This window comes from Marmota flaviventris, chromosome 2 (genome assembly GCF_047511675.1).
Source record: "Marmota flaviventris isolate mMarFla1 chromosome 2, mMarFla1.hap1, whole genome shotgun sequence".
Taxonomy (NCBI): Eukaryota; Metazoa; Chordata; class Mammalia; order Rodentia; family Sciuridae; genus Marmota; species Marmota flaviventris.
In genome coordinates this window covers 71,252,717-71,541,074 of record NC_092499.1, presented here as the reverse complement: position 1 = coordinate 71,541,074, position 288,358 = coordinate 71,252,717, and the positions used below count along the sequence as shown (strand labels likewise).

Genomic DNA, 288,358 nt, shown 5'->3' with positions numbered 1-288,358 from the left:
TGCATCCAAAAGAGAAAGGAAGGAGAATTAAATTTACATTCCTATATCAGAATAAAGGACTGAACCATTGGTACCCAGCAACATGGAGAATCTCAAAAACATTATGTTGGTTTTAGGAAGTTGGATATAGAAGAATAGAGGCACTGTGACTCATTTTTAAGAGGTCCACACATGGGCAAAACTAATCGACAGTCAAAGAAGTCAGAAAGCAGGTTCCTGTGGCAGGGGAGTAACTGATTGGGAGGGAGACATACAAACTTTTGGGGGTGATGGAAATATTCTATATCTTCTTTCAAATGATGGTCATGGCTGCGAGTATAATTGATAAACTGCATCAAGCTGACCACTAAGATCTGTACAACTTATTGCATATAAATCATATCCCAAGGTTTTTAAAAATAAGAAAGTTAAGGATTGGGGAAATACAGATGGTGTAATAGGGAATGAAAACTGAGAAAATCAGGAAATAGGGGAAATTGATGATGCCAGGGTGGTTAAGCTAATTAAGAAGGAGAGTACATCTGGATATAGGTAAGAATACTCAGCCAGTTACTTGAAATGTTCTTGAGTGCTTACTAAGGGCCGTGCCCTATGCTAGTCACTTTATTACATGTTATCTCGCTTACTCTTCTGTTTTTCTTTGACCTGTCAGTGCACAGAATTGGATTAGTCATATTCCTAGGGTCATGACCCACTTTCCTCATTTTTATGCATGACTAGTTTTGTGTAATCCATTATTAAGTTTATAATATATACTCAGAAGCCCACTGCCTAAATGTGAACATCTTAACTGAAACCTTTTATCTCACTCTCTTCCTCCCACTCTTTCACCTTCTTCCCTAGACATCATCTTGATCCCTATGTTTATCATTCCTTTTCTTTTGATATATAATTTTGTTAATGCTCTGTGGTCTCATAAACATATAGAATTCCATGTTATCTAGCTTAACTTTATTAAAAAAATGTGCTGTACATAATCTTTGAGGATTTGCTTTTTCCCTTTAACATTATATTGCTAAGATTCATCTGAATTTTTTTAAGTTTCTGTATTATTTAATCATCACTGCAACCCTGAAAAATAGGTATTATTATCTACTTTTGTAGAAGATAGAGCTGGGGCTCAGAGAATCTAATTAACATGCCCAAGGATACACAGCTAGGAAGGGGCAGAGGCAAGATTCCAAACTGAAGCTTCACCAAGATGCTACCCTGCCTTCTCCATTCATAGTACCTGTTATTTGTAGCCATGTCTATATCTCTATCCATATCCACTGCTATGCCTGTTTATATGCAAACACAAATGTCAGCAGGGACACACATTATAGGAAAGAATCATTCAAGTCCATGTAATAATTCATAGGTGGTAGAGAAATGTAAATGTAAAAGGATTTAGCTCTCTAAAATTCAGAATGTGCAAGCAAAGAATATCTTAGGAAAAGCATTTAAAGACAGAGTAGGGTGCATTTGTGCACATGCACTTTCTGGAGAATGTCTCAGAACAGCATCCTTATTTTATTTAATCTCATATGCTAAAAGGGACAATGCACAGGCATTGTTTAACCAAGTCCTTGCTCTGCACCTTATAATTGTGTACCAGAGGCCACAGAAACTGGATCACCCTCTCAGGATGCCATTACAGCCAAACAGAATCTCATTAAAAATCAATTCCTTGGGTCCATAAAGCCAGTTTATTTTATCTTCCTGGAGTGCCTGCTGCTAGCAGTCACACAGTTCCATTGTGTGGCAGTCTTGTCTGTTAAGAACATTGCACAAAAAAAAGCTATTTAAAGATTTCCCATTTTTATGTTAAACTTTATAATTTTACAGTAGTTTAAATTTACAGCGTTTGCTTTGCAAGCTTTGGGTATCTTGTTACCTGTGTTAGAATAGCATGGCCGGTCTGCTAATTGAGTATTTGCCTTTATAAACTGGGTATTCTCTCATGTGAATGCACAGATTAATGGAGTAGCAGGAGTTCCAGAGCTAAGAGAGCCTGACTTGGCTGGTTTCAGCAATTTCCCATCTTTTGTGACTTTCTGATGGCTGAGTGGTGTCCAGGGTCTTCACGGATAACAACACAAAAATCAGGTTGCAAATTTGCCCTCTGTAGTGATTTTAATCCTGGCACCTCTAAAATACCCTAGAAATCAATATGTATTGACCAAATTTTATAAATGGGGAGTTGAAAGCACATAGAGATTTAGTGACCTGTACAGGTCACACCCTGAATGAGCAACAGAAGTGGAAGAAATTGGAGAGGCTACTCTGGTCCCATCTGGAATCTTTTAACTCCCTCGACCCCCTTCCCATCCCCCCCCCCCCAGTTTAGGGATTGACTGATCTCAAAGATCTATGACCCTTTGGAATAGTGCCTGGAATGAAACATAGAGACTTGAATTCCTTAGATTTTGCCTGTTGGGGTCCATGGCACAGGCTTGGTTTGCATTTTAGAGGAGTCTGTGTTGTTTTCAAGGAGAATAAGAAGACATTGGATGCATTGGGAAGAGTTGGATGCATTGGGCTGGGATTGAAGTACAGACATCCCTTGCTCTTTTCTTAGCACATGTTGTGGAGTAGCATAAGCATGTCATTAAAAAAGAAAAGAAAAAGTTGGACGTTGACATTGACATTGGAAGGAATCAAGTCCAATACAAACCTCAGTACATTACCTTTTCCAAATTCTCAGTAGAAAATAACAGGGATATTCTCTGCTGTGAAGTTTTGTAATTTTGGGAATTGCATTTCTCTTCGAGAAACCATCCCTGGAGCACCATTCCCTTGTGTGGAATGCTAACTCTGCAAGATGGAAATTGGTGTAAGACTGAATAAGAGGCACTTTTTCAAATATGTTTATACAGTCCTATACCCTTGCTCTCCTTCAAGGAGATTCACAAACACCTTATCACACTCAGAGCTTTGAGAAATCCTGTGGGGGAAGAAATGTTATTTTAATTTGTTTGACCAGAAACTTTTCCCACACTACAGCAAAACGATACATGAAAATGGAAATAATCTGCAGAAGACATTTTGAGGAAATGAGTAATCTTTCAAGATTAAATAAATCAAAAAGGTCCTACACCCAGTCCACTGTAAAAACTTCCATCTAAATCCTAAACTGTAGCATTCTACTACAGGGAAGGAAACCAATGGTTTGGTTTGACCCCTTGGATTTAGAGGAGGGAGCATAGAATGTTAAATAATTCATCTAGGTCACAGTGTTAGGCAGTGTCAGAAAATGGACTATCTCCCAGAATCTCCACCTCCCAAACCAGTGCAGGTCCATGTCACAATTCTGCCTCTCAGAGCACCTCTAATTCTCCCCCAAATTAGGATCATTTAAAAACTTAAAACCAAGTGTTGCCACATGAGTGTATCATAATGTTTGCCCAAGTTGAGATGAGGTTGGAAGACTAAGACCTAGACAGAGCTCCAAATAAGAGCCCCTGGAACTTGAAAATGAGGTGTTCCAGAGATGGAAGGAGTTCTTAAGACTACTAAGGCTTACTAGGTCCAGGAAGTATGCAGTGACCAACAGACCCTGACACTGCACAAAGCAAGCAGGCGAGAAAGTGTTCAAAAGCAAGGTGTATTGAGGGTGCAGGGACATTGCAGGAAGTGGCGTGCATTGCAGGAAGACCTGTAGAGAGGCCTTCATGAGCCTCCTGACTCACTGGCTTGACTCAGCTCTGACACGTGGGTCCAGAGCAAAGACAGATGGAAACTGGTTTTACAAAAGGCCAAAAGAATTCACAAGAATGTGAAACTAAAAATGCCTTTATATGCTTGGGCCCTCTGTAAACCTACTATTCACCTAATTGTGTGTACATTTTATTCTAATAGAGCTTTAACATTGGCTTAGGAGTCTGTGTACAAAAAAGAAAAAAAAATCTGATTCCCTGGGCTTTGCTGAAATGGAGCTTAGGGTGGGAGATGAAGAGGTGGAGTTGGTTGGTGGGGAACAAGAAACAATTTTTGATGAAAAAACAAAAATCTGATTCCTGGGCAGGGTGGCAGAGGGTGGAGCTGAATGGAGTCTTCATCCAAGCTGAGTCCAAGTAGACAGGGAGGCTTTTATTTGGAATTTGCCCTCGGCTATGTTTTATCACAGTATGGTTTCCATTCTTGGCTGAGAAGCAAACTTGGGAGGGAACTGAACTGGCTCAGTCTCAGCTCTGACACATTTACAATAATGGAAGACATCTTTTCCCTATAACTTTGAAAAACATGAAAGCAGATATTGGCTCTGAGTATGTCTGATAGGTGAACTTTATTTCCTGTCAACAGAAATAACTTTGATTTATATTTGGTCATCAACTTCACACACTCTCAAACAACTCTTACTGAGAGTGCACGGAGAGAGGTAATACTCAGCAGTGATGTATGCCTGCCCAGCCAAGCTTCCTGGTCCAAAGGAGACCTCAGGGACTGAGGGAGACACTTCAATATTCTCACTCCTCTGACACTCTATCCCCCGTGCATCCTTCCAGTGAGGTATGTTGCATGGGCTGCAGATGAGCTACGTGTTGGCTTTGATCTGTGCCCCCCTCACCTATCCTTCTCATGATCCAGAAGGTTGGTTGGCCTGCATCCAATAATTATAGTGAGATGCTGAGTGCTGAGGGGCTGATCCACACTGGCATCTGGCACATTATTTTATTCTTCTAATATTCAGGTACATCAGAGGAGTGAGAGATTCCATTTTCTTCTCAAAATTGATTGATGGTACAGGGAGCACAAATTGAGTGAATATACCTTTTCAGCTAATTCCATTTTATGTAGTCTGGTTTTGAATTCAGAAGAATTCTTCCCACTGCCCTGCTAGATACTATATGATTTGTTGAATTTAAGATGCCATCAATCATAAGATATACCTTTACTTTATGTTCCACTAAGAAATAAAAAAAATGCTGTGAATTGAAATATGACCTGCTCATTTCTTATGTTTACATGTTTGTACTTTGTTCCTTATCTAAAAGGTTTATTCTCCCCCCAACCCTCCAGAACTGGGGTTTTAACTCAGGAAGTCTCTACCACGAGCTACACCCCCAGCTCTTTTTATCTGCTATCTATCTATTTATTTATTTATTATTTTGGTACCAGAGATTGAACCCAGAGCCGCTTAACCACTGAGCCACATTCCTAGCCATTATTATTATTATTATTATCATTATTAATTTTGAGACAGGGCTTCATTAAGTTGCTGAGGTTGGCTTTGAACTTGAATCCTCTTGTCTCAGCTTTTTAGCTGCTGGGATTACAGGCATGGGCCACCTTGCCCAGCTGTTATGTATTTATTTATTTTTTGCTGTACTGAGGATTGAATCCAAGGCCTTGTACAGCCTTGTGCATGCCAGGAAAACTCTACTATTACGCTATATCTCTAGCACCTTATTTTTAAGTTTTGAGACAGAGTCTTACTAAGTTGCTGAGGCTGGCCTCAAACTTGCCTCCTGTTTAAGCTTCCTGAGTCTCTGAGATTATAGGTATGAACAGTGCACCTGGCTTAAAAGGTTTCTTCTAAATTTATTTAGATAGATTTTTATGTATCATGCTTGTGCAGTCATGAAAAGGGCAATATGTGTAAAATAAATGGGCTCAAGTTTTCCAGAAGCTGTTTTTTTCTTTCTTTCTTTTCTTTTCTTTTGGTACTGGCAATTGAACCCAGTGAGGGGTTTACCACTCAGCCACATCTCCTTCTTATTATTTATTTTGAGACAGGGTCTCACTGAGTTGTTTAGGGCCTTGCTAAATTGCTGAGGCTGGCTTTCAACTTTCATGCCTCCTGCCTCGGCTTCCAGAGTTGCTGGGATTACAGGTATGTGTCACCAAGTCCATTTAGAGACGGAATGTTCAATGTCCAATTTTATTGAACAAAATGCCATCTTTTCCCCAAAACATGATAGTATAGTACAATGACAACTGTATCAAGACTGTCACCTGATTGACAGTGAGCCTGGGAGCCAGCAATTATAAGATGCCATGGATTATAAGAAGCCAAGAATTTGAGACACACCCTGATTTTAGAGATAACATACAAGGAAAAAAAAAGTGAAACTTGGAATGGAAAAAATATGGTTTGGGTATCAAAGCATGGTACCAGACTCACCTATACAAAATATTTAAATTTCACACACACACACACACACACACACACACATATATATATATATATATATATATATATATATATATACACAATCTCTTAAAATAAATATTTTACAAAACTTTCTGTTTGTCCAATTAAATATCAACCTTGGAAAAGTATGCAAAGTGCAAAATCATCCACATGTGAAGCATTTTGCTTAGATTGACTGACTGTTTCAGTAAAAGCAATTCATAGACTTCCAGGTGAGCAAACTTATTTTGCTTCTAGAGTCTCAAGGCTTTCTTTGCGAAATAAATGGCTGTTGGCAGGGTTTATCACTCAGTCCATCAAGCTGTGAGGCAATTTTATATAGTTCCTGGGAAAGGCACCTGCTGATATCTATCAGTCTTTCATTTTTAAAAAATTCAATTCTTTTTTTTTCTTTTTTGTATTGGGGCTTTAACCCAGTGGTGCTTAACCACTGAGCCATATACTCAGTCCTTTTTTTTTGTTTCTTAGTTTTAATTTTGAGACAGGATCTCACTAACTTGTGATCCTCCTGCCTCAGCCTCCCAAGTTGCTGGGATTACAGGTGTATGCCACCATACCCCCCAAGATGCAATTTCTAACATAAAAAGACATATATGTGCCTATTTTGCAAAGATACTTGGTGAAAAGAAGAATATTATCAGTTATTTTCTCTTTTTTTTGTTCTTATGCTTGCAACAAATTGAATGACCTGTACTTTTCCAACATTAGAGTCAAGAGTATTTTCTTTATGACATAGCTCTAAAACTAACAAATTTTTTTGAAAAAAGTTTTTATAGGGGGAAAAAACAAAATTAGCAATAACCACTAGAATCATACTGAAAAATATTATATATTATTTGAATAAAAATTAAAGATAAACATGCCAGTTTCTCATTCAATTGTTTAATTGGAATGTGTTAAAACTCACAGAATTATTATCCAATTCATATTTTATTACTCTTAGTAGCTTTAATATTTCATATATATATATATATATATATAAAATCTCTTAAAATCAGATTTTTTTCTTTCCACTTGGATTAGACCCCATGGTAGTTAAAGATTCTGTCTCTGTCCAGAAGAGGGCAGTAGCGCACATCGGTATTTAATTATGGATTGGAACTGCAGCAACCTGCGAAACAAACACTGCGTTCTGTCTCTGCGGTCAAACTTGGGTCACTGTCCTTCGCAGGGTCAGCGAGGCCGCGACGAAGTGACTTCAGGGGACCAGCTGGCATCATTGAAGTTTTCTCTTCCCAGCCTTGTGGAATGTTCTCCTCCAACCTTGGGGCATGCGGGTGCAGCAAAAATGTGAGGTCCTAGGACATGCAAAGGAATTAGATTTCCTTCTGCTTTCTGCTCTGATGAAAGACAATAAGGAGATGTCGAGGTGTCGGTCCTCTGGCTGCATCCTATAACACAAAAGCCACCTCTCCATGCTAGTGCTGGCCGGAGTTTTGCTTCCTTCAGATGGTGTTTGCACCAACCTGGTATGCCAGCCTCACCGGAATTTCAAGGGACTGACCAGCAGGCGTGTCTTTGTTCCTTTTAACTTTGAATTCAAATGAAGTGCATTGGGCACTAGTCTACCTAATGTCATTTTTATTATTAAATTCAAAAAACATGGTAAATTAAAAAATTCCCAATTTCCTTAACGAGGTAACGAATGCTTAAGAATGAGTTATTGTAACTTTGTGGGTAAATTTAGTCTATAATAGTACTGGAAACAGTACAGAAATGAGAAATTAAACTTGTAATGAAATGTAGTCTCAGAACCCCACCACAGATTGTAACAGAGGGAAATGTCCAGGCTGTTAGTATTTTTTCAGTACTAGTGCTGCATATAATATATGGACAATTTTAAAATAATAGCAAAACAGATACCACTGTATCCACCTCCCAGCTTAAGAAATAGAATACTATTATGTCCTCCTCTCTCAGAGATTACCATACTCCTAAATGACAGCTTTCCTGTGTTTTTCCTTATGGATCTGTTCTGTTCCATTGGCCTAGTTGTCTATCCTTGCACAAAAATCACTCTGTCCAAATGACCAAAGCCTTATAGGAATTCTTCCTTTGGGGTAGGTCAAGAGAGGATCCATTGCACCTCTAAGCTCCCCAACCCCCATTCTTTTCTACAACCATCTAGACTGTTCTTGTTCTTTCACAGGATTAGTCTTGACAATTCATAGTTAACATTATTAGCTTGCCCCTCAGCCAGGGGACCTGGTTGGAATGCCTGCCTTCAGTTACTTTCTGTGCAGCCTTGGGCTAGTTATTTAATCTCTCTGAGCTTTGGCTTCCTCCTCTGTGAAATGCAGATAATAATAGGACCTACTTCTTAGGATTGTTGTGAGGATTACAATGTGATAATGTAGGCAACATGCTTAGAAGATTGCCTGCAAAAGTGCCTGACAAACCTAAGCTATTTCCATTGTCTCCCCTGACTCTGAATACCCGGGAGGTTTCTGGAGTCTTACTTCCCTCAGTTGGAATCCCGGCTGTCTCCCACAAGCTCTGTAACCTTGGACCAGATTCTCTCCAAACCTATTTCTGCATTTGCAAAATGGGAATACTATTCAGGTTGTTGTAAAGAGGAAGTGTGAAAACCAAGGGAAATTGCTTAGTCTGGCATGTGGTAAGTGCTCAACTATTTTATATAAGCATTTTAACTAGATTTGATTTTAAAAGTGGATTGCATCTTAATGCTAAAACTGTTTCTACATTTCCTAGTATCTACAAAAACATTTTTTCTGGAGCCCCTGGAAAAGAATGCTGGGGGAATGAGGGATTTGTAAAAGTACTCTGTGATCTTTCAACTTTTCTTTGTTTTTGTGTTTTTGAGGTTCAGGGAACTCAGGAGGAGAGGCTATTCCTTTTTCAGGGCCACACTCTCCTTCCTGATTTCTTTCTCGGCTTCCACAGCCTGCTTGGCTGGCTTAGGGAAGACTATGCAAAGCCATTTCTTAACTTGTTTTCCAGAATCAGAGGAAAGTTTAACATAACAAAATTTTATAGCTCCTGCCCAGGAACATATATTACTCTAAAAAAATAGAAATACCTTTCCCTTATCATGCATTATTCTTTTACATGTACAATTTTCCTGACGTATTGAAGCAATATTCCATGGTTTGCTATGACTTGGAGGTTTATGGTCCTTCTGTGGCAGATCAGACTAAACATAATTCATTCATAGCTACTTAGTGCTCAGGGAAATAAACCCCTGAACTTAAATAACTATGGTGTGACCTCTGTAAAATATTATTTATGGTTTTAAAACTACTATTATGTAGATATCAAGATGTGCCAAATGTTATAAACCAAACACCAGCCAGCAAATGGGACAACTGCTATTCCATCCACTTTTGCCTTTCTTTGTAGTTATTTCTCTACAATGGTATTTTTGTTTAAATGGATCCTGGGGTAATTACCCAGCAGTGGAAAGCAATGTTCATTTACATTTTATAGAATAGTACAGTGCTCCTCTATAAAGAAGCACCACAAAAATGTAAACATTCCATTAACATACTGCAGTTTAATAGGAAAGACATTGATTACCTTTGAGCATAAAGTAACTATCCCCACTATCAATGGACTAATGTAACCCATCTGCTATTCATTTCTGCAAATTAGTTTATGGAGGAAACCATGATTGTACATTTAGTTATCCAGATGGGAACTCTAAGCTTAGTGTTTCCGTGCTGTTAAGAATATATGAACATTCCCAGCAGTCCATATTCTAAAATTTTCAAACATTTGGAGTGCCATCTCTACTTCTTGTATGCTTCCTGAATTTTTTCCTATGCAATGAACTATACTGTGAAAAACAAGATTTTCAGTGGTAGGGAAGTAAGAGAATCATCAGTTTCCTAATTGTCATTCAATAAATGTTTGAGGATTGACCATGCATCAGTCATGGCACTCAGTATTGGCAATAATAAAAATGAATGAGAAAGAAAAATCTCAGATCCTGAAGAATTCACAGTCTGAATATGGAGATGGTTATATAGATAATCAATTTGGCAGAGTGGTGAGTGCTTTAAGAGAGGAATAAAATAAGTACTGGGGAGGACTAGGCTAAGGACAGGAAGTAGAAGAGGCTGAAGTCAGGAAGTAAAAGACACAAGAAGGCTTTGCAGAGGGGTGTCACAGAGGATGTGAGCATTGAGCCAAGCCTCAAGAAAGAATGAATGAGTAGAATTGTGTGGTCAGGTGAATGGGCAAGACCAGTGCAAGCAAGGACATGAGGAGACATTGTGTTCTGGTCTTATTTAGTTATTCAGCGTGGCCAGAATTTGGTGGGGTGTTAAAGAAAAAATGCATGAAGATTTGGAAAAAGACCATGCTTCCTGCTCAGGAGTCTAGACTTCCTCCTGTAGGCTGAACATAGACATGAGTAATTTTAAGTAGAGGGGTGCCATGGTGAGGTTTGTGTTTTGGTAGTTCATTGTAGCTGTGATTAGAGAATCAACTGGAAACCAGTTAAGAGGCTCCTCCAACCTTCGAATGAGAAATAACAAAGCCCTGGGCCAGAAGTGATTAAGAGGAACTTGATTAAAAGTGTTTTGGAATGTTGAAGCAACAGAACGTCAAAACAGTTGGATGCAGGAAGAAACAGAGGAAGGAGTCAATCAGGCATTTCAGGTTTTTGGCTTGAGTGATTCTGGGGAAGGAGGAGTCATTTTAAGCATCTGGTACCATACTTGGAAGGATGGATTTGGAGGAGAGGCCACTGAGATTAGTACTGACTTCCAAGAATATGTGGTGTCTGCAGGACATTCAAATGTGTCCAAGAGGTGGTTGGAAAATATGAATTTATTTATTTTTAAAGAGAGAGTGTGAGGAGAGAGAGAGATTTTTTTTAATATTTATTTTTTTTAGTTTTTGGCAGACACAACATCTTTGTTTGTATGTGGTGCTGAGGATTGAACCCAGGCCGCACGCATGCCAGGTGAGCGCGCTACTGCTTGAGCCACATCTCCAGCCTGGAAAATGTGAATTTAAAGAGACAACAGGGCTAGAGACAAGAAGAGTTGCCACTTATTATGTATATTCAGTAATGTTTTTAAAGATTCATAAAAATGAGTACATGAAATAATTTGCTGCATTAAGAAACATTTGAGAAATACCATAGTTCAGTTGTTAGAAAAAATTATATTGAAATAACACATAAGTCTTAATCCTCAAAGACTTGTAGGAAAAAAGGAGAAAGGAAAAGAATATTTTACATTCTATCACTTAATATGAAGAGGAAATGTTGCATCTCCCATATTGGGTGTTTTATCAGAAATGGAAAATGTGGGGCTGGGTCTGAGGCTCAGCAGTAGCACACTTGCCTGGCATGTGTGAGGCACGGGGTTCGATTCTCAGCACCACATATAAATAAATAAAATAAAGGTCTATCAACAACTAAACAATATATTAAAAAATATTTTTTAAAACGGGAAATGTGTTTTTACTTACTAAAATCATAACAAGAAACCAATCCAGTCTTCCTTTAAAAATACTCAAGTGTTTCATTTCAAGGACACACTGCTTCATCCAGAAGTTAAGCTTTTGGTTGGTTTTTAGAATACTACATATTTTTATGGCATTTTGAATAAAGCTGAGCAAAATAGGAAGGAATCTCTTTCTACCTCATTTGCTGGTTTTGAGGACTGTCTAAAACTCATGAGTTTTGATGGATAAGATTAATGAGACCACATAGTGTTAAGCACCTTGGACTTTCTGAACAAAGGGCTTTTAGAAGAACAAAGTATCATTATTAATGACACATCATTTACAGTTTTCATCAGTAATGTAAGGTTTCATCCACTTTAATGGGAACTCAGTTAAGAGATCCATGTGGAGGGCAAGTCTATTAGCTAAGGTTCTTGACAGTAATACCTTTTGCTTCTAAGGAAAAAGATAAATCACACTCAAATTGATCAAAAAGACAAGCTGAGGGGTTCAGAAGGAGGTGAGCCACTATCCACTTACCGAATTTCTGAAAGCCTTTTCATCAGAGTCCAGCTGGTGAGCCCTGCCCTCCGGGATGGGTTTCCTTAGCAGCCTATCCCTCACCTTCTAGGTACCCTTCGGCCTAGAAAAATGCCTTGTGCATCTTCCCCTTTTATTCTTCCTCTCCTTTCTCTCTAGAGCCTCTAAAGTGTCTAAACTGCCTATGTTTGATTCTATCACCTTAGGACTTTTCTCTGTCCCATGTGAGCTGGGACAGCCAGGTACCTTTTTTTTGGGGGGGGGGGGTACTGGGAATTGAATTCAGAGGTGCTTAATCACGGAGCTATAACCTCAGCCCCTTATTTATTTATTTAGTGTGAGATAGGGGTCTTGCTAAGTTGCTTAGGGCCATGCTAAATTCCTAAGGCTGACTTTGAACCTGTGATCCTCCTGCCTTGGCCTCCTGAGCTGTTAGGATTACAGGCCTGCACTACTGCACCTGGCCAGGTACTTTAAATAAAGGAATGCTGGCCTGGTCCAATGACCTAATTGACATGAGGATCACTAATAATGACCCTTCTAACACAAGGTGGCGAAGCAGCAAGGAAATATTTTTTCCTGAATACACATTTTTATTCTTATCAGGAAAATCATGGAGGACACCTGTACACATAGCATCAATAATTAGAAAATTGTTAGAAATTTTGCAAATTCTTTATAAAGTGCTGCTTCATGTCAGATCTCTTTGGGACCTTAATGTGTTTCAGTCAGATTTGCTAAGACCTTTTTAATGACTCTTTAAAAACAACCCTGTTTTTGTTGGAGGGGAAATAAGAGAAGTCTCCTAGAGAAAATAATAATAAAGTTAATTTTTAAAAATCGCCATCTAAAATTAACTAAATTTTTATGTAAAGAAAAAATGTAATAAACTTGGGGTGCAAAGAAATGTCCAATAAAAATAAAGGAAGAGAGAATTTATTTTTATTATATTAACTGATGACTTGCTCCCAAGGGTTTATGTGAAACTGGTTGATGACATTGTGGCTCTATCAACAAACCTCTCTTGAGAAGTTATTAGAGCTATCCAAGATTATTGAGGTCACCAATGACGTGAAGAGGGCAAACTGAAAAGTGAGTGTATATCCATATATACACATATATGGATATGTGTGTGTGTATTTGCTGATATTTATTTATTTATACTGAGGCTTAAAACCAGGGCCTCACATGCTAGGGAAGTGCTCTACCAGTAAGCTTCATCCTCGGGCCTTTTAAAAAATTTTTATTTTAACACAGGGTCTCAGTAAGTTGCTGAGGCTAGCCTATAACTTGTGATCATCCTGCTTCAGTCTCCCAAATTGCTGAGAGTACAGGAGTATATCACTGACCAGCCTGTCTTTGATTTCTAACAATTGTGTAGCCTGCAAATTGTTTAGTTGATTTGATTCTGTTTTGGGATTTCTCACTGACTACTTTACTCTCTTCTGCTTGTACTTTTATTTTACAAGGTAGGTCAAAGCTCATCTCCAGTCCAATTGTGAAGTTCACTCTTTTCTAACTCATTCTTAGAAAACATACCTGTGGCTAGGGAATGTTTACTGGGCAACATGGAAATTCAATCCCAATCAGAGCCCTGAAGTACCAGACAAAATGCTATACGGTACAGAGATAACTGCATTTCTAAAAATTATTTATTTACTTATTTTGTAGTGCTGGGGATGAATCCCAGGGCTTCATGAGTGCTAGACAAGTACTCTAGCACTGAGTAATAGCTCCAACCCTCTAGACTGTTGTACTCTTAAAAGTTTCTGCTGCTTTGTAGTCCCAAATACACACACAAAAAAAACGATTGCATTTCATGATTTGAGTAAAATGTAGAAGCAAGACTATTATCACATTCTTTAATAACTTCTAATACTAAAATTTTTAAAATGTCACTCACATCTGAGGTGGTCATGGCTCAGTAGTAGAGTGCTTGCTTAGCATGCACAAAGTCCTGGGTTCAATCCTCGGCACCACATAAAAATAAATAAAATAAAGACATTTGTATTCAACTGTAACTAAAAAATAAATATTTTTTTAAAATGCCAATCACATCTATCAAATTCAAATAATCGTTGAGAATCATCTAATTCATGTACATGATATTGATATAAGTCAAATTCTATTTTAGGAGCTTAACAATGAAAGATTGAGTTCACTTGGAACTTTATTCTGAAAGATGATTTTCTTGTTGCAATATAAATCCAATATTAACAAGTGGGGAAAATGGTTGGTACTGTGTGTACCTTTAAGATCATAGTTCAACAGAATTAAGCAAACTTGATAACAAAGACAAACATAACCTTTATTCTCTTTCAAAAACCCAGAAAACAGGGCATGGAATTATACTCATTAACATTAATCAGAATATCTTAAGTTTTGTGCTCTAATTTAAACCTGTATAGTAATAGACTATTCTAAAAAGCAAAATACATGTTTTCTCTCAACTACTTGGCAGAAAAATTGTAAATTCTCTTATCCAACATAGAGGAGGACTGGGTTAGGGAACTGCTCAAATATTGATAATAAATAAAAATTACTAGAAGAACACGTTTTCACAGCCTAAAATCACAATAATTGATTTGACAATCAAAGTGTGTCACATTCAGAAGGTGGGAAGCTAACACATTGGAATTACTGAATCATTTCTTGTGTATATATATAAAAATAATGGGACAGAATATCCAAGGCAGATATCAATGACATACATGCATGCTGTCCATCCATCAGTAATTGTCAAAGAACTAGAAGAGTATAATAAAAACAATGTGAACTATTTAATACAATTCAATATTTGACTACTAAAAACAATACATTCTTCAAGATCTTGTACTATCTTGAAGGAATCAGAACAAACAGTACTGGCTGGAGAATAGCTGTAATAGAGCATGCCCTGGAGAGTTCTGACAAATGCCAAATAACTATTTGCTCTCAGCCAATAAAATCTTTAATGATATATCACTTTTGCCAGTTTAAGTTGTTTTGCCATAAAAATTTTAAGTAAAAATATGCTACTTTTTAAAATAAATTTAAACATACTGGTTTATTCTAGTTAATCAATAGTCAACAGAATGATTTTAGCATGATCTCAAAGGTTTAAATTAATCCTAAGATTCTAGTTTTCGTATAAGATTTTTTTCTTCAACATTCTATCCAAACATGATTATTAGAAACAAAAGTTTCATTTGAGAAAATAAATTTAGCACCCCACCCCTTTTCCCCTTAAGCATGGAAAGAGAAATTCAGATGACAAAGAGGACTGAGCAAGTCAGGAGACACAGATGTGACTTTAGGGAATCTGTTTTCCCTCTAATATTCCTTCCAGCTCTCCGATTCTAAGGTTAAAACATCCCCTCTGAGCTGTACAAACTGGCCGGGCATTTTCAAGTCTCTACACAGTATATGGCAATTTGTTTTTACACTCAAACAGTAAATGAGTGGACATCATATGTATGCTAACTCATTTTCTAGAGATAGCAATTTTGTTCATTCATTCCACAAATCGAAAGCTTCCACTGTTTACAAGAGTGCTAGACCAAACTTGAACATTTTGAGTGTCACTGCTCCTGGGAACAAATTACTTCCTGAAAAACTGAACTCAGGTGACCGCTTTAGGCCCAACCTAGTTCAGTGTGATGACTCCCATATTCGAGGGAATTGAGGAATCTTCTGAGGAGCTTGTTAAAAGGCAGCGTCAAAGGAGGGGATCAACCTAGTCTTACTGTGTTGGAATGTCTGGGGTTGGAGCCTCCTAATCTACGTACATTTATAAAATGTATGTTCTCCTCACCCCTCCTTGCCTCTGCAGGATATAAGTGGGCCTCACTCTCTATCCCACCTTACAGCCGTCCCCGATCCCTTGCCAAAAAAAAAAAAAGAAAGAAAGAAAAAGAAACCACCTGTACTGTAGTGGCAAAAGCTCCGGAAGCAACTCAGGAGCCAGTTGTTGGCTGCCTGCTCTTAATGATTTATTTAATACCGCTAGGTCTCATCCCTTGGTCTGATAGAGGTTAACAAGGAGTATCTGAGGTTCTTTCCACTCTGGAATGCTACAGAATTTAAGAACCTGAACTGTCAGCTTAGTAAATCATGAAGGAGTATTTGCACTCTGCAGCCCGAACACCCCAGCAGGAATCTTGCAGCCCCTGGGGAAAAAAGGGTTAATTCCTTTCTCTGCGCCGCTCATCCACAACAGGTGGCAAGGTGAGATGAGCTTGAGATTGGGCCAAAAGCAGCCCACAAGACTTTTGGCAAGAAGCAGGAGGGGGTTTTTGAAAGGAGACATCACTCGTCGTCGTCGTCCTCCTCATTCTGGTCCTGATAGCGAATGTAGACCACCAGCATGACAAAACCCATGAGGATGCAGAGGGAGCCGACCACCAGATAGGCGATACCCAGGAAAGGATTCTTGCCACCCATCCACGAGATATTGCTGAAGATGATGAGCTTGTGGCCGCCGAAGACGCGCACTGGGTAGTTGTAAGTGATGTTGACGCGGTAGGCGCCCCGGGGCAGCCCTGCGGTGTAGTTGCCCTGGCGGATGCGCGCGTACAGCTTGCGGAACGTGGGCAGCGCCGCGGTGCGCATCCACACCACGAAGTCCTGGTTGATGAAGCCCGTGTTGTTGGGGTCGGGGCTGAGCTCGTACACCGGCCGGTGCCAGTTGGGCGGGGGCGCCGTGCCGCGGAAGGCCAGCGCCAGGCTGCCATTCACCAGCGGCGGGTTGTGGAACTTGACGTGGTAGTCGGTCCACCAGGCGATGGCGGCGCGATCGAGTGGCACCTCGACGTAGGGCCCGCCTGGCCGGCGCTGGTGCCACAGCGAGAAGGAGTCATTGAAGAGGCTGTTTGCGATGGCGCCGCAGGGCGCGATGGGCAGGCCGGTCGCGCTGAACTGGTAGGGGGCGCACTCGTTGACCGGGTTGTGCAACGCGCTCGGCAGCCCGCTCAGCTGCGCGTCGTCGCGGGACACGCCATAGCGGCGGTTGTTCTGGTAGAAGTTGGTCAGCTCATAGTAGAGGTAGACGGGGCCCGGGAAGAGCTCGGGCAGCGAGAAGTACCAGGCGCACGAGCAATTAGGCGGCGGCGCGCGGCCCTGGCCTTCGGCAGCGCACACAGAGCAGTTGCCGGTGCCTGGGTCGCCAGTGTAGTCGTACTCGAGCTCCTTGATGCCGTTGGAAGAGTAGTAGAGGCCCAGGCCCAGGCCGATGAAGGCCAGGCCCGCGCAAAAGAAGAGCGGTAGCGTGATGCTGGCGGATAGCAGCGGCTGCCAGGCCGGGAGGCGCTGCTGCGTGAACGCGGTGTTGTCCGGCTGGTGGGCGCCCCGGGCCGTGGCGCTCCAGGTCATGGCGGCCGCGCAGGGAGCGACGAACCGACCAGAGAAGGGTCGCTCAGGTGGGGCCAGCCGCGGGGCTCCTCCCTCTCGGCGCTGGGCTAGCCCGAGGGCTACTGCCCGATCCGGTTTCCCGCCTGCTCAGGTGAGTTTTGGCTCCGGCCCCGCCTCCGTCTCCGTCAGACTCACACAGGTGAGTCTGAGTTCCAGGTTCCAGGACCAGACCTCTCAGCTACGCCGCACCCCAGGTGCTCCGGGCCCGCTCCGCCCCAGCGGGGAACCGGGAGCCGCGCCCCGCCCCTTCCGAGGTGAGCGGGCCTCACCCCACCTGCCTGGCCCAGGCTCGCGTTTCCTCTCCGTCGAGCTTTGTCCCGGCGCCTGCTCCTTCTCTCCCGAGGTGAGTGGCGGCCTCAGGCTGCTTCTGAGTGGTTCATACCTTGCTTAGGTACCACCTTCCCTTCCGCATTTCAGGTTGATTACAAGTCCTGAGCCAGTTTTCCCGAAATCACCAGTGCATCAGCCTGGGGCAGAAAGTTGCACTGAGAGATTGCACCGTGGTGCCTGAGGCTGGAAGATCTCAGGTTGTAATCCCTTTATATTTAGGAGGAGGGCTGACTGTAGATCCTTGTGTCTTTGTAGGTTAATTTACCGACCCCCTTTCACTCAGTTTCCAGCCACAAATTGTAGAGCCCAGGGAATTAAGCTATGGCAAATCTGTTTCACGTTCAACACCTGCATTCAAATTCTAGTTTTTTTTTTTTGTTGTTGTTGTTGTTGTTTTAAGGGAAAATGATTTTCTGGCCAGATGTCCCAATCTGGCTGTGTAACTAGGAAAGGTGGAAAGTTCTCTAAAAATAAAATGACCCTTGAAAAAGACTCGAGAGGTTCACAGCCTTTAAATATCTTTCTAGCTGGTGGAAAAACCACCAGGGAAAAAAATGAGCAGGACCACATGTGATTTCTTTTTCTTTTCAGATTATTTGTGTGACTGGAGAAAGGCCTGATCCAAGGTCCTAGGGGACCTAGCTGCTATCCACAGTCAAGGACGTTTGGAATGTTTGGCCTAAGGAGGAACTAACTACAAGGATTTATGGATATATAAGAACTCTAATTAACTCTGAGGCTTGCCTGGGATTTTGGCTTTTGTGTCTAGGTTGGTACAACACACACTTGGGGGTCAGGGGCCATTTCATTTTGTGTTATATCCTTCCTAGGTAGTGAAGTGTTCATACTTCTCCTCTAGTCCATAAAATTCAAATAACTTAAATGTTTTCTCTATAGTACTTCCATACCTAGTATAATAAATTGCATTCAGGAATCAGTCAAAATCCATTGAAACTTGGAAAGTTAAAATCTTCATTAAACAATAGGATTTTTTTTCTTTAAATGCATCTTCCCAGTGCTGGACAATGCAGAAGACAGAAGAAAATTAGACTGAAAAGGATCCTGGACCTCAAAGCATTCACAGTCTGATAGTATATAAATAATATAAGTATACATTGCTTAGGAGTGAGAAACAATCAAAGTAGGCAATAGCCAGTGTATAATCAAAGTGTATAGCCAAATTGTGCTTTACATGAGTCACACTAAAATTAAAAACTAGTATCATTTTAATAATGGAAAATTGATTCTGTTTTGTTGAATGAGTGCAGATTGGAAGCTTTAGCAACTAGAGAATACTGAGGGAAAGCCAAGTGACTTGAATCTCACTTCTTATACTCTAAGAAAGAAAATCCAACATTGTCAATAATTTCTCATAATATGATTCATTCTCCATTTCACCTTTTTTGTTGTTGCTGTCAATAAGATAAAATAATGAACAGTTCTACCCACCTTATATCATTGAATTGCCAGTTTGCTTGATACAGTCTCCAAGAAGGAATTCAATTCTTACAACTTTATCTAGCAGATCCTAAGTCCACCAACTGCATGGCCACCACACCCCTAAAAGTATAAGCCTTCCTGTTCAGCTCAGTGCCTGTCTTTCTTTTCTCCTCTCCCTCGTACCTAAAGGCATTAGTTTATTCATTCCACAAATTAGGGTAATGCAAAGTTCCAAAGTAAAAAAGAGAAGAGTATTTCAAGACAGAGAATGGTCAACAGGATTTTTAAGCACATTAACTGAGGGTTCAAGTAAGATAAGAAATAAGAAAGAGCCATTGACTTTGATTTCTGTGGGAGCATTTAGGGTGATGGAGTAGGAGTGTTAGTCAACTTTTTATTGCTGTGACTAAAAGACCTGACATGAGCAACTTAGAGGAGGAAAATTTATTCTGGACTCATGGTTTTCAGAAGTTCAATCCATGATCACTAACTTCATTGCTTTGGGTCCAAGCACATCATGGCTGAAGGGTGTGGCAGAGGGGATGATGGTAAGGAAGCATAGGCTGTAGGAAGCACTGAGAGGAGGAGGACTGGGAGAAGGAACCAGCCAGGGATACATAAAGGGATACTGGCAATTTGATCTAGGGGAATCCTACAGCTCAGACTGGAGACAGCAAATGTCTGAACAAACCCAGCTTATAAGGGTTTTCAGGGCAGGTGGATTGGAAGCATAAAGCTTCAAGACATTGTGTCCTGTGGAGTGATGGCTCAAGTGACAGATCTTAGTATGTAAGCCCAATGACAAAGAAAATGAAACTAAGCTGGTGGCTTAGAAGAAAACAATGTGACCAGTAGGCTGGTGATGTGAGTGGGCAAGGGGCATAAAAGCTGGAAGGGAAAAAGCACTGGTATGAGATGGATATTAAAGATTTTGGAGGTGAAGCAGTGCTGAGGCCTGTGTGTTCTCAGATTCACATCTGCAGATTCATTGAATTTTAGATTGAAAATATTTGAAGAAAAATATTGTGTCTGTACTGAACATGTATAGTTTTATCTTGTTATTACTCTCCAAACAATATAGTATGCCAACCATTTACATTCCATTAGATATTATTAAAAATCTAGAGATGAGAATGTGCATAGGTTATATGCAGTTACTGTACCATTTTCTATAAGATACTTGAGCATCTCCAAATTTTGATATCCTCCCAGGGAACAAGGGATGACTGTTCATATTTCCTCTACTGACTCACAAGTTCTGGGAGGTTAAAGACTGATACATATTGTCATGTCCCTCAGAGTTCATTGTATGATGAAGATTTTGACCTTATGTCTTTCATTTTATTATACATGCTATCATGCTATTAAAGGATCCGTGGATCATGTAAACTTTTTCAGTACCGATAAAGTAAAGAAACAAGCCAGGCATGGTGGTGTACACCTATTATGCCAGAAACTCAGAGGGCTAAAGCAGAAGAATCTCAAGTTCAAGGCCAGCCTGGGCAACTTAGTGAGACCTTGTCTCAAAATAAACATTTTTAAAAGGACTGAAGATATAGCTCAGTGATAGAATGCTTGCCTAGCATGGGTGAGGACCTGGGTTCAATCCCCAGTATGCAAAAAGAAAAGAAAAAAAGTAAAGTTCATTTATTCTAAACAATTTTTTTATTGTATCAGTATTATTAACAGGGAAAAGGAAGGAAAAAGGCATTTCTAAACTAAGTGCTCATAAAATCACTTTGTTTTAAAATTTTATCTTTTGAATTTCATCCATATAAATATTTAATTTTTAATTGGTTATAATTATGATAAAATACAATTATTATTTCATTCTACTTGTCTAATTGCCTACTTTTGGAACGATAAGGAATGAAATCAATATTTGTCATGTTTCTCTTGTGTTTTTATTACACACACACACACACACATTACTTTTCAGTGCTCAGGATGGAACCCAGGACCTTGTGCCTGCTGGGCAAAGGCTCCATCACAGAGCAACATCCCCAAACTGTCTTTATAATAAAATAGTTCCATAACTCATGGTCCTATCATATTTCACTGCTGTTATATTGCTGAATGTGTAGATTATTTTCTATATTTCAGTACTCCAAGAAATGTGGTTTTGAGCATTTCTATGATTCGAATTTTTCTTTTAGACTTTTTTCCTTAAGTTAAAACTTCTGAAAGTAGGGAGGAAAGGAGCTTAAAAGTCAAACTTTAAAAATACTACTAGTTTTTTAAACTGCCATAGCAATGTACAGAATATACTACTTTCACCAAAATTTTGCCATAAAAACCAATTGCTAACAAAGAAATTATATTTAGTCAATGCGAGTAAATTATCAGATACTAGATGAATGCTGTAGCATTGGGGAATGCTGGTCCTGCATTAAAGGAAGGTAAAATTTTAGATTTAAGAAATAACTGTGTGATCCTGGTCAAATTGCTTAATTTCTCTAATCTCATTATTGCTTTTCTGTATGAATATGTTTGCCAAAATGACAGTTAATATATCTTTCAATATAAGACTTCTTTCTGTTTTTAGTCATCTCAAGGGGTCTTCCTTTTAATGACTCATTGAATAGTTAATATTTATTGAGTACCTTCTGTAAGCCGGTCATTTAAAAAGTTCTTTTTGATACTGAAGATTGAACTCAGTGATACTTTACCACTGAGCTACATCCCTAGCCCTTTTTATTTTTTATTTTGAGATAGAGTTTCACTAAGTTGCTATTTTTTATTTTGAGATAGAGTTTCACTAAGTTACTATTTTTTTATTTTGAGATAGAGTTTCACTAAATTGCTTAGGACCTTGCTGAATTGCTGAGGCTGGTCTCAAACTTGCAATTCTGCTGCCTCAGCCTCCCGAGTTGCTGGGATTACAGGTGTGCACCACAGCGCCTGGCACTAACCATTCTTTAAGCACTTGACATATTTTATCTCATCTAATTCACATTACAAACCATTTTGGTCAGTACAGTTATCATACCCAGTGTACTGATGCAGAACCAAGGTTTAGGCTAATGCAATAGAGGCTGCCCAAGTTCTCATAGTGGTATGCAGAGGAAGGACGCAGAATTCAGTTTAATTCCAGTGTCCTTCATTTTAAACCACCTTGGCATATTTCCTCCTAAAAAAAACTCAAAAGACTTCAACCTCAAACCAATTTTTTTTGTGTTGCAGTTCTCCTCTTATATCCTAAAGTTAGGAGATTTCTGTTCTACTTAGGCAAGGAGACCTAGAGCATCAGGGTTGCCTTTATTTTTGATTTTCTAAAAGCTTTTGTTTTAAAGCCAAATTTAGTCTAGCATGCCTATTTCTCTTATTAAAGTAAAAATAACTTCACTTGCCTGGCAGTTCTCAGTGTTTGTATTTATTTCACTTAATATATGACTATTTATCTTACAGTAACAAAACCTGGGTTTTTAATTGGCATTCCCTTATACAGGTTTATACTGCTGAAGATTGTTGCTTATTACTCTGCCCATGGGGCAGCTTTCATTTAAAAAGAGTCAAATTAAATTGCTTCATAAAATTACAGCATGTGTTCAGAAAAGTTTTTTAAAATTCAGTGTGCCTGGACTTCAATTTTCATTAAGAACTGCATTGAGCAGGCTTCCTGTTTCAAAGTTATGGGTTGGTACCCCCTAGTGGAAGATATACAGAACTTTAATTAACTAGCATTATAAATACTAAAAGTTCAAAAGACAGATACAAATTCTCTCAGCTCCTTGCTGCCTGTATTGATTCTCCGTCACTTAACTGCAAAACCGTGGAGGTCTCCTAGCAGGTGAACTCAGAGTGCAGTTGGGTGAGTTGAGCAGCAGAGGGCAGTATAAAATAAAAAATGGAACTGAGATGAGTAACAAATTGGCCTTTTAATAATACATTCCATTATTGTCATGTATGTAAAAAATAAAAATAAATTTAAAAAATTAGTGCAAATTAATTTTATAGAAATTGGGCTTAATTATGGCATATTTGTATGTACATATAAAGTACTTTGGTCATTTCCTCCACTTCTTTATTCCCTAATTCCCTCTCTCTTAATAGTCCTGTTAAACCTTCATGTCCTTTTTGTTTTCTTTCTTTTTTGCTTCCACTATGAGAAAGAATGTGATTCTTGTCTGAGTCTGACTTATTTTGCTTTATACGATGATCTCCATCCAGTTCTAGCCATTTTCCTGCAATGGCACAATTTCATTCTGTTTTATGGCTGAATAATACTCCACTGTGCATATAAGCCTCATTTTCTTTATCCATTCTTCTGTCAATGGGCTCTTAGGCTGATTCCATCATTTGGCTGTTGCAAATTGTAGCACAGTAAACATGGATATGCAAGTATCTCTGTGATATACCAACTTTAGTTCCTTTGGGTATATATCAGAGAGTGGTATAGCTGAATCATGTAATAGTTTTATTTTTAGTTTTTTGACAAATCTCCATACTGATTTCCATAGTGGCTATACTAGTTTACATTCCTACCAACAGTGTATAAGCATTCCTATTCCCAGAATCTTCACCATCCTATAGACAACAGGTCTTAAATGGTATAGGCATTGGGTATGGGATGGCCAGGCTTAAAAATAGAGGACACAGGGTTTAGGGATACAGCTCAGTGGGAGAGTGCTTACCTCACATGCTCAAGGCCCTGGGTTCAACTGCTGGCACTACAAAAAACAAAACAAAACAAAACAAAAAAAAACCGAGAACAGCGAACAAGCCAGCAAAGGTAGAATTGGACTTGGACTGTGTGGATAAAGTTTGGCAGGAGGATCGTGCTTGGTGGGTTAGAGAAATCCAAACTAAGAGGAAGACAAGCTTTAAGCTCCAGAGGAAGGAAGAGCTCTGTAACTGGAAAGGAGAAAGGAATTTGTATCAAAATGGGTACAAGGCCCCTCACTTGCCACCCTGGACAGGTAGCAAGTGAGGGGCCTTGTACCCGAAGTGAGCACTGGAGCGGCTGTGGACACTAAGACACTAAGACAGCCCATCTATTGTAGTTAAATGCATGTCCTCTGCCATCCTGTCCCTGATGGAATGAAACTTGCTGGTTTGGGGAAGATCTCACCTCAGTGATCACAGATTGATTCAGCCTTTTATATAGGGATAGAATCTATTTGAAACTTGAGGAATTCTTTATGTATTAGTGGTAAATAATTAAATATTTTAATAATTTTAGAAAGTATCATATTTTGAAACAATAAATTATGTATCAGGGCAAAGCCATGTGTTGTAATAAGCGTAAACTAGGAAGAAGAAACTTTTGCTCCTTCCTTTAGGAAAACTGAGGCACCTAAGGCATGCTTAGTTTCTCTTACTCTTAAACTGAATACATGTACTTTCCATTTCATTATCTAGGCTGCTGATTCAAATGTTAAAATACCTTGGCACAGCACTCTGGGACCTGTGTTTGTCGTGTGTGCTGATCAATACTGATTTATTAATACTCATTCTGGAGACTGCATACCAGCGGGGGGGCTGGGGAGGGTGGCTGACATTTTTCTCTGATTAGTAACTCTGAATTTGTGGTGGTTGGGTAGGATTTTTTTAGTTTTCTTTCTGTAGGAAGAGAATTGTTAGGATGGCTGCTTTGTATCAACCTCTAAACCAAAGTTTGGGACTTTTACTGGAACAAAGACCCTTGATTGATAACCTTATCCAGTGGTTTCCAAAATGGCCAAGAAACAAAAATGATTGGGAATGGAGGGACAGTTTTTTAAAATGCAAATTCCTGGGGGTTTCATTTTCCCTAACTCAGTCTTCAGGGCCTGGTGCCAGGAAGCTTACTCAGAACAGTCTGACTGATGATTGTCCAGCTTTGGGAGCTACTGGGGATTCTCTGGGATCTTAGTTGGGGGTTTCTGGGATGCAAAACACAGAAACTCTAAGACAGCTTCAATAAAGAGTATTGTTTAGAGGTGAAGGAAGTACCAGGAGGCAGGAACTGAAGGGAGTATACCTGGAAAGTCCACAGGCAGTTCCTGTCTCTCTGCAGTCTCTGACCTCTGCTTCTCTCTGTGTCTGGGGCAGACCTTCTTCAGCAAGGCTCTTAAGTGTTGCTTCTCCAAATCCTGCTTGGGCACCTCAGCTCTCACTCTTGCACCTTACAGCTCCCCAGAGAGAATCCACCTAGGTCAGGGTCTGGCCATGGTCCAGTCAGTTGTGGTAGGGGTGGGGAAAAGGTTCATGACACACACACATTTGGCCACCATACTTCACTCAGTTCCAGCTTTGGAGATTGGGCTCCACTTGAACTCTCCTTTGACAAGCAACTCACCACTTTGTGAGGTCCAGCCTTTGTTTGAGAGTTTCCTTAGTAACGACCATCAGGGATTTTTAGGTCATTCTCTGGAGTAATATAGAGGAAATGTACTCCTTGACCTTTGAGAGCTATGAACAGCTATCATGTTCACCTCAATATTTGTATGTCCAGCTCAGACACACGTTGTTCCCGGTCCTCTTTGGATCTGGATCTTCATTGTTCTGGTTCCCTTTCTTTGCACATGACTTGAGTTGGTAGAGGTTCTTATTACAAATTTTCTTACATCTAATAGTGTTTTGAAAGAATTGGGGTGGTTTTAAACTATATAGTAGAACAACACACAGGATGCGCCATGGCACAGGAGTGAAGGCAAAGGAAATATGGTGAGCAGAGCTGAATGGAGCTGAGTTTGGAGTGGCCTTGGTGTGTGTGGCCTACAGAGCTGTTTCTTAAATTTTCTAATAGCTAGAAAAGGGCAGAAAGGGGGAAGAATGCATCAAGTCATTCACAACAGAAAACCAATCATTAACTCTGAAGAATTTTAATTATTTTTTTTCTACAAAGAGTAGGAAATATTTTCCCCCTGGGGAGAAAAATCTTTAACAGCCTCACAGTAACTACTGCAGTTTTTTCCACTACAGTAAATGCCAGAGTGAGATGTAGTGGTGCTCAGTTAAGGCACAATGCAGCAAAGCAATTCTGTGGGGACCCAGTGGTCCTGCCTGGTGGTGCCACTCTGGCTTTTTGCTGTCATGTCTGTGGTGGGTGTTAGAGGACCCAGTAATGGTTTCCAAAATGTGCTCTGAAGAGCCCATCCCTTCCTAGGATCCCATTTTCCTGACCCTGGGCTTCTAAGTAAAACATGGTTTGAAGAAGGATTCTATTATTTAAAAACAAAGTTTGAGCTGGGCATGGTGATGTAATCCCAGTAGCTCGGGGGGCTGAGGCAGGAGGGTCACAAGTTCAAAGCAAGCCTCAGCAACTTAGTGAGACTGTCTCAAAAAATAAAAAGTAAATTTCTGGAGATTCCTTAGAAAACTTGGAATGGAACCACCATTTGACCAGCTATTCCACTCCTCTGTCTATACCCAAAGGACTTAAAATCAGCATACTATAGTAACACAGCCACATCAATATTTGTAGCAGCTCAATTCACAATAGCTAATAAGCTATGGAAGCAACTCAATGTAGATGCCCTTCAATAGATGAATGAATAAAGAAACTGTGGTGTATATACACAATGGAATATTACTCAGCAATAAAAGAGAATAAAATTATGGCATTGCAGGTAAATGGATGGAGCTGAAGAATACCATGTTAAGTGAAGTAAGCCAATCCCCCAAAACCAAAGTCTGAATGTTCTTTCTGATAAGTGGATGCTGATCCATAACAGGGATGGAGTGGGAAAAATGGAGGAACTTTAATTGAGCAAAGGGGTGGGAGGGTTGGGGAGGGGGCATGGGAGCAGGAAAGATGGTGGAATGAGATGGACATCATTACTCTAGGTATGTGTATGACTGCACACATGGTGTGACGCTACATCATGTACAACCAGAGAAATGAAAAGTTGTGCTGCAATTGTGTATAATGAATCAAAGTGCATTCTGCTGTCATACATACTTAATTAAGATTAATTAATTAATTGATTTTTTAAAAAGAAATAAAAAGGGCTAGAGATGTTGCTCATTGGTTAAGTGCCCCTGGGTTCAATCTCTGGTACAAAACAACAACAACAACATAAAACAAACAAAACCCACACACAAAAAGTTTAAAAACTATTGACTGGAGCACTGCTATTCTCCAGGTGGTTTTTCACAAAGAGTGCTCATTTCCCACAGTTTTCAATTATTAAGGAGTAAAGTGAGTTTCAAGATTAAGCAACCAGGTATGTTTCTGGAACACAGAGCATCTCTGTTACCAGTTAAATGCAGAGCCATATGTTTTAATAAGCAAACAAGGTAGGAAGAGATTGACAAGTTCTTATTAAATCTGACCATACTTAACAAGGACATATGGTGGACAGAAGGCTGCTGCACCTCCGCCTGGAGATGGGCTAAGAAAGGACCGTCTGGCATGTTCAGCTTCTCCTTAAGAGATAATTGATGTCTGCTGTAACAAAATGATACACAAAGTACACCTTCAATGATTTTAGCCTGAAAAAATTTAATTTCCTTTAACCAAATGTCTATTTTATTCATAAACAAATCTCAGTAAGTCACTCATAAAACTTCTAGCTTTTTATACTGAGAAGAGTACACATATGTTTAAAAATATAAACAAATTAGGAAGCTGATGGTTTTGCAGTTGAAACTCCTGACCCTTCTTTGTGCTAATAACAGCTAGGATCAGCTGTCTATTAATGACCTTCTGGTTCTTGATAATAAATCCATGGCATTGATGAAACAGAGAAAGCCTGTCCCTCTCTTCCTTGTAATTGGAGTAACCACTGTATCTGATCCATCAATGAATTATTATTCTTGACCTTGAAATGCAGTGGTATTAAGTGCAGGTTTCTTATAAGCCTTTTGGGCTGAGGCCGGGAATGCGGATGAGAAATCAATATTGAGCTTGTGTATCTTGGCCTGTGACTGATTTCAGTCCTCAGAGTAAAGGATTATGGGAAGGTCAATAGAAATAGCAAGCACTCAGGTTTTTCTTATCAGAGTGCTCGGTGAAGATGACAAAGAGTGTAATAATGACAATGATGGACAGCTGTGCCTGCATCTCACTGTGTAGAATGTTGGCCCAAGAATTCCAGAACTTACAATTTATCAAACAGGAAAGTAGCATGCATTTTAGTGGACCACTAGTAAATTAGGAGGAGAATAAAAGATTGCATGTAGGAAAAACCAGGACACATCAAATTCTAGTCCAATCAGGATGGAGGAATTTCTCATTAAAAACAATACCAGCAAGGGGTCTCCCCCATCTACTGGCAAAATCATTGCTGACTCAAGCTTTCTTTCAAGAGTTCTGTGGGACTCCTTGTTATTTATGGTAAAGAATGAAAGTCATTACACACATGTAAACAAGCACATCCATGTTTACAGTAGCCAAACTGGAACCAGCCTAGGTGTCCATCAGTGAATGAATGGGTAAAGAAAATGTATATATGCACGATGGAGTTTTATTTCTCCATAAAAATGAAATGTCATTTGCAGACAAATAGATGGAACTTGAGACGATTATTTTAAGTGAAATGAACCAAACTCCAGGGTCATATGTTTTATCTCATATGTGAAAGCTGGAGAGGAAAAAGGAAACGAAAGGTGGGGGGAATCTCATGAAAGTAGATGAAAGATCAATAGACTAGAGGAAAAGGGGATGGGAGGTTGGGAGGGAGGAGGAAAATGCTGGGGAGTGATGCTGGCCAAATTATATTGTTATTTTATGCATGTATGAAAATATAACAAATACCACTTTTATGTACAACTATAATGTACCAATAAAAAATGTGGGAGAAGAAAAGAGTTCTGTGAGAAGAATGTATATGTCTGAAGAACCGTCATGTATCACACCTGCAAGTAATTGAAGTGTGAGAGTGAAAAGTTGTAAAATTAATAAAATATAAAGTAAACATCCTCCAAGATGGCAAAAAAAGAGGCACCAATGGTACCACTGTCTGTTAGTGCCTGGCTGACCACAGTAGCATGAACTGAACCTCCCGTCTTCATAGGGGGCCTGTCGGTTGCTGTCAAAAGCAGAAGGCTTAGCTCTCAGTAGGCCCTTTTTACCCCATCTCAGATGACAACAACAGGGACAGTGCATCAGAGCCTAAACATGACAATGACAAAGAATAGGCTTGTGAAGGATTGGTCCCAGGTCTGTATTCTAGAAGCAGAGGAACACACACACACACACAGTCCCCTTCCTGTTGGTCTACAAAGTCCACCTCTAACTGTTCTTACATCCAAGTGAGGATATGAAATCTCATCCCAACGTTAAAACAGCAAGGTTTCCTCTGTCAGCCATACAGACACACACCAAAGAGACCATATCACCCAGTTTCCCAAACACCTGAAGATTAAACAAACAAAAACCCATCACTTTTTAAGTGAATAAGATCAGAGCTCTGTGTGAGAAGTGATTTGTGAGCAATAATAAATCTGAGTTTTCCTTAGGTTGATTTTTAGAATGTGCTAAATAATGGAAGGCACTGCCACAGGTCTCTGTTTCTGACTGGTCCACAAACAGAACAGCCAGCTTCTGCTTGCAGGTTGTGATAGGTAGCCCCAGATAGCACCCCCAATCCAAACTCTGCACTTCTCCAAGGAGAGTCTCAACAGGACAGCTCTGCCTCAGAAACTGCCTGTTAACACACTGGATGACCAAGCTCTTTTGAGGAAATGTGTTTATACTGAGTTTGACCTTTTACACATTTCTGGCTGGCCATTTCCAATTTTCTTTGTTTATGTTGTCCCAGTAATCTGACTATACTTGTTTGTTCCTTGGTGCCTGACTGGACAGGTCAGTTGCCTGCCCTACCTTCACTCTCTTCCCAGAGAGTCAGGGTGTAACTCACTTGAGTGACACTGTAGGTATGCTGTTTGAAGTTTTACATTTGATATGAAAGTTATTATCAATTTGGGGTCATAATTCCCATTCTTAAAAATTGTTTATGTTCTGATTCTTTATATCTAGTTAGTATATTAGCTATCCCTCCCAGCTTTGTGTCACCCAGGTATTTGATCATCATCCCTTTCATCAAATTCACTAATAAAAATGTCCACTGTATGGAATATAAGGTGAGTATTCAATGTGTTGGAATATAAGGTGATGTAATTGATGGAATATGAGTATTCAATATGTTGTTGTAGATCTTTTTATTGTCATCATAAGATATCCATTGTACATTGAAAAAAATTCATCAAATATAATGTATTATGACATTATTTTGTAATGTGTTTGGGTCTATATAAACAGAAAAAGGTGCACCCCCCCCAAAAAAAAAATAATGTCAGCATTTATCTCTAAATGATCAGGCTACTTTGATTTTTCATGTCTTTTTAATACCAATAGGTATCTTTTTATTTTGTATTTTTTACATACATGACAATAGTGGAATGTATTACAATCATAATTATTCATTCACAGCACATCATACCTTATATACAAACAGAGATATGATAAATTGTGGTATAAAGGTGTATTAAGAATTGTAATGGGGATTCCACCTCTTGGGTCCCCTTCTTCCTCCGGGAGAAGCCTTTTCTGCTGTCCTTTAATAAAGCCTCTACTTTCCACTCTAAACTTGCCTCAGCGTGCTTCTCTGGTGTTATACTTCAACATTGGGGAAACAAGGACTCGTCACCGGTCAACAGCGGTAACATATTGGAGGTCCCACGGAGATTCTACACTGAGACCACCCATCACTCAAATGACCCTCCAGCCTATTACTTCTCAATCAGACTTCAATCATGGACCACCAGATAGACGCAATTTTTAAAGGGGGACTCCAAACTGCTTTCCCAACATCATCCCCTTTCAGCCTGAAGAAGCCAGAATGATCTTCGCCCCCTTTCCTTACAGCAGTAAGGAGTTCCCAAAATTAGAGGGGGGGAATGAAGCCAGATTTAAAGTTAGGTAGTCAGTGTAGTTAGGTAAATCTGGTCTAATATCGAGTAAGATCCCAAATGGAGGCCATGTTAAGAATGAATTCCGGGAAAAGCAGAACAACTCTTGGAATGTTAATGAAGTGGGGGGGAGGAAGCCCAAGGCCCAGAGCCCATCCCAAAGAAATGTTAATGAAGATTACTTCTTTGCCCCACCTGTGCCCCACCCTTTGGGACTTCCCACCTACATTCCATCACTGAAAGAACTATAAAAAGGGGAAACAACCGCACTTCCACGGATTCCACCTCTTGGGTCCCCTTCTTCCTCCGGGAGAAGTCTTTTCTGTTGTCCTTTAATAAAGCCTCTACTTTCCACTCTAAAAAAAAAAAAAGAATTGTAATGAAAAATAATAATAATAGAGATCACGTATAATGGCATAATTTGGCATGAACATATTTTATTTTTTTTTAAGAGAGAGAATTTTTTAATATTTATTTTTTAGTTTTCGGCGGACACAACATCTTTGTTTGTATGTGGTGCTGAGGATCGAACCCGGGCCGCATGCATGCCAGGCGAGCATGCTACTGCTTGAGCCACATCCCCAGCCCCATGGCATGAACATACTTTATATACAGAATTTTGAAAAATTGTGCTGTGAACCAATAGGTATCTTTTTTAAAAAGTAATTGAACTGGGCCAGGCATGTGGCTCATGTCTGTAATCCCAGTGACTGAAGTAAGAGAATTGCAAGTTCAAGGCCAGCCTCAGAAACTTAGCAAGCCCCCAAGCATCTAAGCAAGACTGTGTCTCAAAATAAATTTAAAAAGGATTGTAGTTCAGTGGTAAAGCATTCCTAACTTCAATCCCTAAATTAAATCTTTCAATACCAAAATATTTAAAAATTTTTTAAAAATCGAGCTGGGCACAGTGGATAAGCCTAGAGTCCCAGCTACTCAGAAGGCTGAGACACAACTTGAGTTCATAAATTTAAGAGTAACCTGGACAACATAGCAAAACTAACTCTGTAAATAATTAAAAATAAGCTAATGAACATGCATTACTTTTATAAACAGAGAACATAACAAAGAATTTTGTGCTTAAATATAATTAAAAAGCAAAACACCATAGAGAGTCCTTGGCCTGTTTTTAGTCTAAAGCCCTTCATCTAGGACCAACAGAGTGGCTCTCAGACCTTTCTGATATCAGAATTACTGGAAGGGCTTTTTAAAAACATCTCCCCCTGGAGAGTCAGCATATGATACTGATGTTGCCAGTCACTAGCTAGCTAGAGGACAGAGCCATTTAATTAGCTATGAGCACTCTCCTAACTCCTCTATTTCTTACCAGTTTGGGACTTCAGGTAACTTAAGCTTAAGAAAGAAAAACTGTTGGTTTTTTTTTTTCTCCTGAGCTACACAATATAATATCAGTATCTTGAAGGGTGGTGGTGAAGCATGGGTGAAGTAATGTATGCAATGTGCCCAATCCAATGCACTGACCAGGGTAAAGCCTTGTATATGGCAGTGTTGGTCTCCATAGCAGGTAGCCTGTGGATCTCAGCCTTTTCCACAAGTCACTCCACACCACCCCTCTCCCTACTTGTCCCTTTGCAACACATTCCCCTCATTATTCTTGGCTTTCCCATCACAAAAATCCCCCCTGAAATTCTGGTAATCCTTGATGCAACTGTGCATAAAGTAATCTCCTAGGTAATGTGTGAATAACTTAAAGATAAGCAAAATAAACTAACCAGTAAAATATGAGCTTTCAACATCATAATATTTTAGTGGAATTTGTTCATTTAAAATATCCCACTTGGGGGCTGGAGTTGTGGCTCATTGGTAGAGCACTTGCCTAGCATGTGTGAGGCACTGGGTTCAATCCTCAGCACCACATATAAATAAATGAATAAAATAAAGGTCCTTCATCATCTAAAAAAGATTTTTAAAAAATCCCACTCGATGAGGGAGAATGAAACAGCATACTTTATTTTTATTATTTATTTGTTTATACAGGGATTGAACTCAGGGGCACTTAACCACTGAGATACATCCCCAATTCTCCCCACCTTTTTTTTTTTTTTGGTATTTTATTTAGAGACAGGATCTCACTGAGTTGCTTAGGACTAGCTTTGAACTCATGATCCTCCTGCCTCCACCTCTGATCCCCTGGAATTGCAGGCATGTGCCACTGCGCCTGGCTAGCATACTTTATTATTTTTTTAAACCTTTTTTTTCAATTAAAGCAGGATGTTTTCAAAACAACTCTTCTGGGAGTTATCAATGAAAAAGACTGAGATCAGAAACCTAGCCTTGAACAGGCTACTGAGCTGGGAGTCTAAGTCTAAAATTTTGTTCTTGGGGTAACAAGAATGACTTCTCAACAGGGCAAACCAAGAAGATGGAACACAGCATGTTCCTCCCATCTCTTCTCCATATGGAGAGTACTACACTCCCAGTTATGCCCCCAGGGTTGGGTGGCATATGTGAGCAGAGATAATTTCTTTTGACCCTATAGCTGAGCTATGCAAGGGTCACACTACAGGCTGTAGCTTTCCAATATAGAACCAACAGATCCCAGTTTCATTTCCCATCTTTAGAGTCTAAGATTCATTCAACAGCCTCATAATCCCCCCAGTATTGAGGGGCCACTGGGAGAGTGGTTGCAATAATTATATTCCATGCAGAAAACTGGGCACACATTAGTCTTGTAGAAATCAAAACCCTTCTAGATCCCCTTAATTTTATCCTCCCTTTAAAAGAAAAAAAAAAGAACTATCCTAGTGGAACATGTTATTTCATCCAAGATGTTTCTAATGATTTTGTGATTTTTTTAAAAGTTGAAAATGAGTTATGGTCTCAGATTTGCATGAGTCATTTAAATATAAAGTGTGATTCATAGTTAACCTACCAAATGTGATTCTTTAATAACCATGGGTCAATGCTTAAGGCAAAGGGAAAATCATTGTGTGCAAGGCCAGTTGACTAAACAATTTTGAAATTAAAATTTGCAAGATTTTGTTTTTATTATTATCATCACCATCATCATCATCATCATTTTAGTTTTGATTCTTTTTCTTCCTATTTTCATTTATGGTTTGTAGCCATTAGATGGCACTGTGTATTTCAAATATTTAAAATGTTTGAAATCCGCCTGCCAGGCTGGGCACAAGAGTCACAAACTTTAGTTAACATTTTCATGTTGCTTCAAATGAGGACAGAAACATTTTATTTTTCATATAAAATTTACCAGTATTTTGTAGTTTATGAAACAAATCCAGGACATAATTTCATAGTCCTAAATGAAACTTGCATAGAGAAACTATTTTTCTATGTGATAAAGAATAATCTCAAAGGTAGATTTGGGTGTGGGACTCCAGAGTCAAATGAGAGCATGTAATTTCTCCTCTTCCTGCTTCAGAGCATGGGAGCTGCTGGTTTTCTACAAATATTGATGACCTTGTATTAATTTAACTGTATTCTGTTATTTGGAGGTTTTTATCACCAGAAGCATTTACTTACAAAACAGGTGCAAACTCATTGACAGATTATTTGAAGTGATAGTTTTAAATCTGAAAAGAATAAAATTAATTGGCTTTCCTAGGGATCAAGGAGCTAGCTTCATTTCTCTCCTGTGTGACCAGCTAGCTAGTGGAAGGTGATGTAACTGAAGTTCATCCCCAGGTACCACAGCCTTTGCTATGCCAACAGTCTCCTTGTTCCCATTGGTGGCCAACCTTCCCTCCCACCGTCTCTCCATTTACTCTACTTGCCGCTCTGTTGGCTGGACTTTGCATTCTCTCCTTCCTCAGCTCCCTGACCATCCTCACCTGCACACAGGACTTAGTTACCTTTTTAGTGTTGATGTTTCCCAATCTGTGTCTTCCTTCCAAATAGTCACCTACTTTTACCTCAAGTCTCCAGGCACTTTTAAATGTAACTCATCTGAAACAAGACTCACCCTGCCAAACCTCAAACTAGTGTCTCCTTCCTTTTCTTGGGAGTGCAGTCAATAGTGTTGCAGCGACCCCATGAAGAGATGGGAGGGTCAACCTCCACCCCCTCTCGCTCCCATCCCCCAGCACAGAGTATCCCCAGGCCTGCCAGTCCTGTATTCCACCTGGTTTTCTAGCCCTCCACTTGTTGACATTCACTTTGCTGCTATATTGGTCATGAGTTGAACCACCTGGAAGAGGATCCATTGCCCTTTCTCTAGGTCTTGGTCCCTCACAATCCATTTTTTGATACTGTAGCCAGTGTGACCTTTGTATAATGTGAATAGCATCAAGTGTGGCTCCTTCCTGAAAATGCAAAGGACTCTCCTTTCTCTCTGAAGACAGATACACACTCTTAACCATAAGGCCCTAGACCCTCCCAACATCTCTAGTCTTAACTTTTCTGCCTTAAACTCTGTACTCTGTCCTAAGACAAGCCTTTCAGCCCATCAAAGCAGCTGTATTTTCTCTAGCCTCCAGCCTCTGCACATAATGTCCCTTGTGTTTGCAATTCTTTTCTCTCCACCCCTCACCTGGAAACTTCTGCTGGAATCAGTCTCGACACCATCATCTTTGGGAAGGGATCCTCCCACTGTATTCTTCCCTGGATCCCTATCATAGCCCTTATCACATTGGGTTGTAATTGTTCATTAGTCTGACTGTAAGAAACAAATCTATCTATGGGTCATATCTCCACCATTCGGCACAGTGCTTAACATACAGTAGGTGCTTAGTAAATGGGATCCACAAGGCTCCCTTCTGCTCATTCTTCATAACCAGATCAGTTGTTTTTCCAGCTCATCTGGGTGGGATGGAGTCTTTCCCCTCCATGCTGTGGCACTTGGCATAGTCCCTCAGAGCACAAATGTTCTATTGAAATGGCATCAGATGCTCCAATGGCCTCTGCCCTCCCTCATGCAGGAACAGTGTCTTCATCACGTAGGTCCTGATGGTGTCCCTAAAAGGAAACAGATTTTCCTGCTTCCAAATCATGATAGAGGCAGAATGAAGTTTTCACCTGATTTGGGAGTTTAGGCTTTGTTTTGTTTTTATGGATAATACCTCCCATTTTAGGGCTTTAAAAATTATTTTCCTTAGAATTTTGATGTTTGAAAACCTCAAATGTTCACTTGTTAAAAATTACTTGTGCCATCACTTGGAAACATCAACAGTTCCATAATATGTGAAGGAGGTTATTAGAGTCGGGGTGCAGGTAGAGAATGTATGTCCATACTCCTGCTCACCTCTTCCAGCCACTCTAAGACTCACTTCCTTCTGACAGAACTGTTTATTTTTATATAGTAATAAAAAAGTGTCTTGAGCACATACTGTCAGACATCACTGTAAATATTTTGCATGCATTACCTTATTTTTTTGAATAGTTGGGCGCAATACCTTTATTTAATTTATTTTTATGTGGTGCTGAGGATTGAACCCAGGGTCTTGCATGTGCTAGGCAAGGGCTCTACCGCTGAGCCACAACCCCAGCCTGCATTACTTTATTCAATCCTCAAAATAACTCTTTGAGAGAGGAGCCATCCAATGTCATCATTCCTGTTTCAGAGATGAGAAACCCAAGGCACAGAAAGGGTTAATAATTTTGTCAGGCATGAGGGGAGGAGCCAGGATTTGAGCTCAGGCAGTCTTGTCCCAGATCATGACCCCTCATCTACTACAGATAAATACGACTTTGTTGGGTGGACCTGTTTCAGTAAGTAGATTCCTGTGAATAAAAAGGGATTTCATTTACACAACCTCTCTGCCCTGTTTACCCCAGCATCCTTGTCCCAAAACCCTGAAATAAACTTTGCAATCATTTGCTGGGTGCAGTGGTGCACACCTGTTATTCCAGTCACTTGGGAGGCTAAGAATTGCAAGTTCAAAGTTAGCCTTGGCAAGTTAGTGAGACACTTTTTCAAAATCAAAAATAAAAAGGACTGGGGATGGACTGGGGATGTGGCTCAAGTGGTAGTGCGCTCGCCTGGCATGCGCAGGGCGCTGGGTTCAATCCTCAGCACCACATAAAAATAAAGATGTTGTGTCCACCGAAAACTAAAAAATAAATATTTATGAATTGAATGAATCAGCTTTAAAGTACAATAAAGCCCAACATTTCTAGACATAATCTCCCACCACAAAGGAGAGACAACAGAGATATACAAAGCCAAAAAAAATGTATAGGAGAAAGCAGTTACAAAGCAGTCAAACAGAGCTGGAAAGTAACGTGAACAACATGAAAAAACAAGGGAGGGCTGGGGATGTGGCTCAAGCGGTAGCGCGCTCGCCTGGCATGCGTGCGGCCCGGGTTCGATCCTCAGCACCACATACAAACAATGATGTTGTGTCCACCAAAAACTGAAAAATAAATATTAAAATTCTCTCTTCTCTTTCTCTCTCTCTTTTAAAAAAAAATGAAAAAAGAAAAAACAAGGGAAAAAAAGGACTAACAAACAATGCAGGACAACTTAAATCTACAGGAGGACCTAGAAGCATCAGAAACATGGACAGGGAAAGAAATCAAGGCATACCTAACTCAGATGGAATGGAATATTAGAGAAGACATGAGACAGCAAGTCCAAGCATTGAAAGTATATTTTGAAAATGAACTAAACAAATTCAAACTGTAAAGAACGAGCTTTACCAGGAGATAGAGATTAAAAAAAAAAACAACCAAACAGTAATCCTAGAAATGCAAGAAACCACAAACCAGATTAAAAACTCTAACGAGAATATTACAAATAGACTAGATCAAGTAGAAGTCAGAACATCAGATAATGAAGACAAAGTTTATCAACTTGAAAAGAATATAGTCAACACAGAAAAGATGCTTAAATCTCACCAGCAATCTATCCAAGAGATATGGGATCTCATAAAAAAACCAAATTTGAGAGTCATTGGGATAGAAGAAGGCACAGAGGATCAAACCAAAGGAATGGACAACTTATTAAATGAAATAATCCTAGAAAACTTCCCAGAGATGAAAGATGGAATGGATTGCCAAATCCTGGAAGCCTACAGGACCCCAAACATCCAAAACCGTAATAGACCAATTCCAAGACATATAATTATGAACATAGCTAACATACAGAACAAGGAGAGAATACTAAAAGCTACGAGAGAAAGGAGGCAGATTACATTCAGGGGTAAATCAATTAGGTTAACGACTGATTTTTCATCACAGAGTTTGAAAGCGAGAAGATCCTGGAACAACGTATTTCAAACGCTGAAAAATAATGGACTTCAACCAAGAATACTGTATCCAGCAAAATTAAGCTTCAGATTTGACAATGAAATTAAAATCTTTCACGATAAACAAAAGCTAAAAGAATTCACAGCCAGAAAACCAGCACTGCAAAGCATTTTGAGCAAAATACTACAAGAAGAGGAATTGAAAAATAGTGCCCAAAACTAACAGTGGGAGGTATCTCAGTAAAGGGGGAGAAAAATAACCAAAGAGGAAAAACTAGCCAAACTAAAATAAACAAATAAATAAACATGACTGGAAGTACAAACCATATTTCAATTGTAACCTTAAATGTTAATGGCTTAAATTCACCAATCAAGATACATAGGCTAGTAACCTGAATTAAAAAAACAAATCCAACAATATGCTGCCTTCAGGAGACTCATGTGATAGGAAAAGACATACACAGGCTGAAGGTGAAAGGTTGGGAAAAATCATACCACTCACATGGTCCTCGGAAGCAAGCAGGAGTGGCCATACTCATATCGAATAAAATCAACTTCAAACCTAAGTTAATCAAAAGGGATAAAGAAGGACAGTATATACTGTTAAAAGGAACCATCCACCAACAAGACATAACAATTATCAATTTGTATGCACCAAATAATGGTGCTGCAACGTTCATAAAACAAACTCTCCTCAAGTTCAAGAGTCAAATAGACCACAACACAATAATTATGGGGGACTTCAACACACTGCTCTTGCCATTGGACAGATCCTCTAGACAAAAGCTGAACAAAGAAACTATAAAACTCAATAACGCAATCAATAACCTAGACTTAACCGACATATATAGAATACATCAACCATCATCAAGTGGATACACGTTCTTCTCAGCAGCACATGGATCCTACTCAAAGATAGACCATATATTATGCCATAGGGTGACTCTCAGTAAATATAAAGGTGTGGAGATAATACCATGCACCATATCTGATCATAATGGAATGAAACTGGAAATCAATGATAAAAGAAGGAAGGAAAAATCCTACATCACATGGAAAATGAACAATATGTTACTGAATGATCAATGGGTTACAGAAGACATAAAGGAGGAGATAAAAAAATTCTTAGAGACAAATGACAATACAGATACAACATACCAGAATCTATGGGACACAATGAAAGCAGTTTTAAGAGGGAAATTCATTTCTTGGAGTTCTTTCCTCAAAAAAAGAAAAAAACAACAAATAAATGAACTCACACTACACCTCAAAAACCTAGAAAAGGAAGAGCAAAACAACAGCGAATGTAGTAGAAGACAAGAAATAATTAAAATTAGAGCAGAAATCAATGAAATTGAAACAAAAAAAACCATTGAAAATTTTGAAAAAATTAAAAGTTGGTTCTTTGAAAAAATAAATAAGATCGACAGGCCCTTAGCCATGCTAACAAAGAGAAGAAGAGAGAGAACTCAAATTACTAACATACGGGATGAAAAAGGCAATATCACAACAGACACTACAGAAATACAGAAGATAATTAGAAAGTATTTTGAAACCCTATATTCCAATAAAATAAAAGATAATGAAGATATCGATAAATTTCTTAAGTCATATGATCTACCCAGATTGAGTCAGGAAGACACACACAATTTAAACAGACCAATAACAAAAGAAGAGATAGAAGAAGCCATCAAAAGACTACCAACCAAAAAAAGCCCTGGACCGGATGGGTATACAGCGGAGTTCTACAAAACCTTCAAAGAAGAATTAATACCAATACTTTTCAAGCTATTTCAAGAAATAGAAAAAGAAGGAGTTCTTCCAAATTCATTCTATGAGGCCAACATCACCCTGATCCCGAAACCAGACAAAGACACTTCAAAGAAAGAAAACTACAGACCAATATCTCTAATGAACTTGGATGCAAAAATTCTCAATAAAATCCTGGCGAATCGAATACAAAAGCATATCAAAAAAATTGTGCATCATGATCAAGTAGGATTCATCCCTAGGATGCAAGGCTGGATCAATATACGGAAATCAATAAATGTAATCCACCATATCAATAGACTTAAAGACAAGAACCATATGATTATCTCGATAGATGTAGAAAAAGCATTCAACAAAGTACAGCATCCCTTTATGTTCAAAACACTAGAAAAACTAGGGATAACAGGAACTTACCTCAACATGGTAAAAGCTATATATGCTAAACCTCAGGCTAGCATCATCCTAAATGGAGAAAAATTGAAGGCATTCCCTCTAAAATCTGGAACAAGACAGGGATGCCCTCTATCACCACTTCTATTCAATTTAGTTCTTGAAATACTAGCCAGAGCAATTAGACAGACAAAAGAAATTAAAGGCATAAAAATAGGAAAAGAAGAACTTAAATTATCGCTATTTGCGGATGACATGATAATATATTTAACAGACCCAAAAGGGTCTACAAAGAAACTGCTAGAGTTAATAAATGAATTCAGCAAAGTGGCAGGATATAAAATCAACACGCATAAATCAAAGGCATTCCTGTATATCAGCAACAAATCCTCTGAAATGGAAATGAGGACAACCACTCCATTCACAATATCCTCAAAGAAAATAAAATACTTGGGAATCAACCTAACAAAAGAGGTGAAAGATTTATACAATGAAAACTACAGAACCCTAAAGAGAGAGATAGAAGAAGATCTTAGAAGATGGAAAAATGTTCATGGATAGGCAGAACTAACATCATCAAAATGGCGATATTACCCAAAGTTCTCTACAGGTTTAATGGGATGCCAATCAAAATCCCAACAGCATTTCTTGTAGAAATAGATAAAGCAATCATGAAATTCATATGGAAAAACAAAAGACCCAGAATACCAAAAGCAATTCTAAGCAGGAAGTGTGAATCTGGAGGTATAGCGATACCAGAGTTCAAACTGTAATACAAAGCAATAGTAACAAAAACAGCGTGGTACTGGTACCAAAACAGGCAGGTGGACCAATGGTACAGAATAGAGGACACAGAAACCAATCCACAAAAGTACAACTTTCTTATATTTGATAAAGGGGCTAAAAGCATGCAATGGAGGAAGGATAGCATCTTCAACAAATGGTGCTGGGAAAATTGGAAATCCATATGCAACAAAATGAAACTGAATTCCTTCTCTCGCCATGCACAAAAGTTAACTCAAAATGGATCAAGGACCTAGATATCAAATCAGAGACACTGCATCTGATAGAAGAAAAAGTTGGCTCCGATCTACATACTGTGGGGTCAGGCTCCAAATTCCTTAATAGGATGCCCATAGCCCAAGAGTTAATAACAAGAATAAACAAATGGGACTTACTTAAACTAAAAAGGTTTTTCTCAGCAAGAGAAACAATAAGAGAGGTAAATAGAGAGCCTACCTCCTGGGAACAAATTTTTACCCCTCACACTTCAGATAGAGCCCTAATATCCAGAATATACAAAGAACTCAAAAAATTAAACAATAAGATAACAAATAACCCAATCAACAAGTGGGCCAAGGACCTGAACAGACACTTCACAGAGGAGGACATACAATCAATCAACAAGTACATGAAAAAATGCTCACCATCTCTAGCAGTAAGAGAAATGCAAATCAAAACCACCCTAAGATACCATCTCACTCCAGTAAAATTGGCAGTCATTATGAAGTCAAACAACAATAAGTGTTGGCGAGGATGTGGGGAAAAGGGTACACTTGTACACTGCTGGTGGGACTGCAAATTGGTGAGGCCAATTTGGAAAGCAGTATGGAGATTCCTGGGAAAGCTGGGAATGGATCCACCATTTGACCCAGCTATCGCCCTTCTCGGACTATTCCCTGAGGATCTTAAAAGAGCGTACTATAGGGATACTGCCACATCAATGATCATAGTGGCACAATTCACAATAGCTAGACTGTGGAACCAACCTAGATGCCCTTCAATAGATGAATGGATAAAAAAAATGTGGCATCTATACACAATGGAGTATTACGCAGCACTAAAAAATGAGAAAATCATAGAATTTGCAGGGAAATGGATGGCATTAGAAGAGATTATGCTAAGCAAAGCTAGCCAATCCTTAAAAAACAAATGCCAAATGTCTTCTTTGATATAAAGAGAGCAACTAAGAACAGAACAGGGAGGAAGAGCATGAGGAAAAGATTAACATTAAACAGAGACGAGTGGGGGGAGAGAAAGGGAGAGAGAAGGGAAAGCATATGGAAATGGTAGGAGACCCTCAATGTTACACAAAATTACATATAAGAGGTTGTGAGGGGAAAGCGGGGGGAAGCAAGGGAGAGAATTAAACAACAGCAGATGAGGTAGAGAGGGAAGATGAGAGGGGAGGGGAGGGGGGATAGTAGGGGATAGGAAAGGCAGCAGAATACAACAGTCATTAATATGGCATTATGTAAAAATTGTGAATGTGTAACTGATGTGATTCTGCAATTTGTATTTGGGGTAAAAATGGGAGTTCATAACTCACTTGAATCAAATGTATGAAAGATGATATGTCATGAGCTTTGTAATGTTTTGAACAACCAATAAAAAAAAAAAAGAAATTCTCTCTCTCTCTCTCTCTCTCTCAAAAAAAAAAAAAAAAAAAAAAAAAAAAAAAAAAAAGACTAGGGATGTAGCTTAGTGGTAAATCCCAGTACTGCATAAATAAATAAATGATAAACAAATTTGCAATCCTTTGCCTTCTTTCTTTTGTTCTATGAGAGAGGCAAGCAAAGCCTTGCTCCATTGTCTTCTGCACAAACCGTGCACCATCTTTATTGCTTTTCTTGGTCATGTATCTCTAACTGCAATATTACTTTCCTTGTATCCTATAGATCCTAATTTAGAGACTCACCCCCACCCCTTAAGCTAGGGATTGAACCCAGGACCTCCCACTAGCTAGGCAAAGCTTTGCCATTGAGCTACATCTTCAGCTCCTCCCTTTTTAAATTTATTTTATTTTATTTATTTATATGTAGTAGTGAGAATTGAACAAAAATTGGCAAAAGAACAGGGAGAGCTTTAATGTTATTGGTTCCTCATGTGAGGCAAGCGCTTTGCCACTGAGCCACGACCCCAGCCCCATCTTCAGCCCTTTTAAAACATTTATTTTACTGTAAGACAGGGTCTTGCTATGTTTCCCAGGCTGCCATTGAACTTGAGATCCACTTTAGTCTCTTGAGTAGCTAGGATTATAAGTGTGTGCCACTATACCCAGTTTGAGACTTCTTAAATTTTACCAGATCTCTTGCTAAAATTATTTATTGTGTCTAATAGTAAGCCATACATCTTGTATCTAAAGGGTGTGTGTGTGTGTGTGTATGTACATATATATATATATACACATATATATGTACATATATATATTTGAGAATAATCTATCATATATGAGAGATTAACTCATCTAATCTAAAATAAACTAGAGCTCTGCAATCATAACACAGCTATAGAAGTTAACAAACTGCATTGTTATTTGATAACAAAAAAATCTGAGCATACAGATTTATGCATCATTAGAAAGCCTATTTTTAAAGATGTTTGGAAGAATAAATTATGTTTTTCATACAGTTGGAAAATGATTTCACCTTTTGGAAAGTGATTACATTTTAAAGATCCCTTTCTATATGTAAGTTTTTCTTCCTATTATAATCCAAAGCCTGTATGTATCTTTACCTTTTTTACATCTTTCATTTTACATCAAACTGGAGCATTTTTGAGAATTTTGTTTAATATCTGATATTTAATATTTTTGTTATATTGTATTTTACTTTTCCTCAGGGGTGCTCTGGCAGTACAGTGTTCTCTATTGCCATAGAATATCCTTCCTCAGAAAATATGTAACAAGAAGGGAATCTTATTTAAAGGGAGGATGTTTAAGTACCATTTTCAAGACCAATAAGATATTCTGGCTCAAAAAACCTCCAAATGAATATCATTCAGTCATTTGATCAACTAGCATTTATTGAGCACTTAGCTCGGCAACATGCCAGTCTCTGGGAAAATGAGATAAAAGCAAATCATTTGTTCTAAGATTACATAATGTAGAATAGGAGAGAATAACTATATTAGACAATCTGAACACCTCATATAGGTACATAGGGAGATATAACTGGCAAAAGAACAGGGAGAGCTTTAATGTTGGTTCCAGAAAGATTACACTGGTTGGTCTTGCTAGGAAGTTAGAAACTTACTAATCTTTCAATGAGCCAAAATGTTACTTTACTACTAACTCCTCCTCCTCCTCCTCCTCCTCCTCCTCCTCCTCCTCCTCCTCCTCCTCCTCCTCCTCTTCCTCCTCCTCCTCCTCCTTCTTCTTTTCTCTCTCTCTCTCACCAGGGATTGAACCCAGCCAGGGGCACTTAACCACTGAGCCACATCCCCATACCTTTTTTTAAGTAACAACTCTCACTGAGTTGCTTAGGACCTTGCTAAGTTGCTGAGGCTAGTTTTTAACTTGCAATCCTCCTGCCTCGGCCTCCCTAGCCACTGGGATTACAGGCATGCCCCACCACGCCCAATAGCACCTGACATTTTTGAAAGATATTTTTAGTGCATATGGAATTCTTAGTCGATGACTTCTTTCAGTCCATTAATTATGTCATTCCATTTCTTCTGGTCTCCATCGTTTCTAATGAGAAGTCAACTGTAGTTCATAACCTTGTTTCCTGTATGTAATTGACTTTTTTTTTCCTGTTTTCAACACTTACACTTTATCTTTGATTGCATTTTTTGACTATGATTTAACTAGGTGTGGAATTATGTGTGCATGTGTATATTTGCATTTAGTTTGCTTGGGGATTTGTGGATTCTTCAGTATGTATGCTGTTTTCTACCAATTTAAGGGAATTTTCAGCCATTATTCCTTTAAATTTTATTTCACTTTTTTTTTCCCCCTGGTGATTCCAATTATATATTTATATACTGGCTACTTAGTATTGTTCCAGAATTCACTGAAACCCTTTTTTTTTTTTTTTCACACCCTGCAGCATGGGAGGTTGAACTCAGAGGCATTCGACCACTGAGCCATATCCCCAGCCCTTTTTATTTTTTATTTTGAGACAGAGTCTTACTAAGTTGCCCAGGCTGGCCTTGAACTTGTGATCATCCTGCATCAGCTTCTCGAGTAGCTGGGATTATAGGGACACATCACTGCACTCAATTGGATAGTTATTATTCTTATTTATTTCTACCATATTCTTTCAGTTTATTTTTGTGTGGATACTTTTTATATGTTTACTAATATATTCAGCTTTTCCTATGCATCCTTAAATATAATTATTAATAACAATTTTAGAAACTTATATACTAATTCCAACATCTAGGTCATCTTGGTTCTGCTTCTGTGAACTATTTCTTGTCTTCCTGCTTTTCACACATCTAATATTTTAAAATATTGTTGTTGAATATGGTTATAAAGGAGTTATAGAGACTGGATTATTGTATCTTCTTTTAAAAGATGTTGAGTTTTTTCCCTAACAAATCCTCTTGATTGTTCTAGGCTTTGCTTTATTGTTAGAGCAGTTCTATTTCAGTTTTTTTCCTTAGTCCCGAGGCATGGCCTTTGTCTGGGGCATGGTACTAACGCCTAAGGTGTGGCTTCTTAGGAATTTCAATTGAATGTACAAGGCTTTTGTACAAGGTCTCTCCACTTTTGCTAGGTCAGTATTCTGGTATTTTCAGCATTGCACGGCCTGTGATTGCTTGACCCCACTCTCTTTCTCACATTAGCCATTCTCTGCTGGGTCCCATGGTGTCTTGTCTTATAAAAGGGCTGCCAGGGAACCCTCAAGAAGTCTTTATAGTCCTCTTAGTCTGCATAACTCCTTCCTTTTTGGTACTCTGCCTTACAAATTCCAGGGATGACAATCACTCTAACCTTTTGTTTGGATCTCTGCAACTCTGCAAGCCTTCCATATTTCTTTGGACTCTGCTTCCTTTTAGTCCAGTTGGTGTTCTTAGGCAGAAAGCTGAAGAAAATATGGAGATCACTTTGGATTTCATTTCTCTTAAGGATCACAGTCCTGCAATGTTTGTTATCAAATGCCTGGGATCATTACCTTGTTTCTGGTTGTTTTTACGTGGGAGGGCAAGTCCAGCGCTGGTCATTCTACATGGCCAGAAATGGAGGTCCTCTGGTTTATGTTTTGATATGGTACATATACCTTAATGAAGTAGGAAAACACTAAGTCACGATGTTCCTCCATCTAAACTTAATAACCATTTGTTTATTGAAGTTCATTTAAATTATTAACATTTAGACAATTTAATGATTAATAATTAACATGAATATACATCTGCAAGATTCATTACAGTGTTTATCAAACATTGAAAGATAGTTGTTAAGGGTTTAGTACAAAATTATATTCTTATATGCTTCTATTTTTAAACTAAAATGTTGAGAGCCACAGTTTAGTAGGAGTGACCCCTGGCATTTTTGCCAGAGGGAATGGTTGAAAGGTGACCCTGCTCTGGGATTAGGGTGGTTTGGGATTAGGGCTGATCCTGCTGGGAATAGGGTGGCTCTGGGATTAGGGCGGATCCTGCTGCCTCAGGCGCCCACTACTTTAAGTAGTGGAACTACTTTACTTTTGAGTTCTCGCGGGGTTCTGAGAGAATTGGCGGGGAGCCGGGTGGAGGGAGTGTATTCCCGGGAAATGTGTGTAGAGTGCCGGTGGGAGTTCGGGAATAAAGAGTTGCTGCTTGAACCTACAAGGCTTTGTGGCGGCTCAGTTATTTTGTGCCCAGCCAGACTGCGGCACTAAAATTACAAATTATCTATACAAACCTTGTTAACTGGTACAAAATTTAACTTTTTTTTTTTAATTCAAAAATAACTTTTTTTACTGTTGATAATTTAACTGAGACATCAAAGGAAAATACCAGAAATGAATTTGCCTGACACTGATTTCTAAGAAAGCTGATATCCATCGCTGACTGCTTCATGACTTATGTATTTTACTTTATTGTTTAACAAAGCATATCAAAGCAATATAAATTATAATGCTGTTATATAAATTGATCAGTGATAAGGCCTGTTGAGTTAGTAAGTAATTTACTTGAGAATAGAATCTGCTCTTGGAAACTCTGACCTCATCTTCTGAAGAATCCAACAGCCTGGCAAATGCTCAACTTCTGATTCCACATCCTCATCTGTAAAATACAGGTATCGTGTAGACTTTTCTACCCAACCTTTCTGTGTTCTTATGTCCTATAGTATTACAATGCTGTATTTTTGTCTTTTATCTTAAAATATTTGTTCTATATTTATTTATTTTCATCTCAGAGTAATGGCAATCCTCATATAGTTATCAATGGGAATAGCAACCCCCCCCCCCCCACACACACACATTTGCAGCTAAATGCCAGGTTAAGTTTAAAATTCAAAAGAAATCTAACAAGCCATGAATGTAATGCATTGAGTCTCTAGTTGCTGTTACAAAATGAACCAAAACTAAGAGAAATAGCTTGCACATTCACATGGAAACATAGATGCTAGAATGATATCACTGCCTGCCATCAGTTATCTCAAACAGAGTCCAAGTTTTTAAAGTCATTTCCTAACTAATGTTAACAAGTCCAGGTGTTTCCTGATTTCAGTTGCTCGAACTTTAAAAAAATAAATAAAGAAAGAACTGAGTAACAGAGGGAAATGTGTAAGATTCCTTTGTTGGCTTCCTTTCTCCTGCATCAAGCTCTGCTTTCATCTTATTACTCTATGGGGTTTTTGTATATCCATGCCCATTGCACCACAAGCTTATCCTCTCCCTTTCTTTTTTGTTACATTCAGCAGAGTTCTTTTTCCTTTCATGCTACTCATGTTATTTTTTTCAAGTGTATCTCCTTATTTGAACTCCATTTAAGTCACTATGTTTGGACTAAGGAGAACGTGCCACAAATCTTTCCTCTGATTTGAAGGGTCTTTGTCAGTGGCAGGGTTGGGCCCTCTGCATGGCTATGGGTCTATGCTTGGTCTGGGTCACCTCTGCCTCACTCTGGGGGGCACATGGCATTGAAAGTGAAGCAGCAAGGATGGGGTGGGGAAGGAAAGTGAGCAGCACTGTGAAGCAAGACTGATAATATTTACATAGAGCTGTGGGACTTTGCAAAGTGGTTTAAATTCAGTTTCTTATTTAAGCCTGTGCAGTAGTATGATTCCTCCAAGATCATCTAGTAATTTTGGAGGATGTAAACCCAAGTCTTTGAATGCTATTATTGCCTTCGTTCTTAAACTTGAGTGAAGAAGAATCACTTGGGCTTTTCAAACATTGTTAAAAATGCCCATTCTTGGACCATTAAATTCCCCACCCATCCCCCAAGGTCATGGTCGGAATAGCCCTGTTACCATTTTGTGGCTAAAATTATGTTGACTGCATAGTGGGATTTCACGAAATTAGTGTGAAAATAAGCAGTACCTTGATTTACCTACTTTACTCTTCTGGTATCTAGAATAAACATTTGCTCTTTTTCTGTGTACAAAACAAATACCTCACTACAGTGTTCTAAAAGATCAGGCAGGAAGTTTGGCAGATTTTCAGGTAGAAATACATCTTCACTAGTTCTATAGACAGTTAAAATTTTGTCTTTTCCATGAGAAAGATCACCAGAGTTGATGTGAAAATTTTACACTTTACCAGGATTTCAAGGACAAAACACTTTTCATGCCTTCTTACTATGAATGATTTGCTCTTGGGAACATAGGCCACCTGCTCTTTCAATTGCAAAAGCAAGAAAACGTTCAATTTGACCAGAAAGGTGACAGGAAATGATTAAAAATTGAAAAGGTTAAAGTCAACCTTATTGAGATTTGGTGTGCAGTTTTTCAGTTTTTTAAATATAAGCTTAAATAAACACCTTGATTACACACTGCTAAAACTTTCTCATTATAAAAAATAATCACAAAATACAGGTAAATGAAGAAAAAGCCACAAATAACAATAGACACTTATAAAATGTCTTACCATGTGCCAAGCCCTACCCCAAGTGTTTTGGATAGAATAACTTCTATAACAGATGAGAAAACCAAGGCACAGTAATGGTAGGTGGAGCCTAAATTCATACAGTCAGGAAGGGCTAGGGATAGGATTTGGGTAGAGCTGGTCTAGCTCCAGAGTCCCTGCTTTCAACACCAGGTGGACTCTTCATTGTAATCTATGACCTGTGACAACCACAGCTAACACTTGGAGGTTAACCCTTCCAAATTTATACATACACACAACATGCTCATGCACAATTTCACACCAAAGGAAATCCTGCTGAATGTGCTGTTCAATAGACTGCCTTTTCTTCACTAACAATTTATTGTGAAAATCTACAGTGGCTTCAAAATTAATGATTACATTCTGGTGGTAGTTAGGACTATATCCTAGTAAAATATTAATTTAAAGTGAAGCTCTCTCCCCTTGCATGGCTATGAAAAAACAGTTAAGAAGAACCAAGTGACCTTGATATTAAGATCATTTGAGCTGATAAAAAGCATTTTGAGTATTAAATTTTATTACTATAAAACTATTCCATTCAAAGAGCATGCAGAAGTTCTTATAAATGACCGAAAGGCAATACCACCAGACCTTGAAAATCCCAAGTATGAAGCCCAATAACCAGAATGGAACTTGTAATTGCATGAGCCATGAATGAACTAGAGACTTCCATCAACAAGGCATGGAGAAAACCCAGCAAGGGGTAAAGAGAAAGATGCTGTCAGAGCCAAGGTTCATCTTCCTTCACAGGTTTCTCACGCAAGCCATATATCCTAAAAACTTGGTTGCTACTTACAGTTAATGACTACTTGACTTGTTAATGGACTTGAACCAAATGAGAAAAGTTAATGGAACAGCCTGACCATTAGCTATATTAATAACAGGTTAGAGAGGATGATTACTATATTTTAAACCATATTCACTTGCTTTCTTTCATTAATGCTTTTTAAAAATGCCCCAAATATTTTAAAATAGGAAATTGTAAGTTCTGCATTCAGAATTAAAGAATTATATACTATATTAGTTTGAAAAGATATTTTTGCCTCATTTGGTAACATGCTTTAAGATATTGCAGAAGAGTGATGGAAAGAGAAGTTTGAGGTAACTAAGTGCAATTAGTTTTGGCTCCCCTAAACTATCTTTTTTCAATCATGCACAAATTATGTTTTTTTTTTTTAATTGGCAAAACCATAATCAGACTTTTGTGAATCTGTTTTTTTATCCTTTTTTTTTGGTACTGGGGACTGAACCCAGGGCTTTCCCACATGCGAGGCAAGCGCTCTATCCCTGAGCTGTATCGCCAGCCCCTGAATCTGTTCTTGATAGAATGGCTGTAAGGTGTCTCAGGGTTCTGTGTGACCACTAGAAAGGCATTTTAGTAAGATAAATGATTCTGAATGATGATATTTTAATATGGGTAGATTCAGCGGGGTGAGTTAATTTAAAAAATAAATTAGTCATGGGAGAGATTTGTGTGTGTGTTCTCTTTATGCACATAAAATATTTAACCTCATTTGATTTTCCTGTTAGAAAACAGTGGCAGAAATGTTTTATGGAGTCATTGCTCGGGATCACCAGGCTATGCCCAAGGAAATGTCAGTATCAAGTGTTACTAACTTGACTGCTCTTTATGGGAGTATTACTTTTGTGCTCTCTCCTTCTGTTCTGATCCCAATCCCTGGAATCTGTCTTACTTAAGTGGATGTTTGAGGCAAATAGTAATTTAAGGCCCTTCCTTTGAGGAAGCCTGAGGAAGGGCAAGATGCTCTGCTTGTCCATTGGGTTTGCCTGCCCTTTTAGGACTTTTCCCCTTCAGACTTCCTTTCCTTTGTTTCCTCAGTACAAGTTGTTCATCCGATGACACCCTAACTGCCTAGCATGTCAGGACCTCTGGATTAACTGAAGTCCCCACTACTCTGATCTCATTCTCCTCCCTGCCCCCAAGTTCCTGCTTCTTCCTTTATGTTACTGAAGCACTTTCCTTTCTCCACTATGAAGCTCAGAAACTTCATAAGGATGTGTCTAGGTGTGGGTCTTTTCTTACTTGTTCAGCCCAATACACCATATCCTTTTCAACTATGAGATTAGTGCATTTTTCCATTTTGAGGAACATTACTGCATCTGTGCAAGATCTAATGTTTTCTGTTCTTTTTGGAACACCCATAAGTAGGACATTGTGGCCCCTGTAATTTAGATGTACCTTTCTTTGTCTATTTGGAAATGGACAAGGAATGGCACTGCTATAACCTCCACCCTGCACACCACTCTCTCCTTCCCGCTGAGAGTCTCCATCTTCTCATTCCTTTTGTATGCAGCACAAGCAGTAATTTTTAATCCTACTATGGATTACAGTTAACTCTGGGAATGGATTTATGCAAGCATTTTTCAAAAACTAGGTCAAAACTCAGCTTCACTATGTATTAACTATATGATCCAAGTCACATAACTTTCTGACCCTTGGTTTCCTTATCTGTAAAACAGAGATGTTAATAGTGTTCATATGATTGCTGTGAGGATTAAAAGAATAATGTTTGTCAAGTGCCTTGTTATAATGCTGGTGGATGCTCAATAAATTATAATATGGCCGCCAACATAACAGCCAAAGTGCACCATGTGCCTGGCAGTGTATCAAATGCTTTATGTGAATTATTTTAGCTTCAAAGCCCTTTAAGGTAAGTGCATTTATTATTTGTTTATAAGCACAACACTCTAAGAACTGTTTCATTTATTTGTGTTGCATTCTAATCTTTATCCTTCCTTATACATATTTTATGTACTTCATAGTGTGTTTATACTTCTTACTCTGGTTTTTAAATGTTGTTTACTATTCTTTGGTTGTTTATTATATATAATTTTAATAATTACATAATATCTATTCAGTTGGTATTCTATAATTTATACATTCCACTATTGCTAGATATCAGCAGGCATAAAAACCCACTTCATATTGTGAACCTTTTCTTTATTGTTAATTGGTCTCCAAAAACTGTGACATTTTATACTAACATGAAGTAGTTTTGACCTGGTTGTGTTACTCTCTAAATTCTCTAATTCTGGAAGTAGAATGGGGGTTGTGTGAAATGTTTCTTAAGAAATCAGAAAAAAATGATAGTGATTCAGTCAATCCAGCAACCCATCAACCAAAAAAGCATTTAGATAATATATAAGGAGTTATATATAAAGAAGTCCAAAGTTATAGTGTAACAAAGACAAGAAACAGTAGTGGTGATGTGATCCTGTCAAAGGACCTATGATATAGATTTTAAACCAGTTAGTATAGATATATCTGTATTGCAATATTAAATATTAAATATAAGTCACTAGTAAGTTGGGTGGGATGTGCAGAGAAAAGGGGCTTTTTTGCTTTCCTGCTTTCCATGGGGGTTGTCAGGGCCAACTCTGCATAAAAGTTGTTATATAGGTGAGGTTTGTATTGACAATACTTCCTATAGGTACCTTGTACCTGTCTGGTGTTCCCAGCTGCTACTTCATGACACATGACATAAACTGGAGGCAATGGATTCATCCTGGGGATTGATTTAAAGAGGCTGGTTGAGAAAATCCTTGCTCTGCTGGGACTGTTAAGCTGGGAATATGGGAAGCTGGAGCTGTTAGTGATCATCTTTCCTGGTTGTATGGACAGAACCATTTGCAGGAGGAGAAAATGAGGAATGAGGGAGAGAGAAGCAAAAGAAAACCAACAGGTGATGCAGAGGGGGAAGGAAGAAGAGAAAGTATAAGTTTGATAGAAAATACCATAGGTAGCCTATTTGTGACATTTGGGGGGTTCAAAGAACTCATTATAAATGTGTGACTTTAGTCAGGCAATTTTGGACAGCAGGTTGACGGCCAGAGATTCTTATTTCCTCCTCCTCCTTCTTCATCATTAGCTAGGATCTGACTATGTTGCCCAGACTGGTCTTGAATTGTGAGCTCAAGTGATCCTCTTGCCTCAGCTTTCTTTGAAGTTGGGACTACAGGCATGTATCACTGTACCATGCTAGATGCTTCTTTTTAACTAGGGCTCCTTCCTTTAATTGTGTCCTGTATTCTAATTGTGTCCTGTATTCTAATTGTGTAGAATTGTATTCTCAGAACTGTGATCTCTCTCCTCTCTTGATACCCATTCTAAAAAAGCCCTCTTCTTGCATTCCGTCTTCTTTTCTCAGCGTGCTCTCTCTTTCCTGTTCCAGCCAAAACTCTTGAAACAAAAGTGTTTTCTCCTAGTCTTTCCACCACCTTATTTTTCACCTCAACCAACTCCAAATGGTCTTTTACCCTCACCTGAAACTGCTCAAAGATTACCCAGAATCTGTCCACTGCCAACACCACCTGACACTCTCTTGTCCTTGCTTAATCTCTTAGCATCACTTGACCTAGCTCACCATTCCTCCCTGCTTGAACACTTTTTCTTTGATTTCTACAATGCCCGGACACCATATCCTTCTAATTTTCCTCCTACACCCCTGGAAGCTGTTTCTGAAGCCCCTTGCCTGCATCTCCTCCACCTGTAAATGTTGGGAGTTTCCGGTGGGCTCTGTCCCGATTCTCTTCCTGACTTTTCCCATAACAGAATCCCACCCACTATTCTAGTTTCCATTACTATCTATATACACTGGCTTCTAAATTTATGTTTTTAGCTCAGACTGCTCCTCTGAGCATCACAACCACCTAGTCAATTGCCCAGTTCAGATTTCCACTTACGTGTATCACAGATATATCAAACTCGACAAGTTTTAAATTGAACTCTTCATCTCCTCCCACAAATCTTATCCTCCTGCAGGCTTTCTTAACTCCTTAATGACTTCTAAATTCACTCAAGCCATTTTCTGCAAGTCAGCCTTGATACTTTCCTCTTCCTCATTCCCTCCATTCAATCCACCCCCAAGACCTGAATTCTACCTCTTAACCACTAAATCTATTTACATTCATCTCCATCACCATCTTTCTTCCTTTTGGTGTTGGCGATGTCCTCCTAACTGCTTTCCACAAACCCATGCTTTTTCCTTCCAATCCATTCACTGCATGGCCCCAGAGATATATTTTAAAACACAAATTGCATCTGGGCCTAGCTCTGTTTGACAGCCTTCTGGGGCTTCCAGTTGCCCAAAGGTAATGTGAAAAGAGTTTCCCATGACCTCCTAGTCTGTTCATATGCCTATATTTTCAGGCTGATTTTATCCAATTGCCCTTTGTTTTTCTTGTCTTCAGCCACACAGAGTCCTCTTTGCTCCCAAACAGGTCAAATCATCCCTTTTTTCAGGTTGTCTGAATGAGTGGTACCATGCAGGGCACAGCTGAAGGGAGGGGCCCTAGTAAAAGTGTTGTTCACTTCTTCAGGGAATCTTTGCCTGATCACCAATGCAGGCTACATTCTTCTATGGCATCTTGAGTGTTTCCTTTACTGTACCCTACACATGTCATCTTCTATTTGTTGTTTCTCTTTCCTATGGGACTGTAAACTCAGGGAAGGAAGGCACCCTGGCTGTCCTTCCTATGGCTCTGGCACTACTGTCCACCCCGATGCCTAATTGGCACTGGGATGGATTATATCCCAACCCTGGGGTAGCTGTGCAGGAAATCTTCAGTGGTTCTTAAAGTTCAGCTCTTTGGAAGAGAAGATGACAGTTGACTCAAACTATGAACTTAACCTTTTCCCCTGGAGCCCTAGGGCCAGAAGGGAGATGTCATCTAGATGTCTTTACTTTACAAGTTCCACCTAAAGCTATGGTGACTTTAGGGGGATGTATTATATCCCTGCCCTTTTCTTTAAAGAAGCTTTGGTGTTTTCAAGACAGCCCCCCCCCCCCACAAATCCATTGTTCTTGTTTTTATTGTATAGTGTGCAGTTATTTCTGGCTAGTCCTCTATTCATTAGTGTGAAATGGCCAAGATCCTATTCAGAGAACCCATTAGGACATTGGGAGGAGGGGGCTAAAAAAACAAACCACCGCCAAGAAAATCTATAGCAAGAAAGAGAGTAAGTATCTTAAGGATGGTGGAAGGAGACCCTCATCATTAAACAAAATACATGTATGAAGATGTGAATTTGGTGTCAACATACCTTATATACAAACAGAAATATGATAAGTTGTGGTATAAAGGTGTATTAAGAATTGTAATGCAAAAAAAGAGATCTCATGTATAATGGCATAAATTGGCATGAACATACTTTATAAACAGAGTTACGAAAAATTGTGCTGGGAATGGATAATTATGATTGTAATGCATCCCACTATTGTCATGTATGTAAGAGAAAAAAAAAAAAAAGAATGGCCTAGACTTTATGGAATATAAATTGGTTTATATTCCAGGCTGGCCCTCAGGGAGTACACCTTTCGGTGTAGCAGAGTAGACCAAAGTCCTCCCAGGGGACAAAACCTCCTGAAGCAGTTGGTGGGAAGGATCAGAAGCTGCTCATTTTGACAGCAGTAACACACACTGTTCTTTGAAGAGGCAATTTTTCAGCCGCACGTGTTGGGGGACAGCCTGTGCATGAACATTTTCTGACCTTGCCAGGCAGGGCTGGGTGGACCAGGAACCACTCCGTAGAGGAAGAGACTTATTAGATCTCGGCCCTGTCTGTCTCTAGAAGAACCGACCTTTCCTGCTCTTTGTGCAAGGAGACACACCTCTCTGAGGAAGGAGGAGGACAGGATTTCCATCATTACTAACTGCCCTATCAAAAAACAAAAACAAAAACAAAACAACTGTGTAATTACCCTCTGCAGGAAAGGCTCACAAACAGGATGAGCCATTCCTGTAAAGATTAGGAAAAAAAGAATCTCTCTGTCGCTGTGCTCCTGCCTTCGGCCAGGGCTCTCCCAGAGTGCCAGGCAGAGTCACTAGACTGTCGCAGAGGGTAGGAGGGAGGGTTCCCCGCTGTTTGTCTTCCACATCCTCCAGACCTTCCAGCCCTCCCCCTATGCCTCAGGTGTTTGATCGAGCTCGCTCACGAACCCTTCCCTTTTTTGGATCGTTCCTGGGGTGGCCCCTAGCTGGCCGCGCGCGCCAGACCTGGAGAGGGAGAAGGGAGCACGCAGCTAGGTGCGGGCGTTGGGCTCCTCCGCCGGGGCACCCCACCAGCAGGGCTGGGTGGCGGGCTGCGCACCACGCCCCCAGGGTGCGGAAGGCTCGAGGAGTCGGCGCTGAGGTTCGGTGAACTTGAAGACTGGCGGCGGGAGGTTGCTGCTTGGGATGCGGCGGCAGCTGCTTCCTGGTTTGAAGCTCGCCGAGTGGGGGAGAGCGTGAGCCCGCGGAGGCGGGGGCAGGAGGAGAGGCAAGAGGAGGCGGGGGAAGAGACGCTTGGGGCTGGAGCGAACCGGACGGGTCGCTCTCCCAGGAGAGGAGCTTCCCGGCCCGGGAGAAGGGGCGAGTCCCACGCGATCCTCCGGGAAGCGCCGCGCGCTCGAGAGGAACGGTCGAGCTTCCCCGGCCCGCGGAGGGCTCGGCGCCGGGCTCCCCTCCTTTCCACCTCGGGAGTAAGAGAGGGAGGGAAGGAGGGGAGGGGAAGGTCCCACGGAGGAGGCAGAATGGCCGGTCGAGGGGGACTTTGGCGCTGCTTTTCCCTGGAGCTGCCTCCACTCCTGCGGCTGCCGCGAGGGCTGGCCTGAGCCAAGTCTCCGCGCTCTCTCGTGCGAGCCAGCGCTGCCCCCTGGGGCCAGGGCAGCAGCACCGGCATGTCGTCCGGCACCATGAAGTTCAATGGCTATTTGAGGGTCCGCATTGGAGAGGCGGTGGGGCTGCAGCCAACCCGCTGGTCCCTGCGCCACTCGCTCTTCAAGAAGGGCTACCAGCTGCTGGACCCCTACCTGACAGTGAGCGTGGACCAGGTACGCGTGGGCCAGACCAGCACCAAGCAGAAGACCAACAAACCCACGTACAACGAGGAGTTCTGCGCTAACGTCACCGACGGCGGCCACCTTGAGCTGGCCGTATTCCACGAGACACCCCTGGGTTACGACCACTTTGTGGCCAACTGCACCCTGCAATTCCAGGAGTTGCTGCGCACGGCCGGCACCTCGGACACCTTCGAGGGCTGGGTGAGTAGCGTGGACTCCTCCTCTTTCTGTCCACTGGATCTCTTCTTCCATTACATTTTTCAAAAATCGCCCGGGTCCCGCTTCCCCATTGCTCAGCAGCAGAGGGAATTCCCTCCAGACTTTGGTCCTCTCCCAGATGGCCGCGGCACTGGTGACGCGACCGCGGTGGGTGTGTGCGGGCGCAGGTGTGTCTTGAGGAAGCCGGCCTGGACCTGGTCCCTTTTCAGAACCGCGGTTTTGGGCTAACGGGAAGCTGGGAAGGGGCTAAGGTGGTCACTTCCCTCCTCCCAGACTTTGGGTTAGGCATCCCAACTCTCAGCCCAGGGTAGATAGGAAGGGAAAGAAAAGGGTGATATGAAAGTGCTCCAAGCGCTTCTTAGGAGAAAGCCATACATTCTCGCGAGTATTATTCATAGTGTTTATGGATACATGTTGGTTCAGCCGTGCAGACGTGCACACGTGTTTCAGCATGCACATCCATTACATCCCAGAGGTACAGAAGCTACACTGGCAGGGATCAGATTGCCTGGGTTTGCATGTTGGCGAAGTTTTATTGTTTAGCAGTTTTCCAAGGAGATGAGCTTTTCATGGGTTAGCAACTAACTTCAATCTGATACGTGTGAGTTCTGCAGTGTGTAGTTTCTGCAGCTATGGGTCTGAGACGAGACTACCAGAGCTCCTTAGAAGACTGTTGACCGTCCTGCCTCCCTGCCATCACCTGCTGGTTTTTCTTTGTATTGACACGTCGCTACCCGGCAACTTCTCACTTGCCTCTGCTTTCTGCATATTTCCCATGAGGCCAAAATTCTGCTGAAAATAAACTAAAATTTCTAGAGCACTCTACACAGTGTAGAAATGCTTTTGCTTCTTAATGCTAACACTGTCCTTGTGATGTAGGTGTTATCGTTCTCAGTTTGAGATGATGAAAGTGGTCTTGTTTGGCAAAGTGCAGTACCCGGGTTTGAAGACTAAGGAATTTAATGGTTTAAGTTGTGGAAGGGGTCAGTTTTGACCCCAGAATGGGCAGTATTGGAAATCTCTTTGAAATTAATAAATGATGAAATCAGATGGATAATGATGAAGATTCATTTAGATTTTTTTTGTTTTATACTTTGGGGAATTAGTAATTTCACCATGTGTTCTCTAAAATTAGAGATGGCTTGTGGAACTACCCCCTCTTCCTCTCCCCTCCCTTCTCCCTTCCTTCTGTCCTTCCTTCCTTTTGTGGAGCACTGAGGATTGAACCCAATGGCACTGTACCTCAGAGCTACATACCCAGCTCTTTTTATTTTTTTTATTTTGAGTCAGGGTCTTGCTGAATTGCCCAGGCTGGCCTTGAGATCCTTATCCCTCAGTGTCCTGAGGATAAGGATCTTATGTCACCATGCTCCAGGCTAAAATCCACCACTTTTTTTTTTTTTTTAAATGTACTGGGGATTTAACCCAGGACCTCATGCATTGTAGGCTAGCACTCCACCACTGAGCTACATTCCCAGAACCCAACCTCCCAGGCCACCCCCCCCACCCGCCCCCGTCATTTTTTTTTTTTTTTTTAAAGAATTCAACTTTTTAAAATGTATTTGTTTTTATGTGGTGCTGAGGATCCAACTTAGTGCCTCACACATGCTAGGCAAGTGCTCTACCACTGAGCTACAACCCTAGCCCTCCCCCCCCACCTTTTTTTAACAGAGGTCAAAAAACCATCATGGCTGTTTAAGCACAATCATCAAATCATATTGAGTTCATTTTTCTTTAACCAACTTACTTTGTGGAATTTAGAAGTGAACTAGAAAGGAATGACTAAAATACATGCATTTTATCCTGTGAGTTTCTGGATATGAAATAGAAGTGAGCATAGGAATCTGAATGGATTTACTGATTAGTGTCTGACTAGGAATTAGGTCGGGCAAAGTTCTCTAGGAACTAGGTTCTGAGATAGGGTGGTACAGATGAGCCAGAGGTCATGAGAAGCTTGTCTCTTTGGAGAGAGCCTAAACTGGTGCTTCTCACTCATGGTTTGAGGATTTGAATCACCAGGGAGCTTTGCCCCCCCCCCCCCCCCCGCCAAATTCTTTATTCTGGGGATTGAATTAGGGCCTCTGCATACTAAGTAAACATTCTGTTGCTGAGCCACATCCCCAGCCCTTTTTATTTTCTGAGACAGGTTCTCACAGCTGACCTCTATATTGTGATCCTCCTGCCTCAGCCTTCTGAGTAGCTGGATTTGCTACTCAGTGCCTGCTAAAGATCCCTACTTTTAAAGACTCTAGCTAGGAAGCTGTAGCTGTGGTACCCAGCAACAGTACTTACAGGATTCCCAGGTGATTCCAATGTGCAGTCAAGGTTGAGAACCTGTAGCCTAAATGAAGACTAACAGGTGAGGACTGAAGAAGTGTAAGTGTGGGAAGTTGCAGGTCACTTGACTAGGTGGTATACAGAGCTGGGTATTATACCACTGGATAAATAAAGATTTAAGTGTAAATTTAATTTCTATAATTGTCTAAAATAATTATACTTAAATGTTTAATACAACCGTTGGTGGTGTTTTGGGAAACATGAATGTTTTGATAGGATAGGTTTAGCATTTAAATAAACCAACAATTTGTCATGCATTTATATTCAGTTAGAGGAGTGTTTTTTTGGGTTCTAGGTATTTTGAAACTGAGGATAGGGTAGATATTGTTCATTTTTGTTAAAAAGATTCGAAAATATACGGAATGCTTACTTTTTAAACTATCCTTTATAGGTTAAAAGGTTCTTTGAGGGGCTGCGGATGTGGCTCAAGCGGTAGCGTGCTTGCCTGGCATGCGTGCGGCCCTGGTTCGAACCTCAGCACCACATACAAACAAAGATGTTGTGTCCACCGAAAACTAAAATAATAGATATTAAAAAAAATTCTCTCTCTCTCTCAAAAAAATATTTAAAAATATTTAAAAGGTTCTTTGAAGTCAGAATTATAGAAATTCTTATCTTTGCCATATAAAAATGAAATATTTAGTTTATTCAGACAGTTACATGTGGAGTAATTGAACTTCACAATAAATTTGTGTGTTGCAAGTGAAACGACAGATTGCTAACTTATAAAAAAAAAAAAAAACGAAAAACCAAGCAATTTCATTTTTCCTACATCATAAGAAGAAGATCTAATGGTACTTTATTGTAAAAACAGAAGATATAAAAACAGAAGATACTTTTATTATAAGACTATTGTTAGGCTTTCTTGCTTATGGTACTTTCTACTATCAAGAATATAATCATTAACATTGGTTTTAGTGTAAGTCCATTGGCATTTTCTGCTAACCTTGATGGGAAGAAAGCATTAGATCTATTTTATGCAATATATACCTAGTGCCAAATTTTTGTTTACAGACACTCTCTCTCTCTCTCTCTCTCTCTCTCTATATATATATATATATATATATATATATATACACATACACACACACACACATCATTTTATTCAATCCACATAAAACCCAAGGATGTGGTGGGACACAGTTAAAGGAGTTCTTCAATGGAAATTCATAGCATTGAACACTTAAATTAGAAAAGAAGGTCTTGAATCAAAGACCTAAGTTTCTACCTAGAAGACTAAATTAACCCAAAATAAGTGGAAAGAAGAAAATTATAAAGATAACAGAAATCAGTGAAGTGGGAAACAGAAAAATAATAGGAAAATGAAGCAAAGAGCTGGGTTTTTAGAAATAAAATTAATAAACCTCAAGCCAGAATGATGAAGGAAAAAAAAAAAAGACAGGACAAAAATTACCAATATTAGGAACAAGTGAAACGTCATTGCAGATCAAGGATAATGAGGGTATATTGTAAATAATTTTATGTCAGTAAATTCCACAACTTAGATGAAATGAACAAATACTTTGAAAGATGCAAACTACCAAAATTTCCTCAAATGACTTGAATAGCTTTATATCTATTAAAATAATTGAATTTGTAGTTAAAAATCTTTCACAATGCAACCTCAGCTCTCAGATGGCTCTACTAGTGACTTTTATGTTCATTTAAGGAAGAAATATTATCAGCTCTATATGGACTTTCATAAAATAGGAGATAATTTATTCTCAACTCACTTCATAGGTTGACTTTATACCAGTAATACCATTAAACCCAATACAGATGAAGACATTACAAAAAAAGAAAGCCACAGACTGTTAGTCATGAACATGATGCAAAAATTTCTAAGTTTTACCAAATCAAATCTAACACTATAGTAAATGAATAGTGTCTCTTGATCAAGTGCAATTTGTGATCAGTACTTCATGGTTGATTTAACGTTTTCGGATTAGTCAGTATATATTAATAGGATAAAAATGATCATCTCAATAAATCAGAGAAAACATTTGACAAAAATTCAGTGTCCATTCACAATAAAAATTCTCAGCAAATTGGAAATAGGAGGGAACTTATGTAACCTGATAAAAGAAGGACATCTATGAAAAGCCAACAGGTACCATCTTAGTGGTGAAAGAATGAATGTGATCAGGATCAAGGCAAGGATGTCTGCTCTTTCCACTTTTGTTCAACATAGTTTCTGCTCAGCAGGAACTAAAGCAATTTCAAGAAATAAAATGCATGTAGATTACAGAGGAAGAAGTAAAACTGTATTTATTTGCAGAAAAATTATTGTAGAAAATTCTAAGGAATCTACAAAAGAGCTATTAGAAATAACAAATGAGTTTAGCAGGGTCTTGGGATCCAAACTGAAATACAAAAATTGATTGCGTATCTATGGACTATCAGTGAACAATTGAAAACTGAAATAAAAGTGCTATTTATAAGAACATTAAAGATGTGAAATTGGATAAATTTGATAAAAGGTGCAAGACTTTTCACTGGAAAGGACAAAACATTGCTGAGATGAAGATATATAAATGGAGAGAGAAATACTGCATTCATGGATGGGATGATTCAGTATTATTAAGAAATCAATTCTTCCTAAAGTATTCAATAGATTTAATGCAATCCGAACTAAAATTGCAGTGATTTTTGTCATAGAAATTGTCAGACTGATTCCAAAATTTATATTGAAATGTAAAGTACCTATACTGATCTAAGAATACTTTTGAGGGAAAAAAAAAGTTAGGGGACTCACACTGTCTGCTTTCAGAGTTTATTGTCAATTATCATAACCAAAACAATGGGAATTAGAGTAAAGAGAGTCTTATAAATCAGTGGAATAGAAGATGGTCTAAAAATAAGATCCACACAGATAAAACCAGTTGATTTTTTTAAGTAATAATTTTTAAATATTTTTATTTCATTTATCTTTATGCAGTGATGGGGATTGAACCCAGTGCCTCACACAAAATAGGCAAATGCTCTGCCACTGAGCTATATAGCTCCAGCCCAGATCAGTTGATTTTTGACAAAGGTGCCAAGAAGACAGTTCAGTGGAGAAAATATTAATCTTTTCAACAAGTGTTACTTGAACAACTGGATAGTCACACACAGAAATACAAGCCTTGACCCTTATTCTCATACCATACACAAAGGTTAATTGAAAATAGATTATATTCCTAAATGTAAGAATTTGTCAAATTTCTATAAGAAAACATATAAGAAACTCTAGAAACTCTTAGTCACCTTAATTCAGGAAAACATTTTAAAATCACACACACACACACAAACACACAAACCCAGCTCTTAAAAAAGCAAAAATTTGGACTTTATCAAAATTAAAAATATTGCTTTCAAAGGATGCTTAAGAAATTGAAATCATAAGCCAAAGACTCAGAGAAAATACTTGCAAGATATAAATCAGACAAGGACTTTTAGCATAACTATATGAAGGAACTCTTAACTGAATGAGAAAAATACCCAATTTAGAAATGGATCAGCTGAGGGTACAGTTGCAGTGGTGCATGCACAATCCCATTTGGCTCCAGAGGCTGAGACAGTAGGATTGCGAGTTCAAAGCCAGCTTCAACAATGGCGAGGTGCTAAGCTACTCAACTCAATGAGACCCTGTCTCTAATAAAATACAAAATAGAGCTGATGATGTGGCTCAGTGATCAAGTAAGTGCCCTTGAGTTCAATCTCCAGTACCCGTCCTGCACCACCCCCCAAAAGAAAATATGGATCAACTATTTGAATAGGCACCCTCTTGACAAATATCACATGATAATATACTTAAAATCATTAGTCATTAAGGCAATGCAAATGAAAACCAAAAAGAAATATCAATATGATCCCACTAGAAAGGCTAAAATTAACAAGACTGAACATAACAAGTGTTGATGAGGAAGTGGAGCAATTGGAACTCTCATATGCAGCTGCTAGGATGTCAGATGGTACAGTCATGTTGGAAAACAGTTCATCAGTTTCCTAAATTATTGAATATATACTTACTATGTAACTTATCTCTTCTTAAGTATTTACCAAGAGAAATGAAACCATGCATACAAAAGTTTGTCTGTGAATGTGGGTAGCAACTTTATTTGTGAGAACTCCAAACTGAACACTTAAATGACAACCAACAGATGAATATTTGAACCAATCATAGTACATCCATACCTTGGAATACTTTCAAACAGTAAAAAGTGGTGAACTATTGATAATACGTAACAACATGGACAAATCTCAAAGTAATTAATGCTGATTGAAAAAGGACAGACCTCCCCCCGCCTCTGCCAAAAGAATACATACTGTATGATTCCGTTTATTCAACATGGGAAATGAAAATGAGTATGTAGTGACGGGAAGCTCATCAGTGGTTGTCTGGGAATGAGGGGTAGGGGTGAAGTCAGGGTGAATTCCAGAGGAGACATAAGCAGCCGATGGCAGTGTGGGGGGGAATATAATCTGTAGTTTGGTTGTGATAATGATTTCACAGTTATATGTATGTGTCAAAGCTTATCAAATTGTTCAATTACGTGCATGCTATGACAATCATGCATCAGAATGGCTATAGGAGAAAACAATAAGGATTTATCATTTTCTTTTTTTTAAATCTATAAACAGATTTTATAAAAATCTGTTAAATAAGATGCTAGTAAATAGCAGAATTATATTCGAACCAAGCCTGGCTTTTGAAGGCTGCATTATCGTTTTAGTGCAGAAAACATTTTTCAGAGTAGGAGTGTAAAAAAACCAGCATCACAATAAAACAAATTTATTAAATTAGTTTCTGGTCTTTGGATACAGTTTCATTTTCTGAATTATCATTGTCAAGATTTTTTTTTTTCTGCTTCTAGAACTTGTTTATTTTGCATAATTTCTTGGACTGGTGAAGACTGAAGGTTTGCCTAAGTTAAAACAGTTTCCTTCTTTTATGTATTTGCTCTTGATTTGCTGACTTTTCAAATGGGGATTGGCATCTACTACTTAATGCTGAGTGCTGCGGGGTGCAGGGAGGAAGGAGGAGCTGGAGGCTGCATCATGGAAAGACCTTGGCGCCCCCTCAGGAAGGAAGCACCTTCTTGGCAGGATCCCAGGCTGTTTTCCTGTTCAACCCTCCTGAAGACATTCTGTTCTCTGCAGCCCTGTAGGACTGTTTTCTCTCAATTTCTCAGTTAGACACTTGTTTTGTAGTCCTGTCAGGTAAAGCCACCAGGTTACTCCTGAGCCATTGTTAGCCGTTGTCTTGATTCCTGGATCTAGGAGCATGAATTTATAGCACCAGTATTCTATTAGATTCTCTATCTAGTGGCTCATTCTCTTATAGTTCTTATATTCATTCTCATAATTATATATTTTTTTCTGAGCCAATTGGCAAGGAGTCCTAACACTGACTAACCCACAGTGTCTTAGAGGAAAAACTCATTCTAGAATCTCGAGGAAGGTCTATTCCAGTGTACGTGAATTGTATTGGTTATAGGGTGTCTTTCATTTTGCTGCAGTGAGGTTGGCTTCTCCTCATCATGCAGGTTGTAGCTTAGATGTTTTCCCTCATGAGCATCTTCCTGGCCATGTTATTATCTTGTCATCCTTCACTGTGCTCATCACTCTCTGAGATCATTTTGTTAATTGATTTTCTTATTACATCTTCCTCCTGTAGAGTATAAACACCTGGAGAGCAGGGACCCTGCCTGTCTTATTCACTGTTCTAACTCCAGCAACATGAGCAGCCTCTGGTACACAGTAGGCACTAAATATTAGTCAAAAGAATGAGATTTTATGTGCTTTTTGGGAATAAGTAAGGTATATGTGCTCTGGGAATGTCTTTCTGGAAGTAGTTTATTCATCTTTCAAAAAGAAATAACTGCAAATAATTGGGGAGTAACCATCATCACAACATTTCTTTTTAAAATTACCTAAGACATTCTAATATGTACATGAAAGACTGGGCCAGATTTTAATGCCCCTTGAATATGGTAATGGTTGAAAATTCTGTGGATGAAAAATTCCCTGCCCTTTTCCTCTTAAAGCACACTTGTAATTCCAGTGGCTTGGGAGGCTGAGGCAGGAGGATCATGAGTTCAAAACCAGCCTCAGCAAAAGCGAGGCACCAAGCAACTCAGTGAGACTGTGTCTCTAAATAGAATATGAATTAGGGCTGGGGATGTGGCTCAGTTGTCGAGTGCCCCTGTGTTCAATCTCTTGTACTGCCCCCCTCCCCCGCCCAAAGTCTATGATTTTTAAACTGCTAATATATGGTAAATTCTTGTAATTTTCAATCCCAATGTTAAATTTGGGGTGCAGCAAGAAAAAAAAAAACCTTTTAAAGGTTGTGCTTCAGCCTTGGAGAACTAGTGAGGTTGGTGGGTGGAGCATGAATCATTTATCTTATGCAACTCTTAGCACAGTTTTGGTATCTAGCAAGTGTTTAGAATGGTGATTAGTGGTGATGGTAAAAGTGCTGTACGTTTTTATGAGATGGGTAGCATTTACTCAGAGTAAGAGAAACACCTTGGATTTTCTGTAGACTTTTTTCTAGTTTATAAAACAATTGTCAAGGGCTGGGGATGTGGCTCAAGCGGTAGCGCGCTCGCCTGGCATGCGTGCGGCCCGGGTTCGATCCTCAGCACCACATACAAACAAAGATGCCGTGCCCGCCGAAAACTAAAAAAATAAAATATTAAAAAAAAATAAATAAAACAATTGTCAAGATCATATCCTCCCTGGGGTACCTGGTTTGGGTTTGACCCTCTTCCTTCCTGTTGTCTCAGGATTTCCATGGCCTCCCTGCCTTCCATCCTGAAAGAATGGACGTGTCAATGGATTGGCCTCACATAGAACTGGGATGTGTGTGGGAGTTCAGAGTATAATGGAATGGTTGACAACTGGGATTCATCCCCTTGGCTCTTGAGGCAGCTACTCCACAGACTGTTTCACATTGCTACCAGAAATGCCAATCCCTAGGTGAGCCTTCATTTACCACCAAGTCTGTCCTGTGGACTAGGCATTGTGCTGTTGCTTAGAGAGTCAAGCTGACCAAATAGACATGGCCCATTCTCTGAAAGGTCTTGTAGTTCTAAGTGAGAGATAGATTGGGGACAAAAAAATGAAAGCAACCAGGACGTTCTAGAACAGAAGTAGATACTCCGATGCAGGTAAGCAGCTGGTTTGGGAAGAAGATCAGGAACATCTTCCTGAGAGGGAAGATAGCTGATTCTTAAGGCCCCAGCATCGGCCACAGCCTACTTTACTTAAACCATGGAAAACTCTTTCCTCAAAAGAAGAAAAGGAATTTTTGACCTGATAATGCTCTCCAGAGAGACATCACAGGTGCCCTGTTGAAGGGTAAATATCTCTGACCCACAGATGTGTTTCCATCTTTGGAAAGTTTGGGAGGGAACTAAGTTTGTGAACAGATACCCTGCCGGGACTTTTGACAAATTCCACCGTATTAGAACCATCAAATACTTACAGTTTTGTATGGATCATAAAAGAATCATAGGTGTTGAACAGAAGGATCACCTAGTTCAGAACCACCACAATAAAACAAACAAACAAACAAACAAACAAAAAAACGGCCTGGCAGCTCTTAGGCCCACAGACAGCCTGCACAAATATTTTTAACATTGGAACTGAAGACATTTAGTGCCACCTAGTTCACTACAGACCCCACCACTCCCTATTGTTAAACCAACCCTCTTGACTCATTACGTGCTCAAGGTTTTGAGTTTGTGACACCATAGCTCAAGCCTTTGTTTGCAAAATGTGGGAACCAAAGCTCCAGCCCAAGCATTACTATTGCTCTGGCTCACAGGAAGTGTGACACACACACACACACACACACACACTCACTTCATATCTACTTGTATATTTACAAAAATGTAGATACACTTATTTAGATTTATTTAGATATGTATTAATTTGTAAATAATTCAGAGGCATATTTTTTAGATTTATGTATGTATGTATATGTGTGTGTGTATACATACACACACACACACACATCCTAAAATTTAGAGAAAGCTAGTTTACTAGTACATATATAGGGTCTTCCCCTTTATTGCCAAGTAGTATTTTATTAATTATCTCATTAAAAAGACTTTTTTTTTTTTTTTTGTTGGTACTGGGGATCAAACCCAGGGCCTTATGCAAGCTAGGCCAGTGCCTTTTTGTGTTTAGCAAGCAACTTCCAACAATATATAAGTGTTATCCTATATGGGAGTCGGGCGAGTTGGGCTCAAGGCATGACTTTGTCACTGATCAGCTGGGATCTAAGGCAGACCTCCATTTATCAGGGTCTCAGTTCCCTGACTTATTATGAGGGGGTTGCACTAGAGTATCTCTAAGGGCCCTTCCATCTCAAAAGCTTCAGTCTCCATTGAATTAGGCAGTCACATCCTTTTTTCCATTTGGAATAACTCGCTTGGTTTTAATTCATTTAAAATGAATTATGTGTTATCAAAGTTAGTAACTTCCAAAAAATCAGTTGGTCCAAATCTAAATTGCTTGGAGAAGATTTAGAGTGGATTCCAAGTGACTTGCTCAGCCCTGATGGTGATATTGGTATTATTTCCTTGGCTTAGAACCAGCCTTAAGGAAATACAGTGGGTCCTCATTTCAAGCTATGCAGTTGTATTTTCTTAATTTACACTAATGCATTGCTTGCTCTGTGGAATGGTTGTAAGTTATGTCCCGGTTATCTCGTGTCAGAGAGAGACTGAGAATCCCACTGCTTAAGCTCTTGCTACAAGCCATTCTCACTAGCACAGTAATTAAATCTTTGTAGTCCCAAAGTGTCTGTAGCCACCAGTCTATATATTCACTCTAGGTGATGACAAAGACTATAAATCACTTGTTGGACAGACATTTTAATTAGATGGAGGAATGAGCCCAAGGGTATTGGCTATCACAGTGTTTAAATGCTGTGCTGAGGAATTTTATGAGACAGGAAATTTTTGTTGAGAATCATGGCACTATCCAGACTGCTTTATCAAGATTGTTACGTTTGTGTGTTTCTGTAGCACCAGTAAATTAGAGCAATGGTTGTGGAAGCTCATGGGACTTTTGTAGTAGGAAGACCACTTAACAAGGGACTCACTAGCAGTGCTTTTATTACATGCTGCCTTCTTGACAGCTCCTTTGATTTTATGTTTTACCTTTTCATATCATTGACCTCACAGGGAGAGAAATACTTAATAGGTTACCAAAGGTGTTTAGTTTGTACTTGTGGTAAGAAGTGAAGAAATTTGCCAGAGGATAGAACCATAGTGAACATGAGCACCTCATAATTGCTTTAATAATGCAAGTCATTTGGGGCCAGTGTGAGCATGTTCTGTATCCACCCCTGGATACTCAATTTAAGACCTAGGTCTTATTTTTCAGGCACCTGAACCCAGACCACAAAGCTGCATTTTCCTTTGTAAGTCATACTTATTCCCTTATACTTGCATGGCACGATATTTGCGTCTCTCTTGGCCTCTGACCTCACACTGGATTTTGGTTTTCTTGTCTGTGATGTCACAGGGCTGGGCAGCCTGAGTGCTGTGCCCCTATACAGGGTCAGAGTTCAGTGGTTTCAATTAGGTTCCATTGGACAATGGACATTTTGCCTTTCCCCTCTGTCTTTTGGGGATTGTTCTGCTGATACTGTTTGTCATGCACATGTTGACATCATTCCCTAAACAGAATGCATGTACTAAGTTTTGGGCCTCTTAGATGCTTTAATATGTATTTCTTTGTTTCATTGTGGTATAGAAAAGTTGAGAGCAGATTCCCAGTCAAGCAATGCTTCTCAAACTATTTCTGAACTGTGGATCCTTTCTTTTTTTGGGGAGGCAGGTACTGGGGACTGAACTCAGGGGACTTGACCACTGAGCCACATACCCAGCCCTGTTTTGTATTTTATTTAGAGTCAGGGTCTCACTGAATTTTTTAGCACCTCTCTTTTGCTAAGGCTGGCTTTGAACTTGTGGTCCTCCTGCTTCAGCCTCCTGATCCGCTGGGATTACAGGTGTGCACTACTGAGCCCGGCTGTGGATCCTTTCATTGATGGTGGCAACAATGAATGCTGTTTCCAGAAAAATACACATATGTGCACATTGACTGTTTCTTGGAACTGTGTCACCAGATTAGGGATTCTCTGAAGCTTGACATGGACATAGGGTCTTGGGTGAAGTCATCCCCACTAAATGGTGTGAAAAAATAACGCTTTTATTAATTTCTAATGCGTAAGGCCTGATTCTAATATTTTCCCCTACATTTGAGGACATTTTCATTTTAGTTACTTATATAAGACAGTTAATTAGTAAAAAAAAAAAAAAAGCTGTAAATTTTAAAGACATAAAGTTGTACATTAAAAAAAAAAAAACAACGCATTCTCACCTAGTTCTGGCTCCTGCTGAAATACACTAGATGATGACCCACTTTAGGACCTATTTGGTTGTGTTATTTAGGTATTTTCAAAGCCTCTATTTTTGAAGGGGTTCTTTGAGGTTTGCAATAGATGAAAAGTTAAAAAAAAAAAAAAAAAACTAGGACAGTTTGAGTGACCTCGGCTTAGTCTGTTTCAGTAATATAATCTTTTCCCCTGTAAAATGAGATAGGGTTTATTTGTTTTATAAACTTTTTCTTAAAACATTTATCCTTTTTTGCAGCTATAATAGGCAGCATAGTGCTCCACTGTGTTAGTCCAAGAGAGAATGATGAGATGAGTGATGATTGTCTGCGCCTCTTAACATCTGAGTCCACGTCTCCTATGGCCTGGGTCCCTCAGGCCAACTACGTTTTCTGTTCTTCTGTTGAATTCCACTTCCCCTCACTGTTATGTTGGAAACAACCTGAAGGTGGTGGACACTGAGCTGAATGGAATTAGTCAGAGGTGAAGCTGGAATCCAGCTGTCTAGACTGGAGGCCAGGATCCTTGCCTGACTGCAGGCTGGTGGTACAGGCAACAGGAAAGCTGTCTCATCATGGTTAGGTGTTTATGGAGCACCTGCTGGGTGCTGGGCTGTTCCAGGTGTTCCTGTAGGGCAGAGAACACACACCCAGCATCGTGACCCTCACAGAGCTGCTGTCCTCACATGAAAGGAGTCCATCCAAAGCAAGCAAACAAATGAAAAAGAAAATAACAAATGGTATGTAGGTGCTAGGTGGGAAATTCACACAGGCTGATGTGGTTGAGGGAGGCAAGGCAGCTGCTTACCTAGAGTGGTTAGAGGAGAACACACAGAGAGGGTGACATTTCAGCTGAGACCTGAGTGACAAGAAGCAAGCAGCCGTGTGAAGATTAGAGAAGGCGTTCCGGGCAGAGGGAACAGCTCACGGAAGGTCCTCGGGGGAAGCAAGTTTGGCATGTGGAAGAACAAACAGAGGGTGGCAGAAAGAGGGGATGGCAAGCTCAAAGCCTTAGCCCAGCTTCATAGGAGCGTGAACAGTGAACACGTCCTTTAGTCTCTGAGTTTTCTGGTGCCAACGTTGGCTGCCTTATAGGCTTGGTGCCACAGTTGGATTTCATACGTTAATCATACCCTGCACAAAATAAGCCCCCAAGAAATGGTAGCCTTGGTTGCTTTTACTCTCCCAAGGAAACTGACATGTTGACAAGGACCTTCTGAAAAGATCACTGTGGCCAAGGAAAGACACCCTGCAGGTTGCTTTTAGGACATCTCACTTTAGGAGGGAGAAGGGTGGAGTCTTGTGTACGCCTCAAATGTCATCACAGAGGCATTGGCTCATCTCTGTCCTCTTCAGTACCATGATAATGGGGAAAGAAAACAAGTCTGAAGTTTATTCCATATTTTTGAATTTCTGAAAGGTATATTGTCTTCTATGTGCTCATAAATATCAATGGAAAATTTAATAATTCAGAGGGATCAGGGTAACTGTATTGCAGTGGTAGAATTAATAGGGCCCTGAACTGTTTTTATTTTATTTTTTTATAAAACTATAAGTTTGTAGATGTGAATTAATAAACATAGTGCCCCAAATCCTAAAGGAAGTAGAACCCTAGCCATTGAAACTAACTAGATACAAATGATTCTTGCTTACTTCTGAAAATTCATTTACTTTGTTGATTATAATTTTATAAATTAAATCTTGATAATTTTGCCATCATGATTTTGAGTAACTTTGGGTAATGCCATTTTGGCTTCTCCCTGAACATTTCTGACTTTACCTTCAACATCCATTTGGTCTGTTTTTAATGTAAAAAGGCATATTAGCATTTGCCTATGCCACATAAATTAGGATGCAGAATATACAATTATGGACTAATAATACACAAATGTAAGCTTTGAGAAATATTTATTGGACAACAACCGTAATTATCAGTGCATCATAGTGTGATGGTTTGATGTCACCCAGATTGGGGTTCAACTTATTAATTAGTTCTGCCTCTTAACAAAGGTCATTTAACCTCTGGGAGCCTCAGTTTTCTTATCCTCAGCATTGCTGGTCACTGGGCTATGTGAGAATGTAGCAAGGACTTTCATAAGGCATTAAGCATGGCCCATGACTCACACTACCACCATGGAAAATGTTATCAGTGTCACCATCACCACCACCACTCGACCCTCAGCACTTAAATATGAAGTCATGGCCCAGCCCTTTTCTGAAATTAACTTTGAAAACAGTAAGATATTTACTTACATAGAATTTGAGAGTTAGAAGGGATTTTGAGCCTCCTGTTTTGGTTTTTTATTTAAGATTCTGGTATGCAAATCAATAGAATATGTCTAGGTACCAGAGGAAGAAAAGGCAGCCTCCTTATCCTGAAATCATAGGGATTCAGGGATAATTTCTGCACATATGTCCACTCTGAGAGATCTTGTAAGGAGCATGGGAAAAGGAGCTGGAATTACTATATAGCTACAGTGTTGCCCAGTTAGTCCATGGAAAATCTTGGAAGTGGAATCTGTTGGTTTGTTCATCCAACATTAGACATAGAGGGTTCTGAGTTGGTGCAAACCAACGAACAAGAAAAAAAGTACAATATTTAGTTGCAAAGGACCTGAAGGAGCCCTTTGTAAAGCTGGAGTGAACACTTTTATTGCTGAAATTAAGGGAAATGATGGTAAACAGCCTCTTTCAATTGGCATTAAAAGAGGTTTCTCTTCAGTTTGAACATCTCATAGTTGTTGAGCACGAATTGTTCGGTCAAGCTTTCAAGGAGGAAAACTCTAATTTTAAAAATACATCATTTGAGTGTGGATTTATGGAAGAAATCAAGGGCACCAACAATTTTGACTTAGTTCACAGAAAATCTGAAGTTTATTTTTTGTTGTTTTGTTTTTTTTGATAGATGCACTCATTTTGAAGTTGAATATTTTTACTTTTGTCTGTTGACCAGCCACTTGTTTTGGGTCCTCCATGTTTCACAGTTGATTTTAAGTTTGAGGTTCCTGAACTGCACATATTTAATTTTTCAGAACAAAAGTTTCACTGGCTGCATAGGAAGGCATAACAGTGTTTGTATTTGATGTTTAGAACAGCCTTGGTTTGCGTGGTTCATAAGTCTTTGTTAGCTGTTTGGCTGTGTGGAGAATATATTGTTTTTGAGTCTCCCTGCTGGGCCTCCACGCCTTCTTATCATGCACATCCTGTACCTGAGTTGTGGTTGTATTGATTTGCTGGGGCGCTGCTGTTGCAGATGTCTGGGGTGAATGAGAATGTGTTTGTGGGTGTCTGCCCTCACTTTGGCCCTGAATTGCTATTTCAGCCCTGAAGTTCTGTCTGTGTAAACACTAGGGACCCTCAGCCTCCCCTAGCCCCTCCTGGCACCTGGCAAAGTACCATGCACATGGTAGGGATTCAGGAAATAATGTTAGAAGAAATTCCTCATTGTTCTTATGTCTTGAATTTGAATAAGGATTCAAACATTATCATTGACACTCTTTGTTAAAACATTTTCCCTTTAAAAATTTGTATTTCAGGGCTAGGGCTGTAGCTCAGTGGCAGAGCGCTTGCCTAGCATGTGTGAGGCACTGGGTTCGATCCTTAGCACTGCATAAAAAAACTAAATGAATGAAGGCATGCTGTCCATCCACAACTATAAATTTTTTTTTTTTTAAATTTGCATTTCAGATACAGACATGACTACAGGCTTAGGAACAGTGTTCATTTTCAGATAGAGTGAATATGCCAGAATGGTTGTTATTCCCTTGATTATTTAGGTAAGTGTAAATGACAGGTGAAAGGACTAGCCAAATCCCAGGCCCCCCCAAATAAAACGTTAGAACATTAGCAACTTTTGTTTGGGCCATAAGAGCTGGATTTCAAAACAGGAAAAATGGAGAGATTAAGTCATCACCTAGTGTACCAGATGTCAGGAATATATTAATGACAGCCTGCCTTTTTTTTTTTTTTTTTTTTTAGAATAGGACACCCATGAAGGGCATAACCTAGATTAAGGTACAACTGTGACCTTGAAGTGACAGTAGCTGTGTAAACCAATTTTCCTTAAAATAGCTTCTTCTGGCAAAATAAGTGACTCCTGAAGTAGCCTTGCAAGAGCTCTAGTGTTCATTATCCCTTTTTACCTCTGAACTGAGTTTCGGATGGTGCTGGTTGACTCCTTCTGCTGTGATCTAGTCCTGCAGAACTTCTAGTGGCCCATTCTCTGTTGTACTTCATAGTGCAGTTGTTCATTCCTAGAGGCCTGTCTCCCCAAATCCATCCCCCACCTTGTCTTAATGCCTGGTTCCAATAGAAAGATTAGGTTTTCTTGCCTCTGCTCATGTTTAACTCCATTCTCAGTAAATATCAGAGGAGGAGGGCAGGTATTCCTTTGTAATTTGTGCAGAAGGACTTGTTGTATAATGTTAGAAAAGGTAGGAGGGATATAAAGGAGGTTCTATAGGAAAAAATATGCCATTTTCTACGCAACTACAAACACCACCTCAAATAGACCTGATCATGCACATGCACACAGCAATACACACTTCCGAGTTTCAATCCACAGCACTCACTGAGAGCTGCTATGGCCAGAGAGCATGTCTGGTGCTGGGGTAAAAAGCTTAAGGAGCTTGTGCTGAGGTGGTGGGGATGCACATACCTGCAGTTTCATTGCAGGGTGATTAAGGTCAGGAACAGAAGCATATGTAGGATGTTGGGGACTGTGTGCCTGAGCATTCAGGGAGGACTTCTTGAAGGAGGTGATGCTCAAGGTCAGCCTTCAGGAAAAGTCAGTGTTGACCAGATTCACGGTGGTACAAACAAACTCCTTTTCCTTTTTGGGATTTATATTTTCCCCTTGTAATCTGACCTATACTTGTCATTTTATATGGAACTAACACTTCAGTGCTTTTTAAAGGCAAAGTGCTTTGGTTCATACCACTGGTAAGGAATTGCTTCACGAGGACAGAGCCTTTGTCTAGGTCCCTGTTGACCCCAGTAGCTGTTGAAAAAATGTTGATTGAATTGGGCATCTTGAGGCAAGGTGTGAGAAAGCATTCTCCTCTTTCCCCTGGAGGGGGCAAACATCCATGTTACAGTTGAGTCTTGCCCCACCTCTTGAAGGGGTGGCCCTGTGAGGCCCTGAGCCCAGTGAGGTGCTTCAGTAGAGCACCTGGGGTATCTAACAGGTGGGGCAGAGCCTGGTCTAGGTATCCAACTCTCTGTTCTGAGTAGGAGTGCCAAAGTCATCTGGAGGTGAAGGAAAGGTCCTTTAAAGCCTGTACTAGTAATTAAATGCAAGCAGAAGGATGGAAAGATGGAGCTAACTCATTTATTAGCATATAATATGGTCAACCTCTCTTGTGTAAATGTAGATTCTCATGGGTTGTCTTTTCCTAGTTCTCAAAAAGGCTTGGAGAGCTACGCTGGATTATGAGTTAGCCAATGGGCATCTGTTGGAAGATCTGAAAATGCTAGAACACATTATATCAGCAGGCTTTATCCTTTAGTAACTCACAGATCTTCATCTCCAGCTATGTGAAGTTGATGCTTGACTTGGTTTCGACTCTGAATCATTGGCCCCAGACCTGCCATTCCATGGCACTTCATCACTCCCTGCTATTGGGGGTGAGGCCTTTTTTTTTTCAGAGGCCTATTTCCACCCAAAGAATCGCACTGTAAGTGTTTCCACAGGAACTCTGCTCTTTGTCGGCGTTGGTGTTGTGGCTGTGCAGCAGAACCCACAGGGCGGAGGTGTCCTAGCTCTTGTGGGTAATGCAACAGATCTTTCCATCCCTCACTTCAAATTTTCCAGCGTGGTCTGATCCACTGTGGTATGTTAGAACCAGGTTTACTGATTGCCACCGGACCTGATAATGAGAGGTTTTAGATGATCCATTGACAATCAGCACCCAGAAAGGTGGTTTAGTGTTTCCTTCTACCGGCAAACCTTAGGCAGCGCCATGCAGAAGGTTTTGGAAGGTCATAGTGTCATTCTTAAGACAGCCAGGGAAACTGCACCTCTGGAGAAGGCAGTTCTGTGCCTCTGATTCCTCCATGGATCAACGGATAAGGATGCTTCACCAACTCCTCTTACATACACTTCTCTTTTTTTTTTGGGGGGGGGGTGGTACCAGGGATTGAACTTGGGTACTTGACCCCTGAGCCACACACCCAGCCCTATTTTGTATTTTATTTAGAGATAGGGTCTCATTGAGTTGCTTAGTGCCTCACTTTTGCTGAGGCTGGCTTTGAACTCACGATCTTCGTACCACAGCCTCTTGAGCCTCTGGGATTACAGGCATGCGCCATCACGCCCGGCTGCACACTTCTTGCCTGTACTTTTTCTCCTTGCTCGCAGGCTGACCTGGAATGGAGTCGACTCTTAACTGGACTTCATGGTTACTGTCTTGCTGGTGATGAGGGTGGAACAGTTGCCAAAGGAGTCTGGTATTTTGTATTGATAAATCAAAGGCCTGGCTTGGAGGTTGGTGTACTGTCAGCAGAGAGGACTTAATGTAACTCCAACTAAGAAATGAATGAATCTCAGATTATTACAGCCCAGGAGAGAGCTCTTACAGAGGAATGGCCCTTTGAGCAAGAGTGACCAGCTCACTGAACAAGAAGCCCCTAGAATGGAAAGAGAAGACTTGTGTGTTGCCGCAGTCTGGCTGGGCACAAATAACGAGCCACTGAAGCAGGAACAAACTTTATTTTTAAACTGCAGGAAAACACTTCACACAGCTCCCGGGGAAGCCTCCCAACGACAGGAGGCTTCTCCGGGAACCCCTAGCCGGAAATATCTCTCCCGGAAATCCCTCCTCCTGCACTTCCCCAACCAATGGGAACTCTTGGGGAAATCCCCGGAAATCCCCACGAGAACTCCAAAATAGTGCGAGAACTCAAAAGTTGCGGCAGAGGCGGATAGTAATGCCTCGCCTGTCAATCAATACTGTTGGCAAAATGCCAGGGGCCATACAGACTCGGCCGTGGCTCTCAGCATCGTGTTGTAAGCAATTGATTCTCATAAAACTGTGAAAGGACTAGACGATAAGGAAAAGAAGTTCTTAAGTTTTGTGAGTGAGATTTTTCATTCATTCTGGAGCTAAATAGAATAAGGACTCTCAGAGAGTAACTAAGAACAGAGTAGGGACGAAGAGCATGAGAAGAAGATTAACATTAAACAGGGATGAGAGGTGGGAGGGAAAGGGAGAGAGAGGGGAAATTGCATGGAAATGGAAGGAGAGCCTCAGGGTTATACAAAATTACATACAAGAGGAAGTGAGGGGAAAGGGAAAAAAATATAAGGGGGAGAAATGAATGACAGTAGAGGGGGTAGAGAGAGAAGAGGGGAGGGGAGGGGAGGGGAGGGGGGATAGTAGAGGATAGGAAAGGCAGCAGAATACAACAGACACTAGTATGGCAATATGTAAATCAATGGATGTGTAACTGATGTGATTCTGCAATCCGTATACGGGGTAAAAATGGGAGTTCATAACCCACTTGAATCAAAGTGTGAAATATGATATATCAAGAACTATGTAATGTTTTGAACAACCAACAATAAAAATTAAAAAAAGAGAAATGTTCCTCATATTGGGAGTGTACAATGCTTTGATTCAGATTATTCACTTTCTATAACCAAATAAAGAGGAGGCTCAGTGCATTATGAGCAGGTGAAAAAAAAAAAAAAAGAATAAGGACTCTCAGAGAATGCAGGGTGAGTGACAAGTTTCTTTACACTATTATCTTACACATAAAACATGTATCTTAATGTGCACAAGTAAAATATCATCTTTTTGTAATCAAATAATATTTTGAGTCATATTTATTATATAATATATTGTGACATACTGTGAAAAAGTAAAAAATTGGCTTAAAAATATGTATGAGTGCAGAGATGTTTTAGAAGAGTCTGTAAATTGGTTAGGCTGAAATGGACAGCATTGCATTTGGCACCAGGATGCTACGTGGATCACTTAGGACAGCTATCTTCCAGGTTTGCCTCCTTTATGTGGAAGTACAGCTTGACCTACTGTTTTTTTTTTCCAGTGTCCAGAATACTGACAGTTCTCATTCTGGTCACCTACATGCTGCCCAGGACCTATATTTTGTAATGATGGCTCTGGTAAAACTTTCAGGAACAACCCCTTCCTCATCCTGAAATGATATTTGGATACCATCAGAACATCAGGAAGCTTGTCATTTGAAGGCCACAACTTGCTCATGATATTGCAAAAGAGTTATAGGTAATGAACCGAGCAGTGAACCGAGTGACCTCTGGAAGTTCCCTCAGCAATGAGAGTTCTCATGTCAACCACTTCCACTACCAGGGCTGCATCTGCATGATACTGGATGTGTAAGAAGAAAGGGAACTAAATATGAGAGGCTAGTACCATGGAGTCCATGCGAAGCTCGAGTCGAGTTAGATGGTGCCTGGTATTTCTCAGCCACATCGGGTCAGATGTGTCCTGTGATGAACAGGAGGCAGGTCCATTATGCACAGGTGTTCCCGTGAAAATAAACTGAATGATGGCCTATTATGCCAAAAGCATGGATTTTAGTAACAAATTTAATCCTTTTCCTTTCCCTCCCTCCCTCCCTTCCTTCTTTCCTTCCTTCCTTCCTCTCTCTCTGTGATTCATTGAAGTGCTTAATGTTTGTAGAGACAGAGCTCCAAGTGAGGTCTGTGGAACATGCTAGATAGTTGCCTCGTGACTAGACTTGCTCTTTTTGGGCCTGTGGAGCCAGCCGTGGGACAACTTGTGAATGAGTTGGTGGAGGGGCCACTCCCACTCAGGAACCCTGACCCTGATGATCATGGCTTGAATGATTGTCACTCAAGTGCTACTTGTGGAAGTTCCCCCCAAGGCCTGCCTGGCTGACCACCTGCTTTCACTAGATCAGGATTGTTAGCTTCTTAAGCTGAAGGCATCTTAGAGGTCATCTAAGACAAAGGATTCTCCTCCTCTTCCCCCGCCCCACCTTCTTTTTCATTCTGTGATGACCCTGAGCTCCTAGTTGAGAGATCAAGGCCAGACTCAAGTGCATCCTATTTCACATGCTAGTTTCTCAGTTTCCAGTTTGAGTGACCTTATCATGAGGCCTGCTAAGAGGGATTCTTTCTGTTCCTGTCACAATAGTTGGCTGTGTGCTCATTCATCCTCAGTTCCCTTTTCTAGTTTATTTCTTAACAAGTCGTTTCCCTCTTTCCACTATTTCTAGGGGTAGCAGGTCCTAAAATCTTCACATAGAGATGGCCTCTCTTCCCAAACTCTTGCTAGTAAGCACATTGAACCCAGGGCCTTATGTGTGCAAGGCAAGCACTCCACCAACTGAGCTATATTCCCAGCTAGTAAGCACATTTTTGGAGAATAGTTTCTTGCAGGAACTCTGTCACTGTGGTCCTTTGAGATTGACTAGAAGAAGAAGTATTTACAAGACTCTTATAAGCATGTCTGTGCTCACAGACATACTTAGCTTTTCCAGGCTATGTTAAAAAGAGAGAAACATAATCTGTATCCATTCCGCATCCAGAAACTACAACTTTCAATGTCTGTATATGGAGGCAAGATGGTCAGGATGACAAAGAATAATTTGGTGATGGTGGCTCTTTGTGTGCATGTTGAAGAGAACAGATGATCTTCACCATGAATCTCAGCTTATTCTCAGCTTGTTCCTTCGGCCTCTGAGCACTGCTGCGGTGTCAGGAGGGAGCAGAGAAGTGATGAATAGGGTGGTGGTGGGTGGGATAATGCACAGCAGTAGTAGGTACTCCGGAAAGATTAATTAGGTGTCAGGCTAAGTGCTTCCCATGCATGAACTCATTTAATCCTAAGAATACCTTTGAAATATATGGATCATTTTATTACCACCCTCTTCATGAGGTAGCTGAGGCACACAGACGTTAAGGTATACTTGCTGCAGGGAGGAGGTGGAGCTAGAATTTGAACACCTGCAGGCAACCCCTGGCCTGCTTTACACCTGCCCCACAAGGTGAATAGGAGGGAAAACTAACAACTTTGAGATGAACTCCTGGGTATTTGGCTTTTAAGGTTATATGTCTCTTAGTTCTGATAAAGTGTTAGGGAAATTGTTCAAGGGTTAGAGTTTATAGGACCTTGGATAGGAAGGACATTTTATGCACTACCTGTATGTCTGCTCTGTTCCGGAAAGGTTTATCACCTAATGTGTGTGTGTGTGTGTGTGTGTGTGAGAGTGTGAGTGTGTGTGTGTGTGTGTGTGTGTGTGTGTTTGGCAATTTAATGAGTGAAGAATCACATGATCACATATTACAAATTTGATTGAACTTCGTGCAGATTTACCTCCCTCAGCACTGTGCTGGCTGCACTATACATTTCTACCTTTGATTTTAGCCTCTCTAATTAAACAGTAAGGTCATGATTGAATTTACAGCACAGGCAGCTGCGTAGAATGCGGGGTAAACTCTACAAACAGCAACTTGAGGTGGAGTGGAATTTCCCAGTGCTGAAGGCTATAGCCTACACTAGTTGCCTTTTTTTCTTCTTTGGAGATATTTCAAAATTAATTTTTACTTTGCCAGTAGGTTCAACACTTTCGTTTTGGGTGCTGGGGATTGAACCCAAAGGTTGACACAGGCTAAGCATGCACTGTACCACTGAGCTCACAACCCCAGCCAGCCCTGGGTCCAACATTTACTTTACTGGAGCAAGTATTATGTGTCTGGGGTTAAGTTAAACACAGGGCATGCAGAAATAAAAAAGATAGGTTTTCAGCCCTCAAGAAACTTGTCTTATAGGGGAAGCAGATACATAAATACTTTCATAGCACAGAAATTTTAATTGGTGTGTATGATTTTTGCCTCTATGAAGGAATAGGGCTGTTACAACCAGAGCAAACATGAGCAAACATTGCACATTTTTCTGCCTGTGTTTGTGACCCATTCTGTTAACTTGGCTTGATTTGAAGTCTACCCCGCAGTCCTGGACTTCAACCAAACAGCCATTATAGGAATGAACATTTAAGTGAGTTATGTTTTTTTTTTTTTTTTTAATTTTTTATTGTGGGTTGTTCAAAACATTACAAATTTCTTGACATATCATATTCCACACTTTGATTCAAGTGGGTTATGAACTCCCACCTTTACCCCATACCCAGATTGCAGAATCACATCAGTTACACATCCATTGATTTACAAATTGCCATACTAGTGTCTGTTGTGCTCTGCTGCCTTTCCCATCCTCCCCCCTCCCCCCTCCCCACCTCTCCCCTCCCCTCCCCACCTCTCCCCTCCCCTCCCCTCCTCTCTCTCTACCTCCTCCACTGTATAACCCTGAGGGTCTCCTTCCATTACCATGCAATTTCCCTTCTCTCTCCCTTTCCCTCCCACCTCTCATCCCTGTTAAATGTTAATCTTCTTCTCCTGCTCTTCGTCCCTACTCTGTTCTTAGTTACTCTCCTTATATCAAAGAAGACATTTGGCATTTATTTTTTAGGAATTGGCTAGCTTCACTTAGCATAATCTGCTCTAATGCCATCCATTTCCCTGTAAATTCTATGATTTTGTCATTTTTTAATGCAGAGTAATACTCCATTGTGTATAAATGCCACATTTTTTTTATCCATTCGTCTATTGAAGGGCATCTAGGTTGGTTCGAGGATGTGGGGAAAAGGGTACACTTGTACATTGCTGGTGGGACTGCAGATCGGTGCAGCCAATTTGGAAAGCAGTATGGAGATTTCTTGGAAAGTTGGGAATGGAGCCACCATTTGACCCAGCTATTCCCCTTCTTGGTCTATTCCCTAAAGACCTAAAAAGGGCATGCTACAGGGACACTGCTACATCGATGTTCATAGCAGCACAGTTCACAATAGCAAGTAAGTGAGTTATGTTTTCCTGAGCATTATAGTTTTCCTCGTTCATCTTTTCATTCCAGCATTAACTAATGATGTCCATGTTCATACGAGCCATTCTTGAGCACACTCTGGGAGTGGCTTAAGAATTTTGCCATCTAAATACTTTCGTTTGTCTGCTGCCCCTTCCTGTATAATGTGATCAGTAGTGATTCCAATTGTCTTTGGGTCCTTTTGAAGATGGGTGGTGACAGAAGTGGGGACCAGTTGGAAGAGAAACCAAGGATAAGTATTCTGAAAACTAGGTGAAAATTTAGGAGAGAATGTCATGTTGCTGCTTCTCTATGATGATGGGTTTGTACAAAGCTCGAGGAGTGACTGAATTAATTTTTAAAATGCAGTAACTTATTTCATTGCTTTCCTTGGGGTCGTGGGAATGAGATGTTGCAGGTAAAGCAGTTCTGGTGTGCTGGAAATTTTGGTCTGATTATCTTCAAGTCTGGAGGAAAATCACTGCAGGTAGATTCATGCTTTGAACCTGCTTTAGCTACCTTGTCGGGGCCGAAGTGCCCACACCCCGGTGGGTTGTCAGCCGCTGAAACTCTTATCGTGCTGAGCTTAACAGTGTTGTTTCTGAAGCTATCACAGTTGGAGCATCTGTACTTTATTCCCAACCCAATTGTGTGGAGGCTTGTGCACTGGCTTAGATTGAATGACTCCTGAGTGATGGCCGATAGCAAGTGGGGGCAGGGGAGGTGAAGACACCTGACAGGGGCCCCTTCCAGGGAGGGGCCGGGTCCCTTCTGTCAGAAGTCAGCTCACCAGGCCTCTCTCTGCTTTACACACCAGAAGCCTAATATAACTTAGTAATGAACCTCATTAGTGCTTTATATTGGCGGATCTGAGGTGTTAGATATTAAAACTGTTTTACACCATGAGTGTTAACTTCACTCAGTCAGAGAGGGAGGAGGTAACAACCTTTGCCAAAATAGAAAGGAAGAGAGGACCCAGATTTTCAGGGAACGGGATGCAATAGCATTTTAATGGGCTTGGCTGAGGCGGTGGGAGGTGGAGAGGAAGTTAATAGGCCTGGGAGGAGACTGTCGCAGGTTTCTCAAAGCTCATCCAGGTGCTGGGAGAGTTGGGGAAACTCACAGGGGAATGGCCTGGTTCCTTTCCAGTTCCTTTTTCTTTCTTTATATATATATATATATTTTTTTTTTATTTTAGTTGTAGATGGACACGATATCTTTATTTTATTTATTTTTATGTGGTGCTGAGGATCGAACCCAGGGCCTCATGTGTGCAAGGCAAGGGCTCTACCCCTGAGCTACAACCCCAGCCCTCCAGTCCCTTTTCTTGATAATGTCCTAGTCCAGTTTATTTGACTGCTCACCCTGTCAGCGCTGATCCCTTCTCACGTCCTCCTAAATGATAGGTGGTACAACTGGTGTTTTCTGGAGAGAGTATGTCTCCCCATGGTTGTCACAGCCAGATCAGGGCACTGTAGAGGGGACTGATTGCTTGTGTGCTCTGGGTGAGCTGACAGCCATTTACCCTGCTTTAAAATGCTCTGGGAGTATGTGGCATGAAGAGGAGTTTGAATGACTGGAAGGAAAGGGCTGGGTGGGTGAAAAACACAAGCCCTTTGAACCACATGGTGTCTGCACATGCGAGGGAAGGAAACTACAGCTTTGCCACCACCTCTGATGTTGGGGCTTGGATGAAGCAAGCCATTTTTCTGTGTAGACTGTATAAAGATGGAGGGAAGCTTCTTTCGTTCTTTATTGGGTTCCATAAAAGGGTGGAACTTTTATTACTGTGTTCTTAATGTTAATCAGCCACGCGGAGCTGGGCTGTACACAAGCCCTGGTATGTAACTTCTGTGGCTGACCTTTTCCTCTTCTTGCTCACCTGTCAGTCATCAGAAGCCACTTTCAGTAGCCATTCATTAGAGTTGCCTTTCCTCTGAGTCCTCCAGGCTCAGTTAGGGTCACCCCTTCCTCTTGCTGCCTCCCTCTTTTATGCTCAGTAGCAACTGGCACTTCTGCCTTATAGACCTCCGCCATCATTGTTCACAACTAGTTATTCGTCCCTTAGACTGTAAAGCTTCAGGAAGCCAAGGCTCGGCAGCTTCAGCTCCTAGCATAGCACTTGGCCCATAGGAAGTGCCATATTTGTTAGTGTTTGTTGACTGACAGACACGGCAATGTTCCCTGCTGAAGCTGAGATTCAGGTCAAATGGAATCTCCACCGAATTTGATAAAAGGAGGATGGGGATCAACTTATGCTCTTGAAAGTCTGTTCTTGAGACCTGTAAGTAGAAGTCTGTTCGCTTAGCCCTTTACAGGGTTCAGGTGTTTTATCCTGTTTCCTTTCAGGAAATTTTCTATTTTGACCTTCATAGTGATTCTCAGAGGCAGGAAGGTCATCATTTCATCCCATCTGAGGAAATATAGGAGATCATACACCTGGTGACTTAATGAGCATAGTCAGGACCTAATGGGTCTTCTGACTCCAGATCTTGTGCTCTCCTACTGTGTGTTAGTTCTTCACATTTGTTATCCTACCTTATCGCCTATCAGTCCTGTTGAGGTAGATATTATTATCCTCATCTTACAGACAAGGAAATGAAGGCTCAGAGAGATTAATTTAACTTTTCTAGGAACACATACCATTAACAAGGAAAGGACGAGTCTAGGTTCAAGCTATTTTTCAGTCCTGGGGTTAGAGCCATTGCTTGTAGAGGGTACTAATGAAAACTTTTTTGACCCTTTTGGGAGGGAATGGGGATGATTGCTTGCCATCTTAGAAACTCTGGTTTATGTCTAGGTATATGTTCATTCCTATGGTCATGGCTATTTCACAAATATCCATGCTCACCAAGCATCCATGATATGTGGGGACTGTGCTTGGGATACAAAGGTGAAGAAGGTAACTATGCTGAGAATATTGACACAAGAGTATGTTTTTAATGCCCCAAAAGCTTTAGGTCAGGTGCTGCAGGAATGTACAGCTGGGGAAATAACCAGCATTTATTTGTATGGTGCTTTGTATGTGGTCTCTTGCTTCCATAGATACTCCTACTTATGTTGTCTCCCTTCCTCCCTCCCCCAATCCCCGGAGGGCTGACTGTGAGACACTGGCCTGCCCAAAGACCAACTGTTGGGTACCCTGGGCCCAGAAGGATGCCAGCATATGCACTTGCCCAGCCTGATTTTGGTGGGGACACCTAGGACACAAAAGCAGAGAAGAGAAATGACAGATATTGGGATCTATGGGCTTAAACAGAAAATAAATCTTGCTTTTCTAACATAAACTCAGTGATTATGCCTCTCTGCTTGCTCTTTACTGCTCTAGAGACTAAGAACATCTTGTTGCCTCTCAGAACCATTTCTGAAACTGAGACTAGAAACTGTAGCACAGTCACCCCCGCCTCCCTGCCCTTTACCTCTTTGTTACCATCCCATGCCTGTTGAAGACACTAAGCTAATGTCCCCTCTCTCCTCATGTCTAGCTGAGGGAGGTCAGAGGGCTTTTCAGGGCTTTACCCAGCATGGGGAGGGAGGTGAAAGGAGGATTGTCTGTTCTTTGTGGGGCAAGATAAGGGCAGGTAGGTGTTTAAAGGGATGCGTCAAAAAAAAATAAAAAAATAAAAAAATAAAGGGATGCGTCAGCCCTTTAAAAGACCTTCTTTTAGCCTAGATACTCATCTAACCAAGACTGATAACAAAAATTCCCCTATAACCTTGCTGACTTAGATCAGGGATCTGTCCTTTGGTATCCATGGCTGGCAAACATTTCTGTGGAGGGCTTGTAGGTTATTTTTGGCCCTCCTTCTAACAGACAGTCTGCCTCTTCTGCCCTTAGCCAAGGAAATGAATGACTCGATGCCCCCCTGCCCTGCCCCTTTGATCAAGCACCACTTTGCTCTGCATGGTAGGATCCCAGGGTGCCTGGTTTTTACTCTATCCATTTGCACAGTTTGGGCAGTTCTCATTTAAGGAGCTACAGAGGTGTCATAAAATGACACTCCATTACCCAGCATTAACATAACTATCAATTCCCCCAAATAATTGAGCTGTAGCGCCAGGTGTGTTGAGAGAGAACGGTATCACTGATTTATTTGCCCTGTCTTTGTGATGGGATGAGGGACACAGGATTCTGGAAGACTGTGTTTATAAATCTTCATTCTCCCAGATGGTGTTTCTGGCCAAGGCCCTGTAAAGTTGCATTCTGCTACTTACTCTCTTTACTCTGAGCATGAAAGGTGCAGGTGGAGAAAAGCACATGGGGGTGGGGGGATATCTGGGAGGTGGGCAGGAACAGGCCCACTGGCTTCCTGTAGCATTGGTTTTTCTTTTCTCTGATTTTCCATATTCTGAATTTTGGGATTTGGATGCATTTGTACATTAAGAGTTATTATACATGAACAAAAACACACTTTTCTGCTGGAGGGACATACTTGAGTGAACTAAGTAGTGTTTGGAGGCACAGTGAGGGGTGGCAAAGTTCTGGGGGAGATCCATCGGGTGCTGGTGGCTCTCCAGTAGGTAGAAGAGAATCATCATTCTTCTCTGATACAGGTTTAGTTCTTTGGAGCCCAAAGCAAGAAGGCAAGATTAGTAAAGAAAATGATATGCCCTTGGCACACTGTGGCTTGTATTGAGGAAAAAGTGACCCAAATTTGAACATCTAATTTGAATTCTTAATAATTGGCAGTGGCTTCTCATATCTTTTTCTGTTTAGTCGTCAAACTCAAAAACGCTTGCTGTGAGGTTTGGAAGGCAGCTGTTCACAGTGCCAGGTGAACAGATTCACATTCCAGCTTGGGTGAGCCCTGGGAACAGAGTGTGTGCTCCTTGCCAGAACGTGGCCTTTGCATTTTTTTGCAGCCACACTTTGTGGCCCCCATTGTTGGTGGCCCCCACTGACTGTGGCCCCCATTGTTGGGATCTCAGCATCTTAGACCAGTTGCAGAGTATGGTAGAAAGAGTCAGGAAGTAGGACTCCTGGGTATGGTCCCCAGTTAGTGCCAACCGACTGTGGGAATTCAGGAAATTGTCACATCTGTCGACCATGAGATGATCTTTTGACAAAAGAACCAGGCCCCTAATCTCAAAAAGCCTTTTCTACCTCTCACTTATTTACCCTACTTATCCTTTCCTCAAAACCAGGGTTCTTTCATTCTTCTGATCTCTTACCCACATGGCTGTTAAAGAACACACTGAACTGATGTAGAAAGATGTCCTTGATATGTTACTGAGTGAAAAAAATCTACTTGGAGAGTGGTATGCACAGTGTGACCTGTTTCTGAGATAATATTGATAATAGAGTAACATTAGTATGAATCCACATCTTTTGAGACTGTTTGGGGACAGATGTGTTTCTGAATTCAGGATTTTTTTCAGTTTCATGTAGAATCATGTATTAATTACATTTACTATTAAATAACATCTCCTGTGAGGCTGGGTGGCACCTGTAATAAAAACAAATCAATGCTTTTGCAGTAAAGTGTGAATGTTCACACTAAGTGGGATGAATAGATTGCAAATTACCTTATGTCAGTTCAGGTCAGATTTGGACAAATGTTATTGAATTTTAGAGAGTTTTGAATATTTCGGTTGTAGATAAGAAATTATGGACCAGTGTAACCAAAAACAAAACAAAAAACAACTCTGCTGCAAGATTTTTGCATCAAACGCCTAGCATTTTTTCCCCCCAGGGGTGGAGGGTGGCGGGGAATGGAGTAGAATAGAAAGAGATGGAATGGGATTATGGGGACTTTCATTTTCTAAGTTGTATTTTTTTCTAATAAGCATGTATAATTTTATAACCACAAAAAGAATGGTTAAAAATGTACATATAAGATAGCTAGAAACACATTTTAAAAATCTATATCAGTGTTTATATATTAGACTTTTTTTTCACCTTCAATTTGCTTTCTTTCCTTTTTTTTTTTGTACCAGGATTGACCCAGGGGTGCTTATCCACTAAGAAACATCCCCAGCCCATTTTTTAATTGTTTTTAATTTTGAGACAGGATCTTACTAAGTTGCTTAGGGCCTGGCTTTGAACTGGCAATCCTCCTGCCTCAGCCTCCTGAGCCACTGGGATTCTTAGCATGTGCCACTGTAACCAGCTTTTCTTAATTTTTCAAACTTTTGTAATGTAATTGTATTTCACATACACTTACAATATTTCCTAAATGATAATACTGGGAAAAAGAGAAATATGTGACAGTAATACAAATTACTGTCGCATATGGAGCACATGCAGGAAATCAGGTGCTACTTCTTCCTTGGTGCCTTATACAGGACATTATATGGACCTATTGTAATAAGGATCACATGGACGAAGCAAAAGATGATAGCCAAAATAAAACATGTGGGCGATGACTATGAAAACAGGGCTAAATGTCAATCTAAGGTGTTGCTGAAGTAGCACAGTACTTCTTAAAGGGCCTGGACTGAATGCAGTTGATCTGAATGGGTTTGTCCAAAAATTGGCAGGAATAATTCTTCAAGAATGGAAGGAACTTGCAATTCTATGTGTGGAGTGTAAGTGAGATGGTTGATAGATGACTGTTTAATTTTATCAGTCAATATATAAGAACTATATTACTCTTTTCTTGCCTTTCCTTATTTCTGATCATAATATACTCATTTGTATATTTTCTCTCTTAATTGTATAATGACCATTTTGCATATTGCTGCATCACAGCTGTATAATATTTCAGCCACTGACTTACATAATATGCTGGTTTCCTATTGCTCTTCCTAATTTTTTTGTGTTACAAATAACACCTCTCTGTACCTGCAGCTCTTTCTTTTTCTTTCTCTATTTAGGTGGTTTTTTTTCTTAGGAGAGGTTTTCTGAGAACTTAAAGTTTATTCTGTAAGCATTTATTGAGTATCTACTGTATACAAGGCTCTGGAGATTCAAAGATGAATTTTAGGACCTATACACAAGCCGTGTGCCTCTTTAGAGACTCCCTTCTGCTCCATCCACCTGGCTAGTCCTTCAGTTAAATTCCACTTCATCAGTGGGGCCTAAAGTGTTCCCCAGAGTATTTTAGGTTTTCCTGTACTTTACCTTGGCATTTAATTACAATTGTAAATACATAGTTATTCTGGGATTATTTCCTTTATTTCTGCCTTATTAGACTATAAATTCTTACAATAGGTATTATGTGTGATTTGTTTCCCCTGGGCATCCTCAAAGCCTATCACATGATACCTGGCACGTATTAAGCACTCAAATATACCTTTAGTAAGTAAATACTTACATAAATGAGTTAAATGAACAAATGTTTGAATATGATTCCTGCTTTGAGGAATCAAGAAGGCTAGAAGGGAGCAATGAGATGGCTTGATAATTTCAATGATGTGTTTAAGTACTTTATAGAAAATAAACTTTTTTCTGTCTATTCCCTTTCTGCCTTTACAATGGAGTTCCTAGAGGAGGCCTCAGTTCTGACATGGTATTGAAGACCTTATAACTGACTTTTTCTCCTACTCTGCAGTAGGAATGTGTTGTTTTAACATCTTTTTTGTGGAAGCTATTGCTTTTCTGCACAAGTCCTACTCTTTCATTGCCCTGAGCACCGTGAACAATCACCGTCATTTTTTTTTAATATCTAGGTTTCCTTATTTTTCTTTTATTAGAAAAACCTGATTTTTCAGCATCTCTTTTTGCAGAGCTTGTCTGATAGGGGGCCCTATTCTAGTCTTTATGACCTTTTAAAAGTTAGTTCCTTGAGGGAAGGGTTGGTGTGATCCCTAGTAGTTTCTAATGCAGAATCATGTGGAAGAAGGTTGGTAATAAAACTTTGGTAGGAGATTTTAGAAGATCCATTTTCTTACCTATGTTTTAATATATTCTTTGAATCAAATGGAAAACTTAAAAAATGATTATCAATTATTCAAGTATCTTGACTGTTCTTTTCATGTGTTTAACTAAAAATACTAAATAATTTTGAGGGAAAATTTTGTAGTCTTGTATTCAAGATCGAAAGCTCTTGACTACAATTGCCTTGATTTATGGATTGATTCCTGGGTAGCTTCTGAATTCATTTCTTGGAATGATATGACTCAACATTGTTCATACTGCTGTCAGTGATTTTATTTTTTTGCTGCCTCCATATTCCAGCCAGCCCGGAATCTGGGAGCTTCCATCAAAATACCTCATAATCCAGTCTGAGTTTAGATCCCTCACTTCCCAGAGAGGCCACCTCTGGCCCATGGGCCTCAAATGAAGTCTCCTTTAATCATAGATCTTCTTATACATGAGAGAAACTGGCAAGTGAGTCACCAGGGGTGGAAGCCAAGCAAACCACCGGTAAGGAGGGCAGTCTTTCCGGTACCACATCACCGCCCTTTTGAAGCATCCAGAGAACCTGAAGAGCAGGAACTGCCAGTCAGACGGACCCAGCACTTGGCATTCCTTCGTGGAAAGATGACAACTCATCCACTGTGAAAGAGGAAGTTGGAGGACAGTGGGGTGGGGGCATGGAACAGGAGACTGACCTGACATTTCCATTGTTTTGTAGGCTGTCTGGTTTTGTGTGGTGGGTTGTTTGGGGATTGGGAGGAATTGAAATCACACACTTCCATTGTTGCTGTGTGTCCTGTCCATTTTATAAAGTGGGGGAAACTGGGACCCATTTTACCCTTGCATTGCTTCCTATTGCAGATGGTTGGTAATCCCTGACATGGCCCTCACTCTCAGCCCCAGACTCTACTGATTATAATCCTGATTTGTTAAGAACTGGGATTCTCCTGTGCCAAGTTGCTGTGGAACCTGAAAGCCAACAGGCTTTTTTTTTTTTTTTTTTTTTTTTTTTTTAACAAGCTATTCCTGGCTTGACCACGGACATGTTTTGAGTGTCAGTTAATTTTTGTCTCATTTTATAGGCTTATCTAGTAAGAGTCGAGGGATTGGACTGCAGCGGTGGTGCTATTTGGATAATTTACTAAGTGTTGTCTTGGGAGATCTTTTGGGGGATAAGAGTTATCTTCTTTAGTTCTTTGTTGCTGTGGCTAGAACCTTCCCAAGAGTAAGATGAGGACTTTGGAGGACAGCCAGGGGTGAGTGGCTTTTCTAGAGAAAGGTGGGTCATCTGAACATTGGTCACTACCTTCCAGTCCTGTGGCTTATCTGTACATCGGCCTGCAGCCCTGCAGGTCCAAGCTGAAGTCAGTATTGCCTCCTCCTCGCCTGGGCTGCCAGGTGTTCTAGGCAGTTTGATGTTGATGTTGCCCCTTTCTCTCCTGCTCTGTTGAGTGCTTAGGTCATGTTCTCTTGAGGTCTCTCCACATCCCTCACTCTTAACAGGTGACCTTGCATGATTGTCAGGATCTCTACCGATTTCCTGTTTGATGCCTGCAAACTTACATGTAGTCACAGTTGTCTTCATTTGGTTTTCTCCAGGTCCATTCATCTGCTCCCACTTTTTTCTTGTCCTTGCTTTATTAGTCATTGTCCCTTCCTTGATCTTTCTAATTTTTTAACCATTGTGTCTTTTTTTTTTTTTTCGGTATTGGGGATTGAACCCAGGGATGCTTTATCACTGAGCTACATCCTCAACGCTTTGAATTAATTAATTAATTAATTAATTAATTTTGAGATAGGGTCTCACTAAGTTGCTTAGGACTTTGCTACCTTCTAAATTATGGGGACTGGCTTCGAACTTGCAATCCTCCTGTCTCAGCCTCCTGAGTTACTGGGGTTACGGGAATGTGCCACTGAGCCTGGCAACCTTTGTGTCTTGATGGCTTCTTTCTCCCAGACCTCCCCTTTCAACATGTGTTTAGAGACTGAATTGCATGTTGGTTAAAATTTGGGCTTTGGAATCAAATAGAACTCATTTGAATTGTAGCTCTGGCAGTTACCAAGTGTTTGATCTTGAAAAAGTCATTTAATTCCCAAGCCTCAGTATCTTCTTTTTTAAAATGGGTATTAAAAATAATAAAATAGTCTCCTAAGGTTCTCATGAGGAAGACCATAATTCATCATTACAGTCAGGCTCAGATTAAGGGAGTAATGAGTATTGGTGGCTTCTGGTGGTGTCCTCTTTCAGTTACCCTATCCATTGAGTCATCCAAGTTAAAAGCCAGGGAGTCATCCTTCATGCTCCCCCCCTTTTTAGATCTTATATCCATCGAGTCACCCTCTATGTTAAATTTCTAATTATGGGTTATTTCCTAAATAATTAACTAAATAATTAAATAACTAAATAACTAACTAAATAAAATTTAGTTCTGGAAATTTCTGAATTTTCCCTTCTCTTGATTCCTGTTCCTGCTATCTGTGTGCAGTCCCTTATCATTGCTTTCTAAGACGAAACCATAGCCTTCTTTTTGTTCCAGCAAATATACCCTCCTGTATGCTACCAGGCAGCCTCTGTCTGTCTGTCTAGCAGGGTCTCTGTTTTGCTGAAGCCCATGGTGACACCCCATTATATGCAAATCAAAGACCAAGCTCTCGTCTCCTGGTGCACGGTGGCCTTTCAGTCTCTCCTCCCACCACTCCTTGACTCTGACTTGATGAATGAGCAACACCTCTTGTTGCGTTCCCTGTGCATGGCAGATTCTTTAGGCTGCTTCCCACCTCTGTTAGCCATGCTGTTTGGAATGCTCCCTGCCCTGCTTTTGCCTTACTAACTCTTTCTCATTCTGAGGACTCAGCTCCTCAAGTGTCACCTCTCTCCTTGACCCTCCCAGGATAGGTTAGGTAACCTTTTATAGAGGTCTATCATTTCCCAGGCTCATGTTGGATTGTAATCTGTTTATGTGTCTTTATTCCAATGTAAGTCCTGAAGGGCAGAGACTAAGTCCCTCAGCTATATATATATATGGTATAGCTTTGTGCTTAGCATGTAGTAAGTGCTCATGAAATGTTTGTTAAATGAAATGACTGAATTCAAGAATGAATGAACCTCTGGGTGACTGTGGTTTCCTGTTTGTGTGAGTGTTCTAGGGCAGGGCTGGTATCAGCTATTCAAACCATGGCCAAGGCAGCCACAACCGAACTGGACATCCTGCTGCCCCATCCACAGAGTCCCTAGTCCTAGGCCTGGTGTGAGAGTGTCATCCTTGAAGTGTGAGAATATGCCGGAAAATTACTCCTATGCAGAATAAAATATTTAAAATTGTAGGCTTAATTCTTATGGCTTTCTTTCCCCCAGAACATTTTACTCTTTTGGAACCTTTTAGAATATGACCACGCTAACATGTCTATTTGCATAGGAACTTTGCTAGTAGGAGATATTGCAAGTGTGAATTCTTTTGAGTCCTGTGACATCACGGTGGAACCACTTTCTGTGGATGTGAAGACAGAGAATACATGTTCTCTGAGAAGAAACTTCTTTGAGACATGAAATAGACTGACCTATTTGGGAAGCTACCTAAATCTTAATTTTCTTTTCACCTTTTTAGGTAATGGCTAAACATTGAACATATTAGGATATTTTAGAATTATCTTGACCAATACAATGGCCACTGACCTTATATGGCCACTCAAGTTTAAACTGAATTAAAATTAAATGAGATAAATGAATTCAGTCCTGCAGGCTCATTAATCCCTTTCTAGTTCTCAGTAGTCACATGTGGCCATGGGCTACAGTTTTGGACATCTTACATTTCTGTCATTGCAGAAATTCTGTTTAAGAACAGAAAAGGCTTGATGGATAATATCGAAGCCAACTTACTAAGATTTATAGAGCTGTGAAGTAAGAATTCTTACTGGGAACACCATATAATTATTATATCATTTTATATAGTGTGTGTAGCCTTATATTACCTTATCATTTGAACATGTCTGTTGCTTTAGGGACAACAACATCCAGACACCAAATATGTTGTCTGTCTGGAAGTGTTTTTCTTACACAACTCAAAGGCAAAAGGAAAGAATGTGAGTTGAATAAATGCAATTGTTTTTTTCTCTGCTTCATATTATCAGAAAAACTCAAAGAGGTTAAATGTATCCTGGAACCGAATATCTACACTTCTTAAAGGAAACCAACAATGTTTTCTTCTGGATGAAAGGGAAACAAATAATTTATATTGTTGGATAATATAAAAACACTTTAAAATCAAAAGAAAGGCAAGATATTTAAAAAAAATTTTTTTAGATGTTGATGGATCTTTATTTTATTCATTTACTTATATATGGTGCTGAGAATCGAACCCAGTGCCTCACACATGCTAAGCAAGCACTGTACCACTGAACAACAACCCCCGCACAGAAGGCAAGTTCTTCTACTTGCCTTTATTTTCCTGCCCAGTTGCCTTGCCCACTTGTCTTCCAGTGGCCTGAGGAACTGCAGAAGCAAGCATAGGTTTTGTTCAACTGGAATCATGCTGGGAAGCTCTAGCAATCTTTCAAACCATGGAACTCACTAGACTTTTCATTGTGGAACAGCAACTTTTTACACTGGGTAACTCGAACACCAGTACCTCAGAGATGGGCGGGATTGGAAAGATTAGACCAAGAGAGATGGACCCGTACAGCCCATCTCAGATACACAAGTAGATATTCCTGCTATTGCCAACACATGGGAAGGATGGTAGGAGTCATTTGGTGATTAATGACCCCAGGAGACTTTAGGTGACTGCCATCTGATGGCGGGTGGGATCTCTGGGATTTTGAAGAGCTGTTTGATTTCCTGTCAGTGGGCTATTACCCTAGACTGTTCAGAACAGTGTCTGGGTAAGTTCTTAAGTTTGAACTTAATTGAAGGAAGAGAGTGAGCTTGAGGGCAGAGGAAGCTGAATCCCCACCCTTACCTTCCTATTTCTCTCTCCTTGTGGGCTGCCGTGCTCTTGAGGAACAGAATACAGGACCTGCCGGTGGAAACTAGTGTGGGCAACTGTGTGATATCAAGTGAAGTACAAAAGGTGTTTATTCTAGATAATAGTCACAACGGTTGCTATAGTACATGCAGAGAGGGTTCCTGACCACCATTATCCCTTTATTTTTACCCAAGGAACCATTTATTTATCAGCGAAGCATTAGAATTACATAGAGTTAATTACTTGTATGTTTTGTTCATGATCTTTCTACAACTTTTAACTCTGTCTTTAATTAGTTTCATATTCTCCCTGCCATGTCTTCTTTTGAAAAGAGACAGGATATCCTATTATTGTTTATTAAATTGGGGTTTGGAGCAATAGACCAGCAATGCAAACCCATGCTCACTACCTAGACACATTATTTAAATTTCTGAACCTTAATTTTATAGCCTGTAAAATGGGAATAATAATGCTTACTTCACAGGCAAAAGAAGAATAATGTGTAGAATAAAAAAGTTAAGGCATATTGTCTAATTTTCAGAAAGACCTCTAAAAATTAAAGTTTGCCTTATTGCTTGATCACGTGTATGATGACATTCGGTCACGTATTTAAGTTTTACCATACATTTTTTTAGTGTTATAAAACTATTTGGGAGGCTACCTAAATCTTAAAGCAGGAAAGGTTTTTGGTGGAAATCAATGAGACAGTCTCAGAATTTGTATTATTAGGGAATTAATCAGAAAATAAAATGGAATGTGATCAAAAGGATCTTTTTTTAATAGCAAATTCTCTTTGAAGAAAAATTGGTGGGTTATGTAAAGAAAAACAAAGGGATCATGGGAAATAAGGAAACTAGGACATTCAAAGGATTTTTCATCAGCAATGAACCCCTTGATTATTTGAACATTTTGCTGTTTTGAGTAATATTGTTGACTGATTTCAACCCAGCTTAAGAGAAACAACAAATCCATCTTTCAAAGAATTACTGAAGATAGACTGCTCAGTTATGATTGTTCACATACATTATTACAGATTTATAAAAGTCAGGTTTCATGTGACTCTGACACAGAGGAGGTGGAATAATCCAGTGTTCCTCTCTAGAACACTTTGCAGTGATAATAACAAAGGGAATGAAGTTCCCTTTTCCTTAATGCCTGTGTTGCTTGCCAGCATTACTGAAGATGTGTGTCTTGTTGAAGCTTCATAACATGCTGATGACCCTCTTTGCTTCCAATAGTGAGTTAACCCTGAGGTACAAGCATGTTAGGTAAGGAGTAGTATCAGACTTGCAGAGGTGCATCATGCAGAAGGGGAAGACATCAACACAGGTGATGTCAGTGTCACCTCGGTGTGATGAGTGTCATGATGGGAAGCAAGGAGATTATAGAGCACAGCCTCTTGTCCCATGTGAAAAGGATGGTCAGATGCAGCTTCCTGGAGAAGTCAGCTGGCCTTAGTCTTGAATGATGAGTAGGATTTATTCAGATGATGAATGGGTGAGGGAGAAGAAGAACATTGTAGGCTAAGGGAACAGCATGTGCAGTTAATGCATTAAACAGTCTCTGTATGCTTGCTAGCATGAGCCTTTCAGTGGTGGGGCTGTGAAGAGCCCAATATGCTCTGGGAGGCTTGGAGTACATGTCCTAGCTGATCTACAGCCATTGAAGCATTTTGACCAGAAGTGTAAATGGTCAGATTTGCCTTTTGGATGGATTTCTATGGCAGCTCAGGTCATAGATCATAGATTTGCAGCTGGATGGCAGGAAGCGACCAGGATAGGCCAGATGTGAGAGGGTACATACATGCAAGAAGACAGTGAAAGTCAGGGCTAGAGAGAAGACAGGGTTGAGAAGTGCCTAGGATATGAAGCCGATATGATGTTGATGATTTGGCTATGGGGAATGAGTGATGTAGACGAGACCAGAATTACTCCTGAAGTTTTGGTGCCTTTTTAGACCTAGGGAATATAGAGGAACATGGAGGGTGTGGAGGCCAAGGTGATAAGCCAATTTTAAGGTGTCCATCAGGCAATCGAATATGAGTCCAGTGCTCTGGGAAGATGTGTGGCTAGGGATATAAATCAGGGAGTCATCTGCGGAGAAGTGACAGAGCCACGTGAGTAGTTTGATGGTCCAGAAGAACACTGAGAATGAGGAATCAGGAGGCAGAGGATGGAGGTCTATGGAACATCAGGCCGAACCAGAGGGGTGGGTGAACAGACGTTCCCAGAGGAGACTTAGAAGAACGCGTCTGAAGCTGGGTTCTGTGGTGTCACAGAGGCTGGGAGGGGAGACTTTTAAGAGGTTTGTAGTTGAAATACCCCAAGGCACCCTCAGTAATTGATGAAGTAGCAGGCAGGAGGAACGGGGGAGGGAGCTGGCAGGGAATGGAGACTATTTGGAGTAATTTAGTTGTGGGAGATAAGATGATCAAGGAAAAGTAAAAGAAATGTGAAGAGATGCTGAGATTAGTAACGGAATTTAGAGTGGCCCTAGAGTCCAAGGCTCCCCAGCTTGTATGTGGGAACAGAGGCAGCAGATGAGATTGGTCTAGCGTGGGGTTTTAGCAGTGAAATGAGGCAGAAAAACAAGGTGTGGGAATGTGGGTGTACACAGGTGTGTGTGTGTACACGGGTATGTGTGTACACAGGTGTGTGTGCACGAGCTGTGAACAGTAGAGAAGAATGTGAGGCCAAAGGGCTTAAGAAGCTGGTAGGAAACAGTTCGAGGACTTGGAGGGCTCTGTATGGTCAAAGGCAGTTGGAATAGAAGGGCAGGAGCCTGTAGGGTGGCACAGATTTCAGGACTGAGGCATTCCAGGGTGTGACTGTGGAAGTGGGTGGCAGGAGTGTCCTGACAGTGAAGGCCAGTGGACTGAAGGACAGCCCCCAGGGAAAGAAAGCTGTGGAAATGGGACAGTTGTTCCTCTTGTATTGACATTGAACTACAGACTGGTTGTGTATAATGAAGAACTCTATTTGGATGTTTCAGAACATGGTAGACAGGTGTGTTTTGATAGGTCCTAAATATTTTGAGCAGTCTTCTGAGATGCACGGGCAGGTGATAAAGGACTGTATTTCTAAGGATTCCTGTTGTATTTCCAAGCCATTTATTTAAGGTATGGAAAGAAGTCTGAGTTTGTGTCTCCTTAAGGAGGAAAATAAGGAAAAGTTTAACAATTAATATAATTTCTGATAACATTTAATTTTTCAAAGTTGTTTCACTGTTTGCTCTTCAAGTTTAGTTCAGTGGTTCTGAGTAGCTATTTACAGTCCACTTTTAGTTTGTTAGTTCTTGCTGTAGGGGAAGAGAGAATACGTATATTCCGTATAGTTCACTGGGTAAGAGAATGGATTATTAACAAAAAGAGTTGAAAATTGTAAAGTGAATTTAAGCATTTTCTAGTGCTGAGGGAAGCAGTATATTTATACTGAATTATATGCTTTTGTATGCAGTCCTATCTAAAATTCTACTTTATATATTTCTGTATTTGGTTTTTTTTTTTTTTTAATTGTAGGCATCTCTGTCTTCTACTATGAGAACAAAATAAAACCAAATCACGTAAGCACGTATCTTCTGGTCTACTCTGTGCTAGGTAGAGTGAGGACAGAAAGATGAATGAATACTACTTGATTCTTGGCTCTAGAGAGCTTCAAAGTGGGTTGAAGAAATAAGACATAAGGATAGGAAAAGTTAGATAATTATGCAGGATTTAAATAGCAGGGCAGGACAGGACTAATGGGCAGATGCATTGTGTAGGCAGCAGTTCCCACAGGAGTTCTGAAGGATCATTTTAGGCTGTGGTGGTAAAAGGAGGGAGATAAAGACTTAAAAGTAAAAAAGGGAAAGAGAAAAGGCTATGTAGAGGGGCTGATGTGAGGGCATTCCTGAAACCATGTTCTACAACTTCTGGCTTCCTTACCTTTGCCTCAGTTTTCCAGCGATGATGTGTGTTACCTCCTAGACTGTTGAAAAATGAGCCAGTGATTGCAAAGCTCTTTGCACATAAGGCCTGGTTCTCTGATATGTGTGGGAGGTGAAAATAGCATACCTTTTGAAGGTATGTGAAGTTTTAGGTTACTAGGATATTATTTCTGTTCAAATTTGCTATGTAAGATTAAAAGAATTACCATATTGACCAAAGTTTGCCTCAGGAGCAATTCATGAAACTCCAAAAAAATTTGCAGCAAACTACTAGACAGATGACTCCTTTGAGAAAATTTCTTCCATGGCTATGCATCTTTGTTAAAAAATTTTATTTCCTCGAGAAAAGATCATAATTATTAAGAAAGCAAAACAAGAGAGGAACCAGAGCCAAACTTCAGAGGAAAATATTGTAGCTTCACCTGTTAGCCTGGCCTCCTTAAAGGAGTTCAGTGGAAATTGCACGTTGGCTGATGACCACCTTGGGTGAACCCAGCCTAGCACTGGCACTTTGGAGGCAATGGCGTCAGAGTTCATGCATTTTCTGAGTGTAAGGAGATGGGTGTCGGTCACGGTCATTCCAACCTTCTTGTTAATTGTGCTGGGAATATGGTACTCATTAGGTGAGGAAGCTTGTACCCAGCTCTGTAATTAATGTGAATTCTTCTTAAACAATCAGTGGCCTTTTAACATCTCTGTGTTCCAGGTTTGTGTGTGTGTGTTTATACTTAGCCAAGTTGCCAAAGGCTTTGAGGTATTCGGGGACTCTTTTGGATTACTAGAGTAATGGTGATGCAAAATGGACCAGAAAACCTCAGGTCTCCCCATCCTTGACTCCATCCAGACAGAGTACCTCTCTCTCTGGGCTTTTTTTTTTTTTGGTTCCTCTTAGTTATGCCTTCTTCCTTTCTCTAAGGTAGCGGTATGCACTAAACATGAGATTGCTGAAACAAATATTTTGATGAGTAGGGAAATCTGTTTTCCTGAATGTCTCTACTTTTCTACATATTCTACCTCTCCTGGAACTGGCAGGGCTTTGTCCTACTTTGGCAGACTGGGGAATCTAGAGCTAAGAGAAAGTAGAAGATAGGACAAGAGAAATAAGAAAAGAGGAAAGAGACAGAAAGATGAAGAAAGCATGAATTATAATCATAGAGAAATGGGTAGAGTCAGCTAGTAGTTCTCAAAGGGGCCTATGTCCACCCCCGCCCCAATCTGAACATCTGACTCAAAGTCCTCAAAAGACAAGCAGCCTGCAAAACAACTAAGAGCTGCTGCTGTTTGGGTATTGCAAGTGGTGTGTGTGTGTGTGTGTGTGTGTGTGTGAGAGAGAGAGAGAGAGATGTTGGTCCTTATGTAACTGCCACCGAGGTCACCATGGGTGAGGTTACTGTGGGTGAGGTCACAGTGTAGGAGGCACACCCCAGCTGCCCTTGGGTGCTGCTCTTATCCCAGGATTTCCCTATTCTTAGCACCCAATGTCGTGCCTGGCACACAGTAGGTGTTGGATGGGTGTTTGCTGGATGAATAATTGGATGAATGAGTGAGGCGCCAATTTCCTAACTGGCTGCTATTGGAGGGTCTGTGACCTGGAATCATTCTACAAGGAATGAGACTGCCCAGGGTGGATTTGTGTCCTGCTTGTAGACCACAGTCTCTTTCTTAATCTGGGGTCTTTGGAGGAGCTTCCAACTCTCTGAGAGCTTCATGAAACAGGGTGCAAAGTTAGGGTTTTTTAGGGAGAAAGTCAGAGGAGCCTGTGGCCCTAAACAGGCTTCACCTGTTAGCCTGGCCTCCTTAAAGGAGTTCAGTGGAAATTGCACATTGGCTGATGACCACCTTGGGTGAACCTAGACTGGCACCGGCACTTTGGAGGCAATGGCCTCAGAGTTCATGCACTAAACACTGCTTAGTGCACTAAAGCACTGCTTTAGTGCAACCTTCCTGTGTCGGCTGTGGACTGCTGAGCGTCACAGAGGCCTCTGAATCCAGCATCTACTGCAAATTCACAAACTCACAGCCCAGCCTGAGCCTTTTCTCAGGCTATTACCAGCACTTCCCTAGATTACCTCTAGTTATGAGAAAAAGATAAACAGACTCTCAAGATGATTTTGATTAAGAGGTGCTGTACTTGCCTGCGCTCTGGCTGCTTCCTGCGGGGTCCTCTGCCTCATTCATGAGCTGGGACACTCTACCAGGCTCATCTGTAAGGGAAGTCTTTAAAGACAGAACTGGCTCCATACACCTGCTGCTCAGCAGACACTGGTGTTTATGAAATGACAAAGGAGGAACAACTAGGGCAGGGGTCAGAGGGCTTAAGGATGACATGCCCTTTGGCAACTCATGTGACTCTCCCATAGGTATTTCTCATCTGTAAAAATAAGGCTGATACTAATTACTTCCTTTTACCAGCCTGTGAAGCTTAAAGGGCTGATTGGAGTGTGCTGTGGAAACTTGATGTGCTTTTGTGTGTGCAAATTTTTATTTATTTTTAAAATTTTAAACAGGAAGATATTTGGTCATAAATAGTGTTTTTTTCCTTTGTAAAAAAATTTCATTAAAATTTTTTGTAACCTTTGAAATGACATACTGTATTTAATTATAGGTACCCCAAACCACAGTTGACAATAATTGGTATTTATGTGAAGTTGTTGGAAGAGTGTCCATTCATGCATGTATTCAATAATTATTTATTCAGAAATACCTAGAAGCCCATTTAGCGTGTGTCAGACACTGGGAAACACGGATCCTGCACCTTGTGCTTCTTTAGAAACTTCTGTTCCAAACTATCTACTTGGTCCCATGGGTTTGGGCTTTGGAGTCTGCTTTACCCTCTTTACCCTGAAGAATGTGCCAAGATTTGGTGTGTGACACACCATTGGCTAATGTTTCTTTCTTTCTTTTTTTTTTTTTGGTACTAGGGATTGAACTCAGGGTCACTTGACACTAAGCCACATCCCCAGCCTTATTTTGTATTTTATTTAGAGACAGGGTCTCACTGAGTTGCTTAGTGCCTCTTTGTTGCAGAGGCTAGCTTTGAACTCGCAATCCTCCTGTCTCAGCCTCCTGAGTCACTGGGATCACAGGTGTGCGCCACTACTGTACTGCAGTTCAGTAGTGCTTCTCAGTGTGTAGCTTGCCTGAGGATCACCTGGCTCTGCACTGATTCAGCACCTCCTGTGTATATTTCTAACAGATTCCCAGTGTAAACCCCTGCCCATGCTGCTGACCAGTGAAACACATTAGAGAACCACTGAATTAGAGACACCTTTTCAGATCTAATGACCTTGGAAACTGTCCTGAGAAATCAGTGGGGTTTTGTTTTACAGTTAAAGTGACTTAGGTTGGTGATCCTGGCTCCCCTTTTTGCTTTCCTTCAGGAATTCAGATTTAAATTTGCGCCTCAACTTTATTAAAGTTTCACTTGTACACAATAACTTTAATTAATTAATTAATTAATTTTTATGTGGTGCTGAGGATCGAACCCAGGGCCTTGCACACCCAAGGCGAGCACTCTACCGCTGAGCCATAACCCCAGCCCCCATCCATTGCAATTTTGTTACACAAATTCCTATAAGCTGTGAAAAATAGTACATACTAACAAATATGATTTCATTTAGTGTTATTTTCTTGAACATTAAGCTTTCAAATCAACTCTCAACTATTATATGTTTCGGACTGTTTAATGTATTAGCTATGGATTTAGTTTCCCAGGATTATTGGTTTATTAATAGCAACTAACCAAAGAATTGAAAAGAAAAAAAATGGGAAGAAAATGAGAGATAAAGTTCTCAGTAAAAAAAAAAAAAAAAAGAACTTTTTTAAAACAACCAGTGCATAGATAATATCACTTACAAGCAGACAGATGTATGTGTGTGTCTATGTATAGGTTGAACATTCCTAATCCAGATCCAAAATTCTCCAAAATCTGAAACTTTTTGAATGCCAACAAGACATTACAAGTGGAAACTTTCACACTTGATCTCACATGATAGGTTGCAGTCTAAACACGGGTCCACTTAAAATATTATGTAAAATTACCTCAGGCTGTGTGTACGAGGTATATATGAAATGTAAATGCATTTCAGGTTTAGGCTTGGTTCCCACCCTCAAGGTATCTCATTATGTATATAAAAATATTCCCCAAACCAAACAATGCAGCACTCCGAAATACTTCTGGTCCCAGGCATTTCAGAGCAGGGGTATTCAGTCTGTGTATGTTTTCTTAAATGGAGAACCTTAATGTATGAATGGAAACTCTACCCCATCTTTGGTGGGAAAAGAGAAGGAGTGGAGTCGTGGAGAGATTAGTGAAGGAAGAAGCCACAGTGGCTGCCAAACTTCAGTGGGCACGAGAGAGCTGCCCTAATGAGGAGTTTGCTAAATGGGGTGCTGGTTTGTGAGGCCTGGGGGTGGGGCCTGTGTCTGTAATAAGTATATCAGGAGATTCTGGCTGGGGAAGTTCTGGCAGTTCTTTCTCCCTTAGCATTGGGGAGATAAAGAAAAGGCTGGGGCTGTCCTGAAAACCTGCTCCAAGTCCATACCCACTTGTGGATAGGAGTTCCTGTCCAGGGCTTCTGCAACTTTCCCTGAAATCAGATAGTGTAATGGGCATGATATCATTGGTATTACTCAGTCTTAGCTGCAAACAGTACTTGTGTTAGATGACGGAAGCCGTTTGTAGCACCCCCACCCCCCTGCTCCCTTCCTCTTGCTTTCTGTCTGTCTCTCTAGCTTAAGGGAAGACACTTCCCCAATAGTTTGTCTGAAAACAGTTTTGAGAAAGGAAAACTTCTAAAAGAAAAAAAAAAAGTTCTGGGGCTTTCCTCAGGGTGGGCCTTCTCCAGGAGTGTGAGCAACACTAGACACTTCAGTACGCAAATTGGCTCAGCCTGGGATGTGCTGACACAGTGCCAGCTGGGGAAAGTTGGGACAGAGACACCTTAGCATTAAGGTGGTAATGTGCCATGCACACTCTGAAATAGTCAGGTTTTCTTCTGCACCACTGTCTCTGCCTTTCTTTTCATCCATTTAGCAAAAGAATCGCTTATCATCTGTAGTAATTAGTTTCTAATTTAGATTTTAATTTCTCTAAGAGTTGCCTGAATTTAGAGCTCAGTGGAGGCAGTTTTTTATTTAAAAGGTATATTAAATAAACACTGTAGATTAGTTTTAGATTACAGAAGTATTGTGAAGATGGTACATACCCCCCACTTCCTTCTGTTACTATCATCTTAGTGTGGTACATTTGTCACAGTTTATGAACCAGTGATGCTGCATTATTACTATTTAAACTTCATAGCTTGTCAAATTTTCTTAGTTTTTATGTAATGCTCCTTTTCTGTGTCAGAGTCCCATCTCGGATACCACATGTCAGTTTCTCAGACTTTCCTTGGTTTTGGTGAACTTGATGGCTTGAGAAATACTAGTCAGGCATTTTGTAGAATATCCTTTGATTTGGGTTTTCTGATGTTTCTCTTAGGTTATAGGGCTCTGGAGAGAAAGACCACAGAGACAAAGTGCCACATTTCATTACATCAAATTGTATCAATGACATGTTATCCTTTACATACATGATATGATAAAACGCTTATCGCTGTTGATGCGATCCTTGGTGCTGAGGTAGGCAGGTGGTGTTGTCGGCTGTCTCTCACACTTACTCTTTCCTCCACTGTATTGTCTTGTTAGGAGGGAAGTCACTATGCACAACCCACACTTAAGTTGTCAAAGATTATACTTTACCTCCTTAGGAGGGTAGGTTTATAAATCATCTGGAATTCTTATGCTTGGGAGATTGGTCTCTCCTCCCCATTTATTTATTTGATGACTTATATCAGCATGGGCTTATGGTTATTTATTTTTAGTTACTACCCATTGCCACACTATTTTGCTGTTCTAGCTTTGGGAGCTTTTTCATTTGGTTCCTATGTCCCTTTGTGACATATACCCCATCACTGAGTGTTTTTGTTATTGTGTTTTGGATTTTTTTTTTAAAGCACTTCCTATTTCTGGCACTACAAACTGCTTTAGACTCACTTTATTTATTTATTTGCTCCATTCATAGACTGAGACATTTCTCCAAGAACCCTTGGTCTTTTATTAGAGAATGACATTTAGAAGCCAAACTTTGCCATGGGGTTTCCCTATTGCTATTGGGGTGTCATTGCTTGTAGAGTCTCTTAGTGGACAGGAAAAGAAACTAGATGTATATTACTAGCCCTTGAATATGCACATCTATAAATATTTCTATATGTTTCTGCCTGTTGCCTATATTATGTTAAATGTGAGTTCATACTAACCTGTCCAACTCCCAAGACAGTATTGCATGGATCATTCTATCCCGACCCCTTTGCTTGTCTGCAAACTCCCACTCCAACAGTAAGACATTGGCTTCCACCATCCATGATCCATTTACTTGTATGTGTAGTAGCTTCAGAATTGTTAACTGGTACACTCTGTGAGAAACATCTTCATCAATAGAGTTCACTGCTTATGTGAAGTGGTCTCAGAGTCTACCCTTGTTCCCAAGTTATTTCCACCTGAATCTTTTTCCTCACTCCCTTCAGTGAGGTTATTTCATACATTTTAATACAGTTGATTCTCAAGTTGTAGTCTGCCTTCCATCCCAGCCCCTTGATGTCCTGCATCTTATTTTAATTGCATACTTTTAGGTTCACTGTGCTGTGAATTTTGTAGATTTGACATCTTACTGTTCTGTATCTACAATCATAGTTTCATTCAGGATAGGTTCACTGCCCTAAAAAAAAAAAATCCAAATTCTTGTGCTAATTAGTGGCCTCATCATTTGGTTTGACAGCCTGGTGGAGAGTCTTGCCAACTGGTTGCATCTGAAATGAGTTCTGATTTTGGTTACAACTAATGTTCGGAAAACAAGTCTGCTGTCAGACCATCACCTGGCTGACACACTAGTTGGGTAGCATTTGTGGTTGTGAAACTAGTTCCTGAGAACAGGCAAAGGTTGACTTGGTAAGATGTGAGAGAATGAGACAGGTGAACTTTATGAAACCTTCCTGTGTGGTGAATATTAATTCACTAGGCTTATTAAAAGGTCAGAAATGCATTAAGATTCTGTTCATAGAGTGATCGGAGGGGTACTTAAGGTCCTCAAATCCAAACCTGCTTCAATCTGCCCGATAAGTCACTTACCTCCCGATGACTGTGCCATACAGTGGGGATAATGTGCCACCCTTTTCTTTACTCAGAAGGTGATTGTGAAGATAAATGGGGAAAAAATGTAGCTTCTCAGGGCACCCGAAGTAGAGAGAGAGAGCTCTTCTGGACTTTTGCCTTAGCTGCTTCTGATTCTTCATTCTCTTAACATGGCTTCGCTCCTTGATCCTTTATTGAACTGTACCATCTCTCCCTTGTGATGCAGTTGTCCTTGAGGGAATGGCTTCTATACCTCTGCCTTCAGTCTGACTTAAGTTTCAATTCTCATCTCTCTTTTCATCCAGCTCTTCTACCTGAAATTCTCCTTACCAAAATCAATATTTTTCAAAACCAGAGTCATCTCAAACCAACTGACCTTCCAGAGTCCTTTATGTATTCTAGGATAAATCTTAGAGTCCTGCAGGTACTGGAGCCCATTTGGGCTTTCCATGATCTCTAACCCGTAGCCCCCAAGTCTCACCGAGCTCCTTCGTGGTATTCCCTGGAGTCTCCTCCATCACACCCTTGCACCATTTTAAAACAGTTTCTTAATTGAGCTCACAAACCACGGCTGCCCCTCCCCCAGCTTGGCCTCTAGCCTCTTGTTTTAGGGTTGTTGCTAGTCTGTTTTTTTTGAAACTAAACTTTTAACTTGGTTTCTAAAAGTTTTTTTCCAACACTTCTAAGTTTTTCTTTTTATCTCCTAACCCAATTAAATGACATATAGTTCAATATACTACATATTCTTTGCTGCTTCTGTGCCATTCTCCCCCTCCCCGCTCCGACTCTCATCTTAACCAGGGTACGTTCTAGAGGTAGAATTAACCTTGCAATGGGAATGTGCATGGGAAGTAGCTTAATATAAGAAGACCTTTCCAGCAGACCTTCTAAATGTCTAAGAGGTCCACCTGTTACTTCCAAGGCCTCATGCCCAGGAACCCGTTTAAGTCTTCATCTTCCTCCACTCTGCAGCACTGGGCTTCTCCCAGTTTTGAAGCTGCTTCCTCCCATGTCTTATCACCCTGAACTTGGGTGAGATCTCCCATCTTTCGGTTTGCAACTTCTCTGATTCTTCTTTCCCCCAAATCCTTACTAAATTTGCTCTTTCCTTTCTTCCTTTCCTGGGCTCTTTCTTGGAAGTTTCATGGCTCTTTAGTGATCACCTTTTTGAGAAAAATTCCCCAATTAATTACCCCAGCCCTATCATTACTCCACAGTTTGCCTTTGTTTCCAACCTCTTGCCAGATGTTTCTATTTGAGTACTTTTGTGTCCAAATTTAAACTCATTTCCTTCCTATTAAAATGTGTGCTTTCCCTCTGAGTTCCCTGACTGATTAATGGCAACAGAGGTTGGCAGATTTATTTTTACCGTAAAAGGCAGACAGTAAATGTGTGTGTGTGTGTGTGTGTGTGTATATATATATATATATATATATATATTTATAGGTCATATGATCTGTCACCACTACAGTCATGTGTTGCTTCATGATGGGGATACGTTCTGAGAAATGTGCTGGTAGATAATTTTGTCACAAGACATCACAGAGTGCACTTATACAAACCTGGATGGTAGGCAGTCACTGAAGCCGGCCTCCTGATGCAATCAGGACATGTGCAAGGCTGCTGCTGGGATAAGCAGTGGGCTGTATCATGGTAAAATGTTTTGTTTGTTTTTATAAGTAAGAGTACACTCTAAAATAATAACAAGAAGTATACAATGGGCTGGGCGGTGGTGCACACCTGTTATCCCAGTAGCTTGGGAGGCTGAGACTGGAGGATGGTGAGTTCAAAGCCAGCCTCTGCAACACTAAGCAACTCAGTGAGACCCTGTCTCTAAATAAAATACAAACTAGAGCTGGGGATGTGGCTCAGTGGTTGAGTGTGCTCCTGAGTTCAATCCCCAGTACCTAAAAAAAAAAAGTGTACAATGATAAGTGCATAAAACCAGTTAACACTTACTATGATCAAGTATTATGTATAGTACATAACTGTGTGTGCTATACTTTCATATGATTAGCAGTGTGGCAGTAACCCTGGTATCACTTCAAATAATGCATTGTACAGGAGCATTACCATGGCTAGAATGACGTTAAGTGATAGGAACTTTTCAGCTCCATGATTGTCTGATGGGACTGTCATATCCTTGGTCTGTCATTTAGAGAAATTGTATTAAGTGGCACATGACTATAATCATTTCTACCTTTGGAACAAATTAGCCATAGACGTAAATGAAAAAGAAGATGACTATGTTTCAAACTTTACTCCCCAAAATAGCAGCACATTTTTGGAATTGGCCTGTAGAGCAGTTTACTGGTCCCTCTTCTGAGTCACCCAGGCTAAAATTCACTTCTCCCTTGACCTGCTGACTGCTTCTGTTTGTTCTCTTCAGAAGGTTTTTAATTTCCACTGATTTCCCTCTTCTGATCGTTCACATTTCTAGACCAGAGCTGTCTTCCTGTTCATTGGTCTTGCAGATAAAATGCTCCTCCTACATGTTAATCTCCATCATCATAGGTTATCAAAAACCTCTGCTGATTCCCTGTGGTCTGCATCACAAGGTAAAGAGCCTATGGGTGCAGCTTTTCCTCCGATTTAGCCTCTGGCCTTCTCTCTTCTCTAAATGACGCGGCTATAACCCACTGCTCTAGTGTTGTGCTCTGATGCCGGCTGCCTTCTCACCATGTGCTCCTGACTCTGGGTGGTCTCACCTGCCACTTACTGAAGCTCGCCTTCAGGCCTCAATGCAAGTACTACCTCCCAGGTGGAGCCTTGCCCCAGCCCAATGATTGCTCCTTCTCTTGATCTGAGTAGTGCTTTTGCTGTGGCCACTTGTCTGTTCAGTTGGGACCACACTGGTGAAAATTTGTATCTGGGTGCTGTATCTCCCTCTTCATCTGAATTTTGAGAGACTGCTAAGGATCACCCACTAGATGCTCAGTCCAGATGGATAGTGATCATGCATTGAACTCCTTATCTTCCTCCAGATCTGCTCATTTCCTTGGAGCCCATCTCAGTTAATGGTGCCAGGAGTTGTTGTTGGCCCTGGAGACTCCTTATCTTTCAATTTGTGTCCCCCGTCTGTCAATTACAATATCCAACTGCTGCTTCCCAGCCCCATGTATTTCCCCTCAGACCCCTCTTCTGCTGACTTAGTTCAGGTCCCCACTGTCCTTCCTTAAGACCATTGGAAGAGCCCTTGACTGTGTATCCCCACCACCAACTTATCTCCCCTTATCACCCCACTTCCAGCCGTAGGGATCTGACATGCAGGTATGATGCTGTGACTTGGCTGATTGAAGCCCCTTAGTGGCTCCCCATCACCCCAGGGTAAGGCCCAGCCTGCCAGCGTGTTCTGAGGCCATCATTAATCAGATGTGCTTTCCTCTCCAGCCTTTTTACTCCCATGATGATCCCTGACAGATCCTCTGAGCATTTGTGTCTCCCCTTCCCTAGTCCCCTTCTCTAGTCCGCATAGTGCTCCCAAACCAGTCCACATGGAATATTGCTCCCTGAATTTCTAGGCTTTGCATAAATATTCCTTGTTTTGTGGAGTTTTCCTCTTCTTCTCTCCAAAAGACTAAAAGGAATAACAATATTACAACTACTACAGATACTTGGCCTTGATGTATTTTTCTAAGTGCCCTCAGATTCCAAGCCTTCCAACCATGACTTAGAGAAAGGGCAGTGAGCAGTTAAGTGGATGACTCTGTAAAACATCTTGAGATGTTTACATATGCAAAATATGTAGTTTGGGCTTTTGCTTTCTTTAGTTTCACTAGGGTTTTTACCTCCTTCCTCCATTACCAATGAGTGATAAGAACCAATGCCTTAGAATGATTCTGGGTTTATTTATAATCCTTCTTTTGAACCTGACATCTTCAGTCTAAAATATGTTAGTATGGGGGCAGGGCAGGAAGGGATCATTATTTCATGGCAAATATTTGAGACACCTCTAAATTTTCTATAAATGTAACTTAGCATCAGTAGCAAAACTTACTAGATTCTCCATCGCCTGATATTTTTTCCTTTCTTGTGGGGGTTCCCCTCAGAGAAGGCGGCTCAGTGTGGTGCTGACAGCACTCATCAAGCAACCCACAGAGGTGAAGTAGCAAGGGGCTGCGAGGTGAGGCTGCTGAGCAGGAAGAGCCAGCCTGGGTACATTCCTCCCTTTTAGCCAGGGTCGCAAGGAAAACTGTCCCTTTCATTGAATACCTGTTCCTGGCGGGGACAGAGTAAGTAAGCTTCCTTTCTGGAAGCAGGAAAAAGATGGGCTCATGCAGAGAGTGCCTGTTGGAAATGTTCTTTGATGTGCTGAAATGTGGTATGGGGAGGGCACACATCAGTGGGGTTCCCCCTCTCTCACTTCAGTGCCTGCTCTGGCATGAGTTCCTTTGGGGTGCCTTATTGGAGGAGGAAAGTACCTTCTCGGTTCTGGAGGGAGAGTCTTGCCTGGAGGCCTGGAGCTATTCTGAGTCCTCTGATGGTTTCTAAGATGAGCATTTGGCTTTTTCATAACTCGGCCCACTCTTCTTGGTCCATGAGGGCCATTAGAAGCTCTGGACCTTTTGTTGGGCCAGGCACATCCCTTCAGATCCTCTGTCTTCATTCACCAACGTGCAGAATTAAACTACTTGCATGATTAGGGCAAGGAGTTGTAGCAGAGTGTTTTGAAAAAGCTAAGATGTCCTTTATCTTCATTTAATTGTTACTTTCAATCTTTCAGATATTGGAGTCAAACATGTAGACAGACGGACCACTACCATCATGACATACACTTGGTCATTTGTACCTTTAATCCTCTCTTTGGCAAAGAAAAAATATCTTAGGCCTCAGAGGTATCCAGTCTTAACTGTTTATTCCTGACTTTTGATGACGGATGGAAGAATTTTGAAAATTTAATTTTATTGTAAATGAGTATTATTTTTGCTGGAAGGTAGACTTTTTAAGCTAGGACATAGGGAGAATGGGCTCTGGAGTTGAAATAATTCTAAATTTAAATTTATAGTACCTTCTTGGATATGTTTAGCTGGGGGCAGAGAAGAGTTGTCATGAGCTGCAAGTATGTATTTTAGAATCAGATTTATTAGTAGTCTTCAACTGCCTTTGTGTGCTCTGTGGAGTTCAGAAACTGTCTGACTTGAGTCATACACTGTTGGATACCAAAAGGACCGAAAAGCTCCATCCACCTCATTTTTGAGGTGCAGAAACCAGGTGATCTGCTGTTAGTGTCATAACCACAGTCTGGAGCTCTCCCCATACCCTCCACCTCACACAGGGTCCAGACTTAGCAGGACAGGGATGGATTAAGGACTTAGTTGCCAAAATAATGCTAGTATTTTCTTTCATCTTCAACTGGTTGGATTTAACAAGCCTCACTTTTCTGTTCAGTTTGTGACATTGTTTTCCAGTCTTTTCTTTTAAATCTGTGATACTTCTTAGCAGGCTTTTTAACATACAAAAACTGAGTTTGGTTGTTTTAGAGGTGAGAGTGGAAATTCAGCAGGTACATAGTGTTTGCTCAGTCACCCTCTGTTCCTCTAAAAGCCTTCCTACTCGAGGGATGGGTCATGTGTCTGCAGCACGTGGCGCTGACATGGGCTCTCCCCGTAGCTGACTCGTGGGACCTGAACTGCCTATACATTCCATCGGTCCCAGCACAGACTGGCTTGCTTAGCAACTCTAGCCTCGTGCTCCCACAAGGAGCAGTTGAGCAACACCATCAGGCTGGTGCCACCCCTGGCCTTGGCAGTGAGGAGGCAAGGCTAACATGCTGGGCAGTAGTTGGTGGGGAGCACCATTGGGAGCTGAGGACATGAGTCTTGCCTGGGGTCCAGGGAGATGGGTGATGTGATGACTTTGCATGTCAGAAGCCAGGGCAGGCTGGCTGTGGGTTCAGCTGACCATAGTAGACAGACCTATAGGCCAGTGCAGTCACAGAAGCTTTGAGGGAGACTGGTGAGGCCCCGTCGGAGGGGTCTTTCCAGCATCTGGACCTTGGCTTGGCCTTCACTGCTCGTGTGACCTCAACCAATTCTGTAACCTCCCTGAGCCTCCATTTTTTCCCATCTGTATGATGGATGGGGAGGTGACACATAACCTGCAGGTTGGTGAAGGTAAAGAGATAATATAGATTAAGCACTTAGCAAATTGACAGAGTTTCAGATGAAGCTGTTATTTTATTATTAAAGAACAAGGTGTATCTCCTTGTAGGTTATTGGTACAATCCTGTAAGGTTTTTATTCTTCCTGTAGAAATTTGAACTCTCATTTTAAGCCTGTGAGTTTCAGCTTGAAGAGAATCACGAAATGCTTTATCATGTTTTTAGGTTCCCTTGTTATTAATCCCTTGCATGAGACAGAAAAGCAATAGAAAAAGGCTACCTGGCCAAGAATTTAAATTTTGTTGACTTTTCTGTCACAGAGAAGACAAAGCACTCTATGCTTACAGTCCGTAGAATCTAGGTGAACCTTCTATCTTTGGCCAAATAAAGGATTGTTTTTTCTTTTAATATGCTAGGCTGACATGAATATTGAGTAGCTAGGCTGATAGATACTAGGCTGAGATGAAAATTGAATAGCTAGAGGTTTCATGTCTGTGATCAGTTCTAATGCCTTTTATGAAGGGCAATGGTTGTAAATTATTTCCAGTTAATTAAATGAGTTTTTCCTTGAACCCCATGTGTAGGACTGTATCCAAGCCTCTTTAAAATCATGGAACATTAGGGCTAGTAAGTTTTTTTGTTGTTGTTGTTTTAAACACCTTTGTTTCATGGGCCAGCGTTGTGTCTTGCCCGCCTTCTGCAAAGTGATGCTAAGGCAGAGCAGATGTTGGCCAAGAGGGGTGGGATGCTTGAGATCTGGTGGGTCCATCAAGCTAACTGAATGTTATTCCTAATCATTTGGCCTATGTAGTCTGTATGCCATTGATATTCCTTGGAGCCATCTTGGAATGCTTTTATTTATTTACTTTTTCAAAGTGCTGTCACATAGTATTTTATCCTGTAGTAAATATTATCAATCCTATTTTAGATGTGAGGAAATCAAGGTAGTTAGTTGGTCAAGGAATTCTGCTGGGCCACTTGGGGCACATAGTGTCAGATCCTGCCAGAATGGGCTTACAGATTTATTGCAAGCGATGAGATATAAATACATGAACATTTAGCTAACTGCGTAAGGTGTAGGAGTATTTAAATATTAGTTGATACAGGAATTTTGAGACAGGAGGGATCAGTGTTAATGTCAAGATCTCTTTGGCAGTAGTTCCTTCCTTCTGCCCCTAGGCTGAATCCTCTTCCTCATGTGTGTTTAGTGACCTGTCTCACTGCAATGCTAGGGAGCTGCTCTGGGAAATCCTGAGTACCTAGCAATGGTCCCAAACCTGGGAGTCATTCAGTGAAAGTGTGAATGAGCGGACAGATAGATGAAGTGAGCAGATAGAAACTTCCCAAGCAGAGCACACACCAAGAGCAAAGGTGTGGCTATAGGAGTCAGGCCTGACTAGAAGAGCAGGTTCATAGAATAGAATTTAGAAAAAGAGATTTGGGTATATTAGGGAGGAATCAGCCCAAGGGGAGCCCAGTTACCCTTGAAAGCCTGATGGAGCAGAGGAGGTTTTATTCTGAGGGCCCTGTGAAACCAGAGGCTTTGATGGGGGAAGGATGACACTTTTGAAAGGGTCCTTGGCAGTCAATGTAGACATATTTTGCTTGTTTATTTGGGCAGGGGTGTTGCTTTATCTTGTTTTGTTTTGCTTTATTTTGGGTACTGGGAATTGAACACAGGGGCACTTAACCACTGAGCCATATCCTCAGCAACTCCCCACCCCCTGCTTTTTTTTTTCCAAGACAGGGTCTCCTTAAGTTTCTTAGGGCCTTGCTAAGTTGCTGAGGCTGGCTCTGAACTTGCAAACTTCCTGCTTCAGCCTCCCAAGTCATTGGGATTACAGGTGCGCTCTACCATGCCCAGTTTCAAGGGGTGTTGCATTTTTGGAGGACAAAGTATGAGTGAGGGAGACAGATCCTCTACTGATGGAAAGACACAGATGCTCGGGGTATGTCCAGCACAGGGTGGCTCCAGGATTTCTAGTCAGGAATCTAGAAGAATGGGATTCCAGTGATGACAACTGGACGTTTTAGGGGAAAAACATAGGATCAGAGTCATAAGAGCTTTGAAAATTGGAATCAGCTGCTCAGAGAGCATTTAGCTCAGGAATCTCAGGTGATGGTCCATAATATGGCTATGTCAGAGTTACCCCTGGAACATTTAAAAACAGCAGATGCTTCTCCCCTACTTTCTCCAAAAATTTTGAAATCAGCATATTGTTGGTGGAGCTGGAGGTCTATATACTTAACATTCCTCTCCCATGATTCCATGCTACAGAGAGGCTAAAGGGTTTGCCCAGAGTCAGACCAGATAGGATGGAGTTAGCGCTAGGGCCCAGGTCTCCTGTGGTGTTGCTGTTATTTGGCCACATGCAGAGGGTAAAGCTCCATAAGAGGTGTAACACTTGAGGCAGCATTGATTCATATGGGTGCAAAATAATTGCTTCTTAATCAAAGAGGAGGTTATTTGGGACTCAAACTCAAGGGACAGATTGCAATGAAGATGCACGTTAGGAATCATCTGGCCATGAAATGCTTTCCCCAGGGGTTGCTGCAAGCCAGGCTCTGGGTTGATCTTCCAGGATCAAAGTACAGAATACGATAAATAGAATTTTAAAAACCCAGAGAGCTGAAACCATGTGAATGGACAGATTTTCTGATGGGTAGAGGGTGAAAGAAAGAGCACAAGGCAAAGGACTACTGGTGCTATTTGTTTTGGTGAAATATGGAGACAAATTACTCCCATCATGCTTATCAAGAGGTTTTTATCTTTTTAAAAAATGAGATATTATTGATATGCAATAAATGATGCATAGTTAAAAAATGAAAGTTTAGAATCCATGTATTTGCAGTCAACTGATTTTCAATAAAGCAAGTATATACATTGGAGCAGGGAAAGTCTCTTCAATGAATGGTGCTAGGAAAAGTGGGTATGGATGCAGAAGAAAGAAACTAGACCCTGTTACCTGGCAGTAGTTCTAATCTTGGGAGTCATTTAGTGAAGGTGTGAATGAATGGATAGGTAGGTAATGGAAGATCTAGAAGCTTCCCAAGCAGAGCACACACCAAGAGGCAAACAAATCCAAAACATAAATGTACAGACTGAAATTATTAGAGGAAATTATTAGAGGAAAACATGGGGGAAATGTTTTAGGACATTGGTCTGGGAATTTTTTTTTAATATAATCCCCCAAATTCAGGCAACAAAAGCAAAAATTGATAAACGGTTTTACATCAGTTTAGAAATCTTCTGCACAGCAAAGGAAATAATCAACAAAGGGAAGAGATAGGCTTCAGAATGAGAGAAAATATGTTCTGCCCACAAGGGGTTAATTTCTAGAGTATATAATATACTCAAAGAACTTAGCAGCAAAACAAACAATTTGATTAAGAAATAGATCAATGACCTGAATAGACATTTCTCAAAAGAAGATATACAAATGGCCAACAACATATTAAAAACATGGTCAACATTACTAATCATCAGGGAAATGCAATTCAAAACCACAATGAAATACCATCTGACCCCAGTTAGATGGTTATTATTAAAAAAAAAAACAACAACAAATGTTGGTAAGATTGTAGAGAAATAGATAGAGCATTAATCTCCAGGATATTTAAAGAACTCAAAAAAAAATTAACACCAAAAACCCAAATAACCTGGTCAATAAATGGATCTCTAGCAATTAGAGAAATGCAAATCAAAACAATGCTGAGATTCCTTATCATTCCAGTTAGAATGGCAATCATCAAGAATACAAGCAACAATAAATGTTGGTGAGGATGTGGGGAAAACACTCATATATTGCTAGTGGTATTGCAAATTGGTGCAACCACTCTGGAAAGCACTATGGAGATTTCTAAGAAAACATGGAATGGAACCACTCTTTGGCCCATTATCCCACTCCTAGGTTTATACCCAGAGGACTTCAAATCATCTACTATAGTAACATAGCCACATCAATGTTTGTAGCAGCTCAATTCATAATAGCAAACCAACCTAGGTGACCTTCAACAGATGGATGGATAAAGAACTGTGGTATATATTTATACAGAATGGAATATTATTCACCTTAAAGAAGAATGCAATTATGGCATTTGCCAGTAAAAGGAAGGGACTGGAGAATATTATGCTAAGCAAAATAAGCCAATCCCAAAGAACCAAAGGTTGAATGTTTTCTCTTATATGCAGATGCTAATTCACAATGGGGTGGGGGTGGGGAATAGAGGTATTTTGGACTAGACAGAGGGAAGTGAAGGGAGGGAAGGGGGTATGGGGGTAAGAATGATAGTTGAATGGAATCAGACCTTATTACCCTATGTGCATGTATGATTACATGACCTGTGTAACTATATCATGTATAACCAGACGAATGAGAAGTTATACTCCATTTATGTATAATGTGTCAAAATGCAGTCTGTCATGTATAACTAATTAGAACAACTAAAAAGTATTTTGAAAAAAGATTGTGGAGAAAGGGGAACTGTCATACACTGTTGGTGGGAATGTAAAATAGTACAGGCATTATGGAGGTTCCTCAAAAAAAAAAAAAACCCTAAAAATAGAACTACCATATGATCTAGCAAACTTTACTTTGGGGTATATATATCCAGAGGAAATGAAATCAGTATGTTGAAGAGCACGTGTATTAACTTGTGTGTGTATTAAAGCACTATTTATAACCAAGATATGGAATCAACCTTAGTGTCCGTCAGTGAATACATGAATAAGGAAAATCTATATGTACACAGTGTAATGTTGAATATTATTCAATCATAAGAAACAATAAAATTTTGTCATTTGTAGCACATGGATGGAACTGGAGGATATTATGCTACGTGAGATAAGTCAGGCACTAAAAGACAAATGCTTCAGGTTCTCACTAATATGTAGAAGTTAAGTTGATCTCAAAAAAGCAGAAAATAGAACAGTGGTTGCCAGAGACTGGGCATTTTTTCATGTGCTTAGTGGTCAGATGTGTATCTTGTTGAAAAAGGGTCTATTCAAATTCTTTTCCCATTTTTAAAATGGGGTGGGGGATGGGGAGGAATGTCAAGAGGATGGTTCACAGGAACAGGAGAAATTATTTCTCATATTCTTTGGGATAAATATGATTGACAACAACTAATGGAATATATTTCAAAATAGCTAGTAGAGTAGATTTTGAATGTTCCCATATAAAGAAATACCTGAGGTGACGGATATGCCAGTTACCTTGATCTGACCTTACACATTATATACATGTATTGAAATGTCACATAGGACCCCATAAATTTATGCAATTATTGTTTGTCAATTAAAAATATATTAATAAAAATATAACACAAACAATTAAACATAATATTACCATGTGACCAAAAAGAAAATTTAGAACATTTTAATCTCCTTTAAAAGGAATGATATTAACAGTTAATCCCCACTGCCCTTTGTCCCTCTGGCCCAAAGCCACCGCTAATCTACTTTCTTTCTTTCACTATAGTTTTTTTTGCCTTATCAGAGCATTTCATACAAATGGAATCATATAGTGGTGGATTTTTGTGACTTCTTTTATTTAGTAAAGTGTTTTCAAGATTCATCCATGTTATTGCATATATCAGTACTTTATTTGTATTGATGAATATTTCATTGTATAGATACAATCATAATTTAATTTTTTAATTGATAGACATTTAGGTTGTTTCCATTTTTTGACTATTATGAATAATGCTGCAGTGAACATTTTTGTATAAGTTTTTGTATGAACATATATTTTCAGTTCTTTGGGTAAATTTGGAGTGGAATTGCTGGGTGATGCATGCTAACTCTGTGCTTAATATTTTGATATGCTGCCAAACTATTGTTCAAGGTGGCTGATCATTTATGTTCCCAACAACAATGTACAGGGTTCAAATGTCCACATCCTTGCTAACACACAGTGCTGTCTGTCTTTTTTATTATAGTCATCCTCCTGGGTGTGAAGTATGATCTCATTAGCATTCTCTTATGCTAAAGATGCTGAGCATTTTTTCATGTGCTTAGTGGTCAGATGTGTATCTTGTTGAAAAAGGGTCTATTCAAATCCTTTGCCTATTTTTAAAATGGAGCTGTCTTTATATATTGAGTTGTAAGAATTCTTTACATATTCTGAAACAAGTCCTTATCAGATGTGTGATTTACAAATGTTTTCTCCAATCCTATGGATTGTTTTTTTACTTTGTTGATAATTTCATTTGTAGCACAAATGTTTTCAATTTTTAAAATTATTTTTTAGTTGTAGATGGACACAATACCTTTATTTTATTTTATTTATTTTTATATGGTGCTGAGGATCAATCCCAGTGCCTCACACATGCTAGGCAAGTGCTCTACCACTGAGCTACAACCCCAGCCCAAATGTTTAAATTTTGATATAGTTTAATTTATCATTTTTTGGGTGTTGTCTAAAATGTCATTGTCTAGTCCAAGGTCAGAAAAGTTTACTCCTGTTTTCTTCTAAGTGTGTTTTAGCTATTACATCTGAGTCTTGATTGATTTTGAGTTAATATTTAAACATCTTCTGAGTAGGAGTACAATTTGATTTTCTGCATGTGGATATCCATTTGTTAAAAAGCATGTGTAAGAATTAAAAGAGGTGAGGATGCATGTAGCTTAGTGGTAGAGTACTCTCCAAGCGTGTGCAAGGCCTTGGGTTTAAGCTCCTATACCACAAAATAGAGAAAGACAGAGAATGCGTGCATACCTAGGATACTGGTTGTATGTGCTTGGGCTGTTGTGGGGAACTGAGGCGGGAAGGTCAGAAGGGGCATGGTATCTAGGACTATGTTGTATGCTAAAGAGTTTATACTATATAGTGGAAATAAATAGAAACAGTGATGGATTCTAAATGAGGGAATCCACATGGTCAGGTTTTAATTTTTGAAACATCACACTGGCAGCAGTAATCTAGATGAGCATGGCAATAGGAATGGAGAGGGAGGGGTGGATTTAGGAAGGATTTTGAAAGTAGACTTGATGTTGAGGAGCCCAAGCTTCCAGTGTGGGCTTTTGGTTAAGTGGTGGGGTTGGCAATGGAAGAAGGCATGTTGAAATGGAGTTTTTCAGAGAAAGCATAAATATAGGTGTGGAGGAGAGGCCTAAGTTGAGACTTACAAAATAACTCTGTCACAGCCCCTTGTCTTTAGGCTGCATGCTCTTGGAGCTTCTACTATGTTTCTTTGCCCCACTTCTACCCCAAAGATAAAAAAAAAAAATCTCAGGTAGATGTTGCAATCATGGGTTCAAATCTTCCAATGGAAAGAAAAAGAGGCTTGAAGAGCAGCAAGATTTAAAGGCAGAGAGAGGTCCTTGGAAGAGCCTGAGAGAAAGAGAAGAGCAAGAGGAGGACCAGGAAAGAGTGGTGTCTTGGAAGCAAGGAACCTGGGAGAGTCATGAAGAAGGGAACTACCAAGAGGATCAGATACTGTGGAGGGATCAGCTGTGATGAAGATGGACCCAGCTTTGGATTCTACAATAGGCTGTGATCTGGGCACCAGAGTTGCTTCAGTGTTGGAGGGAGGCAGAGAGGCAGACTGCAGAGGGTGGCATGCAGGGAGGATGTGTAATTATTGATAAATGTTTTATTTATTCTCTTTTTCTGACAATATGACCTATTGTGGGTGCAAGCAATAGAAAACCCTACTCAAACTAGCCAAAACAAAGAAAGAGGAATGTATGGGCTCAGATAACTGAGAGTCCAGAAGAATCCAGCATGGCCTGACCTGTGGATTGATTGACATCATCAAGACCTGGTCCCCTCTGTCTCCCAACTCTCTCCTTCCTTTTGACTTCATTCTCTAAGTAAATGTGGTGACAATAAGGGTGCCATGCACCCCTAAGTTTATGACCTTACAGACTGAAGTTTAGCAGAACTGAGATCTTGTGTCTTCTTTGTAGATCCAGGATTCCTAATTGGATCTACTTGGATTTTGTGCCCAAACCTGAACCAGGCATTACTGAAGGGAGGGAAATAGAATTCCAGTAACTAGACAAAGGGAAAGTGCTAGCTCCAGGCCAGTCATCCTAGCTGGAGGGACTCAGTGCCCTGATTGACAGGGCCTAGGTTGCATATCTACTCTGGAGCTTAGGCAAAATTCCTACTAAACCATTTGGACTACATGCGAGGAAGGGATAGTTCTCAAATAAAGTTTAAGTGCTCTTTGCAGAAGCTGGAATGGCTGTGCTAGCTAGAGAGTGTTCATTAGAACTGTAGAGGACAGCACTAGGGTCAGTGAGTTTCTTAGCATTTCTGCTCATAGACAAAGAACTTTTGATGGAATAGAGGAATGAAATAGGCCAGCTGTCAGTTGGCTGTCACTGGGGCATCCAAGCAACCACCATGAATAAATGACAACAGCACATCAGCACTGTATAGATGGAGCACATAAGCTCTAAAGCCACATCTTTCTCTGTGACAGAGTAAGGAAGAAACACATTTTTACATTAAAACCCAGTACATTCTTATACATCTATAGCAAACTGCGAGTAAGAGTTTCAGGGAATGGTGTTCTTTTCCTTATGTCTGAGGTATATTTTTATCTTTCATTCTTTTTCATCTTAAAAATCTCTGTTGTGTACAACCGACTGTTTTTTGTTTTTTTTTTTTTTTTAAATGCCCCTCTGATGAGTCACCTGCATTCTAAGGTCCTATATCTTATCACATCTGTCCCAGATGGACAAGGTTTGACGACAGTATTTGAATCTGGCTTGGCCATCCCAATGGTGAGGAAGCAGACCTCTTCTCTGTGGGAGAGCTCCTCATTCTGAGTTGTGGAATCTCCTACTGGCTGTCAGAGTAGCTCCTGACCCTTCCGGCTGGAGTGGCCACCTTTGCAGGCCCTTGGGGCAGTTTTGTAGGGTGTTTACAGGTTAGCCAGAGGCAGCCCAGAAGTCTGTCTGTCTGCAGGCTGGCAGCAGCTGCCCCAGTGCCAACAGTAGTTTATGTTGTGAGGTCAAGTGTATGTGTGTTCGGTGCCAGGCCTTTATATTGAAGATGAGGGAGTGACTTTTAAAAATAACATGGTTTTGACTTGAAGCAAGTCAAGGCAGAGTAGAGACAATTAGAGACTGACATCCTGTTTAGTCATCTCTCCAGAGAGCTCTATTTTCAGAACTGTTCTGTGAAGGTTCACAAGTGGTGTCAAGATAGTTAAGGGCATATTGTAAGTTAGCATTAGTCATGATGCAAGTAGTCTGTTTGAACACACAGGTATTTTGTAGTGTGGTAACCTTCCTGGGAACAGATTTCATGCAAAGAAAGTTAGATTGGTAAGCACAGACTTATAGTACAGAGGTGAATCTTTCCAAGCCCGTACAAAACAGTCATCTTTTACTTTAAGAAGTATATAATCGGGGTGTGGTATTAGAATTAAAAAATATGTGGTGGTGACCTAGAGTCAAGAAAATGCCTTGGGAATGTCTGTGTTTGCCTGTGGGTACAATAAAAACTGTAATCTGTACTGTTAAGATTCTTCAGGATTATGTGATAGATGTCAAATCAGAAATGCTGAATGGAATGAAAGAGCTTTCTACTGACAAGTATAATTAACTGATTTAGAACTAATAATAATAAAAAAGAAATGCTGAATAATGGCACCACAGACACTCAGAGAACAGGGAGTCCAGGGGTGGTGAAGGATCTCATCCAGCTGTGGCCGAGTCACCCTGGAGGCCACGGGCTGGTCTGGTACAGGTGCTTTCTACTCTACCATGTGATTTACAGCTTATTTAAATTTACTGACATGCCCCAAATGACCACCCATGTCCACACTCAGCTTCTTTTGACCATTTTCTTTCATATGGAAGGTCAAAGTTAGAAATGGAGCTGTGGGTTGAATCTAAGATTTATTTTAGGGTAAATGTATGTATTTGATCCCACAAGCAACTCACACTGTATGGCTTTGAAGTGTTTGTGGATAGTGAGGTTAGCATCCAGTGGGAAGGGGGCAGAGCCTTCTGGCCTGGGTACATGGGAATCAGAGCAGATCTGCAGGGCACTGTTCTTCCTGGGCACCATGCTGGGTAATGGGAGTACGCATAGAGGATGGGGCCAGGGGAGGCTTCAGCCTGTCTGGATTACAGAATCCATGGCTTGAAATCTCAACTAACGAATAACTTCAAGGGATGTTGATACTCCCATGAGCCAGCCAAGAAAGCAAATGAAAAGCTCCCGAACCTCCTTCCCTTGTGCTTCCTTAAGATTGATTAGAATTTGATGGAAACAGACTCTTTAAACTTTTTTACTCTGTAAAATTGAAGATTTGCTGTTGTCACATTTGTTCCTTACCTTGTATGTTGTAATTATTTCTCTATTTCATATATTTGCCACCTCGTTTAATAAAATGCTGCTCTTACTAGAGGTGAGCATGGACTATAGATGTCTTGAAAGGATTTCCAAGGTGAGTGCTTCTCTATATCACAAAGAGCCACACATGGAAGATAATAAAATTCATGAGAAAGGAAGCTCTGAGAAAACATAGGTTTTGTTTTAGATTTGTTCTTCAACCTTTATAACTTGAGTTTTTACTGGTTTCCTTGTTCTTTGACTATTTAATGAAAGATTTAGATTTGATTTATGGTTATAATATATACATTTAGACCTTTCCTTAAAGAATATTTAAGGCTTTCAAAAATTACTTTAACATTAAAATATAACTCATGGGATTTTTTTCTCTCTTTCTAGGTGGATCTGGAGCCTGAGGGGAAAGTATTTGTGGTAATAACCCTCACAGGAAGTTTCACTGAAGGTAAGAATACGTTTTGCGTGGTTTCTGGTATCTGTGTAATTTTAGTTCATACTGAGTAGGAATTTTTATCATGGAAATTATTAAAGGGACATTTTATAAAATATACTTTAAAAAATAGCAGCATCTTAAGTTGGGCTACTGGACTTTGTTGTCCAACACTCTGTTGGTTTGGATTTCTGGATTAAGGTATTTGCTAAATATGGCAATCTTGTGTTTTGTTTAACATATTCACTAAGTTTATGTTTTTATTTCTCATCATCTTAGCTCAGTATTGTTTTACTGCCTCTTTTGATTCATGCCTATTCAACTCTAATTTGAATTTTTGGTTTTGTGTCAACCTTTTAGTTTGCCTGTGAATGTGTATGAAAGAAATGTAAACATGTTCTTATTAGTGCATTATAGGTACCCATAATAGTAGGTCCATTTCGACATAATCATACATGTATAGAATATAATTTTCTCCATTTCATTCTCCAAATGCTTCTTCTTTCTCTCCCCTTCTACCTCTCCCTGTTCTCCTTCCTCTACTCTACTGGTCTTCCTTCTTTTTATTATTATTATTTTAAAAAATTGGTGATTTATAGATATGCATAAAGATGGAACTCACTGAGCTATGTTGGTATATGTACGTAGCATAATCTGGTCAATTTCATACCAAAGTTCCTCACTTTCTCTTTCCCTCCTCCTTCCCCAGAATGCTTCCTCTTCTTCACATCTCCCCTCTATTTCACAAGATCTCTCCCCACCTTTTCCCTCCTTACTTTGTACCTGCTTCATGTGAGACCAAACAATCCAATCCTTGATTTGTTTAGTCTGGTTTATTTTACTTAATATTATGTTCTCCAGTTTCATCCATTTACCAGCAGATGCCATAATTTTGTTCTTCTTTATGGCTAAGTAAAACTCCATTGTGTATATACCATATTTTCTTTATCCATTCTTCTGTTGACAGGCACCTGGGCTGGTTCCACAGTTTGACTTTTGTGAATTGAGCTGTTATAAATATTGATGTACCTGTATCACTATAGTATATTGATTTTAGTTATTTTGGATAAATACCAAACACTGGAATAGCTGAGTCATATAGTAGTTCTATTCCTAGCCTTCTGGACAATTTTCATACTATTTTTCAAAGTGGTTTCAAAGTGGTTGTACTTATTTGTACTCCTACCAACAATATATGAATGTACTTTTTCCTTACATCCTTACCAGCATTTATTATATTTGCATTCTTGATGACTGCCATTCTAACTGCAGAGAAATGAAATATCAATGTAGGTTTGATTTGAACTTCCCTGATTGCTAGGAATGTTGAACTTTTTTGTATATATTGGTTGGCCATTTGCATTTCTTCTTTTGAAAAATGTGTACTTAGTTCTTTTGCCTATTTATTGATTGGTGTGTGTGTGTGTGTGGTGTGTTTAGCATTAAAGTTTTTGAGTTCTTTTTATATTCTGGATATTAATCCCCCATCAATTTTGTAGCTGGAAAGATTTTCTCCCATACTGTGGGCTCTTTCTTCATGTTCTTAATTGTTTCCATTGCTGTGTGGGAGCTTTTAATTTAATGCTCTTCCACTTATCGATTCTTGGTTTTATTTCTTGGGCTTTAGGGGTCTAGTTAAGGAAGTCAGTGCCTATGTCAGTATGCTGGAGTGTTGATCCTGTTTTTGTGTGAGATATATATATATATATATATATATATATTATTCTTTACTTCATTTATTTATTTTTATGTTGCTGAGGATCAAACCCAGTGCCTCACACATGCAAGGCAAGCGCTCTACCGCTTAGCTATAACCCCAGCCCCTTGCTCCTGTTTTCTTCCAGCAGTTGCCGAATTTCTGGTCTAATTCCTAGATTTTTGATCCACTTTGATTTGACTTTTGTGCAGAATGAAAGATAGGGATCCAGTTTCATGGTTCTGCATATGGACATCCAGTTTTTCAAGCACCATTGTTAAAAATCTCCAATATGTATTTTTGGCATCTTTGTTGAGTATCAGTTAACAGTAACTATTTGAGTTGTCTCTGTTCTTTTATTCTATTCCATTGGCCTTCTTGTCTGTTTTGATGACAATACCATGCTGATATTGTTACTACAGCTCTGCAGTATAATTTGAGATCAGGTTTTGTGATGCCTCCAATGTTGCTCTTCTCGCTCAGCATATAATCTTATTTTATTCTTATCCTCTAAGGAATTCCATACCTCATCCCCTGCTACTAAATGTTCCTTCCTCTTCTCACCACTAAAAGCAGTTTTTTAAATTGAGATAAATTTGTCTGTCATGAAATGAAAAATCAGAAGTGAATAATTTGAATTTTGACAAATGCTCACAACTGGGTACTAGCTCCACAATTCAAGATACAGAACATTTCTGTTACTAAGAGTTCCCTATACCCTTTATCAGTCACTCTTGCTGCCCAAAGCAATAAGTATAATTTTTTTCTTTTCTTTTCTTTTTTCTTGATACTGGGAATTGAACCCAGAGGTTCTGAGACAGGGTCTCCCTAAGCAGGTGTGTGCTGCCACACCTGGAAAGTATAATGCTTTCTTGTACCACAAATTAATTTTACCTATTCTAGAAGTTCATACAAATGAAATTATAACACATGCTCCATTTTATGTCTGGTTTCTTTCACTCATCATCATTTCTTTGTGATCATTCATATCATTGTGCATATCAATATTTTAAAAAATTCTATAAAATTTCATTTTATAAATTAGCATCCATTTATTTTCTTTCTCCTTTTGGTAAACTTTTGGAATTTACCCTTTTGTTGTCTGTGATGAATTATGCTTCTGTATATACATTGTATACATTGTATGTGTACATTTTTGTGAACATACACTTTCATTTCTCTAAAGTACATAACTAGGAGTGAAATTGCTAGGTATTAGAGCAGGTATATATTGAACTTTATATGAAACTCACAAATGGATTTTGGAAGTAATTGTGATATTATACTCTTGGTAGCATTGTGTGAGAGTTCTAGGTGCTCCATATCCTCACCAAAACTTGATGTGATCATTCTTTTTAGTTTTCGACATTCTAATATGCATAAAATGGTGTTTTGGGTTTTAATTTGCATTTCATTTGCAAATTACAGTGGACACTTTCTTATGTGCTTTTTGGTCATTTGTATATTTTTATAAGTGCTATTTTTTTGTTGTACTTTTTAAAAGTTGAATTTGTCATTTTATTATTGATTTGTGGGGGTTATTTAAGTGTTCTGGATATGAGTCTTTTGTGAGAAACCTGTCTGAGTATGTGGCTTGCTTTTTAATTTTCTTAATGGTGTGTTTGAGGAGAAGTTTTAAATTTTCATGAATTTCCATGAAGTTCAATTTAGTCTCTTCTTTCATCATTTGTATATTTTGAGTCCTCTCTATGAAGTATATCATAGGGTCACAGAGATATTCACCTTATAGTTTTTTTTTAGCTTTTATCTTTTGTCTATATGACCCTGAAATTAATATTTTTGTGTGATATAACAGAGGATTTGAAAATTTTTTCTATATGCTAATCTAGTTGTTGTAGTATCATTTGTTGAAAGACTTTATTATTATTACTTTTTTGCATGGAATAACCTTGGAACCCTTGTTGAAAATCAACTAAACACATATATGGGTCTACTTCTGTGTTATCTGTTTGGGTATATTTATTTATTTGTCCATCCTTATACCAGTACCACATTCTTCCTTACTATTTCTTTGCATGAAGTCTTAAGGTTAAATTGTATGAGTCCTCCAACTTTGCCCTAATTTGTTTTTTGATTATTTTAGCTATACTCACTATTTTAAGTTTTGATGGCAGTTTTAGAGTCAGCTTGTATATTCTCACACAAAATTGAAATTGTATTGAATCTATAGATTAGTTTGAGCAGAACTGTTATCTTAATAAGTATAAGCTTCTTCATATCCATAAACATGGTATATCCCTTTGTTTACTAGTGGTCTTTAATGTCACTCAACAATTCCATCAGTATTACCAATATTATATAATTTTCAGTAGAGTTCTTGCATATATTTTAAAAATTTATTCCTAACTATTGTAAGCTTTTTGATGCTAGTATGAATGGTATTTAACAATTTTATTTTTAAGTTGTTTGTTCCTAGCATATAAAAATTGCATTTTATATATTGGTTTTGTACCTTATTAAATTAATTTACTAATTCTAGTAGGATATTTTTTGTAGATACCTTATGATTTTATATATAAACAATCACATTGTCTATGAATAAAGATAATTATCTTTTTCATTCCTAATATTTATGATTTTTGTTTGTTTTTCTTTCATGCCTTACTGAATCCTGAGGCCTTTAGGGCAGAGGCCTATTCTTATCTCATATTCAATCTTAAGAGAAAGGAACTAGTTTTTCATCAGTAGGTATGATGCTAGCTGTATGTATTTCATAGCTTCCCTTTATCACAATTAAGGACGTTTCTTTCCAGTTCAAGTTTTTTGTTTTTGTTTTTTTAATTAAGAGGGACTGTTAAATTTTGACAAATGCTTTTTCTTAATTGAGATGATTATATGGGTTTCCTCCTGTATTCTATATTTATAAATTCTGTATTTCTGACAGGTAGTTATGTTGCTTGCTGATCCTCTTTAAATTGTAGAGGATTTAAAGGCTTGGACTGTTTCACTTTTTCCCCTTAGTCCCTTAGTCTTTCACTTTTTTCACTTTAGTCCCAGGGCAGATTCCATAGTCTTAGGACAGTGCTTACTCAAAAAGTGTAGCCAATCTGGAGTTTCAGTGGCAATCCCAAATGTTAAGTCTTTTTGACTTGGTGGAACTCAAACTTCAAACTCTTCCCCTTACAATGGGAAGCAGATAAAATCTCAACTCATGTCTTTTTAGTGTTTTAGCTTTTACACTTTCCTGAACCTCTTGGAGTCTCCCTGCTTGCCCAGGCCCAGCTTATGAGAGGTTCACATACATGGAAGTTCACTCTGCAGCCCCATCCTTTCTAGGATCTCCCTCCTCAATCATCGTTAGTTTTGAATTTTGTCATTTCACTCCTGAAGCCAGTACAGCTGTGGCTTCTGCTTGGTTCTGTTCTCTTAACCTGACTGGGGGATAATCTGGGGGAAAGCCCAATAAGTGTGACTCTCACCCTTCTTGCAAGTGTCAGATTTCCTCTGGTTTGTGTCTGTTTTTAACTCTTCTCTGGTGTTTTCAACTTGTTATTTTTTAACATATTTTGTAGATATTTAATTATTTGGTGAGAGGAATTGTTTTCTCTATTCCTCTCAGTCAGCCATTCTTGTTTATATTCATGTGGAGGAATCGTTTTAATGTTAAAGTTTTTCAGTATTTGTCTCAATGAACTAAATGATGCCCTTTTAAATGCAATATTGAAATTAGCAGGAACCTGGGATACTTGAACATTCAGAAAACTATCCAGGTGACAGCTGGGGGGTTGACCACCTGCCCTTGGCTCTTTCTGTTTTGCTTAGTATCTTGCACATAGCGAATCTGTGAGCAAATGAGTCTGCTCTTGGCTCAGTCAAATAAAATGACTGCAGTATTATAGAGCATTATTAATAGGTACACATGGAACATGGGCCAACCATGATAGAAAGAAACCCAGCAACGAGAAAGGAAGCCAGAATGAGGAGTGGATGAGATTCTGAATGTGCTAATTACCTTTCTACCTCATGTTACAGGGACCAAAGAATTAAGGCCATGCATGTTTAGATGCTTGTTTAGACAGGTCTGACTATGTCTTGAACATTATTTGACTTTTTTTTTTTTTTTTAAAGATATCTATACTAACTTTCTAGGACTAAATGCTATTAGGGTTGTTATCTTTCTTAATTGTCCTGTACTATAAAACACCTGGATATTCTCATTGTATTTATTTCTTAGTTTTAGTGATAAGAAGGAAGAAATGACAAGTCATTTTGGTGATGAGTTCTCACTAGGTTATTGCAATACAGAACCAACCCTATGCAACAGGCTGAGTTTATCTTTGGTAATTTCACCTCCCGTTTAGTGCAGTGAGAAGCCCAGTGATCTCAGCTGTCCAGGAAGTTGCTAATAAGGAAGAACAAAGAATTTATGGATTAATTTGCACTACAGTGACAGTGATGATGTCTTAGTACTCTAACCTCTTAGGTGTGCTTGCATATTTTAAAAGATGCTACAGCTGTTTTATCCATGAGAATAAACTTTTAATGTTGAAATTTCAGGTGCTATGGTATCTACATATAGTATATATTTTATAAATTCCATATCTCTTCTGTCTCTGTGGGAGCATTGTCTTTTCAGTTTGGATCCTAGACTGGGGCTCAGCTTGCACTTGGATGCTGCTTCTGCCTTAGAGCATAGCTCCCTTGTCAAATGTAAGAATGTGATGGCTGGTTCTGTGGTGTGTATATTACTCAAGGGGGAGAGGAGCCCCTCCCTCATTAGTGCACTGGCCACAGCTGTGGCAGGAGCCTGGGCCCGGCATTGTGGATATGTCCCTGGCTTGGTCTGACTCCTGACAGCCAAGCTTAGGTTATCCACAGCAGTAAAATGACTGCAGTAGCATGAAAGCCCTGAAGGTGGGGAGTGTGATAGGAGAGACCACAAGGAAGGGGCCTTACGTGTAGGTTTGCCTGGGACAGTCCCAACATGACGATCAACAGTGCTGCCTTCCACTCTCACTAAGGTCAGGTTTGACAGTAAATTGCATGTCACTCTACTTCTAGGTTAGTGGATGTGATGTGACTCCAGGAAAGGGTTTTAAGAAGGGAGAAACAAGACCTAATTTGGTGTCATGTCAATAGGTTCCGGGACAGGGGAAGGGATGTTAGATCATAAGAGAAGCCCCAGGGTGTGGAGAGCCATGAGAAGACTATAAAGTTGTCTATGGGAAAGACTCTTAGGGCCTGAACTAAGTTAGAATATGGGGAATTCAGGAAGAGAGGACAGCTTTGAGAAATGTATGACAATAAAAGCAATAGGAATGGGCAAGCCATTGGGTGTCAGGGGTAAAGAAGGAGGAGTCTCAGGTGATGCTCAGATAATGATACGGAGTCATCACTAGGGTAGAAACAGGGGTAGAGATGATGAATTTGGCTATGGACCAGTGGAGTTTGAGATGCTTGTGGGAAATCCAAGGGGAGATGTCTAGGGGGAATTGGAAATGAGTCTGGAGTTTGGCCAGATGCTTGGACCTGTGGCATAGCCCTAGGTGCCAGGTGAATTTATACTGACCAACAGTATACATCCAGAACTTTGGCTCATAGTTACTATTTGGCAAAACAACTGAAACTCCACTGAAGATTTACTTAATGAATGCTCATTTTCTAATGTATTCATTACAATATTATTTGAATACCTGCCGTATGCCAGTGACTGTTTTACCCAGTCATAGGTCATCTTCCAAACTGGCATCAAACTGTTCAATAATGAAGATTGAACAAACAGCAGAACACAAAGGCTTTGAGAAGCCACATTTGCCTAGTGGTAATTGTAGTTCCTTCATATTTGATTGTACTGTGTGCTGAGGAACAGATGAACCTGCTCAAAAACCTAGTGAGATCTCTTCACTGAACTAAGGCAGACTAAGAAAAACTCTGATAATCATTGCTTTGTGGAAGTTTCTCACATAGCCTAAGCCTAGATCAGAAACCCTTCATGATTGTTCATCTTGAGAAATACATAATCACTGTATCAGAAGCAGAAGAGTTCCTCTAAGCACTAAGGCAAAGGAGAATGATTTATTAGTTCAAGAAACCAGTGTAATGTCAATCTTTATTCCTTTCTGACTAAGACTTTCTGGAGTTGACAATGGGATCTGCAATCTAATCAAGCTGAGATTTCTGATAGCAATGAAACAGATCTAAAGTTTTAAAAATATATTTTTATTTTATTTTTAATTACTGCATTATAGTTGAACATAATTTAAGGTTCATCTTTATATTTTCATAAATGCATATGACATCATTTGCTCCATTTCAGTCCTTAGTATTATACCCTTCCTGCCTTCCTCCCTCTCCTGATCCCTTCTTCTACTCTTTTGGTCTTCCTTCTATTAATTTATTTTTTTTAAATTGGTGTATTTTAGTTACACATGAAGTGGAATTTGTTGTGATATATTTATACATGCACATGACGTAGTTGGGTTAATTTAATTCTACTATTACCTCCACTTTCCTGTCCCTCTTCCCTCCCTCACATTCCTCTTCTTCTACTCTGCTGTTCTCTTTCTATTTTAATGAGGTTCCCCCTTTTAAAAAAAATTCCTGATTTCTCTCTAGCTTCTGCATATAAGAGAAAACATTTGACTCTTTACTTTTTGAGTCCAGCTTATTTCACTTAGCATGATAAGACGTGGATTTTTTTTTTTTTTTTCAGGGATTGAACTCAGGGGTACTCGACCACTGAGCCACATCCCCAGCCCTATTTTGTAGTCTATTTAGAGACAGGGTCTCACTGAGTTGTTTAGCACCTTGCTTTGAACTTGGGATCCTCCTGCCTCAGCCTCCTGAGTCGCTGGAATTATAGGTATGTGCCACCATGCCTGGCCAGACCTGGATTTTTAATGGAGACTTTGGATTCTGTCATTATGGCTGTGCCTATGCATATCACTATGTTGAACTAGTTTTATAAGCACAGAGTGGGGAAAAAAAGTCAAAATAAAAGAAACTAATGAAAACGTGTTAAACTAAATTTGTAGTTGTTACAATTGGTATAGAAACAACAGAAAAAAAATATAAGTATGATATCCCTTTGAGAACAGTTAAAAAAAGATGTTGTATTGTTATGCTATTAAGAAATACAGCATAAGATTTTAAGATGCGATGAAAATGCAGTTGGCGCAAGTGAAGTTTGTCTGGACTCAGGGTAACTCAAACTTAGAAGGTTGGCCCACAGAGGGAGGACCAGATATGATGCCTCCCAATGGAAGAGCTCTACCAGCGATGAGGAGTCTTGCCAGAAAATCAGGCCTGAGCCTGGTCAGGCTTCCAGATCTAACCACCAGCTCAAAGGAAATACAGAGAACAGGCAAACATTTTAAATGACATCATGGGATGTGATCAGCAAAATCCAGACTCAGGGAAAATTTTACAGGAAAAGAAACTTGGCTTCTTTGGCCATTCATTGGAGAAAAGAAAAAAGAGGAAGAGAAAGAAAAAGAGTAATAAAAGAGAGACATATTAACCAGTTGTAAGTGTGGGCCATACTTACCCCCCTTGGAACACAAACTGTAAAAGAAACAACTCCCAGGGGACAAGTGAAGAAATGGGAATAGTGGTTGGATGTATCCTGTGTATAAGGCACTCCTTAACGTTAATCCATCAATGTTATTTAGGTATGATTGTGGTATTGCGGTTGTTCAAAACAAAAGGAGTATCTACTAGAAATACATCCTGAAATATTTACTGATGAAATGATAACGACATCTGGGATTTGCTCCAGAATAATCCAGAAGTGGGTAGAAGAGATGGGATATAGATGAAACCAGATTAGCTGTGAGTTAATTATTCAAGCTATGTAATCTTCACATGTTGTATGTGGGCTTATTACGCCATACTGTTTAATTTTGAATATATTTGAAATATTCATTATTAAGAAAGTAAAAAGTAAGATAAAATAACACATTTAAAAAATATCTATTTCTTACATAAATCCAGAATCTGTGTTCCCTGGTTGACAAAAATGATACTTTAACTTTGAATACATGTTACCTTGCCTCCTTTATATATCGACAAAAATGATACTTTAACTTTGAATACATGTTACCTTGCCTCCTTTATACATTAAGCTGGAGCTGGATATGGTGGTTCATGCCTGTAATACCAGCGACTCAGGAGGCTGAGGAAGGAGGATCACAGGTTCAAGGGCAGCCTCAGCAATATGGTGAGACCCTATGCAATTTAGCAAGATCTTGTCTCAAAATAAAAAAAAAAAAATTAAAAGAACTGGGGAGTTAGTTCAGTGGTGCCTCTGTGTTCAATTCCCAGTACCAAAATAAATTAAGCTAGAGGGTTTTTTCTTGGCTAATTTTTTTTTTCTTTTTGCTTTTGTGGTGCTGAGATTGAACTCAGGGATGCCTTACCTTTAAGCTACATCCCTATCCCTTTTAATTTTGAGATGGGGTTTCACTAAATAGCCAAATCTGGACTTGAACTTTTGATCCTCCTGCCTCAGCCTCCTGAGTACCTGGGATTATAGATAGATGTGCATCACTGTGCTCGGCTATTTTATTCTTCCTTCTCAATTTTCATGTATTATGAAGAGGTAAGTTAAAAATTTAGATGTCTAAAATACTTCAGAAAGATTTTTTGAAAGTGCTAAATAAATACTAAGCTGTGAGTCAAAAACTGCAAGTAGGCAGAGGTGACTGAGCTAATTCCTTTTGTTCCATAGTGAAGTTCTCACTCACAATGAGCGACAAGTAGAGCATCTCCTACTAACAATTATATAACATTTTGCAATCTCCATGTTAAGATGGGTTCCTGAGCTAATGGAGTAAAGCAAAAGCGTTAATAATAGAAGTACCTTTCTAAAGACAGTAAGACAAAAAGGTCCTGAAGAGCAAGTGTCTCTTCTCTGGCACTACCAAAGCCAGAAGGTGTTCTGTTCTGTGCCGAACTTGTAGAACGGACAAAAGCAAAACTCTCACAAAATACTTTTTTATTTGTGGATTTGAAACTTCATTTAGGAGGCAAAAAGAGATGCTTTGTTTTGCTCTAAAGGCTTCAGTTGTTCTTCTCTTGAACTTTTACTACATTATTGGAACTGACACATTTCTCTGGGGGACAGTATGGAAAGGCACTTGAATTTTGGTGACTGCTTATTCTCTCTCACAGGCAGTGCATTGTGCTGCAGAATAAGTTTCTGATCTTTTTCTTTCTGTACCATTGCCTCAGTTTTTAACTCACATTTCCTGTGTCAAACCACTGGTTTATAAAAAATTTATTCTGTTCTAAATTATTGTGGCCACAGGGACCAAAAAGGCACATGAAGCATGTGCTACTGCTCAGAGCTACAACCCACAATGTCACACTGTATCTGACATTTTGAACACATGTCATTTTAAAATGAAAGTAGTTATCTCTACTGGTAGTTAATTTACAGCATTCCTTTTTATCCCTTTCCCAATGACAACATGTTGATTTTAATTTTTTTTGTGTGTGTTGGGGGAGTGCCAGGGATCGAACCCAGGAGCACTTAACCACTGAGCCACTTCCCCAACCCTTATTTATTTATTTATTTTATTTTAAGACAGTCTTTCATTAAGTTGTATGGGGCCTCACTAAGTTGGTGAGGCTGGCTTTGAACTTGGGATCCTCCTGCCTCAGCCTCCTGAACTGCTGGGATTACAGGCATGCACCACTGAGCCCATCTGATTTGAGTTTTTAAATTTTTAGTTTAAAATAATTACTCCTTTCATCTGTGAGCCTAAGGAATGAATAACCACTTCAGTTTTTTTGCTGGTCTGAGCAGTTTTATGGCTACTATTGGAAATGACTACCAGGTTGAAGTCAGGGTAGATAGAGAAAGAAGGAGGCATTGAGGGACCGGAAAAGGACAAAGTGATATTTTGGGAGAAGTGAGACTAATTATCCCTTGTCATGATTTGCTTGCTCCTCTTCTGCATAACATCCATCTGGCTTATTGAAGGCCTCAGGAGGACCGGACACTGTGCTACACTTGTAATTTAGCAAATAGCAACAGCAGCCCTTGTTTTATTTTCCTTCTGCTAGGACAGCCTCTTACCCTAATAGTTGAGTTACCTCTGGGTGTTCCAGCCATCCCACACCTTATTTCATTTGCTCCCCACAATAAACTTCTGAGGCCACTGTAATTCTCGATTGTATGTAATTGGTGAGTCAATCCCAGAGACACTGATTTTTTTTTTTTTTAAACTATTTCCTGGAGAGTAACCACCAGAGCCAAGGCCTAAGTTCCAATTGCAGAGTGAAGGTACAATATCCTTCCAGGCCACCCAGCTATCTAGGGAGATATCTTAGTCTGTCTTATTCTGCTATAGCAGAATATCATAGACTAGGTAACAGATGATGAAAAGAAATGTGTTTAGCTCGTGGTTCTGGAGGCTGGAATATCTAAGATTGATGGGCATGCACGAGGGTTTTCTTGTTGCATTGTGACATGAACAAGAGAGAGGGAAACAAGGGGCTGAACTCACTTTTATATCAAACCCACTCCTGTGGTAATGACAGTCCCTCATGAGGGTGGAGTTCTTACCTAAACACCTTCCGGTAACACCGCCCACCCTCAGCATTATTGCATTGGGGATTATGTTTCACTGGGGTTACACATGAACATCTCAGCAGCAGGCATTATAGGGGTTTCTTTTTATTCTGTTTTGGAGGAAAACTGTCCTCAGTGGTGGTCTCATCCCACCCTCCCCAGAGTTCTTTCCTTCTTTTCATGTGATGTCTTTTTGCAAGACTTTCCTCGGGTTCCTCTTCCTTAAACCTGACATTCACCTGGGAAAGGTACAGTCATTTCAGACCTCAAACCCGTGTTAAGAACGCTGAGCAGATTAAAGATTGGCCCAAGTTTTACTACTATCAGTAGTTTTTCTTAATGTAGACCTTGAACTCAGAAGAAAATCAAGGTAAAGCATGTGAATTCATCTTAGGGATTGATAGCTCTGTTTGTCTAGTTTTACCCCAGTAATTATTGGCATCTCCCTTTTCTTTGTTTTGGTAGTGATAAAACCTAAGTAGTAGTTTTGTTGAGAATTTTTTTAATTGGGTTTGAGAGTTCTGGAGCTCAAAATGGTTTTTCTTGTGATAATATTTAGATACTAATTATCCTTTTAACTATACTCATATTTGCCCCAGTGGTGCCAAAGAATGATGGGTAAAACTGCTGGCACCATAGCATGAAGCAGACTTCAAACTGTATGAAGACTTCAGTTGTCACTATGTTCTTTATTGCCACATATTGTAGGGGGAAAAAGCCTAGTTTCATTTAATGACTTTGATGCAGCAGTAAACATTATTTATGTTATTAAAGCTCAACCTTTGACTCCATATCTTTGTAATATTCAGTGTGACAAAATAGGAAGTATGCATATTCATACTTGTTGTTGATATTCATTATCAGTTGTGAATTATCAAATTGTGAAATGAAATGGGTCAACTTTTGGAAGATATGGATGACTTAATGAACACACACACACACACACACACACATTACTGGGGATTGAACCCGGAGGCATTCTGAACTACACCCTACCCCTTTTTTCTGAGACAAGGTCTTACTAAGTTGCTAAGACCATCCTCAAACTTGTGATTGCATCCTGGGATGATAGGCATGTGCTACTGTGCCTGGCAGAATATATACCTTAAAAATGACCAATACAAGATGTTAGGAAACCATTTATCTGTCAGAGATCCACTGAAGTTGTAATATAGACTAATGGATTTTAATGTAAACATATGAAAAGCTTTATATTCCACATTGCAACTAACGTTATAAAACTACCACTTGTTGAGTTTTGATGTAGTATCAAAGAATGTTCTTAATTAGCTGAAAAAGCTATTAAAATACTCTCTGTTTTTACTATTCTCTGTGTGAAGCCTGATTTTATTTATATTCTTCAATGAGAACAGCGTTGCAGTGAATTAAGCACAGAAGCAGATGTAAGAGTGCAGCTGGCTTCAAGCCAGACATTAATTAGATTTGCAAATTGTAAAGCAATGAGCTCTTCTCATTAATTTTTGTGTTGTTTTGGAAAATACAGTTAACCTTTCATAATTTCATAAAATGTTTGTTATTACTGTTTTAAGTAAGTGAACAAATATTTTAAAATGTGAACATTTAAATTTCCAAATTGGGAAATATTAATAAAGCCCACATAACTCAAAACTCTTTTTGAGTCCTCAATAATTTTTAAGACTATAAAGGGGTCCTAAGACCAAAAAAATTTAGAATTTTCCAAATCAATTTTCTTCTTCTTCTTTTTAAGCCAACACTTTAGATTTTGTGATCTTAGATAGAGGGAACTGAAAAATATTTGTGTATCTTTTTTAACTGATATTAGGTGACAATTAGGTGAAAGATAACAAAATTAATCCAGTCATTTTTTTGAAGCTGTAATGTTTTTACTGATTATTTTTACTGGGCAATGCACTTTTTCAACGAGTTTTTGTTATAAGCCTATTCTCATGAAAATAAGGACAGGAAGTAACACCAAAAGAACCCAGAAGCCTATGATGGTTTCTAATTTTAAAGATGCCTGTTACAGGTAGCTTCATGCTAAACCTCTGTTTAATTCAGTCAGAACAAGGCAGTGATAGTACTTCTGAGCAAATGTTTAATGCTGTAAGCACTAAAACCTGAACCTCACACAGCTCAAAGATCAGGAGACTCACTTCACATGTCACCCACTTATTAACTGGCATGCTCCTCTGAAATTAAATGTTCATGCAAAACACGGAGTCTAACCAGTTTTTTAATTTATTTTCCCAACTTCTTCCTTTTTTCATTGAAATTCTATTGACATGGTATTCTCAGTGGAACTGAGATTTGAGTAAAACAGGAATGATTTAATTTTTTGATAGAAAAATTAATTGCTCTAACATTTACTTTCATTATACTTCAATTTTATTTCCAACAACTCCTTATCTCTTTGCTCTTTTTGTTCAAATGAACAAGACAGCAGGGTTTCTGTTTTCCAGGCCAGTTATATTGACATCTCCTTTTCTGTGTTTTCCCCAATAACACCCCATGTTAGCGGCCAGGGAGGAGGTAGAAAGACCCATTTCTTCCCTTCTTCTCCCCCGAAACTTGCCTTCAGCATCATGATTTCTTCCTGGCATCTGAGATTTCGGTTCTGCATCTCAAGTCACAGGGGAGGATGGATGACCCCCTGCATGAAGTCAAGAGGGGAGGTGTGTTAGGCAGCAAGGGTCTAGGGCTCTAGACACATTCTCTATGTATTTATGAGGTTGCCTTAGATATTATAAGTGGTAACTTAGTTCTCATATTACTTTGGAGAAAACCAATTGCCACCACAATGAATTTACATTTGGCTACAATGAGCCATACTTCTAAATGACTACCATTTCAGTCCAATCGCCCACACTCAGTATTTATGTACAAAATTATATAATGTGTGTGTGTGTGTATATATATATATATATATATATATATATATATATATATACACACACACACTTATGTGTGTGTGAATGCACTTACAAATGACACTGATATACAACAGAACTCAAAACTTGGTAGAGGCACAAATAATTAGACAAATTAGCATAATATGCCAGGAGATAAGTACTATGGGAAAAATAAGACAGAGTAAGGGAACAGAGATCGGGGTTGTGTGTTTGCTGTTCTGTTCAAATCAGATGATCAGGGAGGGCCCCTCTGAGAAGGTGCCATTTGAGCCTGAGAGCTGAAGGAAGGAAGGGAGGGAGTGGACCTCACTGAGGCTCCCTGTGGGGGTAGGGAAGGGGAAGTACAAAGAGTCTGGAGGGGAACATGGTTGGTAAGTTAGAATTGCAGCAGGGAGAGGAATGTGGCTGAGCCATGAGGCCCAGGGAGATGCCCATCATAGTCACTGCCACAAGAGTGACCTGTTAAGGTCACTCCCTTTTTCAGAAATGTTCCCGTTTTTCCTTCATGAGGTTCATTTTGGTTTTGTGGTGCTTTCCACTTGGCTGGTTGGATATATCTTTTTGAGAATCTTTATTTAGCATGGGACCTGAAAAGCACGACATCACATCCATTTTTAATGACTTCATGGGTGTTGCTAGAGCAAAAAGCGACATCATGAATATTTTCTTAGGTTTTGTGAATTTCATCATGGCTTCTCGTTGGCCTACCTAAATTAGAAACTATTACACAGCTTAATAAACATTCAGAGTTCAAATGGACTGTCTGGAGATCTGTAACAAGTCTGTGCACTGGTCAGTATAATTATTGGTAATTCGATTCTAGTTATGGCTTATTAAGAAATGACTCTTATTTATGCACCTCACCCTTCTAACACAAGCCTAGAAAGCTTAGGTTGGAGTCTTCTGTTATTGAACTTGGTGTGAACAATCATTTTAGGGGGTTCAGTTTTAATGTTAGGGACATATCTTTCTGTCCAACATCTGGAATAATAAATAGGTTGGAGCTCAGAGTGGTACACTATAGGGGTATAGGGATATACCTATTAGTGGATTAATTCTTACTGAATTTTGATGATACTTCCCGTTTCACATAAATGCAGATGCCTCCTTTGTCTGAGTCCTTAGATTGGGGATTTATCAATTACTGGTAACAGGTGTTTTAAACAAACAAACAAAAAACCAAAGGAAGTGGTAAGAGAGAATTTGCTCCAGATGAAATGAGTTGAGAATTTAAAAAAATACAGATCCTCAGGCCCCAGGCTGACTCCAAATCTCTGGGGAAGAGGCCAAGGCAACAGAGTTCTAAGAAGCACTTTGGCCAATGCTAAGAGCTGGCCAAGTTTGGACACCCTCCTGGTTATCCTAAGTCATATCTAATTTGATTAAGGGAAAGTTGCAATTAGGAGATTTGCAAGTTGAAAAAAACACATAGAAAAAAAATATAGGGGAGGGTATTGCTTTGGTGTAGTCTCTTAAGAGTAGAAAAGAGCCCAAATGTATTATTTTAAGAGCTTTTAAACATTCTGTGACAAAGGTCAGGTTATAATTTTTGCATTATTAGGAGGACAAAATGAAACTCAGGGGCTAAAGGCCTTGTTAATGTCTGCAAACACTCAGTTAATGCAGGGACTCAAACCAGGTTTGAAAGTGATAAAAATCAGCTGCCCATCAACTGCTGGACTGGAGACAAGTTCCAGGCACTTCCCTTTTCTCAAGGTAACTGGGACCGAAAGAAGGCAATTGGAAGTTTTCCAGTTAAAATCAGAGTCCAAGCTTTTAAGAGAGAGAGAGAGAGAGAGAGAGAGAGAGAGAGAGAGAGAGAGAGAGAGAGAGAGAGAGAGAGAGAATACACACATATACACATATATATGCACATAAACAAACACACACATATACATGTATATATACATCTTTTTTTCAAAGTTTCAATTTTTACTTTATAAACAACAACAAAATTTCTAAAGTCAGTTTCTTTCGTCCTGTATGTATTGGTGTTGACATTACAGTGGCACTTTTTTGGGCTAATTCTTAGAGCCAAGAATAAATTAAATAACTCCGTGTGTATTTCTCTGGCTATTTTGAAAGCATGATTAACATCTTCCACTTCACATTGACTTTCTCAGCACCATGCCAAAGAAGGTTATTTTTGCAAATTTATTTGAAGATTTCATCAGTTTTTCCAGTTGCCAGGTGTGGTTCCATCGATGTTGATCTCCTCTTTGAGGATGGACCCTGTGGCCTGGCTTTGCCTTGTCAGGCTTTTGCTGATTGGAGTGCCACTGGTCAGTCAACTTCACAACCTCCTGCATCAACTACAACATTTATTTTTTCAATCTGGAACTGATTTTGACTGTGTAGGTGATATTTTGGGATGTACCTGATATTCCAAAAAGAAGAACGTTAGCCATTTACATAGTGGGCCAGGACAGGGTAGTTTTAAGCAGGGAGGGATGTCAGAGAAGGGACTGATTTTAAAGTCTATCATTAATCAGTGACTGTTTTTATGTTCTGATCATTTAGTTTGCCTATCTAAATCTTACAATTATAGGAATTTTGTCATGAATACTTAGATGATGAGTTCAGGTTTCTCTAAAATGAATAATTTACTTATAAAAGGTGCTTAATATAAGCCTATAGTGCCCAAATACCTTCTGTGGGAGGAACTATGCGGGTGGGTGCCTCCATCTCATCTAATGGTCACTTAGGGTCCACTCAGGCAAAAGAGCACATAATAACATCTGGAAGGGGCCTCTTTGATATTGGACTTTAGGAAGGATTCATCCTCAATGACTAAAGCTTAACTCTGGAGGAACCATATTGAGTTTGTTAAACATACGCATGACAATTCTATGAATTGCCACTGTGCTATCTCCTTCTAGCTCTTCCTCACTGAGGACCAGAGGGAACTCTCATCCAGGGTGTGGAAGGGTCCTTTTTCAGTGTGTCTGACCTATCACATCTTTTCTATACTTCCTCCTTGGGCATTCTTTGAGACCTCTAATTTGTGTGTTCTTGTCTTTGCCCCAGTGAATGCTTGAAGGTCACTATGAGTATGACCTTTATGGGGCTTTCTGTCTAACTTGCAGAATAGTGATTGTGGACTGGCTGTGTCTATCTGGCCCCATGTCTCTCGCTAACTGGTGATTGCAAAATGCTTATGGGCTGAAATCAACCCGCAGACCCATTTTGTTTTGCATGTGGTATCATGTGATGCTTTTGAAGTTTTCCAACTGGAACTCTTGGGTCAGGGCAGTGTTCTTCAGTGTACCACATCCCCAGCATCCCCTGCTGTTTGAACCCCTCTAACTTCACACTTGGTGCTTCCTTTGCTAGCCTCGATTAGTTATTCTACATATGAGTCTTTATTCCATGTACTTACTGGACAGTGTGCATGGCCATCAGGGACTTCTTTTAGTGACATCAGTTCTCCACTGAATGCCATAAAGGCATCTCTTGCACCTTCCGTCACCCCATCCTGTTTAGTAGCGCCCTCACTTTTGGTTTGGGATAGTGCAGTCTTACTGTTCCAGGGAGATTTTTGGGAAGGGTAAGGAGAGAAATCTCTGTTTGATTCCAGAAAATAAAGTCAGGCTTTCAGATAGTAAGTCTACTTTTAGTGAAGCCTACAGATCCTGGGAATGAAGAGATAATTTCTGGTATCAGTGTTCATCTTTTCCTTAGTAGAACTTTATAGATGAATCCTTGGGAATTGCTTTTGGGATCGTATTACTGTATCAAGATATGGAGTGAGTGGGGGAAAGGTCAAGAGCTATAGGACCGACAGACCTGATTTTGCCACCCACAGTCACAAACTGAGTAAGGGACACCTTGTGTATAAAACATGGAGCTGATGGTATCTGTCCCAAGGAGTACTGTGAAGGCTACACAAGATTATGCACACAAGCACACACCTACAAACAATGTTGTTTAGGGACCGATGCAGATTATGGGCCACCCACTCTTAAGGAAATCCGTACCCCATTTACTTCTAGGTACTTGATGGTGAATCATCTAAAAGGCACTGGAAAAAAACATGATTACATAAGCCCCACCTCTCAGCCATTGTTTCAAATTCTAGACAGCAATTGAATGTCACAGGATATATGTCATAGTGGGGTGGGGAAGGTGCGGGAAGGATTCACTGCATGTGAGAAGAGTACTCTCTGCTGTGCCAGTTTCCTGCTTATGGGGCCTCAGGGAACATATGTGGACCCTGTTTCTAAATCTGGCTTCCAGACCCAAAGCCTCACCTTTTCCCAAGGTACTGCCTGAGGGTCCAGTTAATGCCTGAATTATGCTAATGGCACTGTCTCCTGAGGACCCTGGGTAGTGGGGTGCTGTAAACCAGCCCTATTCATAGGCATTCCTTTTGCCCATAGTAATGTTGGTAGCGGAGCAGTACTGGAATAAGGGATCCTGGGAGCTGGAGGCCCAGAATATTGTTCTTTGAGTCAAACTGAAAACCATTTTCCATACTGGCTGGCCCTTTTAGCACAAATACAGAAATAAATGAGCATCTTCTCCCTGTAGCTCTGTTAAGATGAATAAGTTTAATGTTTACAGACATTTCTAGGGCCCAGTGACAAGGCATGTTTCAACAGCAGATTGTATATGTTTCTTGTTATTAATTTTTTATTGTGAGAGGATTGAGTGTTCTGTGCAAGGGCCAAAATTGAACCTTGTCAGGCAGGATTGGCCCCCTGTCTACTGCTTTTCCCCCAGTATCAGGATCTCTTTAGGTTTGATCATCTGCCTGATAACCTGACCTAGTGCTGCCTATCAACATGAGTAACTGTTTACTTTGTTATTTATACACAAATAAATGGCATTAGTTTACTCCATGCGGGTATTTTTGTAGATTTTGGTATTTGAAAATATTTATCTTCCTTTATTAAATTAGTTCTCATTTATAAGTTAAGGTGTGTTCTGACTTTTGTGGTTTTAACTTACAGTTTTGGTTGTCTTTGAATGTCCAGATAGCATCTCTTTCTTGAGTCCACAAGCTGGTTTTTGTTTGCTTTCTGGCTTGTTTTGTTTAGGGATTACCTACCAACCAGATCCTTCTTAAATTAAAGATGGTGCTTTGTTCGAGAGAAAGTCCATTTACAAACTCAGTACTTGATTTTTTTTGAACTATAATTATTAACACATATTTATTGTGCAAATTAATGGGATTCACTGTGATATTTCCATAATTGTATACATCGTGCATTTGTTCACATCCATCTACTTGATTATTAATTAAAACATATCTTATTCATTTGGGAGGCAAAATAATAATTTTGCCTTTCTATGTGAAGGAGAAACATGCACAAACAGTTGATTAACTTTTGAATGGATTTGGGCAATCTCTTTAATCTGCTCTGTGTGGCCTGTGTATAGAGTACTATAAGCCTGATGGGCTAATGGAGGCCCAGCTGCTTCCGAGCAGCCTGACAAGTCTCATTAATGTGTGTTAAAGGGTCTTTTCACCTAGGGGTATTGGGAGAGTCTGCTGTATGTGAGGGTGAATAGAGTCTAGCTCGGGGTGTTTGCTTGGCTTCCAGCATCATTTCTGGCCCATGAAATTACAAAAGGAATTATAGTGGGTAAGTTACTCCTTCAGTAGGCCTCACTGTATTCTTGGATTCTTTCCTTTCCTTTTTCACAGAGATCTTATTGGTCATTCCAAAGACAAGAATCCCTCTATCAATGTTTCTGACCTTTCTTCTGGTTGTGGGAGGTACCGATAAATAGCCTTCAGGGCCAACTTTCTTGGGTGGTCACATTTCTCATTGTTTTAATCACCTTGCACTTGTGACATTGACCAATGTGCCTGGTTATTTCCAACCCACATGAACTGCCATAGCCCTTGAATTCATGCCGGATAACCTGACCAGGAAGAATGGTTTTTAGATGAATTTGGGGAATGAAGGATGGCTTAAAAGGTACAGAGAGTATATCATGGGTACTCTTCAGTCATTTGGCTGTCAGAGCCTCCAGATCTCCTAACGAAGGTCAGAGCTCAGCAAGGACCAAGGCTCAGTACCCTCTAAGAGACAGTCACCATATAAGAGAGAGGGCCTTTGCTATTCAGAGCTTTGAGCAACCTCAGAGGCCACAATCTTCATGCCCAGTTTTATACATGTCTCTTTGCTCATGTTCCAGTCCTGTATCATCTTCAGTGACCAAGATAACAGTGGTTTCAGTGGATTATAACATGAAATAAAGCAATTCTTCAAAACACACACACACACACACACACACACACACACACACACCCTTCAGAAGGAACAACGAATGCTAACAGACAACTAACTTCAGGATCCCTTTTCCAATTAGCACCACATGCCTTTATCAGACTTTTAAGCTGGTGGAATAGTTCTTGGGTTTTTCAATTTAAGACCTACAGGGGGACTTCACTTTTGGGTAAGATGCCATAACAAGGATTGAGTTTACTTTCTCACCTGAAAAACAAGCAAAATATGGAAAAAATAAATGAAACTATGATTTGGAATACCTTAGACATGACACAGTGAAGGTCAAGAATTCCTGAGAGAAGGGAAACAAATGGGATAAGATCTATGAGATCTTAAAACTGTCTTGAGGGTTTCCAGGCCATAAAACAGGAAAGGGGAGCCGGGTGGAATGTAGTGAACTCCCTGAATTGAGACATGGACCTGGGCATGCAGGAAGACCAGGGCCATTAACAATTATAGGATAGAGTACCAGAGAGGAGACGGCTGTATGTAGAGATAATACTGATGATTTGCAAAGTGTTCAGCTGTGTACTGATGAGTGTAAAGAAACTACCTGAGGCTAGAGAAAGAACCATCCAGAAGGATCAGAGATAAATGTGTTTGGAGACTACAGAGAGATAGGGATAATGCCTGTCCCTATCAACCAGATTGGAAAACCTCAAGAGTTTTGGAGCATTGGATAGAGTACATAGACAGGTCTTGCTTCCCTAGTGGGGAGTTAACTACCCCAGACTTTATACTACTCTGACTTAACAATCTTAAAAGCGCAAAATCTGATAGTATCAAAATATTTCCAAATAACTGGGTCCCAGACCAAAGCTAAAGATTTATAGGAATATAAAACCAGCACTCAATAAGCAAAATTTATGATGTCTGGCATCCAATCAAAAATGACCAGGCATTGAAAGAAGCAAGAAAATATTACCCCAAATATAAGCAGATCAGCCAGTTGAAACCGACCCAGAACTAACACAGATGTTACAATTAGCTGATAAGTCCATTAAAACAGTTATGATAACTGTTTTCCATATGTTCAAAAAGTTAAGTGCAACTGTGGAATATTAAAAAAAGTGTTCCAAATTGGATTTTGAACATAGGACACTTTTTTAGTGATTCAATGCTTGTTATTTCAGCCAAACCCACATGGCCCCAACCCAGCCCCTGCTCATTTCTCTGCTCTATAAGGTCCTCCTGCTCTGCTCAATGTTTTTTTTTTTTTTTTTCTAGCCCAGACTGTGTGGATCCACCACTACAGTGCAACTCAGTGATGTCCAGGGGCCACTTGGCTCCTTAACTTTCCTTTACATCTCCACACCAGTTCCTGGCCTGACCAGTCACCCTATAGTGCCCTCCTGGGTCAAAAAAAAAAAAAAACAAAACAAACTGCTGCTCAACCCACTGGTGTATGAATCCTAGGTGTCTAATCAGGCACTTAGGAAAAATCCAAACATGCTTCTTGTGTTGGTTTCTTAACCATTCCAAATTTTATGCCCGTAAGTCCCTCTTTTTTTTTTTTTCTTAACCCAAATTCTGGCTCTGTCACTCTCTTTGAGAAAATCTTCTGGTGACTTCTTTCTGTACCTGCTGTTCAATGTGGCCATGTCTCTTTTTCCTTTCTACTGGTTGTCAAGAAACCTTTCTTCTCACGGAAGGTGCACCTTGTCTGGGGTAGCTCTGTCCTTTCACACGTTCTTACTGTTCACGTATCTTGTGTGACCACACTTTGTTCAACTCCTCGCTCTCCTTTGGTTCCTTCTCTTTTGGTGATATAGGTGGGGAAAAAAATCCTTTACCGGGTCTTCACCTACCATCCCATTTCTTTCCCCTTTTTATAGCCAACTATCTTTACCAATATTTTTTATCTGCTCCTCACCAGCCACTTGCCCCTCAGCCTCTATTTCTATCTTGTCCAGACATTTCCTCCTTACAAACCAATCTGTCCTTTCCCAGCCATCTTTTGCCATGACCTTGTTGCTGCACTGGCTCTGCTTACTATATTTCTTTTGAGAGCCTCAACTGGCCACTACTCATTGGTGGCCTTATTTCAAGTGGTTATTAACACCCCAGCTTCTTCTCTCATTCCCTCTGGCGATGACTCAACCTTTATCATTCTCTTCGAGCCCCCATGTGTCCCTTGCCTTTATTCTAAGCAAGTAGCTCCTTTCTCCTTGATGAAGAAGATTGCATCAGGTGTGGTCCCTCCCAGCTGCATCTTGCTCCTATCTACCTGCCCACCGTCCTCATTCCTTAGCCCCTGTTCCACAGGACAGTCCTCTTTGCTTTTGCTTAAGATCTATGCCTCAAGAGCTTTGCTTCTCTGTCTCTACCTTCTTCATTTTCTTCCTCCAACTTTTAAATTTGGTCAACGCTCTTCTTCATGAAAATACTTCCAATATCCACTTGGGTAGTTTCTAACACATCTCCTCCCTGTCATTGTTCTGATGTCTTGAGAGCATAGTCTTTATGTGCCCTCCCTTCTTCTTTGCCTGTAGTTTTTTTCCTCTAGCCACCATTTAATCTCCTTGGCTTTCCCCTCCACCATTCTGCTCAAGGAGCTCTTGATAAGGTCACTAAGGAGATCTGGATTGCCTAATCCAGTACTCAAGTTTTCAGTCCCCATCTTACTGAATATCTCTGCTGCATTTGATGCTCACCGCTCCCTCCACCCCAGAGCCCTTCACTTTTGGATATCAACACCCTGAAGTCTGCTGATCATCTTTGTACCTTCCTGACTCTTTCTTCTTTGTATTTTTGGGCCTCTCCACTTCCTCCTTTAGTTCACATTCTCCAAGGGTCAGTCTTCAGCCCACTGCTGTTCTCAACCACAGTCTGTCTTGGCCTGGGATTTCTCTCTGCCACACTCTACTTCTCCAGCTCTATCTGCAGCCTTGGTCTCCTTAATTCCAGCCTCTTACGTCCAACCAAATGCTGGGCGCTTCCACTTGTGCATGCATTTACTCTTTCAATTAGCAAACATGCATCTCTGTTTCCACATTGAATTAAATACGAAATGTAGAATCTGACAGTGAAAGTAGCCCCCTCTGCTAGGCACTCTAATATTTTGATATTGCTCTGTCTCTTTGATTATCCTTTCTCTATTCCCTTCATGGGCTTCCATTTCTCCTTCTATATCTTAAAAGTGAGTCCTATTCTCACAGGGCCTTTTGTCTTCAGGGAGATTCTTAGTTATTACTATCAACTTCAGTTCTTTCTATAATCTCTGGTTCTGTGATATCTTGCCAAAACCTCAGACTCAGACCCCTGTCGTCGTTTTCCTCCCATATCAGTATATCAGCACCCCTTTTAAAATTTCTTTTGTTGCTGCCTTCTGGGACCTCTGAGCGTGAACTCAGAATATTTCCCCACCTACCTGATTTGCCTTTCCAACTAAATTGCTAGCAATTTGAGGTTAATGTTCTATTGTGTACTTCTGTACCACTCCCTCCCGGACATGGTGATATGTGAGGGTATAAGTGGGTCAGAGAGAAAGTCGAGAGAGAAGTGGTTCCCACCATTTCCCATTTCAACAAAGCAGCTGCAGCCACTCCTCAACTTTGATGATAAGTGATCATTTTAAATACCATTCAGTGGTATTTTTGGAAGAAAGTTCATCTATACCTCCATTTCTAGCTAGAAGGAGAGCAGAGGAAGAGGGTTGGCCCTTGAAAGATGAGGATACGAGGTCAGTTCAATGAGGATTCCCGTTGGATATACAGGAATCTTTTAATGTTTGCTTTAGATTATGCTCTATATGGAATCTTCCTTCCTCTTGGGGTAGTGAATCCCTTAACACCAAATATTGGGCCAAGTCCATAATTTTACCATCAAAACCTTCATTTAAAAAAAAATTTAATTGTGGTCAAATAATGCATAAAATAGACACCATCTTAACCATTTGTAAGTAAGAGAGTTCATGGGTGTTAAGTGAATTCTCATTGTTGTGCAACCTTTGCCACCACCCATCTTCGAAATTCTTATTGCAAATCTGAGGCTCTCCATTAAACATTAGCTCCCCATTGCCTCCCCCTCTTGGTTCCTGTATGAATCTGACTACGTGCCTCATATCAGTGGAATTACACAGTTTTTGTCCTTTTATGTCTTCTTATTTTACTTAGGGTAATGTCCTCAAGGTTCATCTATGTGGTATTATGGTTATCATTTTATTGTTTTTAAAGACAGGATATTATTATATTGTCAGAACATACCGCTTTTTAAAATCCATTCTTCTATCAGTGGACACTTGGAGGTTGTTCATCTTCAGTTTTAAAATATCCTCATATTAATATTTAAGATTGCATCTTGTTAATTTTGAAAATTTCAGTCTCAAACCCAACTGAGACTTCCTTGGTTCATCTCCCCTACTTTGGCCCTGCTGTTTAGTGTGAAGAGGGTAAGGCCCTGTGCTGAAATACAGCCTCCCCTTCCCTCCTTCCTGTCTCTCCTGTTCTTCTTCCCTCTCTGCTTCTCTCCCTTCATCCCCTTCCATGAATTTTTTCCCCAGGAGGGATTCTCTTGGAGTTTCCTCCCTGGGCTTCGGGTTGGGAGGGAATAGTCCCTGAAACACTGCCCACAGGGTGTCCCCTTCCCTGCTCAGACTCATTCTGACTTTGAGGAAGCAGTGCAGAAGTGGTGGTGGGGGTTAGCGGTCCTGACTCCAGGAAGCCCCAGTAAGGAGGGGGTTCTGAGAACTTAGATTGTGGGGTACTTAGGGCCTTTTGTCTTCAGCTGAAATTCTGGGACAACAGGAAAATTCCCACCCAACATCCTGTTACACTTAAAAAATTTAAGGGGACCTAGATTTACATGGAATTCATAAAAGCTGCACCCATTTTCCTGTTTTCAGTATCCTTCATATGAAAAGGAGGGTTCAGGATTTTAAAGACCCGTTATTTGTCCAAGAAGGTGACTTCATTCTCTCCGGAGGCCAGACTGCTCCTTAAAGAGTAGACTTCTCTGAACAGGTTTCCTGGTTGTCAGAACCTCAAATTGCTTTACCAAGTAGAACCCTTGTTCCTTTTCTCCTGTTTGGCGCGCTCTCTCTCTCTCGCTCGCTCTCTCACTGAAATCACTTAATTTCTATGATGGTTAGTGCAGCACAGCAAAGAAAACAGTTTAAGTTGGCTGGCTTAGTGGTTTCAAACCCTTTTGATTAAGGAGACCATTACTGAATATCCCAGACCCTCACATAAGCATCATGCTTCGTGTCTCTTTCAGCTAATAATATGCTTAATGACAAAATTTAGAAAATTCTTTGAAGCATTTGTATGGATTTTAAACATTAATAAAAGCATTATAAACACTAGATGTATAGATATTAGATTTACTCTTTAGTCTGAGACAGAGCTTGGTGCATTCTGGATTCATGGACTTTATAAGGAGAATTCTGTTTTGGAAGTTCTGTACCCATAGCTTGGGAATGGTCCCAAAAGCTTGTTTTCCAGAAAGGGGTTGGTGAGGGGAAAGAGAGCCTGTCTCTACCTCTGTAAGATAGAGAGTGATCGAATCCCTGTCTTATGAAACTTGACAGTCTAAATGAAAGCATCTAGGTTGAAAGTGTTCTGTGTTTGCAGTTGTTTTGTGCAGGAGGATTTTTTATAAATGTTTTCAAGGACTTATGGGGAAGCCACACTGGTGTTGATTCTTTGCTGAAAGGGTAACGGCAAGGCCATCTGACCCGCTGATTAAACTAGAAAAGGGAGAGTGTGTCTTTTGTCACCTCAGAGGCCAGCTGTTTATTGAATTTCTCCACCCTGTGATTGTTTCACATATGGAATGGTTCCTGGAGAAAGATCTAACATCTGCACAGGTCTATCCTGTTCTTGGGCCGTGTTTACCCAAGTGAGTTCTGGGCTTGCGTCCACACACTGCAGACTGCATCTTCTGTGTGAGGATTGGGCCTGCCACGTGGAGTGTGGGTAGATGATCCTTTGAAGCATGTTCTGTGATTGACAGGTCAATCTCATCCATTCAGCAATATGTTCCTTATGGACTGGGTACCAGCCTATGACTAGTGATAAAAAGGTGAATGGAACAGTATTTTTTTTTTCCAAAAATCTCACAGTCTCAAGAGGAAGATGGTCATCCAAATACATTTCAGCATGATGTGTGATAATGGAGGTGCAACGGACCTGGGGGATCCTCCAGAAAGAAGAGGTTTCAGATGGAAGATAAAGCAGTGCTCTCAGAGTTGGGATGCATGTCTACCTCTATAGCTGAAGGATTAGCCTGAGCAGGGGATGGGTGTCCATTGCTTTTGCTGAGACATCTCAGGAAATCTTAGAGTAGCAGGAAGGCTTCCTGATAGGTTGGCCAGATGTGTATAGTTTCTTGACTCCAGAAGCAGAATTACTCTTTTTCTTGGCATCAAAAAGGTACCAGTTAGTTCCTGGGTGTTTTTGTTGTTGTTGTGGTGGTGGTGGTGGTTTTTACTGGAATTAGTAATCAGGGAGCTCACCAGCACTGATTGAAAAAATCTTTTGGGGTGTGTCTTAAGTGAGCCAGGCTCTAACCCTGAGCCTAGGCCTTTTTCCATCCTGGGAATTGTGCTCCGCCCCTTCCTCAATTCCCATTGTGGCTTCAAATGAAGAAACCATTGTTCACTTTCCTTCCTAAACGAAGCCATATATTTAACTTCTGGCTGGTTGCCTGACTGATGAAGAGTTGATCTCTATGCAGCCAACACCCGTGGCTTCCCATCAGGACGAACCCTGTGCCCCTGTCTGAACCCCCTCTCTGATTGAAGTTGTTTAGATTCTACACTGGCTCAGTAGGAGGTTGGCCAGTATATCCTATTGGGCAGCTACAGGGCCCTTGATTCCTAACTTGTTTTGAGTATGAAAAAAAAAAAAATAAAAAGAAAGAAAGAAAAAGTCTTAGCTCTTTATAGCATCTAGCAGTTCTCCAAAAGATCTTTGATTCAAATTTAAAAGCAAATGTCTGATGTGAAAATCTGTGCTATTTTAGGACTTTGAAGCACAACATAAAAGAATATCACTTTGTTGAATAGTTTGGGTCCAGGCAGGTGTCCTACAGCAGAAGTTTTCATTTAGCAACAAAATGCCTTTTTTCCAAGTGAAATATCCTACAGAATCCAAATTCTATAGGATTTCTCCACTTTGCCTTGTTGGGTGTATTGGGCCAGATATTTCCCTTTATGTACATTATAGGTTATTTAGTAGCTTCCCTGGTCTCTCCCAACCAGTTGCTAGCCGCACACCCTGCTCTCCCCAGTTGTGACAACTAAATATGGCTCCAGACATTGCAAAGTCTTCAGCATTTTTCCCCTGGGCGGCGGGGAGAAATCACCCCTGGTCAACAAACAATGCAATAAAGTCTATGAATCTAGATTTTAAAAAAGAAGGAAGCCATGTGTTGACAGTGGGATTACTCTTCTCCTTGAGAACTCTGCCCAGGGTTCCTACTGGTGATATGTGGAGCTTTGGGCTACACAGATGCACTATCCCAGAGAGGGATAGCTTGCAATTTTTAAAACCTGGGATATAGAGACTATTATAAACACAGCAAAAAGGCTAATTAGACCCACACAGATTTTGAAACCATATGCACACTAAACATATATGTATGGTTATGCACATATACTGTGTATACTTGGATTTGTATATTAGGGCAAAGGAGGAGGGTGTTGCCTGTCTCCTTAGGCACTGGGCTTTGGATACCACAGTTAGGCCTGTTTTTCCAGAGATGCCAACCACAGGCTGAGTGATACAGTTGGCCTTTGCTGCACAAAAGCCCATCTTCCATGAGGCTCAGCAGAACTGGCCTTGCTCACTGGGGGCTTCCAGGGTGGGCTAGTGCTTGTGGCCTCTTTTAACCAAACTCTAACTGGACCCCAGTTTGGACGAGGGTTGTTCCAAAATCATTGGTTGGATTTTTGTGCTGTGTGAGTAGTGTGTGCTTCTGTGCATATGTGCTCCAACAGCTGCTCTGCTTCTTCCAAAGCCTGGTGCTAGCTCCTCTCTCCTGCCAATCAGCATCCATTGTCAGGGAACTTTGGGAGCTTGGCTCATGGCTTTCCACTTTTTCCTCTTCTAATGGGGGATGATGAAAGTATTGTTGGGACCTGTCCCATAGACAGAAACTGCATCTTGCAAAAATCAAAAACAATACCACTAGCTTGAGGAGTGATGCACAGGCTCAGGGAAGGAGAGAAGGGAGGAGGGAGGGAAATTGGCTGCCTGAGGGTCTTGACTTCGGTGTGTCTTCCCATTGGACTCCTTCTAACCCTGCTCAGCAGGTGAAAGGCAGCATTCAATCAGTGGAAAACCTGTGTCTAGCTTAAGGATGCTCCTCTCAAAAGATTTGACACTGGTGAAGTTTTCTTGGCCCATATAGTAATGTTTTATTTTCCCTAAAGATCACATGGCAGCTACAGTTAGCTTTGGGAACAAAGGAGTGAGCAAAACTCATTTTTATCTATATGACCATCTGTGGGTTTCAACAGTGTGGAGAAACCCACTCCTGGAAATGCTTTGCTTAACATTCCTGGAAAAGGCTGAGAACTCACCACAGTCCCTCTGTCACCCACCTCACTCCCATCTCCACCATGCAGACTGCAGGAGAGGATCTCAGGTGGATGACTTAGGTCAGAACTTGGGTAAAGGACATGCATCTCCCCAGTTCCCTGTGGCCCATGATGGGGGAGGTTACTTTGAGAATGAAACAAAACCTTGCTCAAGATTTGTAATCATTTGATTTACTCAAATCTCTGCTGTGGATTATAGCTATCAGGTAAGTACACAAACCATTGGACTGAAAACGAGGATCAACAAAAGTTACCACTGGTAACACTGTTTTATAGTAGACGTTATCTGGTGGATGGTTTTATGAGTGACCCAGGCATGTGATCCGTTTGTTGCAAAAGTGGAGTTCCTCGGGTGCTTCTGTCCTCTATGGTTCCCCAATGACTGCATTTCCTAAATTCTGCATATTGGTCACCTTTTGTATCAAAATATGCAACTATTTTTGGGTATAAAAGCTAAACACTATAAAATTAAAAGGCTTCAATTGCTAGAAGTTGCAGGAATTATTCCTACACTTATACCTTATTATGTATAAATTGTAAATGTATTCATTTACTTTATTATCATAAATCAGCCTGGTAACCCAGGCTGTTTCTTGACCTTATCTTGACAAAACTTAGGGAACTGATAAGATTGCTACCTTCTAGACAACTCTCAGTGCCTTCCTGTGACCTGTGAAGGAAGGCCTGTATTTACTTCCTGTCCTGGTCTGCTATTGTCTTATTTGAAAATCTTATACCTACCATTCTGTCATATTTACTGTGGTCTAGCAATAGTAATCGTAGTAAACGACTTGTGGGTACCTGAATGTGGCAAACTTGTTCATACTGCTTCTTTCTAATTCATTGAAGCACGATTTCATCCACCCATTTCTTTCACTCTGCATACCTGCTAGGTGCCCTCAGTCCCCTAGCTCCCATTCCAAGCAGGCAGATGTGATGCTGTGGTAAGAGCTTCGGTCTCTCTGCTGTGGGAGTTATCAAGAGGGTAATTAAACCCTGACTTCAAGGAATATGAGGCTTTGCCAAATAGGTCCTTTCAGTGGCAGATGGGGTGAGAGAGTTGGGAGAGGAAGGCAGAGACTAGGGCAGGAGTGGATTCAGGCCAGGTGAGGATGGATGAGTGATAAGTTTTGGTGGTGGGCAGGGCCAGCTGGAGGTGTCTGGTGTTGCTGACTTTGCCTAAGGCTTGATGTCTGCCATTCAGTGGTTGTTTTTGTTTTGTTTTGGTTTTTGGTTTTTGGTGCTGGGGATTAAACCCAGGGCCTTGTGCATACAAGGCAAACACTCTACCGAGTGAGCTATATCCCCAGCTTTCTCTGTGGTTTTTAAGTAGGTGCATGGTAGAGTGTGGCTCTCTTGGGCATTTCCTGTCCCCTTGGTACTCTGCTGCTTGGGCCTTAGATTCAATTCAGGCATCCCCATCTCTGCATGTGCTTCAGATTACTAGGCACTATCAGGGCTCCTTCCTCTGTCTCCTCAAACGCTGGGCATGTGCAATAGTGATAAAGCAACAATTGCTTTTGTATTTTATCTGTTTATTTACTTGTATGTTCTTCCCTTTGGACCACTGGTACTCAGGGTTTAAAATGCAGATTCTTGGTTCCTACACTAGTTATTCTGATTCAGTTTGAGATAGAGTTTGTAAATCTCTGTTTTGTAACAAACAGAAGTCTCTGTGATAGGCTGTGAGCTTATTGAAGGTCCTGGTTTTACAAATGCACACGGACATACACACTTTCTCTTTTTCATGCTTACATTGGTGTTTTCTAGCAGAGTTCCTGGTACAATTTTGCTTTGCTATAAATGTTTGCATGAAACTGCCCAAATTTATGCACCAAAGTGTGTCACAGCATGAGTTAAATCTTATAGATGATTCTAAGGCCAATCCCTCTCACAGCATCACTGTGTCACAGTTGCCCCTTGAGATGGCCTTGGAGAAGCAGGCAGTCCCACTGAACCACAGCATCCTAGAGAATTGGGAACAAGAGATTTCAAACTTGTATTTTATAATTTTCAGCAGCACTTAGGAATAATCCACAAGGGCACCGCTAATGGATGTTAAACACTCGTTATAATAGATCTCCGGAGAACACAAATTGTAAACTCTAGCTCTGAATTCCAAGAAAATTTGTATTGACTTCAGGGCAAAAGACAAATATACCCAGGGCACAAGCAATTGTGCTGGATTGTGACAGTCACCTGGAGCCCTGTGCACAGAAGAGAATCGGGATGTGCCCTGACTGCCCAGGGAAGGGAGAGAGCACCTTTGGCTGGATAGGTCTGCAGATGCCTTTGGGTGGGGAAGCACTTTGCTGGAAAGGTGAGAAGCCATTCTAGGTGAGAGTGACATGAGAAGAGCCTTGGCAGGAGGCAGGGTATGAGTGGCAAGGACACCAGTTTGATGGGAACACGAGTTTGTGCAGGGGGCGATAATTGTTATCTAGCGGGAGATGCTGGAGCAGGTGTCTCCCCACCCGCTGAGAGGGGAGGTAAAATAAAAGATTGGAAAACACTATAGTTGAAGATATATGGCACATTTGACAATTTAAGTCTTGACCTCAGATCCATTTAATTAACCAAGGTCACAAATTTTTCCATCTAAGATAATAAGCCACACACTCCTCTTTCTGGAGAGCCCATACTAAACTTGACTCCAGGTCAGTGGAAGGCAGCCCAAGATGCAACCTGGGACGGTTTCCTTTGGTCTTTTCATTTGGAGGAATGTTTACATGTCCTTGCCTGTTCCGTGCATACGCACTGCCAAGCTGTCACAGCGCCTGTTGTGCAATGTGTTTGTCACCACCTCCAATGAAAACAAGAAGAAAGTCAGAACTGTGACTTCCTTAGTTATTAATCCAAGACAAAGTTATTCTAGACACACGATCTAGAGTAAAACTGTCATTGCTGAAGCGAGACTCGGCTTCTTCACGAGTCTGGGCAAACAGTGTCGGCAAGAATGTTTGCATGAGAGGTGTCACTTCTTAATAACCCCGTGATCCAGGGTATCTTCTTTTTCATGGTGCGTGGCAATTTTGCCCCAAGGAAGTCCAATAGGTCTTATGTGAATATTCCTGTTTTGTTTAGTTTGTCACAAATCCTGGAAAAAGACAGCCTTCTGTTGTTTACGTAGTTTTAAGTGGAAAGCTACATTTTAAAACAGTTTCGGTTCAGAATCTCTTACCTACAGTGACAGTGTGAAGCCACGTCCCCCATCTTTGTATTCACATAGGAATTTTATCACACAACTACAAGAAAATGTGGAAAGTTCTGTTTGAGGAAATTTGACTCTTTCATCTCTCATGAGTTAGGGCTTCAGGAATGTGGTTTTCTAAAGTGGATTAGAAAGAGTTTGTGGTGGGGAATAGCTGAAAGCAGCAGAGGCTTTCCTCTCGAAGTCCCACTCTATTACCGAGTTTATGCCAGAGGCTGAGAAGAGCTAACCTACCTTTCCTCTGATTTGAGGAAAGGTTGTTTGACATCTGATCCACTTTATTTCTGTGTCTGGGTGGAACTTTAACTTCACCCTTAAGCACCAGAAATGCCTTGCTTGGAGTTCTTAGTTTAGAAAAATGAAAAACTTTTATATCTTTCAATTGTAGAAAATATTCCTAATTTGATTCTGAGATTCAATCATTGCTCTATAAAACTTTCTATATATATATAAAATTTCTAACTAGCCCTTTCCATCTTTAAAATACTCTTTTTGGAGGAGGCAAAGTAAAACTTTCAGTAATTATAGTTTTGTATTGTTTTATTTTTTTTCTCACTTAGATGGTTTAAGGACTTCTGAATACCCTAGTGTACTTCTCATTATCCTGTATTCCAGGTTCAAGGGCAAAGGTTAAATATAAATTCTTATAGAAAGCAAAATTAATTAATTAATTTTAAAAAAAGAAAGCAAAATTAAAGCAAGAGGGAATTATCTTCTAATTGTCTTAGAGCTCCTATAGTGTTACACGAGTTTCCAGTTCATCTGGGGAATAGAAGGAAACACAAAAAACTGCATTCCTTACAAATCAAGTCAAACTGGCTCCTACCATCTCATTCAACACAAATACGAAACTGAGAAAAAGTAGACTTGGAGGCCAGAAAGAGGACAGGCATCTTTAGGCCTCTTTGTTCAGAATGACTATGTTAACATCAAGGAATGAATTTGTAAGTCTCCAGCTCAGATCGAAACCTATAGAATTGAGTTTATTCTGTTTTTCAAGGACAAATGGTGAATGTTTACAAATGCTTCACACTCACTGGAAGAGGCATATGTTTCTTTTCTCAACAGGAAAACGTTGCTAAATTCTTTGAACAAAAAAAGTTATACAAGACAGTCATGGCTTAAGTGAAAGACAAACAACTCATTTTGTTTACTAAGAGCAAAAGATTTGAACAGACATTGTCTCAAAAGAAGAAATATGAATACCCAGTAAGCACAGGAGAGCGAGCTCTAGGTTTTTAGGAATTAGAGAAATGCAAATTCAGACCACAATGAAATATCCTGGTCCTGGCTGCCTTGAACAGGACCGGCAATGTTAAATGGTGAGACTGCAGAGCGCTAGGAGTTTTCATGTTATTGGTGAAAGTGCAATATTTTGTACTATTGTACAACCACTGTGAAAAATGGTCTAGCAGTTTCTTACAGAACTAAATGATCCAGCTATTCTCTTCTTAGGTTTAGTTAAATACCTATCTCCTTGAATGGAAAATTGTCAATCATGGCATTTCCCCCCCCCCCCCTTTTTTTGCTTAGATGGTTTTAGTACTGATGGGTAAAAGAATGGAAAATTTGGAATATTTTCCTTAAAATGGTCCAGAGAGGACATGTAGAGAAGAGAATATCATCCTATCATTCCTCTCAGTTCTTTAGTGAATGATGCACGTTGTGTATGCATGTTTTAATTTCATTGGTTATTATTATCTTGTGGTAGTCGGGATTAAATGCAGGGGTTCTGTACCACTGAGCTACATCCCTGGCTCTTTTAATTTTTTTTCATTTTAAGACAGGGTTTTGCTAAATTGTTGAGACTGGCCTTGAACTTGCAATCTTCCTGCCTTAGCCTCCCCATAACTGGCCTTACAGGCATACATCACCACACTTGGCTATTTTAAAGCTATGCCATTAAATATATACAAATATAATACTGTTATGGTCTGCAGTAGAACAAATCTTTCATTACTATGTTACCATAGCTACTCATTTCTAGTAATACTCTTTCTCCTCTAATGAGTTTTATCTGACAGTAATGTTGTTACTCTGCATTTCTTTTGACTAGTGTTTTATTTGTACCTTCTTTCATGCTTTTAATTTGCTTAATTTTTTCTGTGTTTTAGATATGTATCTTATGAATAGCAAGCAGATTTCCTTTTTCAAAACTTGATTTGAGATTCTCCCCACCTGACTCATGCTACCTATTTCACTCCCTACCCACCTCTAGTTTGTAAAACACAGCCTTTTTCAAGTGGTTATACCTGGAACTTTAACATGTCTGTGTAATGAAGTTAGCTACTACTTTACCTCCTAGTGAGCAATATAAGAATCTAGAATGCTTTTAATTCTTCCTGGTCACATTCTTCCTGGCATGTGTGCAATTGTTTGATAGCTTAGCTTTTTTTATTATATATTATAATAAACCTTTAGATTAAAACTCAAATATCCAGACTTTTGTTAATATGGTGTGTTGAGCTGGTACCAAAAATGCCATAGAAGATGAAGTCATTTTTCACTTCTTTTTGTTGTTGTTGTTGTTGGGCGAGGGTGTACCAAGGATTGAACTCAGAGGCACTCAACCACTGAGCCATATTCCTAGACCTTTTTATATTTTATTCTGAGACAGGGTCTCACTGAGTTGCTTAAAGCCTTGTAAATTGTTGAAGCTGGCTTTGAACTCACAATCCTCCTGTCTCCACCTCCCAAGCCTCTGGGATGACAGGAGTGTGCCACAGCACCTGGCCATTTTTTTCACTTCTTTTCCAGCTATTTGTTTATTCATGTGTGTGTGTGCGCGAGAGAGAGTGCGTGCGTGGTATGTATCATCTACTGTTTTCTAGAAAAGCATAAACTCAAGGCTAGGGCTGAGTTAGTATGGAAATAGAGGAAGAACCCTTTGAGTGGACTTTAAGAGAATCCATTTGTCCTTGATCAGTGAGTAGAATGTGCTCTTTTTGGTAAAAGGGGGATAACAACAATGGATCAAAGAGGAGGAATTCATTGCAAGTCCAAAAGTCTACTTTCATTAGAGGTTCAATCCCTGTCATTATCAAACCTTGTTTATACTGCTTTTTGGATTTTTTTTTTTTTTTTTTTTTTTGGTACCAGGGATTGAATCCAGGAGCACTCAACTACGGAGTTATATCCCAGACCATTTTATTTTGAGACAGGGTCTCAAATAATAAGTTGCTTAGGGCCTCACTGAGTTGCTGAGGCTGGCTTTGAACTTGAAATCCTCCTTCCTCAGCCTCCCGAGCTGCTGGGATTATACGTGTGCGCTGCTGTGCCCAGCTATACTGTTTGATTTTAAAGAAAATCAAACAAGCTTAATTTATTCATCTCTTTTTAATATTATTTTGTTCCTATTTAAGGCATCATGAGATTGTCCAAAAACACAAACAAAAATACCAACCTGGCAGCCATTATATACGTTCTGAGGTAGTTTCTGACAGGAAGTGTCCATATAATATAAATAAAATTTAATTAAAGTAGCTGTCTTTTTGCCTTTTTTTTTTTTAATATACAAAAACAATCAACCAAAAGTAACAGAGGATGCAAGCCCTTATGCTAGCGCTGCAGGAAATTTGGTGTGTGATAAAGGTATTTTTTTACCTTCTGTATTGGGTTTTGAATTCGTCTTTGCAGTGAGTAGCAGGGCAGCAGTTTTAAAAATGCTGGTGAACCAGCCACAGAAGGGAGCCGGCCTTGCTTCATTCCAGCTCTGCGATTGAGAGGGAAATGATTGGGAATCATGCTCCTCGTGGCTCAGATCTTGCAAGGTTTTTCCAGAATCATAAACCCAGAGCTTCAGAGCTCAAAAGGGACCTTAGAAATCTACTAGTGGAAAAGAAAAAAAAAAAAAATGAAAGGGAAATGGAATAAGCCAAACTAAAAGGCAGGATTCTTTTAGTACTCAGCAGGAAACACATGTTTATCTGGAAAAGATTTTGGTTGGACAGGTTGTTTGTATAAGATTTTTTTTTTTTTTTAAGTGAGGAAGGAAGACCAACCTGGGCTTGGGAAATGGGTTGGGGGAGGAGAGAGCAGTCCCTATGCTTGAAGTGAATGAGAAAAACACACAGATTTCCAAGGGAAGCTTGATTTCCATGGGAGAACCTGCTCATACTATTGGATCTGTTTGAAATTATGATGTGTGCTCATTTCGTAAGATATGCTGATTAAACGGTAACTTCACTATTAGTGCTAAGAATAGAAGCAGTAACTTTTAAAAGGACATGGAAAGATGTTTAGCATACATGGTTGGCAAAGCTGCACACAGAATATAACACCATTGATTTAAAACTGTGTCTGTATAGCATGTATGTTTGGCATGTTTACCAAGCTATTCAGGGATTATTTTATAGTAAGATTTAAGATGATTTTTAAAAGGAAAATTTTCTTCATAGTCTCTTGTGTCATTTGCATTTTCCATATATTTTTATAAACAAGGACAAAGACAAAAGAGGAAAAAGAGAGATCTCATATATTGCCTGTGCTCTCAATCAACATCACAATAGCCACATTGTCCTCTTAACATTACAGGTGTAAAGGTGTCAGGAGAACAGGGACTCCTGAATAGGGCATTTTCTCCCTGGTTCAATTTAGTAATCATGGATATAAAATTTTTTTCCCCAGATAGTTAGACAAGACTTACATTTTAAAGCATATAAAACCAAGATGCATGATCTAACGTAAGCTTAGAGCTCAGAGTGCTGTTTTGAGATATTTTCCCAATGAGATGACTGAAGGTAATCACAAGGATGTACCCCCAAGTGGTCCAATCCAAATTTGATGGAATAGGAGCTCTTTTCCCATTATCCCGAAACCTTGTGGGGATGTTTCACTGAGGAATATTTAATTTCCCCTTTTTAAAAAGTGAAGGATGAAGAAGTGGCAGTTGGAAGTCTATTTATGGATGAAATCAGTCAAGGAAAATGAAATACTTGTAGAATCACAGCAAGCGGGTAGAAATTTTTAACATTTTTGCAGAAGGGAACTGTAGGATTTTTACAATGAATGATAGAGAATGGGAGGGAATTTCTGTCATTAAATTAAGTGTGCAGAAAAGAGATCATTATTGTAAAAATGTTCTGCTTAAATTTTATTCCACAAAGAGCTTCAAGAAACTTATAGAAAATATATATGGCAGTAGAATATAAATAAGAAATCAGGACCAGGGTAAGTATCAATGTGATAGTGTAGCAGATATGGATGCTTCACCCATATTTCCTCTCAAGCCATAAAACAAGGCTATAAATGCTGGGGAATTAGTGCCCTACTTCCCCTACAGCCACCACCAGCTGATGGTGAGTGGGAGCTTGAGGGTAAAGATCTAGTTTCTTCCTCCCCTGATTTTATTCCACCAACTCCTTGAAATCCCTAAAGGGGTTGAGCATTGGTTATCCACACTGGAAACCTGTCCAGTGATATATTTTTGTGGGTTTCCTTTCCTTCTCTCTCTTACTTCTGTAACTTTTTGTTGCTTCTGGGAATTATTTCTCAAATAAATTGTAGCTAACTCTTGATATCTGTGGAGGATTGGTTCTAAGATCTCCCATGGATACCAACATCCATGGACACTCAATTCCTTATGTAAAATGGCATAGTATTTGCATGAAACTGACACACCTCTTCCTGTGTGCTTTAAATAATCTCTATGTTACTTATAATACCTAATACAATGCAAATGCTATATAAATAGCAAAAAAGTCTGTGCATGTTCAGAACAGATGCATTTTTTTTTTCTTTCAAATAGTTTAATCTGAGTTTTGTTTGAATCCATGGATGTAAAATTTACAGACTCAGAGTGCTCACTTTACTTGCAACTGAAATGCTTTTCCTGGGGGAATCTAAATGATGACAGGTGTAGATGGAATATAACAGGATGCTCAGTGAGAGAAGAAGGATCTGAAGATGTATCTTAGGATTTTTGTCTGGATGACTCCAAGGACAGTGGTCTTATTATGAAGGAGGAAGAGGAGGTCAAGGATGTGGGAAAAGGGGTCCAGTCCATCAAATATGAAGTTCTAGATAATTTGGGGAATTGTTGAAGGGATGCTGGGAAACTACTTAGTAATAAGTTTAGTAGTTAGAAGCCAGAGCTGGAGCTGTGAATTTAGGAGTTGTCAATGTTAAGGCAATTGTTGGAATTTACGAGAATATATGAGTCTCTGAAGAGATGAATGGACATCCAGAAAGATCTGGAGGATGGTGTGCAGAGAACCTCTGGACAAATGCATGTTTAAAAATTGGGTAAAGCTGGGTGTGGTGGCACATACCTGTAATCCCAGCAGCTTGGGATGCTGAGGCAGGAGGATTATAAGTTCAAAGCCAGCCTCAACAAATTGGCAAGGTCCTAAGGCAACTCAGCAAGACCCTATCTCTAAATAACATATAAAAAAAAAGAGCTGTCATTATAGCTCACTGGTTAAGCACCACTGGTACAGAAAAAAAAAAAAAAAAGATTGTGTGGAAGGTAAGGGCCACTGGAGAAAAAGAAATTGTAGAGTGAGGGGGAACCAGATGCTATGGCTGGATCCCAGGCTCCTTTCTTCAAGATCTGATATGGGGAGAGTGGAGTTTGTACAGATCCCAGAGGTGAAATCAGGGCCCTGTTCTCCTAGAAGAATGGCAAAAGGCTTTTCCTATGGCTCCTGATGGAACTTTGGTGCCATGCTGGCAGGGAAGGCTGCAGAGATGGGAGAACAAGCTCAACTGAGTCCTACCCCAGACAGTCAAAATGGTCACAAATCGTCTTCCTTCTCTCCTCTTGCCAATGACAGCAGTCTATCGGCTCACAACATGATAGGTGCATGTAGGTGGTGCTTTATCAGAAGCAAGCTTTGCAGAGCACCTCTTTATACCTTCTGTAGAGCTGGATCTCAGAATATGCAAGTCTAATCCTCTACCTGAATTTGGAGATTACTATGAGTCATATAGTTAAGCTCCTTCCAAAAAACATAGATGGTTCTCTGCTACTCAGTATCCTGGGGGGGGGGGGGGAGCGGTTTGCTGCATTTGTAAATCGTAAAACCTTCAGTGCCACCCTGATTACTGGTGCCAGCTTGAAATCCTGGAATCTGGTCTCCATCCTGGTTTGCCAAATTCTCCTTCCTCCTCTCTCCAACTGCTCATATCAGTCCCTTTATGAAGGTTTATGGAATCAATCAGAGGCCTAGATGTGTAATTCTGTGATTTCTTCTTCACACTACATCTAGTAAATGCTCCCATCACTGGTGGGGTGTGCTTGTCATAAAGACTCGTTTATTTTATGGGTTTGCTTGATACGTGTTCTGGTCTTTGTCTATTTATATCATTGTCTCAAACAGGGATCACCCATGTTTACATTTATTTTTTCGCACATTCTTCATGCCAACAGCTCTGTGATCAGATGGTGGGTTTATTCTGTGTGTTTGATATCATGGTAAGCAAAATTCTCTTGCATTAACTCATAACCTTTCAGAGTTGTATTTTGGAGGCATAAATAAGCATAATGCTTTCTGGTTCTTTCTGGACTAGTATCATTTCCTTAACTCTGTGATTTTCCTGTTTATTTTTCTCACAGTTGTTCCCTCTCATGTGCAACAAATGATAAAACAACTATCTCAGGAAGAAGAAAAAAGACACTTGATAGTGTTACTTGGTAGTGCAGTAATAATACTGAGTCTAGCGTCCCCAATTATATCATCAGCTGCCTGACCTCACTGAACCTTCCTGTTAGTTTCTGTTTCCAGAAAATATATTACTTTCCAGGGATGGCAGGAGACCCAGAGAGTCTAATTGCGAGTCATTTCACTAATAAAAGATGCAATGTGGTATGGCATTATCCAGAGAGCCCTGGGATAAATGCAAGAATGGAAGAGCCCCAGGCTGGTCATGGCCCTGGTTAGCTAGATGAATCTTGGACATGTCATTCAACTTCTCTAAGTATTGATTTCCTAGGTAGTCATTCTTCTTCCAGACAATTAGACACTAAATTAAAAATTCTTTCTGTTTCCAGAACTGCATGGCAATGTGAGGTATGGGTTTTAACAACAATTGTAATAGGTAACAGTTAACACCTGGCAGATACTTTTCCAATTGTGATGCATTTATTAACTCATGAGTCCTCCAAATGACCCTATGAAGGACATATTCTTCTTGTTCTACAGATGAGGAAACTGAAGCATAGGTCATTGAAAACTTGCCCAAGTCACCCAGATTATAAGGGAGACAAGGAGGATTCACACCCGGGCTTCGGATCCCAATGCCTCAGCCACTGCACTCTCCCACCCTGCCTGTGGTTAGAAAGGCCATTGGTCTTTCTCTGTACAACTCTTTATAAAGACAAGCCACAGAGCAGGCCAAACCACAGTGCTGTTAGGCAAATTCAGCTTCACAGAGTTAAATTGTATTTTACATGGAATCAAAGTTATTTCTTTTATGAGTTTTATATCAGTAATTCTGGAAATGAAATGCCAACCCACAAATTTTCTGTCTCTGATTTAATTTGCCTACTATGATTTGAAAATAAGGAACTATGATCCATGTTATTGTCCCACATCAGAATGTTTCAAATACCTGTTTCTGCTGCTGGAATATAAAACCTTACATTGGGATAGTCAGAACAAAAGACTAACAAGGGTAAAGTATTTGCTGTTTATTGAGATAAAGTTAAAACAGTGTTATAGGGGTTTCAGAGATACAGTCATCTTTCTCAAAACCTCATATGGCAACACATTTTCGTCTAGTACTTTTGCATGTGAAAACTTACCCTGGTGTAGTTTGGTGACTCTAGTCACTTGACCATTCTAAAGTTCTCAAAACCAGTGTGTGGGATGACAAAGTTTTATGAAATAGAATTTTAATTAAGAACAGTTAATCTTCACTATATTCTGTTGAGTTACTCTACACCTTGTCAATGGGATGGCTTGTCATAACCAACTCCTGGAGAGACATGGGGCTGCAGGGCTGCTGACCTCTGGAGACTGGAATGTGAATTCCCCTGTTGGGACACAGCCAGCTTCCTATTTACTTAGAGACATGGGGCTCCTTTGGAGCCAAGCAGAAGTTGTGATGCAAGTTTTGGCTGCAAAGCATGTCAGGTTGCCTGACGTGTTCAGTTAAAATGTGATCTGAAAGATTTCTCAAAGCCCTAGTTGGTTGAAGGCACAACAGGATTAAATATTCTTTTATCGTCCTTTTAACTGAGTCCTAAGTAAGCAGGAGGCCAGTGTAATGAGGAGGCGCCCTCTGCGTTCCGATAGTGAAGTGGGTGTCAGTCTGTAGCTGGGTGAACAGTGCATGGGGGGAGAGCTCTATCCTGCCCATGGTGTCAGTCAAGAAAACAGTGACAAGGGGAGCCAGTAGGGACTGTTTTTTTATGTGACTAAATGTCTTGCAAATTCCTAGGAGTGTGTGACTGTGTTCATGAGTGTGTGTGTTTGCTTTTTAAACACAATGAGGCACATGTGCAAAAGAATGAAGAAGAAGAAAAAGTCAAGTTTAGAGACTGTGGCTATGTGGGGTGCGTGGGAGGCACCCAGGACAGAGGTGAAGGAGAGAAAGGTGGCCTACAGAGTGGTGGGGTAAGGGGAAGGACTGAGGGGCACTCCCAGGCTTTGTGGAACAGGTTAGAAGCATTTCACCTGGTTTAGGATTTGGAGATGGTGCTTGGTCCCTTAGGCAGATAGGCTGAAGATCAGTCTGTCTTCATTAGGTGGGAAACAGAGGAAGGGAAGAGTTTTCCAGGAAGGGCCAAAGGCAGGAGCGAAGGTGTCAAGATGTGAACATCCTGGTGGATAGCTACAAGAAGATCTTTCGAAATCCTTATGGCTAGAAGGAATCAGCTGGAAAATTCACAGGTTGCGATTCTGTTGTGGCAATAGCTACTGAGGAAAAAAAATCGGATTCAATTAATGAAATATTAAAAATGCAAGTGAGCTGACCTTTCAGCCAATCTTTATAGTATTAAAGGATTAAATAAGTAAGTTCTTGGTAATTAGAGCCCCAGGGAGAATTTAATTTGCATCTAGGTATGACGAGTGTTTAGTAATTCAATACCAAACTTACTTTGGTCAATATTAAAGCTGTGTCTCACTCAGGCTGGTGATGAGTTAGGTTAGCTATGGGGTGATACCTAATGTTATCACTTGCCAACCAATAAGTATTAAAATCTGCTCACTTTGGGCTTACTAAATGAGTTCTGAAGGTGTCATGGAGGAGGCCAGGGTACTATGGTGACTTCTATGCTTATGTGACTTTTGTCCAAAATTTTAGGAACCTGTCAGGAGTATTGATTATGACACTATCCTCATTGGGCTGAGGACAGGGATATAGTTTATGTTCTTAAGACAGACAGGAAACCTGAGAATGAAAGTAATTAGATAGCTTGCCACCGATTGCACACACCCCAAACACAAAGTGAGGCAGGTATAAGTTTAACTATGCTAGAGCCTCTGAAGACATTGTTTCCTTAGCCAAATTTATATGGCTGTTTCTGAATTTTATTCTCTGGAATTTTTAATGTAGACCCTACTTGTATGTATAAGAGAAACAGGATCTTGCTGTATTGCCCAGTCTGGCCTCAAACTAGTAGACTCAACCAGTCCTCCCATCTCAGCCTCCAGAATACTGAGGACTACAGGTGTGCCATTGTGCCCCGATGATCCTGCTTTTTACTGGTAGAAGAATGTAGCATTTGACACCTGGATTGCATATACATTCCTGTTTACTGGTGTTTTTATAGAAACAAAAGTTGATTGCTGAATGAAAGGAAATGTACTTTTAAAACTTTGACAGATATATTGTCAAATTGGCCTCCAAAAATTATTCCTGAAATAGCTACAGTTTTTTTTTTTTAAGGTGCCTGGTTTTGTGCTATGCACTTTGAATGTGTTACTTCAGTTGGTCCTTGGAAAAACTTCAGGAGAACAGCACCTCCCCCCCCCCCCCTAGTTTGTAGGTGGAAATCCTGAGGTTTGGTAAGGAAAATAGCCACTGGGGCCCAGTCAGGACCGTAGCCCAGTTATATTCCTACTAACCCTGGTCAAGACGGACACTTTAGCAATTCTTGTAATATTTGTTAATTTTAGAGGTAGCAGATGACTTGGTTCTTTTTTTATAGATATTTTTTAGTTGTAGATGAACACAATACCTTTATTTTATTTATTTATTTTTATGTGGTGCTGGGGATCAAACCCAGTGCCTCACCCAGTGTCTCAAACCCAAGTGCTCTGCTGCTGAGCCCCAGCTCCAACCTCAGCTCCTGGTTCTTAAGTCTCCATCTTGGATGGGATTGGAGGTCTTGGCCTGTGTGTTGGCTATTGGTGTTTATGGTCTTATGAATTTTTCTTCATATGTTTTGTCCCATTTTTCCTGGATTGTTCACTGTTTTTCTTAACGATTTCTACACATTATAAATAGTAACCTTTTCTCACATTTTGCCAATCCTTTTTTCACTTACTTGTTTTTTTCAACTTTCTGCTTTGGGTCTTTGGCCCAAATGGAACTTTAAATTTCTTAAGTTGCAAATCTGTGAGTCTACAGGCTTTCGACTTTTGTTATCCTTATTCCATTCTAGGAGTATAATATTTTTCTGTGTTTTCTTCATTTTCTATAATCTCCTCCCTAACTTGTATTTGAGATTATTCTAGAAATTGAGTACAAAGTCATAGCCAAAGAGGAAGAATAAGTTCTGGTGTTTTGTGGCACAGGGGGTAATTATAATTAATGATGTTGTACCACATAACTCGAGATGGGTAGAGGAGAGGATTTTTTAATGCCCTCTTCACAAATAAATGGTAAATGTTTGAAATGATGGATATCCTTGAGTGTCCTAAGTTGATAAATTCAGTGTATAAATGTACTGAAATATTGCGCTTACCCTTTAAAGTTGTATAATTATGTCAATTAAAAAAAAAGAAAAAAATATATTTCTTCCAGACTTTAAATTTTATAAGCAAATTATTCTTACATGATTCTCAAATCTCCTTTTTGTATCATTGATTTACTTAAAAGTATTATCAAATATGTAAGTTTTGATTTATTAATCATAAGTCTCTGCCAACATTGGAAAAATTCTAGTATAACAATATAGAAGACATAATTTATTATCTTGATAAGGTACACAGTTTCCAGACTCTTCAGATTAGAAGCCACTATTTTTAAAGGTGAGATTAGAAAATTTTGGACTGCCCAAAGTTGCTTTCTATCAGTCTAGGGTAACAGAAGTGGTTCTGTACCAACTGCTCTGGGACACAGCTCTTGTAGCCTGTGCCATGGGCAGTTCCCTTGTTCAGTTTGTGAGGACACCAGAAGTAAAGGGAAAAAAAAACATAAGAAACTGCTTCACCTGCCAGCCATTACACTCCAAAGAGAAACATAAGGACCCAGACATCTAGGCTGAGTCTGGGAAGGCATGTTGCTGCCCATAGGGGAGCCTAGGATCCTTGGGAAACTTGTGGTTTGGGCTGGGGGATTGGCCCTGAACAGCCTGTTATCATCAGGCACTGGGATCTCACATAAGTCTAACCTCAAAATGGAAGGGTCCTCAGGTTTAAGAAAAGTAAGGTGTTTTTTCAGGATGTTTTGAATCTTGAAGGAACAAAACACTGGGGAAGTATTGGAACTGTGAGACTTTCTCATATATTAAGTTTTTCTTTCATATATTAAGTTTTCATATATTAAGTTTCTCTTTCATTTTTATTTTTTACCTTTATTTTAATATACAGCCACTCTCCAGAGAGACCGAATCTTCAAACATTTTACCAGGAAGCGCCAAAGGGCTATGCGAAGGCGGGTCCACCAGATCAACGGACACAAGTTTATGGCCACATACCTGAGGCAGCCCACCTATTGCTCTCACTGCAGAGAGTTCATCTGGTGAGAGATCCCCTGGCTTCCCCCTCCTAAGACCCTCTCTCTATCAGAGGCTCCCTTTGGTTCTGTGTGATATCAGGAGAAAGCATGATTATTAAGAACTATTTTTAGGATCTGATTTTTGCCTCCTCTTCAATAAGTTGTCTGAGTAATTTTGAACCCCATCATCAAGGAAAAAAGAAAAGATCTCAATAATTTCTAGATCCAAGTTTTAGATATTATTTATTTTTCCAATTATTTTAGTAAAAGTGCTAATGAACTGGTCAAAAGGCATAAATTAGAGAAAGAAGCTGGTGGGTCAATACAGAGATAATCAATAAATTAGGTAATTAGCCTGGGAGGAAAAAAAAAATCAATGGTATTGATCTTAAGATGGCATGAATCATGTGATGCGTTATGGGAATTAATTGTTGCAAGGAAACTAAATACCCAGTAGTCTTCAGCCTCATGGTATGTAGTGGAAGGTAATGGCCTGAAGTGATCCTATACTGTCATCTAATCCCAGGCAATTAGGGACTAACATAATCAAATAAATTCTAAAGATTCGAGGCAGTATCTTTCAATACAAAACTATAACATAATATAAATGTAAACAGTGGTTGTCTTCAGTTAGAGACAGAATTAAGGATGTTTGCTGTATTTGGAAAGAGAATAAAGAAACACCCCCCACCCCCCCACGGGTGAATTTATATATGCAGCATCTCAGTTGGAGAGAGAGGTCAGTAGTACATGAGAGGAGGTCTGTTAGTGACACAGACTTTAATAATTGTATTTAATGAAGGCAGAAACACTTAATTCAGAGTAATTTCTGAATATTGATCAATTATTTTGGACTTTGATTTTGTGCTTACTTTGGATTTCTTCCTTTTAGCATGAGAACCCAGGATTACTTAGTGTTTCTGGCGTTTTTAATCAAGAATAGAGTTTGAGGTCCTAAATGGGCTATTGCTATAAAGCTTACAAACGTGTTGTAACATTTATAATCTTCAGAAAAAAATCATATTATGTTTTCCATTGAAAAAAATAGTATCTATGGCGTCTTTGAGCCACGTTCCCTTCTGAAGAGTCTGCCCTCTGTAGTTGGCCACAGTCCCAGCCCCCCTCTCTCTGGGTTGCCCAGCTGCTTTTTATTTCACGTCACACCATTCTCTTCCCTCTTTTGTGTGACCTGCCTGGTCCCTTCGGGCTTTGGTGGTGATGACCTCTGAACTCAACTAATGTTCATAATAGAAACATACTTGATAATACCTCTGAATTTTTCCCCCAAGGGAACATTAACTCCTCAACCAGCCTTAAAACTTATGACAAATGCACACACTCACACACATTCTTTCTCACTTAAAATGTTGGTTTATTTTATTTATTTATTGTGTGTGTGTGTGTGTGTGTGTGTGTGTGTGTTTAATAGTATGAACTCTGACATTGAATCTTATCACCAACTGGGTATGTGAACTTCAGTTATATAACCCACCACTGTCTTCTCATGTGCAAAACAGAGCCAATGATTTTATTTTATTTACATAATAAACTTTTGCATAGTACTTAAAGTTTAAGGTACTTTAAGCATTTTAACAACTTGTTCTATCTTTGTGATAAACCTGGGAAGTAGATACTGTTATCATTATTCCCCTGTATACATGGGAAAACTATGGCTCAACAGAGGTAATAACTTGCTCTAAATCACAGCATCTGGCTTTGGAGCATGTGCTCTTAACCATCTTATTATGTGTGCTTACCTCCCCTGGATTTCAGGAGGATTAAATGAGATAGTAGCCACTTGGCCCAGGGCCTGATAGGTTTTGTAAAACATGGTCTTTGTTAATGAGAATGAGGATATCATCATCATCACCCAGAGAATGTATCAGGGACAAATCCAAAGTCCGAAGGAAGGGCATATAGTAGCAGCACTTCTGCCCCCCTGTGGACTCCAGGGGTGATGTGGGCACAGGGAAGAGGGAACTGTGCTGGACTCACTGTGTCCTTCTGTATATTTATTTCCTGTCTGTTCATCTTTCTGTGTATGTGAGGCAGTAAGGTGATGGAGGAGCTGTTTGGTGAGGCTCAGTTGGGGTGGGCTCAAAAAGCTCATCGTCTTTGCCTCTTCCCTGAAATTGTGTTTTCATAAAGAACTGGAGGATGAAACTTATTTTCTTTGAAGGACTGTAATTATAAGAGGTTATTGCTGAAATGTTTGACTAATGATGATTTCTTTCTCTATTGTTTTGAACAGGGGAGTATTTGGGAAACAGGGTTATCAATGCCAAGGTAAGAACACATTTTTAAAAAATCATGTTTAATCTTTTTCCTATGTTAAAAATGATTATGTTAAGAGAAAACAGGATACATTCCATTAATATTGTGATTAATAACTATAGGTCAAAGGAGACCCCTGTATATTTATAACTCCTTAGTTTTGGTTAGATCTTGGCTGCATTTTAGACAGTGTAGAGGGGATGTTTTTATTTCTAAAGCCAGAATACCCGGTTAAGTTTCATTGTTTAAAGTTTTGTCTGTGCAATAACAAGAAAGTACTAAAAAGTATTGCTGTTTTGTGAGTACAACCTTGAATGTCTAAGATAAAGTTTTGTTTTTCACATTCAATTGTCACTAGGGTTGAGAACTAGCACAATACTGTCTTCATTTAGTCTGCTTAGGGAATAGAAAGCTATTATCCAATTTTTTTTAATTTTCTGATTTAAAAACAATAAGGAAAATGTTCAAAATTAAACTAATAATGATCTTGTGTTACTACACAGTAAATTTATTTTGATTTTCACAATTCTAAGATAAAACCTATTTGCTAGTGTTCCAGTTGAGGTGGGATGAAATGAAAGACCCTGTTCTCAAGTGGTCTAGCTGGGTGGGATCAGCCTTGGCCTATGCTTGGGTCTCCCTTACCATTGGCTTCTTTATCACCCCATGGTTCGCATCTATAGCACTCGTTCTTTTGATTTTCACTGTGCAAATTATTGACAAACGAACACTACATATCCTACAATGGTAATCTACATGTAAATGAGAAAATCTCACCTTCTCTTCTGCAGGCGAATTAAAACATTATTTTCCTTAGAAAAACTGAGTAAGATGTAGTGGATCTAACTTTGATTTTGATATTATGAAAAATTCCATTGACTTTTCAAAGTTAAAGAAAACTGAATATGTAATCAATACAACAGTAATAATTGACTTAGATGCTATCATTTCAGTCCTCAAAGAGAAGGTAGTCCACAAGCCAGGTTAGTACCATTCTTTTGCCTGGCCTCCCCAGCACAGGATGTATAGTGATACTCATCTCACACATACCAAGATCAGTTGAGCAACTCTGAATAGACAAGACTATAGTTTTGAGTGTAAAAGATGTGATTTAGAATATCTGTCTTGTTACTTTATTTTCTTTTTTTGGTTTATTTGGTCGCTATTTTCAGTGGGTCACCTGCTAGGAAAGAACATTAGTCAGGAGACATGAGGGATAGTTCTTTGTTCACATCTTGCTAAGGTATATAAGACCAAGTGCTTGGTTGGAGAAAGGTGTACCATGCTAACACCCCTCAGAAGCAAAGCAGACTTTAGAGCAAGGAAAAATTATTGGGGATAATGTTATGTAATAATAATGGAGTCAGTTCTCCAAAAAGACATAACAGTGCTTAACATCTACATACTGTTATACACATATATGTAACATATAGGCCTCAAAATATATGAGATTAAAAAATGATAGAAACCAGGCCCAGTGGTGCATGCCTGTAATCCCAGTGCCTTGGGAGTCTGAGGCAGGAGGATTGCAAATTCAAAGCCAGCCTCAGCAACTTAGTGAGGTACTGAGCAACTCAGTGAGACTCTGTCTCTAGATCATTTTTTTTTTTAAAGGAGATGGGGATGTGGCTCAGTGGTTAAGCACCCCTAGGTTCAATCCCTGGTCCCAAACAAAACAAAACAAAAACCCTGATAGAACTACAAGGAGAAATAGATAAGTCCACTATTGCAGTTGGAGTCTTTGGCCTCTTAGTAATTAAAAGTCTGAGCAGGCATAAAATGAGTAGGGATGTATTTAACCTAAGCAACCCTGTCACAACTTTGTCCAATTGATATGTAATGAAATATGCCATCTAACAATAGCAGATGACACATTCTTCTCAAGCCCTGAGGAACAGGCACCAACAGAGACCACATTCTGGGCTATAAAAATGTAAAAGAATAGAAAGCATATAAAGCATCTTCTCAGAGCACAAAGAAATGAAACTAGAAATCAATACCAGAAAGATAGTTGGGCAAACTCCAACTATTTGGAGATTAAACCACACATTCTAAGTAACATGCATGTGTCAAAGAAAACTCAGGAGAACATAAAAAAGTGCCTTGAATCAAGTGAAAATGGAATATAATGGGATGCAGCAAAAGCAGCACTCAGATGAACATTTATAGCAATAAGTGCATATTTTAGAAAAGAAGAAAGATTAAAGGTAATAGTCTGAATTTCCACCTTGGGAAACTAGAGGGAGAAGACAAATTCAAGCCTAAGTTGAACAGAAGAAAAGAAATAATAAAATCAGAGCAGAAATCAGGGGAGTTGGAAACAGGAGAACAATCGAGAAACTCTATGAAAGCAAAAGCTGGTTCTTTGAAAAGATCAATAAAATTGATAAATCTTTTTCCAGGCTGACCAAGGAAAACAAAACACACACACACACACACACACACACACACACACACACACGCCTCAAAAACCAAGTTCTTTCTTTGTGAAAGGCGGGGTTGAGATCCCCTGTAGAAAAAGACCAGTTCTCTGAGCACTTTCAATGTGGCAGTCCCCAGAATTCAACCTGGTGAAAGCTAGATGTGTGTTCAGGCCCAGTGCTGTTTGCTGACATGTCACCTGTCTTTGTGTGATTAATCCTAAAACGTTCCACATGTCTTGAGGGATCTTAAAGAGATGTATATTTTTATACTGCTTCAACACGTGTGTTTATCCTTTAATGACAAGCTCAATTCCATCTGCACTATGTCAGTTATCTGGATGAAAAGGAGGAAAAAATATTACTCAGAAAGTTCTAAATATTCAGGCAATTGATTGAGACATTCAGCAAACGTTTAGTGGATACCTACTCAGCACAAGGCATCATGCTGGGAATTCTAGGCATGGTGAGGCTGCATGTGGAAGGCTTGATGTGAGGGGTCAGGCTAAGGGCTCTAGAAGATCAGAGGAGGGAGAGATGGTTTCAGTGTAGAAGGGGACCAGACATAGGCTATTTTCATGGAAGAGGTTTTTCTGTCTGTTTGTTTATCTATTTTTGATATCAGGGATCAAACCCAGGGGCACTCAACCTCTGAGCCACATGCCCAGTCCTTTTTATTTTTTATTTTGAGACAGGGTCTTGGTAAGTTGCTTAGGGTCTTGCTAAATTGCTGGGACTGGCTTTGAACTTGCGATCCTCCTTCCTGAGCCTCCTAAGCTGCTGGGGTGACAGATGTGTGCCACCATGCATGGCAGAAGAGGTTTTTTCCTTTTATTAGTTGTACTACCTTATAAACTTAAGATTTAATTAGTTGATAGGCAAATAGAATAGTCTAGAGATGGTGAAGGACATAGGTAGTGTTCAGAAAAGGGTGAAGATGCATTCTAAAAAATATTAACTAACTTTGTTTTTATTGGAACAAATGATCCCATAGAAGAAAGATAGCAGGTAGACTGGGGTAACTTCTAGAAATTCTGAGCACTATTGATTGGCCATTCCATGAGATGCCATTGGAAATTTTAAATCATGGTGCAGAGTTATTATACTGTGGGAAGAGCCCTCTGGAGGGAGAAGTGAGATGGAATAAAGTCAGGGAGGAGGAAATAAGCTCAGGACTTGAAGAAAGATAATTTGAGCATGGGCGAAGATCTCTGTTAAGATATGGTGAAGGAGACAGGAACATGGGAGTGCTGGCTGCCACCATGGGGGGCAGATGTCCAAGTTGAGTCACTTTGGCCTGGTGCAGCCTTCGTTGACTCTGCTGCAACTGGCGGGACTGTGAGCATCTGATAAATGTGTAATTGCTGGATTTAATTTCCTAGTGTGCACCTGTGTCGTCCATAAACGCTGCCATCATCTAATTGTTACAGCCTGTACTTGCCAAAACAATATCAACAAAGTGGATTCAAAGGTAAGAGGTTATTAGTTTGCTGATTAAGCACCTACAGGGTGTGTGTGTGTGTGTGTGTGTGTGTGTGTGTGTTTGTGTATACACATGCATGCATGCTCTCTCTCCCTTCTTCCCTCCCTCCTTCTGCATGTCTTTTTCTCCCCTCCCCAACTTCCCTCCCACAATCTGTGAGCCCAGGATGGTATTAGAATTGAAATTTCTTTCCTTTTTAAAAATGTTATTGCATTTTGTATTTCTGTTCTTGTGTTGCATGGCCTTGCCTTCTGAAGGGCTCATTAGTGGTCAGCTGGGCAGAAGCTCTATGGATCCATTTTACTAATGTGGAGATAGCTGTAGGGCTGACCACCCAGATTGACATGCCCAATCTAGCCTCTATTGGTGATCTTCTCTGTGAGCTCAGGATGGCCCATAACCTCTCTGTGTCACAGTCGGAAAACAGGATCAATGTTCCCCTTATGCTTATTTTGTAGGGGTTTAAATGAAATAGAATTGGCAAGTATATTGTTAACTGCACATTATGCTTCCTAAGAGATTGTTGGCCTCCTCCAACCTCTTAAGAAATTTCAGGAAGGATATATACCTGTATGTAAAAACAGGGACTTCATTTCTGCCCCTCATATTGCATTTGGCTAGAATAGGCACACATTTCAAATTCTGGTGGGAAAAGCAATGGAGTATCGCTGACACTTAGCAGTGGATTTGCAGATGCTTTGGAAAATCTGACTCTTGGATGCAGTGGTTGTTTAATGTACATATTCAGGATTGTTAAGGACTTCATACAGGGAGGTATGAGCCACAGCTTTTATGAGAAAGAGGGCTGAAAAGACTCAATAGGAATAATAATTGCTCTCCTCCTTGTCATTTTCGGACCTGTCATTATTGCTTCAAATTACAATGTAGGCCATAGAGCATACAGCTAGTGTAATTATTTGCCAGAAACAGTATGTGAGATTAAACCAGGAACTTTGGGCTCTGATTATTAGAATGCAAATGCCAGACAAAGGCTGGAAAGGCTGAATAATGTGGCCACTTTAATGTCGCTTTAGAATGACTTCCTTCTGTGATTCCATGTCTTCTGAGTGCCTTCTTTTTGTTCCCCCTTGTGACACAACATCTAAAACTTATAGTGATAACAAATTATATAGGGTATAAAAGACCCATTTAATCTTGAAGTCAAAACCTTCTAGGAAATAGGATTGGGTGTTGAGGGGATTGGCAGGGAGAGAGCTGTGGCTTGAATATAAAAGACGAAATGAAAATCTTGATTTCTATTTATCTCTACAAATGGTGGATGTTCTAATATACACCTCACATATCTGTCATGTCTTGTTCATTAGAAAATGTACTAAGTATGGTTAATGAGACCTGAGTAATTAATGGGAGCTGAGTATAGTAAAATAATATACCCAGCTCAAATGTCATTGTAACACTTTGCATTTGGTAGGCTCCTGTTATCGTTTTTATAAAAGAGTTGATATGAAATTTTAATTCTTGTCCTCTCGGGTTTTTTTCCCCCCAGATTGCTGAACAGAGGTTTGGAATCAACATCCCACACAAATTCAGCATCCACAACTACAAAGTGCCAACGTTTTGCGATCACTGTGGCTCCCTGCTCTGGGGCATAATGCGACAAGGACTTCAGTGTAAAAGTGAGATGCTGAGGTTCTGGGAACCCACTTCTTCATGAGAACATCATCCTACTAGATTTCATAGTTCTGTAGGCTCAGTATCTGACCTAGGACTGAGAGTTTTAGATATGTTGTATGTTAGCATCTTAATGGTTTTATATTATGTGCCCCTTGTCAAGCATGTGAAGAGAACTACATCCGATCCCTAAATTAACATAGAACATTAAGCCAAATGTTAAATTCAATAATCTAGCTGCCTATCATCTAATTGTTGTTGAGTGCAGACTAGGCATTATGTTTTTAAATAGGTATTTGAAAGAAGAAAAATGGGATGTTGGTTAGGTGGAAATGGTAGGAGGTGAGGAGGTGAGATGGCCAAGAGAGAAGATTGCATTATGAGTAAGAACTGGTGGGAGAGTAGGTCTGATGCCCTCACCAGAAATAAGGAGGAATGGAGTTGTCAAAGCCTAGCAGGAGCTGCCCTGGGTCTTCTGCAAGAGTTCTTTAAAGGAGGTTGTAGGAGTAGGTGGAATAGAGAACACTGAAGCTTTGATTGTGGGCTTGCATCTTACCAACTGGGCTCAGCACCTTTTGGAGCTTTTGCCCTTGCAAAGGCTCTATGGCATTGAGGGCTGACCCCTATCCTATAAGGAATTAGCCTTGAGTCATCTCCCATTGAGACATAATGATCTGTTGTGGGTTGCACCTGAAGCCTCATTAGATGCCTCCTGAGTCTCTGGGCCAGGGGAGCAATGGAAGAGGTAGAATTGGTGTGTGTGTGTGTGTGTGTGTGTGTGTGTGTATGTATGTGTCTGTCTGTCTGTCTGTCTAACCAACTTCTATTTTCTGCCTAGACTTACCAAACCTGCTTCTATAGACAAAAGGACCAATCACGTGTCATTTAAAAGAGCAAATTCTTCAACCTTTTTAGAACACCATTTAATAATTATTTTTTCACAAAACTAAAATAACAGCTTGCACATGTATAATTTTTAGAGTTTGGGGTTTTGTTGCTGCTTGACCTCAGCTTGATGGTCTCATCTAGGTGTGAGTGTCCAACCCGCCAGTCACTGTCTGCTTTCCTGGGTTGTTGCTTGTGTGCAGAGCCATGCAGGGCTTCATCTGCATTGCTTTTGTACCTGGTGGCCTGAGGACCACAAGCTTGCAGTGCTCTAGCTCCTGTAATGTTTGTTTTCATCGTCCTGAGATGGCTTTGAAAGGCCACTTGTAGGCCTTTGTGTCTGCTCTATCTAGTCTTCCTGAGAGAGGTGAATTTTCCATGAAGCTATGAAGGTTAAATTTAAGATTCCCTCTCTACTTTATTTAGCATGGTTTTTCTTAGGGCTTCCTAAATTGCAACAATTCAAGTCCCATAAAACCTGGGTTTGTGCATGCTTCCAAAGAAGGGCTGACTCCATAAAATAGAAATTGGTTGCATGTAGCTTCAGTTCTACCTCCCATCAGCAGGGCCCATATCAAGAATCTGTCTGAGGGGCTGGGGCTGTAGTTCAGTGGTAGAGCGCTTGCTTAGCATGTTTGAGGCACTGGGTTCCATTCTCAGCACCACATAAAAATAAATAAATAAATAAAATAAAGGTATCGTGCCCATCTAAAACTAAAAAATTAAGAAAAAGAGTCTGAGAATTTACTTCTCCTGATTGAACCTCAGAGCCTTCAATGTTCCAAGTCAGCTTCCTGAGCACAAGGAAAAGCTCACTTTGCTGGTTTCTTCCACCTGCCATTTACCCTGGTCTTCAAACGTTTGCAAAGTTGCCTTTTTCTTCTGCCATAAAACAGTTAGAACTACAGGCTGCAAACTCTCAGAACCACAGCCCCACAGGATGTGTGGCTGAGCTCTGAGAGCTGCCCAACCACAACAATACTCAGAAAACTTGACGTCATGGCTGGCTCTTCTCTCAGAAACACCATTTCCATCCTGTTTGAACAGTGGTCTCTATTGTGGCATTTAGACTGCTGCCTTTTATTTCACTGTTGAGAGAGAGAAGGAAAAGAGTAGTCAGTGGACATCCTTTTTATTTGTGAGCTGTCTTCATATTGGATCACGAAGGGAAGTCAGAAATGACTGTTACTTGTAATTTATATGAATATGTTTCATCAAGTCACGGTAGAATTAAAATATATTTGAAATCTATTCTTCTTTAGAAGACCAGGATTTCTGCTTCTGCACGAAACAGAAATAGATAAAAATGTCAGGAATTTTTACAAGTGTGAGATTAATTTTATGAGATGACAGTGTTCGTCTTGCATAATTCCTTTGTCCTCCTCATTCAGGTTGTAAAGTTTCTCTGTTAAAGCACATGTTAACCTGGCTCTTTTCTGACCGTGTGTTCTATTTTCTCTCCCTCCAGTTTGTAAAATGAATGTACATATTCGATGTCAAGCAAATGTGGCCCCTAACTGTGGGGTAAATGCGGTGGAGCTTGCCAAGACCCTGGCAGGGATGGGTCTCCAGCCTGGAAATATCTCTCCAACCTCGGTGAGACTTTGCTTCTTTTCATGTATTGCAATTTAAAAGTTGTTAGATGTGGTGACCCCCACCATCAAAGTTTCTATTCTCAGCAGATACATTAAACAGAGGTTTTGCATTTTTTAAAAAAGCATTTTGTTCCACAAATAAGAGCTTATGTATAGTTATGCTACTAGAAATAACAACCATGCAGAGATACCAGGAGGTGGCAGAAAGATTTTTGTTTTCTTTCTTTCTTTTTTTTGTTAGTTGCTCAAGACAATGCAATGATCTTGACATATCATACATTTGATTCAAATGAATTCTCATTTTTCCACGTGTACAGATTGCAGGATCACATTGGTTATACAGCCACAAAGGGGGGGGGGGAGAGACAGAGAGAGAGGGAGAAAGGAAAGAAAGAAGAAAGAGAGAGGAAAGAAAGGAAGGAAAGAAAGAAAGAAAGAAAGAAAAGAATCATCTTACTGTCTGTATGGTTGAGTGAAAAGCTTAGAACTCAGAGGCCTTGGTTATGCCCTTGTCTAGGGACTGGGCAGGAGAGTTGATCAGTAGCCACCAGCCTCAACTTCCTCCTCTCTGAAGGGGTTGAACTTGAAAATCTCTTTGGTCTCCACTGCCCTGAAGTCTAATAGCTCTGCAATTTTTGTTTATGGACTGTGAATTTATCTCTTGCATTCAGCAACTGACAGGAGTTCCTTCCTCTGGGCTCTGTGGAGTGGGTGGAGTTGGTCAGTGGCCCTGGATGTGTTTTGTCATGCAGGCTCCCTGGGTGACCTCTGTTGGCTAGAGCCTTGGCTGCTTCCCAGGCACATTCTTATTGCTGCCTTCCTGGCCAACGTCTGCAGAGAAATAGCCATGGCTATATGGCTGTGAGATCTGTAAGGTGTAGCCTTATATATGGTTCTGGAAAATTCTAAATCAAACTGTTGCCTAATCTCTGGGTATGTGGGAAGGGAAGTGCAATCACTGTGAAGTTCTTAGTAACTTATAAAATGTCAACACTAACCAGTTTGTTTCCTTTTTAGTGAAAGGCTTCTGTCTAGTAGACAAGGGACTTGTATTGACAATGTGTTTCTTGATTTGACGAAAGTTACCAGAAAATTCCAAGTCCGTCTGTCTTATGGGGAGAGGCAGATAGGATGTTAAACCAGTGAGAGAGATTTCTAGTGCATAAGACAGCTGTTCCTAAAGAGAGGACAATGAGGATTTCAGCCTGAGCCAGGGCTTCTAAAGCACAGAGGGAATGGCATAAGCCAAATGATACAATCTCTAGACGTGGGTAGTATCCCTTCTTGTTTAAACTAAGTATCTTTAATGTTATGCTAGGAAAATCAGGATTACTTGCTGTATGACTTTACAACATTAAAAGGAGAACTTTAAGTCTAAAAAAAAGAGAAGAATGTGTTTTAAAACAAAAAAGACTGAGAAACACAGCCTTGGAGTTTTCTAGCTGTTGCACACCCAACAAGGCAAAGTATGTAAGTGAAGGAAGTGAAATTTAAGCTGGTACCACTTTTCTATCTTTGAAAAAACTGTAATGAGAGATTTAAAGGAGGAACTGTTAAAACCACTGGATTTTTAAGATACCCATTTTGTATCTGCAATCACTGTTTTATGGGGTTGAATAAAACCCTTGAAGTTTCAGGCAGCTGAACAGTGGGTTTATTGGCATCAATAGTTAGAAGCTGCCCCAGATAAGCTTTGTGTAGCTAAATAGGTCAAAATCTTCAGGGTGTTAGATTTTGATCTGTTATCTTATGGTAGATTGCCTTATAAATGTCCCAAAGTGGGCAATTGCAAAAGTCACCTGCCTTTGGGTAGCTCCTCTCTGTGAAGGGGCATCAAGGATCCAGGATCTGACCAACGTGACCACATTTACTGCTGGTACCGGGCGGTGAAACTGAAGCTGGTGAATATGTAAATTGGCCCATCTTTGTAGAGTGCAAAGTCTTCAAAGTTCATACTTTGGCCTAACAGATTTCATTTCCAAAAAGTTACTTGAAAAAAATAGATAATGGTAATGACAGCGTGGCTGAAGTGTATTGACTGACAGGCACCAATCTGTGCTACGTGTTCATTTATTTCTCATGGTAACTTGTATGGCAGATGCTATAACTGAAATTTTGTCAGAAGAGGAAACTGAGGCTGGGTAAGGTAACTGGCTCAAGGTCACAGGTTAGGTTGCAGAGCAGTTACTTGAACCTAGGCAGCTTCCTTCAGAGCCTGAACTCATTAACCACCCTATTTTGAAGATTTGCATATAAGTATGTTCACTATGGTATGAGTGCATGTATTATGTACACTGTGGTTTAAAAAATGGAAGATGGCCTGTATTTTCAATAATAAGGAAATTACTAAATAAATAATGATATGTCCATAAAATGAATTATTGAACAGCCATTAATGCTCATGTCCTAAGGATGGGGATATAACTCAGTGGTAGAGCACTTTGCTAGTGGGTATGAGATCCTGGGTTCCATCCTTAGCACCACAATAAATAAATAAATAAATAAATAAATAACTTTCATATTCTGAAAGGATCCTTAAAGATATGTAAAACACACATCACCAATTTTTAAAGAAAAAAATGTGTTATAAAACATAATTATGTTTTAAAAAATTTACTAAAGTATGAAAATATGCATGTCTCTTTATTTTTAAACTGTATATGTTTTGAGAAGTGGCTGATGAAATTTTAGGTATTTAAAATTTTATCCTTTGGACCTTTTGTAATTGTTCCAATTTTCACATTGAATTTTCACTTCTCTTATATAATTTAAAATTCTGTATTAAAAACTTTGCATCACGGCTGGGGCTGGGGCTCAGTGGTAGAGCGCTTGCCTAGCATGTATGAGGCACTGGGTTAGATTCTCAGCACCGTATATAAACAAATAAAATAAATGTAATAAAGGTCCATCAACAACTAAAAAGTAGTAAAAAAACAAAACAAAACAAAAAAACTTTGCATCATTCATTTTGTGTGCTGATGTGGGGCAGGAACTTGATCCTCTGCACAAACACGAAAACCGCTCTTTGCATGAAGTGGACACTAGGTGGCGCTCCTAGACTCCAACAGCCCTATGAAAAGCCACAGCAAAGAACACAGAGGGACCAGCCTAAGGCATCCATCCATGTTTCCATACACTCCATTTGAGCTCAAACTGCAAATTCCTGGCTTAAATATATTTTATGATGATTTTTTTCCACATAGAAGTAGGCACAATCCAGAAGTTGCTGCTAAGGTAGTGTTGATCATCAGCTGAGCTGAGCTGATCTTTCCACGTGTGCTGGATAGAAGGTTGGGAATGCCTCCAGCTAGGAGGGTCTTCTCCATCCAAGCATACTTCATGCTCACACTGTAATTTCTGACTTAACATATTCTTTCTCTTCTTTGTAGAAACTTGTTTCTAGATCGACCCTAAGAAGACAGGGAAAGGATGGCACCAAAGAAGGAAATGGGGTTGGGGTTAATTCTTCCAACCGATTTGGTATCGACAACTTTGAATTCATCCGAGTGTTGGGGAAGGGGAGTTTTGGGAAGGTGAGTCTTGATGAGTCTTGAACTGTCTGGGTTAATGTAAACATGTTATATGTATGTTCTTTATGTGTGTCTGTGTGTACACCCATCCACTTGTGTGCCTCTACACTAAGAACCCACAGAGGCCTCCCTCACACTCCCTCCTGTTTTGCCCTAGGTGATGCTTGCAAGGATAAAAGAAACAGGAGACCTCTATGCCGTGAAGGTGCTGAAGAAGGACGTGATCCTCCAGGATGACGATGTGGAATGCACCATGACTGAGAAGAGGATCCTGTCTTTGGCCCGCAATCACCCCTTCCTCACCCAGTTGTTCTGCTGCTTCCAGACCCCTGTAAGTACGACTCGGGTTCACTGACTCTGCAGCCTCCATCATTGGAGTTGAGATAATAAGATTTTGAGGATTTTATAAAGTTGAGGATCAGAAATTTTTTTGGAATGGTTCTGAACGTAGGACCATCCAAAGACGTTGGGGACTTCTGGCACCCTCTGGGAAAAGAGAGAAACTAATGAGTTCACCTCTCCTTCCTTCATGTTGTCCTGGGAAAGGTTCACCTCAAAGGCTGTGTGTCCTAAGAATGAAAAACTCTTCCTATGTGTTTTCTCTAGCGGAGTGAAGTTTACAAAGACTAAGAATAGAGTAAATGTTCTAGGCTGATTTTCTTGATGAATTTGGCCTTGATTTTACTCCAGACATAGGCACAAGAGGTCAGAAGAGGGGTCTGAAAATATTCTCTTCTGAGAGAGTAGTCCCAAGAGGGCACCCTGATTTGGAATATCCTGAGGCATTTTTCCCAGCTTCAAACAAAATCTTTTGATTGATGCCACGGACTGATTTGGGACTCGAGTCTGTCCTATCAGGGTTAAGGCAATTAGGAATGCTTTTGGCTGTGGTTAATGGAATACCCAACCAAAAGTGGTTGAAACAGAAACAGTATGGGTTCATTTCATTAATACAGAGTTTGTTCTTTATTTCATGTGATGAGAAGTCTGATGGTAACAATGCTAAGATTGCATTCATTGCCCAGTGACATTGAGCCTGTCTTCCCCTCAGGGGTCTCAGGGTATTTGCAGCATCCCTCAATATCATACCCTCATATGACCAAAGCAGGAAGTACAGCGGCAGAGACCAAAGGGCTGCATGGACCACCCTTCTTTAATCAGGATTAAAAGACTTTTCCTAGATGTAGGCCAATTAATCTTAGTAACAAGGGAGGCTGGAAGAACAAATATCTGGCCAAGATAAACATCAACCTCTGTTCATCCCGAGGCAGGGAACTCTGCTGCTTATTTAGAATTGGGCTCAAATTTTGAGTTTCTGGTATTGGTAAGAATGGAAATGGACCCTGAGAGGAGACCAAGATTCTGATGGATGAGTCGGTAAATAAGTGAGTCGGTAAAAATTTGACAATTTCTTATTGTCAAAAGGCATTCTGGGAGAGCGGCTTCTGGGTCTGCTCCATCAGGGAAGTAGAAGGTGCCCTAGGAGTGGGATAGGGGCATCTCACCTGGTCAGAGATGCTGATGCACAGTTCTATAAAAATTAACAGTGAAGCTGGAACCAGAAGGGTAAATTGAATTACTTAGGCAAAGGGAATAAAGGTGAATATGCCACGTCTGGTAAACAGTGCACACAAATCTGGAGGTGAGGGAGAACATCAGGTGTGAATACAGCTCAGTACGTGTGGGGTTCTGAGGCTGAGGATGGGCCTGGTGGAACTGAGGATGCATTAAGGAGTTTGGATTTTAATCTTAGGAGCAATGGAAAGTCGTGGAATAAATTGAAGCAGAGTGATGATTTTTCAGATTGCATTTACTTAACTGTAAGAAACTAATTTCTTACAATATACAAGCACCCTCCAAATATCTGTATCATTTCTCCAAAAGAAATAGTATTTATTAGTTTCATGTGTAGCTGTTCAGAGAATGTTTTGTCCATAAAACCATGCATACCACCTATATGCATGCATGTTTATTTTTTAAAAAAAATCAAAAGCAGTCATATACTTCATCATGATTCTGTTCTTTATTTTTAATATAATAGTATGTCTTGGAGCTTGTTCTATATTTGTGCACACCCAGCTGCTTAATTTTTAATGGCTGTATGATATTCCATTCCATTTTAAGGGCTTGCCACATTTTATTTAATGTGTTCTTTTGTGTGTGTGTTTTTTTGTTCTTTTTAGATATACATGACAGTAGAGTATGTGTTGGCATAATCTACATATATGGAGTATAACTTATTTTAATTAGGATTCCATTCTTGTGGGTTGTACATGATGTGGAGTTTCACTGGTGGTGTACTCATATATGAACAAAGGAGTTATGTCTGATTTATTCTACTGTCTTTTCTATTCCCATCTTCCCTCTCTTCCTTTCATTCCCCTTTGTCTAATCCACTGAAATTCTGTTCTTCCCTCCCCCACTTGTTGTGTGTTATTTAACCTTCTCTTTATTACCACCTGCTGTGCTGTGTTTTTTGAGTTCACACTCCCAAGGTGAGTGAGGAAGCCTCCTACTCCCACTTTCCCATCACAGCATGCTATATATTGCTTTGGTGACCTGGGAGCTTTTTAAAAATGGTATCTTTGAAGGTCTAGCTTGCATTTCTCTGACTGAGGGTGAGACTGAGCAGTCTACTGTTTAAGGATCACTTGCATGTATTGGGAAGGGATATGTGCAGACTGGAGAACAGGTGGAATGGGGAAGACTGGAACTTGGAGATAGGAGGATGCATTAAAGGACATGCAGAGTGTGCACTTCTATGCTGCCCAAGTGTTGGAAAGGATGGGGGAGACAGCTGATGGCTTATCCAGCCTCCCTCTGCACCTCACGCTTCATGGTCTAGGCTCCATGAGACGACCGCCTCTTTGTCAGTGGCCCTCAGTGGCTCCTGAAGTCCTGGGACTGACCTGCCCCCTTGCCCCTAATTCTTTTCCCATCTCCAGGGTCCTCAGTTCCTTTAGAGCTGCAGTGTTCCACTGCCTTCCACTGCTCCCTGGAATATCCTCCAAACAATATTCTGTGCTCCGCCTTTGCCAATGCAAGCCCTTCGCCCATCCTCACCCTCCTCATCTAGCTGTTTTCTTGGAGAAGAGTGGGGTGACATTTTGGGGTCTGAGAGAGACAACTGAAAGATCAGACAGGTTGTCTGCGGGGATTTCAGGCTCCATCCTCCTGAATACCACGGTGAATACCATGAATCAAGCAGCAGATCTGGGTTATCACTCAGATTGCCTTTCCTAGGGTCCGACAAACAGATTGGGTGGTTTCCTATGATTTTAGGTTAATAGTTGTAACTGGCTGATAACCTTGAGTCAGGCAGTTGACTGGTATTTAGGGACCCTAATCTAAATTCCAGTTGATGGGCTGGGGACATAGCTTGGTGATAGAGCCCTTGCCCAGCACACACAAGGCCCTAAGTTTGATCCCCAACACTGAAAACAAACAAAAACTCAAGTTAGAACTGATTCAGGCAAATAAATAAGTATGTCTGACCCAACTTCAAGGGTATTTTACTTATAAAAGAAAATCCTCGTGATTCTGTATAAGCAGTCACATGTCTCGCCAATAATTACATCATGTTACAGTAGGGAACAAGAAACTAACCTGGGACAGATTAGGAACCCAAAGACTATAGAATGCATAGTTTTCCAAGAAAAGGTATAAATTATATGATATACGATTATAAATTTTAGCGGCCCCATGGGATTCCCAGAGTTTTAGCAGCTGAAGCCTCTACTGGCATGTAGTGTATTTTTTTCTAGTGAAAGTCTGATGTTTGGCCACAAGGTGGCAGTCGTTACTGCAAAGTGATTTTTATTTCTCCACCAGTGAAATATGAAACACATGTAACTGCCATTGGGGTTTAAAAATATATGCATTGCGATACATGTGTCTAACCCAAAAAATAAAGGGAATTCTCCCCTGCATTAAATTTAGATGATAAATGAAATGTTAGGAGCCATCTTGAAAGAATCAATTGAGTTTTTCTCATGCTAAGGTAGATTGCTGTTCTCATTTTTCTTCTCCCGGGTTCATAAGTTATGAGCCTGCACAGTGTCAGTGTACATGGCATTTCTTTACTATGTGTCCATCTGCAAGAAATCCTCAGGAACTATCCCCATTCACTGTTATAAAGCAAACTATAAAGGACAGAAAATGTTGGTTCCTTTGAGAAATGACAGCAGACAGATGATGACTTTTTAACTACCCAGTTCTTCAGGCCCTGGCTTCTTGAAGGGGAGACTCCTCAGTGTTTGATGTTGACCCAGAGGAGACTCCCCTGCAGAGCTGAGAAAGAGTCTAGGTGAGGCCCTGGAGTCACTCCCCAGCTGTCTGATAGTCTTTCCCTGGGAAGGCCCTTGTAGGAAAAGGACTCCCTGGTGTCCAGCCCTGTGGAATCTGCATTGCTGAGGGTCCCTGGACTGTAGGTGTGGAGACAAGGTGGGCCAGACTGACTCTGACCCTTTGGTCATCTGAAGTCTTACACCACATTTTGGGGTTGACCCAGCAGTTGTTTATGTGCCTCCTTCAAACTTCTGAGATTGAAACAGCATTGCTCTCGGGATCAGAAGACTTGAGTTTCATCCTAGCTTTGTTCCCCTCCTTCTAAATAGCTTGAGTCTGTCCTGAAATTCACTGGAGTCCTAAGGTTCCCATGATGAAAATGGAAGCAGAATCGCCCTGAGGTCAAGTGAGGAAATGAACCAGAAATGCTTCCTACACAGTGTGAAGCGCTGCTCCAGAGTAGAGCAAGTCAACTCATTGTAACCTCGACCACCCCCTTCACTGTGCCAAAGACAGGTGCCCCGGGGCTTCCCAGTGGCCAGCAAAGTTCCCCACAGGGAGGCAATCATGAGCATCCCGATGTAGGAATTTTGGAGCTTCTTTTGTTCTTAGCCAAAAAAAAAAAGATAAGCAAATTTCAAACACTGGAGAATATATTGAGTTTTCTACATAGATTTATAAATCCATACATTTACCACCTGATTTTTTTTTCATTAGAGTACATTGTTTGCATGTATATAGTTAAATTGGCACCTTCATACATTTCTGATAGCATTATAAACTTTAATATTTTGTGAAGAATTTGATAATCTCTATCAAGACTCATAAACTGTACTCTTGGATCTGTTGATTTTATTTCTGACAGTCTAGCCTGTGGCAATGGTGTAAAGAATAAATGTTATACATAAAGATGCTTAATTTTCAGTTGTTACTTTGACACTTTCCCAGATTCCACATAAAAGAGAAATCATGTAGTATTTCTCTTTTTGTGCCAGGCCTATATCACTTAATGACCTTCAGGTTCATCTGTGATGTTACAAATGACAGAATTTCCTTCTTTCTAAAGGCTGAATAAGACTCTATCATGTTGAAATTCCAAATGTTCTTTGTCCATTCATCCGTATCCTCATCCATTCATCCATATTGTGAATAACACTTCAGTGAGCAAGTATAGCTAGCTCTTTAACATGCTGATTTCATTTTCTTCTAATGTATGCCTGGTAATATGGATCATATGGTAAGTTCCATGGTACCATTTTCCATAAAGGCTGGGCTAATTTAAATTCTCATTGACAGTGTGCAAGGATTCCCTTTCCTCCATATCATTGCCGGCTGTGTCATCTTTCATGTTTCTGAGGAGGTGATATCTCATTGTGACTTTAACTTGTATTTCTCTGGTGATTAGTGATGCTGAGCATTTTTTATGCACCTATTGGCTATTTTTATGTCTGTTCAGATTCTTTGCTTATTTTCAATTGAGTTGTTTATTTTGTTCCTATTAAGTTGTTTGCATTCCTTGTATATTTTGGATATTAGCTCCTTATCAGATACATGATTTGCAAATATTTCTCCCTGTGACCTCTTCACATTGTCAATAGTTTCCTTTGTTGCACCAAAGATTTTTAGTTTGACTGAATCCTATTGTCTGTTTTTCCTTTCATTGCCTGTGCTTTTGGGGCCAAAACTTTTTGGGGCCGAAACTTTCTTAATAGAAAATTATTGATAAGATCAATGTCATGGTGCTTTCCTCCTATATTTTCTTGTAGTAGTTTTACAGTTTGGGATCTTATATTTTAAGTCTTTAATCCATACTAAGTTGATTTTTGTATCTGGTGTGAGATAAGGACCTAGTTTCATTCTTCTACATGTAGGTATCCAATTTTCCCAACATTTACCAAGGAGACTGCCCTCCCCCCACGTGTAAAAACAATTAACCATAAATGTGTGGTTCTATCTCTGGGCTCTGTATTCTGTTTATTGATCTATGTGTCTATTTTTTGTCAGTGTCATGCTATTTTGACTGCTGAATCTGGATAGTAGATTTTGAAGTTGGGTAGGGTGACGTCTCTGGCTCTGTTCAAGATTATGTTGGCTTCAGTGCATTATTTATAATGGGAAAATGTTAGAAATAACTTTAGCATCCAGCAATGTGGCATACTTAAATAATAGACTGGGCTGGGGATCTAGCTCAATGGTAGATCATGTGCAAGGTCTTGGGCTCAATCCCAGTACCAAACACACAAAAAAATACATGTATTTACACGTTCACCCACGTACACTACTTGTCAAGGATTTTTAACCAATAAAAGGAGACAACATAATAAAAAAGATTTTATTGTATATTATTATGTTAGTGTATGTTATATATTAAGCAGTTAATTATTATGTCCAGACATTGTCGAGAGCACCTATCATGTATTATTCTTTTCGTCTAATTCTCACAATAGCCTAATAAGATATGTATCATCATTCTCTTCATTTTTGTCAAATAGTGAAGCAAAACACTGAAGAGTTAAGTTACTTGTCCAACATCCAACACTAGGAGGTTAGAGTCCAAGAAACAATATAGAATCTATGAATTTGAGAAATTCATATCAAGTTCTGTCCAAGACGGCATATTGGTAAACCTGCCCTTCCCTGAAACAAACAAACAAGGACTGGCAAAAAATTATGCCAGTGACTATCAGAGACTGTATTGAAGTAGTGGACTTATGGATTTTTTTTCTTTTTTCTATTTATCAAATTTGGTAGTGTGATTGCTTTTCTTAAAGATGGGGATGGGAAGGAAAAAAAAAAAACACCTTCAGTCAGGGAGGAGGGCTCTTGGTCTTTAAGGTCCTGGGCCTAGGAAATGCTGCCTCCCTCCTCCTGCTTCCAGATAAACTCTCTTCACACTCCTTTTATCCTCATCAGTGACTGTTGTGTCAGCCGCTGAGCCTCCTGGCATTTATGGCCTGGAATCTGGGTCTCGGCTGCCCTCCTCCCATGGGCTCTCCACTTGGGTTCTCCTGCTGGAGTCTCAGCTGATGCCAAGGGAGGAAGGGGGAGCGGGGAGGGGAGAGAGGAAGGAACAAAGACAGGGCAGTAGCAGGAAGGGGGAGTGGCAAAGTAAATATTGGTCAGATGCTTTAGTCTTTGTTCAGGGACCCAGTTTATGGGAGCAAAGGTTCCATTTGGAAAACATGAGACACTATGCCCAGCGCCTGAGAACTGCTGCTCAGTAGCAGGCCCCGATGATGATTCCAGGGACGCCCCATTCCTTGGGAAGTTACTGGAGCACGAATCCACTGCCTTGAGGGTGGGCTGCAGACTGCTGTGACCCCCTTTGCAAGGTCGAGGCCCAGAGCCCTCCCTTCTGCTGGCTTCTGCCTGGGCTGCTGACAGGCATGCTCAGGGTGTGAGCCTGCAAGGGTGGCGTTCCTGGCAGGAACAGAGCTTTCCACACCTCAAATGTGGGTCAACAAAGCCGAAATCTATTTTTGAAGGTTGGGGTGTCCAGGAATCTTGAGAATTAAATACCATCAATGTACACCCTGGCCCCAAGTGATTTCAGTAGACTTCAAAAATGTTGGGGAAATGACCTGAGCACATGAACTCAAGGGTAACATTCTTTCCTCTGTATTGTTTTCTCCATTGTTTTTATGTTAAATATTAGCGAAGGAGTGTGTGAATGAGAGAAGAGGTACAGCGCTTGGTCACGTGGCCCTGGAAGTCATGGGTCAGCCTTTCCCCAGGAAAGTAATGCTGCTGCAACCTTCAGGGCAAGAGCTCTGGCTTGAAATTCTGGCTTGGCCAAGAGCCCACTTGTCCTCTAGAAGCACCCCCTGCCCCCACCTCAGATAAGCTCCTCTTCCCAAACCTGTGTCCTTTTCCTCATGGTTGGCAGAAATACTCCTAGAAAGGCTCCCCAGTCTGGCTGCAGACAGGCGTGTGGGAACAGCAGCTCGCCTGCAGCCCTGTTCTGCCCCAACTGCCATGTCCTCTCATGTGATTGCTGATCATCTGCAGGATGGCTGGGCCTGTTGGTGTCCCAATTGCTGCCCTACTGATGGATTGGGGGAGGAGGAGGCACACTTAGCCCTGCATTATGAGTTACTGTGATGTCCTGGGCAAGGGGAAGAGGCCCCATGACTGCAGGGTAGTAGAGAAGTCCAGCCCAAAACTGGAAAACATTTCCCTCTGCAGAGGCAAGGGTTCTCAAGAGGCCTCTGTCACCCTCCTCATAGTTGCTTGATTATTATTATTAATTTTTTTGACCCTGAATGGTGTGGGGTTTGCAAAAGTCAAGGTTGAAAAATGAAAGAACAGTTCACTGAGACCCTAGCATACATTCTAGGTACTTCTACTGATTACCAATATTTCTAAAACTGCAGACCGGTGTTCCATGAGTATCTATTGAACAAAATGTCTTATTCAATACCTAAAGTGAACTAGGAAGATCATTTTAAAGGTCTGGAAACTGGGGTCCAGAGGAGTTAAACAGTTTACCCCACATCACAAAGCAAGCAAGAGCTATTATGTGGATTCTTGATCAGGCTGTCCAGCTTAATTATTTATATGTCATTTCCTTTATACCACAGCAGGAAATCTCTTCTCTCTGCAATATGTGTAGCTGAGCAGGATAGTATCATTAGGGAGGAATAAAAGCAGTTTTTTCACAATATGTAGTTTGGGGACTTTGATGAAATACCTAAGGATATTTCCTCTTATCTGTTTGTAACTAGGTTTCCTCCTTTCCCTAAGCAATGACTGCTACAAACACAATTTGGTCTGCTTATGGTTCATTTGTTATAGTTTGCCTTTGGCTCAGATCAAAATAGAAAATGAGCCAGAACATGGTGTTTCCCATCTCTGCATGTTCCCAACTTTTTAATAGTGTTTCATCTTTCTTTGAGATTATTAATTATGGGTCTATATCCATAGTCAGGCTGGATCTGGCTCTTGGGGGGTGGTGAGGAAATGTGTGACCAGCCTTCTTCTCAGCCTGAGATCCCTGGGGACAAGATGTACAGAGACTATCTCCAGGCTCCAGATCTGGGGGGATTTTTTTGGGACCTTGTCTTCTGCCTTCTCAGGCTTCTAGACTTTCTGTTGCTAAATGGGGCCACAAAAATGAATGGTACAAAAGAGAAGCTGAACTCTACACTGTTCCATTGTCTCTGTCTCTTTGGATAAGACTGCCTGCCAAGATATTTGGTCTGTTAAAAGAGTTTGAGACAGTGGCCTTGAGGTTGCTCAATTGTAACTGGCCTCCTTGCTGATTGATACCAACGACAACTCACAGGTGGAACAGACCTGCCACTTCGGCATTTGCTAAGATGGTTTGTGGACGTGTGTGTAATTTCCCTTGACGTAACTGAGACTCTGCCAGGGTCAGATGTGGCCCCGATGTGTGATGTGTTCATGATGACTGAAAGCTTTTGGTGGTGGCGATTGCTTGGTCATGGTTTTTCCTGACCACAATTGGGAACTCTTAGAATCTGCAAGATACAGAAAGTTAGAGATACCTTGCCCTCAGCAGTGTCCTTCATAGAAATATAAGTGACTTCTCTAGAGTGAGAAGAAGATGAACTCTGTACCATGCAGCTTAGTGAAAAGTCGGTCTGAGTGAGAGTTAGGCAAAAGAAGCAGCTGTTTTATTCCTTAGTCTTGTATGAAAGAAAAGACCAACATGTGTAAAGTAGCAGTGTGCAGTAGATTGCATGTTCTAAGTGTAGTCCTTATACCACCAGAGGAAAGATAGTTGAAAATAACCCTGAATTCTGGAGAAGTGCCTACCTATGTGCCAGCCTTCCTGCCCAAGTGCTTGAAGACTGAAAAACCAACTAAGACTTTAACCTTAAGCAGCACCTTGGGTACAACCCACAGGTTTTTCCACAGGAAACAGGGTAGACTACTTCCTCGACCAACTGGGATGTCTGCACTGGACCTGAAGCTAATACCTGTGGGTGGCTAGCATGGGTTCACCCCACTCTGAAAGAAGAATCATTCAATGTAAAGCCTGCCATCTTGGTTCAAAACTAGAGGCTGCAATATATTTTAGTTTTGAAATTTTGAGTTTTCTGTAATTACTTACTCACTGGTAAGAACCTGTCACATCTGTCTCTGGTAGGCCCCAGAACAATCCAGGACCTCTCGTGAGTTGGAACAACCCTGTTGGCATCAAGTTAGGATATCTGGAGGTTTAGAGAATTGCCTATTATAGTTAGCTTACAACAGAAGGCCAGGAAATGCTTATTTATTCAGCTCATGTGGACGGAGTACTTGTGAGGTACAGGCAGGGCTTCACACTCTGAGGTCCAGCACTGCACACAGCAGAGGGGAGTCCCTGTCCTCATGTAACTGACCTTCTGGGAGTTTATAGGCCTGAAGCTCAGGAACAGGCTGTCCTACAGAGGAGACTCAGCTGGTAACCTCCATGGGTAGCTGGTCCCCGTGGCATTTCTAAGTGTTGAAGACTGACTCAGAGCAAGACATCTGGTTGGAAGGAGGCCCATGGGGCTTATCTTGATGCTGCATTTGCATATTAAGTGCACCCTTATTTTTAGGTAGGATGAGGTGAATTTGAGACATTGTGTTGGGACCAGAGGGGTATGGGAGTGCTTGGCAGTATCTCTGGGTGGTGTTGGGTTCTATATTGCCCAGGTGTTGGGGGAGGGGGCTCACAGAGAGAGGCATAATGGGAAGAGCAGTCACTTGATCACTCTTGCTATTTGCATGATTTTCCCCTTCCCTCTGGGTAGGCTGGTCTATTTTACCAGCAGCCTCTGCACCAGGCTGCAAAGACACCGTCCACCTCCCCTGCCTACCTCGCTATTGACTGTGTGCTATAAAGACCAACTCTGCTCCTCCTTGCCAAGGTTCCTTTCCCTGCCTTCTGTTGTAACCTAGTCCCTTGGCTCAGTCTTCCCAGCAGACCCTCCATTTCCTCCCTTTGTGGTCACCCAGGGAGTTTCTGTTTCCCTTCTGTGGGAAGCTCCCAACTTTCAGTGTGTTGGTCTAGCAAAAGAGCCTGCTGTATTTCGAACTCACTCCTGCTTGCTTCTGGTCTGTCATAGTTTACTGCTTAGGTGGAACTCTTCCTAGAGTCTCTTAATCCTCATGGTATATGACATTTTAAACATAAAATGATCTATAATTCCCAATAGAAGCAAAAGAAGAGAGTTCTTTCAGCCAAACTGTCCCTTTATCTCATGCATGTTTTTCCATTTCTTTTTCCATATCTTGGAACACCCAAATTGGCTCTGGCTACTTTCCTGTTCAACTTTCCCCTGGCCTCCTCCACCCCCAGGGAGCACAGAGCCACAGTCTCCTTGGTGCTTTCTGAGGTGACAGGAATTGGGAACCAGCCCAAGCCCACCATGAACCTCGACCTTCTTCACTAACGTGTCTTCCCATGGCAAAAGTCAGCTCAAACTGAGTTAGACAAGAGCAGGAAAACTAAGGAACAAAAAAGGCACAGTGGACCTAGAAGTGGCTTTAAGTTTCTCTTCCAGAAGCCTGTAGACTCTAGGGCCTGCTGGTTCACTTTGTCCCTCCTTACTTGGGCTTTAGATCTATAGAAAGTTCCATGCCACATTGCACAGAACTTTACCCCCACCACATTGACCCTCATCAGTAGGTCAGATAGTTTTAGTAAACTAGAGGTGTGGGAATTTTCATCCTTTGTGGTTAAAAAAAAAAAAAAATTAAAGACTCACTGGTTTGTATAATGCAATGCCATTTGTCAGTTACTAACATGTGGGCTGGATAATTCTTTCTTGTAGGGATTATCCTGTTCATTTCAGGATTTTACTTATTTGTTTGTTTGTTTATTTGTTTATGCAGTGGTAGGGATGGAACCCAGAGCCTCACACTTGCAAACACTATAACCACGGAGCTGTACTCCAGCCCCACTGTAGACTGTTTAGGAGCTCCCTTGACCTCATCTCTGGAGATGCCAGATGTGCCTCCCCAGTTGTGACAACCAGTGTCATCAGACATTGCCAAAGGTTCCATGGGGTAAGGGGAAGAATCTCCCCTGACTAAAAACTGTAGCCTTATATCACTGTCAATTGATCTGTCCTCAATGTAAGAGATCAAGTAGGCTAGCATATGTATGTATTTTATTTACAGATATCAAAATGAAATTTTGTATCAAATCTTTGTAAAAATATAAACATTATCACTGTTTTTTCTGAGTTTGTAGAAAGGCAGAGTTCCTGTTAGGGGCTCCTGAGAGCTGTCAGTGGCTGCAGGGATGGGGCCTCTGAGCTGGAGGAGAGGGTAGTGGAATTGTGCAGGGTCTGTTCAGTGTGAGCCAGGGCTAGCCTGCTAAACTTCTCTGCAGAGCAGCCTGCTGTGCGATAAGACAGAGCTGTCAGAGCCTGGGGCATCAGGGAGCCAAAGATTAGCTCACTGAGCATGTGTTTAAAATGGGTTATGTTAAAAAGCCAGCCATGGAAATATGCCGCTTCTCTTGTTTTGGCGTTTAATCATTACACTTTCACTTTACCAACAAGGCATTGCATCAGTGGCATTTTATGAAAACCATCCTTTCACCCTGAAACACCTAGTTTTTCTTCCTGTGTGTGCTGCACATGGCTGGATTTTCAAAACAGAAATAATCAGAGCTTAAAGAAACATTTACCAACCAGTATGGAAGTTATGCTCATAACATGAGTGTACTTTATGAGAGAGCAAACCGGCTGTTTTCTTTCTTTTGTTTTCTATGTATGGAAATGCCATTTCAACTTAAAATAGAAATGCCTTAAGTGCTATCTTCAAAACTCAGTGGCCTCTAAATATTAAAGATAGACCTTCATAATCACAGGCGTTGGCTGTTTCTGTTTTGAATGGTAATATTGAAGTAATCTTGCATTATTAAATTCAGTAAATTCATTATTAAATTCAGTAAATGATGTCCCCCTATAATGAAGAACAAAACGTGGATTTCCTCTTTAGTTGCCTACCATTAAAGGTCACATTATGACACCATATGATAGAGAGAAAAAAGCCATAATTTATTCTTGGGGAGGTTGGATGGATTTCCCAGAAGAGGTGCTATCCAAGCTACATTTTGAGGATGTATAGGGATATACACAGTCACAAAGTAGAAGACAACTTCCCACATAGGTAACAGCAGTGCAGAGTCAAAGAGGCTTAAAATTGCACGATATGCCTGGGAAACAGCAGAATTTTAAGAGATGAAATACAGGTATGATGAAGAAACGAGGTCATAATGTCCTTTTCTAAGGATTCAATCATGGAGGTGAAAGATCTCAAGTCAGGGAGCCACAGAATATTGCACTTTAGAAGGCTATTTCTGGTTGCCCTCTGCAGAGGGACAAGGTAGCAGATCTGAAAAGAAGGCTGAACCAGGGGCCTGTCAATCCCAAGGCAGTGATCATGGGAATGGAGTCAAGGAAACACAAAGGAGGTGGACTTGACAGGACTTTTTAGGAGGAATGTCCAGGAGTCCGGCCAGTCGGGAGTCTATAATGAGTTCAGGGAAATCTAGGGGAAAGATTCTTATTTGTCAGAAACACAGTTCAGATGGGGGGCAGCGGCAGTTAGGTTTTTGAATCATCAGTGTCTTCTTGGTATAGCAGCAACTGTAATGGGAAAGGTTTTAGTATTTTTCGAGGGAGAAGAGAGCTGAAGAAGCAGTTCTGAGAAAGAGTCCAGAAGTGTGAGATATCAGAAAGGAATCAGAAGTATGTGGTTTCTTAGGAGGAAAAAGCGAGAACCAAGAAGAAGCCAGTTCACCAAAGGGCTCAGAGCACTGGATCTGGCATGAGATCATTGGTGTTGCCATCTTAGTATCTGCTCTCATCTTGGGTCTGCAGTGCCCATCTGAACTCCAGTTAACTCATTGCAGTGTCCTTACAAAGTCTCTGTACCTCTACTGCAAGGCCTGTGTCTTTCTTTCTCAATGGACAGTGCAAGATTATTCTTTAGCCCACCTTGCAAAAATGGTTTGGGAAGGGATTATGGGTGAATCATTTGTTTGAACAGATCTCTTTTCCCAAACATAGGGCCAGAGAAGAGTTTGTGTGGCTTCAATGAATGAATCAAACTCCAAATAGCCTGTGGAATGTGTATTCCAGATGGAAATGTCAATAAGTATATCACCACCAGAGAGCAGAGAAGGAAGGAGTAGATTGTCAGTGGATTCCCAAGCACCATTGCTAGACAGATATGGAATATTGTGGCTAGATTGTTTTCTAAGTGGGTAAAATGTCTAATCAGACTACTAACCAGAATCTCCTACCACAGATAAAAGTATGGATCCATAGATCAGAGGGAGAGATGAAATCTTGGCTTTTAAAAAAGTTTGTAAAGTTTAGACACCTCTGCCATGAAAAGTGATCCCAGTAAATGAAATCATATTTTTACTCTATTCTGTACCCACATACCAACAAAGTCTGTAAATATCTTCAATGGACCTGCTCTGATTTTATGCTAAGCCAAAGTTTTTATGGAGAGAATTGCACTATGTGAAATAATGACTTAAAGAATTCTATTTTGCATGCTTTTGCGAAGTGACTAAAATCTTTTTTTAAAAAGTGAATAATTACCTAAGAGATCTTGGTGAATCTAAGTTTTAGTGTAGTTCAAATGGGGACATTTTCAATTAGAAAGCACTGGTTACATGCGCTTCTCAACAATTAGGGGGTGCTCCAAAGGCTAGTGATGTCTAAATGATTAATTAGCCAATCAAAATTAAAATACCATGTCTAGTAAGTAATCATCTGCCCTCAGAAATGGCTGCTTTACCAGGGCAATAAAAGTGATCTTTATGGTGGTGTAGAAACTGTGCTATTAATACCATGTCCTCTAATTTCCATTAACTTAATTAGCAGTCCAGCTAATTATAGGACTTCATAGAAATGGCATGAAAATTGTATGCAACTATTAAAATTGTGGTCTCTATAATTGATTATATCAGGGGTTGTTATGTAATAGTAAGTGAAAAGAGAAGGATGTTTTTCATTTTCTTTCTTTAAACATGCTGTGGAGTGCTAAGTGTAATTAAGACTTAGGGGGAAATTAAATCTAGTTAAAATTACCTTGTAAGTTTCTTATCCGCCCTCAACTATCCAGTTCTTTGGAAGCTAAAGGCCATACCTACTTTGTTTCTCTTTGCATTTAGGCTTCTATCTCTGATTGTCAGGATTATGGGCGGCTTATTTTCATTGTCCTTATTTTTTCCCCTTAATTTTACTTTGTAATTACATTAAACTATGGATGGGCATGTAATCACTTTAATAAATGAAAAAACCGAAACCTAATAAAGGAAAATGAAGTGGCATCAGCAGACCTGATTCCCTTAGTTAACTCTTCCACAAACTGTTTCAACAGTGGGTAAGGAACTTCACTTCTTTGTATTTTAATTACATAAAAGGATTGGGTAAAAGGAATCTTGGCAGTTTGTTTCAGTTTTTCTAAAGTTCTAGTTTAAATTTGATAAGCAATCAAAAATAACCTCCTGCTGTGTTAGTTTTCTAAGCATTTATGGACCCATACCACAACCCAGACCTGGTGCTTGGTGTTCTCAAAGATGTATACCACTCAGCGTCTGAGCTCTGCCTGAAAGGCTTCAGGTCTCCCATGGAAAACAAGACCAAGTGCATAGAGCCAGCCCAGTCTAGCTCAGGGATAACTGGGCAAGCTGTGTGTGGACCAGAGACATCAAAGGAGGCACCTGCCAGAGAGGACTGTGCTCAGACTTTGCCATGTCCCTGATCATATGTTTATTGCTTATTTAGGCTTTAAAGAATATCTGGCCTGGATATTTCTTAGTGTTACAGCCTGCTAGTTCATTTCCCACTCTTGAACACATGCCACTAAGTCTTGTCAGGTTTTGTTTTGGGTCCAGATTACCAGGAAAAACACTTGGTCTTTGAAAAGAGATGTTCTTTTCCTCCAGGTTTGAAATGCAAGGCTTATTATACTGGAGACCTATCTCACCTTCCCAAAGACTAGTGTCTGTGCTCAAACAGGATGTATCTTGCCCATGGGCTTGACAGAGAAGTTGCTAGGTGATCAGATTCACTTCTGACATCTTCTGGGCTGTGCAAAATGATAAGTCAAAAAAAAAAAAAAAGAAGAAGAAGAAGAAAAGAAAAAAAAATGAAGTCGTTTGGCTCCCGTTCCTTGTTTCTTCCTTGAAGCCTCTTAATCGTGCTTAATGTGGTTAACTTCAAGTGATTTCCAGTTCAGACGTGGTGCAATCGATTTCCTCACAAGGGTGCTTTTCCACTGTGACCTCTTTGACGTCAGTTACTGTTTCCTGTTGACTTGAACTCCCCATTCACCCTGTAGATGACTTTGTCAGAGAAAAATAATAAAGCAATAGCTCTTAGGAGAAATTCGACACAATGCTATTACTGTAGATTTCCTTCTCCTTGCCCGCAGCTGTCAGTAGCTCTCTACAGCTTTGGATACTGTGGAGAGGATGTTATTCAGATAAAAATATTCCACAGCTACTTTAGAACTTGGGTAAAGTAGTATAGATGTGACTCTCAGATTAACATTGCCTTGCAGCAATAACTAAATTATTCATAACTATGTGGTTTTTTTTTTTATTCTTTGAATTATTTCCAAAGGTGAGCTCTATCCCCACTACAATCCTGAGTATCTTGACTGTTTTTTACTGCCTTGGTTTCCAAAAGGACACATTATCAAATGAAAGTTGCATCTGTAGCCGGGTGTGGTGGCAACACGCCTGTATCCCAGTGGCTCAGGAGGCTGAGGCAGGAGGATAGTGAGTTCAAAGCCAGCCTCAGTAACAGCAAGGTGCTAAGCAACTCAGTGAAACCCTGTCTCTAAATAAAATACAAAATAAGGCTTGGGATGTGGTTCAGTGGTCTAGTGCCCCTGAGTTCATCCCCTGGACCAAAAAAAACAAAAAAGAAAGAAAGAAAGTTACACCTATAAGTCATGAGGACTGTAGATTCTTGGTTTAAACAGAAAAATCTCGCTCACCTAGAATACGTGAGGTACTGGGTTCAAACCTTAGCAACACATAAAAATGAAATAAAGATATTATGTTTACCTACAACTAAAAAATAAATATTAAAAAAAGAATGAATCAACTTTATAGAAAGGGAGAATAGCTACTGTAAAAAGTCTCACAATAATATGTTGCAGCCCACAGGGGAGCACATTTGCTTTGCAATAATACTAATATTATTAAAAAGTCTATAAAGTAGAGAATATGAGTTATCATTCAGTATTAGAACTGAATTGGAACTGAAACTGTGGTTAATGTGTATTGGTTATCAAACCTAGTTTTGTAACCCCTTGCTAATAAGCAGGCACTTCCCAGAAAGGAAAGTCCTTATCAGGTCATGGCCTTACTATATGGCATCATGCAATGCCCCTGTGCCCCAGCTGCCTGGCTATGAGTCCATCCATCTCTGTGAACCCTTTTAGCTTCCTGTCCCTGCACAAGAGGAGCTATTATAACTGCTGATGGCTGCCATTTCATTCCCGTTTATCTCTGTGTGTATCTAAGTATGCACCTCTGAAAGTCTGAGAGGTCCATAAGGAGGCATGGTCTCCACATCCACCTCTCACAGAAGATCACTGCCAAGGGGCTGCAGCTCCAGCCAGAGTACCATCCTACACTTAGTGCAACTGGGGAACAGCCATGGTGCCAGAAACTGTAGTGGATGTGGCGATGATGATGAAGATAATAATAATAGTAGTTGCTAACATGTTTTGAGCAGTTACTGTGCACCAGGCAAGTATGAAACTCTTAGCTTAATGCATTTTGTCCTTATATGCCTGTGAGTTCAATCATCTTACTCTCCTTGTTTTGCAGATTTGAGTTTTGAGAGAGATGAAATAGGTGCAGCAAGAGCTGTGTGTACCTCCTAAAATTGTAGCTCCAGAGCCCAGGTGCCCTCACTGTACTGTGCTCCTCTTGGTGGCTTAGCAGGGACTTTGGCACAAGACACAAGGTCTTCTCATAGATATAGCTGTAGTTCTACCCATAGCTTCTATTTGTTGGGATTCTTTTCCAGGCCTAGCACTGTGCAAGGCTCTTTGCTTCTGGTTAATCCTTACATGATCTCTGTTGTAACAGCGGTTATTATCCTAGATTTACAAATAAAGAAACCTTTCACCCCTTAAAAATTGGTTAAAATCTTCCTGATAGCAAGAGAAAATTTATCCCAGGCTATGCAAAAAATGTAGAACTAAAAATAAAGATTTGGATGGACAAAAGGTATCTCATGGAACCCAAGGGCAAAAACTGGCCAGGAGTGTCAGAGAAAGAGGAACCGAGGTCATTTGCTTCTTAGATCACTCACCCTCCCTGATCTCTTGTTTTTGTCTCACTCTGTTTCTACTTCATTCTTCCCTCCCATCCATTCATCCATCCACCTACCCACCCACCCGTCTATCTGACTTTTCATACACCTGTCTATCTGCCTGTCAATCATCCATCCATCCACCCATCCACCCATCCATCCATCCATCCAGGCCCTCACCACTCTGTTACACAAGGCATTTCATATGTTCATACCACAAAGGCAATCTTAGCTCCTTGAGTCACATTTTGTCATTTCTCATACACAGCCCAGACTAAATTAAAACCTCTTTTTCCCAGTTTAAATTTCCTGGGAAATAGATTCTGGGAGGCCCAGCTTGGTCCAATTAGTAGTGTACAGGAAGCTCAGAATTTACCCATAAAACCAGGATGGGGCAGTGCTCTAGAAAGGAATCACCATGCACTGAGTAGATACCTCCCAAGGTGTCTGCCACAGTTGCCTTACAGGATTTTGACTGGTCCATGTTCACACTACAATCACCCTCCTTAGAGAGTGTCATCTTGTCACTAGTACCATCTGGGCATAGCACGTCCATTAACCCAGAGGTTTGATCTCTAATTTTTCTTCCTTTAGTTGTTACAACTTCTAAGAAGAATCCATAAAGAGGAGCTTTAAGGAATGCCCACTAGTGATAGCCACTGTTAGTTCAGGGGATATTTTTATCCCTTTTGGCCTGGAGAAGTAGCAGCTCTGGATGGAGACCCAGGGCAGAGAGTTGGCCCAGGCTGCAGTGGGTTAATGGGACCAGGGCAGATGATGACAGGAATTCTGTTATTACCATATACTGGCTTGTTGACCTCTGTGCTTGTAACTCACACCCAGGCGGGGAGACAAAGGGATTTCTGAGTTGTTTTATTCCCCCAGGTTTTCATCATCCCGTGTTAATGACTTGCATTTGTGGTTGGTTGAATCAGAGAGGAAAGAGAGGAGCAAGGGATAGACAAAGGGCTTGGCCACTTTGGCTTTAGGACTGAGGTGAAACCAGCCTCCCGGACCTTAGGTTTCCTACCACACAGGTCAGGGCAAATTTACCTTAGAGCAGCCAAAACCTCAAGTGAGGCTGTGAAGATGTTTAAGCTCAGTTTCTAGGAAACTTGGACTTTAGAAAACCCAAAATGGCTATGTACATAGGTTTAAATTCAGAAAGAGCCACCTTTGCCATCTCCGCTTAGGGTGGGATTTGGAAAGTTCACCCTGCCCCAAAAGTGACTCATGGCAGCCTTAATCTAGCATACAGTACCTCCCTAATGCAGGATTCCCCAAAAATGCTTCATCTAGTTGCTTCACAATTGAATTGGTAAAGCATGATTTAGCATTTGGCAAGTAATTGGTGATACTAGTTCTTAAATAGCGTAGATGGCAAGTGGAGTTATGGGCAAAAGGTTATCTTCTCCCTCCTTCCAAAACTTCAAATGTAGGTGTCTGCTTTGTAAAGAGCATCCACTAAATGTGAAAGGTTTCCTATAGGTCAGTGGAGTTAATGACAAAGGAGTAAAATTTTGCAGGAGTGATGCTTTTTGTGTGTGTGTGTGTGTGTGTGTGGCTGATGTTGTTTTATTACATGCGGCATGTTCCAACGCTTACTGGAGTCTTTTACAAGCCAAATCCCATAGCTGCCACCTGTTTTACCCCAGGCACTGGCCTTAAAATTCTAATGCAGACCAGTAGGTGAGTGATCATGTTTATTAATAGAGCTGAAGTCCTGCAGTTCTCAGTTGTGGGTGACCTGGGATGGGGTCAAATAAAACACCCCTAAGTAGCCTTTTCTTCTTCAAATGCTTGAGGATGAAAATAGCAGTACAGTGACAGTGAGGCCTCACACTGGGCCACCTCAGCACCTGACAGCTGGTCTTCCTATGCAGTCCCTGCACTCTGCCTCAGACCTTAGCTCCGATAATCCGTGTCTTTCTGCACCTTCTCCTTCAGTCCCCACTCTGGCCCGATTTGTGTATCCTCATCTTCAAACTTAGGGAATCAGCTCTTCTCAGCAGCTTCTTCCAAATCCCACCCTAGCCTCTAGTCTGCTCAGATGTTCTGCTCAGTGACCTCAGGATGCCCTCTGACCCCGCCATGCAGGGTAATGCATGCTGGGTAATGCATTTTGTCCCTATGTCTGTGAGCAGGGGTGGGCTCTCCCCTGTTTTAGGATACTTGGATCCTACTGAGGGCCTGGCAGAATGTGTGTGCCCAGTAAGCAATTATTCTTGCCAGGAAACTTAAAGGAAGTATAATTGGCCTCTAAAAACTGCAATAGGTACTATGAAGCCTATGTACAAGAAAGAACTTAGACCTCCTCCCGGGACTCTTGGGACCCAAACCAGAGCCAACGACTCTCATTTTGGATACCGTTCCAACGTGCCTGATGGCCTGGTTACTTCAGGCACCAGAAAGGCATGGGAAAGGGTGATCCCAAGTGCCCCTTAATAATGGACAGCAGGATGTGAAAGTCCTTCTTTCTGCAGCCACTTTCTGATTCGTGCTTCCTAATTAACTGCTAAGACAGCTTTTAAGCCATATTTTCCTAATAGCTTCGATCTTTCAGATCAGAATAAGGAAACCATGGAGGAAGCACATGTGATCCTTGCTTCTGATGATAAGAGTAATAAACTCAGCAGAGAAACCTTGAGAGGAACTGAAAAGTATGAAGAAATAAATATCACCCCAGATCCCACAACCCAAAGCTGACATCTTTTACTTTATGGGTTTTATTTTTGGTTCTTTCCATGCATATCTGCATCTTTGGCTTTAACTGAAGTCAGTCTGCACACTCATATTTATAATATTTTTTTAAAACTGAAAATATCTTCATTAGAGCCACCAGCAGTAGCACCATCAGCTTCCATTCATTGCACACTTGCTAGGAGGCAGTGAGGACATGCTTAATAAAATTTTATTTCAACTGATGACCCCTCACTCACCTCCCCTACCTAGTGATAAGTGGATCTTATTTTCTGAGCACTGGATATTTTTGTCATTTTTCTCATTCTCTGCAATAATAATATTCAAGAAATTGCTGCCAAATCTTTCCCCGCTCTGCAGCAGACTTTTTAAAATAGGGTAAACGGAAATGCAGGTAAATTAAGAGTTTCCTTGCAGCAAAAATCGTGTTGCTAGTTGATAGGCATATTTTTGTTTTTCTTCCTTGTGACATTACTTGAGGTCTTTGGGAGGATAGATCATTCCTTTTTCATTAAATCCTTATTGCATCTTGGGGCTTGTTTGTTTTCCTTTCCTGCCTGCTTCAAGGGTTGATTGTTGCCCCAGGGCTGTGAATTGTACCTTCTGTTCTAGGTGGTGCCAGACAGGAGGTTAGAAACGAGATTGAATGAAAAGACACAGAATGATGGAACTGTATTTTTGCAGTTCTGAAACTTATGACCCCTTCTTGCCTTGTTGGGTGGCAGGGAGAGGGCACAGAGTTATGAGTGTTATCTGAGAATCTGCCTCCAGGGCTATGGTGGATCTGAGATGGAAGAGAATGAGCCAGACCAGAGGGCAGCATTTTCTCCCCCAGAGTTTTACCCAGAGTCTGACTTTTAAGACTTTAGACGTAAAAAAGATTGTGTGTGTGTGTGTGTGTGTGTGTGTGTGTCACGCCCACGCAGCATGCAGAAGTGTGTGCATTTGTGTACTATAAGTGGGTAAAATTTCTTTTGGAATGCGCTTATCTTTTTGATGCCTACTGCCTTAGAAATCTTTGCCAAGGATGCAAACTGTGGCAGCCTAAGTGTGGCCATTCACCTACTGACCCAGTTGCAGTAATCAGATGTTCAGAGGAAGTGGAGGCTGTGTGGCTGCCAATCACATCCATGACAAAGGTGAACAGGCTAGTTAACAAAAATGTATAAGGCTGACCTACTTGTCCAAGGATGCTTTGGAGTGACTTTTCCACCTTATTCTTTATCAGGTGCCCTGCAGCTGCCCTTCCAAATGAATACCATGGTAGCTTAAAAACTTCCTGTGCAAATAAATGGAGCTGTGGGAGGTGTCTCCAGCATGTGCTTATCCTCCCCACACCCATCACTAACCTGTTCCTTGCACCTGAGTCCTTCCCACAGAGGAAATACAGGACAGCCATTGCTCATCAGAACCTGTCCCACCCAGTTCTGCCTGTCCCCTTGTGGGTCACACTCAAATGAGGGCCTCCAGCTTAGTCAGACAGCTCCCTAGATTTATATTGTTTCCCATTTGGCTTATGTTGGCCAATCTGAAGAGTTGTGTTGGTGGCCTTTGGTTTGGGGGAATCTTGCCATTCCCACTTCACTTTTAAATCTGTACTTGTTATTAGTAGAGATAGATATATTTAATAAACACAGAGGATTTTTTTTCCTTCTAATTAAGGTATTACTTAAAATAGGGACGAGGAGGTCACAGGTCACACTGCCTTCTGATAGGGATCTGCTTGATTACGCAGTGACACAATGAGAGGTGAGCAGGAGCACGCACATCTCCCTGCCCATTGTTCAGCTGGGAATGTGTGGAAACCTGCTCTGCAAAGTTGGTGGCACTCAGAACCCCAAATAAAGAGGGGTTTGGCATAAACACAGCCTTTGGTAAAATACAGATTTCACACACAGCGACCTTCTACATCCTACCCCCTAAAAAGGGTGTCCCAGTCCGTGAATGGATGGCACTCAACCCTGCTGATTTTGGCTCACGGGTCACTTGCTTAGAACCTCCCCTAACCTCACTCACGTGACCAGATGTCACTGCTTTCTCTGCTTTCCTTTTTTTCTTCCTTTACCAGAATGTCTAGATTTGCCTTTTTTGTATAACTTTCTTTTTTTTAATACCGTGAATTTCTTGCACCAGGCTTTCTATGGGTAGAACAATATGTGCTTTATGTCTATGCTTGTCTCTCTCTGTTGGGTCCCCAGTGCTTCATTCAGCACTAGTTCACTAGGAACTTCACAGATGCTCATGATAGAGGGAGGAGGGAAGAAACCTGTTGATCTTAGAGGCCCTTGAATCAAAACCTTTTACCCGGTACATCTCACAGCCACTCTTTAATTGAGATATACACATCTCTTTTGATAGGCAGTCTAACTTTGCCCAGCACCTGTTATACTGCTTACCTTGTACCTTGGAACTGCACAGCTAACTTTTCAAGAGTCTGTTTCACTGGGGTGGGGTGGGGGGGTGAGAGTCCCTGCAGTAGGGATGGCCCCCTGTTCATTTTACCCTTCACTTCTGATTCCTGATCTTCCTACGGACTGAAGGGACTTTCTAAGTGTAGGCTCCTCAGAGACCATAATTAGACCTCTGCTTGGCTGATTTATCTAAAGGGTTTTCCCTTTTCTATGTTCTCTGCCCACTTATGAGGACCAAAGTGCCTGTTGGATGTCCTTTACTTTCTGTGGTTAACCTGCCATGGTCAGATGAAGGCATTTGCCTTTCAATTTACATCACTCTGTTCCCTTATGTGGTCTTTAAGGTGCACAGCCACAGCCAGAACCAAGGGCTCCTGATGCCTTCTCTACTTGTTACTGATGGAAATTCAGTGTTGTGCAGAATGACCTGAAGGGGGTCCAGCCGTCACTCCTCCCCTGAGGGATGCGACCACCCCACCCAACCTCTGCTCCCTGACAGCTGTCTGGAGGGTCAATGAGTACCTCCCTTGACAGTCTCTCTTCCCCTTGCCACACCCGTAGACAACATGATTGAACTCTAGGCTAATTGCTTCACCTCCTGTTTTAACCCAGGACCGTCTGTTTTTCGTGATGGAGTTTGTGAATGGCGGAGACTTGATGTTCCACATTCAGAAGTCCCGGCGTTTTGATGAGGCACGGGCTCGTTTCTATGCTGCGGAGATCATTTCTGCGCTCATGTTCCTACATGAAAAGGGAATCATCTATCGGTGAGTTTGAGTCGTTGGTTCCCCCTCTCCTGGTTCATTCTCTACCCCATATCCCTGCTTGATTCATCCCTCTATTTCTCAAGATAATCAAGCGAAGTCTTTTTGGAATCAAATTCACCAAAGGTCCAAGTGTTCATTCAAATAAATGAGTAACATAGTGAAGGACCCTGCCTCCAAACTCAAACTTGGCCCCATTCAATATTCACAAAATGGCCCAGAGAGGCTCAGAAGAGGTTATTCATGAATTGGTTTAGTGGGGGTTTGCTAAGATCCTGTTACAGCCCAGGCAGGTAAGGTGCTGAACACATATTGTCTCTCTGTCTCTTTTTTCATTTGAATATCTGAAGTGAACTGGTTAACATGGATCCATTCTATTTCAAGAATGCATGAACTGCAGGGCATGGTGGTGTACTCCTGTAATCCCAGCAGCTTATGAGGCTGTGGCAGGAAGATTGCAAGTTCAAAGCCAGCCTCAGTAACTTAGTGAGACCCTGTTTCAAAATAAAAAATAAAAAACAGGTTTGCTCAGTGGTTAAGTGCTCCTGGGTTCAATTACCGGTACCCCCACCACCAAAAAAAAATGCATAAACTGGACACTGTGGCTAATGTTACTTTAAGTTGCTATAACAACAATCGTAGTCAAAAGGAGTGGATTTGCCAGTCAGTGGCCAAGAGGTGACCTGCTGATGAGCAGTGTCCTATGTGATGATATTTATTACTTGCAGCCCCCTCCCAAATAGGATTAGATTCCATTTCATAACACACAATCTTTTAATCACAATATCCCATAATTTGAATGGGCTCAAAATCTGGTTGAAGTTTTTGGAACTTAATGGACTTCAAAATGAAAGTTTAGTCAAAGAGACGATGGGGAGGGTGAGAAATGTAATAGTATTAGACACTTTTTATTCAAATTTCCTTTTTTTTCTGTTGTTGATATCTTCCTACTCTTTAAGTCACATTGTGACTAAGTTGCCACATATACTTTTTTTTCTTCTTGAGATACAAGTGTTGCTTCCGTTGACAAAAATTTTCTTTCATACTTCATATATGCTGAAATGAAGACTTTCCTGATTGAAATTTCCTATTTATTAGCCTTGCTACACATTGTTCCCTTTGTGAGCTCACAGAAGTATTGGCAGCATTAGAAAGTATAAAGAGAGCTTTAAAAACCACGAATATCCTCAAATGCCCTGGGAGTCAAAATAGGAAGAGACTAAGCAGTAAGACTAGTAAACATGCCAAAGAAAAGTGGGAAAGCAAAGCAGGTATAACAGGTCCTGTGGGATGCAGGGCGCTCAGCCCTTCAGATGTGGCCCCTTTATCACAGACCACAGACTCTGAAATGGAAAGGGGCGTGGAGCCAGGGTCCAGGCTGGAAAGCAACAGTGGCAGGGGGGGGGTGTCTGCAGAAGGTCATAAGTGGCCTATGCCCATTCTAAAGTCATGAGGTGGCCATGGTGGCTTTAGGCAGCTTGTGTTTTAAGTTTTATTTACTAGGCTGTGGTGCGTCCCTGGTGGCTCCTGTGGAATTTTACCTGTCTCCATGTGATTTGTGGAAGTTGCTGATGTGATCACCTGGTGGAAGGAGTCAAAAGTCCTTCCTTCGGGATGGTCTCATACCCAGGGCAGTGAGTTCTGCTTTCGTTCATCTCTCCCTGGCTTGTCCATCTATCTCTGCTCTATTTACACCAAAGAGCGCCTCTCCACATTGGATTTTTAAGAATGATGACTTCCCTACCCAACAGGGACTTCTCTTATAAATCAAAATAATAACATGATCAACAAAAGCTCCACTGGACACTCGTCACCATTACCAATACTTTACCACTGTATCTCCCACAATGCTCCCAACAATATTATTATATAACAACATCACTCACTTTGTTTAGATGAATAATTGAGTCTTAGGAAGGCTTAATTAATAATTAGGCAATGAACTGGTAGTGAAACCAGAATTTATAGCACATTTCTAACCATTGGGATACCTGGTCTCCTCAGGAATCACGTGGAGATTGAGGACACTACTAGACAGCTGGGTTTTGATTCCCCTTTTAGCTATAGGACAACTTTAATTCATGAAAATACTGCAGACTGGGGATAAACAGTATGGGGTAAACTCAAGTTTTCTTGGATACTCAGGGGCTTAAGGTAAGCTCTGTATTGTATTGCTGAAGGCCTCAAGATTTTTTTCCCATGTTGGACATCTCTACCTCTGTTTCATTTGTCTTGAAATACAGATCACGGACATTGTAACTGATGTAGTTTCTAGTGAAGCAGTATCAGCTTGCATCTTGAAGTTTTATTTCAATTCGTGGTACCTGTGGCTCAATTCTGAGAATTGATTTTAATTTACTTTTGGACTTGATTCCTATGTTCAGGCTTTAGCTAATATGACTGACTTTGAAGCGAGTGCATTTAATTAGGTTAGATTCGAATGCTATTTTTGTCCTATGGATTTATTTCACAGGATAATTTAATTCCATTCAGGCTGTTGGCTGGGAGCAGTGTCTTAAGGGTAAAGTCTTTGAAAGCCAAGTCCTTGGAATTCACACACAGTCAAGGGTACATTTGGGTCACAGAGGATACAAATTTGATACAGGTACCCAGTGAGAAACTTGGGAGCATCAGGCATCCTCACTTATCATGTGTGTCCCAAGACAGCCTTGATCAGAGCCAAAATGATCTCTCCAGAAGATGCCTCTGACCTACCCAAATAGAGTTGTTACGGGTTTGTTTTGAAGTTTTCTTCTGGGGAAAGAGGAAGTGTTTATTTTCCATCAAGTAACAAGATAGTACCAATTATAAATCATTGTCAAAAGGGACCTTGGAAGGTAGCACCTTAGGCTCCTCCTGACATGAATTTCCCTTTTGGTTGACTTCACCTGTGAGGGTGGGTCACAGGCCAGTCCCACTTATGTACTTGTCAGCTTGTGCTCCAATCCTGACTCTTGGATGTATTACCTTGTATTTTATGGAGATACACAGGAGATGGATCCCTCCATTTGCCTTTTGGTTGGAAAGTCTAGATCCTTCCACTGCCCAGAAACCAAGGAGAATTGGGCTAGAAAGCCAGCAGCCAGAGAGTCAGCTTTGTCCAGGGAAAATAGACTGCGCATTCCTGCATGCTGGGCTTCTTGGCAGACTGGGAGCCCAGACAGTGCTCACGAATAATTTCCTCATGGTACAGGCTTTTTTCCAGAGTCAAGCCCTAAAATAAAATTTAGGGGGACAAAGGGGCATCCAGCCCATTTTCAAGCATGACAGGCACCATTTTCAATCATGTTTCATAAACACTAATAAAGCAGAATTCTGCCACAGCTGACCAATTCATCTCCAGGCTCCTAAGCTGACCAGCACAAGTTTCATTTGCTATTTCTGACAGAGTGTGGAATGCATCTGAAAAATGTTGGGTGAGGAGGTTTATAGAGGGTGTAGTTTAAATTTTGTCTCTTATTTACCACATTATACTTAAACACACAGCACGTCTCCACACACACTTTCCAGGCATGAGTCTGACCACTTGGCAGGCCATGTGTGTGGTAACCAAGCTCCAGGCCACTTCTGTGGTATTTCACTGTCCCATTTTCCAGATGTGGAGAGGAAGCTTTTACCCCACAGAGGTCAGCTGCCAGACCTGACGCATCGTCTTCTATTCTGATGCTTATGTAGCATGCTAACTCTTTTAGAGAAAAATCACCATTGGTTTCTCTTCAAAGTGAGAGAAAAATCTTTACCTCATTTGACCTTTTTCTTTTTTATTTTTCTTTTCTTTTTTTTTTTTTTTTTGTAAATTTAGAATTTGGGAAGATTAACAGTATCCCTTGCAGATAAGTTTTGTTCAGCTAGACTCCAACATCGTGGTTGGATCTGTTTGCATATATACCAGAGTCTAATATTATCTATGTGAGTGGTACAAGGGGCCACAGGGCCATACAACTACCAGAGTAATCTGAATTTATCTGGGTGTATCTCTGCCTAGTGAACCCCTGGCAAGATTGCCTCTCTGAGCCTTGCTGCCTTGACTAAGAATTAATAAGTGTTATGTTTCCAAATCTATTTATATATTAGACTTTTTTTCAATGCCTGAATCATTGCTCTCTGCAGTTCCCCCTTTATGGAAGATTGGGGCAATATCCCTGTGATTCCCATCTTCTGGGGCTTCTGTTACTCCTTAGTATGTTTCATCAGCAGATTTTCAAACTCCCCAAACGTCTTTCATTTGAACCTGGAATTTGGGGATCTTACTGTTACTTCCCCTCTATTAAAATTTGATATCATCTTTATGTATTTTCTATTCATGCTAGTGAGAACAATATTTTTAAATAGAGATGATAGTCAAATTTAGTAGCTCTTGCCCAGTGCAGTGGTGCACACCTATAATCTCAGCTGTCTGGGAGGCTAAGACAGGAGGATTGCAAGTTCAAGGTAAGCCTTAGCAACTTAGTGAGACCCTTTCTTCAAAATAATAAAAAAGACTGGGATGTAGTTCTGTGGTAGAACACCCTTGGGTTCAATTCCCAGTGCTGCAGGGAAAAAAAATGGTATCTCTATTTTCATTGTCCTCTAATAACATCATTCTTTCTACTCTAAGAAGTAGGTCTATTCTCTCTTGATCTACTTAACTACAAAGATAGCTGTAAATGATCATTTGTTATTTTTATTGTCTTGTTTATTCAGGATGTGCCAGCAATGCGAATGCTCAGAACATGAGTAATTTTCACATCAGGTTTTGGCTGTGAGCTTTCCCAGGATGGATGCTGGAACTCTGCACTTCTTAGTCACATTCTTGTCTCCTTTCTTGTTAACTCCCCATGCTATGCTTTGCCAGTGATGGCCTCATTCAGTAACTACTCACCCACTGTCACCAGAAAGCTGTCACCATCCCTGGCTCATTTTTCAAAGATGTGATAGAGCTCAGAAGTTTCCAGCCTATTAGAATCATTTGACATTCCTCCCAAATGTAGTCTTCTCCTTTCCTGCAAGGAAACTCAGCCTTTTCTCTTCCTTTGCCCAGCCCTTGAGGACCATTTAATAAGGGTTCATTGACTGTCAACTCTCTGCCAAGGATATGGATATAGTGCTAAGCAAAACTAAAAATATTCCCTGGTGAAGAATGTGGTCTAGTGAGTCGGAAAGATATCAATCAAATGATCATACTATTAGAATGATACTCTAGAATAATTTCATATCACATTCTTTTTCATTGCACCTGTAGCCAGTCCAGTGAAGACGAGAAGGAGAACAGTGCAATGATTGAAACCCCCTCATGGGCTGATCCAATCTGGTTAGAGAAAAATGGGACATTTTCTTAAGGAACTGACTCTTAAGGTCACTAGTGAGGAGGGCAGAGAGAGCATTTGAAGAAAATTCAGATGCTCAGTAGTAGGGAAAAGTAGGGTATGTTTAAGGGCTTTTAAGGGAAGCCAGGGTGGCCAGAGTCTAGAGGCACCTCTTGCCACAGTTGGCATTTTATTATTCTAGAGGGTTCACAGTCACCTGACCTGAATATTTTATTAGACACTCCTTGTAAAGAATATATGCAAAAGTTAGGTAAGGATGGTCATGTTGCCGGTCTCTGAAGGAGACATCCACTCACAGCAGGTTTCTTGCATCCAGGTCTATGTGTTTATACTCAACAAGAGAATCATAAAGTATTATAGTCAGATGAGACCTCCAAGATTGCCTAGGGCCAAATTCTCTTTTGCAGATAAGGGAATTCAGTTCTGAAATGTCCAATCAGTAAATTGCTTCTCAGGGTAGATGTTCTCACAAGATAGTTCATCTGTAACTTGTTTTCCAACTCTAGAAAAATAAAAATACGATTAGAAAATTTTGTTCTAATCTTTAATTTACTGCCAACAGGAGGAATTAATGAGGCATTTTGAGGCATTCAACACTGTTCCCTCCATTTCACTGAGGAAAATCCAGTTGAAATTAGAACACATTGACTGAGCTGTGATTTGTACCCAGGCATTTTTTAAGGAGGTGTAAAGACAAAATGAGTAGATGGATATCTGCCCTTTTGGGGCTCTTTCTGTGGGATGTCCCATAAACTAGTAATGGCAGGTGGATTCCAAAATTGGAATAAGCCTATGGTTTGGGAGGAGCACAGATAGTGACTACTTGGCATAAGATACTCAGGCAAAAATACAAAATATCGATGAAACCAAGAGTTGCTTCTTGAAAAGATAAGCAAGATTGATAAACTGTTAACCAAACTTACCAAAAGAGAGAAGACCCAAATTAATAAAATTAAAAATGAAAAAGGAGACATCATGATAAATATCACAGAAATCCCAAGAATCATTAGAAACTATTTTGAAAACTTGTACTCCAATAATTTGGCAAATCTACAAGAAATGGATACATTTCTAGACACAAATGACATGTCAAAAATAAACCAAGAAGATGTAGAAAAGCAAAACAGACCAACAATAAAGCAGTGGGATTGAAGCAGTAATAAAAAACTTTCCAACAAAGACCTGGAACTGAATGGATTTTCAACTGAATTCTCCCACACCTACAAAGAAGAGCTAATATGAGTGGTTCTCAAATTATTCCAAAAAATAGAACAGGGTGCAATACATCCAAATTCATTCAATGAAGCCAGTATCACTCTTGATAACAAAATCAGATAAAAAGACATCAAGGGATGTAAACTACAGACCAATATTCCTGATGAACACAGATGCAAAAATTCTCAATAAAATATTAATAAATTGTATTCAACATTAAGATGATTGTACATAGTGACTAAGTTGATTTCATTCTGGGGATGCAAGAGTGCTTCCATATATGCAAATCAATAAATGTAATTCATCAATAGAATTCCTTAATTCTATTGATCATCACACAGTCATCTCAATAAATGCAATGAAAGCCTTTGACAAAATTCAACACCCATACATGATAAAAGAAAAAAGGAATGGAAGGAACTTACCTCATCATCTTAAAAGTTGCATATAACAAACCCCAAGCCATCATCTTAGTGAGTGAAGAAAAACTGAAAGCATTTTCTCTAAAATCAGAAACAAGACAAAGGTATCTACTCTCATCACTCCTATTCAATATAGTACTTGAAGTTTTAGCCAGAGCAGTTAGGCAAGAGAAGGAACTAAAAGGGATACAAATAGGAAAGGAAGAAGTCTTTCATTTTTGTGATAATATGATTCTTTACTTAGAAGTTCCAAAAAGACCTATCAGAAGACTTCAAGAGCTAATAAACAAGTTCAGAAAAGTAACAGAATACAAAATCAATATATCACAACCAATATACACCAATAATGAATTCACTGAAAAAAAAATCCAGGAAAACAATTCCACTCACAGTAGTCTAAAAAATAAAAACCTAGGAATAAATCTAACCAAGGAGGTGAAATACCTCCATAATAAAAAGTATAGAACACTGAAGAAAGAAGTTAAAGAAGACTCTAGAAGATGGAAAGATCTCTATATTCATTAATAGGCAGGATTAATATTGTTTAAATGGCCATATTGCCAAAAATGATACACAGATTCGATTCAGTTCTCATAAAAACATTAATGTTTTTACAGAACTAAAAAAAAAGTCCTAAAATTCATTTGGAAGAATTAAAGACCCAGAATAGCTAAAGCAATTTAAAGCCAAAAAAGAAATTCTAGAGGCATCACAATACACAACTTGAAATTATACTACAGAGCTAAAGTCACAAAAACTGCATGATACTGACATAAAAACAGATACATAGTACAATGGAACAGAATAGAATACACACAGACAAGTCCATACAAATATGGTCATTTGATCTTTTACAGAAATGCCAAAAACATACATTTAAAAAAAAAAAAAACAGCTTTTGTTGGTCCATATTTGTAGTCTCAGCAACTTGGAGAGGGCTAAAGTAGGGAGTTCACTTGCGTCCAAGAGCTCAAGAATAGTCTGGACAACATAGTGAGACCACATCTCTAAAATAAATAACAAAATAAACAGCCTTTTAAGTTGATTCCGTGAAAGAAGGAGTAATTTGATAGAAAATGGGGAGAATGGATTTAATGAAGATCTCATTTTGAGGGACTAGTAATTGCAGAGGTATGCCTAGTTCAATATTCCAATATTGTGAAAAAATAAAGGAGAATATAAGATCAAAAAAAAGAGCTTTTTTTTTTTTTTTTTTAACAAATGATGCTAGGAAAACTGGATATCCATATGTAGATTTCTATCACTCACCGTGCACAAAAGTTAACTCAAAATGGATCAAAGCCCTAGGAATTCAAACAGAAACTTCGTAACTGCTAGAAGGAAATGTAGGATCAACACTTGAACATACATTAACAGGCAACGACTTTCTCAACAGGACTCCTAAAACTCAGAAAATAATGCTGAGACTTAATAAATGGAATCACATCAGATTAAAATGCTTCTATACAACGAAGAAAACAAGAGCATGAAGAAAGAATATACAGAATGGGATAAAATCTTTGCTGGTCATTCATCTGACACAGGATTAATATCCAGAATGTATAAAGAATTCAAAAAACCTTACCACCAAAAATAAAAATCCTATTCATAAATGGGAAGGTAAACTAAAGAGACACTTTTCAAAACAAGAAATACAAATGGCCAACAAATGAATGAAAAAAAATGTTCAGCATTTTTAGAAGTTAAGGAAATGCAAATCAAAGCTACTCTGACATTTCATCTTCAGTTAGAATGGCAGACAAACACAAATAATGATAAAGTCTGGAGAGGATGTAGGGAAAAAGAACAATTGTATATTGTTGGTGGGTTTGCAAACTAGTACAACCACTGTGGAAATCAATGTGGAGTTTTCTCAAAAAGTCTAGGAATGGAGCCATCATATTATGCAGCTATATCACTCCTCCTTATAGCACAATTCACAATAGCAAAGTTATGGAACTAGCCTAGGAATCTGTCAACAGATGAATGAACGAAGGAAATGTGGTATAGATTTACACAGTGAAGTTTTATTCAGCCATATAAAAGAATAGAATTATGTCATTTGCAAAAAAAAAAAAAAAAAAAAAGGATGAAATTTAAGAGCATTATGTTAAGCAAAATAAGCCAAACTCAGAAAAATCAAGAGTTGTATGTTTTCTCTCATATATGGAATCTAGAGAAAAAAGAAAGTGGGAAAAATCTAATGAAAACAGAAGGGAGACCAGTAGAATAGAAGAAGGGGATTGGGGGAGAGGGGAATGGATGGAAAAAGGGAACAAATTGGGGAACAAAAATTGGCCAAATTATTTTGTTATATTTTGTGCGTGTATGAAATATGTAACAATGAATCTCACTATTATGTACAACTATAATGCACCAAGAAAAGTTTTTTCAAAAAGATGTTTAGGCAAACTTCCTGGAAGAGGTGATGTCTGAGCTGAAATTAGAAAATAAAAAGCTAGACAAAGAAGGATGTTTAAATGTCGGGTAGAGTGGGCAAGCTTGAACAAAGCAGAGAGTGTGGAAGTCCATGGTGCATAAGTGAGTGGAGTGGAAAACTACAAGAATTTGGGGAGCCTAAAACTTGAGATATGGTGCAAAATACAGCTAGAGAGGTAGCAGGAATGGGGCTATGAAGGGATTATCATTCTTGAAATGTTTGAATTCTGTAACACTTAGGATTTGCACCATTGCATAGCACAGGAAACATAAAAAAGATAGTAACTTGAACCAGATGGATGCATATTTCTGTCTCATATAAAAAGTCTAGAGATAGGCAGTCCATGGAGGCTCCTCGGAGGCATCTAGGACCCAGATTTCTGTGTTGTTTATCCTGTCACCTTCAAGGCCACTTCCTGGTCTAATTTGGTAGCTGAAGCTCCAGGAATCATCTCTGAATTCTAGTTCCAGGCAGTAAGAAGGGCCAAAGGGCTCTTCCCAATGGAGCCAACTTCCTTTAAGGAACTGAAATTCCGCATAATACTTACCATGGAATTCACCAGAACTGAGTCACATGGCCATATTTAGCTACAGTGAAGGCTAAAAAATATAGTATTACAAGTGACCATGTTTCAAGTAAAATCAGGATCCTGTTATTAAGAAGGGAGATGAATCTGTCATAGGAAACTCATGGTATCAGACACAAACTCCCTTCCATGGAGTATGGGCTTTATGTAGCAAATAAAGGAGAATCTTTGAACAATTTTTGGCATGAATGGATTTACATTTTACATGTATGGAGGGATGATGGCATATATGGCCACAGGGATGATGTGTGACAGAGAGGAAGAAGTTCAATTTTTAGGTAGTTGCCGGGTTCCAGGTAAGAAGATAGTGAGGACCTGAAATAAGTCATTGGGAAAGGGCTGAAAAGAAAGCATAAGTTCAAGAGATGTTTAGTGAGGAGGACATATAGGACTTAGTGCCTGGTGCATCCACGGGTGAAGGAAAAGCCAGGAGTCATTCCCAGGTATTGAGCTGGAAGGATGGATGGATGGTGGTACCATTCATTAGCTAGGAGCCCAGGAAAAGATCTAGGCTGAAGAGGAAGATGAGTTTTAGAAATGTTATATGTTGGACACATGAGATATATTTCAGTGGAGATGATAATATTGGGAGGTAGATATGGGCTTGAAAGCCAAGGAAGAGGATAGGCTGGAATTAAATATTCAGAAGTCATCAGGATGTAGCCATTAGTTCTGGTCACAAGCAGTGAGGTCACCCAATGCATGTCTTAAATGGAACAGTGAGCCAAGGTCAAAACCCTGGGGAACCATTAGAAGTCTGCTTAGATTCTGTTCAAGGGTTAAAAAAGCAACTGATACACTGTATCATTCAGAATGGATGTCCCCAAAGTGAAATTCTGTTAAAAACATACTGCCATCAAAGAGTAGAAAAAGATCACTTATTTTAAAGATGCCTATTTATTTAAAAGGCAACATGTATTATTTCTACTAAAAAAATGATGTGTATGATTTTCAGAAGACCTGGGTGCTAGACCCAGCCTGGGTTCTGGGGATCTGGGCAGGTTGCTGAATGCTCTGAGCCTATTAGCCCGTCTGTGCAGTGGGGGCACAATTGGCAAGACATTGCTGTAGGGTATTTGTAAAACTCAAATCAGATGAAAGTGAAAATATGCAAGTTCTTTGAAACATGCCAGATGAAGATAAGAGATTCTTCGAAATCATGATAATCAGCTGATTTGGGTTTTCTTTGTAACATGGGTTTGAGCTGAAATTATCCTTAAGACATTGCCTCTGGAATGAGAAATTCTTCAGATAAATCATAGTTTTAGCTTGTAAAATTCAACCCTTTGAAGACCATTCTCTCTCTCTCTCTTTCCAAATCAAATCATTTTCTTTATATTTCAGCAATATTTTGAAATTACATGTGGTTAATATACTTAACAATGCATTTATTATAAACCTTTGCATTAATTTTCTTAGAAAGCTCTGGAACACGTGGGACAGGTTGTATAACCTGGAGATTTTATTCTTAACATCTTGTCTAAATTTCAGCTATGTCTTAGTTTTGGAGGAGAGAGTTGACCTCATTTTGAATTTACCTCTTTAGTAATGAAACTAAATATTAGTAGTGAATTTGAGGGGAGATTCAAGAAGCTTTGCAACCATTGGTGGAAGGAATATCCTGAAGGCTTAATCCCAGTAATGCAGGGTCTCACAAGACCCAGCTTTATAAAGCAGGAGAAAACTTAAGCCTGGGAACACTTTATTTTGTACTTCATATCTGAAATCAAAATGCTGATCCTGGCAGGCCTCATCAGTGAGTGGACTTTCACATCTGTAAAGGCTGTGGTTATTTGGAACTAATTGATAAAATGCTAATGGCATTTCACTGGCTAGTGAAATCAGACCACCAGTTTTGTTCTGCACCCCACCAAACTGATCCAGCAACCTATTGCTTCATTATAACTACAGGCAATCTCAGATTCATTTGCTAAGCAATAAAAATACAGTTAATTGAATTTTAGGTATTAGACTAACACCACCATTTGTCAGAAGTGATTGAATTGAACAGTTTAGCAAATGTTGTAAAAGGCCTACACAACACTGTGCTTTATACCAGACTCCTGGGGAGTAAAAGGAGAATAAAGACAGACCCTTGCCCTCAAGCTTCAGGTATTTATTCATGCTTTTAACAAATGTTTGTTGAACACCTACTATGTACCAGGCACACAGGCTCTGGGATAATAAAACAGAAACCCCTACCCTCAAGGAGCTTAAATTCTAGCACAAGTAGTCAAACAAACAGAAATGGTAAATAAATCAAATGTTGGAGTGATAAGCTCTGTGAAGAAAAAGTTTGATAAGGGGGAAACAAAATTTGGGGAAAATCTTTTTTCTATTTTACATGGAGGATTAAAAAAAGCTCTGATAAGGGACATTGGAACAAATGAGGAAAGACCTAAGGATGGGAAGAGGCACCATAAGAATATCCGACGGAAGTGCATTCTAGGGGAAGCCGTGGGAGGGGAGTGAGCTCAGCATGGTCAAAAAGAAACAAAGGGTATATTTTTCCATCTTCTAAGATCTTCTTCTATTTCTCTCTTTAGGGTTCTGTAGTTTTCATTGTATAAGTCTTTCACCTCTTTTGTTAGGTTGATTCCCAAGTATTTTATTTTTTTTGAAGATATTGTGAATGGAGTGGTTGTCCTCATTTCCATTTCAGAGGATTTGTCGCTGATATACAGGAATGCCTTTGATTTATGCGTGTTGATTTTATATCCTGCCACTTTGCTGAATTCATTTATTAGCTCTAATAGTTTCTTTGTAGACCCTTTTGGGTCTGCTAGGTATAGAATCATGTCATCTGCAAATAGTGATAATTTAAGTTCTTCTTTTCCTATTTTGATGCCTTTAATTTCTTTCGTCTGTCTAATTGCTCTGGCCAGTGTTTCGAGAACTATGTTGAACAGAAGTGGTGAGAGAGGGCATCCCTGTCTTGTTCCAGATTTTAGAGGGAATGCCTTCAATTTTTCTCCATTCAGAATGATGCTAGCCTGAGGCTTAGCATAGATTGCTTTTACAATATTGAGGTATGTTCCTGTTATCCCTAGTTTTTCTAGAGTTTTGAACATAAAGGGATGCTGTACTTTGTCGAATGCTTTTTCCGCATCTATCGAGATGATCATATGGTTCTTATTTTTAAGTCTATTGATGTGGTGAATAACATTTATTGATTTCCTTATATTGAACCAGCCTTGCATCCCAGGGATGAATCCTACTTGATCATGGTGCACAATTTTTTTGATGTGCCTTTGTATCCGAGTGGCCAGAATTTTATTGAGGATTTTTGCATCCAAGTTCATTAGAGATATTGGTCTGTAGTTTTCTTTCTTTGAAGTGTCTTTGTCTGGTTTAGGTATCAGGGTGATGTTGGCCTCGTAGAATGAATTTGGAAGTTCTCCCTCTTTTTCTATTTCCCGAAGTAGCTTGTACCCTGTTCATGGATAGGCAGAACTAACATCATCAAAATGGCGATATTACCAAAAGTTCTCTATAGGTTTAATGCAATGCCAATCAAAATCCCAACGGCATTTCTTGTAGAAATAGAGAAAGCAATCATGAAATTCATATGGAAAAATAAAAGACCCAGAATAGCAAAAACAATGCTAAGCAGGAAGTGTGAATCAGGCGGTATAGCGATACCAGACTTCAAACTATATTACAGAGCAATAGTAACAAAAACAGCATGGTACTGGTACCAAAACAGGCGGGTGGACCAATGGTACAGAATAGAGGACACAGAAACCAATCCACAAAACTACAACTATCTTATATTTGATAAAGGGTCTAAAAGCATGCAATGGAGGAAGGATAGCATCTTCAACAAATGGTGCTGGGAAAACTGGAAATCCATATGCAACAAAATGAAACTGAATCCCTTTCTCTCGCCATGCACAAAAGTTAATTCAAAATGGATCAAGGAGCTTGATATCAAATCAGAGACGCGCCGTCTGATAGAAGAAAAAGTTGGCTACGATCTACAGTCGGTGGGGTCGGGCTCCAAATTCCTCAATAGGACACCCATAGCACAAAAGTTAATAACTAGAATCAACAAATGGGACTTACTCAAACTAAAAAGTTTTTTCTCAGCAAAAGATACAATAAGAGAGGTAAATAGAGAGCCTACATCCTGGGAACAAATCTTTACTCCTCACACCTCAGATAGAGCCCTAATATCCAGAGTATACAAAGAGCTCAAAAAATTAGACAATAAGAGAACAAACAACCCAATCAACAAATGGGCCAAGGACCTGAACAGACACTTCTCAGAGGAGGACATACAGTCAATCAACAAGTACATGAAAAAATGCTCACCATCTCTAGCAGTCAGAGAAATGCAAATCAAAACCACCCTAAGATACCATCTCACTCCAGTTAGATTGGCAGCCATTATGAAGTCAAACAACAACAAGTGCTGGCGAGGATGTGGGGAAAAGGGTACACTTGTACATTGCTGGTGGGACTGCAAATTGGTGCAGCCAATTTGGAAAGCAGTATGGAGATTTCTTGGAAAGCTGGGAATGGAGCCACCATTTGACCCAGCTATTCCCCTTCTCGGTCTATTCCCTAAAGACCTAAAAAGAGCATGCTACAGGGACACTGCTACATCGATGTTCATAGCAGCACAATTCACAATAGCTAGACTGTGGAACCAACCTAGATGCCCTTCAATGGATGAATGGATAAAAAAAATGTGGCATTTATACACAATGGAGTATTACTCTGCATTAAAAAATGACAAAATCATAGAATTTACAGGGAAATGGATGGCATTAGAGCAGATTATGCTAAGTGAAGCTAGCCAATCCCTAAAAAACAAATGTCAAATGTCTTCTTTGATATAAGGAGAGTAGCTAAGAACAGAGTAGGGTCGAAGAGCATGAGAAGAAGATTAACATTAAACAGGGATGAGAGGTGGGAGGGAAAGGGAGAGAGAAGGGAAAATGCATGGAAATGGAAGGAGACCCTCAGAGGTATACAAAAGTACATACAAGAGGAAGTGAGGGGAAGGGGAAAAATAATACAAGGGGGACAAATGAATGTCAGTAAAGGGGGCAGAGAGAGAAGAGGGGAGGGGAGGGGAGGGGAGGGGAGGGGGGATAGTAGAGGATAGGAAAGACAGCAGAATACAACAGACACTAGTATGGCAATATGTAAATCAATGGATGTGTAACTGATGTGATTCTGCAATCTGTATATGGGGTAAAAATGGGAGCTCATAACCCACTTGAATCAAATTGTGAAATATGATATATCAAGAACTATGTAATGTTTTGAACAGCCAACAATAAAAAATTAAAAAAAAATAAAATAAAATGAAAAAAAAAAAAAAAAAGAAACAAAGGGACAGTAGGCTGGAGCAGAGTGGACGGAAGCAGCATGGTAGGAGATGGCCCAAGCTCTCTTGCTTTGATTCTATAGTATTGAACCCCAGCTACATGTATTGAGCATTTATCTTGTTCAGATAAACTGCTCTATAAGGAGCTTTTACCTATTTGATGTAATTTCTTATGGCCATTGTACACGGTATGTGATGCTATTCTTATTTTATAGGTCATGACTCTTGAGGCTCTGGGAAGCCCCATCATTAACCTCACATGACTACACATTTTTAACCTGATTTTTTTTCCACTTAATATATCATGTCCATTTTGGCTTATCATAAAATTATTTCTATTTCCTTTTTTTACATTTGTCTTTAAAATCCAACATTGATACAGAGTGGTCTGTCATATGAACCTACACAAGCTATTGTGCATATAAGTTGATTTACGGTTGTTAGTAATGAAGCATTTATATACTTGTACATATCTATTTGGATCAGTCTTTGATTCTTTCCCAAGAACAGATCCGTGGAGATATTACGGCTGATCAAAGGCACACATGTTGATACAACTTCTAAGGCTGGCGTCTAGATAAGAGCTGGCTTCCAGTCTTATATCTACCGCTTCCCAATTGGGGTATCTTGAACAAGTTACTTAACCTCACTAAGCCTCTGTTTCTTCATTGGTAAAATAGAAGATCCTAGAAATGTATACCCAAGGGCATTTGCAGGGATGGAATGGGAGGTGCATGTAAATTCTTTAGCCCGGGGCTTGGTATGTTGTACAGACTCAGCAAGATTCACTTTTTGAGCAGTCTGTCTGCTATCACTATTGGAAAAAGCATCAAAGCACACATTCTAACCATGGATGTTGTTTTTATCTTTTCAGTGTGCCCCTCCCCCATAGGCCTTAAGAGCACAGTTTGATAAATTTTGACAACCATACTCTACTGTGTAATCAACCCTTTGTAATATAGACAACATTTCCAATATCCCAGAAAGTTTCCTGGAGTCCCATTAAACTAACTCCCTCCCATAAGCAACCAGTGATTCTGTGCTGATAGAATGTGAATGTCCACAGTGAAATTATGGAGGGTCCTGAATGTAAAGCCACTTCTCAGTGGCATCCTCATAAGTATAAATGGATGGGGTACTTTACAAAAGTAATGGTGCTCATGGTCAAAAGAAACCACCCAGAACAAGACCCCTCAGGCAGGTTTACAATCTGTAGGAGAATGAGTTCCAGGAGGATACACCAGCATGTCACCAGTGGGTGTCTGAGTGTGTCAGGCAATGTAGATGGTTTTTACTTTCCTTTTGATACTTTTCAAGCATTCTATATTGAACAAGTGTTATCTTTTTAATAATTAAAAGTGTTATTTTACTAAGGGATTCATAGTGATATTGTGTTTTTGATCATAATAATGTCAGAATAGGTTACCTGCTGACATACCAGTAAAGTTATGTCAAACCTGGACATCTGGGCTGGAACCACTCCTTGTCTGTGAATCCCAGTTCTATAGAGGTTACAAAGTCATTGTCTTCATTAGTTTAGGCTACCGTAACTAATAAGCTGGGTGCCCTACACGACAGAAAAAAAAATTTTTTTCCATTGTTCTGGAGGCTGGAAGTCCATGGATAAGGTGTTGGTCAATTTAGTTCCTGGTGAGGGTTCTCATCCTGGCTTACAGGTGGCTGCCTTTTCTCTGTGTCCTCACATGGTAAGAGGGGAGAGAAAGCACAAGTTCTCTGGTCCCTCCCATCACAGAGGAATCTCATCTAACCCTAATTATTCCCCGAAGTCACCTCCTCCAACTACCATCACATCAGAGGTAGGACTTCAACTTAGGAATTCTGCTGAGCCACAAGCCTTCAGTTCCTAACAGTCAGTCATTCTCACATATATTCAGTTATCTAATGTTTCAGTTACTCTGAACAAGGTGCTTTGCAGCTACTTGGTTTGATAGTGTAAAATCTATCTGGAAATTATTTCAGCCCTGTGAACAGCACATACTAGAGTTGAGCACACAGTGGATTGACATGAGAGAACAGCTGAGGATTAGACCTAGGCCTTGTCATTCTTTTGGATCGCTGAGCCACATATCTTAGTCTTGGAGCTGTGCTTTGAGGTATGTTGAGATCAAATCCATTTCTTGGATCCCAGTCCTTAGGTCTAGCTGGAGAAATAGCTGAGTAGATAGAACGCAGTAGTCTACTTGTTAGAGCTTATCATTTGGTAGCTTTCCCCCTCTGTCTGTCTGCAAATGTCAAATTTTACTTTTCAGTAAACTTCCTAAGCAGAAATATAGATTGGTACCAGTGCCCTATTACTATTTGGCAACAAATGTTCATATATGATGAATTTCAAGATCCAGTTGCAAAAAGAAGTTAGTGAAACCTGACAAGCAAACTGCCCCACTCCCTGGAGGACAGCATCCTGGGAGTCTGGTTCCAGAGGTGTGGGGCAGATGATGGGAAAGGGACAGTTTGACTGCCAGATCTTTCGTATCTCTATCCTGTCTTGGCACAGCTCCTCTGGCCTCCAGCGTGCCCGTGCAAACGTGCCCTTTCACTGCAGAGTCACTTTCTGTACCATTCTCAGCATCTGCAAGGGAGTTGGCTTTGTCCCAAGATCAAATTCTAGAACCTTGAGGTTGGAAGTTCAACGTTATATACCTCTCCTCTTTCAAAGATTATCTAACATTCTGCTGAGTGGTCATTTTCCCTATACTTAAATACCTCCAAGCAAGACAGAACTTATTTCCATCGATTTTAGGCACCTGTGACTATCGGGAATTTCTCATTTGTGCTGACTCAAGCAGAGTGTCCCAGTGGCTTCCATTCACTGACTGTGGGCTGTCTCTAAAGGTGATTTGAAAAAGAATCAGATTTCTTCTTCAAGAAAGCCTTTGAAGGTAATCTGAGTCTCTCAGTGTGTTTTACCTGTCAAAGAAGGAAGAGCCCTCAGCCCGGTATTGCTCAATCTGGCTGTCTTTTCACAATCACGGATTCCTGAGCAATCATAAACCACCCATGTCATTAGGCATTCTAGATCCTGGCATTGATACCGGTTCACTTGTTACATTCTTCCTTTCTTATGAAGCCAGGCCTGTTTTTTTTTTTTTTTAGTGGTTTGTTTATTTTTGATTGGTTCTTTTTAGTTATATATGGGCTATCTTAACTAGCAGTTGGTTAACTAAACTAGTGTGAGTTGTGGTGTTAGTAGCTCACATACATCTCCCAAGTAACATTGATACCGAATCGAGGGTAGCAAGCATGGTGGGAGGTTAATTGTTGGTGTGATTATCTCAGGACAGGTGTTTGAAATTTCCTTTTGTGTGACTCTCAGGGGAATGTAATTTCTGCCAGCAACCATTAAAAGAATGATCCACATTTTACATCAAAAGAAAGAATAAATCCAAATGTATTGATTTGAGTGGTTTATTCCTAGTTGATAATTGAGAGGGGAAAATATGTGTTAAAGAGTAGTGTGTGGGCTCATTTTAATCCTTTAAAAAATAGTAGCCTGGCACAGTACAGCACACCTGTAATCGCAGTGACTCAGGAGGCTGAGGCAGGAGGATTACAAGTTCAAGACCAGCCTCAGCAATTTAGCGAGGCCCTAGGCAACTTAGTGAGACCTGTCTCAAAATACAAAATAAAATGGAATGAAAGTGGCTCAGTGGTGAAGCGCCTCTGGATTCAATCCACAGTACCAAGAATAAATAAACAAAAGTGGGAGAAGAAAAAGATAAAAAAAATATATAGTTGTAGAAGCCTGTTCATAGACAAGTGTATGGAGAAAGTTGTGGAACCAAAAACAAGGCAATTTGGGATGAGGTGAATGGTTATTAATTTTCCCTTGCGTATCCTCACATTGTCTCACTGGTTGTGGTGAGAATGTGTTGCTTTTATGATATTTGAGGACAATTGTTTTAAAAAAGAATTAAGCCAAAGGAATGGGGGATGGGCAGTGGATGAGGAGTGGTCAGTAGTGCATAAGCAGAGCAGGCAGACAGGGAGGAAATGTGTCCAGGTGGGATGCAGACTTAAAAGTCAGGAGATTGATGCTTTTTCTGTCATTTGTCATGGCTGCATTAGGGCTGCATTAGTTTTTCTTTTCTTATTTGTTTTTATTGGTATCCCTCAGTATCTGGCACAGGGCATAGCAATATTTCTCATTTCTTCTCTTCATTTCTGTTGTATATGTAGCAGCTGAGCCAACACTAGGCCAGGAGAATTCAGTGGCATGAGATAAGTGACAGGAAGATGGCTAGAAACAGGGTCTCTTCATTGACTAGAGCAGTGTTACCTTAATGTCAAAATGCAAGTTAATGCAAACACAGGACAACAAAAGGGACAGATTTTAATTGCTTTAGGTGATTACAGTGAAAGTTAAATCCTCCTGATACCCATGTCCCCAGCCTTCTAATTCCTCTAGGCTCGTCCTTGTATGTCCTTCCAAAGATGGACTATGCATATAGAAGCTGGGTTTGAATCCATTTCTTGTTGAAAAACAAATGTTGGTATATTCTATACTTGAAGAATGGCTATTTTTCCCTAAGTCTTTTTAGTGAGATGAATCTATACCCATATAAAAGGCACTAGGTGAGCCACCTTTTCTTTGAAGGGTCTGAGCATTTTAAGAATTCTTGTTGTCTCTTGTTGGAGAAGTTGTGCAGGTTTTTTGGGTTCATGAAACAGGCTTATGAAAGTTTACTATGGTGCCATATCTCCAAAAAGAGATTTCTTCCTGCATTACATATAGAGCAGTTGTATCGGTTGTTAGTTTGAACTGGATTAAGGAGTAGCAGCATAGTGTGTGGTGCCTAGTGTTGGGCAGAAGGGGCTTGCTCATTCAATGGGGTCTTCTCAAGGCACCAGACCAGGCATGTTGGAGAGATCAAAAGCTAATTTCTGTCCTCTGAGAACAGGTAGGAGTAGCACCCCCGACCCCAAATGTTGCAAATAAAGCAAGAGAGGCAATGAAATTTTAGTTGAATCTGGCAGTTATACACTAGCCCTTCCCAAGTTCACCTGCTGAGATTTTTAATACTCCTTTGACAAAGAAATGGGAGGAAGCAATCAAGGGAAGCAGGTGACACTGATTCATGAAATGCACCCTTTATAGAAATAAGTCTTAACATCATGAGCCCTTCTTGAGAAACCCATGGCTCTTGTGTTGATTCTTGAAAGAAGGAAGAAAAAGGATAGGGAGGAAAGAAAGAAGGGAGGCAGACCTTTTTAAGAAACTCCTACACTGAGGATGGAATGGAGAAAAACATACCGTGGCAGTGCACTTAATTTACAAACCTAGCTGGATATTGGCAAAAGCAAACAAGAAATCTGAATGCTGTGGGACTGTCCACTTCACTGCCACACGGAGGAGGGGACCCAACATTGTCCTGCAGGACGTTCCAGTCTTGTTTTCTTATCTGCAGACAGACAGGTTCAAACCTGTCAGAGGCTGTATCTGAGCTTCCTTGTGTCTGATTTATTTGTGTGCTAACGACTTTTTTTTTCCCCTGTAAGAATCTGGTTGAGTAATTCAAAAGGTTAAAAAATAACAAAACAGAAATAAATGAGAAAGGTTATCCAAGGTCTTCCACCGATGCCAGGAAGGTACCCACAGACTGGGCGAATCTGTAAGGTCTTTGTTTCTCCTGAGCAAATGCTCAGGCTGTCCACGTAGCCTGAGTGCTCTATCTGTTCCACTGCCATTTAAGAAGTAAAACTCTGTTCTCTGCAGCTTATTCCTGTAAAATATGAAGTGTGTATAATCACAGGCCAGGTTCCCAGCATTTCTTGGCATTTCAGCTTTGGCAGCCAGATTGGGAAAAACCAAAGTGTTTTATGGCCAGGAAGCCTGAGTGTAATGGTAGTGCTGGGTGCAACCCAAGGAAGCGAATCTGTTAAAAAGTGCTGTGCCTCTGAGTGCCTCAGAGGGGCTGCTGTGCTTTGCTTAATTTGCTGAAGCTATTGTATATATTTATGCAGTTTTCATAAGGCGAATGAGGTAGAGTCAGGGCCTTACCAGGCAGAGTATTTTGCAATATCTCATTCAATATATTATCCAGGAAGTATGGTCTGTGTTGTACTTTGTGTTTTGGTTTTGGGTTTTGGTTATTTTGGTGCTGGGGATCAAACCCAGGGCCTCACACATGCTAAGCACAAAATTTCCCATGGAGCTACCTGCCAGCTCCTATACTTTGTGTTTTGAGTTAACTCTAGAACCAAAAACTTACCAGAGGCTTAAGGTACTTTGCTTTGTAAGAATTTTCAGGAATTTATCAGAGTTTCAAGATGAGAAGTCAGTAAAACAACAGAAGAATTCAAGAAACAGCTTTAAAGTTGAATATACCTGGATGAACTCACTTGGTAAAGAGGTAGGAGAGACCCCATGAAGTAGTTTGCCCAGAGAAGTCCCAGTTTGCTCCGTGCCCCATCTGAATAGACCCTTTCACTGTTAGGGCCCCATTTAGGACAGTACATCCACAGTCACCTTATGAAGAGGTGTCTGTATTTTAATCTTTTCCTGTGACGTGTCAGAGCCAAAGCAAAAGGGTGTTTTTACCACATGAGAGGGGTCCTCTGTAGGAGTGGAAGTCCTCCCGCATTCTCCTTTCATGGACTCTTCTCCTCTAGTCCATAAATTAAAAATTTAGTTATTAAACCTTTTTGTTGTTGCTATTGGGGATTGAACCCAGGGGCACTTTATCACTGAGCTACATCCCCACCTCATTTTATGTTTTGAGACAGTGTCTCACTAAGTTGCCCAGACTGACCTCAAACTTGGAATTTTCCTGCCTCAGCCTCCTGAGTTGCTGGAATTATAGGTGTGTATCACCACACCCAGTTAAACCATTTAAAAAAAATTTTTTTTCAGCATCAGTTACTATCTTAGTTTCAAAGAAACATTAGGGGAAATTGCCTTTCCCAAGTCCCTTGTTTTATTTCCTTTACATGATACTTTAATATAGAGACGTCCTTTGATGCCCATTGGGATTAGTTCCAGGACTCCCACAGATATCAAAATCCACACATGCTCTAGTGACTTATATGAAATGAGCTAGAATTTGCATGTGATCTATGCTTATCTTCCCATATGCTTGAAAGCATCTTTGATTTATTTAGAATGTTTAATATAATATAAATACTAGGTACAAAGTTCCTATATGTTTTAGGGAATAAGGAAAAGATGTCTATATATGTTCAGTATAGACACAGTTTTTCCCCCAAATATGTTTAATCCATGATTAGTGTAATCCACAGATGCAGAATGCAGATTCAGAAGCCTGATTATATTCACATGATATTTAAATTCATCTGTACATATAAATTTATGAGTCCACATACATTTATTTATCCATTCAATAAGTCATTCAATGAACAATTGAGACCTGCTTTGTGCCTATATAATAGTGACCAAAATAGGCCAGCTCCCTGTCCACAGGAGGCATGTATTCTAGTATTAACATATAAAGAAGTAAAAATGTAAATACCAATTACAAAAATTACATGGAAGGAAATAGTGAGTATACTATTTATAGTTTTACTTCATGGAGTTACAGAAAGAGAAGACAGACAGAAACTGCACTCTATTCTTCTTTCATTGCTGAATGTTTAAATTATTCCTTAGTCCTTTGAGGCTACTTTGACATAATAGCAAGGATTGACTTGTAAGCAACAGAAATTTATTTCTCCCAGTTCTAGAGGGTGGGAAATCCAAGGTCAAGGCACTAGTAGATTTGGTGTCTGATGAGGGACCTCCTCTCCTCATGACCTGATCACCTCCCATAGCCCATACCTACAAATACCATCATGTTGGCGATTCAGTTTCAACATGTGAATTTGGGGCATACATAAACATTCAGTCTATAGCAGTGTGTTACCTGGTGGGTCAAACTCATACCTTCTGGGTGGGGACCAATGGGACACTCCAGTTGCACAGTCAAACCATTTAGAACTTACATATCTATATAACTAAAGTTCACTTATGTAACTAAAATTCACTTAAAAAGGCCAGACCAGCAAGGAATGTTCCACAGGTTGCGTTTGTTTGGCTCTGGCCCTAACTCACTTCCTCCAAAGCCCCCAGAAGTCCTTTAGCTCCAAATCAGCATCTACCACGTCTGGTTCAGTTTTATATTTCAGTAGGTTCCATGTGAGTCTCTCAGAGAAAATGAGGACAATACTAGAGTTTTCTAACCACAGTGAGTTTTTCCATCTCACTTTGGAAAGATTGAGCTATTCCTCTGCAGTTTGGATGACAGAAAGACTACGCTCAAGGAAATCCACTGGAAAATCTGAGTGCTTAGAGAAATGTCAAGAATATTGTCTTTCCTCATGGAATTTCTCCACACTATTATGATGCTCCAGAGTGAGTAGCTTCACTGCACTGAGACTCAGGCCTCAAATCATTGGGGCCATGGCAGTGTTCTAGCCAGATTGAAGTACGTGTGGATAAAATGGTGTCACCAAACCTGCCCATTAGGGAATGTGGCTTCTTTTTTGCCGTACGAACCCCTCATAAACCAAGTTTTAATGCCTGGGCTCTGGGGTGAGCTCTCTCTAGAAAGCGCAACCTTCTTTCTTCTTTAGCCAAACCCATCCCCTTCACTCTTCTCAATAGTTTCTCTTCAGTGACTTCCATTAAGGATAGGAGAGGCTCTCAGTCAATTGCCCTTAGCTCCCTATTCTCAAAGAAGAATAGAAAGTAAAAAAAAGAAAGAAAAGAAAAAGAAACTCTAAGAAGAGGGAGACTGAGTGCCTCTTCTTGCCTCTGATCACACTGTGGATCTTCCTGAACATTTAATGAAACAGTTTGATCTTACTATATAGTAAGAGAGTTCCTACAGGCAGTGACCTTCCAAGAGCCTCTTATAAAGCATGGGTATCTTCAAATGGAATTGCTGCAGACTCTCTTTTCTTTGAAGGTGAATGTATATGTAAGTACCATAAATTTCCCTGTTAAAAATCTCCTTCCCTAGGACACAAAAGTGCAGGTGACAAAAGCAAAGGGAAGGGCTATCTCAAGCCAAGTTTTCTACACAGCAAAGGAAGCGATTCAACACAAGGAAAAGGCAGCCTGTGGAATGAGAGGAGATATTTTCAGATCATGTTATCTGAGAAGGAATTAATATCCAAAATACATAAGAAACTCCCACAACTCAATAGCAAAAAATAAAAGATTAAAAATAAAACCAACAACAAATAACTCGATTAAAAATAAAATGGGCAAAGTTCCAGAGTAGACATTTCTCTAAAGACACACAGATGTCCAACAGGTATATGAAAAGGTGCTCAGCATCACTGATCACCAGGGAAATGCAAATCAAAACCACAGTAAGATATCACCTCATAATTTTTTATTGTGTTTTCTTAAATGATTATGGCTTAAATTTATGGAAGTCAAGATTATTATTTCTAAGGTGTGATCTTTAGATACATCATATAATATTCTCCTAATGCAGTTGATAAATCCTCCAGAAAAGCTCACTGTATTGTTTGCTGAAATAGAATCCATATTATCTTTCAGATTCTTTCATTCACACATACTAAGATATTATTAGTGTTGAGCCTGAATCATAGAAAATAGAAATCGATAGTCTAATTGGTAGAAAATTGTACTGACTTTGATTCAAATATAAACTTCACATGAAAATATTTTTTACTTATTCTCATTAGTTATACAAGACAGTAGAATGCATTTTGACACATCATAGATAAATGGAGTCTAACTTCTCATTTGATCCCCCAATCTTTAAAATGGAAATTGACGAGAGGAATGTATGTTAAAAACCACTCCATGTGCTTGATTCCAAGAAACCATAGATTTTGAAATTTTGATTTGTTGAGAATAACAGTATTGGCAGCTGGCAGGTTTTTGTGTTGTTGTCTTTTTGAGGGGTTGTGTTTCTATTTGGTTGGTTTTGGCTTTTTTGGTCATGAGTTTTAAGGAACTTCCTTGCTTCGGAGGCGTTAAGGGGAGGGAGCAGACATGGATCTTAGAATCAAGGCGACACAGGGCTTGGAGTTTTGTTTCTCCCTACGTAATGATGAAGCAATCATTTCCTCTCCAGGAAGAGTGATGAAGGGTAATGACTTGGTTACCAATATTATTATGGCCATCTAAGTGACACTGGATGAGAAGTAGAAGATAGAGTCTAGACAGTTGATAAAATGTATGATCAGCAGGATTTGCAAACACTTCCCTCTCTTTCTGTTAAGGCAGTCTCCTGCAGAGGAGGATGCTGGAGAGCAGTGGTAGACACCAGCATTTTCCTGTGTCAGGGAAGCAAAATCAATCGTTCCTTCCCAACTTCCATCTAGTAAATTTGTGCTCAGGGTTGTTTCTTTCCCAGAAACCAGGTAATCTGATCTTAGATAAGAGTGGATTTGATATCCCAGTGTTACACAGGGTAAAGTTGAAAATGTTGATAAGGTAATTGAGCTTATCTTGCAAATGAGGCCCAGTAATGTAAACGAGACCTCCTTCTTCCTGAGCTATCTTGTCCCAAACAAACTCCTAGGTATTGTGTAAAGATTTCTTGAATAGCAAAGATTGAGGACACTATTTCACTCATTCAGAACTCAGAGTCGAAGTTTTGTTTTGTTTATTGGTATTTTCTGAAGACAATGCTAGTAGCTAGATTTATAAGCATCCCACGGATCTTCACTTGATTCCAAGTTATGTTACCTGAGGTGAGCCTTATTCTGATGAATGTTCTTATTCTTGTGATGTGTTTTTGGTTTTTTGATTTGGGGATTTTTGTTTCGCTTTGAGATGCTGGGGATTGAACCCAGGGATTCATGCATGCCAGATGGGCCCTCTACCACTGAACTACACACCCAGCCCCCTGGAATGCATTTTTAGCATGGGTGGTGGGCTGAGCCAGTTCAGGATCTGGAGAGCTGGGCAAAGGCAGAACAGATCCCAGAAAGAATCCTGAATCCTCCAAGGTGCCAGAGCTTGCAGTTTCCAGGAATTGCATTTGATGAGGTTTTGAGTTATGGCATAAATATGTGTTTGTGGTTTGACTGTACTCTTTTGGTTTGAACAGTACCCTTCTTCCTGTACTTGGCATTCTGCAGTGTACTCATTTGCCCTTGCTTGGCTGATGCTTTATAAAAATCCAGGCTAGACCAGGGTTAAGTTGCCCATGGGCTTTGTCTGACCATGAGGGAAACTTCTCCACCACGCAGTTACCAGGTCAAGCCGGTCCTGAGTACCTGCTGTGTATTGGGTTCACCTTTGAAGATCAAAAGATAGATAAAATCGGATCTTTGCCCTCAAGGATGTAGTCTGTTGGGAATTCCAAACACACACAAGTTGATAGTGCAAGACACAATACCATAAAGGCTGCAATGCTTTTCTGGACGGAGGCATGGAAGCAGGAAAGCATTTAGTGGTAAGGAATTATGAAGATGAAACATAACTCAGGGTGACCAGGACGGGAGCCTGGAATGGAACAGGATGGAAATGACAGTTGAGGGAAGTTGGAGTGAGAACATGGAAAGTTTCTAATGTGAACTAGGAAGTTTGGGGTTTATTTGCCTGTTAGTAGAAGGCAATGAGGCATTTTTGAGAAAGAGCCTAGCAAGAAACAGTTGCAGTCTGTTAGAGTGTAGAAGAGCAAGCCACGAAGCCAGGAGTTAAAGGAGATCTTGCCATAGGTCAGTGAGAAATAGCCACAGCCTGAAGCAAGCCATTGACAGTGGACAGAGAAAGGAGAAGAAGAATGGGAGCGGAACAGGGAGGAAAAGCTGAGAGGACCCTGTGATGAACTAGATGGAGACCAAGGAGAGGCATTGAAGATGGTCCGGGGAAGGAAGGGTTTAACAGAGTAAAGACTGCTCTGGAGTAAAGCTCAGTTTTTGTTCTTTTGAATTTGAAAGATGGAAACAACCATAGTAGCCACTAGACAGTGCAGCTCAAAATGCAGGTCTGGATCTCTGGAGAGAAGTGTCAGGGTAGAGGTTCAGATTTGGGAAGCACCTGTGTAGGGTAATACATGAGCTCATGGGATTCAACTGCAAGGTAGAGAACCAAGCAGGGCGACAGTGCAGGACTGGGCAGATGGAGCACCGCCCGGCCTAGGAGCATCGCCCCACCAGCTCATCAGAGAGTTGCGCAAGGACGATGACTTTTCTGGCAGATGGCAGTTACATGTCTTGAGAAAGGGGTGCCTTTTTCTAATTGCACAAAGGTGCCATATGGTCTAGTAGGAGTGCTAGAAGTAAAGCTAGGCAAGGCCACAGAACAGAGTCCTACAGAACCTCCCACCCTTGGGGGGAGGGGGGAGGAGGAGGAGCCTACACAGGAGACACTTAAAAGTGGTTAGAGACTTAAATAGGATTGTGCTTCCTTGCCTCAGATTCACCTGGAAACTTAGTCACCACTCAGGAGCTCCCATCTTACTCTGGTTCATGACTCAGGTAGAGCCTTGTTTGTAGTATCCATCAGTTCTCCTCTTTCACAAACCCAGTGCGTTTCCCTTGACACCAGCAGGTGGGCTAGTTAACTGTCTTCATTTGGTTAAGAAGTAGAATTATCCAACTTATGCCGGGTGCACCTGAGAGCCAGCACTGGATAGGTGACTGTCGTCCAGGGTGAATAGCTATCTCCTCCTGAATGCTGGCTCCAGAGCCTGTCCTGTGGGCAGCTTGGAGGGAAAGCCATGCTTACTGTCCTTAAGAAAGGGCACCCCTTCGTGTCTGTCATCCCTCTGACCACCCAAAAGTCAGGCTGGGGCAGCTCCCATCCCACAGCAGGAAGAACCTCTCAGATAGCAAGTCCTGTCTGATGGGTGCCTGGCAGGATGGAGGAAGCTTCCTGCCTCCACCACTGCTTAAGGAAGAAAAGGCATCCCCAGAACAGTGGGGAACAATGGAAGCTGCCTTGGCTCTTTTATGGCACCCACTACAAAGGCTGGTGTGTGCCAATAAGATGGTAGAAATGACTCTTAAAGAAGAGAAAGTGCATCTCTGCCGTGGCGCAGGATTCTCTGCCCACACAGACCTATCACTGCAGCCTCCTGGCACTGATGTCCCTGTTTGCATTGGTGGAAAGTTACAAGAGAAGAGATAGCACCACCTTCCTGGCCAGTCATGTGCTACCTAATCCAGATTAAAAAAAAAATTCTGAGTGCAGTGGGGTCTAGGCCATTTCAAGGAAACATTGTTTGGAATGACCATAAAATTCAGAGTGAAATGGGTTTGTCTGAGTGAGTGGAACTCAACTGCTGGTACATTTCCTAAATCCATCAGTTGGAACATTTTGTTTTCAAAATAATGCCCCCCCTTTTATCCCCCAGATCTTGAATTTCAGTAAGTTTGTTTTAATTGGTTAATTATTTGCTTCTTAGTTTGAGTGAGGACCAGAATCCCTTCTCTATTCACTTGTTCTGATTCTGAGGCTTATGGTGAGTGTTTTCTGGACATTGGGTGTTTCTGGCCCCCTGACTCCATGGTCAGAATTCTTCAGGGAGCTCTGGGCCAGAATTTTATATACTACATCCTGTAAATGGGCTAGGCCCTCTTTAAAGAAAGAGCTTTGAAGTCGAGAAAGGGGAAGAGAGTTTTTTTCTGTAGCCTCCAGAGGAAAACCTAGGAGTGGAACCCAAGAGGCCAAGGTTCTGGAACTCTGTTCCCAAACTACCTTCTCTGCAAAATGCAGGGAAGTTCCTAGGAAAACTTAATGTATTTCTCAACTTTCAAAAAGAAATTAATTCTGTTATTAGAGTCATGTTCTTTGGCAGGACTTGGGAGAATTTTCTAAGCTTTTAAATGGTTTCCTATGTAAGATTCCATCCCTTCTGACTTTTGGAGTTTTCCATGAAAGACCTTTAATAAGTACATCAAATGAGCTTTTCAACTTGATGGAGGACTTCAGGAACCTCATCACTCCTTTTCTTCCTGAACTGACCTTTTAATTTTGTGCAAGGTGTACAGGGGCGATTTGTCTTGTCTGGTTTATAATACCACATTGCTGTAAGGATGGTTAATCACCAGCCACACGTATTAGTCACTGGTTGTTGTACCTACAAGCCCAATTTTCTTAGATTAGCTATAGGACCACATTGAGAGCTTGAGAAGAAACAGTACAATTGGATGGGTGACAGAACAGATTTCCCACAAAATGCAGAGGGCAGTGTTATCATTTCTTCCTCATTCTTTCTTCACCCACCTTGCATAGAACACTATGGAAGTCCTAGAGGGAGATAAACAGGATGAAAAAATTTTCATACTCAAGGGGTATGTGGATAGAGGCAATGCCTCCAAAGTCAAGGGTAAGAAACTTAGCATTTATTCAGTTCAGTCAACATTTAAATTACCACTCAGCACCCTGGCTAGGCACCTTGTCCTGGCTGAGAGAGCTGAAATAAGCATAGGAAGGGCAGTCACTGCAATAAATGCTATCATTAGATGTATGCACCAAGTAGCATTGGAGCATAGAGGAGAAAGGATACCACCACCATCCTGGCCAGTCATATGCTCCCTAATCCAGATAAAAAATTCTGAGTTCACTTCTGTGCCAATGGGGGTCTAGGCCATTTTAGGGAAACATTATTTGGAATGACCATAAAATTCAGAGTGAAATGGGTTTGTCTGAGTGAGTGGAACTCAACTGCTGGTACATTTCCTAAATCAATCAGATGACTTGTCTAGGAAGGGCTGCAGACTTCAGAGACAGAGATGCTTCAGTTGAGATGGAAGTCATCAGCCCAGGAAAGAAATAGAAGAAAGGTGTAAGCCAGAGCTCCTCCAGCTCTCTGAAGTGGTGACCCAATGGTTGTGATTTTTTTTTTCTTTTGCAATCTACTTAGGACCAATACTTTTATAAAATGCAGTAAGAATAAATTACTGGAAAAATGAAATTTGAAAAGGCATATAAAATAGAAGCCCAAAGTTACATTAACAGATTCAACAGACATAAAATTATTACTATCATGTGATTAAAGGGTTTATTAAAACTCAGTTTTTCTACTTACCTCTCTGCAGGCCTGTAGCTGTTTGCAGACAAGCAGCGGTCTGCAGACCACACTTTGAATAGTGCTGTTCTAGCCCACAAGAGACATTTGGAAGGGTTGAAGGGGCACATGGTAAGCTGCAGCTTGGTGCTCCAAGAATTTGATAATAAGCTGGAGAGTCCTGGGGAAGGAGACAGGCTTGAGGAGCAGCCCAGGCTGACAGTGGTATGCTATTGGCCCCATGAAAGCCACTTATAGCCTTAGACATTCAGGAGACAAGATCAGAATTATATTTCAGAAAACTCTCTGAACAAACAGAAAAGTAGAGATGGGAAATGAGGCTGAATGGGGGCCATGTCAGATCAGTGGAGAGAAGACATCTGCTTCTAAATATAATTAGAAGTAATGGTCAATTCTTAAGAAGTAGGGAGGGGCTATCATCTGGTCACATCCTATCATCTTATAGATGAAGAAACTGAGGGCCAGAGAAATGGAAAAGCTGAAGTCAGACATTTTGCTTTCTGGCTCAGTGCCCTTTGGTTAATTTGCTGGACAGTGTACCATATAACTAGAGTATTCAAATCTGTTCATTGGCCCCATCCAATCCCATGCTGCTTTTGAGAAAGGGGAAAGATCAGTGTTCATCAGAAGATTTGTGGTGCAGAGAGATGCCAGCCTGCTGCCCAGCTGTACTCAGCCAGCCTGGCTGGCTCCTCTGTGCCCTCTGCTCAGAGTCAGTCACTGTCTAATGACAGAAGCCACTCCAAGAATTCACTGTGTCCTATAGTAACCAGTTAAATCCATGTTAATCCTGTTCAGGCAGTTGGTGGAATTTTAATGCCCTTCTCTTAAAGGAACAAAGGTTGTTCTCACCTGTGAGACAACTTTGAACAGCAGTTACTAAGCAATGAAAATTTTCCTTTCTGGCCTCCCTTGATATTAGTTTGATTCTTAACTAATCTTGAAGAATCAATGCCTGGAGTAGGGTAGATTTGAGAATGTGTTCAGAGCAACTGAGGTTCCTGGGGTGCTGCCCTGGTTCTTGGACCATCCTCAAAGCAGAGGTCCTTGGTAGGCAGTGGTAGCTTTATCATGGGTCCCAGTGAAAGCCGGAGCCCTCCCATGTTCCATTAGTGCCCTGCACATCCTTCCTAATCCAGCTTCTCTAGGGTCTCAGACCAAACCAGTCCTGATGGTCAGAGAGGGGGAGTTGCTGTTAAGATCAACAGCTATTTATTGGGGGTCTACTGTGTGAAAAACACTATTAAGCACTGAAGGAAACCCCAAAATACAGAAGAAGGAAAATAATGAGGCCCCTCTCATCAGGGAGATCATATTTTAGTTGGGAAAATAAGAATCATGATAACAGCCTAAGACAGGATTTTGGAATTCATGCTCTGCCTGCCTCCTCCCAGAATCCCCATGACCTCTGTTGACTTTCTCTGGTAAAGAAAGGCAAACACCTGTGCAGTGACATTGATAGGAATTTTTAATCATGACCACGAGATTTGAAGTTGATTGCTCATTTGTGATAACACATGATAAAAAAAATTAAGATTTGGGCACATCCAAAAAATAGCATCATTTATCACAGCACTGTTTGCAACAGTGAAGGATTGAAAACAACATCTCCCAAAGTGGCCTTGCAGGATCTGGGATTCATCATGCCACTGAGTGTGTCAAACCAATATCTACTCTTGGTTTATGTCCCAAGTAATTAGGCAAGAAGAAGGTAGAAAGTGAGGCCTGGCTGTACTGCCAAATTTTATATGATTATGTTGTGAAGTACAAAAAATGTTTTACTTCCCCAAAATTTTGTTTTGCTTCTGGAGAATTGAAAGTCTCCAGAAATGGAAATAAAATTCTACAGCCATAGTGGTATTGGCAACCCAAGTCAGTGACCTCCCTCACCTGCTTCCAACTTACTTTGCCTGAAAGAGCAGGTCACTAGTGGTGCACAAGCTAACGTTGCACAGGTCAGGATTAACTGGTGAACCTCAGCTGAAACCAACCTTTTCTCATTGAACCAACCTGGGCTGCTGATACCAAAGATCTTAATTCCTTTATTTTAATGTTTCAGAATTTGACCTTAGCAAAGAAGGCTGAAGTAGAAAAGGGTATTATGGCTGATGGGATTTAACCATTTCTGGAGTTTGTTTTTTTTTTTTTTTTTTTCTTCATTGCTCTGAGTACCGATTCCAGACCCAGGCACTGTTTGATGAACCTGTTTTGGCTCTTGGCTCTATGTCCCAGAGAGAAGCTTGTAAACAGGTACATTATTTAATAATACAATAGGCCTACCTGCCCCAAACTCAAAAGCTTACTGTCATCCTCTAGAATTTACAAAGTTGGCTTCTACTGTTTATCACTTTTGATTCTTAAGAATCATAAGAATTTCATAAGAAATGAATATGTTGGTAAGGAAATGATGGCTAAGATATTAATAACACTTAATGGCTTTCCAGACACTGTTCTAAAGCAATTCACAATAAATTACTAATCATTCCTAAGAGATGGGAACTGTCCTTTTCTGCATTTTTTGATGAGAAAATAAGCATGGAGTGGTTAAGTAACTTGCCCAAGGTCAAACAGCTAATAGACAGCAAGGTCACGACTCCAATTCTGGCAGGCTTGTGCCTTTAACCTCACACTATGTTGCCTCTTGGAATCAGACAGGTGAAAATAGGTGAGTGTCCTCCCCCAGGTCACTTGCAGAAGAGGGAAGGAAGCAGAGTGAAGGAGGTGAATGAATGTTTTTTTACACTGTTCGAACATAGTTTAGAATGTGCCCTTGGCCTATCTGTGTTGTACAATCCACTCTTGGCCAATCAAATGGATTTACTCTGTCCCAGAATTGATCACCCTGGCTTTGTTAGCAGGTAAAGTCATCACCATGGACCCTGGTTCCCTAGAACACATAAAATATACCCCATTATTCTGCTGCATTAAACCTTATATTTGTGAAAGGCCTTTAATTATATCTGTAATGTACATGTAGATATCTAATGTTGCTGTGAAGGTTTCTTATGGAGTGAAATTCAGGGTTGGTGACTTTTTAGATTAAGGTCCATTATCTTGCAACCTTGATGTTCTAATGGAGAAACTTGAAGTGCTGGGGAAGTTAACCAAACTAAAATAGCTATTATTTATTGGGTCAAGATTAGTCTAGCACTGGTGGGGATGTGGGGAAAAGGGACACTTATACACTTTGGGTGGGATTATAATTTTAGTTCAACCACTGTGGAAATCAGTATGAAGATTCCTCAAAGGTCTAGGAATGGAACCACCATATGACCCATCTGATAACTCTCCTTGATATTTATCCAGAAGAATTAAAGTCAGTATACTATAGTGATACATGCATACCCACGTTTATAGCAGCACAATTCACCATAGTCAAGTTGCCTGTCAACAGATGAATGGATAAATAAAATGCGTAAATGCACCACACACACACACAGGAATTTTATTCAGCCATAAAAAAGGAACAAAATTATGTGATTTGTAGGAAAACTGACAGAACTAGAGAACATCATGCTAAGTAAAATAAGCCAGACTCAGAAAGCCAAGGGTTGTATATTTTCTTTCACACATGGAAGCTAGAGATAAGAAAGGGAAAAGGCGGGTGAGGATCTCATGAAAATGGAAGATCAATAGAATAGAACAGTGGATCCAGGGAGAGAGAAGAGGGGAGGGAAAAGGGAGGTACTGGGGAACAAAACTGACCAAATTATGTGCATGTATGAATATGTCACCCCCCTATTATACACCAGTAAAAAAAATTAGTCCAGCATTTTAGGCAAGAAGGACCTTAATTATTCCTCTCTCAAAAAGTCTCTTCATCTGCTCTTTTTGCTTACAGGCAGAGTAATGCTTTCTAAACTAAAACTATGACACATCAGCTAAAAAAATAAAATTTCCCCTGATTTGTGAATTCTCTTTACTTTTAAGTTCTTAGGAAATTATGGTGGCTCACACTAGTACATTGACAAGATTACTTTTATTAAGAAGAATACTGTGACAAAATTGGAAACACTCTTAGGATGGTGTCTCCACATATGAATACTCAAACATTTAAGGAATGAAGAACTAAAGGCCTGTTTGGGGAAAACTATGCTTTTTGATTGCAAAACTAAGTGCTGGGGACAGGGTGACTACTCAGGAAGTTATTAGTAAGCTCTTCAAAAGGAGAATTTCTCCCAAAAGGAATTTCTTAGGGGAATATTCAATGTCTTTTGCATGTTTTGCTATGATTCTGAGCCCAGCATTAGTAGGAAATCAGTCAATTTCCCTGAAAAGCAACTCAGGTGTATGTTACTGTCTGGCAGTGTCCAGCCTGTGGTCAGTACTCTGGAGATGACCTGAGGAATACTCCTGGCCTGACCTTGGAGTCTGTAATCTAATTAGGGTAAGCAAGACTTTTTAAGCAAAACAAAGATCAAAAGAATACCAAAACTATAATCCAGAGCTAAACTGTGAAGTACATTCCAAGGACCTGGGAGTGGTTCTGAACTACAGGTGTCCTCTTGGGTTATTCAGAGAGTTCTGTTTAGATGGCTCAGGTTTAATCTCTGATGGGGATAACAGGTAACCAGATGAGACCTGCTGAGGTGGCCATAGTCCTGGTTCAGGTTGGAAGGCTGCTTCCCCTGCTTCCCAATATTGCATAAGACATTACTAATGCTGGCAAAGGTTTGTGTTTAGCTCATTGCCCAAAACAGCCTGCACATCCCCTCTGGAGTTTGATTCTATAAGCTCTCCTCCTTCCTGTCATAAAGCATTCCTCATCACCCCCTACCAACGGTACTTACACCCCTTTTCACACTATATAAGGTCACATGTCTGGACAGCAAATGGCTACAGTTTACCCTGATGTTTTTTCCAAGCCAAAGAGAAGTTCCAATCTTGGCAAAGCAAGGACACTGTTTCCCATCAATCAAATGTGTTCAGGCAATCAAACTCAGTGCTCACGGGGTCTCCGTCCCTAGAGTCAGAACCAGCCCCTAAGCCTAACCCCCAATCCCGATTTCCATCAGAAGAAACCAGCCATGGGAAGGCAGGCCAGAGTGTCTTATTACCCTTCACTTTATGCATTTTTTAGACAAATGTTATTGTGTATATCTGAGATTTACAACATGATGTTATGGGATTCATAGAGACAGTAAAACGGTTACCATAGTGAGGCAAATTAACTTATCTATCATCTCACATAGTTACTATTTTTGACAAGAGCCGCTAAAACGTAATTTAACAAAATCCCCTATTATTAACTACAGTCTTCACATTGTGCATTAGCTCTCTGGACCAGTTCATCCTACACATCCACTCTGTGTATTTGTTTTGACAGCCCAATTTTGTATCTCAGCTTTCTGAGGAGGAGAGCCACAGCATTTATCCACTTAACAATAATGATGCTGATAAATTGCTAGCATTTACCTAGAGCTGTGTGCCTTCCAGGGTTGAATAGGGAGTCACTCCATTAATCTACTCCTTGGTATTGGTGCCATGTGTGGACTCTAGCATAAACCTGGTAGGATCCATCTTCTCCATCTGGCCCTGCCCATCCCCACTCTACAGTAAATCCTGATTATGATTAAGATCTTATTGAAAGCCTAGCATGGTGGCTCAGGACTATAATCCTGGATACTTGGGAGACTGAGGCAGGAGGATCACAAGTTTGCTGCTAGCCTGGGAAATCTTATTTTTAAAAAATAAGATTTTTTAAAAAATGCTTAGGGGCATGGATCAGTGGTAGAGCACTTGACTGGCATGCTCAGAGACCTAGGTGGAATCCACCCCAGTGGAAATTATTCTTTCCATCATCTTCCTGCACCTTCCCTGTGAGCAGCCAGCCAGTTAGAAGGTCATCCTGTCCCTAGCTTGCAAGCTCTCAGAATCCCTCATGGCTCTTTGATACTGTCTGTGCTCTTACCCTTGAGAAACTGACTATAAGAGAACCTCTCTTTTTTTGTTGAAGGAAGCAAAGCTGCCCACATGGGTGGTTTCCTGTGGGTCAGCTGCTCTCAGCTCTCTGGCCGGGGAGCCTGAAGAATTGAGCTTGTTAACCACTTTATCCCCCCCGGAACAGAAAGTCCAAGTGTACTGTACCTATCTGTGTTGTCCAAAAGAGGCCCAGTGGTCAGGGGCCCCCACCTGCCAAGGGCCTGTCATCTCCAGGTGTCTTTGTTGAAAACTCTTGATCCTGCCTCTCTGCTTTCTCTGTGAGGGTATCTGCAAGGCGAAGGCTGCCAGGTGTCACGTAAGAAACATTTTGGCAATTAGAGTTGGTGAGAGAGATTTTCTTGGCAAGTGCAAAATACAAGTACTGTAAAGAGCTACTAAATAAATTTGTGCTGCTTTGGCCAGGGAATTTCAGCCCCCGCCATTGGAGGTGGGTGGTAAGGGATGTGGCCTGATAAAAATAAATAAAGTGTAAGTCTCAACTGCCAGCCTAACGGCTCATTTATTTGACAATCCTAAGGAGGCATATGACCTGCTAACTGTAAATGTTCATGAAACTCATTTCCTTCTGTGTTGGTCCAGAGAATCAATGAAGGTTTTTTTGTTTTGTCACCATGAGACAAGGTGAGGGGAAATTTCTTGGTCCCTTTGCTCAAGTTTTAGTTGTTCCTTGTATTCATAGTGGTGAAGGTGGGAACACACTGCCTGCACATCAAGAGCATCAAACACCCACAGCTGGATGAAGACCAACCTCTGGTCTGCAGGAATTAGTTTGTGAGTCCCTGGCCATGTTTTAAAGGGGGTATCATAACCAGGCTTACACAGAAGTCATTTTTATCATTTCCCATACCAGACAGCTGTTAGAAGGAGGTGTGAGGGGGTAGGATGGAAAGAGTCTCAGAACTGGGTTGGAAATTACCCACTTGCTTCATTCATTACAAAATGAGTAATTTTGCATTCAACATCACGAGAATAATGTTCATATCTCATGTACGGGTTGTTAAGCAGATGTTCTAAGAGCTCAGGCCTTAAAATCACCAAATAATGTGTCACTTCATAAGGAGAAATGAAAAGGGACTTAATTTAACATTTAGGAGTGTTTCTTCTTTTAGCAAGGGCCTCATTTTCACACTTAAGTTGGTCCAGACTGCATGGACACATCATAGACTACTGAAAACATAAACACCACCCATGACAATTATGTATATAGTAGGTTCTAGGTCATTTCGGTGGTGAAAAAGGAGCTTGTGGCAACAGGTTCGGAATTCTGAGTCCACACATGCAGGTTTTCCAAGTCAGATGATTTTTTTCAATATTCCCTTGAAATCTTTATCATTGCTCCCTGTGAGACATTTTCCCTGTATATCTCTTTGCAAAGAAAAACCAAAGAAAATAATTAAAGCCAGAATGTGTAAACATATTTTAATGACTTGGGTTATCCAAGTAATACCTGATTCCTATAAGAAATATGGAAAATACAAAATATAAATCGTTCATAATCCTGTCATTTGGAAATAGATTTTTAACCTTTCTGTTTTATCTCTTCTCTCCTTTTTCCCCTCCTTTCTTCATTCCCTTTACCTCCTTGCCCTACAATTGTAACACAATTTTAAGAATATTGAAAATACAAGTTTGTATTTCGTTCTTTCACTTACAGCTGTATCAGCCTACAAAGAAGTCACAAAACCCAAGCACTATAAATAAAAGACTCATATATTTGACTCATTAAAAACATAAAACTTGGGCTGGGGTTGTGGCTCAGTGGTAGAATGCTTGCCTAGCATGTGTGAGGCACTGGGTTCGATTCTCGGCATTGCATGTAAATAAACAAAATAAAGGTCCAAAAAACATAAAATTAAAAAAAAACAAACTTTATTTTAAAAAACATGAAAGTTACCATAAACAAAACTTAAAATCAATAATATTTTATATTGATTTGGTCCATATAACTAAAGTATTATTGTCTTTAATATGTAATGAGCCTCTTAAATTAATCAAGCTTTAAATTGTGTAAAATGTGAACAGGCAAGAAAAAAGCACAGGTGGTCATTATAACTATAAATATTAATACCTTTGACATGGCTTTTCCATTTCTGAAAATTTTAATCTAAATAAATACTTAATCAAGTATGTAACTAGTGTTCATTACATTGTTTGAAGTTGCAAAAAATTAAAAACAACCTAAATGTTCTTGGACAAGGGACTAGTTAGATTATGGTGTATCTTTATATTGGAATTGTATGCAGCCATTACAGAGAATGAGGCAGATCTATAAGATGTATAAATATGTTCAAGACATTCACTAAGGGAGAATCACAACATCATTTTAGTGGAACATGGAAAAGAAAAGATTGAAAGAATGTGAACCCATTATCATCTTCCCCATAATTTTTCAATATTTGAAATTTAAAATTAAAATACTGGACTGGGCATGGTGGTGCATGCCTGTAATCCCAGTGGCTTGGGAGGCTGAGGTATGAGGATCGTGAGTTCAAAGCCAGCCTCAGCAAAAGTGAAGCACTAAGCAACTCAGTGAGATCCTATCTCTAAATAAAATACAAAATAGGGCTGGGCATATGGCTCTGTGTGTGGTTGAGTGCCCTTGAGTTCAATCCTTGTACAAAAATAAAATACTACTTTTATAACCAGAAATCATTTTCAAAATACATAAATATTCTGTTATAAACATTTCCCTATGTTTTCAGTCTTTTATAAAAATGTTGGCAGCTTTCATAAATTTCTGCAATAGAAATACTATAATTTATTTAGCCATTCCACAAAATTAATGTAGCTTTCCTCCAAATTTTGTTATTTGTATGATGTAGCAACAAATATCTTCATAAAATAAAATATGTCAGCTTACACTCACGAGAGCATTGCATCATGTAGTAAAATTGAAACTTAACCTAGAATTCAATGGGTCATTGTGAAGGTACAAGGTTTATGTTTTCTAATCCTTTTAAGTCTTGACATGACTATAATAGGTCCACAGGAAGGCACAGAGTTGGTCTCCAGTTTCCTGAGCCCTTAGCTCTCCTCCCCGCACTGGGTATAATTTGTCACTAGTGTTTGTGGTCTCAGAGTAAAAGAGATCAGAGGCCTCTCAGGAAACTCTTCCCCAGTCCCAGGCCCTCTCCTTCTCACTTCAGTCCCTCTCCCCAGGTGAACTTATCCACATCCAGGTAATAACTCTTAAATTTATATCTCCAGACCAGCCTTTCCTCTGACTTTCAGCTGTGTGTATTTGGCTACCCATGAAATACCTTCACTTGCATTTCTGAAAATTAGCTCAAATGTTTTAAAAAAAATTTTTTTTTTCCTGTGAGCCAGAATCTGACATCTTCCTTTTATCCTTTGCATCTTTTCGTTTCTAAATCCCATTTCTTTTCCTTCCTGATTGTTCTCTATCCATCTGGTTCTCTGTACCTAGTTGCCCCCAGGGCCACCATTAAATTTGTTGGATTCTCATGTAGTTGCCCCACAGATCTGCTTAGGTTCCCTCTCAACCCCTCTAGTCCATTCTCCACGTTGAAGCTGGGGCCATGTAAAATCCCAGTCCCTTTTCTATGTAAGGCTTTCCTCTGGGGCTGGAGATGGAAATTCTCACTGGCCCTTGTCTTGTCTGGCTCTGGTTACATCCTGCTTTCTTCTTGCCATTTGTGCCCCACTTTCCAGGACTGTAGCCATTTCTACTTTTCTTGACTGTACAAAACACCCCTCACTCTGTTCCCTTCACCTGGAGTTCTCTGCCACACCCTCATGTCCCTTCCTTTCTCTCTCTTCACTTGGTTAATAATCTGCTCAGCTCAAGTGTCACCTCCCAGGGGACCCTTCCCTCAGCTTCTCCTTTCACATACTCCCACATCTTCTCTTCAATGAGTTTGTCATAGTTCATAATTGGAAATTTAGTTGTGTGGTTATCTGATTATCTTCCTCACCCACCAGACACTAACCTTCTTGAGAGTGGGGATGGGCTCTCTTTCCTTATCATTGAATCCAGAGTCCCCTGCATTTTACGTGGCTCACACACGCTACTCCAAGAATTGCTGGGTGGTCAAAGGGTAGAGTATCTTATAAACATGATACGTGAATGGCACCACTGTCTATTACATGATGAAACCAAATTTTAGGCTTTTGCTCTTTCAATGATTTTTCAAAATTCTTTTACCAATTTAGTATATCCTCTTGCTTTAAAATGTTTCCAACATAAACTCAGACAATCAAAACACAAGCTAGCCCTGTTTGTCGTGAAATTAAGATTGTAATCCAGATTCACTCTCTTGACAAATGTCACCTCTTAGTACCCACATGCCAGCCTCTCACCCTTAGAAGAGGATTATAAAGTGTCTTTGAATATTCGACCTCTAGGGAAGTATTTGCTTTGCACTTCCTTATTGCTGAACCTTCAAGAATTGCATAATATCAGTTGAACTCCTTGGCCATGCACAAGCCAGTGGGGAAAAAGGATTTTGTTTATTTTGCAGAATTCTAATTATCTTTTCATAGTGATATTAATTGATATCTCAAATGGTTCTTGTTTTAATAAGTGAAGTACTCCTAGAGTATTGGCTGGAAACACCACCACAAAGAAGTGGGCCTGGTATAGTAGATTATAAGCCCAGACCATGGAGGTGAGCAGACGTGTGTTCAAATCCTGACTTTACCCCTGGCTAACTATACAATCTTGGAGTGGAGCCCACTTCAAAGGATAAAACAGAATAGTATGGATAAAGTACATAGCATTCAGTGAACATTTAACATATGGTAGCTACCGATGACACAATTTTTCTTATTATCCACAGAAGAGTTTTTTTTTTCAGGTTCTCTGGACATACATACCAAATGAACAACAAATTTTAACAGTACATTGACCATTGTGTACCAACTGTACATTTTATGATAACTGATATGAAAGTTGTATTTTTATTAAAGAATTATCTTTTAGATTAAGATAGTAAAATATAGATGAGATGATTTCCTGTCTTGGATTTTCTTTAAAATAATCTGAAAAAAGATGGGTCAAGCAGGAAAAGGAGTGAGGAGATGTATAGATGAAACAAGATTGGACATGTGCTGATAGCTGCTGACACTGTGGGATCAGGCCAGAGGTTGTTCTATTATTCTCTATACTTTTGTTCATGCTTAAAATTTTCCACAATAAAAAGTCAAAAAATGCATTCAAAATGGTTCCTGTGAATAGCCTCCCAGATCCATTATTCAAGGAGCCGACTCACAACTCACTTCCTTTATTTCTTTTAGAGGGGTAACTGATTTCTAGTGATCTAAGCAGAAAGACTCATGCTATTCTGTTTTATTACTCTCAGGATAGTTCAGGATAGAAACAAAATAAATCCAATTTCTGAATCTTCTTTGTCTTCAACCACTTGGGAATTTTCTCTGAAACTACTGTGGGCATTTTAAGTAACCCTGATTACCCAGCAAGAACAATGTACCTTTCAGGCAAGCAGAGAGGATAAAATAACCCTGTCTACCCTCTTTGCTTGCATGACAAAAGCTTTAGCTATTAAATACCAGTGCTCAGTGAGCTAATGACTGGTGAGCCCGTAATTGTGTTTTTGGCATTTTAGGATCTGAGCCTCTGCCCTGTATGAACTTGTAATCTTCATTGTGCAGCCTTGTTAAGTTTGGCTGCTGAGTTATATGTTGGCATACAAGGTTGAGGAACTCCAAAGCCAAAAACTGACCTCTGCACATCAAATTAAGTCAAGAGTCATAGAGTAATATTCTCTCTCTCTCTTTCTCCCTCCCTCTCCCTCTCCCTCTCCCTCTTTCTCTTGCTTTTGCTTTTTCCCCCCTAATAAAGGTATGATTTACCCTTATTGTGGAAGCTGACCATGGCCGTACATGGCTCAGTAACCTTTGGATTTGTTTGATTCATGCTTCTCTTGTTTGACTCCTCCATCTGGATGCAAGCCAGTGGAGGGGAGAGGTTTCTACTTGGTCTTCTTTGCCCTATGATTGCTCCTCCTAAATTAGTTTCTTTTCTCCAGCTTCACTAAGGAGATGAATCTGAGCTCCCATTTCCGGTTTCTTATTTTCCCTCTGGAGTCTATCGTAGAGGGGTAAAACACTTGGCTTTTTATAAGTTTAATTACTTAAGAACAAAGGTCCCAGTTTTATGGAACTTCCTTCCCCTACAAATAAGAAATCAAGAAATGCTTTGAATTTGGCCAGGGTTGCTCCACTGGTGTCCATCTGAAATCCTTCCATTGATGTCTTTGGTCAGCACCTTCTGCCAGGATGGAGCTGGATATAGGAAGGAGTAAGACTCAGCTCCTGCTAAGAGGGTGACAGGTGCACACACAGAGCCTTCTGGAAGCCAGTACGAGGGTGCTGTCAAAGCAGTATGAACTCTGTGCTCTAGGGGCAGAGTTGACATTGGTATGTCTGACTGGGGACATCAGGACAGACTTCACAGTGAAGTGTGAGAGATTTGGGCTGAGGGCAGAATGAGCAGCTGGGGGTTATATAACACTCTTGACAGAATCATCTTGGGATCCCAACTGTGAGGTTTGTGTCCCATTAGATAGTACCTGGTGTAGAACCTGCTGCGGCATTTCCCTCAGGACTCAGTACAGCTCTGAGAATGCTTAAAAATAGACTGAAAAGTCAGGTTTAAGGTGTCTAACCTGCCTTCGTGGCCTTGGGCGTCTTATGACCAGATGAGTCACATCCCCTGTGCTGTTCAGGTGTGTCTTTTGAGAGCTGAGTTCCGAGACTCCTCTGTGCAGAGGGGATTGTGGTGGGTGACGGATAAAGTGATTACCAAGCACTTTTCTCTCCCTGAGCGATTCCGGCTCCCCATGACAGTAGCTGAGTAATAAGCAGTCAAACTCTTACCTGGGACATTAGTCATGAGCTCTCTTGAGCAATCCCAGGTCGCTCTTTAGAATGCTGTGGGTTTCTGTCAGCACTTGTCCCTCTTGCCCAAGAAGGTCCTTTCTGAGAGCTCAGTGGGTATAACAGCTTCGGGACAACTCAGAAACTCAGTAACCTTGTTTGGAAGTGTGAGAGCACTCTGGCCTCAGGCCCACGCAGGCCTGGACCACTGGGCCTGGACATGGTGTCAATAAAGCCAGCCTCACAGGTTCAGTCCCCCATGACCTCACTGTCTCCTGGGGCCTCAGACTATCATGTCTCACCTCAGCCAGCTGCTGTCTCCCTCATAGTTGGTGTCAGTCTCCAGGAGCCAGAGGACCAGGAAACCACCTGGCTGTGGCCTTGCTTGTGACATACTATATGGTCCTCACTCCTCATTCCCCCACCTGTGCTCCCAAGTCCAGCTTCACATGGAAGCTGGAATTGAATACCTTGAGTGTGTGTCTGTGTGTGTGTGTGTGTGTGTGTGTGTGTGTGGTGAAGCAGAGAAGGAAGCAGCATCCTTAAATTGCAGCCCACTGAAAACAGAGGCTTGTGGGGAAAGAAGGATTCCGCATGGAGGAAGGGTAGGGGCTGATTTGAAGGCCAGGTCTGGTTTAGAGGCAGAGAGGGGTTTGCATTGCTGAAGTGGGTACATACGCACTGCACACCCCTTGACCTTATTGTGCTCCTGTCACTGAGAGACCACTGCCGGGAGCAGAGGAGCAGTGGGGTGGGGGAGGTTTGTGCCAAGAAAGCTCTGCCATGGTCACTACACTTGTCAGGGATTCTCGGAAAACCGGGATTCGTTTTCATTTCTGGGCATTTTCCAGTGACCGCCATCTGTAAGACCTGTCCAGCCAGGCTGTATCACCTCACAGGGCACAGTCAGGGAACCAGTCATGCCAGCTCTGTCCTCACCTACCTCCTCAGCTGCAACGTGATCCTGGCTGGACAGAGACCAGCTTTTTCCCTGGGGCCTAAGCAGGCCAACAGGTCTCTTATTCTTAGTCCAGGGACAGGGAAATAGAAAGAACCACAGGTACCCAGATTCAGCCTTCTGTAAATGTGAGGCTCCAGGGAGCAGCCAGTTCCAGACACCATGAAGATACTACAGGGACGGGGACACCATGGCTCCCAAGCAAATAGCCCCTGGTGGCCTGATGCCAGGATGGCCTCACTCACTGACCATTAACAGCAGATCTCCAGTTGAAGGAATCTCCTGGTCATCAGCAGTGTCCCCTGCTTGACATGCAGCCTCCTCTCACTGGTGGGACATGTGATTTGCCATTGAGTACATCGCCCCTTTAACCAGCAAAAAACGGACCTCACCAACAGGTCAGGCTATTCTGTCATCCAATCTGCTGTGCTCAGGAGGTATCCATTGGGTTGGTTTGCAGGACTTTCCCAGCCCACTCTGGCAACTGACCTCCCTCTCTAACCATGCACCTGGGAGAACCAGGTGCTAGAAGCTTGTGCTGGAGAGGGTACTGCTCTTTACCTGCAGACAGTTTTTGCAGTGTGTGGCCATATTCCCACCTACGTGGAGGGCTTTCTACCAAATATCTCTGCTAGAAATTCTCTTTGCTCATGTGGATTCTGCTCCGTGGGGTGGACAGGGGTAAAAAGTGTCCTTTGTCCTTAGCTCCCCATAATCTACCAGGCCTTCTGTGGATGCAGGACACACCCACTCAGACCCTGTTCTTTTTCCCTTTTTCCTGGTTATTGATATCCCTCACTCATGCAGAAGCCATCTTTCTGCTGCTTCTCCTTGGCTACCCTAAGTGTCCGTCAGTCCTCGCTACTAATTTTGCATTCACAGAAGCTCTGCTTACTTTCCCTTTCCTGCCTCAGACTTTCCACTCCTTATCACTGCCTGGTTAAGTCCTCACCATCTCCCTGGACAGTGTCAGCTGCCCCAAACTGATCTTTACCCTATCTGGGAGGGGCCTGCTTCTCTCTTAATTAGGGAGCTCCTTCCCTTTCACAATACCTACATATCAAAATTCATTAATATGGCATTCAGGGCCCTCCATAGTTTGAAGGACCTCAGTTTCCTCTCCAGCCCTAAGCTTTTTCATGTCCCCACGCTCCCACACCAGCCCCACTCTCCGGCCCCTCTCCAGAACATATTTCTCTGAACGGCCTGCACATCCACGCCTCTGTGCCTGCCTCTGGGCACCTGCTACATCCATCTGCCACTACAACCTTCTCACACCCCCCTTCTCTGCCTAGAAGACTGTGACTCATGCCATCAGACCCTGCTTCGTTTCTGCTTCTGCTATGAAACTCTCTCTCTCTCTCTCTCTCTCCTCCTGCTGGAAAGGATTAATTGTTCCCTCTTATGTTTCTTTTACAGCACTTGGTTTTTACTTCTATCATGCCATTTGTACTATACAGCAGTTGGTGTTATCTCTGTGTGTGTGTGTGTGTACATATACATACAAGTATTTATTTGGTACACTATTCTAGACATAATGGTGAGCCAAATCAACTTGATCCCATGAAGTTGACAGTCTAGCAAATATCTGTGTCCCCATTGTATTGAGAGTTCCTTATGGACAAAGATCATCTGTACTCTTGATGCCTGCCACAGACCCAGGCAGGCACCCAGTGACCACTTTCTCCATGAATGCTCACTGAGTGAACTCTCATGGGCAGATATGGTGCCTGAGTAGAAAATGAGCGATGAGATAGGTGGATTGCTTTTGGGTACAAGGTACATGGAAAGTCATGCTCAGCCCACATTTTCTAAAGGGCAGTCTATACTTTTCTAAATGGCTAGGCTGTTCATGGGGACCCATTGTCTAGGAACATACAGGTGTGTTCTGAGATTTGATATAGATTTTTTTTTTTTATTTATCCAGACAACCCAGAAAAGTTTAATTCTTTCTGAAGTATGTGCAGAAAGCCCATGTGACCATTTTGTGGTCTGATTACCCATCTTGTGAGCCAGTTCTTCCAGGTGGGTGGTTTGAGGCCTGGCTGCCTTATCACATGCTGCTACCCTTGGTTTCTTTCAGAGATCTGAAACTAGACAACGTGCTGTTGGACCATGAGGGTCACTGTAAACTGGCAGACTTCGGAATGTGCAAGGAGGGGATCTGTAATGGCGTCACCACAGCCACGTTCTGTGGAACACCTGACTACATTGCTCCAGAGGTGAGTGAGCCTGCTTGATAAGGCTTTTGAAATGCCACTGGCTGTTTTTGTGTGCTTCAGCCCAGACTCATTTATGGCTCATTGGGTGAATGGGGTTAAAAATGTCTGAGGTTTCTCTAAATAAGAATTTGAGTTAAAAAAAAAAAAAAAGTTTTTATAAACTTTGCAGCTGTTTTAGGCCTTAGCTCTAAATAAGGACAAAGTGTGTTCTGCTCATGACTATTTATCCCTTTGTCTCTGCTTAGTGATTTAATTTCAGCCTCGCTTAGCAGATCTAAAGAAAAGCTCTTCAATCTTTCCCATATGAGTGAGTGATCTCAGTCTCCTCTTCCCTCTGCACTGATGGATTTTCGAAACACTTTCTGTGTTGGCTCTTCATGTGCCATCCCTTGGCTGAACTAGGCCATCAATTTTTGATCACCTAGAAGAGAAGGGGCCTCGGAGTCAACCACAGGGAAACAGACTACTCCATAGACATGGAATGGAGCCTGCATACCAACACAGGGGATTCCATTTTTGTGCTTTGATATTTCCTAATCCATCATTGCCCCTAGACATGAAGAATACCTTTGATAACCAGATGCATGAAGCACCTGTCACATTGCCCTCTTTGCACAGATCCTCCAGGAAATGCTGTATGGGCCTGCCGTGGATTGGTGGGCCATGGGCGTGTTGCTCTACGAGATGCTCTGCGGTCATGCACCCTTTGAGGCTGAGAATGAAGACGACCTCTTTGAGGCCATCCTGAATGATGAGGTGGTCTACCCTACCTGGCTCCATGAAAATGCCACAGGGATCCTAAAATCTGTAAGTTTGGCTTCCCACCTACAGCAGACCACCTTGCTATATGTGCTTCTTGTGTCTTTTTTAAGTACTTCCTACCAGTAAGCTCCCAGCCTAACTCAAATTTGTGTTTCAACCTAAAGGATCAGAGAACCAGAGTTCTCTCAGGTCGTGTCTGGCTTCCTCTTGCAATAGTGATTAAGGGGCCAACTGCAATAACAGTTGATAGCTTTGTTTGCCAGATATCAAGTATTTCTAGCATTATGGCTTGAGTTTAGGTGAAATGATGTCTCTCCTTCGTGATCAGGCCATTCCTCTGCAGAGTTCTTTGACCACCCTGTTATCTTTATGCAAGCCAGGTGCCAAGCCAAGATTTAGGTGGAATATGGTCATGCATCATGTTGGGAGACTTTTTATTTCTTAATGCACTCAAGGCATCATGCTATATGCCTTACTTTGAAGTGTGGAAGAAACATGGATTTGATATTCTTCTGTTGAAACTAAGAAAGTATATATAATTTGGGTCAGTTCTGTTACCCCATTAGATTGAGTTTAAAAATTATGTATTGTCACCTGCTATGTACGCAGGGGATATAGAAGTGAATTAATAACTTCTTTGAGTAGGAGAAAATCAGAACAATTCATTATCTGTTGGGTAAAGTCCCATGGATACTACCCTCAGTTTATATTTCTTATAATTATCTTCCTCAAGTTATGTCCTTTCTAGTGATTGGAACAAAAATGTTAAATCTGGAAAATATTAGCAATCTTGTTGAAAGACTTGTCTTTTTAGCAGTCTTCAACTTTATAATCAATGCCATTTTGAGAATGGTCACTGTGTACTGGAACTGAAGGCAAGATTGTCCCTGAGAATTCCCTGCATCTCTAAAAGAAAAATAATCACAGAAATTGTTCTCAGGCAAACGTTGCCAAAGTGAATCATAATTCATAACTTGATTCTCAGGAGCTCAGAAGCCAAAAAAATGTCCTAAAATTGAAAAAGCACTAATCTCATATAGAGATTAAAACAAAGTATTTTGGGATTCCACCAAATGTCTCCTACCTAGAATGTTTTCAGAGGAGTAAATTACAGTTAGTGGAAATTTTAGACTAAGAAGACCAAGAACATGGCTCTTATAATTGTGTTAAAAAAAAAAAAAAAAAAAAGGAGAAGGGCTTATCTTTGTGGACCCACGCCCTGAAGTTTCTTAACTTCCTGAAGGGAAATGTACTCACCTGGATTGGCCACAGCTAACCTTGATAATATAAGCTGTATCAGGCATACTTTGCATCAATATTTTCCCAGCTCCAGGGCCCAGAATCTGATTCTTCATGATCCTAAAGGCATCATAGCTTGACCCAAGACAACAGCCATCAAAAAACTAGTGGTTTTTCCAGGTGCACAGGTTTTGTTGATTACTGTGGCTGATTAGACTACTTTAACATTTAAAAGAAAGACCCTAGAGTTTATAAATGGAATGAAAATGCTTGTTCAGCTATAATGAAATGTGCATTGTGAGCCTTAGCATATAAAGATCCTTGAGTTTGGTACTGTGGTGAGTGGGAAATAAAAGTTAGTCTAGCCAGGCGGGGTAGCGCAGGCCTGTAATCCAAGTGGCTTGAGAGGCTAAGGTAGGAGGATCACGAGTTCAAAGCCAGTATCATCAAAAGTGAGGCACTAAGCAACTCAGTGAGACCCTGTCTCTAAATAAAATAGAAAAATAGGGCTGGGGATATGGCTCAGTGGTCAAGCGTCCCTGAGTTCAATCCTCAGTATCCCTCCCCCACCACCACCACCGGAAAAAGTCAGTCTGTTCCTTGAGAAACTGTGATGTTCTCTATTTAGAGATAAACAATTTAGATGAGTACCCCTCTGATAAATAACTCATACCTTTGGAATCCAGGTCTAGTAGAAATCTGAAGAGGTCCCATCAATGTTTGGATCAGATGTCACTCACATCTGCTTTTCTTAATTTTTTCTTCCTATTTTTTAAAGTTCTCAAGTGCATTCTGGTACCTCAGAGTCCTCTTGAGAGAGTTCTTTCCAGCTAAATCTGAAACTAAATAACACTTCCTTGGCCAAGCTTTGTAGAACAGAGAGCAGGTACTAAACAAGGTTAAGGTTCATGTGGAATTATTAAGACTTTATCCTTAGATAAAACTCAATTTCTTAAAGCTATATCTTCCATGAAAATATTCAGCCAATCTTCTTGGTAATTAACATATATATTGTCTAGTAACAGCCCCCACAGTCTGTTCTGAGGGAACAGCCTCGAGTGCTTCATCTGTAAAGAATCTCAGCTTCTGTATATGGGCTAAAAATGGGAGTTCATAACCCACTTGAAGCAAAGTGTGAAAGATGATATATCAAGAACTATGTAATGTTTTGAACAACCAACAATAAAAAAAAAAAAAAAAAGAAAAGAATCTCAGCTTCAGTGGAGTCTCAGTTGTTCCCTGTCCTAGCAGGTCCACTTCCAGGGAGCTATGACTCTCTTCACTTCCCTCTAGTTCAGCCTCTTTCTAATGTCAGCTGCTCCATTGTCCTGAGTCAGCACCTAGGATTGTTACATGACATTTATCTAGCCCTGATTTCCTAAATGGTACTCGATGTTCTCTTTGGGACAGTGTCCCCTAAGGAAGGAGCAAGGTTTCAGGCTCACTGTGCCAGGCCTGCTTCCCAGACCTATGACCTTCTGGCTGAGTGACCTTGGTGATCTTTCCCTTTCTAACTCTCAGTATCCTTGCTTGTATTGAGAGGTAATAAAACTCACACCATAGGGTTGTTGTCAGGATTCAATGAAATAATATATGTAAACATCCCAGACACACAACAAGCATTCTGCTTCTTCCCCCTCTACAGGGGAAGAAGTGCCTTCAAACTAATCTTCTGGAAAACACTTGAAAGCTATCAGATAAAATGACTAGGGGAAAAAAAATTCACTGAGGGAATTTTAAGGACCCTTTTGTACATTTTGGCCTTCATGCCTGAAACTAAGAAGCTTAAGTGCTAGAGATGAGGACACTGAGCTGGTCTTTGCAGAGGGCTGGGACATTTAAATAGAAATGAGGTAAATGAAAATAGTTACAAGTACTCCAGGCTTGAGGAGCCATGGGGGTAGCTTAATGGTAGAGCACTTACCTGGCATGTGCAAGGCCCTGGGTTCCAATCCCAGTACCACAAAAGAAAATAAGAGAGAGAAAAAAGGAAATACTCATGAGGAACACTGAATGAGCAAGGAATGGTGTTGGGTGGGTAAGAACCTGCCTCCAGAAAAAACAAAAAGAGAAAGATAAAGAACCTGTTTCAGAGCAGAGCAGGCCAAGGGCAGATCTTAGCTCTTTCACTGCTGACTGTGTGTCCTTGGGCAGATGTCATAATTCCGCCATGTCTCGGTTTCTTCACCTGTGGAGTTGAGCTCTCTGCACAGATGAACAGAGATAGTGTATGTGGGATGCTCAGGGCAGGGTACATGCTCTGGAAGTGATTGCCACTATTATGAGAGCCATGTGCATAAAATGGTTTTTAGAGTCTCTGCTCTTCTCTTGGAAAAAAAATATTACTTTGTTGTAATAGGAGGAGGATTCAAGTATCAAGTCATGCTCCATAAATCATCCAGACTGCTTTCTGGCTCTAATTTCAACTTGAGTTAATTAGGCCCAGATAGTTCTTTTACTGCTGGAAGAAACCTTACAGATTATTCTGACCTCCTTGTTTTGTAGATAAGGAAACTACGAGGCATAGAGTAATGGTGCCTCACCAGAGAACATGTAGCATATTAGATGAACAAATAAAGGGGAGCCTTTGTGCATTACTAATGAAGATGTAAAATGGTGTAGCCACTGTGAAAAATATGACAGTGGTTCCTCTTAAACAGAATTGCCATAAGATACAGCAATTCTACTTTAGGGCATATACCCAAAAGAATAATCTCATACAGATGAGCAGAATCTCATACAGATATTGGTACATCGTATTCATAAGCATCATTCACAATAGCAAAAAGTGGAAGCAACCCAAATGTCTATCAATGGATGAAGGGATAAACAAAATGTGGTATATCCATACAATGGATTATTATGCGATCTTGAAGGAAATGGCCCGGGGATGCAGTTCAGTAGTATAGCACTTCCCTAGCAAGCATGAGGCCCCAGGTTCCATCTCAGTACCACAAAAAATTAAATTAAAATAAGAAGGAAATTTTGTATATGCTACAACCTGGATGAACCTTGATGGCATTATGCCAAGTGAAATAATCCAAAAATGAAAGGACAAATATAAGGTCCCACTTTTTTCAGGCATTGAAAGGAGTCAAATTCCTAGAAACAGAAAGTAGAATGGTGGTTGCCAAGAGCTGGAGGAAGGTGGGAACAGGGAGTTCGTGTTTAATGGGTTTGGAGTCGCAGTTTGAGAAGATTTAAAGTTCTGGAGATCAATAGAAGTGGTTGCATAACACATGAACATAATGTACTTAATGCTACTGAACTATGCACTGGAGAAATAGTTAAAATGGTAGTTGTATGTATATTTTGCTACAGTGAATAAATAAATAAACCCTGGGAAAAATCCCTAAAATCTGGGTCTATAATCAGTTTCCTGATTCCTAGTCTAAGATTCCAAGCTGGACCTACACTTGACTATTCCCTATTTTTCTTCTATTTCCCGTTAAGAGGTGTCTTTTACCCCCAGGGGCCCACATTTCTAGTACTCACATTACTCCATGATGTGATCCTTTCTTGTTTTACCAGAAGGAAGGTACCAAGATGCTGGGTACCCACTATTCACATAGCATGAATATCTCGCTTATGTGTCGCACTAAAGTAAGACATATTATCTTTATGATAATAATTAGTTATAGTGTTATTTAAAGATTATGCATTTGTTGTGTATGATGCCATATATCAGAAATATCATTCTGTTGATCTTAGAAGGGTATCTGAGGCCTTTGAAGGAGAAGCCATCGTATTAGGCAGTCAGAATCCATATTCAGTTCACTTTAGGAAATGCTCATCAGGTGCTTTTCTTTACTTGGTTCGTGCTAAGTGCTGGGAATGTGAAGGTGAAACAGCCTGGCCTTCATCTGTTGCTCACACTTGAGTAAAAATGAGAACAAATAAATAAATGCTTAGCACGCTACCAAGGAGGAATGATTGTTTTTCTTTTTTTGAGAATTTTCTCTGGAGGCCAGAAAAGGGCAGATGACATAAAGACAAAAGAAGTGACATTTAAGATGTTAAGGGATGAGTGAGGTTCAGTAGGGTGGGACAAGGGTAAGAAAAATATCCTAAATAGAGGAGATGACTTGTACAAAGCCTCAGAGACAGGAAGTAACAGGTATGTTCCAAGAACCAAAAATATGAGTTCTCCACCGTTGGAGTGTTAGGTGCAAGGTGGGAAGCACTGAAAGATGAGTTTAGGACATGTGGATGTTGATGGATTTGGCAGACATTTGGAAAGTGGAATCAACACTTCGGGTGATTACATGGTCTGGAACTCAGGACAGGGTCGGAGATCATCACCATGCACTGTGGGAGTAAAGACAGGGGAGAGGTGAAGAGTAAAGAGAATGGGAGACAGATGGGACCTGGGGCAGTGCAGAGGATTCAGTGAGCGAGCCAGGAAGGAATGACTTCAGATTGTATAAACATGTAAAGCTGCAACATGTCTGCTGGTTTGACTTCCAGTGAAATCTGCCAGTGGTTATCCAATGGGATTGACCTGAAGCTGATGCCTCTGATAGCTCTTGAACAGCTCTGGCAAAGTGGGAACAAACGGTCCTTGGCCAGACAGCCTAAGGCTTACGGAATGAATTTGTGTTAGGAATTAGGTGAGATGAGACATTTTTAAGGACTCCAAATAACTTTTTCTTTTGTTGTACAATGTCAGATCAAGGTGTGCTGTTTACCAATAGAGAATTGAGACCTTTCTCAAGAATTTTGTGTCCACCTATGATCAGGCGTCCTGGGAGCTCCATGAGTTCTTAATGTTGAATGGTTGAACCCAACAGGTGGTGTCTTGCATAGTCCTAACAACAAGAGGGGAGTCATAGCACAAAGGTCTGGACCATAATCATTTGCCCTTGCTCTTGATGTCATAAGACTTTGTGACTGCTCAAAACAGAAACCCAGAACTACAAAGCTGGAAAGTCCTAAAAACGTTCTGTCCAAATTACAGATGAGGAAACTGAGGCCTAGGGAGGTAAAGGGACCTCACATGCTAGAATGGAATGAACACACTCTGGCCTTGAGTCACAAGACCTCTCTCTACGTATGCCACTGGTTTTCAGTCTTTTCCTCTGTAAAGCCATAGTGATAACCGCCTACAGTGCCCACTTCAGATGAGGTAACATAGAAGCATTTTCAAAGTGAAGCACACAATGTAAGAGTAAGTTATTAGTGCTGTTAAATTACGAGTAGTAATTTCACAATGCACTTAGAGGTATCATTATCCTCATCCTCTTCTTGGACAATCCAGTAACATCATCAAGCTTAATTATTAAGCACTTAATTGTATGTGAGGCTGTGCTAGACTTTTGCTCTTAAGAGATTCTTATTTTTGTTTTCTTAAGAGCTCAATCTGAACCAAAGACACATAGGTAGGGTATAAATGCCAAACAGATATTGATCCATTTATTCATTCAACAGGCTCTTGTACATGCATATGTGTGTGTGTGGCAGGTGTAGTCTGCTACATTCAGATTTTGTGCAAAATATTGGGGGTTCCAGTGAGGAGCAAGTCAGACGTTATCCCAGCCTTGTGGAATTATAGTCTAGTTGAAATGGGGAAGGAGAAAAGGGTTAAAAGGAACAATTGTACAATAACTATATATTTAACCATCTGATAAAAATAAAAGTCTAAAAATTGCTTTTAAAGCATAACAGGCAGAACTAACCTGATCTTGGCTGTCAAAGGAGGCCATCCCAAGGAGATAACATTTAAACTGAGAATAAAGAGTGAGAAGAAATTGGCCAGGCATAAACTATGCACCGTTCTTGAGAAAGAAGTGATTGGGATAACTCAGTGGCAGAGTAACTGAAGTGTCACGAGCCAAGGGACAGGGAAATGAGGGGTGCCAATGAGGCTGAAGGACATGGTAGGCATAGGAAGAGTTTGACTTTGAAGTGCCAAGGAAAATCTGTGAAGGATTCAAGCAAGAAGGAGTGATCAAATCATTGTTTCCTGTTTAAAAGGTCACTCTGGCTTTGGTAGAAAGAATGGACTAACAGAACAGACTATAATATGTGCAGATAAAGTGATTTCTGGGATTTCTTTCAAAATAATCTAGGACTGGGGGAAAGAAGAGGTGAAACAAGACTAGGCACATGTCAATCACATCAAGACTGATTGCTATGTGCCTAGAGTCCCTTTTACTGTCCTCTCTACTTGCATATATTTGAAATTTTGCGTAATAGAAAATATAAATGGATGTCTTATACAAACTCAGCATGGTGTGCATGAAGATTGCTAGCCTGTGTAGAAGAAGTGAGTTCAGCCTTCATAAGTGAAGGGAAACAGAACTTTAATAATACAAATATACGGAAAGAGTAAATGATGTGAGCCACATACAAGCTGTCCTGTGGGTTTCAGCTACATGTTTGAATCCAGGCAAGAATTTAAGCTTCCTTGGCTGGACATCTACATCCCCCATGGTCTTTTTGTGCAACAGGTAAAATTAGTCAGTGATTTTTAACATGCTCATTTCTTCAGCACTCTTGAAGAGTCTGTTGCCTTCTCTGGAAGTATCCTTCAAGCCCAAGTCGGTAGCTCAGTACACCCAAAGAAGCATATTTAACAAGTAAAAAACAGGAAAGAGAAGGAGTGAGTCCTTACAAGAAGACTCTGTCCCAAACTGATACCATTGTAACCCTTTGAGGTCCTTTTTCTGCCTGACTGAGTGGGCCAGGAGAGGCAGGAAAAGCCAAGATCTCCAAACCATCCCGTCACATTCCCACCCCTGGCTCAGTGTGGTGGGTCGTCTTGATGTGGCTTCCTGAGATTTCCTAATGATTTTTCAAAATAGAATGTCGGAACTATTCCTGTAATTGGTCTCTACAAGATATTCCATTTGCCTTTTTTATTGTTTTGTTTTGTTCCCTTCAAAAGGAAAAGCTCTTTAAATTCCCTCTGTTTAAATGGAAGGCATTATTAGTGATCCTGGATCTGGAAACTGTTCACAGCCCCATTGGTATAACATGCCATAGAGTTACAGATTCCCTCAGTGCCTCCTCTATGTAATGATGTCTGTGAGTTCCCTGCATTCGGAGTGGTGAAAGGAATGGTATCCCTGACCAGCATCCCTCTGAGAGTGCGTGGTTGGCAAGGAGGCTCCAGACTCTTTTGACTCCTAGTCCAAGATAGCTTCCTACGTCTGCCCTTCCTGTCATCACCTTCATCGCTCCCCTCCACCTCTGCCACCCCCAAGATTGTGGACATTGAGTTCCTTGTGTAGGGCTATCCTAAAATCCCACATAGACACGGAGAAAGGACAAAGGACTCACTTATAAAAACACCTCACATGGAACACAGGATCGGTGGGTAGGGCCGTAGTTAGAAGACACAGTTTTTAGCCAGGACTTCTGCTTGAAAAAAGAAATTCTCCAATCATTAACCAATGATCCTTACAATTAAAAATAACCCATGAGAGGACTATTTTCTTGCAACCCTTTCTCTTTTGCATCTTTGCTTAAATGCATCTGTTAAATTCATGTGCCTGCTCTGAATAGCCCACATACTCCACTCCCAGAAATAGATTATTAAAATTGGTGATATCCTTAGAAGTTAACACACACACAAAAAAAGATATCCAAAGATACACACATTTCTATAATGAATAGATATAGGTTTTTCAGATTGCTGACCTTAAAGTTTGGGGGCAGGGAGGTTTAATATTTTGGGGGAGAAGGGCTTGCTTTTGGAATAAATACTAGATGTTTTCTTTTTTTAACACTTATTTTTTAGTTTTAGGTGGACACAATATCTTTATTTTATATAACGTGGTTCTGAGGATCAAACCCAGTGCCTCATGGATGCTAGGCGGGCGCTCTACCACTGAGCCACAACCTCAACCCCTAGATGTTTTCTGTTGTCACCATGTTATCAAGTTTCTAGGCTGGCACTAAATTATGCCAAAATGTTGATAACCATGACACAAAAGAAAAGGCATAATTTGCTTAGGGCTTCTGACTTTTGCCCATGTAGCTCCAGAAAAGAGGGCCTGGGAAGGTCTTCAATGAGTCCCAGAGCTTGGGAAGCTGATGCCCATCTCAGAGGTTAGGCTTCTTTGCTGAATCAGCACCTGTGAGAAAGCACGTGGCTTCGTGCTGATTCAGGTGAAGTCAGCACCCTGGTCTCTGAGCTCACACAGGTGTCCAGGTTAGATAAGTGCTGAAAGGTGTTTGGTGCATTCTCCTGAGTCACCTTTGTCAGCTCTGGAGTCCTCATAAATTGGCATCAGGAGGAGATTATAGAGTGCTTTTGTTCCAAAGCTTTACAGAGACTAATGGGTGTGTGTACGTGTGTGGGGGTTATCTGTCATTGAACCTATCGGTTTCATCACCCTGAGCACTGCCTGCAGGAACCCTGCTTGCTTCTGTGCACACAGGAAGGGGGAACCACAGTGAATTCTATAGTGATTCTCCTATAATGTGTGAGTCCCACTTCTGGGGACCATTGATTAGTACCCTCTCCCTTTCCCAGTTCTCTCCTGGCAGAGGTTGGAATGCTCAAGAGGGTGACCAAAAAATGGGCAGCCATGAAGAAGCTTAGAAGGAGAGAGAAAAATTAGGACCAGAGTAATGCAGAGGGTCCAATTCCAGATCATTAAAGAAGCTGGTATTTCAAATACTGGTACAGGGAAAATCCAAAAGAATTAACCAAAGACCCTGTCATAAGAGGGCTGATTAAGATGTTGCCTGCCAGCGCTTCCCCAGGACTGGAGTCCCCATGAGGGGATGGAGCTGTTCCCCCCTCATACTGAAGGTCCTGTTGGGGTTAAAACCTTCTAGAAGTGGACCATTGACTCTCAGATCAAGGCTAGTATTGGCAAATAACAGAAAAGCACTGATAGTTCTAGAGACTTCATATATGGTGGGTTGGTTTTTTTTTCTGATTAAAGTTACTGCTATCAACTTTTCCCCCTCATTAGATTGTGTTTCCTGAGAATGGAGGTCCTAATGTTTTATTTGTAGGTGGCAATGTAATAGATTTCTTTTTTTGATAGAGTACTCCCACCATGTGCCTCTTTTATCTCCATCCCAACTAGGAAGATAAAAATGTCAAAGGCTTTCTGAAATGAGTGTGGAAATTTTTCTGTGTGGAGATTTGCTAAGCCATGTCAGGTGGATCTGAAGAGCTTGTTTGCTTTAGATTAGAAAAACTCTTTTATTAGGAGGAGATAAAGCACACTGTATAGTGTCTCTGGTGATACTTCTCAGAATATTAGGTCAATTTTTACCTGCCGGTTAAGGCTTTGACCCACACACACCCACACGTCCATGCACCCACTGCTTCATTAACAAATTTAAGGAGAGCCGCTTGAACAAGTTTTATTTTATTTTTTTATAAAGAAAAATCTACTTCACACCCAAAGAACATAAGGCGTCTGTGGCTCAAGGAGGTACAGTCATCTTCAAAATGTCAGCTCTTTTCTCCCAGAGTTTTAATGAAGGACAGAGGCAGACTGAGGAAACAGGATAAGATCCTAGAATCTTGATATCAGCATAGACCATCAAGGGCACCTACCTGACACCTGAGGGCCAGTCAGGTTCTCCTGTAAATCTTTCCAATAAAAGTCACGTTCCTCCTAGGAAAGCTCTTTGCATCACTTAATGGCCTTGAGTGTTTTTTAAAACTTGTTTTTATTTTCTTTGTGGCATATTTACATATGCTTCCTTTAACTTCTATGCTCTGAACTTAACGTCTCTGATATAAAGCTGCCCAGTCCCTTTTCTGGCCAACAGCTCTTCAGGCACTTGAAAATATTAACAGTGCCCTTTCTTCTGCAACAGAGAGACCCTGGGTGTTGAAGTCAGGTGGTCAGACTGAAAGATTCCTCAGGTTCTCCCCAAGACTATTATTTTTCTCCTCCTTCTTTTAGTGCCCATTTGGTCTCTTATGCAGTCCACAAAACCAAGGGGGAAAGAATGTCACATGGGCCAGGAGACTGGTTCCCCAGGAAATGCTAGCTAAGGAAACCCACCAAGTGCTATGGATCCTCAGGGGAAGTCCTCAATGTCTGCCAGGATTCCTCTCAACCTAAGTCTCTTTCTCTGCTCTTTAAGCCAGAATCCAAATGATAAGATTGGTCACCTCAGGAAGAATTGAGACATACTGGTGGAGAGCAAAGGCTTCTAGTGTCAGGCAGACCTGGACTCCAGTTCCAGCTCCACCACTCCCAAACCATGTGGCCTGGGCAGGTTGTGAATGGGTCTATTCACAGTTTCCTAATCTGTAAAATGGGATTAACAATTATAGTTTCCCTAAGGGTTATATAGAATGCATTTGAAACACTTAAACTAATACCAGGTGGAATACGAGGGTATTTAATCTGGCTCCCACCTATTAAGGTGTAACATTTACAAAAACTGCTCCCATCTTTTCTCCACCTTCCTCACTCGTGCAGCTGCCCCTTCCCAAACCAGTCTAGACACCTGACAGGGTCGTCCATTGCTGTAGCCGTGCAGTGTGCTATGAATTCCATCCAGATCTGATCTGAGCACACTGGAGCAGTTCTTCTCCCTCCTGGCGCGTCCTGTGCACCACAGCAGCACCATTCTGTTTCAGAACCTGAACTTGGGAAGATTGCACTTAGCTTTCCCAGAGCTACTTAGGAAATCCATTGCATGTCCTCCCGTTCCTGCCAGCCCCATCCCGCTCCAGTGGACTGTGTTCAGCCTCACTCAGATACATATCTGCCTCTTCCTTCTGTGGGAAAGTGAGTTATTAACAAGGGGTCAAGGCTCTACTCCCCCTCTCCTCCCATGTTGCCTCACCTGCCAAGTCACATGCCCAGCCCTCTCCCTGTGTCATCGCCGCTCTGAGCTGGAGGGTGCTACTGGCTCAGATCTGTGCCTCCCCACCTTAGCTAGTATGAAGGGAAATGAAAGAACAGGGTTGGTGACTGAGCTTCGCAAGTGGGTCAGACTCTACCTGTGGCAGTTGTACAAGACAGACAGATGCCTGCCATACACACACACATTGGGCCAGCATTTGTTAGCCCTGGGTGGCCTTCAGGCTGGGTGCCCATGGTGAGGTTGGCCATCTTGGCAGTTGAACCATACTCTGTTTTGTGTCCTGTGCACTTTCTTTGCCTCCCTCCCCAGGACTCTTTAGAACCATAAAAAGCCTTCTTCCCCTTTAGGACTGTCTCCCTGGAATATTGACGGGAATGTCCTGTGGCTTCGTTTCCTTTCCTTCTGGCTTGGCAGCGTCAGCGACTGACTTGGTCTGCCTTTTGTTGAAGTTCTGAAATTGAATGAAAGAAGAAGGCCGTTTTGTTTACCCGTCAGCCAAATCCCAGCCATTAGGTAGAAAATGCAGGGTTCTCTGGTTCCTGGAGGAAAATGTTATTAGACTAATTTCTCTATATAACTAGCCCTCTTCTGATGGTCTCACACAGAGTTTGAAAGAAGAAAAAAAATACGTTAGTCATGGCTTACATTTTAAGGAGTTTCAAAGTATATTTGGATCCTGTTATTTCAAGAATTACAATTACACAGGGTTAGTTTAAATTCTGTCATCTGGAACTTTTGACAACTCAAAACCAAAGCCTTCTCAGGTATAGCAAAGCCTCACAAGAAGTGATCGGTCCTGTACCTGACAGCAGCTTGACAAGTGGCTCCGTTGCTCCCCTGTGCCTGCATTGGTATCTCCCTACTGCTGTTAATGCAGATACAATTGCACATTCAAACCCGAGTGTCATTTGTCTTCTTGTTTTAAGATTGCCTTAGAAAAGATCTGCTGTCAGAACATTGTTTTCCAAAGACTATTCCTATCATCCCACGGTTGGGCCCTGGGACTATGAGAGCAGAAACAGATCTTGTTCTCTCTCTCCTGGCTGCAAAGTGGAGTGAGAGGGAGGACCAGATGAGTCCCAGGGTTAAGGATGGCCTCAGATTTCAGTCTCTTCTCTAGTTGAGGTACAATAAAATGGACCTATAAATGGTTTTGAAAGATACTACTAATACTGTCATTTCTTGAGGGCTTTCTTTGTGTGAGGCACTTTACATTGATTTTCTCATTGTAACCTATTAGGTACAGGAAAGATCTATATTTTCTAGCTGAGGAATCTAAAGCCTAGAACAGTTAAGAAATTTTTCCAAGGCCACACAGCTCCTTAGAGCTGGAACTGGTATACAAACATTGGATAGTGGAACCTGACTGGTTACCCTCTGTGTTCTCTGTATCCCATATTCTTTATGTTTCTTTCCCCAATTTGCAGTTTTCCCAGGACATTCTTAAACAAACATCTACAAACATCATTGCGTACATTTCTCTTGAGAGCTGCCTCAGGAGGAAGCAGGGCTGATTGCTCTGCCCAGGAGTCATACCTCCTCCGCAACGTGGGAAGAATTGTGGAGCTGGCATCTCATTCTCAGGGCCAGGTGTGCCTTTGAGTCCTTCTGTACCCTCTAGTTCAGCTCCACTTCCAGGAGGGCCGCAGAAGGAAGGAGAATACAAAGTGACTCTGGGAGTCCTTGACCCGTCTCCTGCTCTCCAGGGTGAGGCCTGCATTTCGGGTGGAATCAGACTTTCTGCCCCTGGGCCCTCACTCACACTCTGCAGCTTATAAAGTGCTTTTGTTGGCCCCAGTAAATGTTCTACTTCCTTTGGTAAATGTGTTCAGAATCTTCCACGAAGTCACATTATTTTCCTTTTTGGCTGACTTTCTCATTTGGACCACAGTCAGGCAGAAGGTCAGTTGAGGTGAGGCAAGTTTTAAGTGTGACCCTTCAACGTGGACCAAAGTGATTGCTCTAAACACCGTTGTTGTTAACTTTGTTGGCAGTTGGGTTCCATTAGGGACATAAGCAAATGGAGCAACTTCTCTGTAAAAGCATTATGCTGTCACCATTCACAGCAGCGGGAGCTGGGTGTTTGGGAGAATCCCGTGCTGGGCCTAGGACCGCAAGGCCGTCAAGCCTCCTACTCTGCACACCCTTACCAGTGTGTTACAGGACCAATTTCAGGCCTGCAACGGGTGTGGCATGTTTCCTTAACTCCCTGTCTCTGCTTCTTTGGAGAGGTGTAGTCATTGAGGGGATATAAGTCTCTCCTCCCAAAATTACTATTCCTTTAGCACTCCCATCCCCACCTCATCCTTGGAATGGTTCCTGTCCTGGTTTCTGTTTGTTGATCCTCATCCTCTCTGTCTTCCCCCTGAGCTCCTCCAGCTCTACTCCAGCTGGTTTTCTTCTCTCTCTGGGTAGGGGCCAGAAGCCATGAAAGTCAGCGAGTGATGTCAGCCAGGTTTGGTATTAGGGAGTGGAGTGACAAGTGTCCAACGAGGGACCTTATATCCCACCAGAAGAGGCAGGCACTGCTCAACTCCTTCTGTGAAGGAGTCTCAGGCCCAGGATATCCCATTTTCCAAGAGAAGTTGGACAACCTGACTTTCATATGATGTGACATTTCCTAGTTTTTATATGTTGAATGAGTAATTAAAATTATTTTAAAAGACACTATGTGGACTAAATAAATGTATCTGAGGGCTGGAACTTGTCTTCTATTCATGTTCATTCTCTCTCTCACTCTCCACACACACAGTCTAGCCTGCCCTCCCAGCTTCAGCTCTCCCGGCTTCCCCAAATGTCAGTGTCTCTGAGAGTTAGATCTCTAACCCTGGCCTGCTCCCCAGATTTACATGGATAGGCATCTGCATGTGGGGCCTGCCTGCCTCAAATGCAAAGCTGAGCTCATCAGCCTCCCGGATTTGGCAAGACTGTAAGATCTTGTCAACTCCAGTAACAAACAGAGAAAGAATCGCCAAAGATTAATAAGCCTACTTGAGAATTGACATTGCACCGACCATAGTAAACTATGAGGTTATTCAAGGAGGTTGAGGCAAGGGAAGTTTTTACAGGCCCGAAGAGGATTACATAAATTAACTTGAAACAGTAATCCTTGGCTACCAGGGATAATAACAAGGTTGCCATCTGTCTAGAGTTGAACAGGCAGTTTTAGGGGTAGATGTCCTTGCAGAAGCATTTTCTCTGTTAGACTGTAGTGGCCTTTGTGCAAGGATACTGAGTCTTTTGTCAGAGTCTTTTGTGACATAGTCTCCCAAGTTTATGTAGTTTGTATTGTTACAGTTTTGACACAAGTAACTCCATTTTGATCCTGACAACTTTTCACAATCTCACGAAGGGCGAGTTATTTTTGTCTTTGTTCCCCTGATAAAAACACTGTGACCGCTGATACTGCCTTTAATACTAATACTGCACATTAATAACCTGCTGCTTCTCTCTTGTTCCCTGCTTGTTACTCTATCAAACAGCCGGGGAGGACTCTGTGATCTTGGACTCTACTTTTTACCCCAGCCCCAGGCAGTTGGTAGACTGTGCTCCTTTTTCCACAGCCTTCTAGGACTTGCTCCCAACTTTCCCTTCCCATTAATTAGAAGCTCTCAGAGTTTCTGGACTTCTGTGTCCCCTAGCCTGTGTTAGCCTCATGACTATTCACTTAGCCACCAATCCTTACCTCTCCATGCATAGTCATCTCCTAAATCACAGGACAGCTCTTGTCACTCACCTCTCTGTAAACTTTTGATGGATCCGACTGGCTGCAGTTCCACAGCAATCCCTCGGTGCCAGCTGTATGACTCCCTGCCCCTCTGCTCATACAGCAGGTGCTTCTTGCATCTGTGCATGTGTGCTGGCTGCATGCTCAGGTGTGACTGTGGTCTTCCTTCGTGCCTACAACTGATTCTATTCATCCTCTTCATCTCCAGTCAGATGCCACCTTTGCCCTGCGGTTGTCACTTGCCTTCTCACCATCAGCCCAGTGCTGTCTGCCTGGACCAGCTCTAGATCTAGCAAGTCTAAAGGCTCTTTTTGTTTTATCCAGCTGTGTATTAGAAGAATAATTTGCCTCTTCCCCTTCTTTTGATTTGCTCCTTAATGGAGAGACACTGTCTTTGGCAACTGCACAACCCCCCACAAGCCCAGTGTATGTGCATTCAGCAGACCCCCTGCAAACCTTCCTAAATAGAATGAGAGTGTATGTGTTTGTGTGTGTTATTTAAAGAGGAGGAGGGCCATATCTAAAGGGCTTAAGCCAGTGTATTAAAATCAAAACAAAACTGCTTGGTTATTCAAAAGGATTTATAAGAATCCCAAGAGAGGGCTGGGGTTATAGCTCAGTGGTAGAGTGCTTACCTGGCATGTATGAAGCAATGGGTTTGATCCTCAGCACCAAATTAAATAAATAAATAAATAAGGTATTTTGTCCATCTACAACTAGAAAAAAAATCTAATAGGTAAATAATATTTTTAAAAAGTATCCCAAGAGAAAATATCAAGCTTGTGAAAGGGTTATTCCAGATTTCCAGATATGTGGTTTTCAGAGGAGGAACTGCTGGGAGTTGGTCTGCTTGTTCTCAGGCAATGCTTTTTCCACAGTGCCCTAAGGAAGCTTAGATTTGGTGCCAGGGCCAGGGAAGAATGGGCAAAGTCTCTCAGCCACCAGGACCTCTGCCCCCCTGGCATATAGTGGCCTGCACTGTTCCACTTGCCCAGAAGAACAAGTTGTACCCACGTATTCACACGATATCCTCTGCTCACATCATTGGCAGGCCTGGGAATTTCCCACAAGCCATCTGGGTGGGTTCTGTTGTCCTTGTCTCCTGAGATTTTGCTTTTTTTAAAAATTAATTAATTTTTAAAGCATTGTTATTTGTCAATCAGTTCATAGACTAGCAAGTGCTTGTCCATCAGGGATTATATCCCACTGATTTTCCCAAGGAGAGAATCTGCTCATTTCATTCTTGCAAGCATTTCCCCTTCCTTCTGGAGAAGGAAGTTTATCCAGAGAGATCCCAAGCAGTACCAGTTCTTACAGAATGGAGTAATTTATAAGACACTTACTTCCTGAGTCCATGAGTCCATGTTAACCACTCTAATGCCTGGAGTGGAAATTTCTCTGGTTGGACCTGTTCAGCTTTGAATGCGTATTTAGTTTTGGGTCCCACCTCCAAACCAGTAGCCACTGAGCCCTTTAATTCTTTCTCACTTAGAGAGAGAAGAAGCTACTAAGCCCTATCAGTGTCCTCCTTTTTTAAAATTAATTCCCTTTCAATGCTTTTTTTTTTTTTAGCATTTTAAAAAGTATATTCTGTCAGACTGGTTAGAAAGTGCTGCAGAGCCTCCTTCATCAATGTCATTTTCATTTGAACTGGCACTGGAGGCTCTTCAGTTTGGACACCTGCATGGCAGGGGTAGCCACCTCCAAATCCTACTTTTGTGTGCCTGCACCATCAACAAGATTTTCTTTTTATTTACTCTATAAATTCAACTCCAGAGCAGTTTCTACAAACATGGCTTTACTTTTATGTTCACAATTCAAATTTGGAAAGGGGTGCTGCAGGGCTGCCATAGGGCTGCCATAAGTTGTCATAAGTCTGTTTAAGATAATTTGATTAATAAAGACAAATTTTTTAAAAAAAATGGAAATCAAATTAGTTTTAATATCTTTAAAATTGAAAACCATAATCTGCCCATGAAAAAATTATCGTCCTATATGAGTCCTTGTCAGAAAGTAATCAAAACATCAAGGGCATTTTGCAAAAACACAATTAGCCTAGATATCTTGATGACAGCTGCACACCAAGGAACTTTCCCCATTGATTTAAAAAATGGGGGAGAGGACTTATATGCAAACATTGCTTGAATGTTTGACATCGTTTATTTTAGTTTTTAGTCTATGCAGTAACAAATTCTCATTCATTAAACCCATTTAATATGGAAGAGGGGACATATTAAGAAAAAAAATTCATCTAGAACTAGGGTATCTTTGCCACATCAAGAAAAGTAGCCAACTTTCTTTTTCCTTGATACAGAACTTTTTAAGTTTTTCATCGTCGCTGCTGCTTCATACAGATCTTCCAAGATAATGACTCTCACTCTTCTCTCTGAGAGTGGAGAATCCTGGCCAGCTGAGCAGGTCTCCCTGAAAAATGGCACAGCTGTTCCTAAAAGTAGCCCCATTCATAAGATGCTTGCTGTCTGTCCACAACTGCAATTTTGGAGAAAGGCACATGATTTCACAAAGAGCTTCTTTTCTTTAAAGAGGAAAGAAAAATACTTGGTGTTTACAGAAAAGAAAACTGGCCCCTTCAGCCTTCGTTTAGTGGCCATGTCTGAAATGGAAGTGGGGAAAGGCATAAATCCACACAGGCAATCATGCCTTTAAGGCATGATTCATACTGGCCGTGCTACCCGTGATGGAAAATCCAGCTCGCCAAGCAAGATGAGCTGGAAAGCCTCCCACGGGCTCGTGTGCCAGGGCTGATGCCTGCTGTCTTGTGACATAGCTATGGTACATGAAGGAATGACTGACTCTCTCTTTCTCTCTCTCAGTTCATGACCAAGAACCCCACCATGCGCTTGGGCAGCCTGACTCAGGGAGGAGAGCATGCTATCTTGAGACATCCTTTCTTTAAGGAAATTGACTGGGCCCAATTGAACCATCGACAACTGGAACCACCCTTCCGACCCAGAATCGTAAGTATCAAGACCATTATAGTCGACTTTCCTCTTTCTTCTGATGATCAGAGTCCACTGAGAAGCCAGCTACCCCCTGTGGAATGACAGACTGAAAGTCACTTGACACTTTACAGGACAGCTTCATCCAGGGGAGACTGAGCTTGCTCCTGAGACAATGTCTCTCCATGTGCCCAGGTTACTTATTACAAAGTTCTCACCCCTTGCTTGCCCTGGCTCTGTTTTCCTTAACCTAAATTAAAATCTCCTAGAGTCTAAGATGCCTGAAATGTTCTAGGTTCCCCCAAAAGAGTTTGGTTAATTGATAAGTCATTGTTCCCAGCCAATTCCCTCGTGTTTTTTAGAACATCATCGGTACCTTCCCCAAACCCCCCAAAAAGTACAGTAAATGTGAAACCTTCTTTCATTGAAACTGACTCGTTGGCTTGGAGAGCCTGGGTCTGTATTAGACCCTGTGATACAAAGCTTAGGCCAGAACTGGCCAAGCCCCTTTGACTGGTGAGATACTGAGAACACCAGGGGCAACTCTCCAAGCTCTACACTGAGATCTACTCCTGAGACTGGTCCAGCTCATTGTCTGAGATCCACAGTGGGAAGGCTGAGGAACTCAGCAAGCAATAAGATCAAGAGTTACAGGGAGGAGGAGCGATCCCAAGGCAGAGAGAGAAGCATCATTGAAATCAGGTATGAGAAGTGAGAAATGCTGGTGGAAATGGTCTTTTCAGCACTACTTTATTCAAATGTAAAATACGCAACTCTTCCAAACAGATAGTAAGCTTCATATGCTAGGCTTTGGACACCAAGCAGCTGGAAATAAAGCCACATCCTTTAGTGGGCATCCCCCTGCCAGCTCCTCTGAGATTAGGGGAAGCTTTGCTGTCAGAGGCTGGCACCTGTAATCCTGACTGCACAGCCATCCCAGCAGGGTATAATGCATCTGACTGGTGAGTAAAATTATAGGCAGTTTTATCCTAAGCCTAACATTTCCAAGAAGTCTTTCAAGAACACTCTTCAAGTGTGTAGAACTGTGTACAAACAAGTGTGACCTTACACAACCTCTATTGACAAATTTGAGCCCCTGTGCCCCTCGGTGAGGCCTGCTGAGAAGTAGCACCTTGATGAAATGGAGAATAAAGGGTGAATGAGCCGGCTGGTTTGGGTGATCAAATTAATTCCTTAGCCTCCCAGTAGAAGGCTGGCCTGCTCAGCAAGATTTTCATGGGATTAGTGAATTGGTAGTTACCAAATGCCATAATAATACACAATGCAGTGGAATTGCTATAAAGCACTGTTTAATCATAATGATCATAACTGTAAATAATGCTCCTGAACAAGCTGCAGAGCAATTCTCCAAACTTGCTCGAATGGGCTGAGTCCCATGCAAGATGAGCAAGCCTCAAGTGCATAAAATCTGACCCTTGTTTCCTTTTTTGACAGAAATCCCGAGAGGATGTCAGTAATTTTGACCCTGACTTCATAAAAGAAGAGCCAATTTTAACTCCCATTGATGAGGGACACCTGCCTATGATTAATCAGGATGAGTTTAGAAACTTTTCCTATGTGTCTCCAGAATTGCAACCTTAGCCCTATGGGGAAAGAGAGATGGTGTGAGAATCAAAAGGGAAACAGACACTTTCCAGGAATATCCTTTGTGGGGACTCCCCAGCATCCGCCTTAGAACACCAAGCTTACCTTCAAGAAGTGAATGTTCACAACTCTGTGAAGGACAGAACTTCAACAGAGCAACTATCTCAAGTCCCGAGGGAACTGTGGTTCTGGAGGTAGTTGATACTGAAATGAGATTTTATGATGAGATTGTTCCACTCGGCCGGTGAGTTTCCGAGGCTGTTTGAGGCTTGGGATGTTAACATGACCCAAAAGGTGAAAAGTAATGAAGAAATAAACTAGGTCCTAGAAATTCTGAGCCAAAGAGGCTTTTTACTTCAAAAGACAAATGGAGACTTTCTGTGGACCACTCTGTACTTTTCTTTAAGCTGCCCAGCCCCTAAGATTGCAGTCTGCAGGAAGACTCTAATGCTAGTGAAGGATCGAAAGGTCTTTTCAAGGAAATGAGCAGCTTTCCAAACAGAACAATTCACTCTGAGGAAAAAAAAAGAAAATGGGTATCCGTGAAACTCCCAATGAAAAGCCCAATGTTGGGCCCCAAGACAACTGCCACAGCGTATTCGCTTACCCTTACTTTCATTTATTAGATATTTATTGAGTGTCCAGTGAAAAGGTGCCATGATCCACAGTAGCGTAAGCAGTAGATTTGCCTTCGTGAAGCTTCTGTTCACTCTGGGTTCCATTAATTTACCTGAACGGTGATTGCATTCTGTGAAATGCCTCTCCACAGTACATATGTCATACTTTTTTGTCTGCACATGACCCTCTTCTTCAAAGAAGGGTCCCTGCCCCAACAGCAGGGTTAGCAGGCCAACCTCAGATGCCTGCTGCCTACTGACCTGTGGAACCTGATCACGTCAATATCACTCCGGACTCAACAGTGAAGAATTGCACGCCAGTCACGTCAGTGACCAGATGTATGGCTTATGCATTAGCAGTTTATTTAATTATGTTTTAAGAGACAAAGAAGTTTGTTTGACATACAGTTTGATAATCAGAAATGGATCTTGTAAACAGGGTCTCTAGCAAAGATGGACCTTATATTGTATAACCACTTATGCAGTTGGAGAATTTTATCTGTCTGGAAATAAACGCATTTTGTAGCAAAAGAAATTTGTTTTTGTCAAAAAAGATTTGTTTTGCCCCCACTCAGAGAGTAGATTTCCAATCAAAATAAAAACTTTGAGCATAATGGATAGAACTCTTGCTTAAGGCAAATTTCTGAAAAGAAAGGCTTGACACATGCTTCTTCTGTATGACCCTGAAATGGACGTGGCCTGTCCTTTACTGACTAATACTTCTGTTCTGAATCAGGGCAATGACTGCATTTATTGCTGCAACAGGCTAACCCTTGAAATCTCAGTGGCTAGTCATAAAGTTTATTTCTCATCCATGTAGAGTTCAACAGCCCTGTTCCATCTTCTAACCATGCCATCTGGCAAGCATAGCTCCCAACATCACCAGAGCAAGGGAAGAGAGAGATGGAGGAGGTGCTTGCTGCTTAACTACCTCTCCTCAGAGGAACACACATCACCTCTTCTCACATTTTTTGATTTGTTCTAATTAGTTATACATGACAGTAGAATGCACTTATGCACTTTGACACATCATACATAAATGAAGTATAATTTCTCATTCTTCTCTTTGTACATGATATAGAATCACACTGATCATGCAGTCATATATGTACATAGGATAATTATATCTGATTCATTCTACTATCCTTCCTACCCCCATACTCTCTTTTCTCCCTTCACTGTCCTCTACCTAATCTAAAGTAACTCTATTCTTCCCTAGAGCCTTCCCACTTAATATGAATTAACATCCACATATCAGAGAAAACATTCAGCCTTTGGTTTTTTGGGATTGGCTTCTTTAACTTAGCATGATATTATCCAGCTCCATCCATTTCTGATAAATGCCATAATTTCATTCTTCTTTAAGGCTGAGTAACATTTCAGTGTGTGTGTGACGTTTTCTTTATCCATTCATCTACTGAAGGACACCTAGTTTTGGTTCCGTCGTTTAGTTATTGTGAATTGAGCTGCTATAAACATTGATTTGGCTTCATCACTGTAATATACGGATTTTACGTCTTTGGGGTATAAACCAAGGAGTGGGATAGCTGGATCAAGTGGTGGGTCCATTCCAGGTTTTCTGAGGAATCTCCATACTGTTTTCAGAACATGACTTCATTCTAACTACATGCATTTTAGGTAAATATCCTACACATCCTCTCTCCACAGATATAAGTGATGGGATTTCTGGATGGGGGAATTATGGAGCAGCTGAGAAATATCCGACCAGTACTGATGGTGTGTTATAGGTGGTTCTTCTTCTTCTTCTTCTTCCTCTTCCCCTTCCCCTTCTCCGACTCCGTCTCCGTCTCCTTCTCCTCCTTCTCCTTCTCCTCCTTCTCCTTCTTCTCTTCCTTCTCCTTCTCCTTCTCCTCCTCCTTCTTCTTCTCCTTCTCCTTCAAGGTGAAAAATTACCTTTGAATGAATAGCAACAAGAAGCCTCCCTGTAGATTTATTTAGCTCTAAGCAGTTTAGAGACAACCTGTGAACCTAGGCAGAGCTGTGACCTTTGTAATTCCACATTCTCCTACCATTTCCACTATTGATAATCTGAATACTGCAGTACATCTTACACATGAGAAAAAAGGGAGGCTCAGAGAAGTTGAGTTACTTTGCTTCCCAAAGGTCTCAGACTTGGTAAAGTGTGGATCCAGATCTAGAGTCTAAATCTGCAAGTTCTAATCCAACAAGCCTCTGGGAAAGGAAGGGATCATTCTGACTTTGGGGCTTGTTCAGCTTTCATAGCTACTTGGCAGCTCCAGGTCTTCTTTTGCTCTGTGGTATTGATTGGCTTCTTGGTCTAGTTTGTTCCACTCTGGAAAATAAAGCATGCATCCTTTATTGCTTACAAAATTCATTTTCATAGCCATGCACAGGACCCTAAATGTTCTCTTTGAGGAGTAACCATAGTCAGTTCTCAAGCCTGCCTCCTAGGTCCTCCAGTTGGAGTTAAGTCTATTCATTTGAGATCATTCCAGACCCATCAGATTAGCCCACAGCTAGTGATTTTGCTATGATAGGGTTTCTGGTCCTTCTTTCTCTTCCTTTTTTTATATGTAAGGAGAGAGGATGCACAAAATATTTACCTAAAACTCAAAATATCTCCAATTCCTGAGTAGAGTTCTGCTTCCTACAGTTTTCCTAAACCTTGCTCTCCCTTGAGATCACAAGATGCCCTGCCCATACTTCCTGGAGCAGCCTGCTATGAACTGGCAGCAAGCCATTTGGTCAGCAGGTACTGAGTCTGTTGGGATGCCAGGCCCTGAGTTCAGCAGGCAGTGAGGAGGCTAAGATGAGATCACATTGTGACCCTTCACTCCCTTAGGACTATAGCCTCTTGGATAAGGAATCTCTTTTTTGGGGGGGGGGGGGGGATGAGAAGTATAAGAGATTGAACTCAGGACACTCAACCATTGAGCCACATCCTCAGCCCTAATTTGTATTTTATGTAGAGACAGGGTCTCACTGAGTGCGTAGTGCCGTGCCATTGCTGAGGCTGATTTTGAACTCACGATCCTCCTGCCTCAGCCTCCCAAGCTGCTGGGATTACAGGCATGAGCCACCGTGCCTGGCATGGGTAAGGAATCTTGAGACACCCTCCATCCTTATTATCAACCTCCTCTCCCCCACCCAGCCAATCCTCACCCCTATACCATCTCTCCCCATTCTCCCAGGCTATCCCACATTAGCTTGTGGTCTTAAGAGTTGAAAAATAGAACTCCAAATCATTTTCTTTGAACTAGTAGCCTTTGACTGCTAATGATGTTCTCAATTAATTATAGCTAACACTTATTGTGTTTATTAGATATAAGGCCTTGTTCTAAATACTTCAATACTATGCCCATGTGTTGGGTACACTCATCTTCATTGCATAGATAGGAAAACTGAGACACAAGGAAACTAAGTAATTTGTCCAAAGTCACACAACTAAAGCAACAGGTCCTGAATCGAGACCAGGCAATTTAGTTCCCAAGTCCCTACTTTTAGCCCAAATTAGTGAGGTTCTTCAATTAAAGCTATTTCTATGTTTCCCACCTTTGTAGGGTTTTGAGAACTATTAAAAGGGTGTAATCTGTGGTGAGCAGGGAGCTGCCAGCCGGGCAGGACAGTGTTAGTCATCCTCTATGTAGACCCACATATCAGCAGTGACTCGCATGTTTTGCATATCAAGGACCCAGTGGGTGCTGCCAACCTTTTTCAAAGAACTGGCACAGGCCAGGATAATGCAATTCGGACTTCGACCTCCCTCCCAGAGGAAGAGGAAATGGTCTGGGTCACACTGGATCCCATATACCCCATCTGGACCCCTAAGGTAACCTCTGAGCCTTGGTGGGGTTTCCAAGCCTTTCCTCACCCCTGCTAGTGGCCTCTTCATGCTTCAGTAATTCCTGGCCACCCACTCCCTGGCTCAGTGCAGCATTGGGAATAAGGCACGAGGCTCAGAGCTACCTTGGCAACTGTGCTGCTACTACGGAACTAATGTGACTTGGTTGCAAAGACAAGAAAATAAAAACACACCATTTGTCATATATTGATCTTAATTGGATACACAATGCCTTGAAAATATTCCAGCCACAGACTTGGCCTTGACCGTTTCACAGACCAACATCGTAAATCCAGCTTTCTCTTTTCTTTATTCCCAGACTTGGTCATCTTGGTTATTTTATCTGGCATGTTGACTCAAACCAACCAACCAGACAGACCCACTGAAATTGCCCCTGGCTCAGAGGCACACTGAGTCCTGTAACTTCTCATTGTACGTCATCTGAAGATAAGGCTCAGATCCGACCTTAGACATTGCAGTGGAAATGAGCCCTGTGGTCATATGTTCCTCTGAACTGAATTTCAGGTTGGACAGGGCGGGCCTGAGCAAGCTATAAACAGGGCTTTGTAGTCTCTTTTTCTTCCTGTGTTGAATTGGAACCAAAACTAAGGGTGCCACCCTTGGCTTCAGCCTGTTCCCGCCTCACCTCCACTCCCTCATCAGTTGTTCTCTCCCTCCTCCTCCCCACTTCTCACTCTTCATTCCCCAATGCAATCAGCTGGTTCTGTACTCTTGCCTTCCACCATTTGGTTTTCAGAGTCAAACCTGTTATACAGTCTGTTTTCTAACTGTCAAAATGACATAAAATCTCTATTTACATTTACTTTATAGGCTCTTTCAGAGCCCAGGAATGGCAACCACTTTCCTCAGGTATTTCTGCAACTGAAACATCACCCTGTGGCAGCTCTTGCTCCAGCTCAGAATGGCCTAGGAGAGCAAGCCCCAGGTTAAGAAGACTGGCCTGATCGAGGTGCAGACTTTTGTGCTAAATCCAGCTTACTGTATGTTCATGAGAAAAAGGGCCATTTCCCCAATGTCAGTGCACTCATTTGTGAAACGGAAGTGAGACTAGTAGCTGCCTGCCTTGTCTGAATCCTGCAGGGATAGGCTGTGATACTATTATGTCAAGTATTTACTATATAGGGCCAGGATGTAAACATTTGCTCAAGCAGTGTCAGCTATTGCTGCTATCATTTACTCCACAGAGGACTAAGGAAACGTTGCTGGTGATGTCCACCAGAAAATGGGCCAGGGGGATGCCCATGTTCCTCACACTGTCCATCTCAGGAGATGCCGATGCTGAAACCAGCTTGGAGGAAATTGAGTTTTCTAATTAATTGCACAGCTTCTGCAGGAGACTTGGTAAAAATGTCTCCTAAGATGTTTTGAACTCATCCTGACCAGAATGGCATACAGAATCCATCTAAAGGTTGAAACTACTTCTCATCCTAAAAAAGAGAGGCCAAGAAATATCATGTTTTCTTTAAATGGCTTTTCTCTCCATCCTTTCAGGATTCTCTTGTTCTACTGGATTTGACATGAAGGTGCATTTAATTCACTTCTGACCAACTAGCACAAGGACCAAATCCCTGCCTTAGCACCTACTGGATACCCAGAGGCACTCAACATACCTGTGAGCCAGTGCAGAGACCAAAGGCACAGGCCCCGGGTGTTCAACAAGTCCTGGCAGGCCCGAGAGTTGGAAGTCAATCATAGAGCCAAGGATCATTCCCTCCTAGATCAAGCTATCTGTTAAGAAGTTTCCAATAAAACAAGAGCCTCCATAGTCCTGTGTACTCTTACTGAAAGCAGTCACAGCACTCCTGTCCCCTTGTAGTAGCCCTTCCAGGTCACCAAGGGCTGCCTTTCTCATACCACCAAGGCAGTTCTTACTCCACAGAGGGTTCATTCTTTTAAGAGCTTGGACCACAGCTAGAAGAATTTAGGCTAGACAAAGTGAAGATTGTGTAGGCACCAAGCATAGTCAGACATTCAAGTGGGTTGCAGAGGGTGAGACAGGAATCTTCTTTGGAGACATTTCAAATTAGAAAACAAGGAGAGTTGTCATTTGACCTGACAGTGCCAGAAATAACCTGGATAACCTCAAGTTCTTCCAGCCTTGTGCTCTTTTGACTAAAAGTGAGCAGAGGGATGTGGCTAGTCAGCCTCCATCGATAGATGCTAACCCACACTATTCCTACCATATGCCAAACTTCTGTCACTTGAATTTCCTCCCTATTCCTTTCTGGGCTCCCTTCATACCCTAGCTCACCAGTACACCCTCTGCATGCTCTCTCAGTCCCAAGGTTTCCCGTAGACTCACACATCACTAGTCCCCATAGTCACATGTATTCACCAGTGTCTCACACCTGGTTGCCTTCCCTATGTCTCGTGCTATTCACACATGGAAAAGAAAAGGGAATTTTGAAGTTAAGATTCATACAAGAAGATCACAAGAACTATAAGCCTCCTTGTAGCAACTGATAATAGAACACTAAAGGACAAAAGAGGAGTCAGGAATCAGCTCTTTTTTTTTTTTTTCTCAAAGAGAATGATCTTCCAGGTGATCTGGATACAATACTCATTGATAAAATGAGTAGTGGCCCAAGGTAGATAAAGAGATGATATAAATCATTCAGGCAAAATTGTAGAATGGAATTATTTAAGCACTAATTTAGAATCCCTGGAAGTGATGTTGACAAGTAGAGGGGTTTGTAAAGAACAAGTCTTGAAAAGCTAACCTCATTCTTTCTTTGATGGTTACTAGACTGATTGATCAAGAATAGGTGATAGGTTTTGCATAGTTGAACTTTAGCAATGTGCATGAGGAGGTCTCATTTACTTGTGACCAAGCAGGATTCAAGAAACAATGATATGAAAGTGTGGCAATTAATAGATTAATATCAGCCTAGAGTGGAGGTTCTACAACCCTGGATAACTCCTGCTCCCCTTGGATTAGCAGACAAATCTCAAATCTTCTTTAATCTTGCTTTTCAAAGCTTCCACATCATGACTAAATGCAAAAAATCAAACAATGGAACAAAATTCTACTTTTGTTTTTCAATTGCACAAATGAGTTAGAAGATTCCTTTATTCATTAAGCTAATATTTACTGAGCACACACTATGTTCCAGGCATCTTCTGGTTGTTGGAATCACTAGAAAGAAAAAAAACACCCCAAATCCCTGTGGTCATATAATTTACATTTGGTACCCAAATTAACTCTGTGGAAAGGCAACCTTATACAGACGGTTGCCTCCATCTTGCCCTGATAAAATTAACTTTTTTAGACCCAGGTTCAGGTTATGTTCTATGATGGAAAAAGAAAAAATAAGGTAATAAATAAACACAAAGCTGTTCTTGGGGTATGAAAAAGTTAATTATATCAAGACCAGATAAAGGCAATAGGTCTTCTCAGCATGAGTAAAAAAAATTAGGCAGAGGTAGAGAGAACACACTGAATATATTATCCATCCAACAAATACCTATTAGATCTATTTGCAAGTGATGGGTAAATCACGGAGTGTGAAAACAGCCATAGTCCCCACCATCCTAGAGCTTAGAGTCTCATGAATATATAACAGGATGCTGTGGCCACCAAAAAAAAAAAAAATTAAAAATGCAATATTAGGCTCCAGAGTTATAAGTCTGGTGTGTCAGATGAGGGGCCCCACTTAACTTGGTCTTGGTTAGACTATGCCTGGAAAACTGGATTTGACTTTAGACATCACTGTGGAGAGCTACAAAGCTTGATGGTGTTTAGAAAAGAATGAACTGATGAGGGAGCATAAAGCCCGTGTAACATGGCAAGTGAGTCACTAACTGGTGGTGTGCTCAGGAGACAGCAGGTCCACATCATGAGCACCTTCAAAGACAGATACACTTCAACTTAGGGTGGGTTACTCCCTGACAAGCCCATTAAAAGTTGAAAACATCATAATTCCAAAGTGCATTTGATGCATCTAAGCCACCTGACATCCTGGCATACAACCCAGTTCACTATAGAGTGTCTCCTGTTTCTCTTCATGGTGGTGTGACTGACTGGGAGCTATGGCCCATTGCCACTGGCCAGCATCACATGAGAGTATAGAACCACACATTGCAGGCCTGGAAGAAGATCAAAATTCCAAGTGCATTTTCTACTGACTGTGTATTCCTTTCCTACCATCTTAAAGTAAAAAATAGTATGTTGAAGGGTTAAGTTGGGACCATCTGTGAAAAGCTTTGAGGTGGTCATTAAGACTAGTCTCCAAATGTTTCCAGCTCTGGTCAACAAATTAAGGGCAGAATCGTGTATGATAGCACAAGGTGGAATTTTTCAGTGCTGATGATAAGAGATGCTTTTCCCCCCACTGAGTGACAATGATAAGATATGGTGATTGGGTTTTGACAGCCTGAACCCCCAGCTAACACTTGACAGACATTTTGAATAAGTAAGAAATAATTGTTATCATTTGTATTATGGTCGTTGAATGTTGCTGAGACTGTGCCATTGTTTGTCCCTGCAGCATAACCTGGTTGCCATACTTTGGATCTTGAATGTCCTCCAAAACCCCTTGTGTTGAAGGCTTGGTCCCCAATGTGACCCTATTGGGAAGTGGTGGAACCTTATGAGGCGGAGCCTATTGAAAGGAAGTTAGGCATGGGGGGTGTTGTGTCTTTGAAGGGGATAATGGAACCTCAGTTCCTTCCTGTCTCACTTGCTTCTCAGCTTTCATTAGGTGAATAATTTTTTCTGCCATGTGTTCCCACCATGATGTACTATGATGCCACAGGCCCAAAGAAACAACCAGATCAATTGACTATGGACTTATTTTGTAAAACATGAGCCAAAATAAACCTTTCTGCCCTAAAAGTAGGTTTATCTCAGGCATTTGTCACAGCAACAGAAAACTGACTAACACACTGGTCCATGCTAACTGCTATGTCTACCCTGTGAAGAGGGACTAATCTAGTAATATATGACCCTAGAGTTAACTTGGGCTTGGGCTTGTCAAGCTGCAACAGAGGTTATAGAATTGGTTTTCACATAAAAATGAACTTTTTGAAAAAGGTATCCAAAAGTATAACAGACTTCCTTCAGAAGAAAGCAGTGTACCATCACTGGACATTTTTGGTCTACAACCCTGAGTAGGAATGATGGACAAGAGGCCTCCTCTGAGAGAAGCTAGCATGCCAATCGGAATGGGCTTAGCAAGCACACCACTGCGCAGTCCGGCTGCAGCAAAATAACCAGGGGTGGGGGGGGTGGGGGGGTGATGAAGAACTTGTGTAGATTGATACAGCAGGAGTAGGAGCCGTTTATTGCAGGACAGGAGCGGTATTTATACATCCCACACAGCTTATCTTAATTAGCATAAACTAGATACATCAGTCAACCAATAAGAAATCTCCACACTTAATGGCTCGCTGGTGTTACTTCACAAACCACTCCCTCTGGCATTTTGCCAGGCACCATCCAGACTTGTTTATAGACTCTAACACACCACAACTGCACTGCTTCCCTTGGCCTATAGGGGCAGGCCTGGAGTTGGCATATCCTAATGTTTCGACTGGCCACATGCCCAGACCCCTGCTGCTTTCATTCTAACACATAGTGATGAATCTGGGCCCATCATTGCCAATGGGCTCAGCAAATGTGTACAAAATACACAGTAGCTCAGAAGGCAAAGAGATCAAACAGTAAAGGTTTTCTTGGCCCACCATCATGCAGAATGATAAAAGTCCTTCAGGTCTTCTGTTTGTAGAATTAGCATCCTGTGAGCATTAGGAAACCCTTGAAGTTCTTCTCTATTAGTTTGTTCTTTGTCATGCTGGTTCTGCCTTCTAGGAACAAGAACTAAGCACCCTTCCTACCAATGCAGAACTCTGGTGTAAAGATCTGTTTGAGGAGATATGTATTAGGAGCAAGATCTTTTGGAGGGTTGTGGGGAAACATGTTTTTTAACATCAAAGGCTGGATATAAGCACTTGCCCCATTATCTAGTTGTTCACTGTAACTGGCTCATACTGACTCATGAGAACCAATTGTACACACTTTTCCCAAGTTATTATTCAATGAGCTCACAATGGTAGATTAAAAATTGGTTGTGGTGGAAATATTTAAACTATGGAAATGGGCAAGTGCTAAAAAACAGAACTTTCATTATTGTGATTGTTTTGTTCTTTTAGGAAGCTTGCCAGCACACCTCTGAGAACAGTGAAATAGTAAGAAATTATAGTCTTTGGAGCTAGGCAGAACTAGATTCAGTCTGGCTCTGCTCTACCAGCTGTTGCCACTGGCAGAGGAAATAGGTGGATATCAAAACATCAAGGAACTTCAGTTTCCTTATTTGTAAAATGGTGATAATAATGAAAATCAAATGATTAACTACATCACAGGGGAGTGTGAGGGTCAACTGAGATAATGTCCACGGTGCATTTAGTGAACTAAGCTCCTTCCCTTGGTGCAAATGCAGATAACAACCTCCAGAGACAGAAAAAGAGAACACCCCTGGATCACTCATTCACCAGGGACTAGTTAGTTGTTAAACTCTCTCAATCCTTGCTCTTTTCATCTATTACAGGGCAATACAAGTTGAGTTTCCCTTATCCAAAATGCTTGGGACAAGAAGTGTTCTGGGTTTTGGGATTTTTTCCAATTTTGGATTACTTGCATGTATATAATGATATATCTTGGGGATAAGACCTAAGTCTAAACATGAAATTCATTTATGTTTTGTATCCATCTTACATATGTTAGTCTGAAGATAATTTTGCTTAGTAATTTTTAAAAATATTTTTTAGTTATACATGGACACAATATCTTTATTTTGATTATTTATTTTTATGTGGTGCTGAGGATTGAACCCAGGGTCTCTCACTTGCGAGGCGAGTGCTCTACCACTGAGCCACAACCCCAGCCCCTTTGCATAGTATTTTTCATGTGCCTGCATTTTGACTGTGACCTGTCACATGAGGTCAGATATGGAATTTTCTACTGTAGCCTCATATTGGCAACCAGTTATGTTTGGGGGAGCATTTCAGATTTAAGATTTTTTTTTTTTTTTAGAGAGAGAGAGAGAGAGAGAGAGAGAATTTTAGTATTTATTTTTTAGCTTTTGGCAGACACAACATCTTTTTGTTTGTATGTGGTACTAAGGATCGAACCTGGGCCGCACGCATGCCAGGCGAGCGCGCTACCACTTGAGCCACATTTCCAGCCCAGATTTGAGATTTTTATTAATACTAATACCCATGTCAAGATTGTGATGAGGATTAAAAAAAAAGACAACCTGTAAACTCCTCTCAGTACAAATCACAGTATATTAACATCACTGAGTAATTCGTTTTAAAAGTAAGTTCCTTTAACTTAGCATTTTTCCATCTAAAGATGCCATAAGCCATCAGTCATGGAAGGAGGGAGAGAGAAGTCATTTTCTAGTTCCTTCTAGACAAGAGGGGAGTTCAGTTACTGCTTTTGAGAGCTGGACCCTGTTTCTTGGCTCTATCTGCTTTATTCACCGGTCACCCTGACCTTCATTAGCTTTCCATTTGCCAAGAAGAAATGAGGAAAGTAGAACCAAGGATTTTTTTGTAGGTTGCAGGGGATTCTCAACACAGTTTGTCTCAGAAGAAAAACATGAAAAATCCAGAATTTCTCCTCACCCCTCTGCACACTACCTAGGCTACCCATTGGAATTTCCACTCTGAATAAAAGCCACTACACTTCAAAGGTAGCAGAGAGTCGGAGTGTCCTATATGTCAAGGAAAGAAGTAGATACCAGGGTCAAGCAGGCACACTTCCAAACCACTGCCTTCTTTCTGAAAAAAAAGCCGAGACACACCAATATGGGACATGGTAGCCTTCTGTCTCAGGTCAGCCTTAGAGCTGGGTAGGATCAGAGAAAGCATCTTTGTGAAATGCAGGGTCACAGAAGATCAAGGCTCTGCTGCTTCCTCAGCTGACCATCCTGTTAGGGCAATCTGCCCAAGCCTGCACTTTCTGGCTGACTTGGGGCCTCAACATCAGCTTCCACATGATTCTAGAGACTTCCAGACAGATGCAAGGGCCAGGCTGAGGATATACAGAGGATGTCACTGCATCCCAGGATCCAAGAGAGATATTGAGGCATGTTGGAAATGCTTCATCTGGAATCTCGTGTTTGACTGCTCAGGAATTCATGGTTTGGCTAACTTTCTGGTTTGATTTACAGTAATGCCTGATGGGGGTAAAGCAGGAATGTTGTAACAGCTCTGGATCACCTTGGAAAAATACCGTTCATTGCCAGCCTGGCACTGTGATTCCAGGAAGCAGCTGGTGGTGAGTCAGAGCCCCGTCTTCCTTGTGGCTTTAGGAAGCCTGTCCAAGGCCTCACCCATCCAGGCAGAGCAATCCCCATCAGCCACATACAGGCCTTGTGGGAAGAGACTGAAAAGGGGACTCCATGCAGGTTCTCTACCCACTCCCAGGGATAAAGGGAAAGGAAAGAGATGAGAGGACTTTAGGCCCTTGGGTCTCTTGGAAATATTTTTATGCTTTTGATATAGGTAATCAGGCACATTTTCTGATTGTCTAGTCTGGAGTTGGCAGCAATAAAACTAGATAAAAATCTCTACATGCTGGATGGCATGACTTGTGTTTGCCTTATAACATTGCCAGTCTCTTACCTGCAGAGCCAGTAGGGTCTTAGAATTTCACCCAAGGTTGGCAGTGAGTCCTGTGGCCAGATGGCTGCTTGGGCATGAGGGCCATCTGTTCTGAGGTCAAGGGGGTGCCCCAGTGGGTGACTAGGGAGCTGGAACAATCTTGGGGAAAGGTAGTGGGGCCATAGCTCCAGATATCCAGAGCATTCTGGTGCCTCAGTTTTAGGTAGAACATTCCCACTTTTTGGCTTTTCCTTGCCCAACTCTGGGTTCCTCTCAAGGTTGCTGCTGCCCCTGGAACAGCTTTGGGCCACTGGACACAGCATCTGTGTCTCAATTTTCTCACAGCCAACTGAAGTTGATTAAACAGTGATTAAATTTAGAGAGGTGGGTTCTTTCACACCAGCTTCTGGGTCTTCACCTCCAGTTCAGAGAATAAGCTTAATTTCATTTTCTTCTCTTTCCCTCTCCTCTGTCTGGCTCAACTCAATGCTGATGCTTTTAAATACCAGTTTAGATCTCAGTGACCCACATTCATCCCCAATGACTGTGAGCACAAGTTCATGTTCACTGATGATTCAGGAGAACCAGGGCCTTGAAAGATGAGCTCAGTCAATGAATGTGAGCTGTGCAGTTTGTAATCCACCCCAATTCTATTGTTATATGCCCACTCCCTTACTTTTCGCTGGGTGTCAGCGTCCTTGGCCTTCCTGGGCCTGTGTGAGATCTCCACAACTATCCTCCCAAGACTCTTTATCCTCAAGTTTTTTAGGACAGGAACCCCCAGCCCCATGGGAGGTAGGCAAACAGCTATATGACCAGCAGTTATCTGAACAGGGAAGAAGAGATGGGAAGTGTTAAGAGGGGAGCCAACTCTGGGAACTTCCAAGTGTCAGCTCCTCTGCAAGTGATAGTCTCTCTATAGGAGACCCATAAGTGATCTCACCTATAGGTCAGAGCACCTGCCCTCAATACAGCAGAGAACTTAAATGCTACTGGGAATCTTCTAAATCAGCCAAAGGTCAAGGTGGATGAACATAAAGGGAAGAGGAGAACCTCCCCAAAGACCAGCCCCTGGAGCTCATTTCTTGCCCTAATAAATAATATCATCCCTAACCAACCCTTTCT

General features: G+C 40.7%; 2 protein-coding genes, 1 long non-coding RNA gene and 1 other non-coding gene across 4 annotated transcripts; 1 reads left to right on the top strand and 3 right to left on the bottom strand.

Annotated features, from left to right (window-relative positions):
• Positions 1-15,798: 15,798 nt before the first annotated feature.
• Positions 15,799-17,443, bottom strand: Tmem30b (transmembrane protein 30B). Its single transcript, XM_027929848.2, has one exon. The coding sequence runs from the start codon at positions 17,441-17,443 to the stop codon at positions 16,382-16,384; it is 1,062 nt and encodes a 353-aa protein (XP_027785649.2). The 3' UTR covers positions 15,799-16,381.
• Positions 17,444-56,510: 39,067 nt separating this feature from the next.
• Positions 56,511-275,317, top strand: Prkch (protein kinase C eta). Its single transcript, XM_027929460.2, has 14 exons — positions 56,511-57,274; positions 122,539-122,602; positions 168,405-168,555; positions 170,783-170,817; positions 174,608-174,696; positions 176,216-176,345; positions 178,694-178,821; positions 182,210-182,353; positions 182,508-182,681; positions 206,661-206,815; positions 252,940-253,078; positions 253,697-253,885; positions 272,435-272,578; positions 274,016-275,317. Exons 1-14 carry the CDS (start codon positions 56,912-56,914, stop codon positions 274,160-274,162), a joined length of 2,052 nt encoding a protein of 683 aa, XP_027785261.2. The 5' UTR covers positions 56,511-56,911; the 3' UTR covers positions 274,163-275,317.
• LOC139704708 (uncharacterized) lies at positions 211,222-255,952 on the bottom strand. The gene is made up of 3 exons (XR_011706640.1): positions 255,753-255,952; positions 237,098-237,257; positions 211,222-212,620 (listed from the first exon to the last, which is right to left on the bottom strand). It is a non-coding gene; the product is annotated as an uncharacterized lncRNA (long non-coding RNA).
• Positions 275,318-285,433: 10,116 nt separating the features above from the next.
• Trnaa-cgc (transfer RNA alanine (anticodon CGC)) lies at positions 285,434-285,506 on the bottom strand. Its single transcript has one exon. It is a non-coding gene; the product is annotated as a tRNA-Ala (tRNA).
• Positions 285,507-288,358: the final 2,852 nt, after the last annotated feature.

What these genes read in the sequence shown, in the direction of transcription:
- Prkch (XM_027929460.2), top strand. Translation starts at nt 56,912, where the DNA reads ATGTCGTCCGGCACCATGAAGTTCAATGGCTATTTGAGGGTCCGCATT. An exon ending in TCTGCTGCTTCCAGACCCCT is followed by an intron (nt 182,682 to 206,660) that starts GTAAGTACGACT and finishes GTTTTAACCCAG; the next exon opens with GACCGTCTGTTTTTCGTGAT. An exon ending in CACCCTTCCGACCCAGAATC is followed by an intron (nt 272,579 to 274,015) that starts GTAAGTATCAAG and finishes CTTTTTTGACAG; the next exon opens with AAATCCCGAGAGGATGTCAG.
- Tmem30b (XM_027929848.2), bottom strand. Translation starts at nt 17,443, where the DNA reads ATGACCTGGAGCGCCACGGCCCGGGGCGCCCACCAGCCGGACAACACC.